Here is a 273,387-nt window from a genome sequence, read left to right as displayed (position 1 = left end):
GTTCAGGTAGAGGGGAGAACGGGACATTGTGCTCCACGCCAGGTTAGGTTGCGCCGTGTAGACTGACGCCCGACGACGCCGAACAGTGCTTCACAAGCCTAGAGGGCCTCCTGTGGCAGTGACGACGGCTCCTCTGCACTCTGGTTGGCCTTGTATTCGTTGTCTGCGTAAACCGGAGAACGCGATGCCTGCAGGGACGGCAGTCGTGGGCACCAGTGATGTCGAGCGCTGCGGTGATTGCCAGTGCACTCGGCTAGTCTCCTTGCTGCTTGCCTTTGAACGTTATGTGGGCAAGAAGCCGCTGTACGGGCCACAGACTGCCACGGAAAGTGACAGCACCCAACAGACGTATAACTGGCTCGCCGAGTTTGATGTGTTATCTCTTCTGATTGCAACGCAAAGACCTCCGGTGTCAGCTGTGTATCACAGGGAGGCGCAGTTGTATAAACACCTTCGTTGCTCAGAAGTGAGTGTCAACATCGCACCCGGCAGTGCTGATCTGAAAGTTGCAGGCCGTCTGGCCTCACTTAGAAAGCGAGGGAAATGATTGTTTTTGTCCGCGACAGCGGTTCGCGAGGTAGTCTCAGCATTTCCGTCAAGAAGCGGACGCACCGGTACCATGCACAGGTAGCTCACCGGCAAAGCCGTTGCGTTACGTCAGAGGGTAGGCGTCTCGCGGAGGACGGGCAAATGTGTTGGGCGGCCCGTTCCAGAGCGCATCGAGTAGAAGACCAACGCCACAGGGAGACGAGGTATCGGGCCTCATGATATTTCATCCATCATTGTACGCAGAACCTCATGCTGCACAAGGGGGAGACGTTGTCGAGCCACGCGGTATGAGTGTTCATTTGTTTTTTTGTGATCCGTCTACGGGGAAATCGAGCGAGTGAACCCATGTCGGTGACGCAAACGTGCATGTGGGTAGATACCATACCTCATCTACCGAGCGCCACGTACTGTCGTTCTTTCTATTTCACCATCCAGCTAGACACACCGCTCATCTCCCACAACAGTGTCCTATAAAATCTATGTGCGCGTCTTTTTGCGCCACATAAGAGCACAGTGATTAGCGCTACATGTGACGTCCAACCTTTCGTCTCCGCTTTCAGGCGAAGCGCGTATGAGAACATCGCGCCTTTCTGGGAGGGAAGGGGAAGGGGGGTGGGGATGAGATTGCGGAGCAGGTGAATTGCGGCGCTGGACTGCAGCATAGAGTGGAGGTTGATTCTTCAGCGGTCGACGTTGAGGATAACTGGCCTTGTGTCAAGCTTCACCTGTTTCAGGAGAGGTGGCGGAACAGTCGCTTGATAGAACTTGCATGTTCATCCAGAACGGGCTGTCGCGAATCTGTGAGCGCACATGCCCTGCCCGACGACGCACACAGGTAGAGGTCGTAAGCCGCAGCCATATAGCGATGACAGTGGATACCGCAGTAAGAGCAGCGAGACAACAACACCAAGCAGTCTTCGTTCTCCATGTTTCCTCGACACTCACGCATGCACGGCTGGCACGTGTTTGCTGCCGCGTAGTGAGTCTGCTGCTTCGCCGGCAGTCAATGCTTGTGCTGACAACCCAGTTTCTCGCCCATTTTCTCTGCTACCATGACTGCACACAGAAATTGTCTGTGGTAACTGATGTCGCGACTGAAGAATGGTGTGGGTCGCAGTGGGTGCAACTCTTCTTCATCTCCTGCTTCTCATGGTCGTGCTGCGGATTTATCTGAGCTGCCAAATTGCGCAGTGGTGTTCTTGTACGGCCTGGCCTTCCTCGGCTGGCGGCGCCTTTGCGGCTGGCTCGATGCTTTCAGGAGCTTCCGTTTCCGGCTAGTCGAGTGCAATGGGGGTATGAGGCTCATGTCTTTGGCCAGAGGCGGACGGAAGTGACGGCACTAACGGTGCGTAGTCGAGTCCAGACGGCTGCCCAGTGTCTGTGGGAGAGGACAAATGATGAACGTGATGCAGCGTACAGCGGTTACACAGTGCTGCAGATACGGCACATGCTTGTGAGTGAGAAATGAGTTTTGACTCGGCACAGCTCGTACGCGGCACGTGGAGGGCTAGTGCATTGGGTACCAGGATGCGGTGGCGAGACGGTCGACGGAAGACACGCCTGCATCGATGGTCGTGATGTCGTGGGGTGTGTCGGGATAAGGCGTGGGAGTTTGTAGCGTCCGCGCCCGTGGTGAGAGTTGGTGTGCACGTGTGTTCGTTCGTGGCGGAGCACGAAGCGACGAAGCTACAAGAGTCGGGCAGTAAGCGCCGACCGGGCCGCGCGGAATGCCGGTGAAACCCTCCCGGTTACAGGGATCGAGGCGGGTGTTAGTGAGTTCAGCTGTTGGTCCCTACCGCTGCCTCCAGGCGGCGCCGCCTTCCCACGGCAAGCGCGGGAATGCAGGCAACAGGGGCCTGTTGATGGAGGGACAGGAGAGGGGCTAATCCCGGAACTCGGCACGGCGTAGTCCAAGCTCAGGAGCATGTCTCTGTGTGCATGCGTGGGAACGTGGGTGGCGGACGAGGATTGGGACGAGCAGGCCCGGAAAAGGCCTTTCATGGCCTTGCTGGATTCCCACCGCTGGCAGGTGGCGGCGTGCCGTGTCCGATGCTTCCGTCTCGACCCTTTTCCGCACACCAGTGCAGAGTGGATGCAGCAGCGGGGCCAGCATGCAATATCTGAGATCCGTTAGTCCAACGCCGATGCGTGGTCTTTCTTTGACGCAAAATCTCAGAACAAGAAAGTAAGCAGATTCAGTCCCTGAGCTGTGGCGACATCGCGCAATGACTGCGGTGTGGGGCGACTACATCCCCAGGGCTCGTGTCTCCTTGCCATAGCTTGCGTTACTTGCTGTTGTTCCTTAGCACCACGCGCCCTGTGTGAGCATGGAAGAAACACACGATGCAAGTAGGCTATCGCCTGTCGCGATAGTCACGCGATGTGCCGTTCGTTCGACCCCGGTGCATCCCCCTGTGTCGAGTGCGTCCTGGTCCGCCCCTCTGGACCCCGTGCATGAACTCGGCGTGTGTCAGGACGTTCGACGTCGTGCGGTCGGAGGGGGAGCCCGGGAGGAGTCAGGCTCTACTCAATCTCAGGGTGACAGTGCCCGGCGTGAATACGCTCACTGTTTCTTTGCAGGGTCCTGGTGGTCGTCAAGTGCTCATGAAGTTGTACCCCCGCTTGTGCGCAGATGCTGGAAGTGCAACGTTGTTTTGTAGTGACGTGAGACGGTTTCGTGCAGGAGTCGCAGAGGCTGCGGTTGATTGCTGAGTGTAACAGTGCTTAGACAGGAGGCCGTTCCCCCACACTTGGGGTAGATTGGCTGGGACGTCTGTATCTGCGAAGGTATGGAGACACCCCGCCTGCTGTCGATGAGCGTCAGAACTATTTGGGCGTGCAGCGTAGACTACGTGTTGCTTTTTAGTACAAATGGCGCGACAGATGCTCCGCTACTGTTGGCAGCATGTACGTCATGCGTAGCGGATGCGGCAAACGCGATCTGGGGCGTCGCGGGTTGAGTGAACGAGGCACTCGTGGCAGTCAGATGCCGCAGCTGAGCGTGCCCGGAGAGAAAGGCGCGTGCTTCGCCTTCGGTCCCTCAGAGACTAGGGTTTGTGAGTGAGGTGCAGTGCACTTCGTGACATGTGGACAACAGTTGGCGCCGCGCGTTTCCGCTGAGCTGCTGGGCGAAAGCTTTGCCACGCTTTTCCGGACTGAGAGATGAAAAAAATAGGTGATTGTTCCAACGTGACTGCATTCGTAGCGCTGCGGTGTGTGGGTCGTGGTGTATGCCGTTGTTTTCTCTATTGGCGGCAGTCCACATATGAATTTCGAAATCTGTCCGCGCACATGCTCATCGCCAATCGGCCGCAAGAAATGGGTCACTGAGAAGCTAGTCGCCATTACCGCGTCAGGCATCTCTGGTATTGGCATCGTGTGGTGGTCATTTTGCGTGGCAGAAGAGGAGGGGCTGCGTCTGACGGTGCTTGAAGGCGAGGACTCTGTGGTTAGCGGTGCACGGTGCGAACCAGATCTTGAATTGGCGCACGGCAGTGCCAAACGTTGGCAGCGGGTCACGCTGTCTTGAGACGAGGAAAATCGGTTGTTATGGGTGTTGCTGTCAGAGAGAGGAAGTAAGGGGCGGGCGGTGCGTGAGAAGAGAACACGTGTCGTGAGATGCTTGACAGATGCCGGAGGCTGGTAGCAGATGCGCGCTCGTGGGCGAGGGGGTTGTAAACCCGAACACTAGCGCTGCAGCAGATGCAGCACAGGGATCCTTCGATGCATGATATATAAGACATTCCGGAGAGCGGGGGTGAGGGGGTGAGGGGGGAAGAGGGTATCAGAGCGGCGGGCAGTGCAGTCCAAGCAAACGTTGATCTGATGTATTTTGTTCGAAGCGCGCCGAGTCTAAAACCGACGGTCGATCACAGGAGGAGGATGTAAGATGCGTCCGCAGGGCGACAGAGTGTACAGTTTTCTGTCACGGCAGAAGACTTACTGTGGGGACGTGCGTCGAATACACCGTTTTGTAGTTGCGTTCCTCGAGAGCTGGAGAAGGCACACGCCTCGGTTGATGGCCAAAATCGGAGGCAGCGGGGGAAATGTTCCAGGACCGACGGCCATCTGTTTTTCTTCTGAATCGGCACCTCGTCACACGGCGGTGTTCTCAAACACTACGAGGCATAGTCTTTCGCCGCTCTACCGTGCACATCTGAGTCGCCGCCTGAAAGGTGCAGCTCGAGTGCGCGCGCTCGGTAGTCTGTCGGGACCTGCTTGACGTCTTTTTTCGCACTGCGCAGATCTGCCGCTGTGCCATCGCTGCCCGATGGTCCATCCATACCTTCGTCTGCCGTGCGAGTGGTGCCAAGCCAAACAAAGTGAGCTGTCGTCTCGTGGTCCAACGTTCTCGAATCGTGCCAGTGACTGCTCCGGAGACTGTACACAGGCACGCTTGTGGGATGTGGTGGAGTGGCCTGATCTATGGTTGTGGTGCGGCGTGAGCACTCCGTACCCGCCGTCTGCATCTGAGCTGGCCAGCGGAGTGCAGGAGCCAGGCATGAGCTGTACCGGTTCTCTAGCATGGGGGCCGATTTTTCTTGAGGTGTCTGGGGGAACTGTGTTCCATGGATAGCTGGAACGTTGTTTTTGTGCATGTGCCGACGTCACCGGTAATTTGCCCTGATGTGTGTGGAGACACGCGTTTCGCGAATAGCTGGTACGCTGGGGTTTGAGATGCATGCGCGCTGTGGGTGGTTGGCGTTGCGGATGTGGGTCGTGGGGGAAGCACCATCCGAGACTCCCCCGGACTTTCCGGTGCGGCGGTGCACAATGAATCGCGGCTGTCGTGGCTCGGGCATGCCTTGGAAATGGGCTTTGGTGCTGAAGACAAAACAGTGTTTCGTGATATGTCATGTAGACACGTTTGCGGTTGGTATGGATGTCGGTACGCTCACCAGGTGTATTGCCGTATGTGCGTGGTGAGAGGCTGTTCCTTCTTTTGTTGTGCACTGTTGCAGGAGACACTACGGACAGGGGATGAAATTCATTTTTCTCGATTCGCGTGGATCTCTCAGAGTGAAAGAGTACGAACCAAGAGGATGCGTCATGATGTTAAGCGCTTCCGCGTCGTGGTATCTGTGACAAGTGGCGGCAAGAAGGCTGTTAAGTATAGGGAGGTGCTGTGAAGGGTTGAGTGCAGCCCGGATACAGTTGCGGGTGCGACCACTCTGGCCCGAGTGTCGTGTGCGCTGGACAACTGGGCGATCGCGGGAGATTTCGGGAGTACAGCAGCACCATCTGCGATTTTATGTTATTTCAGCTTCACTGCACATACCGTATTTCTGCAGATTGAGAAAGTAGGCATCTGCTACGGTCCGACGATATGAATACATCATGATGACGGTGTGAGACTCACTGGTCGGTGTGATCCGCGGGTGGTGGCACACAGGAAAGGCGGGGAAGATCCTGACCAGGAGACCAGGTAGAAGACGTCCTCGCTTTCCACGAGAGGTTGACCATATGGCCCTGTGCCACCACCGCTGTCGTCGGGTGATGACGACATCCAGCGAACACTCTCAAAAAAAGCGATAACGAAATGTGGCGGGCAAAATGGCCGAGACTTGCTGAGGCGTTCGTCTTTGTTCACTCGTCACTCTGATGACACCTAAAGATGGAGTCCGTGAATTTCGGGCCGTATGCAGCTGCAGACATGTTGCTGAGTGTAACGGGTGCGAGCGCTGGATGCGACATCTGCTGAGAAAAGCGTCATTTGGCATGTGGCCAGTTGCGTCACCATGCGGCGTTTACGTAGCTGCTGATGTCTGAGGGTGCGTTTGGGGTGGACGGAGGAAGACATTCGAGAATTTGGTCATTCGTCACCTAGTCGCCATCGAGGCGCAATGGAGTGTCTCCGGTTGATGATGCTGTGCAGTCTGAGCACGATCGGCTAGGTTGTGTGACAGGCCTGAGCGTCCGCGCCGAAGGTGACAGCTGGTATCGTCATCCACCTTGCATCGTGCTTATGCTGCTTTGATTTATATGGTGGAATGGGTGTCAGCTCTTTGTGTGTGTTTTGAAGCTGTGACCAAAGTGTAGAAACGTGTTACCGTGGTTGTCGTGCTTGGTCCGGGTGGTTGCTGGCAGGAGGTGAGTAGTGTATGCGGACTGCAATATGCCGCAATATGGATAATTGTCGGTCGTGGAGAGCGGCATGGCTGCAGAGGATATGCTTCTTGACACGCTTCGTAGGCGGCGCAGCTGGCCCCCATGTGCTTATCGTGCGCCAGCTCCCATGGGGTAGTCTCAGTTTTACCCGACGCGGAGACCGGGGGCGCTCTGCAGGCTCCACCCGGCAGGAAAGAGTACACGTGCGACCACACAATAGTGTGCGCGGTCGTGCTGTCCACATCGTGTGTGGCACCTATGCGATAGTAGGTGCACGTGCTCGGACACAATTGTGGAAGCATGGAGAGAGGTCCGGATTCGAAAAGAGCACATCATGGAGATGCAGGTACTGAGAACTAACTTGCGAAACCATCGGTGCTGCATCTGGAGTGGACCTGCGCGTCACGCGTGATGAAGTGATGTGCATCATACACGGCGAGGTGATCGCTAACAGCTTGCAGACGACACCCAGAGACCAGGCCAAGTTGCTGGTCGCGTCCCGGGCAGCGGGAGGCGAGCATGGGATTCCGAGGGAGGAAGGCCGGAGGTAGCTGCAGGTTTAGGGGGTGGGGTCGTGGGGGTTTTCCATGAGCGTGAACATTGGATGTCACCATGGTTCTGTTCAGGTAGAGGGGAGAACGGGACATTGTGCTCCACGCCAGGTTAGGTTGCGCCGTGTAGACTGACGCCCGACGACGCCGAACAGTGCTTCACAAGCCTAGAGGGCCTCCTGTGGCAGTGACGACGGCTCCTCTGCACTCTGGTTGGCCTTGTATTCGTTGTCTGCGTAAACCGGAGAACGCGATGCCTGCAGGGACGGCAGTCGTGGGCACCAGTGATGTCGAGCGCTGCGGTGATTGCCAGTGCACTCGGCTAGTCTCCTTGCTGCTTGCCTTTGAGACGTTATGTGGGCAAGAAGCCGCTGTACGGGCCACAGACTGCCACGGAAAGTGACAGCACCCAACAGACGTATAACTGGCTCGCCGAGTTTGATGTGTTATCTCTTCTGATTGCAACGCAAGACCTCCGGTGTCAGCTGTGTATCACAGGGAGGCGCAGTTGTATAAACACCTTCGTTGCTCAGAAGTGAGTGTCAACATCGCACCCGGCAGTGCTGATCTGAAAGTTGCAGGCCGTCTGGCCTCACGTAGAAAGCGAGGGAATGATTGTTTTTGTCCGCGACAGCGGTTCGCGAGGTAGTCTCAGCATTTCCGTCAAGAAGCGGACGCACCGGTACCATGCACAGGTAGCTCACCGGCAAAGCCGTTGCGTTACGTCAGAGGGTAGGCGTCTCGCGGAGGACGGGCAAATGTGTTGGGCGGCCCCGTTCCAGAGCGCATCGAGTAGAAGACCAACGCCACAGGGAGACGAGGTATCGGGCCTCATGATATTTCATCCATCATTGTACGCAGAACCTCATGCTGCACAAGGGGGAGACGTTGTCGAGCCACGCGGTATGAGTGTTCATTTGTTTTTTTGTGATCCGTCTACGGGGAAATCGAGCGAGTGAACCCATGTCGGTGACGCAAACGTGCATGTGGGTAGATACCATACCTCATCTACCGAGCGCCACGTACTGTCGTTCTTTCTATTTCACCATCCAGCTAGACGCACCGCTCATCTCCCACAACAGTGTCCTATAAAATCTATGTGCGCGCCTTTTTGCGCCACATAAGAGCACAGTGATTAGCGCTACATGTGACGTCCAACCTTTCGTCTCCGCTTTCAGGCGAAGCGCGTATGAGAACATCGCGCCTTTCTGGGAGGGAAGGGGGAAGGGGGGTGGGGATGAGATTGCGGAGCAGGTGAATTGCGGCGCTGGACTGCAGCATAGAGTGGAGGTTGATTCTTCAGCGGTCGACGTTGAGGATAACTGGCCTTGTGTCAAGCTTCACCTGTTTCAGGAGAGGTGGCGGAACAGTCGCTTGATAGAACTTGCATGTTCATCCAGAACGGGCTGTCGCGAATCTGTGAGCGCACATGCCCTGCCCGACGACGCACACAGGTAGAGGTCGTAAGCCGCAGCCATATAGCGATGACAGTGGATACCGCAGTAAGAGCAGCGAGACAACAACACCAAGCAGTCTTCGTTCTCCATGTTGCCTCGACACTCACGCATGCACGGCTGGCACGTGTTTGCCTGCCGCGTAGTGAGTCTGCTGCTTCGCCGGCAGTCAATGCTTGTGCTGACAACCCAGTTTCTCGCCCATTTTCTCTGCTACCATGACTGCACACAGAAATTGTCTGTGGTAACTGATGTCGCGACTGAAGAATGGTGTGGGTCGCAGTGGGTGCAACTCTTCTTCATCTCCTGCTTCTCATGGTCGTGCTGCGGATTTATCTGAGCTGCCAAATTGCGCAGTGGTGTTCTTGTACGGCCTGGGCCTTCCTCGGCTGGCGGCGCCTTTGCGGCTGGCTCGATGCTTTCAGGAGCTTCCGTTTCCGGCTAGTCGAGTGCAATGGGGGTATGAGGCTCATGTCTTTGGCCAGAGGCGGACGGAAGTGACGGCACTAACGGTGCGTAGTCGAGTCCAGACGGCTGCCCCAGTGTCTGTGGGAGAGGACAAATGATGAACGTGATGCAGCGTACAGCGGTTACACAGTGCTGCAGATACGGCACATGCTTGTGAGTGAGAAATGAGTTTTGACTCGGCACAGCTCGTACGCGGCACGTGGAGGGCTAGTGCATTGGGTACCAGGATGCGGTGGCGAGACGGTCGACGGAAGACACGCCTGCATCGATGGTCGTGATGTCGTGGGGTGTGTCGGGATAAGGCGTGGGAGTTTGTAGCGTCCGCGCCCGTGGTGAGAGTTGGTGTGCACGTGTGTTCGTTCGTGGCGGAGCACGAAGCGACGAAGCTACAAGAGTCGGGCAGTAAGCGCCGACCGGGCCGCGCGGAATGCCGGTGAAACCCTCCCGGTTACAGGGATCGAGGCGGGTGTTAGTGAGTTCAGCTGTTGGTCCCTACCGCTGCCTCCAGGCGGCGCCGCCTTCCCACGGCAAGCGCGGGAATGCAGGCAACAGGGGCCTGTTGATGGAGGGACAGGAGAGGGGCTAATCCCGGAACTCGGCACGGCGTAGTCCAAGCTCAGGAGCATGTCTCTGTGTGCATGCGTGGGAACGTGGGTGGGCGGACGAGGATTGGGACGAGCAGGCCCGGAAAAGGCCTTTCATGGCCTTGCTGGATTCCCACCGCTGGCAGGTGGCGGCGTGCCGTGTCCGATGCTTCCGTCTCGACCCTTTTCCGCACACCAGTGCAGAGTGGATGCAGCAGCGGGGCCAGCATGCAATATCTGAGATCCGTTAGTCCAACGCCGATGCGTGGTCTTTCTTTGACGCAAAATCTCAGAACAAGAAAGTAAGCAGATTCAGTCCCTGAGCTGTGGCGACATCGCGCAATGACTGCGGTGTGGGGCGACTACATCCCCAGGGCTCGTGTCTCCTTGCCATAGCTTGCGTTACTTGCTGTTGTTCCTTAGCACCACGCGCCCTGTGTGAGCATGGAAGAAACACACGATGCAAGTAGGCTATCGCCTGTCGCGATAGTCACGCGATGTGCCGTTCGTTCGACCCCGGTGCATCCCCCTGTGTCGAGTGCGTCCTGGTCCGCCCCTCTGGACCCCGTGCATGAACTCGGCGTGTGTCAGGACGTTCGACGTCGTGCGGTCGGAGGGGGAGCCCGGGGAGGAGTCAGGCTCTACTCAATCTCAGGGTGACAGTGCCCGGCGTGAATACGCTCACTGTTTCTTTGCAGGGTCCTGGTGGTCGTCAAGTGCTCATGAAGTTGTACCCCCGCTTGTGCGCAGATGCTGGAAGTGCAACGTTGTTTTGTAGTGACGTGAGACGGTTTCGTGCAGGAGTCGCAGAGGCTGCGGTTGATTGCTGAGTGTAACAGTGCTTAGACAGGAGGCCGTTCCCCCACACTTGGGGTAGATTGGCTGGGACGTCTGTATCTGCGAAGGTATGGAGACACCCCGCCTGCTGTCGATGAGCGTCAGAACTATTTGGGCGTGCAGCGTAGACTACGTGTTGCTTTTTAGTACAAATGGCGCGACAGATGCTCCGCTACCGTTGGCAGCATGTACGTCATGCGTAGCGGATGCGGCAAACGCGATCTGGGGCGTCGCGGGTTGAGTGAACGAGGCACCCGTGGCAGTCAGATGCCGCAGCTGAGCGTGCCCGGAGAGAAAGGCGCGTGCTTCGCCTTCGGTCCCTCAGAGACTAGGGTTTGTGAGTGAGGTGCAGTGCACTTCGTGACATGTGGACAACAGTTGGCGCCGCGCGTTTCCGCTGAGCTGCTGGGCGAAAGCTTTGCCACGCTTTTCCGGACTGAGAGATGAAAAAAATAGGTGATTGTTCCAACGTGACTGCATTCGTAGCGCTGCGGTGTGTGGGTCGTGGTGTATGCCGTTGTTTTCTCTATTGGCGGCAGTCCACATATGAATTTCGAAATCTGTCCGCGCACATGCTCATCGCCAATCGGCCGCAAGAAATGGGTCACTGAGAAGCTAGTCGCCATTACCGCGTCAGGCATCTCTGGTATTGGCATCGTGTGGTGGTCATTTTGCGTGGCAGAAGAGGAGGGGCTGCGTCTGACGGTGCTTGAAGGCGAGGACTCTGTGGTTAGCGGTGCACGGTGCGAACCAGATCTTGAATTGGCGCACGGCAGTGCCAAACGTTGGCAGCGGGTCACGCTGTCTTGAGACGAGGAAAATCGGTTGTTATGGGTGTTGCTGTCAGAGAGAGGAAGTAAGGGGCGGGCGGTGCGTGAGAAGAGAACACGTGTCGTGAGATGCTTGACAGATGCCGGAGGCTGGTAGCAGATGCGCGCTCGTGGGCGAGGGGGTTGTAAACCCGAACACTAGCGCTGCAGCAGATGCAGCACAGGGATCCTTCGATGCATGATATATAAGACATTCCGGAGGGCGGGGGTGAGGGGGTGAGGGGGGGAAGAGGGTATCAGAGCGGCGGGCAGTGCAGTCCAAGCAAACGTTGATCTGATGTATTTTGTTCGAAGCGCGCCGAGTCTAAAACCGACGGTCGATCACAGGAGGAGGATGTAAGATGCGTCCGCAGGGCGACAGAGTGTACAGTTTTCTGTCACGGCAGAAGACTTACTGGGGGGACGTGCGTCGAATACACCGTTTCGTAGTTGCGTTCCTCGAGAGCTGGAGAAGGCACACGCCTCGGTTGATGGCCAAAATCGGAGGCAGCGGGGGAAATGTTCCAGGACCGACGGCCATCTGTTTTTCTTCTGAATCGGCACCTCGTCACACGGCGGTGTTCTCAAACACTACGAGGCGTAGTCTTTCGCCGCTCTACCGTGCACATCTGAGTCGCCGCCTGAAAGGTGCAGCTCGAGTGCGCGCGCTCGGTAGTCTGTCGGGACCTGCTTGATGTCTTTTTCCGCACTGCGCAGATCTGCCGCTGTGCCATCGCTGCCCGATGGTCCATCCATACCTTCGTCTGCCGTGCGAGCGGTGCCAAGCCAAACAAAGTGAGCTGTCGTCTCGTGGTCCAACGTTCTCGAATCGTGCCAGTGACTGCTCCGGAGACTGTACACAGGCACGCTTGTGGGATGTGGTGGAGTGGCCTGATCTATGGTTGTGGTGCGGCGTGAGCACTCCGTACCCGCCGTCTGCATCTGAGCTGGCCAGCGGAGTGCAGGAGCCAGGCATGAGCTGTACTGGTTCTTTAGCATGGGGGCCGACTTTTCTTGAGGTGTCTGGGGGAACTGTGTTCCATGGATAGCTGGAACGTTGTTTTTGTGCATGTGCCGACGTCACCGGTAATTTGCCCTGATGTGTGTGGAGACACGCGTTTCGCGAATAGCTGGTACGCTGGGGTTTGAGATGCATTTGCGCTGTGGGTGGTTGGCGTTGCGGATGTGGGTCGTGGGGGAAGCACCATCCGAGACTCCCCCGGACTTTCCGGTGCGGCAGTGCACAATGAATCGCGGCTGTCGTGGCTCGGGCATGCCTTGGAAATGGGCTTTGGTGCTGAAGACAAAACAATGTTTCGTGATATGTCATGTAGACACGTTTGCGGTTGGTATGGATGTCGGTACGCTCACCGGGTGTATTGCCGTATGTGCATGGTGAGAGGCTGTTCCTTCTTTTGTTGTGCACTGTTGCAGGAGACACTACGGACAGGGGATGAAATTCATTTTTTTCGATTCGCGTGGATCTCTCAGATGCTGGTTCCACAAACCGAGGGGATGCGTCATGATGTTAAGAGCTTCCGCGTCGTGGTATCTGTGACAAGTGGCGGCAAGAAGGCTGTTAAGTATAGGGAGGTGCTGTGAAGGGTTGAGTGCAGCCCGGATACAGTTGCGGGTGCGACCACTCTGGCCCGAGTGTCGTGTGCGCTGGACAACTGGGCGATCGCGGGAGATTTCTGGAGTAGAGCAGCACCATTTGCGAATTTTATGTTATTTCAGCTTCACTGCACCTACTGTATTTCTACAGCGTCACCAGGTAGGCATCTGCTACGGGCCGACGACGTGAATACATCATGATGACGGTGTGAGACTCACTGGTCGGTGTGATCCGCGGGTGGTGGCACACAGGAAAGGCGGGGAAGATCCTGACCAGGAGACCAGGTAGAAGACGTCCTCGCTTTCCACGAGAGGTTGACCATATGGCCCTGTGCCACCACCGCTGTCGTCGGGTGATGACGACATCCAGCGAACACTCTCAAAAAAAGCGATAACGAAATGTGGCGGGCAAAATGGCCGAGACTTGCTGAGGCGTTCGTCTTTGTTCGCTCGTCACTCTGTTGACACATATAGATGGAGTCCGTGAATTTCGGGCCGTATGCAGCTGCAGACATGTTGCTGAGTGTAACGGGTGCGAGCGCTGGATGCGACATCTGCTGAGAAAAGCGTCATTTGGCATGTGGCCAGTTGCGTCACCATGCGGCGTTTACGTAGCTGCTGATGTCTGAGGGTGCGTTTGGGGTGGACGGCGGAAGACATTCGAGAATTTGGTCATTCGTCACCTAGTCGCCATCGAGGCGCAATGGAGTGTCTCCGGTTGATGATGCTGTGCAGTCTGAGCACGATCGGCTAGGTTGTGTGACAGGCCTGAGCGTCCGCGCCGAAGGTGACAGCTGGTATCGTCATCCACCTTGCATCGTGCTTATGCTGCTTTGATTTTTATGGTGGAATGGGTGTCAGCTCTTTGTGTGTGTTTTGAAGCTGTGACCAAAGTGTAGAAACGTGTTACCGTGGTTGTCGTGCTTGGTCCGGGTGGTTGCTGGCAGGAGGTGAGTAGTGTATGCGGACTGCAATATGCCGCAATATGGATAATTGTCGGTCGTGGAGAGCGGCATGGCTGCAGAGGATATGCTTCTTGACACGCTTCGTAGGCGGCGCAGCTGGCCCCCATGTGCTTATCGTGCGCCAGCTCCCATGGGGTAGTCTCAGTTTTACCCGACGCGGAGACCGGGGGCGCTCTGCAGGCTCCACCTGGCAGGAAAGGGTACACGTGCGACCACACAATAGTGTGCGCGGTCGTGCTGTCCACATCGTGTGTGGCACCTATGCGATAGTAGGTGCACGTGCTCGGACACAATTGTGGAAGCATGGAGAGAGGTCCGGATTCGAAAAGAGCACATCATGGAGATGCAGGTACTGAGAACTAACTTGCGAAACCATCGGTGCTGCATCTGGAGTGGACCTGCGCGTCACGCGTGATGAAGTGATGTGCATCATACACGGCGAGGTGATCGCTGACAGCTTGCAGACGACACCCAGAGACCAGGCCAAGTTGCTGGTCGCGTCCCGGGCAGCGGGAGGCGAGCATGGGATTCCGAGGGAGGAAGGCCGGAGGTAGCTGCAGGTTTAGGGGGTGGGGTCGTGGGGGTTTTCCATGAGCGTGAACATTGGATGTCACCATGGTTCTGTTCAGGTAGAGGGGAGAACGGGACATTGTGCTCCACGCCAGGTTAGGTTGCGCCGTGTAGACTGACGCCCGACGACGCCGAACAGTGCTTCACAAGCTTAGAGGGCCTCCTGTGGCAGTGACGACGGCTCCTATGCACTCTGGTTGGCCTTGTATTCGTTGTCTGCGTAAACAGGAGAACGCGATGCCTGCAGGGACGGCAGTCGTGGGCACCAGTGATGTCGAGCGCTGCGGTGATTGCCAGTGCACTCGGCTAGTCTCCTTGCTGCTTGCCTTTGAGACGTTATGTGGGCAAGAAGCCGCTGTACGGGCCACAGACTGCCACGGAAAGTGACAGCACCCAACAGACGTATAACTGGCTCGCCGAGTTTGATGTGTTATCTCTTCTGATTGCAACGCAAGACCTCCGGTGTCAGCTGTGTATCACAGGGAGGCGCAGTTGTATAAACACCTTCGTTGCTCAGAAGTGAGTGTCAACATCGCACCCGGCAGTGCTGATCTGAAAGTTGCAGGTCGTCTGGCCTCACGTAGAAAGCGAGGGAATGATTGTTTTTGTCCGCGACAGCGGTTCGCGAGGTAGTCTCAGCATTTCCGTCAAGAAGCGGACGCACCGGTACCATGCACAGGTAGCTCACCGGCAAAGCCGTTGCGTTACGTCAGAGGGTAGGCGTCTCGCGGAGGACGGGCAAATGTGTTGGGCGGCCCCGTTCCAGAGCGCATCGAGTAGAAGACCAACGCCACAGGGAGACGAGGTATCGGGCCTCATGATATTTCATCCATCATTGTACGCAGAACCTCACGCTGCACAAGGGGGAGACGTTGTCGAGCCACGCGGCATGAGTGTTCATTTGTTTTTTTGTGATACGTCTGCGGGGAAGTCGAGCGAGTGAACCCATGTCGGTGACGCAAACGTGCATGTGGGTAGATACCATACCTCATCTACCGAGCGCCACGTACTGTTGTTCTTTCTATTTCACCATCCAGCTAGACACGCCGCTCATCTCCCACAACAGTGTCCTATGAAATCTATGTGCGCGCCTTTTTGCGCCACATAAGAGCACAGTGATTAGCGCTACATGTGACGTCCAACCTTTCGTCTCCGCTTTCAGGCGAAGCGCGTATGAGAACATCGCGCCTTTCTGGGAGGGAAGGGGGAAGGGGGGTGGGGATGAGATTGCGGAGCAGGTGAATTGCGGCGCTGGACTGCAGCATAGAGTGGAGGTTGATTCTTCAGCGGTCGACGTTGAGGATAACTGGCCTTGTGTCAAGCTTCACCTGTTTCAGGAGAGGTGGCGGAACAGTCGCTTGATAGAACTTGCATGTTCATCCAGAACGGGCTGTCGCGAATCTGTGAGCGCATATGCCCTGCCCGACGACGCACACAGGTAGAGGTCGTAAGCCGCAGCCATATAGCGATGACAGTGGATACCGCAGTAAGAGCAGCGAGACAACAACACCCAAGCTGTCTTCGTTCTCCATGTTGCCTCCACACTCACGCATGCGCGGCTGGCACGTGTTTGCCTGCCGCGTAGTGAGTCTGCTGCTCCGCCGGCAGTCAATGCTTGTGCTGACAACCCAGTTTCTCGCCCATTTTCTCTGCTACCATGACTGCACACAGAAATTGTCTGTGGTAACTGATGTCGCGACTGAAGAATGGTGTGGGTCGCAGTGGGTGCAACTCTTCTTCATCTCCTGCTTCTCACGGTCGTGCTGCGGATTTATCTGAGCTGCCAAATTGCGCAGTGGTGTTCTTGTACGGCCTGGGCCTTCCTCGGCTGGCGGCGCCTTTGCGGCTGGCTCGATGCTTTCAGGAGCTTCCGTTTCCGGCTAGTCGAGTGCAATGGGGGTAAGAGATTCACGTCTTTGGCCAGAGGCGGACGGAAGTGACGGCACTAACGGTGCGTAGTCGAGTCCAGAGTGGCTGCCCAGTTTCTGTGGGGGAGGACAATTCGGGAACGCCTTGCAGCGTGCAGCGGTTCAGCCAGTGCTGCAGGTATGGCACATGCCTGTGAGTGAGACATGACTTTTATCTCGGGATAGCTGGTACGTGGCACGTAGAGGGCTAGTGCACTGGGTGACCAGATGCGGAAGCGAGGCGGTTGACGGAAGACACGCCTGCTTCGTGGTTGTGTTGGCGCGGGCTGCGACAGGATAAGGCGTGGGAGAGTGCGGCATCCAACCTCGTGGTAAGAGGTGGTGTCTACATGTTTGCGTGCGTGGCGGAGCAGGAAGTGGCGAAACAGCACCGATGGAACAGCTGGCGGCGAGCGGCGCAGAAGGCGACCAAAAGTACCATGCGCCCTGCTCATGACGAGTACGTGGTTTCACATAGCGGGCTCACTGTTTTTGTAGCTGACGAAAGGTCGTCGTCGTGTTGATGAGTCATGCAACGTCGGTGGCAGACGAGTCACATTGTATGGAAGCACGGCCATGCTGCGCTGATCACTGACGGTTGATAATTCTCAGTTTGAGGCGGCGGTTCCACGAGGGGAGCACTCGTGAGGCGGGGTCCTGGTGCAGCGTCGTCGCCTCTCATCAGTCGCGCGTCGTTTGGCAAGCGAAGCGATACTAGCACTGGTTCCAGCCGGTGACGAAGAAGTCATCTCCCCGGAACGGCTGTGACTGGCTAGTCCCGGACACGAGGTGTGTGTTTGTGTGTGTCTGGGGGTCGATTGATTCACATAGAAAGTTGCACTGGAAACTGAGTGTGCGGCAGGTAATACTGCCGGGCGTTCCCCTAGTCTCTTTCGGCGCTCGCCGCTTGGCTCTGTCTGTTCGCACCGCTTGAGAGGCTGCAGCGCCTTGACCACGCAACGCGGGACCGGTGAGGCTTGTGTGGCTCCGTTTGCATTCCCACGTCACGGTGTGGTGGTGGACGCAATCCCTCAACGTGACAGAGTAAGAGGCGGGGCCACGTAGAACAGGGTGGGGGCGGGGGGGGGGGGGGGGAACGGGCGGCATCGGGGGGGGGGGTCCGGGGAAAGGTCGCTGGCGTGCACAGTTTACGGGTGGGGCCTGTAGGCAGGTGTTGCAGTTCCGCGTCCTCAGCCTCTGATGGCAGCTTCAGCCAGACGCGGTCCGCCTCCGCCTTTCCAGGGTCTGACTATGGATTTCATGCAGCCTCTGTGTGTTTCCAAAGAGTGTCGTCAGCATGGGGTGCCGCGGCAGACCAGTCGCCGTGCCACTCCGTATACCTGCAGGCGCCAGTGTGTTGCAATTTTGGTCATGCATAGTGCATTCGGGGTGCAGTGGTCGGGAAGTCTGCCTGCTTCGTGCACCCGGCGCAACAATGAGGCCAGGAGGCGGATTCTTCCCATGGGGAGTATAGGAGTGTCTTCGGTTGCCGTGCCGCTGATCCGCATCAGTTTTTTTGCGTTTGTCTGTGCCCAGTCTCGCTGAGCCCCGGGACCGCTCACGACGGTGTGCAATTGGAGACTACACGCAAATGATGGAGGCCTGACAGGTTTCGGTGGTGAGGCCGTAGCGTATGTGGCTACGGCTCACAGAAGGTGGCAGACGTTCTGTGCGTGCGAAAGAGTTCTAGGGAGGTCGACGGCGGTCGCTACACGGTGGACGTGGTGAAGCGGAAACCAAGTCCACGCGGAGTAGCTGCGTGACGTTTATGTGGCACAGCGGGAACCTGGCCATGGCTGGCAGCACGTAAGTCAGGTGTAGGAAGGGGCAGACAAGGAAAGAGGAAAGGTTTAGGGTGCCGGATGGGCAGGTGGTGGTCTGTTGAATGGCGCATCGGAGACCGTGGAGCTTCACGTGCGTGTGTGTGAGTTGTGTGTGCCAGACGGGGGCGCGGTGCAGCGTGGTCGCCGTTGGGTGACGGGTTGGCATTGCTTTGTTTTGAATGAACGGTGCCCCACGGCTCGCGAGGTCGGCAACAGCCGGCAGCCCGTTAGGGTCCGCCGTGCCACCTGATGAGGTAGTTGCGAGGATCATTTTGTCTATGTGGCAAGGGCAAATGTGTATGATGGGGAAGACTGTGGTGACTGTTGCACCCTGCCGACACTCCCAGCGGCACCACGCACAAATTTGGTAATATCTGTAGCTGCGCGTATGTGTGTCTGTCTTCTTGTGCTAGGGGGTGTTTGCTCCCGGCTCCACGTCCTGCTTCCTTCTGGTGAGACCGAGGCTAGCGGGATGTTCAACAGACGTGGCAGATATTGTCGCGCGTAAACAAGGTGTGCACCCGGTAAAGTCCGGCAGCTGGGAGTACCGTTGACGTGATTGTGTTTAGAATGGGTCTTTGAGATGGTGCCCTGAGCAGGAACGCTGTTCTGTGATGGAACGCACAAGGGTGTGGCGACGACAAGCAATGCATGCACGTCAGCACGCGGTGGCTTGTGTCGGTCATGCGGTGCACGGTCTGAGTTAGTGTGTTGTGGGGCAAACGGTGGCAGCCTTTGAGAATGAGGCGCCACAAGGAGATGTAATGTCGCTGTGGTGGGTCCGCAGGCGAGAGAGGTAATGAAGGCAGAAGTCACAGAATAAGACTGAGGGACGGGTGCTCGCTAGGGGCGTGGATCGGGCTGGAACTGGTGCCGAGGCATGATAGAACAGAAGCGACCCGGTTGCCAAGTGGCGCCCACCGAATGGGTGTGTCATGCTGCGGGCCGATTGGGTTTGCAGACGTATCGAGGCCTGGATTTCCAGCCACGCTTCATACGAGTGAGGATCTCTTCCGCAGCTTGCACATACCAGTGGGCCCTGTGCGGAGGCAGCAGGAAGGCATACTGGTGTGGAAATGGGCAGCGACAAGAGGTACGTCGACGCCACGGCATCAGCGCCACTCCGTGCTGACCCGGCGGCCCCCGGGAAGTGAACGTATTCCGGCAAAATGCTCGGGAAGATCCTGTGTGCGGCGTGCACGCTGCGGCTTGTGCTGTGCTATTTTCAGCTTCTTCTTTTGCGCGAGTGGAGAGGGTGAGAGAGCAAGCTTCTCGGCGTTTCCCGTCTCTGTAACCCTGTGCCAGTCACCAGAGGTGGTTGGAGCATACGTCTGCCGCATGAGGAAGGAGAGAGTGTCCGGGGACCGTAGCAGAATGCTGTGCCATGCCCAGCTGAACTGACGGACGGCGCAGAGTTGCCACACAGAATTCGTTCTAGGGTATCTGACAGAAGCACGCTACACACGTTCGCTGTTTGGCGGCAGGTCGTACGTCGGGTGTTCAGGTTCACTGGCATTGTCGCCGCTCACAGGTCCGGAATTTGTTGAGGGTGCAAGCTGTACAACGCTTGAGGTATCGTGCAGCGAGTGGGTAGCTGTGGAATAATGGTGGCGAGGTCAGCTAGATAGACGGAAGCACTGGTAATTATAGGGAATATGCGCCCGCATTTCAGAGCACAACATTGGATTCGTTTCTATGAGACTAGGAGTTTGACCACGTATGTATTTTCCAGTGGCAGCAACCACTGGGTGTAAAACCCGGAACTCGTGTATTCTGACGGGCAAACAGGTGGAGCAAGTACGACGAGGTGCCGAAAGCATGGATTAGTCAGAGTTTACAAAGCAGAGTCCGAATAGCGTGTCTCTTACTGAAGGCGACTACTCAGGATAAACCAGTCAGCGTGGTGACGTACCTCGCGTGCCCCCGCGTCTTGTGCATGTGCTTCCTCGCGAGCACAGTACGCAGTCGAGATCGAAGTCGACGTCACAGCAGCCGAGAGACCGTCGGGAGGTGACACCGCACGGCCGACTTTTTTCAGTTGAAGAAAGTACGGCTGCTCACTGCTTCGCCATTTGAGGATGCCCGAAGGATGGTTGGAGGTGCAGGACTCGCTCGGAGTCTCATTCACGCTAAGAGGCAGCCAGGCTGCCGGAGCTCATACCTGCGGGTCTACCAAGTGTTTATGCCATCGTGTCGGTACGAGGTCCGCTGAGGCCCGAGCCAGACCGACGTGGTCGCAAGGAGTTCCTGGACAGCGGCCATTCTACGCATAGGATAGCCGTGTGGGTCCTTAGCAGCCGTGTCGATGCATCGATGGAGTAACTTCAACCTCGTGCTGTGTTTGTCTCGCCGGCGGAGGTGGCGCGGTCTCTGACGAACAACAGCGATGGTAGCTACATGTGACCCCAGAAAAAAGGGTATAGTGCTGAAACCTAAGATGCAGTACCACTCACGTCGTTCGCCTCCATGTGGGCTTACTACACACACTTTGGAGCACCTGTATTACGGCTGTCCCGCAGGGGCTGGTTTCCGTATGGTGCATTACCCCCGGAGCTCAAACAATCTCTACGCTTTGGTTGATGTTTCGTTGTACACCTTCTCCCACTACCGAGAAGTGGTCCGTGGGGGTGGCTGTTTTGCGCAGTCATGCCGAAGGTGGCAGCTGGCTTCGACATCGGCGCCCCGTTGTCATTGGCGCGCTGTGATGTTTGGAATGGAAGCTGTCGCAGGCTTCTGTGCATTAGGTCATCACTGTCATTCACTTGAAGAGTAGGCAAACGTGGTACTTGGATGGATGCGACAGATGGTACGCGCGGCATCGTGGCTCCGAAAACTTCTGACCGGTCACACCGTCTGCATGAAACTGTGAATTTGGAGTAGGCATGTTTGGTGGTGAAGGCATGGCTACGGAACTCGCCGGTTGATTTGTTGGGGGCTGTGTTCGGATGACGACGCATCATTGGTGACCTATCTGCTTCGGAGGAAGAGTGTGTAGTGCAATTCATTTCATGTTGTGTAGATCGCCTTAGGTGGGAGCGGTCGAGAGTATACGTCTGCATACAGATGGGACTGTTTATTACTGACAGACGTGGCTTGCACTACAGTACCAGGCGCGAGGGGTGGGAAGTTTAGAGTGGGCGGGGGGAGGGAGGGAATCGGGTGGTCTGGCGGTGAGGATGGCATTCGGCATTAGGGTCCCGTGCTTGCATCGTGCTGGACGATGGTGCTTGGCTATATGGCTACCGGTGCGATATGCATGCAACAGTCTGGAGTATACCATGTACTACACGTGGGGAAAAAGTATGCGAGGAAAAGTGGGGTCGTAGAAAGCACTTCCGCTGCACTGTTGGTGGAGTCGAGTTCCACGTGTCTTGCATCGGTTGCGGGATCAGGGGGAGAGCGCAAGGATCCATCGGCAAACGGCTTCGTTACGTATGCGTCATCATACACGCACCTGTGGCTCGCAGGCAAGGTATGCTTGTTAGTGGGTGCAGTTGCTGTCTGGGCTATTTCACGGGTGGCAAGCCGATGCCTGTGTCGCCGTATGGCGGTGAGGACGAAAGCATTTCCAACTAGCCAGTCGAGCTGGACACTCAACGGCCATTGCAAAGCGTTGACAAACGAGCGGAGACCCCATCCCGCTGCATAATTCCTGCATTTGCTTTTGCGGCGTTTCTCAACAGGCATGTCAGAACATCGGACCCAGCACAAGCGTGATCCCTGAGACAAGTGGCGGGTGCTGAGGTCACAGCGCACGTTGACTTGTCTCTACAGCGTTAAAAGGAAGTGCGCTACGCATTATTGCATGGGTTATTCATGTCCAGTTCGAATACCAGAAGATTAGACATGTTTAAGCCGACATAGTGTGTTTGTTCTCCACAGGCGACGCGAACCTAATTTTCCAAGTGGCATGGTCGTGCATGCTAACGGTGCCCACCTTTAGGACAGTGTGTGGATCCGACGTGTGAGACTGGACATGGTACGCAGGCCCCATGTTTGGCACCTTTCCCGCCCTGCGTGGAACTGCCTTGATTAGTTGTTCCAAGGGAGGCTGAAGAACAAAAATAGCTGAAAAGCGCGGGGTCATCCACGGTCATTTTGTTATGTTTCGCATTACATGGACTGCCTATTCTACACGAGTTCTGGATGGGGCATCTCAAACGGCTATTACAGAAGCCCAAGTATCCGCAAGATATCCATAACATATCAAAAATCTTCCATTACCGTACGAACTTTCGCGGACATGCGGTGCCTCCGTGAGGAAGGGACGCGGTACATGTGTATGCCCGCAACAGCCACGCGAGCCGCGTGAAGCAGCGGGCATGTTACGTTCTCTATATGAGCACGATGCACTCGGCAAGCGACAAAGAGCAGTTCTCCAACTCGAGACTTGCTTCCGGGGCATTTTAATATCACAGTCGCTTCCAGTTTGGAATGCCATAAACCTGAGGCGGGCAGGACCTTTTGGAACAAGCATGGGGACCACGTCGCAACAAGGCGTGCGTAAATGCATCTTGACCATGTTGTTCCTGAGTGAGCCAACAGAGGCACCAAAATGAAGATAAGTGGTACTCTTCTTTACGTCTCTGGTATTCAAAGGATGCGTGATATCATGTTCGAAAGTATTTTTTGTCTCCACGAGAGTAGATGTACGATGTCCACCAGAGCAGATTTGCTTTATTTTTGCAGAAATTACGTGCAAATGGGTCATTAACTAATCGGAGACGTGGCCCTTGCGAATGAAGGCACCCTCCGGGGACGCCGGGCGAGGCGCGTTCCACACCAGAGGGAGTGTGGTGACAGTGACAGAGCGGAGTCTAAATGGAATCTATGATAACCCCAATATTTGTATGCACTCAGTGTCGTCTAGCTGTATTTCGTCTCATCCCGGTATCATCTGGTGGAACTCATGCGTTTCTCTCATGAAGGTGGAAGGTAGTGGCATGAGCTTTGTCAGTCTTTGATTGTCTCGTCGTGCTGCGACGCGTCTGTTGTGCAACGTGGAACCGCAGCACGGCGGAACAGCTTTGGCGTTGTGTGGTGGAGAGAAAGATGGCTGGCGCAGGTGACGCCAAAGAGGTGAAGGGTGGCCGAGTCGCCGTATAACATTGCCTTGGCAATCTGACGGAGCCAAATACTGACGTATTTGCTAGTTGTCGCTATGCGTACTCCTGTCAGGCGCAAGTAGGCATTTTTGCGTTGCCACTCAGTACCCTCCAAACGCCGGGAATGATTTGTCCGGTGGGTCAACGCACCCCTGCTGTGATACGAATTCAACACGAATTGGTCTCATGCTGTTGATTGCTTTTCGCCTTGGGGATGTCTTCAGCGCAAATGATTGAGGCGAGGCATACAAACGGATGAGTTCCTTTCATAGAGGCACCGAAGGCGAAGCCACGGGTTTGTAAGGTTCCCGGCGTACAGGCCCCGTATTCCATTCTTTTAGTGTGACACCCCGCGCGCCAAATGCACTCTGAGATGTTCTGTCGGCTTCAGTCGTTGGACTGAGTACCAGAGGCAGTTCTGCTTGCCTACACCTGTGCCCGCTTCAAAGGCTGGATGGATTCCAGTTCTTGTCCAGTGGATGTGTGTGCACTCCAGTGGCTGCTGCCCGAGTAACGCTCCGCGATGGAATGTCCTGTTGAGGACTTTCGGTCGACAACAACTGTTGGACCCCGCAGAGAAACTGTTGCCATCTGCAGTGGTCAGCTTTCTGAATCAAACGTATGAGCGAGGAATTTGTAGGTAGCATGTGCAAAACCGGACACTTCAGTCAAGCCCGCCCGCGGAGGAGTAACAGGCCCGAAATTGAGAGTGCGGGATAGTTGCCTCTTTGCTTTTCGCTGGTAGAGCAGATCTGCCATGCAGCCTTCTGAGTGTGTATAACGAGCTATGTAGCGGCACGAACTCATCTTCCGTGTTATGTATCCCTTAGGTCAATCGTGTATCCTTCGTGGCGGAACCACTCATGTGTCCACCGCTCCTGAGAGACAACTACACTGCTACCAGCATCACCCAGTGGTCTGTGCCGATGTACTTGTTGCCTGTGGAGTCAGCAGGTTTCAGGTACACACGATGAGGCGAAGCCCAGTGTAAGGAACCTCAGCGAGGGGTACGACGATTTAACGGAGGTCATTGACCATGGCACGAAAATGCAATAATCGTAGCGTAGAAACATCAAGGGCAGTTGCGAGGACCTCTGTGTCTCCAAACCTTACTGATGAGCATCGAGGGCTCCCTGTTGTGCAGCGGAGGGAAAAACCTGAATTCGTCAAAGTAAAATCCCCCAAACGTTTGAACAAAGCGTCAAGTGTGTTACTCTCGGTCGCTAGATTTCGACATAAAACAGCGCAGCGGCAGCCCTTCATCCACCGTGCTTTGAGCAGGCCATCACTTACTAGCAGTCCAGCTGGTGTAGTAACAGCCAGAAAAGCGGGAAACTTGAAATCAGCAATCGCAGTAGAAAACAGCAAAAGGGACGTACCAGAGGCCGCGTGTTGATGTTTCCGAAGCACATTGACATATCATGCGGCACCGTCGCACGGGATACAAGATGGCGAGATCCGGGAGAAAACCTCTCTCGCCAGACAGATTGTTCGACCTACACGTGGAGACAAACATTATTAGAGGTATTGTCAAGTAGCTCATTAGCAGTTCTCCATCTAGGAGGGCAGACGGTGGACCAAATGCCAGCTGATGACACAAAACGGGGACGGACGTTATGAAAAATTATGGACATAGAGTGGAACTACGCAGGCACCTCCAAGTCCCAGAGTTCGCAGTCTTATGTGAAGCGAGCTGATGTGTGACATAATTTTGCTGCCACATTTCCTACCCCTCCTGGCTTCATAAAATATCACGAGGTGGATGTCAGGTGGGACTCAGTGTGGGTTCTACGACGGCCTCCTGACAATGGCCACAGCAGCGGCCGTGGGTCAGTGGCGAAAAACATCCATGTAGCTCCGGAAGCAAACAATGTCGCTAGACGTTCAGTGATCTCTAATATCTTTTCGCCTCCGGAGAAGTTTTTGACAACCTGCGAGTCGGTCAGGCTACAGGGCAGCGATGGCGTTTTGTTGCTTCGCCCGAAAAGTCTCCGGCGTGCTGCTTAAGTGTCTTAGTAAACCTCCTATGTCGTTTTTTGCGGATCAGCCTGTATCTGAGGGTGTGTGTTATCCAGAACAAGCGTGAGCAAGTGTTGAGGAAAGAGAACAGTTGCTCACGCTTGTTCTAGCGTACCGTGTAAGCCCTCTTCAACAAAAGAGCGCGGGCCATGCGTGCGCAGATCATCGGTCTCATGGTGCCCCCGTGTTTCCGCTAGTATGGTGATAAGTAATGCTTCAGCACTATTGACGGGATATTGTGCAGCTCGTTCGGTCAGGTCATGACCACTGCTCAGTTGACAGCGCCAGGCCGTCCCCCGACCACGCCTTCGGGCTGTGCACAGACCCACTGCGTGTACCACACTTTGCATGCAACGACAGGGTGAAAGCAAAAGGATTATTGATATCAGAATATGAAGTGAACGGCACGGCAACGGAAAGAAGAGAGTAGGAGTGGGGGCTAGGGTGACAAGGGCGCGTGTAGAAGTAGGACTGAGCGCGAGCCATCTCGGACTCCCCAGTGACATGCGCGGCAGGGCGCAACATCGCCAACGGCAAAAAGAAAGAAGTCAAAGAAAATAGACCCTAGTGTGTAATGGAGAAAAACGAAGACGGGCTGAAACAGATGCAACCTCAGGCAGGAATGCGGGCGCACCCCAATGGCAACTATAATACGTACGAGGCGCATTAGTGTGCCGAGTATGTAAGGGGGGCTGGGCGGGGTTGAGGGTTGTTTCCCTCGTGGTCTCTCATTGTGCGGGGAGGCTAGAGAGAGGAGCCAAATGCGCTTTTTTAACCCCGGTGTACGCCATCGCCCCGTTTTCCTTAGCCACAGACCACCTGTGGACGCGGACATTCGGAGAGGAACTCTGGGTAACCAGAAGCAGCGACTGGCACGTTCAGCTCCAAGTGGAGACCGACTCCAATAAAAACACAAAGCTAGTCCTTGTCACGAGGCATGCCGTGAAAATTAGGAAGCCCAAGAACCCTAAAGACCTCATATTGAGAAGGGGGGGAACTCACGGTAGCCCAGTCCGCTTTGCGGGGGAGACCTGCATGGCCAGACGCGTGACGATTACGCTACGCACGCCAGGCGCATGTAGGGCAGATAAGAAGCCGCATGGTCTAGAAAATACGGGGGCCACTAAACGACCCTGCTTCGCTGCAGATGTACGAAACGCACAGCCATGCACTACATGTGGGAGGCTGCACGCGCTTCTTCCAGTTCTGCAACACCTTCTCTCACGTGATAGGACCTATAATGCAGGCTGGGATACGACCGAAACAAGATTATTTCGGGGCGGCGCCTGTCTTGCGTTCACGCACACTTCATGGAATGGGGTACTCTCCTCACTCATTAAAAATGCTTTATGGGTTGCACGGAAAAATGGAAACGTGATTGGTGTCACGGCGCGCTAGTCCGTGAATACTTACATGTGGCGTCCTCATAACCGCGCTCTCATTCTACAGCATCTGTCTCCACAATACACTCTACACAGCTGAAGAGTTGCCGTATTGCTGACCAGAGACAAGAAACGACGCGTCTGCTGCCAACAGTGATGCCACTAACGAGAGGTGAAGTTAGTGGCCCATCTCACGTCTTGCCACGCTGGCACCAGTGCTGCTAACTCTCAGTCGGCATCCAGCTGTGCTTATTCTGACCAAGAGAATTTGATCTGGTTAAGAGCAGATTCAGTATCCTCCTCACAGGTCTGGCAAGGCTTTCACGAGAGACAGCCACACAGTGCAAGAGAAATGGTGTGGTCAGCTGTTCTATTCCCCCTGTGGCATGTCTTCGGGCCAAACACTCATAATATCTTCCGCGTGCCGGATAATCCGATGCGGAGCTACAGCTGCCAATCAGAAAACAAGTATGCAAGAGGTCCGAAGTTGAGCGCGATGCGTGCACAGCGGGGTGGCGGCGGACGTCGTGCCGAGCAGTGCGAGTACGCACCGACTCTTTGCGCCAAAAGAGCCACAATTAGCGCAGAAACGCTGGGTTTCGAAAAACTTTCTACCACTCCCCATGAACTCCCGAGGGAAACGTCGGCACAAAGACATACACGACGTCTGTTGCACGACCGTCCCGCCCCCCGGCGCAGGGTGTTGAGCGAAGAAGATACGATAGTCTCTACGAAGAGGACGCAGATAAATATTGAAAATACTGTGTATGTATCAATGTCAGGGCTGGTGTAGGCCTTTTCCCATTGTAGTTTTCCAATTACTGGTACCGTGACAATCGTCTCAGCAGCCATTTCACAAAAGCCGTCGCCTGCGAATTGTCCCCAATTCGGACCTTACATGCCACCTTATGCTGCAGAAGAAGGTTCGTATACGTATTCTGTGATACACGCTTCCCTCTGATGGAGACCATGCGCCCGGTCGGCGGGGTTATTTTGCCGCTCCGTGGTGCTGCGAGTCGGATCAGGTGTTGTACGCCGGCACGAGAGGAACACTGTCGAAAACACCCGTGTGACAGTGAAACCATCCCGTTTTTATTTCTTCTGCGGTCCGGGATCGTCTACGGTGTTCGGGAGATGAAGGTGTTCCCGAGATTATTCGTAGCAGCACGTGAAATCTGGCCACCCATATGTGTGGGAGGGTCCTTCATCGAAGGAGGATGCCTCCATTGAGCACCTGAGAACTGTGTCGAGGGGCGAATGGGGCGTTTCTTCTTAAAACGTTTTTCGTTTCCGCGTCGGACACAGCGTTGCTGGCTTGGTTGTACGAAAGAGGAAGGCTCAGATCCTGTATGGAAGTGTTAAAACCCACAGTAATAGAATGAAACGTTGGGGTCCCATTTTGGCGTTTCATGGGGGTGTCGTCGGGGCCTAGGGCTGAGCTGTCTTCAGCGTAACACGTTGCTCCGCCGGAGTCGACCCGAGGAATCGCCTTTCGGTGGCCTCCGAATGACACAAACTCTCCTCAGACGCAGCTCATTCAACATGCCAGAGCGCTCCCCACTGATATCTCGTTGTGAGCGGAAGTCTTCGACGCATCCAGAGGAAGGTTAGCGCAGTTGATGTGTTATCGACGGTCGCCGATGGCGTTAATCCGTCATTAAAGGCTCTTTCTCGACTTGCCACACCTCTCTGTACGTATCATTTATTGGGGATCTGATGCCTCTCATCAGTGTTTTAGGCCTAGGGGAAACACGAGTCATTGTCTGCATTAAAGGCCAAGCTGTTTTCGTGTAGCCGCCTTGGTTGCCGTCCCACTTCTGTGCAGACGAAGAAGAGTGTGCTGCTCTTGATGTCTTTCCGGAAAAGAACGAGCTTACACACGTTCCCGCAGACACTTTTGTTGGCCATGCTCTCGAAGGCCAGGTCAGCCACGATACCATTCAGCTTCTGTAAGGCGACGGCGCTCATATGGAGGCTCTGTTCCAGGCAAGCACCGGCTGTGTCTGAATACGGTTGAAAGCGGGCCCGTAATTTCAGCATTTGCCACCCGACTGCGCGAATCATCTCAGGTATTAGCTGGCTGTCTTCAACTCGTGTCCGCTACCCACGCGGGGGGCTTTATCGAAACCTGGCAAGAAGTGCTTCCGCCAACCTCCATGCACACGACCAGCCGTCTGATGCACTTTGCCAGTTTGTTGCATGGAATCGGCCATCCATTCATGTGATGGACACCGTGTGGCTTCACGAAAATTTCTACCGGCCGTGGGTTTCTTAGTGTGTGCCCCAATAGTGGACCGTGTTTAAGTATCGCTCATCGAGCCGCTCCATGTGGAGCATGCAGGTATCCCGGGCTGGCCCGTTAACTTCACACCAAATGATGGTCACCTGTAGGCGGAGGTTTGAAGCACACCCCACTGTCGTCCATGCACCAGTCAAGGTTGTTTCGTGCATCGGTGTGCGGTTGATGACCGCAGTTTGCTGCGCTGTCGGGAGCAAAGGAGTGTGAGATCCGGCTCTCTTAGAAAAAGCCATTCAGCCCATCTCCAAAAGTGTGTAAGTGCTAGAAGGTGCCGCGCACAACAGGTGGTGACGAGGCGCTATTTCCGCCACCAGGAACCGGAAGTCTCGTGACGATTCCGCTTCTTCATCCCAGCTGCACGCGTACCCACGCGTCAGCGAGAGTTGGGGAAGCGGAAGCCAAGCCAGTAGTCCCACCAAGTCTATGTCCTCCAGAGACTGTTTTCGCCGTCGAGCGCCACCGAAATCGATTGACACGAGCTGGATCGCACAGTGCTCTTGTTCTCCGGGTAGCATCAACGTTTAGCATGGCATTCAGCGATGCGGAACGGTTCGAGAGATAGTTTGCGAAAGCATGGTGAACCCGCTTCATACAGCATAGCAGGCAGGGGAAGCCAACACCACAGAAAACACTATATAACTCTCCCGGGACCACAGGAAGGAATATCGTTTGTCTCTGCTTCTTCCCTCATCTTCTTTTCACCTGATGGACTAGGCTGCTCGCTGTAAGTTCTCTCGTGGGCGCATAATTGTGTACGTTGGGTGGCCTGTCGCAGAAGGACCGCCTGAGAGTTCGCGTATTCCTCCTCGTTACAGCAGCTAGAGGCTGTCCTTTGCTGAGCTGGTATCAGGTGCTTTCTGGCCATCGGATGGTGCGCAGAACCGCCCGCTAACTCGTGGCGCTCCTTTGCCACCGCATGCACTAGGCCGAAGGGTTCAGGAGTATGAGGTGAGCGATATCTTGGCAAACTTCATTCCCGCCTGCCGCCCCACTCCCTGCCTGATTCACTGTGTGAACCGGGATCTCTATGGTCCCGACGCCTGAGACGGCTTTCGAGTCCCCAAGCTGCGTCGTCTTCGGGAGTGCCAAGGACTTGAGCGGCTGTCGCGCTCTGAACTGCTCTGTGTTAGCTTGCTGGTGTTATTTTGAAGATCCAGTCGCTCCTTCTGTGACGCGCGACGTAGCTAGCTGTCACTGCAGGGTGATGTGGAGAAGGTGATGGGTATTTCGCGTCACAATTCCATTGAACGCCTCCACGTGGGCCTTGTGTCTCACGGGTGCGTGGGGTGTGTGTCATGTGTGATGTGCAGGTATGGAGTACTGCCTTTACGTTGAGGCGCGCAGTTTACGTGAGCCATTTCGTCGTAGACGTGAATGATTGATGCTGGACAGACAGTGTTAGAAGACAGACACATGGCAATATCTAGTTTTCTGTGAAAACCTTTGTCGAGGCCGAAGCATCTGGTGTCCCTCGCCTAGTTGATGTGCCGGTGTCAAGCTCGCATAGGAGTGAACTGGACCTGCGGCAGGGCGTTGGTCTCTGTAGAGAGGCCAACAGCTGTGTTGCTGATCTGATGCCCTGTTGTTGGCAGGCAGACCGCGGGGTGGGAGTGGTGTCATAGGTCCGTAAGCTGAGCTCAGCCATTTGCATAGCTGTGGGCGCGGTCGCAGTTGCCGAAGTGCATTCGAAGCTGTGCCCGCACCATGCCGCACAGCGTTGTGCTTGAACGAGACCGATCAGTTAGTGGGCGGCGTGTGGCAGGGTGTGGAGTGGGGGTGTGGACCAGCAGGGATTTTGAGGTCCGGGACAGAGGTGAAGGGCAGGATGCCGGGGGCAAGGAAGATGAGTGAGTATCACACATGTGTGGAGTCCGCGATGAGGTGCTGAGAATGCAGTGTTTTTGAAGAAGAGGGTAGCGAGGTCTAGTGCGTCGCCGGCACGCGCAGAGGAAACTGTTCGCGAGGGAGGGCATCGTCGCATCACGTTTCGGTAGAGAGGGATGGTATGGCCACGATATTGGTACACAGACTGGCAGAGGACTTGGATGGCCTCGACGACGGCAGTCTGCCGACGGACACCACGAGCCTGGCAGTTTTGCAGCGTGGGGGGTGGCATGGTGCGACTCTGGGATCGTCACACTCAGAGCACCGGGTATCGTTTGTACCGCGAGTCGAGACGCCGGCGGTTATGGGCGCATGGGGGATCAATGTTCACTCATCTGTTCTTTTACGACTGTAGAGTGGTGAAAGTGGCGGCTGTGGCGCGGAGCAGGTGTAGAGGGGAGGAGTCGCAGGTGGGCTGGGCTAGTTTCGAGCGAGAAGCCGGATAGGAGGCTTGCATGTTGGGCAGCAGTTGCTTGTCGTGAGGTGGTACTGCGGGGTGCTCAAATTGCATGGGAACACACACACTCACACCATCAGAAGCCATCCCCAGTTGCCTATGTATTTGTTGCTTTATGCTGCCTGAGCCATTGGTGGGGTGATAGTTCATTTGAATAAGGTAGGCTTCGATAGCGGGTTCTGCGAGCAGGAGGTGTCGGCCGGCCAGTTTCCGGAGTGCCGGGCGCCGGAGTGAACCGCTGCGTATGGATGCGAGGATGGCCAAGTGGCGCTGGCTTCAGGGGGAACCTCGTCGCGTGCACCAGCATGTCTAAGGCCACCGCGGCTGTCTTGTCGGTCGCTGCCTCCTTTGCACGGAAAGAGATGAGGAGCGTCCCAGGATTTGTGATGGCGGCCTTTGTGGGCTTGCTGGTGTTGCAGGGGTCTTGTTTGTGCTGCTTTGTCTTCTGGTTTTTCTTCGGCGACGTGCATTCTCGATTTCCGCGCGCCCGGGAGAAGACCTCGGTGTGGCTGGGAGCGGCTGTCCGCGGGACAGGCGAAGGTTGGAGGCGGGTAGGGTATGGCGTATCACGATTTGCCGGACAGCGCCCTCTGGATACCCGTTGGCTGACTGAAGTCTCTTGCCACAGCCACGACGGATATGCAGACTGCGTCTGCCTGAGGCTCTACCACCGGTTGCGGGGATGCATGGCACCGGGAGTGTCTGGTGCGGCGGCATTCCGGAGGCATGTCCTCTGAACAGTGTTGAAGCAGTGACGGGGCTGTCAAGCTCGAAGTTGTACTAGCTAGCATCCAGCGTGTGTGCGGGCTTGTTGGACAAAGTGGTAGTATCTAATCGGCCGCTAGGCGCCAGGTAAGGTCTCGTGATATGAGCGAAGACCCGGTAGAGGGAACGCTTGACCGCGGTTGCAGGATAAGACCCAAAATGTGGTTCCGGAGGGCTGGGAGATATTAATGTGTCGAGTGCCGGTGCGGCTGGCTGCGGCGCAGAGGGTGAAGGCCACCGGCTTTTCCCGCGGAGAGGAGCGGTCGGCGGCTAGTGATGGGTCGGCGTAGAGTTCTGCAAGTGGAAGGTCACCAGCCTCAAGTCAAGTTGAAGACGCTGCTCAGCCAGCATGAGCGAGGTGCCATCTATTTCTTTGGTCGTGTTGAAACTAAGACAATGAATCCTGGTGTACTTTGCTATTGTAGTTTTCCTCCAATCCAGCCGGGGCGCGCTGCGTCGAATCGGTGTCACGAGTTCTGAAGTTCGCCGGGAACCGCCATGATCATGTTTTATACTCCTGAGTCATTGCGCGTCGCCGCGTTCAGAAGACGTAGACGTTGCAAGCTCTTAGTCTGTTTCGGTAGAGTTTGGGATCTTCAGCGTCCTGGGTGAGAGTGTGCTCCCCGCCGGCCAATGCCGGGACACGACTCGTGCAGCTCGGTTACTATTCGGATGTCGGCCGGTGTATGGAACACTCGCTATCAAGATCCCGGAAAGCTATGCAAGCCACGACGCATCCGAACGCGCCCTGCGCAACCAATTGGTCACCGCACACCTTCGGAGGTGGTGGAAATGCGGCATATAGTTGCTTCCCACTGCGTGCGTCGGCCCCATGAATGACGAGAGCATCGGCGGCACATTTGGCTGTCCTGCCTACTGCGATGGCGGCTGAGAATCAGTTCCTTTTCATCTAAGATCAATACATATAAATGAAGGTGCAGGCTATCTCAACCGCGGAAGGCAGATCAAGCCTGCTGGAGCAGCTTCCAAAGCAGCCCCGCTACCTCTCTCCCCTGCAAGGGAATTTCTTCAGTTGTTCAATTGAGCATTTGCTGGCGGGCTATTTGCGTGCCTTCCTAAGACGACGCTGAGATTTGACACCACATGTGGAAAGGACAGTAGATTGAAGACCGGGGACTTGGTGATCCAGGCTGTGTGCATTTCTGCCTCGTATGTGACGAAACCTCTAGCCACATATTGATTCGCACAGCCGATGCGTGGATGGTTACATGTGGTTCCAGTCTCCTGCGTGGCAATGCTTTGCCAGGAAGTAAATTTTTCCACAGCTTGCGGATTTGATCTCATATCGTAATTTACTTGTATGTTCGTGAGCACGAGAAGACGCGGGTAGCACGTTTCTAAAGCAGCCGCCAAATAGGTACCTGCACACCCGCGTGCGTACACATCGTACGAGCATCTTCGTGTGTAGACTCGCCAGGGAAAAAACATACAGGAAGCTAGAGAGTTGATCGGGAACTACTGCGCAGTTTTCCATTACTCTACGATATGCAGCCATGGTATTCATGTCCGGCTCGCGTGAGACCGCAAAGGTTTCTTGAGACTGTTATTAACGAAGACGCAGACGAGGAGGCGGCATGATGTCGGTGGAGCGCCAGGACATCCGAGACGAATATCGTTACCATTACCAATATCAGGAAGCTGATGGTTCAATGACAGAGGACTGACAAACACTTTGTCTGTTCAAGAAGCATGTGTCGCAGTCTTTTAAGTTTGTGTTGTAAAATCAACCAGTTCGGACGATGTCTCTCTCTGTTACTGTGTCTTGCCTTGCGTTATCAGGCACATCGGCAGGACCACGTGTGTTGTCCCGAGACATCCTAGAGCCCTGAAGGAGAAAACGGCGGTCAGGGTGTTGGGCATCCTCGACAGTAACGCATGAGGAATTTTGCGAAGTCGGTGGTGGAAATCACTACCGTGACCGGGTGTGTAAACGCATGCGCATTGAGTGTGGGGCATTACGGCTCCTTACTGTCGCGGAGAGAAGTTGCTTAAGCCACTGTTTAAAGAACAGAATGCTTGCTCCATATCGTGGTACGGCCTCTCGCTCACGTTGGGGGGGGTGGAACTTCTCGTGCCAATGCTTTGGAGTCGCGTTTAGCCCCGTCTATTTAATTCACTCATGAATACCGCAGAAGTGTTTTTGGTTGGGGCGAGATGCCCTCCAGCAGGGCACGGTACTGCTGCTCGTAGCATGAGTGTAACTCCTGCGGCAGTATACCCTCATGCTAAAAGATTCAACGATGGCGTAGTACACAGGAGCTTTCCATGGCTTCTTAGGATGTCCATTAGAGTACATAATGGGATGCCGCGCAGAACTCAATGACATCCTCTCTTGATGGAGAGCGATAGGTGGGTTGTGCGGTCTGCGTCCAAGATGGTAGCGCAAAGAGTGTGAACACTAAAAGAGTATTGGCGGCCTGTGGATCCCAGGAGCGAGCGTTCGGTATTGTATCCGTTATACTTATTTCATAAACTAGGCAATGTAGGCTATGCGGAATTTCGCATGCAGGCAGCAACTAGACTTGTTGCGATTCGACCGACCAGAGGCGAGCAGGCAGTGAACACAGGTCTAGCTGAGTGCCTGGCGGCTCCGGACTGGCCTCAAACAAGGGTTTGTTTGTTCTGTCTTCGCAAGGCACTGGCGGACGGACACGGAAGCAAGACGGGCGAGACTTGATAGCTTTACAAATCGCCTTCTAATCTCGAAGTGGTAAATCGACCGGAGCACCTCTTGACCGCTGCAGAAGTCGCGTAGAAATAATTGGGCTCCAATGGAGTAACACTGGCTGACAGTTTGACAGCAACGCCGGCACCCCACTTACTCCACTTCCGCACAACACTTTCGAAGGCTCTGAGCGGAACCAATGTTTATAACGTCTACTTGTTGGACTGTATCTTGCATGATTCGCTCACCGGCTACTTGGGTGACCAAGTAATAAGTTTGAACCAAGTTTTTTAACTGGCAAAGATGAAACGCCTGCAGTGTGCGATGGTGTCTTGGAGGATAGAACTGAGCGTGTGCTGGAAACAACCAGATGAAAGCCGCGGCTTGCTGCGTTTAGCATCCCAACAAAAACGGTTCGAGAAAGAGTGTATGTGCTAAGCCTGAAGCCGGATTGGGCCTTGTAATTGCCAGTCTGCGGTAGGCTCTCCACATGAACCGGATCAGTGATGTTGCTCGATCGGTTCTCCTTCTCCGGACGCGCTGTCGCTAGCCATGCGCAGCATACGGCATACGGCACATATCTTCCATATGTGAATACACTATACAGTGAAACCTCTGCTAAGCGACAAGGCGATACAGTCATCGCGGCTCCATGAATACACGCCATCTCCAGGGCTTCCCAGGTCACTGGCCAGGGAGTGAACCACCAGTGTTAACTATTTTTACTCTCATTCAGCGTGTGCGCTCAGCGAATCTAGCGTCCACCACGTGGCAAGATATCGATATGTTTTGTGCCTGCCGCAGGCGTGTCACACGCACGCGGGTGCGTCTGTCGTACGTATGCCGTCAAGCGGCGCCGGGCGACGGGACCCACTGATTGTGGTTTCGCTGTATATATGACCTGTGTCATATATAGGCTGTCTTGGGAGAAATTATATCGTGTACGGACTGATAGCATGCAGGAGATACCTCTGTATCATGCGCCTCTGAGCTTTTGACGCAGCCCCCCTGGACTGCCAGCACCATCCATTCTTCGGTAGGGATTCACCCGCAAGCGATGAATTCGACAGCCATGAGGTTTGGCACGTTGGGCACACGCCTAAATCTTGATCCTCAAACTAATTGTCTCTCCACCGGTTTCCAAACTTCGAAGGCCCCCTATGGACACCTGCAGCCGTGCAGATGTCACCCAGTAACCAATTTGCATCGGATCTGTGACTCCCATGGAAGAAGGACGGATTGCAGACAACTGCTGCAATATCCATCACGTTCTAAAATGTGCTGAGGCGGGCTCAGCTGCTTGCTAAATGGAAGACCTTTGTGAAAATCGACGACCGAGTGCTGGAAAACACGTGCCAGTTTAGGGTTTAGGGTTAGAACAGGATATATGAGGCACATATTTTCATATTCGACCTGCACGCTGCCTGGGCAGCTTTCGCTTCCACACGACGTAGGTGAACCGTGAGAAACCATGCCAGTTGGGGCATATATTGGACACGGCATGGGGGCAGCTGGAGGTAGGGGCCGCTCTAGTGAAGGCTTGGCGCTACGCCTTGCAGGATGTAGTTCAGGCTGTGCATCCCAGATTACCGAAACTTCAACAGAAATCGCCATTTTCATTCAACACCTTGGTGCATCACAACATCAACCCCCTGGAGATGGGAGCGGCGAGTGTCATCAAACGTTTGTCTCCGCTTGAGTGCGATGTCCATCGAAGCGACGTGAACCATAGTAGGAAGCTGCGCACACACCTGAGAGCAAGAAGCATCGGAAGGTGTGATCCGTCTTGTGGAAAGTATTCAACCCCCCTCCTCTCGCTGCCAGTCACTCCGGCAGGAGCCGCCTGCGTCGAACACGGCTTCCAAATGGCGCCCTCTCATCTGCAGGAAGTCTAGTAGATTCCGTACTGGCCTGGAATTCGAACGCCTCAGCAGACAGCGAGGTTCGGTAGAAAGTAACAAGACTCGCAATTAAGACACGAGCGGCGAACTCTTTATGGGTGTCTACAGAGCTTCGAGGTGTGAGATCCAGATCTCGAGCAAGTCCAACGGACATAATTACCAATATCGAGAACTTACGACACATTTTACGGATTCACAAGTGGTGCAGCCCCCGCCGAAAACACGGCTTTGGCTCACGCTGCAACGTTAGAGCCGTTTTCGTTATAGGCATCAGACTCCCTGTAATTTGCAGTTGCTAAATGAAGCTCCTAGGTTTATATACACTACTCCTGTCTGGGGGATACTAGGCGTTGGACTAATGCTCTAGATTGTGAAGGTCTTTGTTTACCGGATTCACTGAAGAAGACCCAAACTGTTTCGCACCGCCATAAGGATGTGTTTTTCGCGGGACTTCCCGCGCCGGGCAGCTCGCCGCCGCGGAAATCGACCTCGATGCGCCTGCGCAAAAAAAAAATGTGAGTTTAGCTCGAGTCGCGCACTTGATGTTGGACTGAGCTTTCTCCACTGCGCCTAGCGTCTGAAAATGCCTCCTCTGGGACGGCGGTGTGTCTTCATATTTCTCTTAGACCTCGCCTGCTGGGGGGCACCTCGTCGCCGGGGTTCTTGGCGCGCGTGTCTCCAAAATTAGCGGGCGAGGCGTGGGTGCTGATTAGTATAAACGTTCCTGATACGAATCATGTATATTGTTTCAAGCGATTTAGCGCTGCATTCTGTACGCCTTCGTCAAGGAGACCAACTGCTTGCCGAAGTAGCTGCAGCCGCCGAGAACCTCGCTCAAACCTCCTCCCCCTCCCGCCCCCCTCGCGCGACTCTGCGGCCTGGGCGCCTTTCTCGCTGCGGCAGAGTGCCTCCACGCACTCTAGGGATGCAGACGCCGCAGCGCCCTGCGACGCTTCGAATTCGTGCATTAACTGGATAAGTCTCGTGGCGTGAGGCTTCTAGCGTGCCTTCAGGATTTCGCTGCCGCTGGCCTACAACCAGACCGTGTGGGACATCGACTTCGCCGCGCACACAGTCGCAATCAGCGCCCCTTTTAGTCTCCTGGACTGAACCGAGCCGCGCACCGACCTCGCTGCGGCCTCTCCCCCTCGCGCAACTCGACATGTGAGCACAGGTTCAAGAAGAAAATGAAGTCACACGCCCCGATATGCACACGCACCGAAGAGGAAGTCGCCCTGGGGACGTCCTTGCCAGCTATTGGATCAAAAGCTCTACGCAGACGCGCGCACACTCACGCGGGCGTCGGCGAGAGGAACCCGCACTCTATGCACTCCCCGTGCGTATACATATATATATATATATATATATATTTTGTGTATATGTAATTCTGCGTTTCGTGGGTAGCTGCGTGCGCGAATTCATTCGGGTCTGTCTGTCTTGATGCGTCTCTCTCAAGACGCTTGCGTCTGCAATTTGTCAAACGGACTTCGATAAAGAGTCACAGTTGAAGGCTTGGCTAAACTCATGCGACGTTTTCCATCTGTTTTTCTGCTTCCTTTTGATAAATTACCTACATTATCTCCAGCTTAACAGCCCTAATTAACTGCGAGGTCTGTAGAGTCTCTCGCAAGCGCAGCAGCGCGTGGCTCCTTGTGGACTGGGAACTCCGCGACTGTCGTCGCCACGCGCGCTCAGAGCAGAGGCCCGCTGCGCCCCTCTCCCCTGCGTCGACGTGCCTGTCGTTCTCTGCGGCGACCGCTCCGCGCGAAGCGAAAACGAAGGGTTTATGGTTCTCGCTCTGCCAGGCTGCCCTACTAGCGTGCGCCGAAACGAGCTCAGGCCGCATCGCATGCGCTCTAAACCCTAAAGCTTCAAAGTGGATCCGCGCGCGCGGGAAAACTCTTCTAAACCAGAAGAAAGCGTTCTAAAATTCTGCTCACGTGGGCGGCGGCGCTTCGCGACACACGAGAGAACCTCCCGTCCCCTTCCATTCCTCCGCCCCCATAGTAATTTGCGATTTCTCGCCGCGTCCGTCGCTCGACACACAAACTTCATAACTTGCCACCTTTCCCACTCTCTGCGCGGTCACAGCCGGGCTCAAGTTCCTCTCCAGTTCACGCGTTTTTGCCTCCACTCATTTTCTCAGGCTCACAAGCATGCAAGTGTAGACGTCACCGCAAGCGCAGATGCCTGCACGCGGAGACGCCTGGCGGAAGTCAGGGGCGAGGCCCCCCACGCACCAATGCAGAGCTCTCTACAGCTTATATACATATATATACGTATTTATTTATAAGCACATGTAAAGAGAAAGGGGGGACAGCAGACAGTTCAGAGCACGTCTTTATTTTTGGCGCGGCCAGACCGCCCCAGAGTCGGGGACGACAGAGAGCCGCCTTCTGTGCGCGTCTCCGCCGTCTGGCGAAACGCATCAAACAAATGAGGTTGTTGAGTTCAGATCTTCATCTGAGCCGCGAGCGAGTGACACATGCAGGCTCTGTAGCGTGTTCCACGCAGGCCGGCGGTGTGGAGGCGGACGCAGCCCAGGCGAGCTGTTGTCGCGCGCCATAAAAGGTCGCGATTCCATCGGAAGAGCTGAGTGAACTGGCGGTGGGGATCAGACTCGCGGCTCGCGTGGACGATCTGTTATCGTTACTCTAATAGTGAAATCCAACACTTTGTAATTGTATTAAGCAGTTAGTGTGGTGGCGGTGTGCTGCCATCAAAAAGAACTTGGCTGTCTGTATCTCGTAACCGGAGTTCTTCTACAGCGCGTTGATTTTACCAAAGGGAGGCTCCAGGGCGAGAAACTCCTTCCGGCGTTTCGTCGCGAAGGCCACAATCATCAGCGAGAGAACGACCTGGGCGCACACTAGCACACAAAAGGCCTCCATCCACGTCGCAAAAAGAGCAGCGAAATCAGAGAGTACAGGATTTACCAGTCGCTGCTTCACGGGTCCACACGCGTACAAGAGTGGAGAGTCTGTCCCTCTCTCGCGAAGCCCCATCTGCCGCTGCAAAGAAGAGCGAGAAAAGCGTCCGACGCTCCTAGACCCTAAGCGCCTGCGCGTACCTTGGAGACGAAGAGGCACACCCACCCAAAGAACGCGCACACCAGCGTCGACGTCGACGTCCACGACACCCTGTAGGAGAAGCACAAACACATGGCAGCAGAGACGGGCTGCGATCGCACGGAGAGAAAATGGACGCCCCCTTTCCTCATTCCGCAGCTCTGCAGCAGACGCGCGCCGACTCGCTCCACCCGACGCGGCCGCGCACAGTGGACGCACAAACAAGCGTGTCGTCTCTCATCCGGCAAGTTGCAACTCGAATTTTGGCTTCGAGAGCCGCGCGGCTGCCGCATCTTCTTCTCCCCAACTGTCGGGACTGGCGCATTTGCCTCACATGGCGGATGCTTTTCCTCTCCTGGTGCCAGCACCCCGTTCTGTCGCACCCTCCGCGAGTGCGGCGTTCCGCAGCCGCGGCGCGGAAGACCAGCGACCCTCCTCACTCCAGCCGCACATACACGTCTGAACCTCGCTTTTAAACGCATGCATAAATCCAGGTGCGTGCACAGAGCGGAGTCACGTAATGCACGCATGCACGCACGTGCTTCAGGAGTCTGTGTGTGTGTCTGGGCGCTGCTTGGAGCCGCCGCAGAGACTTACACTGGCAAGCAGGCAACGATGAGCGTGACGATGGGAAGCTCCATGAATCCGATGCGTCTGCAGCCGCGCACAGGGCACAGGCACATCCTCCAACCCTTTTCGCTGATGAAGCAGTCCAGTGAGGCGGCAGTGTAAAATCGGAACCAAGCTCACGGTCTCGACAAACCAGCGGAACGAAGGTTGGCACGCGCGGGGCTCTCGCGCGAGGCAGCTGGTGCCCCCGTGAGGACTTCAGGCGGACAGAAGACCTCCTCCTCCACTGAGCGGCCTGCGTCTCGACGCCGCATGCAGCTAATCTCTGCATGCGTTCCCTCCCTCCTGTTTTTCCACAGCGCCAAGATCAGCGAGACAGTCACGCAGGAGAGGGCCCAAACCCGGTGGCTGTCTCCTGTCTCCTCTCGAGAGTGTGACGCGCGTCTGTATGGAGGAGCTGAAGTGCCTGCTCCGCGTGGTTTTCTAGCGCGAACCCTTTCCCGGCTGAGTTCTCAACAGAGAAAGGGGCACGTGGAATCCGACTGTATACGGGGCGAATCGCGCCGACCGCGCGAGCGTCTCTTGCGTGAAATAAAATTTTCCTTCGAGGCATACCTGGTCGGGATGTGGGAGAAGGCGTACATGCGCCGACAAGGCACTTTGAAGCTCGTAGACGGCAGCAGGTGCGCCTGCGCTTGGGGCACGCGAGAGAGCAAAACGTCCGCCAACAGAACCTGTACGCGCGAGATGCGTAGAGAGAAGAAAAGTGCTTGGACTCTCAGTGACAGTCGAGAGACACTCGCGAAACGCCAAAAACTCCAGGCACAGGGGGGCGGGCGGGGGGGAGGAATTAGGGTTCAGAAGCGGCCGCAGGAGGGGAAGCAAAGAGAGCAGATGCACAGGGAACTGGGTAGGGGCCCGCGCGACACCGAGGCACATGTGAAGGCATCTACGAAACAACGCCGGAGCTCAGCGCGGGATTGAAGAGAGCGATGCCATCGAGACGCGATCGGCCAACCACGGCGTAGGCCACACACACCACAAAATCGAGAATCTTCTCTTCTCATCTCCCGCAAGTTCGGCTTTCTCTCGGCGAAGGCGCGACACTCGAAACTTGCGCGCTGCGTCGCTTACGCGCTGATACTGCTCGAAGGCCGTCGCGCGGATGTTGTTGAACTTGACTAGCGACAGGAACTTGACCCAGTCCACCGCGATCTCCAGCAGAAACACTCCGCACTGCGCCGACACACAGCCGCACGAAACACGAGTCATACAGCACAACCTTCGCATCGACTGCCTGTTCCGCTGTCTGCTTGAACACAGAAATACATATAAATGCCCTTATACACATATACATGAATGTATATATATATATATATATCTGTTTGTATACTGCTGAGAGACAACGCGGGGACGGTTCAGGTAACCCGCGACCACGCTTCCTCCGGCCCAACAGAAACAGCTCGAGTTTCCACACACACATGCATACACATATTCATATACATGCATATATAGATATATATACGTATGATTGGCTGTAAGTAAAAAATATAAACCTAGTATCTTCGAGATTCAGAGGATTCCAGGGTCAGACGTTGATTCCAGCATCCCTGTTCTCCCGTTCTATGCATACGCGCCACGCGAATTCGCAGAACAGAGAAAGATGATTAAGGATCGAGCAAAAAGCCTGGACATGTAACCGGAGACTTGCGAGCAGGCATCGCCCCGCACAAGAAGACGAGAGAAGCAGAGAGAAAGACAAAGGTTTACGGTTTACCTCAGACCCTAAACGAAGAGACGAAGCTGTAACGTGAACGCCCAATCCAGTTCGCATAAGGTGCGACTGGATGAAGCGTCTGAAAGCGCGCCTCACTCGAGAGAGAGCCAGAAGAGGCAACTCGAGAGCGGCGAGGAAAGACCTGCGGAGTGAGGATCTCACCAGCCAGGAGCAGACGGCTGCAAGCGATGTCGCGCGCGGAGACGCCGCGGTCGCCAATTTCAGCGAGACAATGAACGCATCGCAGCAGAGCTGGAAGCGCTCGACGACGTCCGCAGCGACGATCGAGTAGAGCGTCGTAGAGCAAAACTTCTTGAAGACAGTCGACTTGATCTCTCCGAAGTTGTTCGTCACCACAATTAAAAACATCGCCGACTGAGCGCATGCAGAGGGCGCACACGCAGGACACGCAAGAGTGCATTGCATACCTACGCCCAGGTATATACCTATAAATATGTAAATGTAGATATGTAGATATGTGTATAGGTATATGCAATTGCATCCATGTGTAGCCTGACGTGATCGCATGCGCCTTCATGATGCATTCGCATCTCTGTGTTCATCCACAGACAAAGGCATCTGCTCACTCCGCATCCGCAGAACGCGACCGCCGGTGCCGCTGCAGGCGGACGCTGGGCGCTGCGGTTTACTGCGTGATGCATGCAACGCCTACAAGACCCTTCTACTCGCGCTCATGCAACTGAATCTATATTCAACATGCATACACGTAAGTGTCGCAAAGGGCTGTATGTGAGTGTCGCCGCTCGCCGGCTCCGCGTTTGCGAGCCCGCCCCGAGAGAATAAACCCTCAACCCTGAAGGGCCTTGTGTAGGTCACGCAGCATCAGGGAAGGGTTATGGAGCCGCTCGCGAATGCAAAGGGACATCTGGACGCCTTCGCAGGCGGTGCGCGGCGACCGACAGGGGGAGCTCGCGGCTCTCCAGCCCACGCGTGGGCGAGCGGCCACGACCGCGGTCGCGGCGCCGCATGCCTCACTCCGTCGTTGAACCTACCTCTGAGGAGTTGATGGCGATGTTCAGGCTGAGGACGCGCACCAGATGCATGAAGGTGTGAACCAGGACGTAGCCGAGAACGAGGAAGTACTGGAAAACCCACAGCCGCCACTGGTAAGAGCGCCCCCACCACTCAGTCCACGCCGCCCACGACGCGGGCGACGCCGGCGGAGAGCTCCAGCCCCCTGAGGGTCTGCGAGACCCCGCTGCCGCGCATGCAGCGTCCCCCGCCTTTGAAAAAGACCGCGAAGCGGATTCCCGAGTCGCCGAGGACGCCTCAGATGACTTGCGCGACTGCGCCGCGCCTGCGCCCAGCCCGCGGCGCTGCTTTAAGAGGCCCTCGACTGCCGCGGCTCGCGCGGGGAAGAGCGTCGAGCGGGCGAGCGGCGACAGCGCGGCGAGGAGACGCGCGGGGTCGAGGAGGCGGCCCAGAACCAGACGCCACCCTTTTTCTCCGCCGGCCTTTCGCAGCCCCGCTGACGCCGGCGTCGCGCAGGGCGAGCGGGGGGGGGGCGACGCAGAGGCGGGCGACACCGTCTCCGCGGCAGCGAGAGCGCGTTCCGGGGGCGCCTGGCCGCGCATAAAGTCTGGCCACGACTCCAAATCTCCAGGGTGCGTCAACTCCGCAACAGTCAGTGGGCTGGCGCTGCCGCTCTCTGAGTTCTCCCCCGAGAGCAGGAGGCGCGGACCGGCGCCCCAGGCGCCGGTCCACGTGCGACTCCCCAGGCAGGTCGTGGGGTCCAACGCGGTCGGCTTGAAGGCTGCGGCGGCGGGCAGCGAGATCGGCGGGACAGAGGAGCGGACTCTGCGCGAGGCCGAGCCGCCTCTGTCGCCCGCCTTCCTGGCTAGTTTGCGCTTCAACGCCCGCTCGTCGGGGGAGACGGCGCCAAGCGGAAAGCCCCCTGGAGTGCAAAAGCACAAGCATCGTTCGCGCGGGGCACGCTCAGCCTTCTCGGGCGTGGCTCGCGCGTCTCTCTTCTCCGCTGAATCCGCCTCACTTTGCGCCGGCGCGACCGCACCGCGTGCAGGTCTCGGAGCCACAGTCGCACGCGCGGAGGGGCAGAGGAGCTGGACTGTTGTGCGCATGAGGGCATCGATGACGTCGCGCCCGAGCGAGCGCCACATCTTCTCAAAGAGCTCCAGCATGTTGAACACGACGTAGAGCTTCATGAAGGGCTGTGCGCGGATGTAGTGGTAGATCCGCGAAGTGTCGAGAAGCATAAACAGCGAGACGCTCGCGACGAGGAGAGAAAACCGCACCAGGGCGCAGACGTCCGCCGGCGCCAGCAGCGGCGGGAGGTCGCAGAACCCGAGCGGAAACGCAGACGCCAGCCACCGTCCGTATGCACACGCCGCAGGCGACGCAGACGGAGGAGAGAAAGCCGACGACCATGATGAGGATCGCGGAAACGCGGATACCGAACTCTTGCCGGTCAAAGAGGCCACCGCCGGGGAGGACTGCTGCTTACGCAGAGGCTGCTTCAAAACCTCTGCCAGGGGTATCTCCTCGCTGTCGACCCCGCGCGCGTGCGGAGAGCCAGGCGGCCGCTCCAGCGTCGCCTTGGGGCCCGCCGCGCCCGGCTTGCTGCCGTCGCCAGCCGCGCCCCTCGTCCAGCCATAAAACACACTGCTGGCTCGCTTCAGTCTCTGTCTCAATCCGACCTTCCCTTCTCCGACGCTGTCCAGCGGCGGCTCCGCTCTCCAGGCCGGGAGAGGAGATGTGGTGGCAGTCTCTTCAGGCCCCGCAGCGCGCCTAGGCTCGGCTGAGTGGCTTGCGTGTCGCTCCGAAGGTAGCAAGGCGTAATTGCCGGCCTTCCGCTGACTCCTCACCTCCTCTCCGCCTCGGGACTCTCTCATCCCTCCCGCCGCATCAGTCTGCAATCGCGCGTCTTTCTCAGTGATTCCCTCCGGCGGCCGCGCCTCCTCCCACTCTGGCTCGTGCCCGGCTGCCTCATCGACGCCAGCTCCGTCGACGCTAAGGCCCCGAGAGTCTGCCTTGCATGCCGACGGCGCGCGAAGACCTCTGTTCTTCGGCCTCGTGTCGTCCTGCAGCGCGCTTTGCAGACCGGAAGCCTCCTCTGTGTCCCCTTTAGACAGTCTGCTCGCGCTGCCGTTTAGCCGGCCCCGCTGGCGCCCTCGCTCCCCCCGGGTTCTTCTCCGGTCGCCGCTCTCGCCGCTCTTGACGCTCTCGCCGCTGTCGCCGGCGGCGCCCGCCGCGAGCGCGGTCCGCAGGCCAGGCAACGCCGCAGCGTTGCGGAGAACGCCTCCGACGTGCCGCACGAAGAAGCTCAGCCGCCGCAAAAGGGAAGGAGGCGCCGGCGCAGGTAAGCGGCCGAGTGACTTCGAGGAACCGCTGTCCGCGTGGCCTTTCTGCCGCTCGCTTTTCTTTGTCTCGCCTCGCCTTGCAGCGCGCCTGTAGAGTTGGCCGTGGGCGGCGCCGCTCTTCGCGTGACTCGTCTGGGCTCTGCTCCCGCCGCCGTGAAGGCCTCCATCTCCCTCCTGCGGCTTCCGAAGGCGCAGCGCGCCCTCGCGGTTGTCCGCCCTCCTGCGCCAGAAGACGCGCGCCGCGAAGCTCTTTCCCCACGCACCGACACAGTGCGCGAGTCGAGACAGCAGCGGCGACCAGGGGAGCCTGAAGAGCGTCTGCCGAAGGAGGCAGAGGAGAGCGAGAAAAAGCTGCCACAGCGCCAGCACAGGCTTCAGCGGGCCCCCAAGTCGCGACTTGCCGCCTCCAGCTAGTACTACACGGTCCTGCGCGTCGACGTCGTCGGGCTCGCTTCCCCGATCTGACGCACGGCCCGCCGTATCCGCGGCGGGCGTCAGGGACCCCCAGCGCAATCCGCTGCAGCGCCCCTCTCCACGCTCCTCCGTCTCTACCCTCGCCTCTCCCTGGCCTTCTTCTGCAGTCGCGCCCCGCCTCTGTGTCCACCGCACTCCAGCCAGATGCGCGTGAGAAGCCGTGAGAGACTCCCCAGCCTCTCGGTCGTGCCCGTTGCCTGGGGCCGACTTGTCGATCGCCTCGAGGGCTTTGCCCCGCCCCTTGGCGCCGCCCGCGCCGCCAAAGAGCGCGTGGGCGGCCAGCCGCACCACCAGCACGAGGGCCTGGATAGGCATGAAGGTGACTTCGTAGAGCACCGCGTCGAGGCAGAGAGCCGTGCCAAGGTACACGACGCGCTCCAGTCTGTAAGGCACCCGGGAGAGATTCCCCAAGGGCGTGTCTGGAATTGTGCAGCTGTTGTCGTCTTCCGCCTTCTCCTCCTCCCGACTCTTTTTCGGCGCCGCGTCACCCTTCACCCCGCCCGCTCTGCACGCTTCTCCCTTCTGGTCCCTGCTCGCCGCGACGCCGCCCGCGCGGCTCGCGCTCGCAGCCGGAGGCGGCTCCGCGCAGGCCGACGCTCGCCGACGCTGAGAGGCGGACGCACGCGGTCTCGCGTCTTCGGCGCCTACTGCGCCCGGCAGCCATAGACCAGCAGTCTCCAAGAAGCTCGCGCCGCACGACTGCGGCCGCATGTTGACATCCTCCGCCCTCCCACCTCGCGCCAGGGACACGCGACCCCTCGCCGCTACGCGTCGTGTCTCGCCGTCCTGGCTCCGTGAGGCCTGCGGCGTTTGGTCGCCTTCTGAGCTCCAGCGAGCCGTCGCCCCCGCCTGTCCTGCGCCGCTCTCCAGGAGGAACCTCCCAGGGCCGCTCGGCGCGCGGCTCTCCGCTGCGGCCACCAGCACTCGCGCGTCGCGCCCACCGCGTGTGGCGCCGTTCTCAGCGTGCGCCAGAAAGCTCAGCTCCGCGACCTCGCAGCTGCGCGGCGAGAACTCGTCCGAAGCTACGCGCCTCAGGGGCCCCGCAACCCCGCTGGAAGGGCCCAGCGCATGCAAAGCCGGGGAGGAAAAAGAAGGCGCGAGCGACAGGAACGAAGACCCCGTGGCCACTGGACGAAGCCCCGACAGCGGCGACAGTGACGCTGCACCCGGGCGCCCCTCCGCCGGCGAGCCATCCGCTGATGCCGACAGACGCATCCTCGTTCCGCGCTGAGGCGCGGATGCGGGCGCGAGACGATGCGTGCCTGGCTCTGTGGAGGCCGCTGACGCGACGCCAGGCGCCGCGGTCGCCGTTGAAGGCCGCTCTGAAGACGACGCGGGCTCACGCAGCCGATAGGAAAAGACCTCGTCTATGACAAACGCCGCGAGGAGACGCAGCCTCGCGCGCACCGTGCAGCCTTCTCCCCAAGTCTCCTCCTCCTCTTCTTCTCTGTCGCTTCTCTCAGCTGCTGCGCCGCCGTCAGCGCGAGGGCCTCGTTCCTCGCCGGCCTGAAAAAAACACGATTTCGAAATCCACAAACATGCACAACGAGAGACATCACCCCGGCGCGAGCCTCGACGGACACGCTGCTCTTCTCATGTCTGGGGAGTTTAGCACACATAGGAACGTCCGCCGCAGAAACGGACACAAACGAGCGCATCGGTGCCGCCATCTGTCTGCGGGCTTCCGCGCGAGGCATCAAAGATAACGCGGCAACGCATCCAAGAGGCCCAAAGGAGGTAACGGTTCGCGATCAGACAGTGAACACGGCCAAGGTTACAGGGCTGCGGCTACTGGAGGCGCGCGGGTCCGGTGACGCTCCGCGTGGCCGCCCACGCGCGAATGGACAGCGGATCCCGCCGTCGTCAGTGCTAGAGACAGATCCGCATTAAGAATCGATCGCAGTGCTCGCGCATCGGCGCTCTCGAGCTCCTGCCTTCTCTCCGTCGGCGTAGCGTGATGGACGCGCACTCGTGGAGCCCCGCTTACCTCCGCCTTTGTCGTCAGCGCCTTTCGCCTGTGTGCCAGAGACAAGCTCGGCTCCGCGGCCTCAGCTTCCAGACGAGGTGAGGCACGGGAGTCGGGCGCCCGCGCTGACGCAGCTTCTTGTCCCTTACGTCTACCTGCCAGTTCTCCCTCTCCCTGCAGCCCCGCAGGCGACGCCCTCGCGCGCGTTGCTGCGGCGTTTTTCTTGAGCGCCGCGGCGTCGTCGGTGTGTTTCCGTGTCGCACAAGAGGCGGCCGAGGTCGCATCTTGGTGCCTCGCAGCCACTGGCAGCGCGGGGGGCTGGAACGCAGGCACGAGGAACGGCGCTGGGGTACAAAATCCGGACGACAGAGGCGTTTGCAACTTCACTTCCTTTGCCTGCAATCCCGCGCCTGCTTCACGGGAGCGACTCTCCCGAACCCCGAAGCGGCCCTCCCCTGCGCGCTCGGCGCTGAGACCTCGGCCGGAGGCGAAGGGACCCTCCCGCGCGTCGCCGTCGACCGCCGTCCGCTGCAGAGGAAACGTAGGAAGCGGCAAAATCGGCGTCTTCGCTGACCCGCCCGACGGCCTTCCCCACCACGAGCTGACCACGCCGGCCCCCAGCAGCCGGTGGCGTGTCTCCTCCACCGGGCTCGAGAGGGGCGAGGTCGCGGGCGCGCACGCGCGGGGGTCGGAGACCTGTGGCTTTTTCTCCTTGCGGAGAGCCGCGAGCTCCTCCCGCAGCTCGTCGAGCTGCCGCTGCTGCTCCAGGTACAGTTGTACGATGACTTGCGTCGCGGAGGCGCTCTCGGGCAGTGCGACCACCGCATCGGGACTGGCAGGCGCCAGCCCGTCCGGCGGCGGGCGCTCGCGCGCGTGTATGGCCTGCGCAGGTCTCTCTGCCTCCGCGCTCGTTAGCATGGGGGACGCGGCCTCTCGTCCTGCGCCGCGCCGCAGGTCTCGCGCGCCCATTCGATACCCATACGCATACGTGAGGTCTTGTCGCCGCTCGTCCTCCAGAGGGACCCTGAGCGGCCGCATCGGCTCGTAGGAGCGCCGGGGCGAAGACGCAAACGAGAGGAAGGAGGTGGAGGACGACGAAGTCACCGACCGCGGCACGCCCTCGCCCTCCTCCGGAAACCCCGCGCCCAAATCACCCGCGCCGCCCCGAAAGACGACGAAGCCGGTCGCTCGCTTTCCGCGGCGCTCTCGCCCCGCAACGGAAGCCTGCGCGGCGACCTGGGCAGGCGTGAGCGGCGACGCGGGCACAGCGGGAGACGACGAGATCGAGGATCCCGGCGTCGACTGTGAGTCCTCTGCCGGGAACGCGACACACGGGAAACCGGCCTGGCGCCCCGCCACGAGGGCGCACGGCCCCGAGCTCTTGAGTGGCGCAGAGTGCGACAGCGGTGCCGTTCCTCCGGGTGCCAGACGCCAGTGCGAGGCGCGCGCGGCTCCGCGACCACCTGCCAGATCGAGGCAGACTTCGCGGCTGGAGCCGAACTCTGCGAGGAAGGGGAACGCGACACTGACGCTGTCTCCGCCGCTGAAGCGGCGGGGCGCTCGCGGGTCGTCGAAAGACGCGTGCGCAGGCAGGGCATCCCGCACGAGCGTCGTCGTGCCGCTGGGGTCGGAGGACTGCCGTAGAGCGCCGGGCTTGCCAGCCTCTGAGACAGCCGACCAGAGGCTCACAGCGGACGGCGAGCGTGCGCCGCCGCGACCCGGCGCCCCCCCTGCGACTGGAAAGAGGTGAACTGAGGGAAGCGAGGAAGACGAGGGGCTGCTGAGGAAGAGGAGCGACGCGGCGTCTGCACTGTCTCCGTCGCCGTCCCCGCCGCGCATCGTCTCCCCGCTCAAACGTCTCGCAAAAAGAGCGTCTTCCGAGTGGCCCAGGCCGCCAGAAAAAGGCTCTTCTTCCTCGCTTCGGGTTGCCGCCCGCTGCGCAGCGGGCGGGTGGCGCAGGCCGGTCTCCGCGGTGGCCTCAGGCGGAGTCAGCGCGCGCGTGAACGCGAGATGCTCGAGCCGACGCGCTCTCTCCGTCTCAGAGAGGGACCGGAAGTCGACAGGACTCGCACGACGCGCAGGCGAGCTCGCCGAGGTGCCCCGCTTGGGCAGCGCGTACAGCGGCGGCTGCGAGTGCCCCACTTGCTGCAGAGCTGCATACAGAGGGGGCCTCTGGAGGGCGGGCGACGCGAGCGCGGGAGACAGAAGAAAGGCCGAGCCGCGCTGCTGCCCTGGGACGAGAGCGTACGAGCAGGTCGACGGCGTTCGCGGCAGGCACGAGGAAGCGTTTCGCTTGTCTCGTGGCTCGCCCCGACTCCGGCACGGCGACTCCGGAGCCGAGCGGGCGTGCCGCACCGCCGCATCGGGGCGGCAACGGAACGGAGACCTGGCCTCCGCGAACTCGCCACCGAGCCCTGAAACGTCTTCCAGCTCCGGCGTGAGGGAGACGGCGCGCGGAGAAGAGAACGACGAGCTGTCTGAGAGGCTCGGCGTCTTCTCCACGCCGCCCGCCGCCAACGGCACAGACGACGCGAGGGGCGACGCCGTGGCGGAGACAAAGTGCGATGAGAGCGAAGAACGCTCCGACGCCGTTCGCTCACGTGCGCGCGACCCCACGCAGGCCTCGTTTGCCTCTTTGTATGTTCGCAGGCCCACCGCAACGCGCTCACCGGGAGGGCCTTGGGCCCCAGCCCCCAAAGCGCCGCCTGGGCGCAGCAAGGCCTTGTGCCCCGGGCGCCCTCCACCCTCCGCAGCCGAGCAGGCTGGAGGGCCTGCCTTCGCGCGTGGATGCTGCGCCAGCTCAGCGGCATCTGCATCGTCATCAACGGCGTCTGCGTCGTCCGCCAGGGCATCCAGAAATCTGAAGCTCTGCTCCCCTGCGCGGCACCACGGGCGACCCCTCGCGGGCTCTGTGAAGCACGTGAGTGACTGGCCTCTCGCCGCCAGAGACTGGGTCACGGGGGAACGCCCACGCGCAGGCGAGGCGAAAACCTCCGGCGTCTCCTCTGCAGCAAGCGACGCACCGGCGGGCTCCACGGGCGACGCGGCCCCGTTGTAGTGCAGGAAGCCAGTCGCGGTTGAGCGACCGTGTGGTGGCGCTGTCTCCGTAATCGCGGAAGGCATTCTCCGTGTCCCGTGAGAAGGGCCAAAAGCGAGTGCATCTTTCGCGTCAAAAGCGGACGCGCCTGACGTTGGATGCAGGGGAGATCCAGCCGCCGCAAAACTCCGGATGGCGAGAGGGACGCGGGCAGACAGCGGAGCGTCTCCCTGCAGTTCGTCGCAAGGCGCCTGGAGGAACTCAACTTGGCGTGACGCCGCTTCGCGCTCCGCGGTGGTCGAGACCCCGCCACTCCGGTGGTCGGACAGCAACCGCGAGAAACTGAGGGTCTTATGTCCCTCTGCAAACGACTCTGAACTCTCGCCTTCGTTGTTACCTTGCTGCGATAAAGAGTGGGGCGCCGTTTGGCACCGCCGCGGCCGTCGATCTTCGAGAGCCGAGAGACTCGAGACCCCGCGCGTCTCCTCGCCTAGAGGGCCGTCTTCCTTTTTCGTCTCCGCGCCTCCATCTTGTGGGCCTGCCCCTGGCTGCGCGTCCAGCTGCGGCTTCGAAAGCCCTTTCTCGGCGGGAGAGGCCGGCGGCGGACTGGCCACGACAACGGGCGAGGAGCGCATGCGAGAGGCCAGGGAGCGGCGCGATCGCCTCCCGGTGTAGTGAACGTACAAACTTGAGTGACTGCGAAAAGGATGAAAGACCGCGCTTGCCCCTGGCTGCGGCACGCAGGTACACCCCGCGAGTCGCGAAGCCTGGGGCGACAGCAGCGTCGTCGCCCGACGCAGCGGCGCTCTCTGCGCCCTCTCCAAAGAGTTCCAGCCGCGCGCCGCAGCATCCTGCAACTCTCCAACTCCCTCCACGGACGCTGCCGCCCGCAAAGGGGCCGTGCTCGCCGACGCGTCGCCGAACGCTACGGTGCCCGCGCGCGCCGGCGGAAGGCCGCAAGGCGACAGAGACCCCGTCGGGCGGAGAGAGGCCCGCATCGCAGGCAGCGCGGCAAAGACGGTCGCCAGGGCGCGTGGTGGCGAGGCAGGCAAAGCGACGGAATGGCCTGAGGACGAGGAAAGCCTAGCGAAGCTCTCAGGCAGCCCGCGTCTGTCTCCTGGTGCGCGCAGCGACCCGCTATGCGCCTCCTCCGCGCTCACATGCGCCACAGAGCCCGCTGCGCCTCGCGCGCGACCGAGCTGACAGCTGCCTCCAGGCGACGCCTCCGACGAGGTGGCGTCACTGTCGAGGTCGCGGGTGAGGCCGCGGCCGGGCGGCGGGCCCCTGAGCTGCGCGGACGTCCGGGGGGAGGAGGCCAGCGACGCAAGAGGAGAAGCCCCGTTGCGGCAGAGCGAAAGGGAGAGCGAGCGATGTCGCCAAAGAAAGCGCCTGTCAGCGAGCTTCTTCGAGCGAAACAGCCGGTGTCTATGCTCGGCATGCCAGAATCGACACCGTGAAGGCACGGCCGCGAGGCCCTGGGCCCCTGCACCTCTTCCCAGAGGCAGCAGCAGAGGACCGCACGCCGTCTCGCCGCGTGTCGACTCTTCGCCTTGTTCAGGCGATCCCTGCTCCGCCCCCTGTCGCAGTTCCACGGCCTCATACGGCACACCGGAGGCGAGACTGCCGCCGAGGCCCAGGCGGCCTCGCGCCCTCCTCCACGACAGAGGCCCTGGAGAGAGGGACGCCGATCCCCGCCTCGGTTCAGCTTCATCAGAGGACGTCAAAAACGGTGGCGACGTCGCGCGGTCTTCGCTTCCCCCCTCCGCTACCTCGCTATCGCCCGGTGTTGCGCCGTCGCGCTCCACAAGGCCCCCGTCTCCCCCCCGCGTCGTCGCTTGGCGGTTGCTGAGGCTGCATGCCTTCTCTGCCGGGGGCGACTCCTGGGGAGGAGCACTGCAGCCGGGGATCCCCTGAAGCGGCAGCACCAGACAGTCCGGATTCTGGCGCGAGCTCAGGTCGGCGCCGGAGATCTGATACGAGAAGGCGTAGCAACTCGCCGAGTGCCTGAAGGGATGGAAGCCCGCCCGCCTGCCGCGCATAGGCTTGGAGGGGCTCGGGGGACTCGCTTCGCGGTCTGGCGGCGTTGCGCCGCCCTCCGAAGGATCGGGGCTGCTCAGCCGCACCGCGCTGCTTTGCGCGAAGGACTGCGGACTCGAGAGCCAGTGCCGCGACTCGCTCCGCGGCACCGGTGAGTCTTCATCGGAGTTAAGAAAGTCGTCAAAGGACAGCAGCCGCCGAGAGGAAGAGAGGTCCGGGGCGGAGTAGTACGAGTAGACAGATTCCGCATCGTCGTCGCCGGGGCTGACGGACACGCCGTGGTGCAGAAGGAGTTCGTACGCAGGCCACTGGCGCACAACAGCGGACGATAGCGGCGCCGTCTCGCCTTCCCCGTGGACGATGCAAGGCTCGGGGCACCAGCAGCCTCTCCACGGAGACAATCCGCCCTCTGTGCCGTCTAGGGAAGTCGCTTCTTCGGGTCCTGGCGATCCTTTCCGCTGCGGTCCCCAGTCCGCAGGCCCCCGAGCGAGGGCTTTTTCATCGAAAACGGGGCTGAAGACCAGGGGCTGAGTTTGCTCCTGATGACCAAGCTCCCACGATCCCCCCTCTACCACCGCAGCGCTCTCTTCGCGGCATCTGCTCTCCGCGATATTCTCCGAACGAACCTCTCGTTCGCGTTCACGGACGCCCGGCTCGGGCTGCGGAGAATGTGTGGGGACCATTGGAGCAGCCCCGAGCGATCAGGCCAGTTTTTACATCGCTGGTATTGTGGGAAAGCCCGCGCAGGCGCCCTAAAGGGAAAGAACGATATGCGAGGGCCTGCCAATTGAAATTGCAGAGACGCACCCGAGGCGACCACCCAGCAAACGCTGCTGAGAACCCCGAAAGCTCACGTATTACATCTGACGGTGAACTAGCGTTCCTGACTGAATCGTGTTCAATAACAAGGGAAGTCAAGGTTCAGCCGGGAAGTTAGCGTCTAAAATATATAACAGATAATCTCAACTTAGATGCACGAGGGCTCATTCAGCGAGCCGCCTAGTAGCAAAAAGGCCGCACTCAAGCACAGGAACCCATCACACCACCTCCCTGCCGCTTGCCTGACTCCTCAGCATGAGGGGACCGCAGTGCGGCGCCAAAGAAATCGGTCCGCCTCGAAAAAGAGAATTTGACGGACCGCTTAGTGCAAGAATTCGGCGACACACCGTGAGGGATCGAGTAGCCCGTTGGGCAGTGGTTCAGGCGCGAGCCATACGGGGAACAAATGCAACCGTGGATTATTTGAAACGACGAATTTCGGAGGAGACGACTCCCCGGGAGGTCCACAGGCTGCCCTTCCGACCATATGTTGACAACAAAGTAGAGACGTCTTTGTGACCATCGACGTGACCTTGCTCACTCAATTCCCCGTCTTCCAAGTATACAAAAGTGACAAGAGAAACATTGTACTCAGAAGATAGCGGTGCGAGGCGAGAACTTCAGCATAACAATCTTTACACGGAGCTTATAGGGTCCGCGAATGCGCAGACTTTCACGGCCGAAGCGCAGGCTGAACCCTCCAGTCCTACCACGGAGAAAAAGACTTTATTCTTTTGCGTCGTTTGTACCGAGAAACTGTGGCGGCGGAGAAAAAGGCCGCTTTAAGAGTTCGAAATACGCGGAAGGCTCCCGGTCACGTGTCGCGGCTGGTCACCGTGTCCGCGTTCTGAATGTGTCGCGGCCGTCGGTGCATGCGCCCTGCGCACACTTCGATCTGATGCGGACGGGCTCTCTCGCCTCCCCCTTCGATGTTCTTAATGCCTGCTGTGTACGGAGGATATGGTAACTTGTTCGTACAAAAGTACATTGGTGGTTTCGAAACGTTTTCCCCAAGAACTGACGCGATCCCCCATTTTTCATCACCATTACTGGACTCCTTTGTTCTGATTCTAAGTACTCAGAGAGATAACTAGGTACCGGGGACTTGGCAAGCATACTTCTGCAAGCTGAAACTGGCAGCCCAAGACAACGCTAGTATCCTTCAGGGTGTTTCCCTGTGTGTGTCGCTTCCAAGTACGGCAACGAAACCGGCAAGTAGCAGTCCTGAAAATAGTTCCTTGGGTGCATGGAGTTACGAACCCCCATCCTTGAATGCCTGGACGACACCAACGGGGCTCACACACAAGTGTCTCGCAAGCGAGGAAGCAACGGCGCCGCCAGTTCGTAGTGGAGATTAGAAGAACTCGGTAGTATTCCATGGGACTCCCTAAAGCTGCAGGTGTTGATACTGGATGAGTGCGAGTCTATCAACAGAGCGCCGCAGGCACAGAATATTCGGTAGCAGCGCCTATTCCAAAACGGTATCGCATGATGAGGACGATGCTCATGATTATAATGAGGGTTGAGACACGAGCGATGAGCAGTCCACTTTGGCAGGTGAAATGGATTTTGAAGTTTCATGGAACTCTCAAAAATTCAAGGGAAATGCAAGTCATCATCGTTAGCAGAGCCTGAAATGTCTGGCAGGGCCACAGCGTCAGATGACGAAGCTCTCCACGACACTCCACATTTTCTCTCAGGGGTTGCCATACGGGATACATGCCGGTTATCTATATCACATGACCATATTCTCAAAAGTCTCGGTATGAACCAGGCAAAAAGCGGTAGACCTTCGCATAGAACACGACTTGCCCGTGGCGTGAGAGTTCTGCTTCTTCATTCGCCGGTGACTCGGGGCTCTGCAGCTGCCGCTATATGGCACTTCTCTAGCACTGCCCAAGATGGATTCAAGAATTCCAGATCATCTCGAATGGTGTGAATGCGAGCGATCCACAGCTCCGTAACATTGTACCTGTCACAGCCGTAGGCATCGACTGACAACACAAATACCGTTTCTAGATCGGTTACAGAAGCGTTGTGTAGTCGGAGCTCACGTCCACCTGCGTACTCAAATTCTTCTCAAGAGTCAGATCAGTCGAAGGAGGAGACACTGCTTTGCCTGTTCGCTTGTGTCATTTCGCGGAACTCGTCGAAGTATTATTTTCCGCAAGTTTACCCCTTCGCAGGTATCAGGGGCCAGGCAGGTTGGTTCACGGCCTCTTACCAGAGAGCGTAAATAAGGCTGTCACTTGGTGTCGCGCGAACAGGCCGTAAACTGTTTGCCATCTATTTCTCGCAAGCTGTTCTCTCAGGGGCCGTCAACGGAGCCACATAGCTAGGAAGCGTGCTGCAACCTTCCACAGGAGATAACAAACTAGTAAGCACGTGGGGAGAGCCCCCGTGTCACCTTCCTCGCCATACGACGGCATCCGCATTCCAGTTTGCCACGTCGTTTGTCGCTGCTAAGTTTCTCTGTGCTATCAAAGTATGCATCCTGAGCGTCTATTCGAAAGCGCTTGCTTCCCTGTGCCGCACAGAGAAAGCCCTGGAGTCACTTCCGGAACCCAAAACACTCAAAAAGTGCATATCGCGTGCAATTTCTTGGGGAGGTACAGGGCCGGAAAAAAAGTGGGCAACACACGTGGTACCAGTTGCGCTCACGTGGCATGCTGCCCACATCTCGGCATCACGAAACTTTCCCTTCCGTCCCTCGCTTCACCTGCTCTCCCAGGCAACGGCGTGTTGCAAACCCTAAGATAAGGCATGCCTTTATGGGTAGAAAAGCATTACCTGCCCCCAGAGCAGGACCATTGGTGAACATTTCTTTCTGAGCCTCTTGACAGTCACTGTCGCTCTCGAAGGTGAGTGCGGATAGGCTACGGAGTTGTAGACTGTTACAGGCACGAACCTCCTCGCTTGACTGAAATAGTCAGCATTTCAACAGTGGATGCCAGATTTGTTGAGGATGCCTGTCTTCTAAGTCGCTCTCAGCGTATGGCTCCGGGAACCGTAGGCAGCTCTGTGCCTACATTTTGAGCCTTCGTTTTTCTCCTTTTCTCGTAATTACTAGCGGGCAACCACGCGTAACAGAGCAGGTCACATCAGAGGAGTCACCCGTGACACCCAGCCACCGTTAGTTTGATCTTCTAGACTGTGCCGTATGAATCATTCATCGGCAGAGGTGATCTCTCAGATCTGGCGAACGGCCTTCGGAACACGCGACGGAACCGCACTTTCCGAGCGGGGGAATCTGCGCATCGATGAGCTGGCCTGGTGGCTGGGCGTGACTTCAAATCACGTGGCGCCTAGCGGCGCAGGGGTTCGATTCCTCCTTCGGTGCGGATCGAAAAGTCCTCGCCAATGGCTGAAACCGGCGGAAAAGTTCGCGACTGTCCGAAACAAGGCTATTCTTCCTGTTTGTACCTTGAAGGGTTGCTCTGATTGCTACGGTGGCGCCATACAAGGTCGCAGCAGGATGCGTAGTGTGGAGTCTCATTTCCATTCTTCCGTCGGCGCTGCGTCTCCATCAGCGCCCAACGCTCGTCGTCGCGTTGCGTGCGCTCTCCACGGCCCCGTCACGCCACGTATTCTCGAGTGTCGGCACCGCGAGTTGCCCTCCTGTGTCGACAAGCATGCATGGGAAAAACCGCGAAGAAGCGCGAGGTGACTTGAAATGCGTCAGCCACGCCTCCAAAGACAACTCCCTTTCTTACAACGTTTGCAGTTGTTTGCTTTACACAGAGCATGCTTATTGACACGTTTTGGGGCAACCGCCGGGCCCTTTGTTTCTGTCGCCATGTGCTGCAAGATCAGCTGCTGCGATGTTTCTCACTGTGTAACATGTCAGCGGTACATGTGGTCGCTGCCAGGCACAGACTCCGTCGTTCTTTATCACGGAAACGTCCACGGAGGAAAGCAGCGATCGTCTTAGGAAGCTGTCCGTCTTCGCGGCGTGACACAGAAGAAAGGTTCGAGTGCAGTGAAGTTGTGGCGGCTTGCCGGCCAGTATCGAAGCCCCTAAATCCTCCGGGGGGTGGACGATTGTTTTCGCCGCAAATCCAGTTGTGTTTTGCGTCCTGTATAAAGAGGCAACGGCGCGTTTCTCTGCCTCCGCCTTTTCGTTCCCTGGCAAGAGCCCTCTCCCAGCTGCCCCGGCTGTCCTCTGGATTGAATTTGCAACCCGATTATTGAGCGCTTTTGCCTTGTGGCGAGTTTGCACTAAAGCGTCGAGAATTTCTCCCTTTTACGTATAGAGAGGCCTCCCTCCTCAGGAAGGGCGCTGTGTCGGCAGCAAGCGGACTGCGGCGGTGGTAGCCTACCTGCAATCTCGGGGTTTCTTTAGAGGCTGTCGGGACACGAGAAACCTTCGATGCCCTCATCGCTGCGGTCCTGTATCCCGAAGTCCAACTGCCGTGCATCACCAACCGTGTTTCTGCGCTTCTCAGTCTGAAAAGCCGTGCAAGGACTCGTGTCGACCGCGTGGGCACGCGCAGAGGTCGAGACGCAGTTCGAGCAACGCAGCGTGGCTCGCCCAGGCAACGTACAAGGCACACATTAAATTTGGATGGTTCCAGGCCCGCTGGAGTTCTGCGTCGGGCTTCGGCCTGTCTCGTCTTCTGCGTGCGGCGTCCTCTTCGATCGCGCGGGGTTGCTGGCCTTCATGAGGGCCCGTTTGCCCCGGGGCTGTCCAGTAGGGGCAGGGATTTTCCCGGGGACGACCAGCCTTTCACATCGTTTCGCTGAGGGAGTCCAGGAGCTTCACCATGGATAAGGTTACGAGGAAGATTTTCGTGGGAAGTATCCCTCACACTGTGACGGAGGTGAGATCCTCTCGGGGCTTTGTCCGCGCTGGCAAACACACTTTCAACGCAACTTTCGCTCTTCACCGGCAGACTGATGAGGGAGCTTTTTGGCGTCCGTGGGCGGAGCTCCACTAAGCTGAGCGCACAGCGGAAACAAAAGGCCAGCGGCGGCATCCAAGAAGAGGGGACGGGGAAATTTTTGGAGCCGCGTTTGTCAGCCATTGCCAATAGTGATGGCGGTGCTGCGTTGCGTGAAGATCGTTCAAGGTCTTGAGCGACTTCTGTCTGCTGCGACGGGGTCTTCGAAGCCACAGACAGCGTGTAGCTGCCAACAGTGTGTAGCTGCCGCATTTGGATGGACAGGTTTGAGGTTCCCCTTTCGAGAGCGCATCGCGCCTTGGTCGCGGCGGTCAAGCATGCGAATCCAGCTACTCATCATGCTCGGTTTACTGGTGTCAATTCTACGTCGTGCTCTGCGTTCCACGCATTTTCTGTTACGCGTTGGCGTATGTATTCTTGTATGTATGTTCATATTTGATTGTATTCGCACATATCCGGAGGAGACATGGCGGGATGCATCCTAAGCTGACACGTCGGCGCTACACTTCTCGGGCTTTGCGTGAATGGGGTGGAGTCGCCTGCGGTTGGTGCATTGCACAGGCACACAGGTACATTCACGTTCCTCAGGTACACGTGGGACAGATCTGTCGCGGGGGACTCACATGGGCTGCAGCGACTTGGCTCTGCCTATGTAGACTCTTCGGACGTTTGACTGCACCACAGCACTCGCCACGCCTCGTGTCTTGCATGCTCTCTGCAGGAGGAGCTTCGCAAGAAAGTGGGTGAACATGGCGGGGTCACAGCTCTCTTCTACATGATGGATCAGACTGCGGGCGACCGCGGCTGGGCCTTTGTGACCTACGAGACCGTCATGGATGCGCAGGCTGCCATAGATGCCATGAACGACAAAAAAATCTTCGAGGTGCGCACAAGGCCTAGGGAGATTAGTCGACTCAAGTAGCGTATCTGCATGTGCATATGCATAAACATAAAAATCCGTGCACACATACATATTCATGAATCCGTTAGATATACTAGTTTCCTGTATATGTAGGATTGGCATACAGGCGGCACCGTGTGCAGGGCGTGGAGCAGGCGTTGTGTTGCACGTAGCAGAAGCAGCATGCGAAATCGGTAGCCCCGCCAGGCCCACGCCTAGACGCTGACAACAAGCCTCCAGATTTGCGTTGTGCGACTCCCGCCGTTGGACGTGGCGGGCCTACCGGCGTATTCTCTCCGTGAATCGGCAGTGGAGCGTAACGAACACTTGGGCATCATCATCATCATATAGAAGTACATGAAAATGTATGTGCATAGGTATGCATACATATATATATATATATATATTCATGTCGGTGAGACTGCTGTACCGTGTCCGTTTTCAGAGCTTGCGAGGCTGCACCAACGCTGTAGAGGCTTTTTTGCGATGGAGTCTGTTTTTCCTCTGCGTTTAAGTCCATCCTTGCGCGCTGTTACCGTATTTTCTCCTCCCGCATCGGGTTTTCTCTTCAGGGAAGCTCCACTCCGATCGAGGCGCGCTTCGCAAACCAGAAACCTACGCCGAAATCCGCCGTTTTCCAGGATAAACCTGCAAGCGCCACAGGGGCCGCTTCAGCGACAAGTGAGTCCTCTGCGCCAGCATGCACAGCCTTTCGTCGCCCTCCGTCTGGCGACGGCCTGCGAGCAAGGCGGTAGACTCCAAGATCTTCTGGGGGCTGGTTCCCGCTTTGGGCTCTTTCTCTTTCTCCAGAGCCGCGCACCCAGGGAAGACGTCTCGTTGTCTGTTCCACATGAACGCGCTTGGTCTTCTGTCCTCCTCTCTCGCTTTCACAGCCTCGTCGGTTTGGCAGCAGTTCTTCACTCCCGAGGGTCACGCCTATTACTACAACACGACCACGGGTAAGTGCAGATTTGCTTCGCGCTGCGGAGAGACTCGCTTTCTGTGCGCTCTCTTTTGCACCGCGTAGCAGACGCGTGCACCAGAGGTCGCGCACGCCAGCAGCGGCAGTTCAGGAAGACGGAGCGGTGCCGTCTCGCTGTGACTGGCAGCCGGTGGACCGCCGTCTGCCCTTTCTGTGATAGTACTCGGCCACTCGCTCTGGCGCTCCGCGAGGAACTGGGGCGTGCGGACGCCTTTTCAGATTCTCGTATCCCTCGGCGCGATGTGTGCAGGCGTGACGCAGTGGGAGAAGCCAGAGGACTTTGAGACGGCCTCTGCCCCCCCCCCGCCAGTCAGCGCTTCCCCTGTCGGGTTTGTTAACAACACAGTGACGCGGTTCGGGCCTCCCGGTACGCGGCTTCGAGACCGCAGCCTGCTGCGCGTACGGGCTGCCTCACGCGCGTGGACTCTCCCTGTTGACAGCAGAAACGCGTAGTCTGCGCGTCCGCCGCGAGTGTCGAACCACTAGCGGCGAGGGAGCGACAGGCGTGAGGGCACCGTGGGGCTGCGGGGCAGCTGCCACTGCCGCACGCGGGAGTTCTCGACCTCTCAGCGGGGGCCGCGGGCTCTAGCTGAATTCAGACCGGGCGAGCAGGGTGGCGAGCCTCCTAGGGCGCGATACTGTCTGAGGACTGTTGGCCTCCTCGTGTGTCGACCGTGCGCAGAGGCCGCTGTCAGTTCATTTCCCGTTGCACTTCTCTTTTGTTTTTTACAGGAAGCAATGTCTTCGTGGCCAGCATTCCAACTGACTGGAACGACATCGACTTGATTCAGCACTTTCAGCACTTTGGGAATATTCTCTCCGCGCGCATCCAGCGATGTTCACAGGGAAACAGCCGAGGCTTCGGCTTCGTGTCCTTCGACAATCCGCAGGCGGTAAATAGCCCAAAGAAAATGGCGTGGAAACTGCCCGGTAGACGCTAAACAGGCAGCGGAAAAAGTAAAAATTGAGCAAAGGAAGTGCCAGTGTGACTTCAGTCTCCGCACACACACACAGAACGTGGCGTGTCGGTTTGCACCGTGTGAAACGCGAAAAATCTTTCAGGCGCGCGTGTAAGTACACGTACAATATGCATACGGGGAACACCATATTGTCAGTGTGCAAGAAGATTGCTTCCTCAGGAGTGTCATTGTCTGGCTACTTTGCTGCCGCTTGGGGCCTCTTTCCGTCTTTAATGTTTCCGATTTCTTGCCTTTGGTGTGTATTTCTGGATTTTTCGCGTATGGCCATGAAAATGTGTGTGTAGATCTATTTGATGAACAAACTCTTTGCATGTGTGCGGCGTTTTTTCTTCCTGCGGATCTGCAGGCAGTGAACGCGATTCGAGGCATGAATGGCTTCAGCAGCGGCGGCAAGTTCCTGCGAGTCTGCCTCAAGAAGGGAGAGGAGCAATACCTCACTCCGGGTAGGTACAGCCACAACAGACGCTGACAACGCTGCATGCATTCTATGGTCTTATTCTCGCTGAGTGGAGCCATAGCAGCAGGATAATATCCTTCTCAAGCCTTTTCCCACACAGGGCTAGGTTGAGTTCTACGTCTGGATTCGCATGAGTCGCTTCCTCGCATGCAGCTTCTCGCAGTCAGGCAAGGCACAGCAGCAGAGTACCCACGAGGGTCTGCAGGTTGTATGATAGGTCAAAGCGTCCCATGAAGTCGCATGCGGCGTTTTGCTCTTTTTCATCTGCTTCACGCGTCCTAAACCCTAAACCTGTGCCGGTGTGTTTGCCACGCCAAGTTCTAGTTCTCTTGAGCATTTTTTGCTCTCTTTTTCTTTTTCGTTCGAGATACAGCAATGCAGGCACAAATTGCGGGCTTCGTGGACGAGCGGCGCCCGCGGCACACCATGCGGCCGTACTGAGGCGCGGGGAAGTGGACGCGAGAGCGCGCAGGATCTTCTCTTTGCTGGCGGTCTCGCCGGTGTCTCCGCACGCGCCTTCGGGCACTGTAGCGTCTCTTTGGCTCAGGAGTGCGGGGGTCCCTCCTGAGCCCCACGGTGACTTCGATCCCCGACGTTTCTGCGACTCTTTGTCGCAAGCGCGCTCGCCGGTAGGCGGCGGGCGGGAAGCGGCTGCGCCGCTCTCGATGCTGGCGAGCGATTTGTCCTCGCCCGAGCCCCGCTGCCCTCTTTGAGGCGACGGAGATGTTTTTTATCAGCCGCGCCGCCGAGCCTTCCGGCGGCAAAGGCCCTCAGGAGCATTTTCTCAGAGGGCAGCTCGTTTTTCAGGGTTCCGAAGTGCCCAAAGTCTCGGCAAGCGTCTCGACCGTCCTCGAGGCCTTGCTCCGCCTCGCGTTGGCTGCCGGTCGCGTCACCTCCCACACCTCCTCCCCCGCTGTCCGCAGGCGCTCACACTGATGATGTGTACATGTGTGCGCGTGTCATCGTAGCCACCTGGGGCAGTTGTGCGTGTTCGGAGAGAGAGGCATGTGCTCAAGTTGACGCGCCGTAGTGGATGTCGGGGGGTTGGCGTTTTGGACGCGCGGACCGTCCCAGTTTAGGTTTCGTGGGCGCATGCATGCGCGTGCGTGGTACTGTTTCGCAATTCCTGCTCCCTCGTCCGCTCTTGTCACGAATCCCCGTTTTGTCTTCGTCGTGTCGAGGCTAGTGTTCCCGGCCTGCTCGTCTGTTTCTGAATTTTGCCCTCTGCAAACCGCCAGTCTTCGTACTTCTGTCAATGGCTTTTTGTTAAAAAGAACGAAACGCACGCCTCGGATTCTAGCTACGGATGGCCTAGCCACACAGAGAGGCATGCGCAAGCTGCGACGCTGCGGGGCGTCCGTTTCTCCGTTTCCCCCCGCAGCCCCCGCGGCGGCTCCAAAGCATGAGAATCCCCCGTGCGGTGTAGGCCTTTCGTGGCCACGCTCGCGACTGCGGAGTGGCAGCGAGCAAAGCAGACGCTGAGGCATGCGGAAGACAGATCTGCGCTGCGGTTGCCGCCCCTCTGCAGCGAATGCAGAAAAACTTCTGCAAGGAGGATAGCATCCAGTCTGTGGTGCGCGTCAGGGCCATCACTCCTGCGACTGCGACACCCCCGCCTCTCAGAATTAAGTATACGCCCTCCCCCCCCTACCCCCACGTGTTTGTTGCATGGCTGTTTATATAGGTGTGTTCGTGCATAGAAAGAATGCCAAAGTTGTTCGCTGTTCGGCTTCTCGCCAGCGGTGCATGCGACGGAAACGGTCCGTCGCTTTTTTTCGCTCTCTGCCGTGCGCCAGCTACAGTGTTGTAGACAAAAAAGGTTCTTTTCAGTTCAGAGGCACCCCCACAGAGCGAAAAGAGCTTTTAGAGCAGGGAGGATTAGACGGCGTTAACAGTGACGAAAAGTGCAAGAAAGAGAGGCAGTTTACACTGAAGCGGATACGAAAGATGGATAAGCCGCGCTTTTATTTATAAAAAAAAGATGGACTTCAGGGCGACAAGGGAGGAGCGGCGAGACGGAGGAGAGCACGAATCGTTCTCTTTTTCAAGTCCGCGAACTCCTTAGACTCCTCGTGAGACGCGGGCACTGCAAGAGCGCGGCCGAAAAGGTTGCCAACGTTCTGAAGGCAATTGCCATCGCAGCAAGCGAACAGGAAAAGCAGTGTCTAGATGTACCACAAAGAGTCTCAACTCGGCTGCACACATGGGCATACTTAGTCCTTGCAGGGTAGCCGACTGCTAAACAGAACGCGTGGTAGTCGTCGGATTTGCATGCAAAAGTTGGATATTGGAAATTAGATTTTGAGCTGTCGAATGGGAAAAGGCGCGTACCCGCGTGTCTCCTCGCGCGCCCCCGCTTCGCACGAACCGGAGACATACGAGGCGAGGAAATGAGTGCCACGCACACGCAAGCAGGAATATATAAAAAATCCCGAGCTCGCAGAGCGGGGTCGCCAAGTCGCATTTCTGATGTGTCTTAGACATACTCGCGCAAAAAAGGACCCGCCTTGCCCGCCCAAGCACACAAAATGCATACAGCTCCACGTGCGGTGCTCCTTCGGCAGTGAACGTGCTTTTTTTCGCCGCAAACCACCTCACCTCTTCGCTGAGCAGCCGCAAAGCCTGGAGATAGAGCTCCGTTCTGCGCCTCCGCCCGCGCTCCCGCGCACCTGCGCGACCGCCCGCGACGCTGTCCTCTCGCGGTTTATGCGCATCAGACGTCTCGTCTTCGCTGACTCGGCGTTCGCCCCGGCCCCTCTCTCTGCCACTAATCCCTTCCTGAGAGGCGGTCAGGCCCGGCGGCGCGTCAGTCTGTCTTGCCGCGAGCTCGGCCGCGTCCACGAAGAGGTTCATCAGCTGCCTCAGGAGGCCCGCGGCTGACTCGTCTCCAGGATCAAAGGCGCCTCTCGCCTCGCCGGCGGAGCCCCGCCTCAGGGAGTTTTCTTCCGAAGGACGCGCGCGTCCAGCTCCGTGCCAGGGCGCGCGTCTGCGCCTGCCGCGCGTGCTTGCCAGCGAGCCTCCCTCTCCGCGCCCAGCGCTCGCGGGCGATCTCCAGGTCTCCGCGGAATGCCCTGCAGATGGGGGAGAGTCAGGCGCTCTCGCGTCCCCTTCACGCGGCAACGGGGCGTCGCTGCGAGGCTGAGCTGAGGAGCCGAGGAGAGAAGAAGCGGACGCGGTCGACGCGACGGCTTTGCGCAGGACTGCCGCGGCGGAGTGAGGAGGCCGGAAGGGGACAGCGGAGGAGGCCGCGGTAGCCGCGTATGAAATAGCAGATCGCGACGAAGAAGGAGACTCCGGCACGCAAAATGAAGATGACGCGGGACTACCGGAGCTCCGCAAAGCCTGGAGAGATGCGGACGACAAGGCAGAGCTCGGTTCCAGCCGACAACGAGCGAGATATCGAAGAAAGAGACAAAGGCCAGTGGCAGCCGCCTCCACATCGCCAGGCGGCACGAGGGCCGTCTCGAACTTCGCTTCTCCGCCCCCCGGGTGCAGTCTGTCATTCGTTCGGCTTGACAATCCGGTCGAGGGAGAGAAAACGAAAGCGAAAAAAGGAAGGAACGCAGGCGACGCGACGCTAAAGAGCAGTGCCTGGCCTGCAGACACACAGCGCGATGAAAAAGGGAATTCAGGTCCTCAGTGTCTCGCAATGACAGCTGCCGTCGGCGAGCACAATGGCTCGAAGTGCACGCAGCAAAAACAGAAGGAACACAATCTGTGGAGAGCAGGACGGCACGCCAAAGAACGCGCCTCGATATCGACACAGTATTGCGCAAACAGTTGCTGTGAGAGGCACATGTGTGCGTATTAGTCTCCGCATCTTTTACCTACGTGCGCAGTAGGGATTTGAGGGTTTGAATTGAAGCGCAGAAGAAGGTCGCGAGAGACAACAGTCGGCATCTAGATCTCACCTATTGCCTTCAGATGAGTTCCCTTGGCCAGCCGATGGTGTGCCCGGACTGCCGCCGCAGCTAGGAGAAGAAGCACCTCCTCGTAAGCTTCCTCGAGTGCCGTTAGCATATCCATTTCTTCCCCTCGAAGTGACAGCAGAGTGGAGCGCAGGCAGCCGTCCTCTGCTCGCCCACCATTCAACTCCGGCCCGAAATGCCATGGAGACGAGGCAGAAGACGGGAGAGCCGGCAGGAGGGCGCCGACGGGGCGCCCTCCTTCGCGGTCCCGAAGGCCCGACACCTCCCACCGCTTCGCCTGTAGAGACAGCTCTCGCAGGTGTCTGTACCCCTCGGCAAAGCACCGCGTCAGAGGCGCGAGCGCTGTCGCCGGAATCGCACAGGAGACTCCCAGCGGCGGCGCTAAGTCCTTGGAAGTCTTCCCCCCGGCAGTAGAAGGCGAAACCGCTGTCGGCCTGTCTGGCTGTCGTCCCTCTGCTCCTTCGCGCCTGCTTCGTCTCGCCAGGCTCTCTGCTTCCGTGCGCCCAGTCCCCGTAAGCCTTGCGTTTTCGGCTCGATCGCCACTTCTCAATTTGTCACGGGCGCGCCCTGGCGCGTCTCCTTCGCGCGAAGAAGCGTCTCCGGCATCTCCGCTTCCCGTCCCCGTTCGGCGGGCACTGGAGACAGCCGCGGAGTCCCCAGAGGCTCGCGGCTGCAGCAGCGAGGCCGCGGTCGCCGCGAGCGCGAGAAAGTGTCTCCGCAGTCTGGGAGAAGGCAGGAGAGTCCGGGGACAGCCCTGCGCCTGGCGCGGCGTGCCGAAGGCCCTCTCGTATGCCTCTGCGTCGCCCTGAGATGGACCGCGGTGCCCGCGAACGTCCCCTTCTCGCTTTCCTTCGGGAGCGTCTGCGGTGCCTGGCGTCTCCGGTCCGCCCAGCCCCTCTGCCGCCGAACTGGCGCGTGACTCCGTCCCCAGGCGTCGGCTTTTCTCTGTCTGCGGCGACCACGCCGTGTGTCCCTGGCCATCGGCGGAGGGAGGCATCGGGGCGCCAGGAGGCGCTGCGGCGAGAAAGAGACTGTTGCTGGCGACGGCGAGCCGAAGAAAGTGGAGCAGCGACAGTTTCTGCAGTCTCTCGCCGGTAAGGAGCATGCAGACCACGTCTTCGGCTGCCTTCCAAACCAGGCACTGCAGGGACACCGCGCCGCGACCCTGGTCGCTGCGGCGTGCAAAGGAGTCCGCGGGTGCCTCGCGCAGCTGCTGCTGAAGAATCGCCAGGGCGTTCAAAAGGCTCACCGCGAGAGCGGCGGACTGCGGCACGCTGTGGAAGACGCTCGGGACGGCGGGCGCAGCGACACACGACGGAGGCGAGGGTGCCAGAGGAAGCTCCGCATCCGCGGACAGCAGAGACAGAGCGCCAGGGAGGGCGGCGGACGGGGAGAGGGGTGAAACCGAGAAGACGCTCGCGCCTGTTGGCGGGGCTTCTGCGGCCGCAGGCGCAGGCGCGAGGGACGCAGCTGGCGAAGACGCAGAGGGGAAAAAGGGCTCCGGCGGACGAGGAGACTCCTCAGGGAGAGAGGCCCGCGACGCGGAGGAGGGCCTGGCTGGCAGGCGATAAAGCTGCAGCAGAAGGACGCGAAGAAGTGTGAGAAGAAACGCATCCAGTCGTCCCTCGGGCGATGCCGCAAAGGAGAGAAAGGAGACTGGGTCTGCTTGGCGTGTCGCCGAAGCCGCAGCGGGGAGAGAGCCAAGGGCGTCTCCCTCCCGACCCTCCACCGCCGCCGCTTCCGCCTGTGACGCCCCTGTGAGGGCGGCCTGCAGTCTTGGCACTCGCCTCACATTCCGATCCTGCAGGCAGGCGCCTGCGCGCTCTTCGCTCGCGTCCTGGCTTGCTTGGAGCTGTCGCCTCTCCTTGACTTCGCTGCCCGCCTCAGCCACCTCCTCCTCAGCCGCGTCACGGGCTGCGCCTCCTCGAGCGAACGGAGCAGACGCCGACAGCGCAGAGCGTCTCCGCCCAGTCCGCGCGGCTGGGCGCACGCCCGCGGGCAGGCCTTCGGCGTTCAGTCCCTTCAGGCTGCTTTCCGCTGCGCTCGCCTCCCCCGGCACAATCAGGACCTCTTCGTTTTGCTTGAGGAATGCCTGGATCGCGGCGTAGTGGTGCCCCGAGACCTTGAGGAGCTGCGCGAGCCGAATGAGCGAAAGCGACGCGAAATGCCGCTCCCAGCTCTCAGGCGGAAGCAACAGCAGCCTCTGCAGTTCCTTAATCACCCCCACAGAGCCCACATACGGAATATCGGCGTCACGTAGCCGGTGAAGAAGCGCCCTCGTCTCTCCCTCTCCGTCGACGTCGCGCCGTCCCATTCGGCCCGCCAGAGTCGCGTCGGCGCCTGCTTCGCCTCGATCTTGGGCGAGGCCTTGCCGTGAGTCTGCGCAGGCGGGGCGCGACCATTCTTCGCTTCTGGAGACGTCTGCGCCTACGGCGGCGCGGAGACAGTTTCCCCGACCCTGTCGTGCGCCCGCGAGTTTGCCGAGCTGCAGGTGAAAGAGTAGAGAGCAGGACGAGAGAAGCAGCGAGTCTTGGAGCGAGAGGGCAACTCGCCTTCCGCCTTGCTTCTGCCGCAGAAACGCCTCCATGCCGCGCTTCACCAGGTTAGGAGGGCTGCTAACTGTGATCAAGCTCGTGTCTCCCCGCAGTCGGCGCTCGCTTGTCTCCTTGCGTTCTTGCGTGAGAAGGAAAGTCACGAGTTCGCGAAAGAGTTCACGCTCCCGTCGCTTCGTCTCGAGCTTCTTCGTGAGTGTGCTGAAGCCCTCTAGCACGCGCAGCGCCTGCTGCAGCCGGCGCCGGTTCAGCCGCGGCTCGCCCAGGCGCACCGAGGCGCCGTAGACGCTGCGAGCTTGAGACGCCATCGAGGCAGGGAGGAGCGAGGCTGCAAAAGGCTGCAAGATGGAGAGGCGGTCGCCTGTGGAGGCCGCTGCTGGCGCGCCCGACTCGAGAACAGACGAAGGAACCGCGGACCCCGAGACGGCGGCATGCGAGAGAGGGACAGGAGGATAAGCAGACGAGGCCGAGGGCGACGCGGAAGTCCGTGTTTCCTTCTTTGTGAGTTCTTCGTGCCGCGCCTTCTCGTCTGCTTCGGCCTGCAGCTCAGGCGCCGTCGACGCCGGCGCAGGATTTTCTGCCTCTTTTCCACAGGGCTTGCTAGCCACGGGAGGCCCCCACCCCCCGTTCCCTGACTTTTCGCCGCGCCGCGCGCCGCCCTGCAGACCCCGGAGCGCCGCCTGCATCTCCTTCAGTCTGGCGTCTCGGTCTTCCCTCTCTAAGCGATCCCCGAGAGCTTGGACTTCCTCCGCCGCCTCTGTCGCCTCGCCCCTGCGCTCCCGAAGATGTGCGGTCTCCACGAGGCCAGCGCGTTCGTCCACGAAGCGGAGTGCGAGCGCGAGAAGAGGTGGAGACACGCCGGACGCCAGGTGCTTGTCTCTGCGAAGAATCTCAGCCAGAAGAGACTCCAGGAGGTCATCGAGTTCCTTCCAAACTCGCGCGTCGACTCGCGCATTCGCGCCCGATTCTCCGCGTTTCCTCTCCCCCTCCACGCCCTTCTGCTCAAGGTGCCCCCCCGTCTCCTGAGGCAACGCCGCGCCTTCGGCCGCGTCTGGACGGTGTGTCGCCTCCGCTGCGCGCACCTCGCCGCAGGTCGCGGAGGCACCGAAGGGCGCCAAAGACGTAAGCGACAATGTGCCTCCTCTTCCTTCGGCGACAGCCGCCACCACGGAAGACGAAAGAGCTGAAGGAGGTGCGCAACTCGAAATGGAGGAGTCTGAGAGCGGCGCGCAAAAAGAGGGTACCTTCGACGTAGACGAAGGGAAAGCTGCAGACGAGAGAGGCAATGAGGAATCGCCCATGAGAGACGACAGAGAAGATGTCGACTCGCCTTGGTTCAAACCCGAAGCGTACGTTGAGATGGAATCTGGCGCGGATGAAGCACCCGACGTCAAGACGGACTCTGAGAGGCGCCCCGCGGACGGGCTGGGGGCTGCTGGGTGCGGTCGCTGAAGCGCGCGAAGTGCCAGCAGAGTTTCCACGAGTCTCTGCAAATCTTTTTCCTTCATTTTTGCTTTCTGGTGCTCGAGCTGCTCGCGGAGTGCGCCACAGACCGACAGCGCTCGCTCCTCTGTCGTTGAGGCGCCTCGTCTGGCCGCTTCGCTCGTGGCTGTCGCTGCCAGGGAGAGTTGGAAGAACGGAGTCAAGAAAGCGAGAAGCAAGCGCGAGAGAGAAGACGGATGAAGCAGGAACGAAGTGTCCAGCGCCTGTGTGTTTGTTGACTTCGAAGATAAAAAGCACTGCCCTTGGGCGCTGTCGCGGAGGCCTGCCGTCGCTTGCAGTGAGTCCGGCTTCTGCTGTTCTTGAGTCACGCGGGTCCGTGTCTCTGTCGCGCGAGTTGTCTTCGCTTCCTCTCTTGCTGCTTCGCCTTTCGCGGCCTCACCAAGAGGCGCGTCGCACGGACGGTCGCGCAACGTGGGCGCGTCGGCGTCCTGCGACTCAGGGGGCTTCCGCATCTCGTGTTTACAGGCGTGTCGGTTCGCGTATGTACCGTCTTTTTGTCGGGGGTGTTGGTCTCCTCGCGCCTTCTCGCGCGGTTGTGCTGCTCCTTGCAGTGGCCTTCCCGGCTTCTCTGCGCCCGCTTCGTTCTTGGAGGAGCTCGCTGCACGCAGGGCCGAAGGAGGTGAGGGCGGGCGCGCAGGAGAGAGCGGAGAGCGCGTTTGAAGAAGCTGAAGAAGCGAATCGAGGAAGGCGCTGATCAAGGCTGGGCTGGCGAGAGACTTGCGCGGCGGCGGGACCGTCGCAGGGCGAGACTCCCCTTCCACAGGCGGAGACGCAGAGGACGCCGAGGGCCGCAAAGAAGCAGCGGAAGCCGTGTGAGGGGTGACGCCCGTGAAGGGGGGCAGATCAGCAGAGCAAGGAGGCGCGAGAGAGAGGAGAGAAGAAGGCGCCTGCGTCCCGCTGGAGGCTGCGATCGCCGCCACGCGGGCGTGGAGAGTCACAAACAGAAGCAGCAGGCGCTCAACAGTTTTTGCATCGCGCCGGTGGTCGTCTCGCCAGGCGGCTTCGAGTCGCGCTCTGTGTGAGGCGCCTAGCAGGGAAGGATACACGGGTGCTGCGGGCGAGGAGGAACCCGACAGAGACGTGGAGAGCCGTGGCCAGGCCGGCGGCTCGCCGCGGGCCTCTTGAGGGTCCCTGCGGCCCTCTTTCTCCACAGCCTGTGATGCCGCCGCCTTCTCTCGCCGGGGGGGGAACGGGCCTTCTCGGTCTTCGCCTGCGGCTGGGCGAGACTCCCCTTCAAACGAGAAAAGAGGGCGGAGCCGCCCGAGTTCCTCGCCGCACTTTCGCCGTTGGGTATGCAGCTGTTTCAGTCTGTGACCCGCGACGTCTGCCGCACGCGACAGGAGATGCGGCGACAGCAACGCGTCAAGCAGCCACGCCTTCTGACTCGGGGCCTTCCTCGCGCCCTCGTCGCAGACGTCAGGCTCCTCCGCAAGAGCGAAAGGAGACGGGAGAGAGCCCACCACGCAGGAAGGACGGCTTGAGCCGCTCGGGGGAAACGACGCCTCTAACCGAGAGGCAGAAACCCCGCCTCCCGCCCCGCCGCCGCCGAGGGTACGTACGGCTGAAGGAAACGGCAGGCGTGAGACGGCGAAGCTTGCTTGTGCCGACGCAAGAGATAAAAGAAGGTGGAGGTCAACGAGAGAAAACCTCTCCATATTCTCCACGAGTACGTCTTCTAGTTGTTTGGCGAAAATGGGGGGAACCATAAGAGTCTCCGCCTCGATCTGCAGTCCCCTTTCTTCGGCCGGCGCTCGTCGCTTGGGTGCCTCGCGCTGCGTCTGCATCTCACGCTGTAGAGACGCCAGCTCCTCCTCCAGTTTGAGCAGACGGCGCTGCCCCAGTCGCACGGCCCGCGGCGCGACCGCGGTTTCCTCTGGGTGCCTCTCTTGTCCTCGCCCCTCGCGCTGCTGGCGAGCGTACGCGAACTGCCGCTCCTGGGTCTGGTAGAGAAAGGCGAAGAGCAGCGGCCGCGTGGAACGCAGAAGGAGGGGCGTCTTCCCCTGCGCAGAAGGCTCCTCCGCCTGCGAGGCCGCGCCGCCGCCGGCGGGGGGAAGGGCAAGGAGCTGCTGAAGAAGGGACGACGAGGAGGCGAAGCCTGAAGCCGAGGGCGCAGCCGCATGCGCAGCGGTCGAGGGAGACGCACGGGTTTGAACAGGGGGCGCCAACAGCTGCTTTAGAGATCTTTTAAAGACACGCGCAACTTCCATAACCACGACTGCCTCCTCTGCTTCTTCCCCCGAGAGGCGACCCAACTCTGCGAGGTCCCAAGCCTCTTGAACTCTCCTTCGGCGGTCGGCTGGGCGGTCGGCTGTCGGAGCCTGCCCCCCCGCCAAGTCGCGCTCTCCCCCCCTTCGGGCCCTCCCCATGCGCTCTGCTTGCTCTCTCTCGGTTGCCCAACCTGCCCGCGTCCAGCTCACGCGATCTCTGTCCCTCGTCCGCGTCTCCGCGCAGACCGGCTCGCCTGGCGCCGCCTGCAAAGCCGCCTCCTGCGCCGGCTGCAAAGCCGCCACCTGCGCCGCTCCCTCGTCTTCCAGCTTCCGATCGCAGCTCGCGCCTTCAGCGTGCCGCGCGCCTCCACGCGTCTTGGGAAACTCCAGGTGCAAAACTCTTGTTTCTCGCGCCTCGTGGTCCCCGCCCAGGCGTCCACCGAGCTGCTCGGAGTTCAGACGAAGCTGCTCCTTTCCCGCACGCATCTCTGCGCCTTCTCGGCTACACGGCTGCGCCGTAGCGGCGACTTGGCTGCTTCGCGGGAGGGCGTTCGGATGCAGGGCTTCGAGTCCTGACGACGGGGCGAAAGGTCGGACTGCGTCTGGCGTGAGTGCGCAGGTCGCGCGGCGAAGGTCGGCGCCCGCTTCTTCAGCAGTTTTTCCCTCGTGCTTGCTTGCGTGTGCGTTTCCGAGGCGCGCTCTACCTGGCTTTCTGTCCCCGCCCAGTTCAGCCCAAGAACGTCCGCGGAGGCTCGCGTTGAAGGCCCGCGTGAAGTCTCTACCGCGTCGGCTCTCAAGGTCGACGCGCAGGAGGCGCCCTGGGGGCGCCTGCCCTGGAGGGTTTGTTATGCGTTCGCCGCGCCTGGACGAGGGCGCGAAGCGCGCCTCCCGCGCGGCGTCCTCGGCAGTTCCCGCGTGAGTCGCTCTGTCCGCAGCAAGCGGCGTTTCCACGCCCAAGTGCGCCCGCGTGGGCTCGCGGGGCTCCACGCCGCCTCCGCTTCGGCGTTCCTGAAGTCTCGCTCCTCCTTTTCTCTGCAGCGAGAGAACGCCCGAGGCGGAGGCAGCCTCGTCGCCTGACGGAGAGGGTTTGTGGGCGCCGCTTGAGTCGCGCAAAGAGCGCCCGGGGGGAGTAGGGTCCGTGAGCAGGCCGCGCACGCCGCCGAGCGGAAAGCCGCCCGGGCGACGGCAGGACGAGGGCCTCGAGTTACATTCTGTGGTGAGTTTCGAGAAAAGCAAGTCTGCCAGAGCGCCGCGGTTGCTGCCGGTCAACATCTGTAGCGTGCAGGGCGGAAGGGCCCGCGCGAAAAGCCCCGCGGAAGGCCGCTACGGCGGGGGACGAGGTGCGGAGGAAGCGACCCTCGCACGTTGCTCTCGGATCCTTCAGTCGTCTCACTGGCTACGAAACAACTGCCCTCTGCCTGGTAAGGAAATGCGATGACTCCACTGCAAGAAGAATTCCACGCAGACACCCTTTGGGCGGGATATATTGCACGTCGCCACCGGCAAGCGACGCGGACGCGCTTCAGTCGACTGAAAGAAAATTCTCGTTCACAGCGCCTTCTAGGTAGTGAGTTCGTGCCATGAAACTCGATGAGGCATAGCCAGGATCTTGCAGAAAACATGAAGGGCGCATGCGCGACGAGGCAATGCTCTCGTAGGTACAGCCCTGCCCATAAGACTCCAGGCCCTTGAGGTGTCCCCTCCGGGCCTGGTGCAGCAGAGGGTGGCGTGTGGAGGGTGGCGTGTGAAGGACGGCAGCGTAGAAAGGATTTCCCGGCAACACTCGACTCAATGAAACGTGGGAGACAACGGCAGCTTTCGTTTTTGTCAAGGGCAACTTTAGGAAGCACGAGCTGCACACCAGACGTAGCCTCAAGCTGCCCGTGGCTGTGGGCCTGCGAAGGCGGATGCGTTCAAATTGAGCGAGATAGATCAAACAGCAGCGCTCTCGCTGCCCGGATTGCAGCGCATGTGTTGAGCGGTGAGATGTAAAGGCCCAGGAGCGGCAAGAAAGGCGTCAGATGTGAAACGGCCAGAGGAGACCCCGATGTAGCGCGCATGCACGACGCTGCTTACAGGTAAGACAACGGCAATTTTGCAAACAACCCACGCAAAGCATTTCAATAGTCGTACACAAGCAGAAAAAAAATAAATGCCTTAATTTCGGCACTCTCTCTTCTTTGGTTTCTCCAATGCCGAAGACAAAAGTAGGGGCTGTGGAGGGTAAAGTCAGAGAAGTAGTACGGGCACCGAGGATCGAACTCGGGATCTTCTGCGTGTTAGGCAGACGTCATAGCCACTAGACCATGCCCGCTCGGAGATGAATTGTCGGCACCTTGGTCCAGCGAGCAAATCTCACAACAGTCTGTGTCATATACGTGAATGCGGCGTTGTCGTCTTCAAATCCCGCGGGAAAATGCTGATACGTGCTCCCAGCGAACGTTCCGGGGACCTCGCCCGCTGTAAATGGGTTGGTGAGAGCGATGTGGGAGGGGGATCGGTCACTCATGCAGATGGAGCAGCGGATGGTGAATTCTAACGAGACAGTTCGTCCGCGTGTAGGATGGCTCACAGAATTGGTCTGCTTCCTACTCATGTGTGGACTCTTGCTTGACGCCTGCGCCACGCAGCAGGCCGAAGGTTTGAGTCCGGAGTCCCTTTGAGGGTAGCAATACACCAGAAGAGCAGTCAGACATGCTTCATCAGCCTGCCGGGCATCCTCCCTGCACAGAAGGAGCCAGGCGCGCCTTCGTGGGAGAAGTTTCTCTATGCGTCCACGGATCGTACAGGCATGGAAACATTCGTCCACCAGAGAACTCATCGTTAGGCTGTGTCGCCGGGTGCGCCTCACGCGGAGGACCGCGCAGGCAGTTTCCATGTTGCTTGCTTTATTTACTCTGTCGCGACTGGCTGTGTAGGAGGGGAAGTAACACGAGCTCACTGTAGCTCGGGTTTGCTAAACCCCTTGTCGGAGGTCACACGTATTCAAATAGCGTCTCAGGAAGCGTGACCACTTCTCCTAGTCGCAACCGTATGCGCATGCCTTGCGAGCAGAATCTCGTTACCGTGAATCTGGTAATGCCTATCGCAGTACCGAAAAAAAGTGATTTGGGGTTATTTACAGGACACGGCCATATCACTGGGAGGCAGCGGGCGGTTGATGGCAACGGACTCGCATGCACATCGTCGTCAGTTACAGCCCGGATGCTTCAGCGGCGATCACACAAATGATATTGCTGGTAGCTCTGCCCGGCGGCATCAGAGCTGAAGAGAAGCTACTCCGGATACAGACAAAGCTGCAACGCATGCGTTTTGCTGTACAGCTAGTGTGCGTCACACCCGACGCAGCTGCAACTTCACTGCGACTTGTCACCGATTCAGCTACATTGAAAAGAGGAACTTGGCCTGAACATATACGAAGCGAAACAGAAGACACAGATGGTGCCGCCTGTGGTGTCACCACTTATCAGCCAGCTGGTGTCTGGGTGCATGTCGGGTGTAAAGGTGCATGGTAATGGCTACCGCTGCCTTCCATTCTTCTATGCTCAAGCGCCCCAGAGGGCAAGGAGCGCGTACGGCTTTGGAGGGGGCCACCGAATAGCCGGTCGCCGGGAAGTTGTCAACGTTCATTCCCGCGGGGAACCGGTTCGTCTTCACGTGCCACGGTCTTTCTTCAATCATCACCCTCCGGTGTGTTAGACCGCGCTCACTGTGGTCCTCTGGCACTTGCTGTTGAGCGCTGAGGAGACAGCGAACAAGGCCAAACTTCAAGCCTTCGTTAATGACTGCTGCAGTCTCATCCATGAAAGTGAGGTAGTGCACAGGGCATGATGCGGTCCCCGAGGCCGTCGGAGTGGCTGTATTCTGGCTGCGTGCTGCCCACTTTGTTTCTGCTCCAGAGGAACTGCGTGATGCATTTGCTTTTCTGTTCCGTCTGCCTCGAGGCTTCAGAAGGCCTGATCGTTTTTCCGTGGCTACAGGGAAGAACTCCACATCGGGTGTATGAGGCAGTTGTTTTTGTTTAGAGAACGCGACCTTGCCGCTGCTGGCCCAAGCGCCTGTGGGTCGACTCGACAGGAGAGAAGGCATGCGGCCGTCTGCATGACTGCGGTGTTGACCTGGTGGCGCTGCTGAGGAGGACTCGAGCTCATCCACGACTTTGCGGGAAGTCGAAACGTGTGCATAGCTTTTCTGTTTCATCTGAGCATCGGACATGGATGCAGGTTCCCGATACGTCGGGGACTGTGGTCTCTTAACGATGTCCGCGTAACTCACGACTGGAACATCAGCTGATTGAAAGCCAGACGCTTCATTCAACTCTGGAATGTGCTGACTCGTGACCGTGATGTGGCACAAACCTTTATGGGAAGCTGCCCACGCGTTAGGTGACTCATCGCTCATGCGTTCCGGACTCTCCGCACACCGAGCGACTTCCGCATAGCTCGGCCTAGGGGAAGTGTCTTCGCTTGCCTTGAGCGAACTGAACACGAGGGTGTTCCCACTTTGGTATTCGTTTCTCCTTGACATCCGAGCAGTCTCTAAGAGGGTGACTCCCCTGTTTGTCCTATTCAGTTTGGTGGACTTCACTTTCATTGGTGGAAACGCGGTAAAAGGGTTCGCCGGAGGCACGTACTAGATAAATCAGGACAAACGGTGAGCAATGACCACGGATGAAAGGAAAACTGGACATCTTCTTGCGATGAGCAAGACGATCTACGAGACGAACTGAAAAAAGTGAGGGGGGGTCAGCAGCGTGTGTCTCGATAGCTAGCCGAACCTGGCACCCGTAACGCCTTTTGCCGCCTGACTAACGACGAGCTCAGCTGGCAACGCAGAGCGCGTCGCAGCCCAAAGTATCTCTCAGATCCCCGATCATGAGTCGACCCCACAAGGCATCACCTAACAGGAACCTGCCGCACAAACGATTGTGGCAACAGCACAGTCAAACCCGGAAGAGAGTCATACGGCCTGAAACTCAAGGGATATGCTATGGTGACGCAACGACGGATAGCGAGCCTGAGAATGAGAGCCTCAGCCCGTGTAGTCAACTGATTTCCTTGCGGTTGACCGGGCTTTGCTTGGGAAATCAATGGCAGCCATTCACCCCTTCGAAGGGGACCAAAAAGCAGCTTACGTTTTTCCCGCGGAGGAACGCGCTGAGAGCCTCTCTACCACCCCTGAACAGCTGAGCTGCATGCCTAGCATCGCAGTCATTGCGCCTATTTCCTCCACACAGATTTATGTTTCACCCCGCCTCAGCTGCTGTGAAGCCCTGGCGGCGCTTCTTTCTCCGCACTGGAAGCGAAGCCAAGCGCAACGTCGTTGTGCGACTGCGGCCGCCGTAACGAACGAAATGAGCTACTCCGTCGGAAAACACGTCTTTGCCGCCCCCGAGGGGATATTTCCTGAGGAACACCTACGCACTCAGAAGGCTTCGCCTGAGCAGAACTGCTGGTATCGCCGCGCATGCGTGCACTGCAGCGCCCGACTTCGCAGCATTCTGCAACCGCAGTGCAGCATATTGCGCTCTATTTTTAGCTATCGAAGTGTCTACGACACGAGCTTCCTGTATGTGCATAGCTTTGTCGAAAAACGACCCGTCTTTTTTGGCACATCCATGCTGTGCTGTGGAGTGCAAATCCCGAGAGAGCCTAAAGGCGAATCACGCTAGCCCCTCAACCGAACTCACGAGTGACTACGATGCCGCAAGCGGGCAGAGCGCCGTGTGAGGCTATTCGTGGACTGCGAAGATGTCCGACGCGTCTGCGAACCCTGACTACGTGACCCAACGTCCACCTATCCTGAGTGTGGCTGAATGTGACACGGTCGGAGAGGCAGACTCATTGCGAGCTGCGGCTGTCGGAACGGGGGGGGGGTGGGGGGGGGGCAGTTGCAAGCCATGCGCGAGAGAGGGCGCACTCTGGGCCATCGTTGCATTGCCCGCTTCCCCTTATGCAGAGAGGGGAGCTCTCGGGAGAGCAGGCTCGTCAGAAACGCGTTTTAATTCAGTTGAGCGCACAGGGGGGTTGTTCGCCAGAGACCAGCGCAGCGCAGCACGCGACACGTAGGCGGGGTCACGAGGGCCCCTGGGTCATTGCGTCTATTGTTGTTCACTGTTTCTTCGCCTTCGCGCCCTTTCCTCTTCCGGCAGGTTTCTGCTGACTGGCGCTCTGTTCTTGCTGCTGCGTGTAGAGCGCCGCGAGCCGCACAGGATCGTGCGGCGTCCACTCGACGGGGTGTCTGTGGTACGCCGGCCAAGAGGGGATGCAGAGCACCGCAGCAAGCCCCATGCAGAGGAAAATCGCGTACGTCGTGATGCTGAAGTCTTCAAAGAGGGCACCCGCTGCGAAGCCGCCGAGACCGCCCAGCCACGCCAGGTACACCAGGACTGAATACACGCGCTCCTGGCCTTTGAAGTCCACAACGCCAGACGCGACAGCCGAAAAGGCTGAGCGGATGGACGCACAGCATCCACAAATGCCCATGGTTACACTGGAAGAAAAAACCTCGCAAAGACCGGCGGAAAAGCGTGTAAAAAACTTCGGCACTCAGGGCGTCCACAAGCGCAACACGCGAAGCGCCGCCGCTCACTCCGAGACAACACGGAAAGCGAGCTTCGAGTGAGACGACCAGCGACACCGCCGAACCTGAAGGGACTCGCAGGGTCCTCTCGGACACCGAAACTCAGAGAAGACCTGTAACGGAACGAACAGTCTGTCCGCGTCAGCGCCGCCAGGACGGGAGGGCGACACAGGCTCCAAGCTTGTGGAGCGCACGGCTAGAATCGAGGAATGGGGAGCAGTTGGAAACTCGTAAATGAAACTTCTCAGCTCTTTGAAAAGAGCTGACGTGGCTGCTTCGAAAGCCGAGAAGCACAGCAGACTCTCGAGACAGACAGCGGCCGCTCACGCGACAACGCGGAAACTGGCTAAACAAAACAAACCTCTCCGAAGCAACGAGACTCGACACCGCGAAACTCGTCAACATTCGAAAAAGCACACGTCCAACAAGACTTTGACGAGGAGAAGTAACGCCGGCGGTACTAGACGACACCCGTCCCAGCCAGGCTGTTCTTAGCCCAAAGACCGAAAAACACACTTTGTAGAACAGAGTATCGCTGCGCCTCGCGTGAAGACACCCGTAGCTTTCCGCGGCAATCCTCTGGCCCAAAGGTCGAGAAAAAAGACAAGGGACGATGCGGTTGGGAGACTGCGTGCTTGGGTAGTGCGTCTTAACAAACAGCGTGAAAGAAGCAGCGACTTCTCTTCGAGAAAAGAACGCCGATGTGCTGGGGCCGGGCGGGCGTTGCCCGGTGCAGCTTTTTGTAGGCTTGAGCCAAGTTCAAACTTTCCTAATGTTCCTCGTCAAGTATGGTCGTTTTCCGTCCAAGTTTATGCAAAGTTCTGTGTCGCGGACGCGTTTCTTTCTCGATCCACTCCCGCCCCGGCCCCACTGTAACAGCGTGCCTCAACGGTCACTGCAGAGAGAGAGACAGCGGTTTGGGAACCTTTCGCGCGAGCGAATTGCGTTTCGGCGACCGAGATGTCCCTGAAACTTTCTACATATTCGGCCGGAAACTTGCGTAGACCTTTCGTCTTTTCAAGCAGGCCACTGCGTTTTTGTGTTGCCAGGCGCCTCACGCGGTGTGAGCAGCGCGGCGCGGTCAGACGAAGACAGGTGGCTGTTCGCTGTCTGCGACTCTGTAGCAACAATTCCAAGGGTTTTTCGTTCAAAGCAGAGCCAATCACACATTGTAAACGTTTATTCGCGTCGAGTTCTTCTCGTGCTCCCTCGCTTGAGTGCGCTGGCGCAGTAGCCTCGACCCCCCGGAGAGAGCATGCGGCGGTAGCCCCTGTGTATGTCGACTGTGGCTGTGTCTGTGTCCTTCGCGTGTCGCACTTTTTCCACTCACCTAGGCTGCCCGCGAGCGGACACCTCACAGGGGCGCCGCCGGGGCTCTCCTTTTTTGGTTCCCTGGCGCGGTGCTTTGGGCTGTCTTTCAAAAAAGCCTCGTCGGCATGGACCTGTTCCGCCAGGTCGACGAGTTCCTGATGGAGGAGGACGAGGAAGGCGACCCGCCTCCTCTGTTTCCGCAGATGAAGGCGGCGCGCGCCTTCCCGCCTGGCGCCTCTTCGCCTTCATCGCCTTCGCTCTCGTTGCCTCGTGAGGACGCGCGGCCGCCCTCAGGCGCACAAAACCCACGAGGAGGCGCCTCGCCGGCGTCACGGTCCTTCGACGCGGCGCACCCAGAGGCCTCTTCGCCTTCTTCGGCCTCTGACTCTCAGCAGAGCTTCGGACTCGGCGCGCTGGCAGCGCGGGCGACCGGCAGCTGGATGGCGAGCCAGGGGCCTTCAGCGCGCGGAGACGCGAGCGCGGACGAGGCTGCGCCGGAGGAGACGCCGAAGAAGGTTTCCTGGGTGAACTTCACCTCCAGCGTCACAGCTGCGGTCGCGGAGCGTCTCCAGCAATGCGGAAAAGAAGACGCGGAGGACGCCGACTCGGCTGAAAACACGCCAAAAAACTCGTGGATGAACCTTACCGGCGTCACCGCGGCTGTCGCAGAGCGCGTCGCCGCCGCCGCGAGCCGTGCGGCTCCTGCGGCCGCTGCCGCGGCTCCGGTCGCCTCAGAAGGTGAGCGCGGGAGAGGCGAAGCACGCCAAGCGCGCCGTTGAACAAGCGTTTGTGAAATGTCGAAGTGAAACGGAGAGGGGAAGGGGGGAGAGGAAACGGAGGAGAGGGCTCACCGAAACAGGCAGGACTGGAGAGGGGACGAGATGCGCATTAGACACAGAGGCAGGTTGACTGCGTTGCAGCCACGTGGCAGGTGAAAAAGCGACCGGCTACGCTGCGTGGAAGGCGTGAGGAACGCGCAGCTAGAATGCAGCCGAAGAAGGGAGAGCCAGTTTGGAAGCGGGGTCTTTCAAAGATGAGCATTGCCTCGTTTCTGGGCAACTCCTTCACGAGCTGCCTTGAGTCGAGCGGGAAGTTTGAACGCCTTTGAATGCATCCGTCAGCTGTCTTTCCCCTGCAAGCCTCGAGGTCTCACCAGTGAAATGTGCTGTCTTTTCTGTCTTTCAGGCGTGAAGTGGGGCATGGGAGTTCTGAAGGACACCTTCTCGTCTCTGCAAAAGGAGCTCCTCTCCGTGGAAGATCCCGAGGAGGAGGCGGGCGCGCCGCGGCTTTCGCTGTCGCCTCAGGACCCCGCCCCCAGTGAGCGCGGCGAGCGAGGAGGGGCTTTCGCTGGAAAAGAAGACGAAGAAGGCGTGGCGGCGTCCGCGAGTCCGATGTGTGACAACGACGCGCTGGACTTCACCGATGAACAGGATGACCGCTACAGCCTGCTGGACGCCGAAGTTGAGCGAGTGGCTCCAAGGCTGCAGGACGCGCGCGCGTGCATGCGCACCCCCACGGTTGAGAGAGACTTCCTTGCGAGTCTGCAGGCCCGGGGGGAAGAGTTCGAACAGGCCCGCGGGCGAGGGGGAGGCCCTGCGGCGCCGCTGCCGGCGGTTCAGGCTGCGAAGGGACACGCGCAGGTTTACTCGCCTGCAAGCAGATCCCCACAATCCGCCGTGGAGGCTGCGGCGGCTGCAGCAGCTCGAGCGGCCGCGGCCCTTTCTGCGCACTTCGGGCGGTTTTCGGAGCTAGAAGAAGAGATCGAGAGGGACGAGCGAGAAGGGCCATTTCCGCGGCTGCACGGAGAGGCAGACAGAGGAGAGGAGGTGTTGCAGAGGGGGCCAGTCGAGCAGCTGCGCCGCGGTTCAGACAGCGCGCGCGAGGAAGACCATGGCGGTGCCCACGCCGCAGACGACGAGCCTGCCACGGCGTGGGATGTTCACTTCTCGTTCGCGGGCGAGGAAGCGCGGAGGGGCGCCTTTGAGGAGGGGAACGGCGACTGGCGTCTCGGAGCGAAGAGAGAAGAAGCGCCGGAAGGGAAGACGCTCGCGCGGCCCCAGGCGGAGGACGAGAAACACGTGGCGCGGCAAGGAGAGTTCTGCGGCGGCGCGCCGAGCGACCGCGCGCACGACGAGGCCGAGATCCCGGCTGCGCCGCGACTCGCAGAAGCGGAATGTAGTCCCTCCGTCGCCGCCGCGCCTCTCTCTCTCCCTCTCGCTTCTGCTCTTCCTCGCGCCGACGAAGTGGATCTTGCCGCGCCGGTATCGCGCTCGCTTTCGCCTGGGCTGCCGCCTGCCTCCGGGTCTCCGCCCTCACTCAGCCTGACACCTTCGTCTCGCGGGCCGCGGGAGCTCGCGGAGGCGCCGCGTCCAGCGTCGCCCGCCGCCGAGTCTGCGTCAGGGGAGGCGCCTGAAAGCGCGGCGCGTGGAGACGAGCGCGTGGGAGAGGAGGAGAGAGAGAGAGACGTCGAGGGGGGAGACTGTTCGGTGCGGAGCTGGGAGACGCTCGACTCTGTCGTGCTGTCCCCCTTGAACAGCGCGTACACCGGTCAGACTCACAGCAGCAACGCGCAGAGCGCCCACAGTCTCCTCTCCTCGTCCTCGCCCACGGCGGAGGACGGGCAGGCCGCCCCTCCTCCGCGCGAGGGAGAAGAAGCGGGGCTGCGCGCCAGCGCGGACGCGGGGTCTCCTCGCGTGGAGGGAGCCGCGAGTCCGCAGGGCGCCCAGAGCTTTTCTTCTTCCGCGGCCTCCTCGTCGCCCTTTGCGACCTACTCGGCTTGCTACCCTTCGCCGGCCTCGGCGCACACCGACGCGCGATCGCTGCGAGGCGCCGAGCGACTCTCGCTGCCAGCCGCGGCCTCGCTCTGTTCGAGCTCCTCCTCGGGGTCTTCTTCGCTCTTGCCGTTATCCTCGATATCGCCGTCTTCTGCGCTGTCCGCTGGGGCGGGCGCGATCGGGGCGTCGCTCTCTCTGCAGCCGCGCGCCTTCGCGCCCTCGCCGTCCATCGAGGGGCCTGCGAGCCCGCCAGACGCGACGGAGCGACCGACCCGGTCGGAGCCGCCTGTCTTCTCCTCCGCGGAAGTTCCTGGTGCATGTGCAGCTGAACTTGGCACGGCGGCAGCCCGCCCAGCGGATGCCGCGCCGGCGGATCCCGCAGGAGACTCAGGGGGGGCGGAGTGCATGCAGTTCTCCGAGGTCTCGCGGGGTGACGACCGCGCCTGCCGCGAGGAAGGCGAGCGCGAGGGCGCCGAGTCCGCAGAGGGCCTCACGGCGGCGCTGAGCGCCGACGCTGGCGTGATGCCGGCGCACGGAGCGAGCCTGGAGGCCGCGGCGCTGCCGGAAGGCAGCACGAGCGGGGGAGGAGGCAACGCGTGGGAAGAAGACCAGGACTTCGAGGAGGAGGATGCCAGCAGAGACAGCGGAGAGGCGAACAGAAGCGAAGCGAGCGGCAACGCAGAAGAGCCGCGCGACGCCCCGTCCAAGAGCCTAGAAGGCCCCGCTCTGAAGCCGTATCAGGCCGACCCTGTCGCGGCTTGTTGCTCTCCTCCCCCCTCGCGGTCGTCTCAGTCCAGGCTCGACCTCGTCATCGATCAAGACGCACTGCTACGCGCCGCGGCCGCAGCTGTCGTCTCCGCGGGGACTGAGGAAAGCGAACTCGCAAGCCGAGACGGCAGCGGCCACAGCACGAGGCGCGGTGTACGTACAGTGCCTGGGAGCCAGGGGCTGAAGCGCCGCGAGGACGCCGCGCGGAGACAACAGACGCGCGCCTCCTGGATAGAGAACCGGGTCGCAGGGCTGTCGCAGGGAGATTCCCAAGGCCCACTCAAATTCGGTGAGCAGGCGCATTTAGGACAAAGACTCATGTCGACCGCTTCTGTGATCTTTTTTTTAGAGAGACGGCGCAGTCTCGCGTCGTTCGGGGTGGGCGTCTTCTCGTGCGCATGTCCTACGAATCCGTGTGTACATCTCACTCCTATATATATCTATCTGTATATAGGTATATATATGTTCTTAAATATCTATATATATGTATGCTCCGTGTAGAGGTCTTCTGTCCCTTCATCTGCTTAGGCGACTACGCAGGAAAGTGGCGGGTGTGGACCGAATGGCCGCTTTGATTTCTCGCGCACTCGTCGTGTATCTCTCGGTCTCTTTGCTATCCTCAGAGACAGATAGCGGCGCGGGGAGCGGACCCGGCAGCGGTCAGCCGACGCCGTCGATGTATGCGCGGCTGCAGAAGCAGATTCGCCAGAAGGAGACCTACGCGGCGGAGCTCCTCGCGTCTCTCGAAGCTGAGCGGCGAGAGAGCGGCGAGCTGCGCGAGGCCCTCGGCCGCGAGCGCGACGCGCAGGCCGCGCAGGCCGCGCAGTGGAAGGACGTGGCGAGGAAGCGCGAGGAAGACCTAGAGGAACTCCTGAGGAGCCACGCGACGCAGCTGGCGGCCGCGGCTGCGCATGCAGAGGCGCGGGAGCAGGCGCTTCGCAAGCAAGTTGAGCGGCTAAGCGCCGAAGAGAAGAGGCGCCGGGAGGCCGCGGAGGAGGAGGACGACGAGGACTTCAGCCGACGGCTGCATGAGCTGCTTGAAGAGGAACGGCGGAATTTGAAGGCACAGCTCGAAGTCGAGACGCAGCTCCATGACCGCAAGCGCCACGAATACGAAAAGAGCCTCGCGCGCCGCGCGAGTGAGGCGGAGGAGCTGCGCGCGCGCCTCAGCGAGAAGGAGGCGGAGGCGACACATGCGACTCGCAAAGCGCAGGAGCTACACGCGCAGCTGAGCGATTTCCGCGAACAGCTCGAGAGAACGGCGAAGGAGCTCGAGGCGACCGATGGCCTGCGACGCGCCTGCGAGGCGCAACTCGACAGCAGCAAGCAAGAGGCCGCCACGCTCCGCGACAGGCTCGCCGAATGCAAAGACGAGCTCGAGGAGATTAAGAGAGAAAGCGAAACGCGGCTCGGCGGCCGCGCAGAGTACGAAGAAGAACTCGCGAAAAACAAGGCGGAGCTCGCAGCGGCGCAGGCGCAGCTTGCGGCCCTCGCCGGCTCCGCGGAGAAAGAGAGAGACGAACTCTTGACGCAGTTAATTCAGGAGAGAGAAAACAGAGAAGAAGAAGCGGAGGTGCTGAGGCAGACGCGGACGAAACTTACCGAGATGCAAACGACGCTCGACACGCAAGCACAGGCGCTCCAGGTAGGCCCGCGCGGGGGGATACCGGCTTCTCGGCCTCTGTGCATTCTCTCGTTGGCTTGCTCTCGTTGCATGGTTCTCTCTTTCGATGTCTCAACCTCGTGGTTTTCGTGTCTTCATTCTCCTGTCTTTTGTGTGTGGTTCTTTGCGGCCTCTCGTGTCTGTTTCTAGAGTGCGCTGTGAGTCCTGCGAGTTCTCTCCCTCTCTGCTTGGCTTTTCTGTATTGCGCGTCTCACACCCAGTCGCCACGAGGAGAGCGAAGTCTCAACCTTTTATGCGACTTCCTCTTTTTTGCAGGCAGAAGCTGACCACCGCGGAGACCTGGAGCGTGCGTTGCAAGCGAGGGAGAAGGAGGCAGAAGAAGCCAGGTGCGTGGTTTCTGTCTTTCCGCTGCTCGCACGTCGGTTTGTTCGTTTACTGTGTTTGTCGCATCGATGCTGCTGTTGTTGTCTTCTGCGGGTTGCTCTCCATGCGCTGTACACCTGCCCTCACCTTGTCTCTGTCCGGGTTTTTTTTGCATTTTTTTTCGTATTTTTTGTGATTTTTTCTTTTGTTCCAGTTTGGCTCTCCACGAGGCGACAGAGCGAATCGCCGAGTTGTCGACGCAAGCTCACGACGAGCGCGAGGCGCAGCGCGGCGAGCACGCTGAGCTGCAGGCCCGGGTTCGCTTTCTTGAGGTAACTTTTTTCGAAAAAGTTTGAAAAACGAACTGCGAACGTGCAAAGGGCGGGAGCACGTGTTTCAACAGGCGGGCGGGACAGTCCAAGCGGATAGGCTTCTCGAGTATGTAGAATGTGTCGCAGTCGGTTTCGAGTCCGTTCTTGTTTTTGTCCTCGGGGGTTCGAGCGAGTTCAGAAACGCAGGAGTTCAAAAAACGCCCGCAAACTCGCAAACCCAAGTTCGAGTTTGGCGTGATGTGCGCGGGGGGAAAAAGGACACTTCTTCGCGATCGCGAAGCAGCGACAGACTGCGTCTGGTGTGCGGGGAGTAGTCTTTAAGTGAAGGCAGGGCTGGTCTTGAGCGGCCTTCTTTTTCTCTTTGTTTTTTCTCGAAAAACGTGTGCAGGGACGCGAGGCCGAGCTGCAGGCGGAGCTCGAGGCGGTTGGAAGCCAACGAAGCCGCGAGCTGGAAGAGCAGACGCTGCAGCAGGAGGTGAGGAGACGACTTTGTCGATTTCTTATTCTGTGATGCTGTGAAGCGTCTTGCTCGAAATACGTCGAAATACATCGCATCCGCTGGATCTCGCGTTTGGGATGACGAGGGAGACTTGGGTTTCCCCTTTTTCGGAGAAAGGGCACACGGATCCTAGCAAGACCGTGAGCAGAGCGGTGTACATACACTCTGTGCAAGACAGGGGTACACATTCGAGCTCTCTTGCTCAATGATTTCTCTATGGGACGGGTCTGACCACTCGCGTTTTCCGCTGTTTTCCTGTGGAAATCGGCGCTGTATACCGCACACGTGAACAGACGAATATATATATATATATATATATATATATATATATATATATATATATATACCTATATAGATATGAACCTGTGTCTGTTCTTGTCCAGTGTGTCGGCCTGAGTCTGTGTGACGCGTTCACCTCGATGCATATGCATATATGCGCAAGAAGAACCAATAATGGCTGTGAGCGATGCGCTTGTTCGGCGTTTTGGATGATGAGGGAGGTTTGGGTTTCCCTTTTTCGGAGAAAGGGCACACAGGTCCTAGCAAGACCGTGAGCACAGCGGTATACATACACTCTTTGCAAGACATGGTTACAGGTTCGAGCTCTCTTGCTCAATGATTTTCCTATGGGACGGGTCTGACCACACCCACACAATGCGCGTTCCGCCCCTATGTTTTGTTTTCGTCGGCGTTGCCTCAACATTTCAGTTCATGCATGCAGCTGCGCTTGCAGATGCGAGCTTTGTCGCGTGCGTCAAGATGTCACGATGGCCATATTTGTGTGTGTATTCATTTTTAGCGTCTGTCTGTGGGCGCCCGCTTCTCGGCGTCGCGGTCGCGTGGTCCTTCCGTTGTGCTTTTTGGGGTAGCCGCCTGTGTGTGCATGCGTTTCGGCATCGTTCACGTGTGGTGTGAGTATCGTTTGGCGTTTCTGTGTCCGTGCGTCTGCGAGGCATTTGTGACGTTGGACTTTCACGCATTTCTGTCGCGCGCAGCTTCCGAATGCCTTCAGAGATTATATCCACAGGTGTCGTCAAGAGTGCGGAGACTTGTCAGGTGCGGCTTTCTGCTGTCGGATTTTTTGCAGACTCTTCAGACTCGGCTCCAGGAGGCGCAGCGCCAAGCGGAGGAGCTTCGCGCGTCTCTGGCGGCCGAGGAAGAAAGGCACACTGCCGAAATCGCAGATCTGCAGCGACGCCACGCACTGGTGAGCCAGCCAACACTCGCTGTTTGCAGCGGGATATGTGCCTTTTTCAACGAGTTGTGATGGAAAAAGCGTTGGCGCGCGTCCCTCTCCACGCTGAGTACAAGATACACGTGTAGAGCGTGAACAGTGGATGCCGCCACAATTATACTTCCGGTACATGTAGGGAAGATATAGTTACTGCGACATCTTTGTAGATCAGCTCGCGTTCATCTTCTTGTTTGGGCAGTGTCTGGTGCTGAATGCGCTTGCCGCCTCCCCATATATATATATATATATATATATATATATATATATATATATATATATATATATGTAACATATTCATATATATATATACGTATACACAAATATACATATATGTATCAATGCATACATCTGAGTGAGTTCCTGTGCATGCGCACCTGTGAGTGACTGTAGAGGCGGCTCTTGTTCGCCAGTTTCAATTTTGCGTCGTTTGCGTTGCGGGCTGTGTTAAGGAATGTGAGCGTCTGTCGTCAGAACTCCTCACGGCCTCCGCGGCGACAAGCAGCTGGCAGGAGGCGCAGGCGAAGCGCGAAGCCGAGAAGCGGGAAGCTGAGCGCGAGCGCGAGGCCTCCCTCGCGGCGCACGAAGCGACCAAAGAGGAACTTCACCAACTCTCGCAGCAGTACGCGGCGGTAAGACTCGCGGTTCGCCTCAAGCGTCGCTTCGAGTGTAGCGTTAAAGAGCTCTTTTCGCATGTGTCACAATCCGTAGACACACGCACATAGTTGATCATGTGGATGTGCACAGAAGCAGGCACGTCGCCTTCATGCTTTGCGCATTGGAGCTTGATTCGTTTTCTTCTTTTCAGCTCGCTACAGAGCTCTTCCGGAAGCAGCAGGAGCTCGACGAGCTGAAAAGCGCTGCGCCGCGCGCGGGTCCGCCAGCGTCGTTGGGAGCCTCACGCGACTCGGCGGCTGACCGCGGCTTGGAGAGCCACGGAGGAAGCGTCTTCCGCGCAGAAACGGCGCGAGCGAGCAGGGAGGAGGATGAAGAGCGCCGGCAGTGCCTCGCCGAGCTGCTGGCGGCGCAGGCGGAGAATAGTCGCCTCGACAAGGCGCTGAAGTGAGCAGACGCGAAAAAACAGAGAGAAGAAAGGCAGCGGGGAAGCGACGCCAGCATGACTTGAACGCGCGGGCGTCTTTGGTGCGTCAAGGCTCTCCGCCGAAAGAAGGCGGCGAGGAAATGAAAACGCAAAAGAGACCGCACACGCTGAGGGGAAGCAGAGGGGCACAAAACGCGAACGCTTAGAAAAAAAAGAAGGGAGGTGTGCCAAGAAGTGAAGTATTCCGGGGTTTTTGTTCTCAGGAATTTCCAAGCGCACTTAGAAGAGGCGAGCGAGGCGCGCCTCAGGCTGCAGGCGACCGTCGAGGAGCTCGAGGCGAACAAGCAGCTCGCAGACGCGACGAATGCGCGACTCCAAGTGCGTCTTTGCTGATTTTAATTCAATCCATTTCGCATCTCCTGCTTGTCGCAGCCTGTTCACAGCCGCTTTCCGCGCTTCTGCTCCGCCCTTCCCGGGCTCCTCTCGATTCTTCAAATCCAAGTCGTGTCTCTCTGTTTCGCGGCTGCATGCGTTGTTTTTGTCTCTTCAACGCCCTGTGCGCCGAGGTATGCGTCTCTCTCTCTCAGGCGGAGTTGGAAGCGGCGCTGCGGGCCTCCTTAGAGGCTGCCGCCGCGGAGTCCGGCGGGGCGGCTGCGGGCGCGGCTGGGCGTGAGGAACTTCGCGCGCTGCAGAGTGCGTTGGCGGCGCGCGAGCAGCAAGTGGCGCTGTTGACTTCGGAGCGAAACGCGCTGAGCAAGCGGCTGCAGATGAAGACGTTGGGACTGGCGGAGCCATGCTCGCCGAAGAAGCGGGAGAAGGCCCGCGAGGTTGAGATCCAGGACTTGGAGGCGGGCGCCGCGGAGTCGGGGCGCGAGGAGCCCGACGAGGCGGCGAGCGACGCCCGCGGGGGGCGTCGGGGCGGAGCCGGTGCGCCGCGGAACGAAGGTGGGGAGACGCTTCTCCTCGCGGCTGCGCGGTGTGCAGGGCGCGCGACGCGCAAAGTGAAGCTCTACGCGAGGGCGCTGTGGAGCGACTTGCACACGGGCGGCGCCGCGGGTCAGGGGAAGCCGTGGCAGAGCCTTGACCGACCCTTCAGGTACGCGCGCGGCGCTGGCGCCCGTTTTGATTGCCTTGAACGGGGCACATAAAATCCCACTATTTATCATCTTACTAAAAATCACGACGTCTGGGGCCTGAACAGGCAAAGGGGGAAAACGCAGTGCCCTTTGCCGCTGCATCCATATATATATATATATACCTCCATTTCCATTGGGGAGATCCATTTGTAGTGTAGAGATCGTCCTAACGGTCACGGCGGCGTGCGGGCGCGTCCGTGGAGCGCGAAGGGCTCCTGCGACTCCGAGCCAAGCCTTCTCGCGCGCATGCGCATTCGTATATCTATATATATCTACCAGTCTATTGCTATCTCTCTGTCTATATCTATCTGTACGTATGTATATATATATATATATATATATCTCCCTGTATGTAGCTGTCGATCTCTATCAGTCTCTAGTCATCTATATGCCTATATCTATTCATATCTCTATAAATATATCTACCCAAATGTATCTATCTCTATATATCTGTATGTATCCGCGCATGTATATCTATCTACACCTGTCGCCCTCCTGCCATCTATCTTCTGTGTATCTGTATACATATATATACATACGCAACTTTGTATTTTTCAGTTTGTATCGGGGGCTGAGCAGGCGTATGCGTGTGCGGCCTGCGCTTGCGGAGCTCGCAATGCTGAATGGAAGCCTTGAACATCTTTTTTTTCCGTTTTTGCTTTCAGGGACTTCAGCCGCGTGTTGGTGGACAGCGGAGCTCACCGCTTTGGGTTTTTCGTGTACTTTATGCTGATTCACATATTGTTTTTATTCCGTATTTTCTTTCCCCCCGTCTCCGCGGGGCCGTGCGCGCCGGCGGAGACGCCGAGTGCGCCGTCTCCTCTGTGAGACCCAAAGCGCGGAGAAATATTCATCCCGAATTCACGCGAGGCGAAAGTCTCGATTTCCCGGTTGGAGCGGGGAAGAGAAGAGAAAGGGAGGGAGGGGGGGCTGCCGCTGGGTAGCGCGAGCGCACGTGCAGACGAAGCAAGGAGAAGCAGCACTCAGTTTTTCCGTGGTCTTTTATTGTTAAGGGCGAGGCGGCGGATGCCAGCTCGAGGGGGAGGTGACGTAGTTGGGTGCTGCGTGGCGGGAGCGATGCGTTTTCGCGCGTTTCACGACGACGTTCAAGCGAATGAGTTTGTCGCCGGCGCACCGCGAAAGCACGAGACACGCGCGGTGCGCTGTCCGCGCAGGTCGCAGTGTAAAAACTCGCTCCCTGAGTGACGTTTTTTCTCTCTACGCGAGTGTGTATCTGAGATCACAGCGGGTGTTGCCTCTCCACTGCGGCACAAAAAGGCGATGTGAAGGCTGCGGCGGAGCGGAGTGCTGCCCCGACGTGCCTGTGCATCTGCCTATGCATATCTGCACTATGCAGGTCTATACATATACATATGTGTATATGTATATATGTATATATATACACATGTTCGTATATGTAAATCTGTGTGTATGCGATTACCCGTTGCCCCCGGTCCCTCGTCTTCTGGCTGCGCGCGAGTGTCCCCAGCACGTCAGTGTCCGATTTGAAGGCGTGTTTGTTGCTGGTGCTGAGGCAGTTTTGTGGGACAGTCAGAGCAGTGGCGAATTCATCGCTGTGCGTTTTCCGTAAGGGGATCTTTTCAACGCGACAGCGACCCCTGGAGGGTGGACTGAGGAAATGAAGAGTTTTTTCCGCGTGTAAAGACTAGCGCGTCGTCCACGCGAAAGGAAACACTCGTGCGCTGCATGCGTTTCCAGAGGGGGCGTGTGCAACCGGGAGACTCCTTCTCTCTCTCAGCAAAGACGAAAATCCCGAGAAGGTAATTGCTATAGGGCCTATGAACTCCACAGTATTAAGAAAAACAGAGAGTTTAACTTTTGTGGGTATCTGATAAAACGGCGTAGACCGCTGGAGAGCAGCCGCAGTTTTCGGCGGTTCGTCTTTCAAATATACGCTGGACATCACGGAGCCACAAACAGTCGCTAGGGCTGCGCCAAGAGACAGTACGAAACAATAAATGGATTACACCATAGTAGGCATCGTGTAGGGCAATATCCGCCACAAGAGAACTTGGACTCGGTAAATCAAGACCTTCAAAGTCTGAACCTGCAGTCGGTGTCCACGCAGTCCACTCTCGTCGAGATCTCTCTCATTCGTGCAGGCAATTAATTTTCTTGTGAAGTCGAGCTGCCTTTAGTTCCGGCGGCGCTGAATCGATATCCTAGCCGCGTCCTAGTAGACGGCAAAAGCCCCTGAGGCCCACACGATCTCTCTCTGGAGAGGCGAGCGTGCGTCGCAATGACGCCCGTCAGCTGGGCACTCTGTATGCGCGCCTGCTTTTGAAAAACGAGTGCTTGCACTTCCTCTCCGCTCGAACTGGTCACCGACGGAGTCTGTGTACATCACTGAAACATATACGGACTCCGCTCCCACCCTGCAGCATATATATATATATATACAAATATGTATGTATGTATAAATATGGGTACTGTGAAGATGGAGAGACCTGGCTAGCTGTTTGTATGCCTCGGGGTATGAAAGCTGGCAAAAAAACTCCGTCAGTTTCGATCGCAGGGTGAGGACTGCCAAAACGTTCGGTGCGATGAGCCCAGCGGCTTGAGGCGCAGAGCGGCGCGTGACAGTCTGCAGGCCGGTCCGCCGATTCGACTCTCCATACTGCAAACGTGGATTATCTGCTCTCTGACTAGAAGTACTGGCTCTCTTTCCGCGAAATAGTGCCTTCCGCGATGAGCAAACGCCGATGCGGCAAATGCGCAGACAGCGCCGAACTTGTCTTCACGAAAAAGGCAGCTGCCAGTGTGACTGCTTCTTGGACCTGTCTGCTGCTCTGGCAGACGAACAAGAGATTTATCTCAAAAGGAGCAACTGCGAACGCCTTCCAGTCCCCGCGAAAGCACCGGGGGGCGTCCGCAAAGATCTCATGCACTAGCCTTGACAAGAGAAGTCTGGGGGGACCGGGGTCGGACGGCGACGCCGTCAGGTGTGAAAAAAACTCCGGGGCAATCTATCGAAATCCAATTAAAGCCGTCGAGCGGACCGCTTTTTTCGGTGCCTGCAGCCAGTCCTCACGAGACCCGCACGCGCCTGCATGCCCTTTTTTGTTAATCGTCGCCGAGCGTCCCGCGGGCAAAACTGCGGAATGCCGCTCCTCCGCACAGTCCCTAACATCTCGTAAGGGCTCCGAAAGCTCTGCAGAAGCCTTCCGGCGCGTGTACACTTCGCGCCAACCCAAAAAAATACAGAGAGCTCAGCCACCCTCGCCACCCCGGGGATCCAGCAATTCGTGGAATTCCCGGCAGGGTGCTCCCCATGAAGGAAAAAGACGAAACATGGAACTACGGAGCGGATGGCAGCATGCATCGGCGAAGATATCACTGACAAAGACGGAGACGTCCGCTCACCAAAAACAGACAAGGAGTGGAGCCAGTAGGCGGGTGCGTGAAGAAAGAGACAGATCGGAATACAGACAAAGCGTGAGGGTAGAAAGGATGCATCTGTGCGCAGTAAAGGGTTCAAGCGAGGCGACGAAGCGAGCGACCCTCGCGGTTGGTGACGAATGCAGTTGCCTTCCTGTCTCACGGCTCCCTATTTTGCAGTCAATGCGGCGCTTCGTGTTGCTTATGCTGCAACGCGTGGCTGCCGTCGAAAGAAGGAGCACCCCGTCGTAAAACAATGCAGAGATCCTGGTGCTTCGATACACGAAAGTCAGCGGGTTTCTCGCGTCTTGGAAAAACGCGTAAGTGCCTGATTCTCCAGCGCAGCGAGCGATAGGACCTCTCAGTCTGAAGAGCTGCCGCTGTCGTCGCCGGAGCTGCTTCCGGAGTCGTCGCTCGACGAAGACCCGTTCTTCTTTTTCTTGTTTATGTGCAGAGACTGCTGTAGGATGGCTACGGCGGTTTTCGAGGCTTTCTTCTTCAGCTGGGCCTTGATGTCCTCGATGCGTCCCTCGATGGCGGCCAGACGCTCTTCGAAGACAGGGAGGATGCTCACGCTGCGCTCCAGTTCGTCTGTGCGCGTCAGCAAGTCGTCCTGCGCGGCTTTGATGGGGTCGCCAACTTCGACAGCCGATTTTTTGTGGACTTCCAAGCGCTCAGCCGTTGTCTTTACGTGCTTGACCAGCGTGTCAACTTGCTCCTGAACGCGGAGCATGACTGTGTTAGCTCGGGAGAGCGTCTCGCTGGCTTGTTCGTTGGAAGTCAACACGTCTCGCAGTACCGAGTGGATGCTGCGGCTGTGGTTCGTCACTTGAGTAAGCGAGGCGTACGTGCACAGCGGAGTCGCCCGCCACACCCTGGACTGCGACGTGCCGTGTGGCTCAATGCTCTTCCCGAAAATCAGCACCGAGCGGGTCGACGGCGAAATGGCGATTGGACCAAACACGACGGAGAGGAGCTCGTCGCGCGGCTTCGCGAGCGCGACGTCGCAGAGGAACCAGTAGTTGAGCACGAGGTCGTACCCGTAGAGATCCTTGAATCGCGTCGTGCCCAGCCAGTCGCGCGACTCGCCGCCGCAAATCCACATGCGGTTGTGCGCAACGGACGCCGAGTGCCTCATGCGCGCCCGCGGGGGCGTCCCGCTCGCGTCAGTCACCTTTGCCCACTTTTTCTGAGTGGAGCGGTAGATCCACAGCTCGTTAGTCGCCGACCCGCTCCCCGTCAAGTCGCCTCCAAAGACCAAAAGCGATTCCTTCTGCGAGTGCGGCGGACTCCCCGCAACCATGGTGTGGTGACAGCGCGCGGGCAGCGTCGCCGGGCCCTCGGTCGGCAGCGAATCCCACACGTCCTCTTCGTTGAGAACGCACACGTCTGCCTTGACAACGCCCTGCGTGTCTACCCCGCCAGAAACGTACATCTTCGTGAGGTCTTCACTCGCGCATGCCGCGTGGCCTGAGCGCGCAGTCGGGCTGGCGCCGCCTGTCGCGACTTCGCTCCAGGACCGGTCAGTCGGATCGAAATTCCACACGCGATCTGTCTTCCCCGACGTGGGGTTGTCGCCTCCAAAGAGGGTCACGACGCCCAACGCAGAGTCTGTGACGCCTTTCTTCGGCAGGCGCCGAACAAAGGTCGCGCCTTCGCGCCCGTTGGGGCGGCTCTTCTTGTCGCCGAAAGCGTCAGACTCGGAGAGCTTGAAAATGTTTTCCTGGTAGTCGTAAATCATCACTGCCTCCTTCTTGCTAGAGTCCTCGCTTTTCTCGCCGTAGCAGTACACCTGGCCGCAGACAAACGCGACTGCGTAGCAGTCAAACGCCTTGAACGCCGCGTCATGTTGAACGACCTCCGTGACGCAGAAGCTCGGCGGCGACAACACCCCAATGTCCTTCTTGGTGTAGCTGCTATTTTCTGACGACGCCATCGAAGTTACCTCTTCTCTGAGACAAGCTTGAGAAAAACGGTCGTTCTCCGACCGCGAGAGCCGAGGAACTACCCTCCCCAGCGTCTTGCAACGGTACGGGATGATTTGCGCAAGTTAGCGCTCGCGCAGGCGGCGGCGGATGAAAATGCGGGTCGCGTCTAATGGAGGGCACTTCAACACGCGTCGGTTACACAAATAAGAAGAAACGAACGGCGAATTCACCACAAGCTCACACACTCCTCAGCTGGCGCCACGACCAGCCAACGGGTTCTCCCTCGCTAGCGCCTCGCAGGCAGGCAGGCAGACCAAGCTGCGTGAATTCGCAGCGTCTACCCCTGACTGACTCTCAGAGGTGCTCAAGGTAACGTTGCGTTGTGTTAAATCCAGATTTTCTCGAAAGGGCCATGATTCCAGAAGCGAGGGAGAGAAGCGTGGCGAGCAGCAACTGAATCGCGCATGCACTTCGAAACTGTCGCTCTCGCCAGCCAGCTTTTCCGCGCTAAGCGCAGTGTGAATAACTCCGGTCAACATGACGTACTGGGTGAAAGCAAAGTGTGCGAACCACACCCGCCTTGGCGAACCACTCGCCCTGTCTCAGGATTAGACAACAACAGTTTTCTTGAGGTAGATTCATCTCTGCGCTGTTTTTAGGGTCTGCTGCGTTCGTAGCCAGGGCCCGCGCAGAGATCCCCCGTACCGCCGCTGGTGAGCCGCCACGCCAGTCACCACAAGTTGATTCCCGCGTTTCGGAACAAAGCCTCTGCGTGGCAGGCAGAGGTAAAACCATAGTTCGCATGCCCCGTTCCAGAGTTTTCTGGGGAAAATCGAAGCGGCGCGTCCCTGCTTCCCAGCGTGCCTTCGTTATAGGGTACTCACGTTCCATTACCTAGTACGGGCGGATGCGCACTGCTACCAAGAAACACCATGCAAGAGCCAGCCTAGGCGAGACTTCGACTCCGCCCCATGTCACTATCCATTTTCTGTTCGCAGGTCGCGTCCTTCCAGCCTAGTTCCTCTCAGTCTGCGACTGTAGTCGTTGAGATCGCACGCCAGGGAAGCGTCACTGAACTCGATGGTGTAGCGGACATCCGTGTAGCGGTATCAGGCATGTTAGGATGCGAGACAACATGATGCAGTTTTGCCTCGATGCGGGCTCAACGTTGAGCCACCATGGGGTCTGTTCTGTGTAGACTGCCACTCCCCTGCGAAGACGAGGCACTCCTTTGCGCAGCATGCTTGTCTCGCCCGCAAAAAACACTGTCGGCTTCCATACGCTGTATGCACCTCCTTTTCGTAGAACATATCGAGGCGTTAGCTCCCGAGATTCTCTGAACCTGGGTCGCGCGTGAGCGGCTGCAGCGTCGTGTGGGCGGCTGCAGCGTCGCGACAGCAGCTCGTACCGTGCCACAGAACAGCTCCCTACAATGCGTGTAACAATATATACGGCTCTCCTACGATGCGGGCGAGAAAGCGGCTGGCAAATGCCCCCAGGAGGAATGGCTCCACACCAGCCGTCGCGCGTTCGACAACGCTGAACGAACCAACGCGGCCACGTGGCGCCGCCGCGCCGCTTCTCCATGTGACCTCGAACCGATTCCTGGCTGCGTGTGAGCGTGGGTCCCGCGCGGTGCGGGGCTGAGTCTATCGTCTGCGTGTGCGCTGGCATCGTTTCTAGGCGAGTGAATCACGGGTCGACGACGCCACTGGCGTCAATTTTGAAGAAGATGTCGTGTCCGTTGTCAACACCGGAGGCGAAGACGACGCGCAGACACCTGAGCGCGCCACCCGAGAGCGAAGACGCCGCTGAGTCCTCCCCCTCCCCGCTACCGCTAACGTCGTCGAGAGACGGGATATAGCGTGAGTTCATTTTATGAATCATCAAGCGGCCGTCCACGCAGTTGCTCCACGTGTGCCCCAGCGCCGGGCGGACGCCTGGATCTTCCCCGCCAAAGAGAATCGGGCCGGGAGTCACCTGGCGGGCGGACCAGACAAGTTGGCCGTCGATCCCTTCAGACAGAGGGCGCCACGCGCCGAGCGGCTCCGCGCCGGCGGTCTCCGTCTGGCTGATCTCATCTGCGGCGGGCCCGGGACCTGCCTCTGCCTGCGCGGCGGCTGGAGCGCCGCAGCCGCTGGAGCCGCCGCAGGTCGCTTTGCAGAGTTCGTCGTCCTCGGACGTGGCGTCGCTGACCTGGTTGAGAACGAGGCAGCAACAGCGGTGCATCCCAGCGAATCTCCTCAGGACGGCTCCAACGCGCATGAGCTTGGTGGCGCGATCCACCAGCCCGACGTGTTTTTTGGCCGCCGAGGCCTCGGGGCCTGAGTGCGGCTCCGCGGTCGAAGCCGGCAGGCGGAAAACGGCTGCGATGGAGTCAATCACGATGAGCGCCACGCGGTAGGACAGAAACAGCCTCGGCAGCCGATGAGTCAACGTGATCCAGAGCTCCTCTTCAGTCGCAACTTCTTCCATAAAAACCTGCTGCATGAGTGACTTGGTGTACGGCATTGCTACTTGGCGGCCAGGATCCCTGTTGCCCCTTTTCGAAGAGGCCTCCGTGCCGGGAGCATGGCCTTGTGCGAGTCTGTCGCGCCGGGTCTTCATGATCTCGTACAGACGTCTGACTGGGAAGCCGCCTTCTGTGTGGATGTAAAACACGGCAGTGGGCCTCGCCGCCTCCGCAGAAAGCTCTGCAGGGGCAGGAAATCGACCTGCGTGAGGAGGGGGGGCTCGCAGGCTGGCGCTGAGCGCACCTGAGTGATCTTCTGGTCCAGGCTCACTATTAGCCGAAGCTGGACGATCCTGTCGCCCTCCGTCCAGGTGGCAGCGAAGCACAGTCTCTGCGACAAGCGACAGCGCGAACTGCGTTTTTCCGCTCCCTGCCTTGCCTGAAACTTCGACCACCATGCCTGCCGGTAAGCCTCCATTCAGCCGCGCGTCAACGGGCTGACAGCCAATCGGGAGTCGGGGGCAGGGCAAGCTCGCGTACGCATACGCAGAAGCAAGAATCTGCGCCGCCGACCTGGCGGGAGTCACATACGTAGGAGGAGGCCATGGCAAGGCCTCATCCGCGGGCGCAGCCGCCCCTGTGGCAGCGAGTCTGATTAGCGACTGAGCAGCCTCGAAAAAGGCGACGGCGTTCTCCGGAGCCGCGCGCTCATCGAGGTCGACCCCTGCGTCCTGTTCGGGGCGTGGAGTTCGAACCTCGCACGAACCAAGGGCTGAGGCCCTCGGTGACGAGCCGTCCATCGCGCGAGAAGCCTCCAGCGAAACCTCAGCTCATCCGCTGCGCAGGTAGATGACGAGCTCGACGCGTGGGTTAGAACAAATCAGAGACGAAGAGGAAACCCAGATCCCGGGAGTACACACGAGGGAACAGCGAACACAGAAAGCTTCCAGGGCACACAAATGACGAAGAGATGCCCGATTCACCAGCACGCGAAACTGTGTGCAGCCACTGTCGGCAACTCTCGTCAACATGGAGCGAGATGTCCTCTTGCGATCTTTAAAAAATGCACAAAAGTCGCCGGCAGTCGCAGAACGCCGCCTGCTGTGCCCGGCTCCGCACGCATGCGCGCGTGCATGCGTCGAGTCCGGCGCGGTCGTCGCAATGTGCAGCGCCGAATTTGCATTAATAAACTCGAAGAGAAGCAAATGATGGCAAAATGTTCATGTCTCCTCGCTGCCGAAGACAGTATCAGCTAGTGCCTCACTGAGAGCAATCGTTTGGTCCGGCAGGTGGGCTACAAGGCAGCGAGCGGCTTACATGAAGTGCATGCCGCAGATAGGTCTACAACGGTGACACAGAGTCTCGTGTTCCTTCGCGATCTGCGTCGGTAGCGCTAAAATTCCGGTGTATTGAAGTCGTTTCACGTGCTTTTGTCTCATGCGTCAGTTCCCTGCTGGCGTGCACGGGTCGCCGAGAACTTTATTGGGCTGACTCTGGAAGGGCTGACCTTGTGCTCTCGTGAAGGGTGGAGGGTGCGGCCGGACGACGACGCAGGGGGCGCGTGCAAGGCAAGGTGAAAAGCCACTTCCGCGGTAAATGGCATCATAAAATAGGCCAGGTGGGAGATGTGCGATATTACTAAATGATGAAAGAATCATGACGGAGAGCTCCAGGTCTCAGCTGGACGGCACGCGGGTATGCTTCACTCTAGCCATGCCGCTGATGGATTCAGAATGTGCGGCGGGCGGGGGGAAGGGGGGGGAGGCGGGGACGCAGAGGCCGCAGGCAATGTTTTGTTAGGTTCCCGCAAGACAACTGTAGTAAGGTCACAGCTGCTACTGGTGCGCTCACGGCGCTGTGTGCATGTGTGTCGCGGGTGCTGAGCATAGTGTTACCCTCTGACGGGATTGAGTGCCCGGCATAAATCGCTTCAGTCGTATCTTGTACAGGTGAGAATGTTCCGCGTAGGATCGTGTAATAGCGTACTACGCTTGAAAAGAAGAAATTAAGCTTCACGCGTAGAGAAACCTTCCACCACGTTGAGTTAGCGCAGCAGGTGTGGCCTGCCGGAAGATTGCCGCTGGCGCTACGTTCGCACAAAAGCGGATGAAACACTGATTTCGTCACAAACGGAAAAACCATTCACCGCGTAGCAGATGGCTCCCACCGCCATGAAAGGGGAAGAGGAGTGCAGGAAATGTCATCAGTCGGCCGCGTTATCGCTATAGAAACGCAGGTAGGATGCTACCACCCACTCAGACACCAACGCAGCCACTGTAGACGCTATACGCTCTTTTTCTTTTCGAAAAAGAGTGGTCATGTAGAGTCGCATTCCCCTTCCGAGTGCTGGAGGGGCGGAACCTGCAGCAGGACTGAGATCTGGAATATTGCGACTCATCAGCTGCAGCAAGGCGAACCTACACAGCCTTTTGATGCGGCAGGCCGCGTTCAAAATTCTTGACAGAACGGTATACTGAAGGACTCCACTGACTGACTGGTAGAGGATGAAGTTTAACGCATAGAGGAACCTTCGTACCATCAATATTTGAAGTGGGGATTCTTCAAAATGACTGAGAATTCTGGTGGCCAGTCCATCTGTGGTTCTTCTCTGAATAGAGCGGGAACACTCACGGATAACATCGTCGCTGTCAGCCGCGGCATATATGTCCTTTAGCAAAACTCGTACGTATGCATCTGCTGTCACGTTCAAGCGACAATCCCGTGTAAAATACCTTTCCAGTAAGGCGGCTAGGCGCAGATGAGGCGCAACCACTGTAGCGATGCAGGGTTTGAAAGTGTCTGCGCCAGAGTGGAGCAAAAAACTGATGCTCTGCAGTTTCATTCCGCCAAAGTCGCCTCTCGACAAAACGGTTTGGAGTAGCTTTCCACACTCCTCGTAGTTTTCCATTGCTGCACAGATGGCGTGCGGGTTGAGTCTCCCATTGCCTGCCAAATCGCGTAGACAGCCAACGAGTGGAGCGGAGCTTTCGAGGACGGGCATGTCTGCCTCTGCTTGCCTCTCTGCTTCTCGCTGCCTTTCTCTAGCCGCTTGCTGCTCTTCTCGCAGTCTCCGACGCTGCCGCAACTCCTCTGCTCTCGCACGCCAAGCCCGCATCCTCTCTTCGTGATTATTCGAGTTCTCTCCAGCAGCACCGAGGAAAGAATGTGCCGCAATTGATCCTGCCTGAAGCGCGGGAACCAGGCTACGGGTGTCCGGAGACTTGGGTTGGTTGTCATGTACTGACACAGCAACGCCATGGGACGGTGACGGGAAGAAAGCAGAAATAAAGCACGCCGTTAGGCCGGCAGCCCGAAGAGCTGGAAAGAGCAACATTGTGGTCCTCCGGTGAATAATAGCGGGAAACAGAGCGCTTGGCAGCAACGTACGGAGTGGAATCGCCTATCACGCAAGAACGAAGGTACTCCAGATGACCCTGTTTCTATCCGTCATCAGTCTGGACGCCACAACCAGGTGGCAGCCAAAGCAAGGCGCGCGCTGACTATGGAATAACTCAGGTCGCCAATTGGGGAACGATGCCAGCAGGCTCGCCGCTGGCCGTCTACTCAACGTTTGTGTGACCAGAAACAACCAAGAAGGGCGTCGCCGCTGGGTGTGCCGGCGTTCCCATCTCAGGCAAAGCCGTTTTACGGTGCCCCAGGTCACAGCCCCTGTCGCTCGGCAGCAGCGCATGTCCCCGTCAACCGGCGGAAGACAACCTATTAATTGACTCCTCGACACAGAAAAACATCTACCGGTCTGCAACGGGAGACGAGCAGTAAAGGATAGGGCACCAATTGACGTATTTGGAGCGCACTGGCTCCGGGTTTTCTATCAGCTGGCTGCCGGTAGATTCGGCACGTCAACCGGCTTAGCGACGCCGCTCGTAGACCGGCCGTTGTCTTGCGAGGTGACGGCGAGCTGTGTCTGGTGGGTCCCCGCCGGACCAAGGAGCATCAACCGAGGCCGCGGGTTGGCATCCAGGCGGCGGCGGCTAACGCTCCAAGAACCTTTAGATAGTGAGGCGAAGCATCCAATAGGGAGGACATCACGGAGGCGTAACGGAATCTTTGTGATACACCCGCTTGCGTGTGGCTGGACACTAGCTTCCTGAGCTGTATTCAGGGATGCTCTCCACTTTTTTTTCTTCTGACAACCGACTTCAATTCAGCGTGGTCAAGGCGTCTGCTATTCCGGAGCTCCCTCCGTTGGTTTGGAGCCAGGCGCAAGGAAAGGTGCAGGATATTCTTTGCCAAGATTCTCCGTCTCTCCATTTCCTGCCCCACCTTCGCACCTGAACTGCGCTAGATTGTCTCAGGCGTCCGTGAGCAGCTGGCCTTTTCCTTCAGGTTGAAAGCGGAGACAGGAGGCTTACAATCGAGGTGCCTACACTGGCGTCCTTTGTGGGAGGGTGAGGGAGTGCTCGCGATCTCCATTGTCTTTGAGAGCTCACAAAAAGAGGCAAGCAGCACTCGTGCGTCCTGCAGGACGTGTAAGAAGTAGAGTCACACCGGAGAGGAGGAAATAGGACAAAGAAACCGCGCACTTTAGAACTCAGGAGATAAGGACGGAAAGGGGTGGCGGCGTGTTGTATGGTCACGCTAAAGAAGGATACTGCCAGGCCTCTGGAGTCGTGCAGCACCTGCGACGATTGTCCAGGGAACAGCGTCTGACGCAAAGGGGAAGACAGGGAACAAAACAGAAACATGCGATGCGTTCCCTACAGATCAAAGGTGTTCTCTGATTTGCCTTCTTGGCACTATGTAATAACACGGACGTTGGTTGCCACATGCGTAAGACCCGCCTACGAGCAACGAGTGTAAACACCAACGCAGCAGACGCAGGCAGCGCGTTCTGTCTCTTTTGTTCTTCTATTGCTGGCTCTTCACTTTTCGCAGCATCGGGGAGCTCTGCAGTGTTTCGTGTGACCCGCTCCTTAGATGTTTGTCCTTTCTGTCTTCCTTCTGTCCGACGCGTTAATCGCTTTCGGTTGCACCCCCCCCCCCCCCCCCCCTCGCCAAGTTCATTATGTAACATTCCCTATCGATTTTTTGTCACGAAGCAGCGCTCATCCAACTGTGTCACAAAGAGGCACTGCCAGAGCCCAGCGGGCGCAACTCCAGGTAGAGCCGTTCGAATGCTGCCTCTTCAGGAGTTCGCGGAGAAAACTGCGTGAGAAGGTACGACGGGTTCGAAAAGGAGCTGCAATTTCAGAGCGCTGTGTGCGTAGGACGTCCCATTCGCTCGCCTCAACAGAGAGAGCAACTGAAACGATGTGGCCTGCCGCGCAGAGTCACGGCGACGCCCCGTAGAGTCTGGGTAGGCGAAGGCGGCACAGCTGAATCAGCTTTCTTACGCAGCCGCCCTCCGGCTCAAACGGCAGCAACGCTGCACGAAGGCGGCGGCGTGAGGGCCCGCTCGCTGTCTCGAGGAATTACAGACGCACGCCGATCTAAGGCGGCGAGGGGGGGTGGCAGGCGGTGTGTGCGTGAGAATCAAGGGTGTCGCCAGTGCGTTGAAAGCGAATGGATAGAAAAAGTTTTCCCTTGTTGAGAAACAAGATGAATTGTCTTTCGTGTGGCCCGGAATGGAGCGCTCCGGATGCCTCCACGACTGCGCAACATGTTGAAAAAATCTCGAGACGCTCTCCAGTTGACTGACGGCAAAAAACTTCCTAGGCCGCTGCCCAGGCTGCACTGCGCATGCGCTTGGCCCGTCCACTGGACGGCCGCTCCACGCCGGCTGAAGCCCCTCCGGGGCCGAGGAACGCCGCTCCCGGCGGAGCCGACGTCTCCCCCGCCGCTGCAGGACAGTCTCCGCCGCCGACCGCACTCGGAGGAGGCGACGCGCCTGCGGCTCCACCGCCCAGAGACGGAGACATGCTCGCGCCTGAGGCCGCCGAGGCCGCGGCACTTGCAGCCACCGAAGCGACCGAGGGTCGGGTGTCGGGCAGGTCCAAACGGCGGCGACCTCGCGTAAAACGCTCTCCCTGCAGAAGGAAAGAAGCCCAAAAACCACTCTGCCTCTCACGCAAGGCTGTCTTCGCGCCGAGCCGGCGTACGCCCCACGACGCCAACCGAGGTGCGTCAGCATCCCAGTTGTGTCTCACAAATCCCACGCGCGTCGCTCGTCGAGAAGGCACCGCGCATACAGCCCCCGCCTGACCCCCCCCCCCCCCCCCCCCCCCGCCTCTCGGAGACGCTGAAATCTTACCTCCTCTTTCTTCAGAAGCCTAACGAGCGCCTCTGCACGCTTGCCGAGGTCGCTGGCCGTCCTCGACCGCAGAAACCAGTCGAACCGCCACTGCGGCTCGCGCAGTGAAAGATCGCGCATCTTGTCCCAGTTGCCGTATCCTGAAGACAGACAGACGCGGAAAAAGTGGCAACCTCGACTGCGCGCAAACAGAAGCGAACGCGCGCCTCTCTCGACAGTTCGCCGAGTCGGCGTCAACGAAGATCGCCTCTCGAAGACTCCTCCTCGTTCACTTCTGCACCGCCGCGCATCCGCTTGAAACACAGAGCATCCACCTCTTTTTGATTTATTTAGTGTAAAAGATACTTCGTTAAAAAGCATCCGCTTGAAACTCGACGACGCCCACCATCCCAAACATACGACGCACGCGCCGCCGGCTGCAGGCAGCCTCCTGCACAACTTGCTTGCGTTTTTTTGTACCGCCACCTGAACGGGGCTTTTCACCGTAGACTGTGGGTTTTCAAGAAATCTCGCCAAGAAGGCGGTGCGTTGGTATTTACGTCATACGCACGTCCATAAAACACACACTCGATCAACGAACAGACACACACACCGAGACAGAGATGCTCACGTTCTACCGCGCACGACTCTTTCAGTCGCACTGTCCCCCTAGCCTTCCATTCTGCAGCAGCTGTGCTGCTTTTCCGCAGTTTCAGACATTTTCCTCTGTCCCTAGGATTGGTTCGGGGCAGACGCGAGCGGCACTCCGCGGCATATCTGTCTCGCCTCCGGGTCTCTTTTTTTGAATTCTTCTTCTCGTCTGCCTCACCTAGCAGCGTCGTCATGTTGAGAATCCACCGGTCCTCCTGCTCAGTAAAGATGCTGCGGCTCTTCGCCGCGCCTCCGTAGGGGATCTGAAGTCGGCGCCAAGGCACTTCGCACTGCTGCTGCCGGCGCACGATGACCTGCAGAAGAAAAAAGACGCACAACGGAGGACTTCACTCCTGAGCGTGTGGGGTGAGGCATGCCGCGGGTCGCACGCACCGCCATGCATATTCCCTTTGAGACGCTTCAATCTCTTCTAGCAGGCGACTCCGCCGCGCGTCAGCGCGCGCGCCCTCGCTCCGCCTGTGGATCCGGTCGCCTTACTTGCTCGAGTTCTCTGCGCTTGTTGATCACCGCCTCGCCCTCTTCAATGCGCCGAATCCACTTCTCCCACCCAGCGATTTCTTGATATCGATTCCAAAAGACTCGCGAGTACGCCGCGACTTCCTCGAACGTTTTGCCGTCGACTTCCGTCGCAATGCGCGCCAAGTCCTGCCGGCCGTACATCTCGTTGCCCCTGAGGAAAAACCAGACTCGCGCGGCACCGAGGAGTTCTTCACACGTGCACCGAGAGGATGCCCCTCCGCGGCGCACGCCCGCCGGCGAAACGCCCGCTTCAGAACGTAAGAAAAAACCCAAAAAATCAAAGAAAAATCTAAACAAACAGCTAAAAAGTACCATTCAGGTACGATATGAAGCGGAGTTAAAACCGGTTCACTGGTATGGAGTTATCTGGGTGCGATAATTCAATCAAACCAAAAGCCGTTTGCAAGAAAATTAAACCAACTAGATAAACCGACCGCGTGGCTGCGTGCCTAGCCTCGCCGTGCAGAGCCAAAGAGGAGAGGCGCCAGACACTGCACCGGCCGCAAATGTGCAGACGAAAACGACGGCGCTACCGTTGAAAAAAGTTAGGAATTTAGCTGTATTCTCGTGGTTTCTGGGCGAATCCCCCAAAGCGACGCCCTTGCTTTTCGCTTACTTGACAAACTGTATGAAGTCGCGCTTGCCCCAAGTTCCGAATCCTTCGCGAAGCAGCCTTTGCTTTTCTTCTCGCTCTTCGTCTGTCGGAGCCCGCGTGTTGCCTTGGTTGCGGTAATACATCAACTCAGCTGCATGCAACGCCTCGATGCGCCGACGGTCGTAGAACTGCCACTCCTGGAAATGGATGCGAAAAAAAAAACAGCGCGTAAGGCAAGCAAGAAGTCTGCTCAGAAACGGACTACCCGTGAAGCTACACTTCACATACACAAATACATATACCTATATATATTATATATATAGATATAGATCTAGCGACATAGATGTAAGTAGATAGATATATAGATAAATTAGATATAGGTACATCTACATGTAGATAGATATACATACATATGGAGAAGTCACATGTGTTGCATTGCCGTCTCTCTCGACTTCGGCTTTTATTTCCGGCATCGCCCTGTGTCTCGCAGCCACTCGGCGATGCAGTCCTCGCGACTCACTTGCATGGCGGGGAGGCGCACAGCCCTGGGCACGTGTTTGACTTTGCGTTGCTCTGTGTTTTGCTGCATCTGCAGCTCCTGTTCCTTCTGCAGGCGCATGCGCCGGCGACTCTCGCGCTCGTTCTGCGCCTCGAGAGTCTGCACGGCGAGCGCCGCCCAGGCCTCGCGATCCGCTCTGCGCTGCTGGTCTGTGTAGTCGATGCCGTCATACTCGTACAAATTCGACGACGGCGTGGAGTTGATCGTGAAGTCCAGCAGGCTCTTCTTCACATGTGCCTGCAGCTTCTCGTTCATCGCGTCCGTGCGCTCCTGGCCGCTGCAAAGAAAAATATCGAGGCTCGCAATGGACAGCTCTCGCGGCTCTCCTCACCCGCACACACGAAGGCCAGGAAAAAGCATTCCTCGATGCGCCTAAATGCAAAAAGTCGCCGCGGGAACGCGAACGCGAACGCGATCGTCCTCTCGGGTCAGCAAAGAGGCTTGACACAAAACATGCACACAAATACATACACGTATATACACGTGTACATACATATACATATATATGCAGAGAGTTGCGCACGACCATACTGATAACTGCTAGTGTCTCATCAATGCCCTCCGTGCAGCGCGGCCGTGATCTACCGGCGCGGCCCGCGAATACAGAAATAAACATGAACATATAAGACTTTCTAGAAGTACAAATTTGAGTTTAAGTATATGTGTATATACACTGTGCTGCTGGAGGCGTACCGAGCGAGGATGGCCTCGAGTTCTTCCTCGGTGACATCTTCGCCGCCGCCAGACTTGAAAATGTGATCTGCGCCGAACTGAACCATGGTCATGAGCTCGTTTTTCGACAGTTGTTTCTGCTGATTTTGTTGGTCGCTCAAGCGGCCCTGCTGGATGATCGCTGTGTCAAGCTGCAGCTTCAGCATCGCGCGCTCGATGATCTTCTGCTCAATCGTGTGCTCATGTACCAGCCGGTACACGTTCACCGCGCTCTTCTGGCCTGGAGAGGAAACACGAGAGAAAAAAATCCACTTCAAGAGACACATGCAAACACACAAGCGTCCACCTGCTTCGACAAACAGACATATTTGGTTTGATATATTTTAATAAGTTTTTGTAATTTTTGAACATGTTTGATTTTGAACACACGTGTGGATTGGCGTGTAGAGCGAGACAAATAGTGAGCTGGGTCAACAGAGGCACGGAGGCCACTTTTCTCACCAATTCGGTGGACTCGGTCCATTGCCTGGAGGTCGACCTGAGGGTTCCAGTCTGAGTCGTAGAGAATGACTGTGTCGGCGGTCGCCAGGTTGATGCCGAGGCCGCCCGCGCGCGTGGAGAGGAGGAAGATCGGGATGTCGCTTCCGGGTGCGTTGAAGGCCTCGATTTGTCTGTCGCGCTCGTCGCCCGAGGTGTTGCCGTCGATGCGGCAATACTTGAAGGCGCGAATGCGACAGTAATCCTCGAGAATGTCAATCATCTTTGTCATCTGCGTGAAGATCAGACAGCGCCGATTCTCTTGAATCAAGCGCCGCAGCAGTCGGTCGCAGAAGCGCAGCTTCCCCGCATTCTCAATCACGTGCTCGCCGAACGGGTCCGCGTTCTCCGACTCATAGCCTGCCGAGCGACGATAAAAACGCCATAAAAGAAGAAAACACAAAAAAAGAGTGTTAAAACGTGAAACAAACCCGATGAAACGCTAACCCTCCATAGAGATGGGGACGTGCGTGGTCGCTACGCGCGGAAACAGGAGCCTCAGAAATTCAAAGAGGAACGGAGAAAGAAGGCCGTCGGCGGCACCGCTAGGAGCCGATGAAGCACTCCCCGCGTACGCCTCCGGCGCGGCTCGCGGGGCGGGTGAGGAGAACTCTTGAGAGTTCCCATACAGAAAAAAAGCTTCTCTCAACGCGAGGTTGCAACGCGCCGAGTTAAAGCCTAAACCCTGAGAAACGCGTTAGCTCGGCAGTGTAACTCGAAGGGCGCCGCGAAACGCAGGGCCTACCTTCGAAGAGGTAGGGGTGATTGCAGGCCTTTCGCAGCTGCATGGCGAGATTGAGCAGCTGCGTACGGCCGGCGCCCTCCGCGCCTTGCAAGGCCGCGACGTTCTTCGTCAGGAGATCTTTGTAGAGCTGTTTCTGCATCGCTGAAACACCACAAAGCACAAGCGCGGGTCTACACGTCTTCTCCGCGGCTCTTCGCCCGATGCAGCTTCGCCACGTCGCTTTTCTTTCTCGCGCGTGGTTTCCGTTCGTTTTTGCGCTCACCTGAGAGAGGCACGACGAGAAGCAGCTCTTTTTTTGGAGGCATTTCCTTCAGCACTTCTTTCTTGACGCGCCGCAGCATGAAGGGCCGCAGAATGCGGTGCAGTCGCGTGACGATCTTCATGTTGCGCTCTTCGCGCTCCTCCGCCGTCAGCTCCGCCCCCCCCTCGCCGCCGCTGCCCGCGGTGCCCGTTAAGTCGAAGAGGTGTTCGAACTCGGCCGAAGACGAGAAAAGCGACGGAAACAGGAAGTTCAGCAGCGCCCACAGCTCGCGCAGATTATTCTGAGAGCGACAAAACGCGCACGCAGGGACAGGAGGAAAAAATGCTCCTGCGTGACGTGCGCTGTGAAAATGCGCGACGCGTTCCTCGGCGGATACGAAGCAGCTCGCGCCAGACAAGAGGGGAGCGCCGCCTGGCGCACGGGGGCGGCGCGGAAAACCAAGCGCGCAAAGAGGCATCTCCACGCCTTGGAGGCAGAGAGACTGAGGCGCTTGGCTGGCGAGTTGCTTCGCCCTCTCACCTGGAGGGGCGTGCCTGTGAGGAGGAGGCGGTGCTTCGTGTTGAAGAGGCGCGCGGTTTGTGCGAGTTTGGAGCTCTCGTTTTTGATTCGGTGCGCCTCGTCGATGATGATGTACTCCCAGTTGACTTTGAGGAACTGCGCGCGCTCGAGGATGCACATTTCGAAGGAGGTCACCACCACGTCGACGCGGTCCGGAAGCACTTCCTCCTCTTCTTTCTCGCGCTTCGTGTCCTCCTCGCGACCCTCCTCGTCGTCTTCGTCCTCCTCTTCCCCGTCGCTCTGCGTGGGCGATCGCGCCCGCGTCGGGGGTGCCTTCGCCCCGTCGCGCGGCGCGAGTCCCGACGCGGCCTGCGTGCGCGAGACGATGTGCGCGAGGGTCGCGCGCCGCGTCTCCTTGTCGCCGAGGACCTTCACGGCGTTGATGCAAGGGCAGAACTTGCGCAACTCAATCATCCAGTTGCCTGAGGAGAAACATCGAGCCGAAAAACGCAAATCGCATGTGCACCTGGACGCGTCCCCGACGCAACTCTAGGCGACCTCTCGGCGCCTCCGCGGCTTCGAGGCACGCGCGAGAAGCGAGTGCTCATCTCCACGTCACGCGCGTTTCCCTCTCTCTCTGTCGCGTGCGCGTCCGGCTGCCTTTCCGGTTCCCACGCGCCACGCATGCATGGAGCTTACTCGCAAACGAGTTCACATTTGAACCAGCCGGACAGATATGTGGGTTGCCTCAGCGAAAGCGGCAGAAAAGCCCAGAGACAGATCCGCGTCCGCGCCGACGCGGCAGACCGTTGCGTAAGAACGAAGCCAGGAGCGAAAAGAGGTCAGCGAGGGGATTCGAGGTGCCTCGTCTGCTCGCCCGTCGCTTGTGCAGGACTCACCGATTGTGCTCTTGGGGGCGAGGACGAGGTGAGGTCCGTCGATGCCTTTGCCCTCCTTGAGGAAGGCGAGCAGGGAAATCGTCTGGTAAGTTTTTCCGAGACCCATTTCGTCCGCCAGAATGCCGTTCATGCCCCGCTCGTGGAGCTGCACGAGCCAGTTAAGGCCCTCGAGCTGGTAAGGCTTCGGCGGGCACTTCAGGATCGACGGATGCGTCGTCAGCCGCGTGACCGTCGCGGGCGCCGGCAAGTCGTCCTCCTCGTCCGGCAAAGGCGAGTCCGCGGCGTCGCGCGCCCGCTTCCTCTCGCGCCGCGCAGTCGACCGCGCGTCCTCGGACTCCTCGTCTGAAGAGAGAATCCGCCGCGACCGCCGCGACGCCCCGCCTCCGCCCCCCCCGCCCGCCTTGGCCGCCCGGCGCCTCGCCTCGTCGCCGGCGGCCCCTGCCTCCTGTCTCCGGTTGCTGCAGAGCGACAACAAGTAGCTCTCGCCATACTCCAGGAGCATCTGCAGCTTCCCCATGGAGCCCTCTGCTCCGGGCGGCGCCGCGCCCCGCGCCCCGTCCTCCGCGGCGTCATTCGCCGCGCCGTGACCATTCGACAGGGCGCGCTGCGGCGACCGCGCAGACACCGCAGCCGACGAGAAGGCCTCAGCCTCCTTCGGTGAGGAGGCGAGACACGTGCGGCCGTTCCAGAGCGGCGAGGCTTCAGCCTTGGGCGGCGAGGGAGGTGAGCACGCGCCGTGCGAAGCGGACGCGCGGCGCGGGCTGCCTGAGGCCTCGCGCGGCCTCGCCTCGCTCGCGAGCCCCTCCATCATCGCGCGTGCTCAGCGAGAAAAAAAATCTGAGCAAAAGAAGAGAAACACCAAACACGCGAGGACCCAGCGGACGCGAGAACGAGCAACTTGAGAGAGAGAAAGCGAATACGCGCGCCCTCAGGAAGGCGAGGAGACTTCGCTGCGGAGTAAGATTCTAGAAAAGGCAAAGCAGAAAGACTTGGGCGAAGACAAGAGAAAGAAAGAGAACCAGAGAGAGAGAAAGAGAGAGAAAGAGAGAGAGCGCCGCCGGATCACCTCCCTGCTGTGGCCCCGCTCTCGGCCAACACGTTTTCTTTTCTATTCGTACACAAGGGAGACAAATTTTCAGACGCGCAGACGACACCCTCCGAACTCGACACGCAGCGTGAGCGCGTGGCGGCGCAGTTTTTGGAGTCTCAAGAGCGGCAGGAACTCGGAGTCCATATCGCACAGCGCGGGCTGCAGCAGGCGACTGGAGACGAGAGGGCGCTGTTGTGGCGCGGAAGGGGGACTCGGCTGCTCTTCCTGGGCACTGTGGCGGGCCTGAAGCAGCGGAATCTGGCGAGAACTTTCAGATTAAAGTTCCGTTTTTCTCGCGCGCCTGCCACGCGGCGGCACGAGGACCCTGCCGAGGCGAAGACCCGCGAAAGAGGAGCGGCGCCAGATGCAGGCGGAGGCGCGCACCGGGCAGCGAATTCTGCCGACGGCCGCGTTCGCGAGCTCCTCAAATGTGTGCATTCACGAAAACTAGAGCGCCAGAAAAAACGCACACCGTCGCGAGTTCGGCGGAAACTCAGCTGGGGGAGGGAGAGCAGGCGCCGAGCAAACTAGTGCGGGCTCAGTAGCTGCCTGTGAAACACCGCCGCTGTGCGTTTCGTCCGCGAAGTGCAAGTCAAAGAGGACAAGCGTCTGCATATCAGAAAATTCCGCACGTGTCGACGGAAAATGTGCCTGGGCAAGACGACGGAAGCAGGGAGTCGAGTCGGGCGTAAATTCGCCTGAGATGGCCAGGCCGGCGGGTGTTTGGAGGAACAAAAGGTTGCGGAAGCTCGGTTCAGCGGGAAAAAAGGTCGAGTCGCACACGAGACGTGTTACCCGCCTCCGCACGCTCAGAATTGGCGAGGCCGGACGACGATCAATCTCGCAGAGAGCAGCAAGAAGGCCTACGGGATGGACAGGCCGCGGAAGAAAGGCGGGGAAAACTCATGATGAGAGATGCCACAGGAGACACATCAAACGACACGAGCTCTCGCCCGCTCGATCGACAAGACGAACAGCACAGCAGCGTAGCTCAAAGAATAATGCGTCATTCAGCTTTGGAGAGGTCGCTGAGGACAGGAAAAGGGAAATCTCGCCGCGCAAAACCGGCTCCGCAAACCTGCGACGGCGGACTGAAAGAAGTCGCGTACAGAGAAGTTAGGACGACGACGTGCGGACGTCGCGCTGTTGGCGTTGCAGCAGCGCGAAGCTGCCACAACAACTGCCCAGCTCCCGCGCCTCCTCTCTGCGAACCTCTCTCTCCGTGGAAAATCTCCTCTTCACGCCTAGAGTCGCAGCGGAGCGTGATGCGCGCGCCTCGTCGCTGCCGGTCGCACGCGCATGTCCTCCCAACTGCCTCCTCGCATACACCCCCTAACCCCCGCGGCTCTTTCACCGAATCGGATGCAATTTTACTCTGCAAACACGGCTGACATCATCCTCCTGAAAAAGTGAACACCTCGCGCACCGAGTTCGCGCAGCGTTTTTCCCCGTACACCAAATTTGCGCGTTCCTCGGCGCCGCAGCACCGGCCCCCTTTTCGCTGTCTACGCGGTGTCTACAGCGGCGACAACTCTTCTGGAGTCGATTTTTCCTCCGCGGCTCCGCCACGGCAAGATCCTGGCTGCTCTTTGCTAAACTGTGGGGGGACCTAACTCTCCGAACGATAGTTCCGCGGAGGCGGTGCCGAAGTCGCGGCGTCTTTCGTGCTTTTTGCCTAGCATGCCCGCTCAGACCCCGGGGAACGGCAGTGCCGACCCGTCCCCTGTCGTGGTGCGGACGGCGGCGGAGGCAACCGGATTAAGCGCTTCAGCGGTGGCGAATTCGGAAATGACGGGTTCACGCGTGCCAATAGAAACGTCACTGGCGCGCTGTCCGCAGCGGCCGCCGCTTTACCGTGTCTCGCGCGCTCCGATAGCGCCGAGTCGCCGCAGCGCAGTTCGTCGCTTTGATGCCGGTTCGGGCACCAGTCATCTGTGTAGAGTTTTCACTGAGGCACTGACGTTTCAAGTAGGTTTAGCACGCTCAGTCCAGTCCCTCAGGGCAGCCTCACGTAGTGGGAGCTCTTTTGTGCCCGTAGCGGACTGTGAAATGCTACGCAGCCGCCTCGGAGTTCAGTTGCCACGTCGGCGGGGCGCGTTCCGGTGGGTAGGTGCTGTCTATGGACACGCTTCTGTGGTAAATAATCACAAAGGGTAGCAGGATCGCTTCTTTCAAGAGCATCGCCGGTGCAGAAAGGTTTCCTTAATGGCTCCGTGTGCGCCGTTCTAGTGCGAACTATGCTCCATGTAGAGCCCGGGAGGTGGGTGGGTCGTAAGTCAGGTTTCTTGTGGTAGTGAGCTTGCCTTAGCTGAGTCTCGCTCTATAGTTGCCTGTTTGGGTGAACGGAAGAGCGCATCACGCTGGAGGCTACAGCAGTTTCGTCCTTCGGAAGCACTCGTCCCTAGGGTTGCAGCCCTTCACACCCGCTGACGCGCTCACGAGCGAGAAAACCTGAACTTCGCGTGCCTGATCGACATTTAGCCGCCACTAGACAAGCATCCAGGGGTGGAGAGGCTGGTCGCTGAAACCTCGAAGGCCAAACAGGCAGTCCTTGCGCCAGATCTGCCGAATTGTTGCACGAAGTCCCGGTGTCAGTAGGCTCGACGGACCGTCGTGGAACCCCAAGGGCAGTCAGCTCCTATATCTCGAGCGAGTGTATCGGAATCGACCCACGTTCACTGCCGCATGCTGTTCCAGTTTCCCCACCAGACGAGCGCTTAGATGCGAGAATGAAGCTGTCGAGTCGCGGCTCTCTTTTCGAAGTGTCTCCTCTCCTGAGCGCGCAGGATCCGCGCTGCCAGCATCGTTGGCAGTTCACCTCTCCAGCAGCCTCTGCAGCGGTCGACACTGGCATAGAAGCCGCCACTTCGGCTTCACACGCAGGACAGCGACGCCTGATACTTAGAGGGTTTCCTACTCCAGAAAGAAAACGGTGGAATGTGTCGTCAGCGGAGTTTAGGGCCCTTTTGCGGCCAGATCTCGCACGGCAGCAGGGGGGACGCGACGACGAGCCCTGACGACTCACGCGTGTGTGGCATAGTCAATTTAACGGTCATGAAAAGTGACGTTTTGCTACACGACACCACAGAACGGGTGCCCGTCCGCGTGCATGCGCACAACTCGTCTCTCTACAAGGTAGCAAAGATTTACCCAACCGCAGGCGCCGCGGAAAGACTCTACCTCGCGGCTTCTGTCCTGCTCAACCAAGGGGTCGGATCCCACATCTGTCAGACTGTGTGCAACAGAAACTGCTCCTTTCCTTGCCGATGCACATGCAGTGAGCTCTGCGAAGTCTTGAACAACACGGTCGCCCCTCCAGAAAGGAGCCGCACGAGGCCCCCGCCTGCCAGCGCGGAGGCGTCTGCCTCTCAGTCTGCCTCGAGAAGCGCGGGGGAGGCGCTGATTCCTAGCGGGACCCACATTCCCTTATGCTGCTGTTGCAGAGAGCCCTTTCGACGAAGTCGCGGCCGATGTGCGCAGGGAGCAGACACAGCCCGCCACTGACGATTCGTCGCACCCGAAAAGGCGCGAACGACATTTCCTCGCCTGGCGAACGACCAGTTTTGGCCGCGGCAAGCCCTCCTCTGGCGTCGCGAAAAACGCGGAAGACAAACTCTCCCTCTCTCCAGTCTCTGTGCCGCTCTCCCAACACGTCCTCAACTCCACTCGGCTGTCTTCTTCCCCCTCAAGATGTAGCCCGCCGCCTGAGCATCTTCCAGCGCCCTACTTCAGCAGCAGAATCTCGCGCGGCTCCGCGACCCCTCCTCTTTCCTCTCTCATTGCTGAAAACGCAATCGCCGCGCAGAAACGAGTCGCTCTTCCTCGCTCTCTCTGTGCTTCGTTCCCCTAAAACTCAAAAAGAGGCTGGTACTGTCTGCAGAACGCGGCGAAAGAGGCTCGCAGCGCATCAAAAGAGCGCTTCTCGCCTCTCAGTGAATCCCTCACTGCGCCTCCTCGGCCGCAGACTGCTGTCCCTGCGGCACAGCAGACTCAGCGGGGAGCTCCGCAGCAGACTCAGCGGGGAGCTCCGCAGCAGACTCAGCGGGGAGCTCCGCAGCAGACTCAGCGGGGAGCTCCGCAGCAGACTCAGCGGGGAGCTCCGCAGCAGACTCAGCGGGGAGCTCCGCAGCAGACTCAGCGGGGAGCTCCGCAGCAGCGGCATCTAAATGCGATTCTGCCGCACCAAGCGAGGCCTCTTCTCCCTCAGCCTCCGCGTCCATTCCCTCCACGCCTGCGGCGGTCTCGTCGCGCGTCCCGGCCTGCCCCGTGAGCCCCTCGGCTGTCCAGCCAAAAGCCGTCGCAGCCTCGCTCTCGGCTCCCGGGTGGACCTCCTCCCTCGCCACCTCTCGGATACCCTCCTGGTCAACTTGCGCGTCTGGACCTGATGTTTCACCGCCCGCGCGCGCTTCTTCTTTCTGCGCAGCCGCCTCAGGCAGGGCCTCAGGCGAGAGACAGGCCGGCAGCGGGCCCACTTCTGCGCCGCCCGCAACGAGAAGCGAGGCCTCGCTTGCCAAAACGCGTCCTCCTGCCTCGCCCCCCAGAGCTAGCTGCGTTTTGAGGTGACCGATTTCGTGACCGCTCGCCCGTGCTGCAGCCGCCGCCGCGCTGGACGGTGCTTCTGCTGTCTCTCCCAGCTCGACTCCGCCGGCGCCCGAGGAGGCCGGGGATGATGCCGCGCGGAAGAGCACCGCCGCACGCGCCGCCGCCTCCGGAAGGCCCTGGAGGACGCCGCCGAGAGGAGACAGCACCGGCTGCTCAGCCGAGACGCCAGAGACGCCCCCATCCCCTCCCTCGAGCGACGCGCCGCTCGCTAGCGCGACAGGCGCAGACGGTGCGAGCCCTGCTGGACGATGCTTGAAGCCGCGCTCGAGTCGGCTTTCCGCCTGTGGGCCGTTTTCCGCTCTCTCCCGTGGAGGCCCCTCTGCACACGCGACCGGCTCCTCCGCCCCCAAAGGAGAGACTCTCTCCTCGGGCTCGCCGGCGAGGTCTCCGGCAGCTCGTTGTGCGCCTCCATCTGGCGCAGCCAGCGAGTCCGCGGGAAAAGAGGCCTCCGCGGAAAGTGCAGGCAGAAGAGACGCGGAAGCGGCGGCAAGGCTCGAGGCGTCCGCGGGCGATGCGGAGGTGCTCACGACAGCAGAAGGCTTGGCGTCGACGCCCTCTGCGGCGGCATGCGCGGAAATTCGAACCTGAGAAAGCGGCAAGAAAGACGCGTCGGGCTCGGCTCCTCCTGGCTGCTCTGCAGCCTCGACGCGGGGATCTCGCGTGTCTGGGCCGCGGCTTTCGTTCGCAGGCAGGACTCCTTCCTCCGCGCGGCCTCGCCCCTCTTCTGCTCGCCCTCCGCAGGCGAGCGAAAGTGAATCCTGCGCAGGAAGGCCTTCGCAAGAGCCCTGCGTCGCCTTCTGAGGCCCGAGGGCGACAGACGCCGCGAGTGGAGGCGAGAAGAACGCGAGTCCGCTCGCTTCCACGCCGCCACCCGCCCCGCAGGGCTCAGGCTTCTGCGAGAAGTCACCCGTCTCTCCCGTTGCTTGCACCGCTGAGACATTCGTCTCCACGGCCGCGAGGCCAATGGGGGTGACAGGTGTGGCCTGATCTGTGGAGCGCTGGATGACGACGGCGGGCACATCGCCGCTCGCAGTCGCGCGCGCGTCGCCTGCTGTGTCGTTGAGGACGCCGACGCTGCTGTCGGGCGCTGACTCCGTCTTTTTCGCAGGCCTGCTCAAGCTCTCGGCAGGACTGGCGACAGGCCCCGCGGGCTGCAGCGAAGAAGAGAGTGCCAGAGGCGCAGGCACGGCGACCCTGCCCGCCGCGCCCGTCGAGACGACCGGCGAGGACGCGCCGCCCTCGGCGCCAGAGGGCGCGGCTGCGGGGCTTGAAGTCCCCTGAAGAAGCGGCAGAGCAGGCAGCGAAGCACCTGCCCTGCCCGGAGCTTGCGAGGCGGAGAGCGCCGGCGAGAGCTTCCCCGCGGCCGCGGCTGCGCACGCGGCTAGCAGCACCTGCGGTCTGACAGTCGGTGCCGCAGGAGGCGGCGAGGGCGCGGGCCCCACGCGGGACGAAAGCGATGCGGAGGCCACGGGAAGGGACAGCGGCGACACGCCCCCCAGCGCCGCCGGAGACGCGGGCGCGACCGCGACGGTCGCCGGCGAGGGCGGCGGAGCCGAAGGCGCCGAGGCCGAGGGCCAAGTCTGCTGCGCACCAGCGAGCCCGCCGGGCGCCGCCGGGGTCGCGGGCAGGCGCGAGGTCGCCGCGGAGGCGGCGGAGGCCGACATGCCGAGCAAGCAGGCGGGGGCGAGCAGATGCTCGAGGGAGCGCGGCGGCAGCGCGGCCTTCAGGGCAGGGGACAGCAGCGGCGAAGACGACGTCGAGGACGCGGGTTCCGCCTTGTCCTCCGCAGTCTTCGGGGCGGGCTCGGACTCCTTCGGCGCCTCGCCCCGCCGCAGGCCGCCGAGCGAGAAGACGCCTGGAAGGGGCGCGAGGACTGGCGAGGAGCTCGCGCGCAGCGACACCGCTCCGCCCCCCGGCGCGCGGGCCTGCTGCTGCACGAGGCTGGAGCCCGCGGCGGGGCCGAGGGCGGACGGCGGCGAGGTGAAGGCCGGCAGTCCGCGGTCGCTCGCAGAGGCAGCCAGCGGCCGCGCTGCAGGCAGCAGCGCAGGCGACTGCGGCACGGAGGAGGCCCCGGTGGGCACCTGCTGCATGGGCAGCGGCCCGCGCTTCGGCGCCGCGCCTTGCTGCGTCTGAACCGCCGCCTTCGCCGCCGCCGCCGCAGCTTGCACCAGGAGTCCCAGTGCCGACGACGGGAAGGCGCCGGGGGCAGGGAAGGCCGGAGACGGCGAGGCTCCCCGCGTCTGCGCAGCTGCGCCTGTGGCAGCGGAGCTCTCGATGGCGGGGCTCGCAGCCGCTGCGGCGCCATTCGTCGCGCCGCCGGCAGGTCGCGTGGAGGGCGGAGACGCTTTGGTGGCGCTAACTGGAGAGCTGGCGAGGCTCGCGTGCGTGCCCAGAGCAGAAGTCACTCGGGGGGCACTCGCGTCTTCTTCGCGCGCCTTCTCGCTCGCCTGCAGCGCAGCGAGGCGCGCGAGCGCCAAGTCTATCGGCGCGCGGTTTTCGCGCGAGAGGCCCGCAGACGCCGCCAGCGCCGCCAGGCTACGCAGCACGTCCGCCTGCGAGCCGATGCCCAGCGGCAGCTTCTTCGCCGGGGCAGTCCCTGCCGCTGCCGGCGCGTGCGGAGATGCGGCGGTGTTCGCACCCGCGGAGGCGGGCGACGGCGACGCGAGCGAGGAAGCAGCCAGCGATGCCGACGACGCTGAAGACGCAGAGGACGAGATGAACGGCGAAGAAGGACGCGGCGAATCTTCCTTAGGAGACGCTCCACTGGGGATAGATGGCGAGGCTGAGGGCGACGGCGAAGCGGAGGGCGGGAGCAGTTTGCTGAGGAAAGACAGCGACGCAGGCACGGAGGACGCCGCAGCGACCGCGGGCGAGGGGCGCGAAGACGCCGCAGAGGCCCTCTGCGAGGCCGCTCCTTCGGCCTCTGCCGAAGGAGCGGAGAGGAGAGACACGCGCGCAGGGAAGAGAGGTGACGAGGCGGCCGGCGAAGACGCCAGCGACGCGAGGAGGGAGAGTGAGGGACTGGACCCCGCCGCAGAACCCAGGGGAGGAAGCAGCGACGCAGACGCCGACGACGACGACGAGGCGGCGGCGGTCGCGACCCCCGCAGTGGAGGACGAAGTGGAGGCGGGGAGCGAAGACGACGATACAGGTGAGAGGTTGGCGTTCGCCGCTTTCGAAAGTGAGGCCGCGAGCGCCTCCAAGAGACTCGGCGAGCCCAAGCCAGCCTTCGGGTTCGCCCTCTGAGAAGCCCCTACCCCGTTCTGCGACTCGCTCGCCACTGCCACACCCGACGACGCCGCGAGCGAGAAAAAGGGAGGCAGCCCCGAGGAGGCGAGGAGAGAAGAGAGGAACTGCGGCGACGCGGCCGCGGAGGCCAGCGAGAGCGCCGCAGAAGATGGCAGCAGCGGAGACGACGTGCGAGACGCGTCGCCGCCGCCCGCCAGCCGGGGAAGCAGGGGAGAGGTCGCGGGCGTCGCGCTCCCCCCGGCGGAGACAGTCCCCGCGGACGCCAGCCGGGGGTCGAGCAGAGACAGAAGTGCCTCCTTCTGCTTCGCCGTCAGCTGCAGCGGCAGAAGAGGAGACGGGCTCCCTGGCGCCGGCGAGGCCGCCACCAGCTGCGGCGAGGCCCGCGCGTCTTTCTTCTCCTCTTTCTGCGCGAGGGCACCCGCCGCCTCCTTTCGGCCTTCACCGTCCTCCACCGCCCCGCTCGCGTGCTGCACGCGCGCTGACAGCGCGAGGCGGCCGTCGCCCTCGCTGTCGCCCACGCCACGAACCGGCGCGGTGGAGAGACTAGGCGACTGGGCCGCCGCCGCTCGCGCCCGGGCGCCGGGGTTGGGCGGCGCTGCGCCACCCTCCAGGGCCCTTCTGCCTCCCTCCTCGCCGGCCTCGCTGCCCTCGCGGCTCAGTGCGCTGCTCTCCTCGGTCTTGGGCCGCTTCAGGCCTCCGCGCTCGAGCGGGTCGCACAGGTCTTCGCCGCAGGGTCGCTTCTCTCCAGTGAGCGGCGGCGGCGCCCCGCCACTGCCTTCGTGCGTCGCGCCTGCCGCCTGCGGCAGGCCCTGACTCCGCGCGGCTTCTGCGCTCTTCACTTCGCCGGCAGCCCCGTCGCCGCTCTGGCTGCTGCCGCCCTCGACCGCGAGCTCCGGCGGCGTCGGCAGGTCGGCTTTTTCTGGGCCGCCGCCGCGCGCCTTGCGAGCTGCGCCGCGGTCGCCTGCCCCGGTGCCCAGCGCCGCCGCGCTCTTGGCCGCTGCGGCCGCCGCGCCGGCAAACTGTCTGCGGCGCTGCAGACTCCAAAGGCCCGTTTGCTTGCCGCGGAGGACCCCCCGCAGCCGCAAGAGCAGCGCGTCGAGGGCGCGGGCGCGGGGGCTCTGACAGCCGCCGGCCCGGTCTCCGGCGCCGGCGCCTTGGCCCGCGGCCGCGGCGCCCCCGCCGGCGGCGAGCGGCCCGTTTGCGGCGGAGGAGGCCGCAGGTTTCCCGCCGCCCGCCCCCGCGCCGCCCGGCTTCGCCGCGGCGTTGTTCCGCCCCGAGCGCGACCGAGTCATGTACGAAGGCCCATCTTCGTCCCCGCCGCGACTCCGCTGTCCTGCGGCCTGCAAACACGTGAGCAGCGTGTTTAGCTGGCGATACGAGAAGGCCAGCGAGGGCGCGAGCGCGCCCGCGGCGCGCGACGAGCCCGCCACCGCCCTGTCTCCACCGGTCGCGGGGCTCGTGGGTTTTCTGGGGCGTTCGATGAAGAAGCATCCGGGAACCGCGGCGAGGGGAACGGCCTGCCCTGGGTTGGGCAAGGCGCCGACCGCGCGCGCGGACCGGGGCGGGAAGCCCGTGGTGCCTTTGACCCGCGGCGGGGTGGGAGGCGAGGGGGCGGCGGCGAACCACGCGGGGACGTTGGCGACGCGGCCGGGGGGCACGAATCCCGCATACGTGGAGGGGAAGAAGTACCCCTCGCGGAGGTTTTCGAGGAGCAGTTCTTGGGCAGGGCGGCCGTCGCAGTCGACTTCGAGGTCGGAGTCGAACGTCTCGTCGGCGGGCCGCGTGCCGATGGGGTCTTTGAGGACGTTCCAGACTGAGCGCTGATGGAGCAGATGGCCGCTGAAGACGTCAAAGGGCAGGAAGTTCTGCCGGTTGAAGCGGCGCATGGGCGGAGTGCAGCACTCGGCCTCGAGGTGCGTCATGGCCTCGGCGACGAGTTCTTCTCGACGGAGCTGCTTGGAGCCGAGGAGCTTGTTTTTCTTCTTGCTTCGCGCGTTGTCTTCGAGTTCTTGGAGGCGGCGCTTGAGGCCGAACTGATACTTGAAGCGGTAGTAAAAGTCCACGCAGTCTTTGGTACTCTTCCCGTCGAGGTACGACGCGATCTTCTCAAAGTTCTTGGGGTACATGAGGAACTTCTCGACGAACGTCCGCGCCTCCGCCTCAGCCCACACCGTGGAGGTCTTCTTCTCGAACTCCACGCGCGCGACGTCGTCAAGCAGCGTGCAGCGATCATGGAACGACACTGCGCGCTCAGCGTCAAAAATCGCCCGGTCGAGATCCCGCTCCAGCAAGTCCAGCGGCCAGATGCCCACGCCGCCTTGCTGCTCCGCGCGACGCTCCAGGCGCTGCCGCAGGCCCTGTCCCAGCGAGAAGAGGCACGAGTCCCGCCAAAACACCCCCGGACCCGTCAGATTCGCGTAGTTCGCCTGCATCCACTCGCGCTTCGACTCGCGGTTCGCCGCCTCCTCCTTCGCCCGCTGCCGATCCGTCCCACCGCTGCTCCCCCCCCCCCCCGCGGACGACGCCGAGACCGCGGGCGCCGACGCCGCGTCCTGCTGCGCGCCCGCGCCGCTGCGCGCGCCGCGCCGCCCCCCGCCGCCCGCGCCCGAACAGGCGCCCGCGCCTGCGCCTGCGCCCGCGCCTGCGCCCGCCGCGCCCTCGCCCCTCCCGCCCTTGAGGCCGCCGTCCTCGGCGTCGCCAAGCGCGCCGGCGCCATCCGCCTGCTGGCAGCCGCGCTGGTAAGGCGCGTTGCGGTTGCCTGTGCGGAAGCCCGCGGGGAGCGACACGAGTTGGTCTGGATGGTGTAGCGCGCGCACGGGAAGAATGCCCCAGCTGAAGATGTCTCCGCCGCGGATGACTGCGCGCTCTGCCGCCAGTCGCTTCTTCCGCCAGAGCCTGTGCAGTGAGCTGCACAGCCGCCGCTGCTGCCGCAGCATCCCGTGCAGCTGCGCCTTCCGCGTCGCGACCGCCCGCCACACGCGCCGCACGCTCGCCGGCTCCGCGGGTCTCCGCCCGCTGAGACTCGGCCCCAGCGGCCGCTGCGGCGACGCGTCTGCGTCTGCCGCCGCACTCGATTCCCCCCCCGCCTTCTGCCCCCTATCCTCCTCGTCCTCCTCCGCCCCTCGATCCACGCAGGGAAGAAGAAGGGCGCCGCGGTCAGCGGTCGCGGGCCTTACGGCCCTCTCTTCTTCTTTGTCGTCTTCGCGCTCGTCCTCCTCGCGTTCCTTCCGCTTGCCAGTCAGGCGGCCGCCGCGCCCTCGCCCGCCGCGCCCGCTGCGACCGGCGCGGGCAGCGACCGGAGTCTCAGGCTTCGGCTGCGCGCCCTTCTCTTCGTCCTTTTTCTTCTCATTCTCCGCGGCGCGTTTCGCAGCCGACGGCGTGAGGCAGCTCTCGTTCCCCACCGCGAGAGCGGAGGCGGGCGCCTCTGCAGGGGTTTCGCCGTCCGTCTCGTCTGGGTCGCTCGCGCCGAAGGCCGCGAGGTCTGTGCCGGCGAGCTCGAATGCAGTCTGCCAGGGCTCCACAGTGCTGGGTTTGTGCGGCAGGAAGAAGGCGATCTCCACGAATTCTTCTTTGCTTCGGTCGCGAACGAGACTGTCGACTGACAGGAACAGCCGACGCCGCGGGACTCTCTCCCAGCGCTGCTCGCGCTCTGCGGCGGTGACCGCGTGAACCACGTCCGCCACGGAGAGCCCAAGCGCCCCGAGCGAGGCAAGCCACTGCCGAAAGGAAGCCGCGAACGAGGCCCTGCGGGGCGAGAGGTGGGCGTCCGGGCCCGGGGGGCTGGAGCCCCTCTCGGCGTCGGTCTCGCGTGCCGCAGCGGTTTCGAGAAAGAGCTGCCGCGGCGACACGTCGCCTTCGGCGAGGCACCTCTCATACAGCTCAGCGGCTTGTTTCTGGAACCGCAGCAGAGCGTCTTGTTGGTCTTTTCGAGTCGTTTTGAGCAGATCGAGTGCATCCTCCATGAGGAAAACGGCCTCTGCGTCCGTGCCGCCCTTCCGCCGGCGTTTCTGCTCCTCGCCGGCGCCCCTCGCCGCCCCCTGCGCTCGCCCGCTCGCGTCACTCGCCTCCACCCCGCCGTCGCAGAGAGATGGCGGAGACGCGCCGCAACACGAGCATCGCGGGATGTCGCACTGCGGCTGGATCGCAGACGCGACAGGCGCGGCGGTCGCGTCGAGAGGGCGCAAAAACGGCGCCTTGCAGCGCGCGAGGTAGGCAGATGTGAGGAAGTGCTTCCGAGGCGCCTGACCCGCCAGAGAAGGCGCGCCCGGGGCCCCCGCCGCCGAGAGGCCCTCCTGCCCGCGCGGCTCGTCCTCCGCCGAGGCGGGGGACTCCGCCGCGTGCGCAGCGAGCAGAGGAGGCGAAGAGGCAGTCGCTGTCTCTTCAGATTTGCCTCTAACTGGCGCGCTGTCCATCTCGGTCTTTCTCTCTGCGTCCTCGCTCGCGGCGTCGCCCAGCTCCGCTCCGCGAACCTCCGACGCGGCGCAGCGGCGCAGGGCCATTTCGCCCTCTTCGTCGTCCTCGTCTGGGTCGCTGTCTTCGACGTCGAGTTTGAGTCTGCACTCAAACGGCATCTCTCGGAGCCACTCGTTCGGCACGCAGTCCCGCCTCACACAGAGCACGACGCGCTCCGCACTGCCTCCGCCGAAGCCCGGCAGCGAAGCCCAGCGTCGCTCCTCCTCTGAGCGCCCGCCTTCCTCCTCGTCGGAGCCCAGCAGCACCGCCCCTGCGGCCCGGGCCCCCGACCCGGTGAACTTGGCGACGCCCGCGCCAGCACCGGCTGCAGAGTCCCGGTCGAGCGCCGCCGCCCAGGCGCACGCGCCCGCGGACGAGTTGGAGCCCAACCAGCCCGCCGACGCCCCGCTCGCCGCCTCGCCCCCCGAGACGGTCGCGGGGACCGGCGGGTCGAACCAGATCGCGGGGCTCTGCGGGAGCGCCCCGAAGGGCGAGAAGGAGGCTGACGCGCAAGGCGCCGCCGGAAAAAGAGAGTTGAAAATGTCTTTCTCGCCGCCCGCGACAGCGCAGGCGCCGGGGGCGAGCAGTGAGCCGGCCCGCAGGCTTCTCGAAGCGGCGCAAGCCCCGTCCGTGACGTGCGCCGCATGCGACCGGAAGTGCCTCTCTTCGTCCGCCGCCACGCTCTCGGTTTTGTCGTCCTCTTCACCGCCAGCTTCGCCCCCCGACGCCCCCAGCCCGGCGTCTTCCTCGCCCGCGAAAGAGACCGCGCCCTTCTTGCCGCCGTCGCCCCGCGGCGACGAGGCTGTCCCCACACTCGCCGCGACCGCGGTCGCGGCGGCGACCGCGGAGGCGAGGGCGTTGGGCACGTCGGCCGCGCGGCCAATGGGCTCGCGGACCTGGACGACGGCGACTTGCGCGATTTCCTGAAGGAAATGCAGCAGCGACGTCACCGCGCGGCGGCGATTCGTCGCGCGGATCGCGGCCGAGACATCCTCGTCGTGCGACAGCCAGGGGCCTCGGCGGAGCCCGTCGGGACCGACCGCCGGCTGGAGTTGCCGGGAGGCGAGAAACAGGGCCGGGAGGGGCGGCAGCGAGGCGGGCGAGGAGACAGGCGAGACGAGAAGCGCCGCGTCTCGTGGCTGCGCGAGACACTGCTGGCGACCCTCCTCGAGATCCTGCGTCGCATCTCGACGACCTCCCGACTCGCACTCCTCCAGCCTGCGTTTCTTCTCCCAGAAGGACGAAGCCGCGCGGAGACACGCGTCTTCGTGGGCGTGCTTCGTGGCGAGCCAAAAGAGCTCGAGGGGCAGCCGCTGCTGCTTAGCCGCCCTCTCCGCCTCGGTGCACTCGGCCCCGCCGCCCTTCGCGGTCGCGGCGCGGCCGCCGCGCTTCTTCCCGCCGCCGGTCGTCCGCGCACCCGCCCCACCAGGCAAGCCCTTGGCCTTACTCAGGGCGCCGTAGCGCCCCGAGCTGCATGCGCTCGCCAGAAAGACGTCCCCGTCCTTCTCGCCCTTGCCTGCCCTCTCGCTCGCCCCCCCCAGCCCCGGCCCTGCGACCACCAGGTCGTCCAAAGATTCGCCAGGCAGGCTGCCCCCCCGCGACAAAAAGTCGAAAGTCCCGCTGGACAACGAACCGAACGAAGCCGCCAACGCGGAGACGCCCGCGCCTGCGGCCCCGGCCCCCGGCCGACTCGCGCGGCAGCTCGCCGGCGGCGGCGCGTCCTCAGACCGACTCGCCACGCTCGGCGACCGGAGGAGCGCGGCTGCGCCGTGCCCGTCTTCACTGGAGAGTCCACCGCAGGCGGCCGATGCGTCTGTCGCTGCAGGCAGCAGTCCTGCAAGCGCCTCCTCGCCCCCCTCGGGCTCCCCGGGGGCGAGCGAGGGCGACGAGTCCGCGGCTCCCGCTGCGGACTCGTCGAGCGAGGCGGCGCGCCGCTCGCGCCCTGCGCGCTCCTTCGCCGACGGCGACAGCGGGAGGAGGTCCAGACCGAACGAAGAAAACGAGGAGGAAGGCAGCGAGAAGGCAACCGAGTCTTCGCGACCGAGGCTGGCGCTGCTCCGCTCGCCGTCGCCCTCGGGGTCTCGGTCGTCGTTCCCCGTCTCCGTGCCCTCCTCGCCACCTCGCCGCCCCTCCCCCTTCCCCCCCCCTGGCGGGGAGCGACCCGTCCCCCGCTCCCGGTGCTCTCTCTGCAGGCAACTCTCTGAGTTCGCGGGGTCGTCATCTGGAGCAGGCGCGGCGCCACCGCCTGCGCCCGCGCCCGCGCCCGCGGCGACCGGCGACGAGGGCAGAGACGAGACGACGCTTTCAGAGACTCCCGAGACGAGGCGGGCGCTGCCGAGGAGCGAAGCGGCCGCGGCCGGCGGCGGCAGCCACGCGTGCTCGCCGGGTGGGAGCGGGAAGACGCCCCGCGGGTCTGCAGACCCGAGGAGCGCAGAGGAGAGGAGGAAGTCGTCTTTCGCCGAGGGCGGCGACGCGGCCTCCGGCGGCAGCGAGAGCGAGTGCATCCCTCCCGTGGGAAACGAAAGCCACGGCAGGAGCGCAGGAGAAGAAGAAATGTCACTCTCTGCAACATTCTGGAACTCCTTCTCGAGTAAACCAATGTCTTCCTCCGTCGCCCCGACAGCTGCCCGCAGCGTCTCGCGAATCGCGCGGATCTTCTCTTCGAGCCGCCGCCTCCGCGTGAGAGAAGGCGACGACGCGACGGTGCGCGAGGCGTCCCCCCTGCTCTTCTGTTTGCCGCGGCGAAGCGCACGAAGGGGGAGGAAGGGCGCGCGGCGCATCCCGCAGACGTACGCAGTCTCCTCCTTCGGCGCCTGGCGGGGGGCGAAGCAAGCAAGAGAAGAAGAGCCCTTGCCCTTCTCTTTCTTCTCCCGTATCACCGCTTCGCTCTCATCTTCTGTCTCCTTCTCAGAGTGTTTCTCGAGCACCCATTTCTCCTCGCCGCTCCACGCGCCCTCCTCCACTGCATTCCCGCCTGCTGCGGCGCCGAGTCGCCCCCCTCTGCGGGGCGACGCGGGCGGGGAGACAGTCGCTTGAGCCTGGAAGTCCAACTCTCGAAGCAGCGCCGCGGAGACTTCGGCGAAGTCGCGCGCCTCCGTCCGCAGCTCCTCCTCGACCCGCGCACCCGTCTCGTCGAGCGCCCGCAGCAGCTGGTAAATCTGCGGATCAGAGACGAATAAAACGTCGCTGAAGCCCGCCGCTGGCTCGCTTTTCGCCGGCGGAGACGCGCCTGGGGAGAAGGGCGACTGTGGCGCGGGCGCACGCGGAGACGCGGGCGACGCAGGCAGCTGGCGCTCGCTTTCTTGCGCGCTCTGCGGGTGCCCTGGCGCAGAGTCGTTAGGAGACACAACGGAAGCAGAGTTGGGCGACGCAGGCGAGGTCGCGGGCTCGGCGCCCTCGTCGCTGACAGCTTCCGCTTCGCCTGAGATCAACGCCTCCGCCGCTGCAGTCGAGGCATCTCCGCTTTCGGTCTCCTTGGCTTCCTCAGGGACGAGACCGGGAACGGCGCCCGGCGCGGGCGCGTTTCGGTCTTGAGAGGCCGCCTCTCCGTTCGCGTCCCCACGCGCTTGCGCACTGTCTTCCCCTGGGGGTTTCCCTTCGGCTCTCTCCTCTTGGGAGACAGGCTCACCTTGAGAGGCTGTCTGGTAGTCTCCCCTCCCAGACGCCTTCTCCGCCTTCTTCTCCTCGCCCGAGGCCTCTCCGCCGTCGTCGCTGGACACGTCCGTGCCCAAGAAGCGCACCGAGCCGAGCTTGTAGAGTTCCTCCTCTTCACGCGTCAGCGACGCACCCGCGCTTGCACCGCCTTCCTCGCGGGCCTTCGCCGCAGCTTCTTTGGCCTTCTTCGCCAGCGCCTTGTGCAAGGCCGCGAGGCCCATGCCCACGATGTTTTCTGGGCGCTCGGCTTCTTTCTGCGGCGCAGACGCCGGCGCCGCAGTCGCAAAGTCGACGCGGCCGAGAACAAGCGCCGCAGCTCCTCCGCCTCCCGCACGCGCACTCGCTGCGGACGGATCTGCCGGCGGCGGCGCCCCGAGAAGACGCGAGGCGACCGGCGGAAACCCGCCGGAGAGAGGCGCACGGACACTGGGGGACGCGGTCACGCGGCGCTGCGCGGCCTCGCGGGGCTTCGCGGCGTCCTCCGCTCTGTATGGAACGAGGAGCTTTCCAGAGTCTAGGGGAGACTCGCGCAGAGACTCGCGCGGTGGAGCGGAAGAAGTAAGCGATGGGGAGGCCGCGGCTGCGAGGGCGTCCGCAGAAGAGCGGCCGCAGGCGGCGGACAGAGGTCCCGGGGCAGGAGACAGCGCCCCTGAAGCGGGAGATGGAGGCGCACGGGGATCCGCCGAAAACGGAGGAGAGGCAGGAGAGAGAAGGGAAGAGGAGACGCCGACAGGGCCTGCTGCTTCGGGGAGAAGTCCCACAGAGGAAGAGGCGCCCGCGACCCCTGCGGCCGCGGGGTTCGCAGCGGCCGAGGCGGAGTCTTCATCGTCAGCGAGGAGTGCAGAGTGCATTTTACGCAGAAGGTCGTCGTCTTCCTCTTCGACGGCGAACGACGCATCAAGCAAATCGGAGGATGCGGAGAGAGAGCGATTCAGAAAGAGGGTGGAGAGGCTAGATCCCACGGACGACTCTGACAACGAAGTCGGTGGCGGCGCGGCGCCAGCGGCCCCCGAGGAAACTCCATTTTGCGACAGTCCTCCGCCGTACGCCACCGCCGACCTGGCGTCAGACAAAAGAGAATTAGCAGGCACGCGCGACGCGAGGCCATCGCGCTGGCCTGGAGTCAGACGAAGTTCAGAGACAGGGGCAGTAAAACCTTGAGACACAGAGGCAGGAGGAACGGCGTCACTCGAAGTCGGCGCCATGCTGAACGCGCCTGAGCAGAGAAAAGACGCGCTCACGGGGAGAAGAGATATCGACGTTCCCAGAGAACTCTCATGGATGGAAGCAAGTTCCAAGCAAGCGGAAAAGCATGGGTTAGTGAAGAAGAGTCCCGAGGGAAAACCAAAAGAAACAACTACGAAACCTCTCTTCTAGCCTAGTCGCGTTTCATTGCGTTTCCCTCGCTTTCAGCGGGAAGTTGACCTGGATCCAAGCGGTAAACGTATGGAAATCGAGAATCGCGACCCACTCTCAAGTCGTAACTGCATGCGAGTCGCCCCTGCGAAAAACAGCTCGTGCCCGGGGTAACACGCCATGGCGCACGAAGGCGAAACTCCGCAGACCGCCTCCCGTCTGCGCGTCCGAGTCGCGCCTCTTCTATGTTTGCGAAGGCGAGTTTTCCTCGAGTCCCCCTCTTTCCAGTGTTCGAACCTTCGAAAAGAGCGTGGGGAAGACCGATACCGAAAAGAAACGGGGTCAACCCGTGTGGGAGATTCGGCGCTGTCTGAGACAGCCGAGGAAGGGAGCGGGCGGCGGCTCCCGGCACCTGGAAAAACAACGCTTTTTTCCCCCGTTTCATCTGGCGGAATGCACTCAGACCGAACAGCGAGTCCATCTAAAAGATACGGATGGAGTGCAAAAGTCGGGAAGCGCGAGAGAACGGAAGAAAAATGCCGCATGTGGTTCACACCCGAGGGCGGGCGACGCGTCGCGTGCTGGCGGACGATAGATACGGAAAGGTCCGCCGACGGAAGGGAACTTGCGCGAGCACGAAACTCTTACATCGCTGCCGCTTACATGCATCCTACCCTGTGAATAGATAAGAAGTCCGTTGGAAAAAGAGCGTTTTCTGTCGAAGCGTCTGCGGCGACTGTACCTGTTTGTGACCACACGTCAGAGCCAAAGAATTGCTAGGCGCCGCCCCGGCGACCACGTCTAGAGAGGCTCGCTTCACGACACAACATTTCCGAGTGGCTCAGGTAGAAAGAAGACGCCCCCTGCCGGCTTCGTACTGACAAACGCTCTATCCGCTCTCCATGAGACCAGGCAGCCAAGGTAGCGCAGCCACACTAGACAAGGAGGCGCGAAAGAGGAGGAGATCTCTTCTCAGTGTGTCTTTCCAAAACTTGCGCAACGCGGTGCTACAGCCGCTTGTATGAGCGTGTCAACTCGTGAAGCGGCGACTGGCTGAGTTCGGTCCGGGATCGCGCGCTTCGACTCACGGCGAGTGGGCACGCTCGCTCGAGACTGCCTGATTGTATGTGCGGGAGTCGCGCATTGCAAAGCCCTACCTGCGAAGAACCTCCTCTGCAAAAGTGGGTGCTGAGTGGCTCGCGTGAGACTCCAGTGACTGTGTTTGGCGGACTCTGAGCGCATCATCGTGTGCAGGCGTTCGAAGACGGCAAAGCGCGCCTTTCACGGGTGTATCGGGAATGAATCGTTTTCGTAGACTGCCTTGAAACGCTGGAATCCAGTTGCGCAGTGCCTCTGCTAGGTGCAGTCCAGTCAGCTGGGTGGCCGGCTGCCTTCTCGAAACCAGAGAGGGCGCGACAACCCGACTTATGTGCAGCGGGGGGAAGCTGGGGAACGTGCGAGTGCGAGCGTCACGGCTTCCAGTGTGGAAGAACGATTACGGATCGCATCTCAGCGCATTGTTCTGCAAAGGCGACGAAGAGACGTCCCCGTGGCCACAATGCGTCGACACTACGCTTCGCATGCTTTTCTACACGAGTTGTAGCAGCCGGCCTCCTCTCGGCAACGGCACCTGTCGCTAGAGGCTCGCTCGCGCGTGTTTCGTTTCAAATGCAAGCGCCTGCCGGTTGTGGATGCACTTCGCATCCAGGACCCACGCCCCCAACACGAGGGAACAAAGGAGCACCTGCGGGGGCCTAGGTCCACGTGGTTACACGCGAAAAACCCTCTGTTTCTGGAGTTCTCAGCTCGGGCCAAATCATGTTGGGCTGCTGCTGGCCGGCCGCCTGAGCCGCGATCCTCGAAAGAACCCGAAAGCTCCCAGGTCCGTACCAAAAACACTTCCGCTCGGCAGACCTGTACCCGTGCCCCCCCGGAGTGGAACGTCTACATTTTTTTTAAATGTGACTCAAAACCTGCGGCCCAGAGGGTCCGACGCAGAGGTCACGCAGGCTGTCGCAAGGCTGCTCCCGCCTGGCGCCGCCAGAGAGCCCGATCCCAACAGCCTCACAGTGTTGCGTCAATCGCCACCGGCTTTCCTCTTTACCGTCAGTGAGAGCGTTGCCAAAGATGGAGAGCTTGATCATATTTGAAAACAGAGAATGGTGACTGCTGTCCACGATCCACCAAGAAAGTGCGCGTTCCTGGCCGCCTGCCCCTCAGAGGAATATATATAAGCCAGGGGGAACAGGATGCTGTCGTGTTGAGTTATCTTGGTCATGCTTAAGCATGCATGACTCGCTCACCTTGTTTCTTCGGGAACTCTGGTGATGGATGCGTCACCGTCCATCCCTTCAATGTGGTGCGACGGCGTACACGGCGCAGTCAGGCCTTTTTATTTGCGCGCATGTCTATGCTGCTTCAGGCAGCCCAGCCACTCTGTAGACGCACACACATATGTGCAGCATCTCGAACTTCCTACAAGGGACTTGTGAAGAGGGTTGTGTACCTTCCTCCCCTGTCGTAGAGCGTGCACGCCGAGCGCGACAGCGTTTCTTCTTTGAACCCGGAGACCGAAACAGGCCGCGCCCCTCCTCTTTTGCGCACTGAACACATACCTCCGAGCGGTCGACCCTGAATTTACAACTGAACTGCGTATGTGAGTAAGCATATATGTATATATATGCATTACAGCGTGCGCGCTTCATTTCCCAGGGAATGATGTGACCGTCGTGTGTCTCGCTTTCAGGAGAGTTTTTTCGTGCAGATATGGATCGCCACGTTCTCCGAAATCTTAGGGGGTGTGAAGAAGCGGACTCCCGTAAAAAACAAGACGGAGCGCAATTTAAATCTTCGTGGGGCCTCCTCGAGGAAAATTGGGGAATTCTTCCATCAATCAAATAAAAACGGAGAAATCAATAGTCCGTGACCGACTTTGACGAATCGATGACTCGACTGTGAGAATCGTTCGGACGTGTCCTCCCTCTTGAAAAAAACTACAAGTACTGTAGTAGATCCAATGCATGCTACGCGCGGCGCATATATCCATGTTTCGAAAAAAATGTGCATTCTGAGGAAATCATGGCGACCGCTGCAGATGGTATTCGCCGCCTGACTGTACAGCCAACTTGACAAGACACTTCGCATCCGGATTGCAAAGAATCACCGACCCTTTATAAAACGTTACTCGACGGCGCAATTTCTTATCGAATGACTCGCTGTACAAAGAAACTGCCATCGTGCGTCAGATGTAAACTCCCATCAAAAACTAAAAACTCTGCCAAGCCATTCCTCTGCAAACTTCAGAAGGGATATACTGGCATGTCATCTCTTCTTGAGAACCTGCATGAGACTGTGTGCGAAAACAAAACTGCAACACTGACCCACGTAAAAACATTGTTTCCGTAATACGCGCATGTCTTCCGATTTCGTTTGACAAGTCACGCTTTCCTGCAAGTACCTAAATACGCGTGTAGGATCGAGGAAAGACACGCCCACGCGTCGGCTCAGGTTGGGTATAAATGAATATACATTACGCCATGCCTAAAACGCCGATAGACTACTCGCTCGTTGCACGCTGCAGATTCTATCATACAGGCAAGTGAGATTTCGCGTGCAAATCTGAGGCAGCTTGCACCTTCGCTGCCAAGCGATGATGCTGTGTCTCACGGTAGAAATGATCGACAGAGCGCAGCACTACGGACAGACATGCTACATATATGAAGCAGCAGGCTTCGTTGCACAAGTCGTGAAGCAAGCGACATGTCCTCCCAACGCAACTCGCTTCTCTGTGCTCTAAACCTCCACTGCAAAAATCGCGACTCGCTCGTGACAGCATCTCACGCCACTACGCTCAAGTGTACGTACAACGGACGCGCGTGCACTGTCGGACACCACCACCGCTGTACGCACCGAATGTACCGAGAGTGCGGCCCCACACGCGAGGGAGAGAGGCCAGAGAGGCGACTACTGAACAGGCATATCAGCCGCGAAACGCGCCACAAGACGGCCCTGACGCGCAAGCTGCTCTTGCTACTCTACGGGGATCTCTCCACTGAAACGGAACTGACTCCTCCGCACTGTGACACGCCACTACGCGCGCGTATGTACTGTTCACCACCGATAATATCGCCCTGTGCGAGTGACAACAGATGGCAACCAGCACTCTACCAACTAGCAGAACTAAGGTATATATATATATATATACAGGTATATGTATATATATGTATGACGGCGTATGAAGGCGAGAAGACCCGCGTCACCGACTGTCGTCCTCACGAGCGCACACTCGTATATACATACGGAATGTATATACATGGGTGAATTCAGACGTTACGTCCAATTTGACCAAGCCATGTGAGAGGCGAGAAAGACTGTTTTTGTGTAACGGAAGCAAAGCAGATAACTTATTCGGGGCGTCGCCCGCAATAAGACGTGGTGGTGACAGTGACAAGACGCTCACGGTACCTTTTGCTGTGCCCAGCGAAACACTGTATATTTTCCACACGAAGCCCCACCACTACAGGTTTCGCCACACACTCTTTCGGCGAACACACAAGTCGCCGTAGTCGAAGATCCTCTCCCAACCGCGCGCGCACATGCTTCGCGCAGTATAAATCGCTACGGTACACCAGACGGAAAGCCCGCCTGCGACCCGCATCGCTGCGGGAAGTCGAGGAAACACCGTGAAGGGAGCCATGCTGCCTACTGATGCGTCGTCACAGATCGAAGCACGTGCCGCCACGGGAGAAAAAAAGACATCTACACAAGAGAGAGGCCCACAGGTCCCTCGCTTCTCTGCAACACTCCACACAGTGTACATACGCCCACCGTCTCTGCCGAGCGGGGGAAGGTGGGCAGGAAAGAGGGGGGAGAGGGAGAGAGGGAGAAGGAGGGATTGTGTGTGCAGGCGCCTGAGCCCCTCTCACCACCCTCCCTCTGGAACGGCGTGGGCATTTGCCGCCGCGAGTCTTCTCTTCTTGCGTCGCATCCGCCCTCACATCCTACAAAGAGAAACGAAGCGGAGTAACGTCTTGCGCTTCCGACGACAGGGAGAGAGAGAGGAGGACGAGAGGAGGAGAGAGAAGAGAGAGAGAGGACACGCCAGCGACCGCCAGACACACGAGGCGCGCTGCGTCAACGAGCAACTTGATCGCCCAAAATCTATCGGTCAGAAGACACGCGCGTCGTCTGCGTTCTCTCTCTTTGCTTTCAAAACTTGAGTCAGCACCCTACGCACACGGCTCCCCCTGCCTTCTCGCCGCGCTCTCTCACTTCCCTCCTCCCCCCATCTGCGAGCATCATCTTGACTCTCCGCGGAATTGGAAAAACCACAAAATCTGGACTTTGTCACCCGCGGTCGCCCCCACACTCGCGTCTCCTCCTCGCCAACGCTGGCCCCACCGACACATTTCCGTTTCGAGAGACTCCGCACAGCCTCTGCTTCTCTCGCTTCGCATCTATGAAGCGTCCTCTTGGTCGGCGGGCGTGCGGCCAGCGCAGCAAGCGAGACAATGCGACTATACACGCTTCCCTAGCTAGAACTGGCGACGGAGTCTCTCTTCTCGGCCGCCGCCGCCGCAGTCTGCGGCTCCGCCCCTGCGTGTCGTCCGCGCCGCACCGCTCCCTCGCGTCTCCTGTCTCTCCTATCCCTCTCTCTCATCCCTCCGCCGCCGCGTCACACGTTGAATCGTCGTGGCTTCGGTGCCGACCTCTGCGTGGCTTCCTCGCGGCCGTCTTCCTCTCCTCTCTCCCCGCGCGCACTCTGTGGACTTCTAGTACGGAGTGAAGCGCTGCTGTCCGCCGCTCGCGCCTCCGTACACGCCGCCCTGGCCGTAGCTGCCTCCGCCACTGCCCCACTGCTGCTGCATGCCGGCGCCACCTGCGCCTCCGCGCGGGCCCTGCGGGTTGTTTTGCGGCTGCAGCAGGTGCTGGACGTACTGCTCCTCGCCCTTTTTCACAGATACCTTGAGGCGCTTGCCGCCAGCCATGAAGCCGTTCATGTTGTTCACCGCAGTCGCGGCGGACTCGACGTTGTCGTAGGAGACGAAGGCGAAGCCGCGGTTGCGGCCGGTGGTGCGGTCGGTCGCGACGCGCGCCGAGACGACGTTTCCGAACCCGCCAAAGTTCTGCATCAAATCGTAGTATGTCCACTCGTTGGGGACGTGGAAGACAAAGATGTTGGCGCCCGGGGGGCCCTCGGCGTTGCCGCCGTTCGCGCCGCCGGCGTTCATGCCCGCCGCACCCGCGCCACCGGCGCCGCCCATGTGGGGCGGAGCCGGGGGGAGTTGATAGAACTCCTGGGGGCGATCCCACGTCGTCACGTTCGTATACTCGTTATGGTAATACGGGCGACCGTCCTGCGTGAAGTACTCTTTCCACTGACCCGCCGCGCGTGGATTGCTGTTATTGTTCACCGCACCGCTCATCTGGTTCATCCCCATCGCCGGCGCCATGTTCATGTTCCCACCGCCCATGTTCATCCGACCGCCGCCAGGGCCGCGCATGCCAGGCCCGCCGCCCATGCCTGCAAACGACACAACGCAGCCGCCGGACAGAGCCACCCGTCCACTCAAGATCACCACATCGCCGTATCACCATCACACACTCGATCGACTCTGCGGACGCGCAAAGCACGCGGCCTTCTGCGGCGCCGAGCAACAGCCCTCCTGCCCCCCTCGTCCGCACAGCAACCCTGAATGAGGAAAGACAGCCGAGGGCAGAAGGCGCGGTTTCTTCTTCCGCGATTCAGCGACGCGAATCGCCCGAATCGTGGCGCGGCTCACCTTGCTGGTGCATGAGCTGCTGCTGGCGCGCAGCCTTGGATTCTGCAAAGCGGACTTCGACGGGGCGCGAGCAGCCATCGAAGGTGTGCTTGCCGCTGAGAGTGCGGACGGCGTGGAGCGCCTCCTCCTTGAAGGCAAACTTCACGAAGCAGCACCCCTTCCCGGTGTTTTGCACGTTGTCCTTCATCACGAAGACCTCCTCGACGGTGCCGTACGTCGAGAAGAACTGGCGCACTTCGTCCTCAGTCATCGTGCGCGGGATGGAGCCGATGAACAGCTTGGCTTGATCCTGCCCGGGCTCGCACGACGACGTCGCGAAGCCGAGCTTCTCTGCCTCGCCGGTCGCATACTTTACCGTGATCGGACCCATGCTCTGCTCCAGGATGCGCGTGCTGTTCAACCCGCGAATCGCCGCGTCCGCAGCAGCAATCGAACCTGGAACACACACACACACACAAACCCGCAAAAACGCGCTCATCGACACAACACACACACCAAGCGCGAAGACATCCGCCCCTTCACCCCCCTTCTTCCGCAAGTCCACACGCGCGAGGCTCTTGGAGCCTTGAGACGAGAGATGCGTTGAGCTTACCCATTTTCACGAATGCGCTGTTCTTGTGCTTGCCGGTCGCCTTGTCTCGGATGATCACGGCCTCCTTGACTTCGCCGAACTCCTCGAAGATCGGGCGCAGCGCGGCGTCTTCCATGGACTGCGGCACGCGCCCGACGAACAACTTGATCTCAACCTGCGGCGCCATGTGACCCACGGGGCGCTGCCCCCCTGGGGCCTGCGCGACCGCCGCCGCGCCGTTCTCCATCTCTCCCGTCTGAGGAGGGACTGGGCCGTCCATTTTCGAGACGCGAGAAAACAGTTTGCAAGCGATGAGCCTGAGCGACACACACACACAACAGGAGCGAAAAAGTCAAACATAGGCGACCCTGCAGCAGAAGGCCTCGGCGCGCGCCGGGCGCACAGCCAGCCGGCAAGCAGCAGCATGCGCAAGACGCCGGCGTCGCACGAGGTGCGCCACTCAACACGAGCCGCCACCGAGAAACTCGCTAGGTTTACAAGAAACCGAGGGAGAAGCGCGAATCCTGCTGCTGCGGCACGCACATGTCCGGACAGCGCAGCGGCGCAGGCTCTGCTAAGAGAACACTGCGCAGTCGTAGGCGTGCGGAATTGATGTGCACTGCTCAGGCATGTGAGCGCTCAGGAGCGCCAGAGGCGGAGGAAATAGGCCGGCGGGGGACCGGGGCGGACAAACCCCGCAGTTAACGGTGAGGAGGCCCGGAGAGGAGGCGCTCTAGGCGCTTGCCAAACGCCGAGAGACGACACACAGATGCGAACTTTCCTGCTGGCTAAAACCGCCTTCCCAAGACACGCGTCTGCGTTTGTTTCACGCGTACGCAAGCCGTGGGTGGAAAGAGAAAGAAGACGTTGGGCGTCGCCGTAAACCCGCTGCTGCCGCACATTGCGTTCACCGACATCGCCGAAGCTGTTAACCGGCCCGAAAAAAGACACGAGGCCCCCAAGCACCCCTGGAAGAGTTGCCAGCTGCACTCAACCCAAATCACCTCGACGCACGCTTTTTCCACGCAGAAAAGGTGAAAAACTGGACGAGTTCCGCAGTCTCCCGGCGCACAGGAAACGCGGTGTCGTCGTAGATCGGCGCAGTGTAGGTACTGTGCGCACCCATTACTCTGAGCCGGGGAGAAGAGCGCGCTTTAGTTCAACAAAGGCGCGGCGGGCAGCCGTGCTTGCGGCAGATATTGCACCGGAGGGAAACAGAGGTGCCTCTGAGCCAAGACGTACCTTTTTTGTCGAAAAGCAGGGGGAAAAGACCGCCAAAGCGAGAGCTCTTTTCCGTCGACACCGAAAGGGGAGGAGGGAGCGACAGTTCCGCGGACTCTCGTGCAGACCGGTTTGCACAACGCCGAACAAAGAGAGACGCCAGCAGAAACGAGACGGAGAAGAAGAGGAAAAAAAAGATACAGGAACAGCGAACAGGGTCCCAAGAACACCCACTAAACTCGCCGGCAGAAACCGCCAAAAACAGACCAATCCTGTCGCGCTCTAAGCCGCTCTCGGCCCTCCTTTCCAACCTGTGAGGCATCCCCACGCCCCTTCTCTGTTCAACGTGCGCGGCCTCCAGTAGCGCTGGGCGCTTGGGCATGTGGGAATGCTTCGTCTATAAGACACATCTGCCTCTGAAAAATAATCTGCGCCTGAAAAGACACACTGCTCGTAGAGGACGCATGCACACGCCACTTTCGGCCGCCAGGTGGTCACGCCTTCCACTTGAGAAAGAGCCTGTAATCATGAAATATAGGTATTCGAAGCAACAGGCAACACAACATCATATGCCGGGGGAATTTATGGGCTTCGGCGCTGAACGGCAGAGGATTTTCAGGTTGGATGAAGTTAAAGACAACACTGGAGAGGATATACACGGCGACTGCGGCAGCCTTTTGGTAGTGGGCAGCCCAAACCCGCCGGGCGGAGAGCGGAACCGCTCTCACTGGCCTTCGGCCGCTTCACATACAAGCATGACACAGACAAACAAAACGTGGGATGCGTGCTGGTAGCCGTGTTGGGCGCATAAAGCACGTGCTTCCCTCTGCTTGGGGACACCGTTGAACGCCTCGCACACGTAAGGAACGCGCTGCACGCGCCACATAACGTACTACTTGTAGAGGAAAGGCGACTGCCGCCACACAGCACGACGCAGATGAGGGGGTGTCTGGGCGAGCTGCCAGAAGCGTCGCGGAGAAGGAAAGGGAGGAGGGCCTGAACGCGCATCCGCGTGGCGAGCCTTGTGCCGGGAGACAAATGTGACTATCTCGCTGAGCTTCTAGGGTAGGCGCTTGACCCTCTCTCGATGCACACGCACACAGGGGTACAGGCGCTGCGTACCCTGGATGCCTGCACGTACCACGCCTCCTCTGAAAGATCTGAAGCTCTCGCCGCACCGCAGCACATGCGTCTGTCCACGCGCCCCCAGAAGATCGCTCGTCCCACACGCTGCATCAGGACTGAAGTCAGCGCAATCAATAACGAAGCTTGTTCAACCACTGGCTCACCCTCCACCACCCTGTTTGACTTCGTGCAGACTGTGTACTTGTAGCCCCACTGCACTATATTTGGACCGTAACTAAAACACCCAGCAGATGCAGAAAAGACATCAGGCGATGTGAAAGTCCATGCAGGCATCTCCGCCGCTTGCTCTCTGCGATTCACTTTCGCGGGATGCTTTCAGCCCAGCTAGGCGCGGAACGGAAGCACAGCTGTCGGCAAGTCGACTTCCACTGCAGCATCGGCGTCGCACCCACCAGAATATCCAACAACGACTTCGTTGACAAATCCACACAGCCACACACGGGAAACACTCTGCTGGACGCGCCTGCCAGCGTGAGTCGAAGCCGTTGGAGGCGACGAGTCTCGCGGGAAGAGGAAGGCCTACAGACAGAGTCCTGGAAGTCGAAGCTCAGCGGGAGAAGCGACCGCGGGCCCTCTACAGGGGAACGGGCCCCTTGCCTTGTTTGCCAGTGCTTCTCTTTTCATTCGTTCGAGCTCCTCAGCGAACCTGCTATGCAGTGAAGCGCCACACAGACGCCTCCTCAGGGTCGTGCTGCAGACTCTGCGGAACGCGCGGCGGAGCGGAGGGCGTCACGACCACGCGGGCTGCCCGCCCCTGCTTCGTACCGTCCACAGGCGGATTTCCAACAAAAACCACACGCACTAGAGGCCTTCAGCTCCTCATCACAGGTCACAGCCTCCCACTAGAGTGCAGCGCTGGGTGTCTCGCGAGCCGGCACTCAACGCTGCAGACGCTTGACGCGCTCGCGGCCTCTGGAGAGCCGGCTGCGCCGGTCTGCGGGGCGTCACGCTTCGCGTGACTTGTTCGCCGCAGACAGCCGCAGCGGATTCCCCCGTCCGCTAGTGTCTGCGGCGCCGGCGAAAAACGCAGATCGGCAGCCTGCTGAGCTGACACTATCGATTCTACCTGGTTTTAGACGCGAACTTCCCCGCTGAACTTGACTTGCGTGACCCGATGAACTAAGACCTTCGCGATCTAAACCAGTAGTTCAACTAGGGGACTACACGACCCAAACGAAGTTGATGAACAGTCCGTCGCATAAAGCTGCGTGAGGCACATTCGGGCTGCGCACACGGCTTCAGGTGCTGAGCGTCTGCTTTTCCTCGAGGTCAGTGTGAGCCCAGCGTGCCGAGAAAGATTCTCTGTGTGCGGTGCGGCGGCCGCGTTTCTTTCGCCCGCGTGAGGCCTCTTTTTGGCGTTTTCGGCGCCGGTGACGTTGAGGTGGCTTCGAGAGAAGCGCCCGTCCACGGGGCGCGACGCGTATCGCGGAACAGCGAAAAGAAGGCGTAAGTTACAAGCAGACAGGAGTCGATATATATATCTAGAGGCAGACGCACATATTATGATCGCACACGCTCATCCACGCATATACGCACACGTATCTGCATCTTCGCGTCTCTGTGCTCCACGCGCGGAACCTCAATGTGGATGCCGGCAGGACCCACACGCCCACACTCCTCGACCTTGGAAGAGATCAGCCGGCTCTCTCGCTGGAGGTACGCCCGACGTAGATGCGGGATGCATGCCTGCACGAAGCAGACGACAGACCTTCTCTTCGGCCTTCGCCAAAGCCGCGTTTACAGTCTCAAGAGCTTCACCCCCCCCCCCCCTCTTGATCTTTGTCCCTACTAGATGCTCCGAGGCTCTAACTCCCACCCGTCCGTCCCTGCCCGCGGAGAAGGGTAGGGGGAGGGAGAGGGGTATGGGGGGGGTTAAGGGGGGGGGGGTGCCTCCCCCCATCTCACTCCTCTCCCTCTCTCCTTCCTCCTCTTTCGGTGTGCGGGCTCCACGTCTCCGCGCAGCGCCCACATCGTATTGCCACGCAGAGCGGCGGCGTGTGACGCGGAGGAGGCGCAAGAGCCTCGCTCGAGTCTCTCGCTCTCAACGGTCACCTAGGCCTGCGCCGCAGTCTCGGCGACGCCGTTTTCCTTCGCGTCCTCAGCGGCTGGCTTCGGCACCGCCTCCTCTTCGCCCTCCGCGCCGTCGTCGTGAGCCTCCATCGGCTCGTCGAGGTCGGGCAAGTCGTCCTCGTCGTCGGAGTCCATGCCGTCCATCGCGCCAAAGTCCATCCCGCCCATGCCCCCGAGGCCGCCCATGCCTCCGAGGCCCCCGAGACCGCCCATGCCTCCCATGCCGCCCATTCCCCCCATGCCGCCGAAGTCCATCGAGTTCATGTCGAAGTCGCCCATATCCATGCCCTTTGCGTCCTCGTCGTCGGAGTCGACCCACTTGTCCCAGTCGCACTTGAGCCAGTGCAGCTTCTTGCCCGGCGTCAGCGTCCTCCAGCGCTCTTTCTCCTTCTTCACCAGCTTGAACTGAACATTACGCTGCACGCTGTACTTCGAGTCCTGCAGTATTTCACGCACCCACACCGAGACAGAAGCGACCCGCACATGCAGCGCTGAAAAAAGCGACAGGCGACCCTACCCCGCGTCACCTGCGGGGGAAAAGAAATGCCTTCAAACCCAAGCAATCAACACGCCGACACACAGAGGGCACGCCTGCAATTTCCTGCATGCGCGAACGTCTCTGAGGGAGGGGTGCCGGAGAATCCACGCACAGCTACGGCGGCGCTCTGCGAAGGCAGCCCCCGCCACAGGGCTCGATTCCCCACACGAAGCTCCACAAAACACCGCTACACAGCGTAGAAAGGGAGAGAAAACTGCCGACTGCACGATTCGGTCCGCCTCCCCCCTCCCCCCCCCTCCCCGTCAGAAGGCCACTTCTGTTTTTTGCGGCGGGCGCACCTCGACGACGATGGGGTGAGGGAAGTCGAGGTGGAAAGCGAAAGCCTTCTTATCAGAGACGCATTTGAAATCGAGAGAAGACTCCTGGAGGTCGACCTTCAGATCCTCTGCGGACTGAACTTGAACAGTCAGAAACAAAAACTCCTTCGTCTCCGCCCAGGTGCACTGGGGGGCGATTGCCTGCGCGTCCCTGAAAAAAAAAGCCAACGCAGAGAAACAGACAGGAATGCATGAAGAGTCAGAGTCAAGTCCACTCGCGCAGGCCTCCAGGGCCCAGGCGAGACCCTCACGCGGCGGGCTTGGGGTACACCTGCAAGGCGGACGGCCCGTGTATCGTTGTTGCCACATTACAAGTCGCTAGCGTGTCTGCACACATGATCCGCAATACAGAGTTCATCAGACAAGCGGCGGCGACTATGCAAACATACGCCGACGCCCGCGCCTTCACCGCAAAGGAACGCAGTCACAGATGTCTGCGGAAGTTTCAGTCCACGCGTCTTATGAGAAGGGACCTCTCCCCGAGATGGATGCGCATATAAGCGAATATATACAGATGTACTCCTGCAGACAGAGGTAAGTGGATAGACATATAGATATAGATACATAGATCTACGCGCGAGTCTGAGGCGTTCTCCAGGGCCTGGAGGAGGCTTGTGTCCACGGGAAATGCACTCGGTTCCGCTTGAACAGCCCGTTTCCACCCTGCGCGAGAGCCGCGCGACGGATTTTCACAGAAAGGTGAGACGCCGCCCCTCCGTCCCGAAGAGCGCAGAAGACGCAGTTGTGCAAGGCGACTTTGAGCGGCAGGACACGACACAACTGATGAAAGAAGCACGACCCGCGGTGACCGCGATTTCGCAGCTTTCTTCCGGCGGTTTCAGCACAGAGGCTCTTCTCAGACCAGGCGGGCGGCGCTGTGGAGCACCAAGCGGGCCGTGCACTCTCCCAACGAACGGAACGCGTCACATTTCTTCGGCGGAATTGCACGCGCGTTTTTTTTCCTGTCCTGACCCACCACGGGAAGTCCACCAGGCCAAAAGCGAGGGAAAAATGCGCGGCGGAAAGAGCAGTTACGTTGGCGAAAGGTGCGCGCACACGTTTGCGCAGAGAGTGGACTTACGTCATGCTTGTAGGGAAGGTCAGGGAGTTTGGAATTCGAAAAAGCGATTGGCCGTTGAAAAGAAGGAAACTCTGCCGTCTTTCGCCGGGAAAAAACGTGAGCGCCGCGAAGCTCTGCTCTCCACCCCACTCCACTTTTCGTGGTGCGTGCGAGTGCGATCCGCGCAACACGCGGACTCAGGAGAAGGCGCGGCAGACGCTAGACAGCCTCTCGATCCCACTTTTCCCCGTTTCGGACTCGAAGCCTCGATTGCGCGCCGGGTGTCGCTGGCTGGAGCTCACGAGAAAAAACTCGATTAAAACGAAACGACATCGGCAGCGGTGCCAAACACACGGGACAGCAGCTCCTCGAGGCGAAACAGCACTTATTTGATGCGCCTGACACACTCGCCACAGAGGGGGATTGTGCCCCGCGCGTCGCCACTGCGCAGTTGACAGCAGCCCACGCGCGATTTCTTCCGCGGCAAACAGCACACGCGAGCGATTTAGCGCGTTGGTGTCTCTTTCAGCCGGTGCCTGACACGACGCCAGCGGCGAGCGCCGCTCGGCTCTATCGTCCTTTCTGACCCGTATTCGACTTTCGCGCCTCGTCTCTCTGTCTCGCGCTCTCTCAGTCTCTCTCTGTGTTCCTCCGTCAACGCCGCCCGTCGACCGGGCTCAGAAGTACCGCCGAGGAAGGCGGTTCATGGCCTCAAGTCGAGTTGCGTGAACTTGCCACTGCTTCCCCCTGTGTCTCTCCGGTGTACAGACACCGAGACTAGCCGTCAGGTGCACTTTGCGAAACGAGCAGTTTCCCCTTCGCCTTTCTGCTGGGTTTTCCCACTGGCATGCAGCATGTGCGCCTTGGAAATCCCCGTAGTCTAACTCCCCTCTGCAAGGCGGGCGCGCGCCGCGGGAGCTTCACGGTTCCTTCGTCCTCGAGAGACGCCGCCTCTGACAAGGCGCCGCGATGATGCGCCGGGGAGAGAGGCGTTCCTCTAGCGCCAGCAGGCTTGTGTTGTAGTATGACTGGATTCTGACAGAGCTGTCTTTTTTGGCTGTTTCCGCTCGAAGTTTATCGGAACCCGGCAGTTGTGCCGGTGGCGATTTTTCGCGCTTGTTTGTCGGTCCAACTTGCCGCGAAGTCCTACACTTTCCGCGGAATCTACGGAGCTGGCGCTGCGGCGGCGGGTGCCTTGGTCGGTGGTGATGCGTCTCCCTTTTTTTGGCTCCCTTTCTTCTGGCCAGGAACCCCGGACAGTGACGGAGGAGGAGGACCGTCAGACGATCCCCCCTTTCCGTCTTTGTTCTGGTTTTTGTCTCTAAACCAAGGACTGCCTAACCGTTGTCAATTTTTTCCCTGTCTCCCTCAGCCGCGTTTCCCCGTTCCGGCTACCTCCGCCGCGTGCCTCTTCGCGCGTCGATCCCTCGTTTGTTTTCTTCGCCTGTGGCCAGTCTCCCATCGTCTCTCTGGCGTTTCTGGCGTGTTTCGCGCGTTTGGCTTGCCGGCGCCACAGGGCAGCTGCTGTCGATCGCTCGGTTTGTTCGGGTTCGCTCTTTTTCTTCGCGGGCGGCGTCTCCCCGCTGCGTCTGCCCGGTCCCGCCTTTTTGAGTCAACGAGATGGAGCACGCCAGCGAAACGCACTACGTGTCGTTCCTGGGCGGCGAGGAGAGCCTGGAGGGGGGGTCCGGCACGCTGCATCAGCGGCGGCAGTTTGCGTCGGGCTTCGCCGCGGACGCGGTTCGACCCTACGCCGTGACCGCGCGGACGTACTTTTGGAAGAAGCTTTTGCGCCGCAGGGACTTGAAAACGCGCGCACTTCTCGCGCTGGTCGCCTTCGCCGTCGCCTTCCTCGTCCTCGCCGCCCTCCTGCTGCAGTGGCGAACTGACGACGTCGCGCCGCCCGTCGCGCCGATGGACGCCTCCGTCGAGCGCGAGGCGAACCCTGCGCAGATCTGGGATTGGCAGGAGACCCACTTTCAGGACGCCTTCCGCAGCTTCCAGTCCGCCTACGGAAAGGTGTACGCGTCCCCGGAGGAAGTGGAAAAACGATACGCCATCTTCAAAAGCAACCTCGTCTACATCCACACACACAACCAACAAGGTCAGCGCACGCAGAGGCGAAGAACCTCGCGCACGCCAGTCGCGCAGTCCAGCAGCGATCGTCTTCATCGCCCTGCCTGCCGCGACACCTTTCCGCGCGCGATCTCGCTTTCTGCTCCACGGCGCTTGCAGAGTCTCGCTCTGCAGCCACTTACGTGGCGCGGTTCATCGAATGCGGCTGTCGCGTGCCGGTGTGCCTGGGTCGACTCGCTCAGTTTTTTTCTCTGTTGATTCTTATCGACGCCGTCTACATACACACACATATGCGTATACATATGTATACACATACATATACATACACATACATATACACATGTATATACACGTATATACATACATATATATACATGCACATATACACACATATATATATGTATATATACATATATATATATATATTTAGCTCAATGTGTTGCGCTGCGCGGTGCAGACATTTGTCTGTCCGCTGCGATCGTCATTTTTTTTTCTCTACGAGCTTCCGTGTGGCGATCTGTAAGAGTGAAGGCACCCGTTCCCGATTTTCCTGCTAGGGACCACTGTTTCCAGTGCAGGCTATTCTGGGTGTGCGCCCTGGAGCGAATACGTCGCGAATGCTAGTCTAATCAGTAGCATCGTACTTGGAGTTATAATTTCTGAGACAGGACTATTTATTAGCTTTTTCTGGGGAGTAAATACTACGAGCTGGACTACTGGTCTGGATTCCTCAGGCTGGCCGCGAGACTAAGGTCGATGGCGCTTGCTCGGCGTGCACCACTGATGTGTCTGTGCATTATTTTGTTTCGTGTACCTGGGTAAACCACTGCATTTTCCTTTTTCTTTGTCTCCGCGTCTCGGCATCTTTGTCTCCTTTTTTCGTGTGGTGGTCCCAGGTTTTTCCTACACTCTGAAGATGAATCAGTTCGGTGATCTCTCCCGCGAGGAATTCCGGCAGAAGTATCTCGGCTTCAAGAAGGCGAGGAATCTCAAGTCGCACCACCTCGGCGTACGTTTCTAGGAAATTAAAAAAACTCAGCGGCCAGACGATTTGTCTGTTGCAGACTGGACTCCGAGCAGAAGCAGAACAGCTGTGCATGTCACCGCATGACGTGTTTCCTTGCTCCCGTTTTTTTTTCTGTAGATGATGCGTGTTGCTCGTCGTTCTCTGGACGTCGCTGTTGGAGTTCGTGGCTGCCGAGCACCTTTTTGATTAGTGTCCATTCTCTGCGTGCGTGCGCGTCGTGTTTCCCTCCTTTCGCATCTCCTCGTCTTTTTCTTCTTTTCTCTCGTCCGCCGAGACCGCGGAAGCTTTCTCTGCTTTCTTCTCGTGTTTCCGCTTATTCAGTCTTGCTTGCCACCTTCTGCTGCCGTCCCCTCCGGTCCACTTTCTCCCCCTTTTTCTTTTCTTTCGCTTTCTCTCTCCCTTTCTCCCTCTCTCTCTCCTCTGTCCGTCTCGTTCGTTCTTTCCCTGCCTCTCTGTTCCAATCTCTCTCTCCTCGCCCTTTCTCTTTTTTTGTCGTCGAGCGTCGTTGCTCCGTCATTCTGTGTTCGTTTTTCAGGTTGCAGAGGACCTGGCGGGCGTGCGGAGCGACGAGCTGCCGCAGGCAGTTGACTGGCGGACGCGGGGGTGCGTGACGCCGGTCAAAGATCAGCGCGACTGCGGGTCCTGCTGGGCGTTTTCGACGACTGGCGCGCTGGAGGGGACGCAGTGTGCGCGGAGCGGCAAGTTGATCAGTTTGAGTGAGCAGGAGTTGATGGACTGCTCGCGGCCGCAGGGCAACGAGAGCTGCAACGGCGGGGAGATGGCTGACGCTTTCCAGTACGTGATCGACAACGACGGCATCTGCTCGGAGGAGGCGTATCCGTACCTCGCGCGCGACGCCGAGTGCCGAGCGCAGAGCTGCAAGAAGGTGTTCAAGATCTCGGGCTTCAAGCAAGTTCCGCAGAAAAGCGAGACAGCCATGAAGGCGGCGCTCGCGCGCCACGGGCCTGTGAGCGTCGCGATCGAGGCTGACCAGATGCCCTTCCAGTTTTACCACGACGGCGTCTTCGACGCGTCCTGCGGAACCGACCTCGACCACGGCGTCCTCCTCGTTGGCTACGGAACCGACCCGAAAACCAACAAAGACTTCTGGATCATGAAGAACTCTTGGGGTAGCTCCTGGGGATCTCTCGGCTACATGCTGATGGCCATGCACCGCGGGGAAGAGGTGAGGCCCTCCCGCAGCCTCCTCCGCCTCCCTCGGGGGCTGCACTGAAAAAAAGCTTCCGCGGGAAGAACACCCCAGCCGCGAGAAGGAAGCCGCAGATGCCGACGGTTGCGCGTGTGTGCGTGTCTGTTTTTCTCAGGGGCAGTGCGGCCTTCTTCTCGATGCGACGTTCCCAGTCGTGTAGTGGCCGAGGTCCCTGCCTGCGACCAGAACGCGAGGCTGGCGGCGTCGGCGAGATGGGCGCCGTGCAGCAAAGTGAATCGGGCTTCTTCGTTCAAATCGATTTCATCGGGAACCCCACACTTCGCATGTTGAATGACGTGTAGCCGCGAATATCTGTAAGGGAGGGACTCGCAGGGCGGAGAGAGAGGCGTGACGACGAGCGCGAAGTAGCAAAGCGCGAAAAACGGACGACAGAACGCGGAGGTTTGAGGACGCCCGCGCGCAGAAGGAAGCCGAAGACGCGTTGACGCAGAGCGCGGAGAGAGAGGAGAGGGGGCGTCGGAACTATAGGACGAGCCACAAAAAACTTTTTGCTGGGTCGCGTCAGAGACGCTCCTGCGACGGCACATGCACCTCAGGCGGCTGCCTCCACACCTCTCTCCGCGCGACGGAGAACTGTGAGGCCTTCGAGGGAGTGGCGAAGAGAGAGGAAGGAGAGGCAACTGGGTGGGAAGGAGAGGCAACTGGGTGGGGAGGAGAGGCACCTGGAGGAGAATGGGGTGAGAAACAAATGAAGCAACGCCAGGTTTTTCAGGTCTGAAATTCGTCTGCTTGCGCTCCAGGGAGGCGTCGCGAGGCTCGGCGGTGCAAGATGACGCGTCTCACATGCGTATATGTGCGTATGCTCATTCTGTGAGTCTGACTTCCGTGGCGACCTGTGCATATTCATCATCATGTATCATGACTTGTAAAGGCTTTCACATGTTAGGCACTACCGTGAATGCGACGAACTACGGGATAATGCTTCTTGCTCCACGCGCGCACCAGGCAGCGACGCCAGACAAACACCTACGAATATACATATTTACGAGTACTATATTATATACATACATATTGATTACATTGGACAAGTGCATATGTATACATGTGTTACACTACATATATATATCTATGCGCGTATGAGCCGACGTATATGAAGTATCGGTACGCTCTGCAAGCACGCCGATTGGCAGACGCATTCGAGTCTGTTGACGCAGGCAGGGCCAGAAGAGGTCTCCGCGGGCGCGCGCTCTGAGTACGAATGCGTACAGACTCCAGGAGATCGCGAAGAAATTCATAAGAAACCTTATTTACAGGTTAACATTTGCGTTCTAAGCTCCTGCGCATCGTACGCACCACCGAAAGAATCCACACTCCGCTTGCGGACGCGCCCACGCGGAAGGGTCACGTATGCCAGATGCAGGCACATGTCACACCCATGTGCAAATATATATAGATATATATATATATATGCATAGATGTATGTATATATTTTAGGAGCGCGCAGCGATACACGAGTCTTAACACGCAGTTTATGCACGCGCTGGCAGCAGGTCGGCGCAGCGATGCCGCGTCGAGCTTCGCGTTCGCTTTCTGCCAGTGAACCCGCGCCTCCCTCTACCGGCGCACACCTTCGTCCAGTGCATGCATAAAGGGAGGCATCATAAAGAACATACGTATATGGAAGCGATTCTGGCAATGTGGGGGAAACCTCTGTGCGTTCCATAGCAATACGTACATCCATATAAACGTCTACCTGTATATATGTCTATATGGAAGCGATTTCTGGCAGTACGGGGTTACTTGTGTGTTTTTATAGCAATACATGCATGTATATATTTATATATACATTTATATTTGTATGGAAGCGATTCATGGCAATTCTCCGCGACTGAAAGCCACGCTGTGGGCGACAGCAAATCGCCAATTTCTATTCATTTTTTCTCCTCAGCGCCTCCCCAGTCTTTTTTCGAAACTTTTCAGTCTTGTGCGGCCGTGTCCACGCGAACGCGCCGACGCCACACTCGCCAAAGATCTGCGTTGAGCGCGGCGTATCCTCATTTTCGAGTGAAAATTCGGAGACACGGTGCGTTCGCACGACGGCGACAAGCAGAGAACACGTGAGTATCCACGCAGGCGGCGCGCCGTCGAACAAATGGAGCTGACAAGCATCCGCCGCGGCGCCTTTCCTGAAGATGTAGCTCACGTTCTCGCTAGCGTGTGGTCTCACTGGCAATCGGCAGCCATTTAAAACAGTTATGCGAGACGCGCCCGGAACTGAGGAAGCTGAGGCCGGCGGAGAAGCCTGAACGTCGCTCTTCGCGTTGTGCGGCGCGAGACTCTCAGCCTGAAAAGCCGCTTGCGTCTTTTATTGTCATTCTTCTAAGAGCGCAAAAAGCCTTGAAGCACGCCCTTCGCCTCCCTCTGGAGAGTTTAAAGAGGTGAGTACGCCGCCGTGAGGGCAGCGCTCGGCAAACCTGACACTACAGTTGCTCAAAAAATGATTTCGTTTAGGTGCGCGTGAGGGTGGACGGAGAGTGCGCCGCGGCGACTCGAATCCTTCCTCAGCCTCTCTGGAAAAAAAGTCTGAGAAAGTTTTTTTTTTTCGCGCGCCGTTCTTAGTTTGAGTCGCGCGCCGCGCGCTGGACAAGTCTCGCCGTTCACAACAGCGAAGGAAGGCAATACCCACACTCACTCAGCCACGAAGACATCGAAAGAAAGATGCGCTCTGCATCACAGTTCGGCGTGTTGCCGATTCTTCTCGACTATCGCACGCCAGTCTTCCTTCACTTCGATCAAATTCGCGTTTCGAGACGCTTCGCCGCTGCACATCACATCGCAAAAAAAAACAGTGCGGCTGCATAAAACGCAGGTAAATAGGCCCTCGCGCAGAGGGAGCTCCACGCACAAACTGCTTTTACCTGAAAAACAAATAGAAAAATGCACGCACAAACTGCTTCACGGAAGGGCCGGCCGCTGCTTTCGGCGATGCGAGAGGCCTCTGCTCCCCCGCGCGTCCGCTCTGAGGACGGGTTTATCCTCGTCCGCAGCGAGGAGTAGCAGACATGGCAGCCTTGAGCTTTTTGAAATCTCAACGATTTCAACAATACCCTGGCACGCGCCCGCCGCCAGGGGCCGTCCCCCCCCGCGACGGAAGCGCGGAAAGTCGCACACCTGGCGATCTGTCGCTCCTTCCACTCCTCGAGCTTTTGGCGTTCGCGTTGCTCTCTCTCGAGCTCGCGCTGCACACGTTCCTAAAGAAAAAAAGGAAAAACCTCCAGTCGCCGATGCCGGGGAGTCCCTGCTCACAGCGGCAAATGCTTCCGCCTTGTCCTCCCCCCCCCCTCCCCCTCGCCTTCTTGACGCTGCGCTATAAAAAAATCACTTTCTTCCTCTCTGCTGGCCTGGGCCTGCGCTCTCAGGAGCCTGGCGCTGGAAGCGTGGGAAGGCCTCGTCTTATTTCTCCGCGCCTGCGTCTTGTGCGTCTCTCATCCCACGGTGCGCGATCGCCAGGCTACTTCTCACACAGCGCCGCCCCACCTCCCCCAGCGGCTTTCTTTGCTGCCTAGCGCCGAAGCGCTTCCCCTTCTTTCTTCTCTCTTCCTTCTTTGTTCACAGGCGCTGCGCGACTTGCTTTGCGCGTACCTGCTCCAGTCGCTTTTCTTCTTCGTCTTCGAGCTCGCGCGTGCGTCGCCACCTCTCTACGAGTCGCATTTTCTTCCTCAGGAGCGGATTCGCGACTCCAGCCGTCGTCTTCCGCCGCGGAGACTCGCTCGCCGCCGCGGAGTCTGCAGGCCTCCGCGGCGGGCGCGCACTCGCGGCCTTCTCTTCGCGCGTCGGCGCCTCGGCGTCCCCGGCCTCCACACCGCTCGCTGCATCTGCACCACCACAGCGCAGATAGACGCCAGCGCCCGCGACAGCCGCGACATGAAGACGAAGCGCCGCCGCTGGGATCCGACCGACACGCAGGCAGCCGCGCGAGACACGCAGACAGCCGCGCGAGACAGCACACACGGACACACAGACATACACACACACACACACGCGTCGAAGAGGAGAGGCAGGCCGCAGCGCGGACAGACCGCAAAGCCGACACCCTGGCGCCTCTTCGTCGTACCGTGCGGCGCGTGCAAACTCGCAGCGCGAAAAGTCGCGGGCGGGTGCGACCATCGCATCACGGAAGACGCGAGCCTGCTGCTCTCGCCCTCGTCATGCAGGGATCAAGGCAGCGCGCGGGATCCAGAAGGAGAGACGCCGCGCGCGCAAGAGGCGCGGACAGCACGCTGTGCAGCGCCCAGATGCGCGGAGACGCGGCGCAGAGGCGAGGAGACGCGCACGCACGAGTCACGCGCCGCAACTTCTCGGGCGGCGGCGAGTCGCCCTCGAATCTCCGCCGACCTCCCCCGCGAAGAGAAGAGGCAGAACACACACGAATGGACTTCTGCGCGAATCCAGAGAGACGGCCGCCAGAAGCTCGTGGCGCCGCAGCCGCAGAGACTCCGAGCAGGCGCTCGTGAGGCATAGGGATCAGGGGATTAGGGGGGCAGGGAGGAGAGAGGAGGAAAGGCCTCAACGGCTGTCACGCCGCCTCAGAAAGAGTTCAGAGGCGCGGCGGGCGTCTGGCGCCGCCTCGCAGCGCACACGAACTCGAAAAATCGCCGACGCCCCGCGCGAGACTTGAGCGGCTTCCGGACGAGGCGGCGCAGGCAAGGCCTCGAGAGAGACTCCGCCGCGGCGCGTGGGAGAAGAGAAAGTCTTCGCAACCTGCACATGTGAAGACGAAGGCGTGCACGCTACGTCTTCAGAAAAGAGGATCAGATGATTTTTCCGCGCCGCACCGGGCTCGAGGGCGGCACCTCTGCGCTGGACGCCACGGCGCCCTCGACTCGGCGCGCCCGGTGAAAGCGCGGGCAACAACGATACGCGCGGGAACTTCAGAGAAGGAACGCGCTCTCGCGCGCAGTCTTCTTCACCAGAAAGACGTGCGGGAGTCAAGAATACAGACTCACAGCACGGCGCCGAAGACACGCACAGAATCCGACCCTCATCCAGCTTTGCCTTTTACGCTGCTAAGCTAACCGAATAAGCTAACCGAATAGGTTTCTTTCCATCGTCGCTGATGTTTCGTTCACATGCTGATGACAGAGATACCAGCAATCCGCCGGTGTAAAGGCCTAGACACGCGAAGCAAGCGCCAGACAGAGACTGCAGCATCCCGCTAACTGGTACCTGTGCATTTCTTTCGCGTGCTCCTCACCTTTCTCGAGGCCTTCGCATTCCTTGCGCGCGCCGCAGACCAGAGGCACCACCCTCCACGCGAAACGTCCGCTAAGATCGGCGCAACTCGCCCGACTGTCTCCACGCAGCCTCAGCGCCATCCGAAGCGCGTGCGCGGACAAGTCGACTGCAAGGACCTCAGCCGCGGACGCAGGAGACTCCGCCCGCTCTCTATTTTGCAGCAGAGACGTCTTCCGCGGGGGATGGACTCCCCCTCGCGGCGGCGCGTCTCTCGCGCTCTCCTTTACTCTCGGTTTGTCTCTCACACACGCACGGAGAGGAGAGTTTAGTCCGCCGCGTCACACGCACTGGAGGACTCCCTCTGCTTTTTTTTTCCGCCTTTCCTTCCCCCAGCCGTGCAGCTGCCGCGATCCGCCGCAGCAAGCGCGCCAGACTTTGCCTCGCAGACGCGCGCGCATGCAAGCGGGGACGCGAATCTGGCGATGCGAGTCAGGCAACGCCACTCTCGAGGCGAGGGCAGGTCTCTTGTGGACTCTCCCGCGCTTTCCACCCAGCAGAGGCGATGCCCGCGGCCCCCGGGAACGCGTTTTGCAGGTGCACACTCGCCGGGCTTCTTCTCCGAGGGCCTCAAACAAAAACGCCGTCGCCGGATGCGCGCAGACCGCAGCTCAAGGCGACAAACAGATATCCATATGCACGCACACAAGCATAAGTATGCAGATGAGTTCGCACGTAAGTGCGTTTGCGTGTATGCGCCGGTTTCCGCGCTTGCAGGTCCGCAGCGCCTCCGCTTTTCCCCGCAAGGCCCGTCGCGTGTCTCCTACCTGAGCTTCTCGCATCGGACTCGCGCAGGCGTTCACCACGAAGCAGCTTGTCGTCGCCCGCAGCCTCGGGCGTCTCTGCAGCGTCTTCCTCGACCTCGCAGACGGGGAGAGGTGGCGGCGGATCAGCGGGCGGCGGCGCGCGCGCGGCCTCCGCCGAAAAGGGCCTGGCGCCCGAGCCCAACGCGCCCGCGGCGCCCGACGCGCGAGCCGCCGGAACTGGGGCGCGAGACAACGTCGACGCGCGAGCTCCAGAAGAAGAGAGAGACGACGAGGAAAAAGAGGGAGAAGACAAAGAGGAGGAAGAAGAGGAAGAGGAAGAAATGTGGGACGTTGGGGCGGCGGAGGGCCGCGCAGGAGAGAATCCGAGGCGCCTCGGGTCGTAGATACTCGCCCGCACACACGAGAAAGCGGAGACAGGGCCCGCGGAAGCAACACTCGAAGACGAAGACGAGGAGGAAGATGAAGCAGAGGAAGCCGACGCAGAAGAAGATGAAGCGGAAGAAGAGGACGGAGGGGGCGCGCTGGCCTCTTGTTGACGCTTCAGGTTCGCCGCACTCGAGTACGGAAACGCAGACGCGAGGGCCGACCTGTTGGACTGGAGTTTTGCGCGCCGCTCTTCTTCTTGCAGTTTGGCCTGAAGAGCCGCATCGCCACTCGACACTCCGCGCGAGAGAAGTTGGCAGACGCTCAAACACTAAATAACTCCACAAGCCCTCGCGAACTGCAGCTCCGGCAAGAAAGACTCGCTTTTTCTGGGGCAGAGGGGTGCGCGCCAGCCAGCGCGCGCAACAGGAAACCAAACTACTCACGGGGAGACAGAACTGCACGACGAGACGGCGCTAGATCGACGCGTGTCTTCGACGTCTAGGGCCTCGGTACACATTCTTATGAATATGAATATATATACAATATGCATTCGTGTATATAATCATGTATACTTGTATACGTACAAATATAAATGTATACAAACATATATAAAAACATATGTTTATATATACATTCGAGAGACTTTTCTATTCGCGAATGGAACCCGGGGAGCGAGACACGCTGCCTGCGCCGTTCAGCAACCTTCGCGGCAGCCTGAGGACGCTCAGACGCATGCAGAGGACTTCCTAGGTTTTCAAAGAAGCTTTCAACTTCCAAAGGTTGGACTGAGAAGAAACAGCCGGCGGGCGAGGCCGCGCAGGGTCGCACCTTGATTTCTTCGCGCAGATCGTGGAGCTTCGCGAGGAAGAACGCGCCATCCAAGCCTCCTGCCTGCCAGTCAAACTGCGAAAAAAAATCGCAGAAAAGCCAGCAAAATTCGCAGAGTAAGCTTGTGAACACAACCGGGATATCACATATCTTCAGCGTGAATGCGGCCAAATAAAATCCGGTGTCGCCTCTGAAGCACGAAAACGACATAGCTCCTCGCAGCGAGGAGGGCCTTCTCTCGTCGAAAACAGCCGTTAGTCTGGATTTTTCCTCCATTTGTGTAGAAACTTTATTCCATACATGCGGATATATGCACTCTGTGACTTCAGTTTTTTCATTTTTTGCATCTGCCATCTCCGCGTCCGCTTTCGCCTCCCCTCCTTCCCCCTCATTCTCGTTTTCTTTTCCTCTTTGTATTTCTTTTTTCTCCGCCTCAGGTGCTGCTTGCCACGGATCTGCTGCGCAGGCGTTTTTGCTCAGTTTGTCTCTCACGCGGCTCGCCCGTTGCGTCGCCTCTCCCTTGACACTTTCGCGCCTCTTGTTTCCAAATGTTCACTTAAAAAAAAGTTTGCGATTCCGGGCGTTTCGCTTACACGTCGAACTTCGAGTGCGGCCTCGCTGCGCCTCCGCCAAGCCTCCGCGGACGCCCCGAGCTTGCTGAGCTCCGTGGCGACCGCCCACAGCAGCGCCTCGACCTGAAAGAAAAATCAAAAAATCCAAAAGACACGCGTGTGGACGGAAACAGGAAGGCCCCTTCGCGTGCGCCGAGCGAGGACTCCCCAGGCAGGCCATTCATTCTTCCTCCCCCAGAGCGCAGAGTGCAGAATCACTTTCGAAAAAGCGACATCAAACAGGCACGTCGCTGGAAGTGCCTGTCGTCCGCAGCAACGATGAAAAAGTTCGGCGTGCCAGATCGACGCAATGCAGAGTCATTCGACGCACGCGCGCGCCTCACGGGTGGCGTGAGGAGTCTCTGCTCACTTGTTTCGCGAGGGCCTTGCCGCCGTTTTTTCTCTCTCGGGCGCTGCGGTCTTTGTCTTCGCAGAACTTGCACATCGCGCAGCTGCAGCTGCAGACGCATGCGCCAGCTGCCTCCCCGCCGGCGCGGGCTGCGATTTTCTCCTCGCGCTGTGCACGTCTCCGCTGCGAGGCTTGCGCCTCGAGCTCCGCCGCGACGATGTCCTCGAGGAGTTCGTCGTCGTAGCGCGCCCGCTTGCGCGTCTCTCCCTTCTCATCTTCGCTGTCTGCGGGCGAGGTCTCTCCGGCGCTGGACGCTTCGCTGTCGAGCGACGCCGCGAGCGCCTCATCTGAGTCAGAAAAGAACTCTTCTTCACTCCCAGCAGCGGCCGCTTTGCCTCCCCTCGCGCCCGCGCGGCGGCGCTTCACGCGCTGGCGCTCCTCGTGCTCATCCGTCGCCATCTCGATGAAGTGCAGCTGCCTGAAGAACTCCGCCAGCTTTTCCTCCGCGCCCGCCAACTTGCCAGTAGGCGTAGGTACGTAGCTCCCCTCGGGCGGCTGCGCAGCCGCATCCGCCTCGCCTGCCCCTGCGCGCTCTTGCGCCTCAGGCTTTGTCTTCTTCATCGAAATGATGCGCAGCGCAGAGGCCGCACCCGCGGGGAGAGAAGAAACGGCGGGTGCGTCGTCTCTCTCGTCTGCAGGCGCCGGCTCGGGCTCCGCGTCGTCTTCGTATGCGCCGAAGAGAAGATTCCTCTCGCCTGCCACCTCCCCCCCCCGGCGTCAACAGCGCCACTCGCAGACGAGGGAGAAGCAGACGAGGGAGAAGCAGACGAGGGAGAAGAAGAGAACGAAGAAGACGAAGACGAAGCGACAGAAGGAGAAGAAGAGAGAAATGGAGAAAAAGAAGAGACAGAAGACGAAAGAGAGACAGAAGAGGAGGACGAAGACAAGAGAGGACACGGTGCAGCTGATACAGACACCGGCGGTCTCGCGGGCTCGGGTTTTGCACCGGGATGCACCTCGCCTTGTTCCTGATGCTTGTTTTGCTGCTCGAGTTCCTCGATTTCGGACAAGAAGGAAGAAAACAAATCCTCCACGCAGGCGCTGCCCTCTCGCCTCTCCTCTCCTGGCGCTGCCTCACGCGCCTCACTGGTGGGCTCCGCGGGCCGCGAGGACGAAGACGGAGAAGAAGAGAGAGGCGCGCCAGGTGTAGCCTCAGGGTACGGTTTCGCCTCCTTTCCACTCGCATTTGAATAAATTGAATTACTCTCAACTGAAGGCGACGCCTGAGCCGCTCCTGTCGGCGCTCCGCTGCCGGCCTTCGCTCCCAGCTGCTTCCCTGAGGTCGCACAGACACACTCGCGCCGACTTCAAAGATGAAAAAGACCCCGAGGAACCGGAAGGAAGCCACCCTTTCTCTTCAAAAAAAACACAGAGAGGTACCAAACCGTTCTTTAAAAAAAATACACGCGAATACTGGTTCCGACATGAACGTCTTACCCACGCCTTGCATCTGTCTAAGCGCTGATACGCGCTTCCCTACGGAGACAGACATACTCGTGCACACGCAGCCGATAAGACAGGCAGAAGTAAAGAACCTCTATGCACAAATATATAAACAAATATAGTTAGAGAGATATAAATATATAGATAGAAAGATACAGATATATAGATAGATACATATCGATAGGTACAGATAGATGGATAGAGATAGATAGGTACAGATAGATGGATAGAGATAGATAGGTACAGACAGATAGCTACACATAGATAGATAAATACAAATAGGTCAATAGATACAGATAGATAGATGAGTGCAGATAGGTAGATAGATACAGACAGACAGATATATAGATGTATGGGTCTATTTGGGCGTGCACCCACGCGTCTTGCACACGTGTCCCTTTTTCAAAAAATTGATTTGTTGGCACATCTCCGTGTCACTCGCCTGCATGCATCACCAGCGCGCACGAAGTTTCCGCGGAAGGCAAACGTGTGGAGAAGCACTCACGTTTTCTCAACAGAGGCGTGGGAAGACGAGGCGGCGGAGGCATCAACAGGTGGTCGCCGAGCCCTGCCCTCTGCGGAAGGCCCCCTGCCGCGGACTGGCATCCCTGAGGACCCGACGAGAGAGGAGAGGAGAAAGGAGGCGAGACAGGAGACGAGAGAGAAGGAGAGCGAGATGTTGGAAGGCTGTCTCCAGTTGCTGCTGCAGGTTCACTCGCTGGTGGCGGACTGTCGTCGCAGGTCGGGTTGCCGTCCTGCGGCGGAGCGAGACTCCGCTCTCGCTTCTGCGAGCGCGGATCCGCGCGGGGTTTGCCTGTCATGCTGTCGTTCGAGCGTTTACATGCATTTCTCCGCCTCAGGCGCGCGCAGACTCAGCGACGCACGCAGCGAGGAAGGAGGGATGCGCTGGCGGCTCCTCCGCGCGCGCTTTCCCCCTAGCAGATGCTGGAGGCCACCGCCTTCGCATCCACGCAGGCACACGCCGCGTGACGGGCAAGGCAAAGCCGACTCTCCCTCGCTGCGCAGGGCGGGAGCGCTGCAGAGCGACGACACAAAGGAAAACTTTTTTCGCTGGCGAGGAGCGCAGGCGCGCGACGCGACGGGAGACTGCGTTAGCCGTTTAAACAACCCGCTGCGCCTGCGGAGACCGCGACAGGATGCGAAGTGTCCAACGACACGCACAAAGACGAGAAAGCAGGCGAGCGAGGAGGGCGGAAGAGAGACTCCGCGCGAGGCACGGAAGACTTCCGCGGAAGACAGCATCGGGCGAGCGCGCGAGAGACGAGCCGCGACCGTCCACCGGCCCCCGGGCGACGCGGCGACGGAGAAGAGCCCAGGAAGAAGGAACAAGGGGAAAAAAGGGGAGACACTAGGACGAGAAAGAAACGCACGGAACTCCGCCTGAACTCTGGCAGCTAGTCTTCTAAAGACGTGCGGATTTCCATCGTGAGGGCCTATTGATCGGCGTGGTAGCGCACATCCCCTCGCTCTTTCCCTCTCGTGACAAGTGTATGTACAGCGGCCGCGCGAGTTGAGTTCGTGGCCTGTGCGTTTTGTTTTCTCGAGTTTTCGGCTTGCTTCGCGAACGCGACAAACACAACGAGAAAAGACGGCGCACGCGCGAACGCGGCGTCGGCGCATGCAGGTTTCGGGGGGATGTGCAGAGGGGTGAGACGCGAAAAGCTGGCGATTCAGGCGAGTCGTGAGGAGCTGGAGGGTGCGACAAGACAGCACACAAGTCGTTTTTCTTTCCCTCTCTCGCTATCTTCTCGCGCAACTCTCAGAGGCCTTGCGTCTTCGCCAACCAGTTAGGCAGAAACGCGCTCCGAAAAGCGCCGCCGCCTTGCGCACACGCGTGTCTCATCTGAGCGCCGCGTCCTGCGTGGAAACCCCACAAGAATTGTTTTCCTCTGCCCGTTGTGCTCCTCTCGCGCGCGTGAACTTTGTGAAAAGCCTTCGCACGCGACTCCAGGCGCTGCCTTTCGAAGAGCGGCTTTCTCGCCTCCGCCCCGGGCCGCCACGAGACCGTGGAAGTGGTGATCCGGCGTCCCTGGCGGGCCGTGTGCCATCGGCGAGCGCGGTATCTCCAGAAGTCTGCAAAAGTAGAAAAAATTTGCTCGTGTTGTCTGTGTAGACCGTGTAGATGCTTTTGCAACGCATGGCCTGCGTGTGTGCGCTCTCCGTTCGCTAAAAAAGTCTTCGCATCGTTCAGGGGCGAGAGCGCAGAGAGACGCGTAGGCGTGTCCCCTCTCTCGCCTTGCCTTCTCGCCTTGCCTTCTCGCCTTGTCTTCTCGCCTCCCCCTGTCTCCCTTCTCTCTCCTTTCCGCTGTGCAGCTTCGCTGCACGCACGGGGCCTGCTGAGCGAGAACTCGCTCCTTGAGCGCAGCAGAAAGAGACGCGAAACGGAGACGAGCTATCGCGCACCTCGACCCCCGCCTTCCCCGCGAAGTCCCCACACGTTCTTCTCTGCGTGTCGGCCTCTTTTCTTCTCGACTTGCGAGCTGCCTTTTTTTCTCCCTGTTGTCCTGAGACCGCCACTCTCTCCCTCTTGACTGCGCCTCCTCAGCCTCTCCCCGCCAGCGCACCGCCGCCGCGGAGAGTAAAGCCTGGTCGCCGCGCCGCCGTCGGGCTTTCTTCGCAGCTCTCCTCGCGCTTCTTCGTTTCGCTTCCTTTCCTCTCCCATTTCGTCTCCCCCCTGTCCATTCATGATGCCGCAGCGCCCCTCTTCGCCGCACCAGCTCGTGGCGCCGTCTGTCCAGGACTGGAGCGCCGACCGCGGCTGTTCACCCTCGTCGCGTCGCGGCAGCGACCCCGAAGAGACTCCCGCAAGTCTGTCAGACGCGTGCGACAAGCCGCTGCCCTCGCCCAGCCCCCTCGCCGCCGAGCGCGCTGAGGACTCTCCGGGCGAAGGCGACGCAGGGGACAACGACGACGAGGCGCCGGAACAAGACGGCGCGACTGCGCAGGGCGGACAGACTGCGCAGCAGCGAGAGGGCGAGAGGGCGGCGGAGGGCTACGCGAGGGGAGTTGCGAGCTTGTCGGAGTCGTCTGCGGCGCAGTGCGCGAAGCGGAGGCGCGAGGGTTCCCCGGCATTGCGGCCGCGGCGCCGGGGGGCCTCTGTAGTCTCCTTTCGGGCTCCGCGTGCGCGCGCCGAGTTCGAGGAGACGACACCGCACCGCCGCCGAGGGGCGGACTGCGCGCGCCGAAGCAGCTTTGCGGACGCCGCCAGTCCCGTTCCCGCGGCCTCGCCGACCAGCACGCCGCGCCTTGAGAAGCAGCGCAGGCGCCGGAGCGAAGAGGCCGAACGCACACCCGCGGAACACGAACCCGGGGCGCCGTCCAACGCACACGCAGACAAGGAATGGGAAGCGAAGGAAGGAGAGAGGGAAGACGCGAAGGAAGAAGACGCCCTCGCGAACTCTGACGAAGAAGACGCGCCCCCCCTCAGCGGCTTCTCGCGGCCGCCCGCTCAAATGCGCAGTGCAGTCGAGGGAGCTTGAGGAGCGGACTTCTGTGCAGCGCAGGCGTGGAGGTGATTGACGCACACGCTGCCGCGGACGCTGGCCTCAGTAGCCTCACTCCTTTACTCGATTCAAACATTTTCTGTGCGCTAGGCGTCATCCGGCGTTTGCAGGTTCTCCAGAGATCCCCCCCCCCCCACCTGCGTCGGCAGATACGCGCTTGCTCAGCTACGTGCTTATATCTCCGTTACGTGGTTACGTACAAATACGTGCACACTTATACATATCTATATATATACAAAGAAATAGATATGTATACATATATATACATTTATATACATATGTACATCTAGGCACCTATAGGTGCGTGTATGTTGGCGTGTATCTATCCAGCGCGTGAGCCTTTTCAGAGGCGTCTCCCCCAGGGCGAGCTGCGGCGCTGTGGAGCGTCTTGGGGGAAGAGCGTTTCTGCGTGGATCTCAGTGAGCTTTTTGGAGGCGCAGTCTCGCATAGATCTGTAGCTAGTGAGGGAGATGGGCATCCATATATTTTTGTTTCAGCCATTCTTCCCGCCCACGTCGAACGCCGTTTCGCGGGGACAGTGCCTGCAGAATCCGCGACTTCCCTGTTTCTTTTCCCAAAGCCCAAACGACGAGCCATTTTTTGCCAGTGTTCTGATCTGGAGACCTGTGGGACAGTTTTGCTCTTTTTGAGTTCTGCGGCGGCAGCTGCATGCGGAGATTAACCCCCCGCCCCTTCGGACTGCTCCGCGGCGCGTGCGGTTGAGGAGAGAGTGTAGGATTTAGCGTCGGGGCCAGATGGCGGCGATGTGCGCCTCCCCTCGAGTTGAGGACTTTCAGACTCCCAGACACACACAGCGGGGCCTCCACACAGGCCCGCCAGCTGTTCTGCGCATGTAATAATTATAAAAATATATATATGTCTCGACGTATGCGACTCCATATATATATATATATATATATATATATATATATATATATATATATATACGTCCGAGATCTGTGGGCGCGTGTGGGCTGATGCACATTGGCGGAGAGGGGCCGATGGCGGTGCTGCTTTGCCGATTCGTCTTTCACAGACCAGTGGTTTCCGCTGTGTGTATTTGCATGCACATCTCCTAAAAATAAAAACGTATGCATGTGTGTGTATGAATGTAATGTGTGTGTTTGGTCACTGCGGGAGGTGCGTCGCGGGAAGTTGGCTCGGTTTTTTTGTCTTTGCGGGAGTGTTTCCTTGCTTCTGTCTTCTTTTTTCTTCGTGAACCGATCGGGGCGGCAAGGGCGGCTGCCTCAAAGAGGCTGCAGTGTCGGCTTCATCGGGAGATTCGTTTGTGAAGCGTCGGCGGGCGGAGCCGAGCAGCAAAGCCTCTCGCTTTGTCGATAGGCGGGAAATGAAGTAGAGTCGCGCGCGGTATCACATGAACTTCTAGGCAAATCTCTGTTTTCCGCGGTAAAGGGACGCCGTACACACCGATCCTGCCCCACTTGGGTACACCCCTAAGCTATCTCGAAGGCCCAAACATTCTCATCGGGGCGCCGGGAAGGGGAGGGGAGGGGGGGGAACAAGGAACCGAAGAATCGAAAGGCATGCGCAAGCTTCGACAGCGCGACGCCTTGTGAAACAGACAGAACAGAGTTGCTGCGTCAGAGTCCTCCAGCGAGACGCGCAGAGACTTCAGCGAGATCGACAGACGCCGATAGAGGCTCAGAGAAAAAACTTCGAAAGGCAGGTTGCTGGCTTCTGGGCAAGCGAGAAAAAAAGCTGGAGGCTTTCTACACATGGAGACGCAGGGACGCGCGATGGAGGCGTTGTCTTCTCTGGCACTGAAGCGGTCAACGGCGGTAGATACAATGCGACGGCGGTCTCCTGTTTTTAAAGCATTTTTTATTTTTATTGCCTCGCCCCTCCGTAAAACGGCTCCAAGGATTGCAAGTTACGTCGTGTGCTGCGCACATCCTCAGGCGCATATGTGCGCACACACGCGCGCGAGGTCTGTGCATATGTCTCTAAGCACACATCCGTGCACTCTGTGCAATGCATATATATACATATATTTATTTCCATACATATATACTTTTTTTTCCAAGTTCCTTGCACAATGTCCACATGCATGCATATATGTATGTGTAGGTACATAGAGGTAAACACTTTTTTCTTCTAGTTCCTTGTATCCAGTTAGCTTCTTCAAAAAAGCCTGGCGAAAATCGTCCACGCAGGGTACGCACACCACGGACTACTGCGCAAGCAGTCGTGCACGTGAAACGTAGGTATTACTTTACGTATCCCCACTGAATAAGAAGGTTTTATCTTTACCTATTCTTACAATTAAGTTAAAAATAGGCAGAAGACGAATGGTTTTTGAAAACTCCGCCGTATCTCATGGTGGTGGAGGGGCACGATAGCTCGGCATTCAGTGCGGCGAGCGCGCACCATGCGAGTCGAAGAAATGCAGTGTTTGGAAACTCCTCTGAGAGTCTGCCTCAGGCTCTCCTTTTTTCACAGCGTTTGTCTCCAGAAGGGTGCAAGCTCTCTTCGGCTTCGTGTCCGCCGGTGGGGGGGTCTAGGGTGGGGGGGACGCGTAGAGTACGACTCGCACTCGACGCGTCCGCAGACGAGGGCCTTCTGCGTCTGCTCTCCAGGCGATTGCTGCGAGTGATACTTCTGTTTGCGATGAAAGACATCTGCACACTCTACGCATGTGTCGGACTCGCATACGCGCGCAGCGCAGCTGGCGAAATGCGGGGCAAAGGGCAGCGTTGGCCTGCTGCCGCGCCACTTACCCAGTCCTAATCGATCCTCCCTGCGCCGCCGCCCAAGTCTCTGGCACCACGCAGAGTTCTGAATGTTTCGAGTATCCAGCAATGTCTACATTTTGCGAGGGGGAGGAGACACTGTGCGCTGTGTCAAAGTGAACCGAAGAGCGATTCGCTGCGAATCCCTGCGCATGCGAGCGAGCCCGGCATCCCAGAGCTCCGCGCCGACTCCGACGTCCGCGCACCCGCCTGCGTGAAACCTCCACAGGCAGAGACGCGAGTTCGCAGGTGCATTCAGACGTCAAGTTTTGCAGCGAAAGCCAGTTTAGACGCGAGCGGAGGAAGCGGAAACGCACTCAGAAACAACGCAAGCGCGCCAATTGGTTGATGGATACAAGGAGAGGAGGAAGAGATGCAGCGAGCCGCGAGGAAGCAGGCGGCCTCACGCGCACAGGAAAAACACAGAAAAACGCGAAAATGGACCGCCACAGCCGCTGTCGCGCAAGGCGCCAGCTGAGAAGCAAGTCAAAGAGGAAAAACAAGGCGGTCGCGGCGCGAGCCTGCCGGCTAAAGACGCATCTACACAGAAACAAAAGAGATTCTCAGTCAACGCTCCCTGTGACGCAAGTCGTCGTGAAGAGGAAGCACAGACACGCGCTTCCAAGCCTCGGCGACGCGCTCGCGTCCCCGACCGCAGGAAGGTCGCTTCTTTCCTCGGCGCCAGGCGACTACCTTCACGCAATCCATAGAAAGACGTCGCTGTGCGGGAGTGCGTCGCGTCTCAGCCGAGCCGAAACACGACAGACAGCTTCCTTCTCAGCTCTCCCCGCAGGCGCTATCCTTGACGCGCGCGAAAGCCGCCACAGAAGAAGAGAAAAACGGAAACGAAAAGAAAACGAAACGAAAAGAAAGAGAAACGAAAAGAAACAGAAAGCGGAGAGCCGCCGCCTTCACCGAGAGGTCTTTGTGGGGCAGTCGCGCGCAATGTGACCGACCTGGAAAGAGAGGACAAGGGGCATGCCACAAAAAGTGGAAAAAAAAAAGGAAACTCTCATCTCGCCAAGCCGGAGAAAAAACACAGCCTGGGAGTCGCGGTCCGCTGCGCACACAGCGGAGGCAGAGAAGGTAGACAAAATCAAAACCTCGCCTTTTTCTTTCCCCTGCCGCCAGCACTGAACTTTCGCGTGCTGGATCCTGTCGTGGAAACAGATTTTTTCGGCTCCGCTTCTCTCCCGGCACACAGGTGATATCGCACCAGAGGAAAGCATGTATTCCCAGTCTACGGCTGCAAGAAAGGAGAGAAGTGGTCTTCTGGCAAGCGTGCAGGGTGAGGCAACGCGCTGCATCCGCGAAAAAACCCGCAAATTCGCTCTTTGGAGAACAACGCAACAGGCTTCCAGAGCGAGCGTCGTAAACTAAACCTGTCGGGCTTGCGGATTCTATCGCTGCAGACCTGCCTCTCCTCTGTGGTCCGCAAGACTCTATCGGCACGACATAACAAACTTCCCCCCGTTCCCCCCCCCAAAAAAACCCATTCCTCGCCTGCTGGCGAAGTCGCTCACAAAAATACGCACGCTCCACGCACCACCCTTCGATCTTCTTTTCTACAGATGCGCGGCGGCTGCTTCCTCAAGCTCCGCGTCAGGAGCGAAGTTCCCGACGACTCACCTTGCCGCAGAGGTAGCAGTTTTTGTCGGCGAAGCGCTGCGCCTGCTGCTCCAGCCGAGCCGCTGCTTTGCTGCGGTCAAGGCACAAGGAAGACCACAGTGAGACAGCCAGTTTGCATGCCCTAAAAGGCCTACACCTCGGATGCAACCTACGCAATGTCTGCTTGAAGCGCTGGTCATGATCACTGCGGATTTAGTAGAAGCAAAGAACCCATCCGGGAGCGCGGTATGTGCGAAAGCAGCTAACCCGCCATGTAAGACGCAAGTCGCCTGCGGTATCGCACTACCAGCAAGAATCAAGAAGTTCGCACACTATACGTGAACAGTGACACACCCACTGACTTCATTTCGAGTACGATACAAACAAGAGTCCACGAAAACAAGAGAGGAGACAAATACTAACAAACCGCCTGTTTTGAATGGGATTACTCTTAACACACGCGCACGCCTCTCCCCGCACCCCTCCAGGGGGACTCTAGTTAAATAACTATAGCTGGAGTTACACGTACCTCGAGACATGTGAACTCAGATACACTAGGTGAAAGACGCAGTTGTTGCATGCAATGTCCTGCGTTCCCATCCCGCTGTTGCCTCTCAACTATATGCTGACAGATATCTCTCTCCTCTCGAGCCTTTCACGTCCTAAGGCCTGTGCGACGGCCCTCCCGCGCCCGCGAATATAAGCCGAAGACCTTACTTGCTCGCAATGATGTCGTGGTACTTTCCAGCTCTCTGGCGCCTGAACATTTCGAAGGGATCGTCGGTCGCGGGCGGCTGCTGTTTCTGCTCCTTCCTCTCCTCGACTTCTGCCGCAGCGCCCAGCCCCAGACGCGCGCCGCGGAGCCCTGAAACCGCGAAAAAAACAAAGAGCGAAAATGACTTGGAAGCAGCAACATGCTCACACGGTCGGCAAATTATCTTCACAGGCACAAAAAAACTACTTGAACTTTCCAAGAAAAATCGAAAAAAACGTGCATATGCAGCGATGTCTCATGTCCCCTGCACATCAGTCTCCGCTTTAACGGAGGCACGAAGTGAACAGGGACTTCGGTTTCACTGCCAACATTTACCTGGATGCCCTGAGAAAGAGCCGTCGTCGCCGACACCCATCTCCGCGTTGACCCACGAAGACGTTTTCTCAAAGGTCGCGCCGCGCTTATCGACTTCGCGCATGCGCCGCTCGCGGTCACTGAAGATAAAAAAATAAAAGTATAGGATGTCTCCACATTTCCCTGCCTAGTCACTAGCCGCGCCTCCGTCTCTTAGCCACGCGACGACCCCCCGGTCGAAAACAGATCCGTGAATTCACATGCGCATACAATACGTATAAAGTGTAAATATGCATATGCGTGCACATATATATATATATATATATATATATAAATACGTCGATCTCTTCGCGGCTGGGAGATATAAAGAGGTGAGCGCCTCACGACGACAGCCTCATTGAGCCGTTCTCTTTTTCTCCGCGCAGCACATGCAATTCTTGTTCTCGCGTCGCCGGCGAGAGCGTCTCTTTTGCTCTCTGCTGGAGCATTCCGCCGCGTTTCCCTTCGCGAGCTTACCGCTCTCGCAAGCGGTTGTCGAGGCACGCAGAGGGCGACGGACTGCGCGAGCCGCTGCGCCTGGAGCTGCGAGAGCGGCTTCCTGAACGCGATTTTTTCCCGTCTTCTCGAGATCCGCGAGAGTTTGAGCGCGACCGTCCTCGCTCGCTGAGAAAGGCGCCACCACACGCGGACGCCTTAAATGCAGTGCTCCAGTCGATGCACACATATATTACTTCGCAGGCATGCACGCACATGGATGCATCACAGCCCTACACGCGCATTGCGCCCACGCAACGAAACCAACAAATCGATACATAATCATATTTTCTAATTTATGTTTTTGTATATATCCACGGCCCGCAGCTCCTCGATTTCTGAGTGCCCACAGCTACGCACTCGCACGCATGTATTTGTGAGAAATCGGAGTTCCCTTCGAAAGCCCGCAACCTACCGCCGCCGAAGTTTTTCCTCGACTTCTTCCAAGTCCTCATAAAAATCGCGAATCCGATCCAAGAGGTAATCCGAAGGAGGCTCCGGCGCTGCGCGAGGAGAGGAGAGAGAGAAAGCGACAAAAAACTGACTCTGATTCACAAGGCACGATAGATCAACCAGTTTATTTACGAGACTATATATATATATATTCATTTCCCTATCCATATATGTCTACCTACATATATCTATCTCTTTATATATTTATATATATGCCGTCATTTACGTCGCCATCTATCGGCGAATACGTCAGAAAAAATTCATATACGTTGAGAGGTATGCATGTGCATACCCGTTTCTCCGTACATGTAAGCGAACAGAAATGTATACATATATTTATTCATGCATATGAGCATCTACCATGTATCAACCAGAGACACGGCCATAACGGAGTGTGTATTAGACTCAACTCCACACACATACGTGAAAAAAAACACAAACACACACATATATGAACATAGCTATACAAAAATACCATGGACACATACACAAATATATGAGTGAAAATTTGAATGCGGGTGCGTGCGGAGGAGCGTACGCGGAAGCTGCTGAGGCGTCGTTAAGGGGTCTAGAGCGCGATAAGGGACGAACGCCGTCTGCATGTTCTTCGCCTGAAAAAATTCAGCCGCGTGTCAAACATGCAAAATACATTTTCTCGCATGCATATATATATGGGAGAAAATGTGGAGAATCTATACACTCTACAGACATCTACGAGACGAGATGCCTCGCCACGTATATACACAGAGCGGCCCCCGCGCTCCCATATTCCACTCGAAAATGCGAAAAAAAAACTCTCCACACCGAGCCTCGCGACTGCCTCGCGTCCGCGCCTCTAGGTCGGCCAGCCACCTCCATATGCCTTCGCGGGCACCTATCCGTGTGCACATGCACACACATACCTACATGCATAGATATGTCTACACATATCTAAACGTATCTACATATATGTATAGATATCTGCATATATATATATATATGTAAGTATATAGAAATATATGGATGTGTGTCTGGCCTACTCGCTTGCTCATGCTGCGCAGCATGGTAGCCATCATGCCAACAGGAATGCTTTCTGGCGTGCTGCCGAGGTCATCTGGGCGGCAATCGAACCCTCCGCCGGGCGACCCGCGCGCCGGACCCGACCGCGGCGGCGGCGGCGGCGGCGTGGGGCTGCCCTCGCTCATGCCGCCTGCGAGAAGAGACACACCCGCCAAAGAACCCCCTCTCGCGTCAAAACGAAACAGCAACGCAGAAGGATGCAGCCCGCGAGCGACTCTCTGAAGAAGTTTGAGAAAGACAGACACGCGACGCCTGGATTTCGCTCTTCTGCCTCGACGCAGGCAAGCGGGAAAACAATCCCCCCTCCCCTTCCCCCCGCGAGTCCGGCGCTGTGCGTCCCCCGATGCAAGCGATCGCGCTGCGTTGAGCCTGCAGTGCATGCTTGCTTCGTTCAACCCTAGACCCTAGGCGCCGTACCAAATCTAGAGGTATGTTAGCACGATAGTTACAGAGCGTTCACCAGCTTATATCTGCACTTAGGCGAAACCATGACAGCGACACGAATCCACGCTGCGCACGAAGTTAAGGAGACATCCACTGGTGTCGCGCGAACTCACCGTGGTAGCCGACAGGCGAGACGCCTGGCTGCATGTACGTGTGTCGCGCGTGATGCCCCTACGCAGAAAAAGCATGAACGACGCCACGCCTTCCTCTGCAAAACAGCTTGCAGCGGCCAGGACGTGAACATGCCGACAGCCTTGCTCCCTTCGAAAGGCTGCCGCCAGCGACGCCAGCGAGCACACACAAAGCAAACATCCAGAGGTGCGCACCTGTCACCCACGTACCTGCACCGGGTCATCCGGCGGAGGCGGCGGCGGCGGCGTTGCGAAGGAACCTCTGAAGTACAAAACAGCAAAACCGCACACCCACGAAGCTCAGCGTGCGAACCTAGAAAGAGAAAGGCATACGGGCTCAGGCGCCCGAGAAGATGTGGCAGATGTGTGGCTACACACATCTCGCGGTGCTTGCTCCCGCCTACATAACAATACGTATACATAAGTATACCTGGATACATATAAATAATGGATATATATAACATATATAAACAGATGTATGCAGCGCGTGACGACAGGACGAGTTGGAAGTTGAGCAAAGCGTTTGAAACCTGCGAGGCATTGCGAGAGGCGCGCAGCTTCCTGAACCTCTTGCGGCGCGTGGAGAGCAGAAAGCGACGCGGAGCGAACCTTGGTCGCCGTTGCGTTTCTCAGAAGCCCGGCAAGCCCACGGAGACTCTCGACGTCTCTGCCTCTGATTCAGAAATCAGCAGGTTTAAACCGAGTTTCCAGTCCCCACCAAGTATTTGTACACCGCGCACCTGTCGACGATGTCGCTCGACGTGCCGCCCAAATACCTCCCCAGATCCGGGGAAGTCATCAAAAAACTCATTTCCTCCTGCTCGTCCTCGTCGATGATGCCGCGCTTGACCCAGAGAGTCAAAATCTTCTCCACCTGCAAAAACGTTGAGTGCACACGCAAAAGCTTCCAAGCGAACGGAGCGAAAAATCGACACAACGGACCTCGCCTCAAGGCGCGCAGTCACTCCGGAAAACGCGCGATGCAGTCTCGCGCGCGTAAGTCAAATCACGCTCAAAATACCGTCCAAGCCCCCGTCACGCACCCACACGGATGGACGCAGCTGCGCACAAGTTAATTACGCAAATGAATACATTGACACCAGACCACAGAGAAGATACATACAGATACATGTAGGCATATAGACAGACATATAGATGGATTGATAGATAATGTATGCATACACTTAGCGAGAGAGAGGGAGAAAAGACTGAGAGCTGATGCAGGGGCGCAGAGAAGCTCGCAGGCCACGAGAGCGCCCGAAGCTGAGGTCGCGGGGACGCTGTGGAACGCGCAAAAATCGCGCAGGCGGATCGCCGCAATACAGTTCGCGGATATCAAGTCACTTTGAGAACTTGCCTTGTCCGTGGGGCCCTGGTCTCGCGCGGCGGCTTGGTAGGCGTCGCGGAGCATCCAGACGAGGTATGGCTTAAAGGCACTTAGCAGCGCGCTGGACTTCTTGTGAACGAACTCGTTCTGGGAAGAGGACAGTGGACAGAAAGATGGAAAAGCCTTGCGCAGATTCGCCAGAAACAGGCGCCGCCACGCGAAGAAGTAAGAAACTGGCGAAATCGCGACAGAGCAGACCTCCAGAGCGCCGACATTCAGACAAGGAACCGCGTCACCCTTTTTCCAGAAAAAAGCACACCCCACACAGATACGTGAGCCGCCGTGTCCGCTGTGTGACCCTTGCTCAAGTCTTGACGCCTGCGTCCCGCCAAACGCAAAAAAAAACAGGCATCTACCTGAAGCCCTCTTTCTGCTGCGATGCACAGAGTACCCAGATCTGCCGCGCCACAAACGAACGCGAATTTACTAAGCCAGGCGCTGTTCATCCCGACAGTCATGCCTCTCAGCCGCGTCGGTGCTGGATGCTTGCATACACGCACAATCCTTCTAGCGTATTCACGCAGAAAGATATGCATATAATCATCAAACGATTCGTTTATATATATATATTTGAATACGTATAGGTGATGTGTGATGAGTTCGGGAGCTTCAACGCGGGTCAGAAGGAGCGCAGAGGCGCAGTCTGTCGCTGCATGCGGCCTCCGCCCACCTGAGCCACGTCGTGAACGAGGTAGAGGACGTTCAGCTTGTGCGCGAAGACGCCGAGGGCCGCTTGTCTCTTGCGAATGGCTGCTGCGAGGCTGCTCGCCGCCTCGTCGCTTCCGCCGCCGTTCACTTCGATCCAGTGGCGCCCGTTGCGAATCGCCGTCGATGTCGCCTGCTTCTCCATCGATAACACGACGTCTGCAAAAAAAAGCAGCACAACGCACAGGTAATACACAGGTCAGCCCCTTCGCAGCCCTCAAACACAAACACGCATATCCATGTATATACAGATATGTATATATGTATTCATACTTGTAAATATGCGTATGTATATATATGCAAAAATACGTATATATATGAATAGATGTATATATTTGTATATACACGAAGATTCGTATATATATAAATATATGCATATATATGTAAATATTATATGCGAATTGGGGGAAAGGGATACAGAATAGTGAGCCCCGGAGTGTGTGTGCATCGATGGAGAGAGAGCGCAATGCGTGCTCGTCCGGCGGAAACTATCAGGACCGAAGGACGATGCAGGCGCCGAAGTGTGCCCGCCGATGAGGGCAACTCTGTTGTCCCACTAGCAGAGAAACGCGCGCAGCGAGCCGTCTTCTCGCCTGCGGCCGCTTTCTCTTCTTCTCACGCACCATCTAGCTCCTTCGCGAGGGCCTCCGACAGCGGCGCGGGCTCCGGGGGCTCTACAGAGAAGCAAACAGTGTGGAGGAAGAGAAGAAGGCACATGGATCGGCCGAGAGAAGCGCCAAAAGTCAAAACGGGGAAACTATGTGATGGTGACATGCAGATGAGACTGAAAGCCCACACCCAGAAGGACGAACACACGACTCCCTGCTGTTCGACGCGAGGGCTCAACGCGGAGCTCGAAGAGGCACGCTGGAGGCCGCGCAGGCCTCGAGCCACGAAAGACAGGAAAGCCTCGCCAGACTCCACTTTTCAAATGACAACGCACCAATATGTACATATATACAGATATATATATGTATACATTTATGCATGCGCAGAGGCTGCATGTTACGGCGCTGTAGAGGATGAGTCGGCTGCGGCAGCCACGCAGGCGCGGCGCGGCGGCAACCGCAGGAAGACGCCGCATCACTGTGAGAGAAGCAATTTTGGGTTTTCCGTGGAATCTACTTGGAAGAAGAGGCTTGATAGTGCTGCCGTGAATACATGATAGACAGCCCCGACAGCAGTGGTTAAAGTATACGCTGTCACGCGCTCTACAGTGCCCCAAGTTGCTCAGGAAGATTAAATCCTATTCAGGCTCTGAGAGAAGCCCCGCCGGAAACGCGTAACGAAGTTCGAGGCGCAGTCCGCCGCAGCGCGCCACACCCTGGCCGTTGGCGGAGCTCGCCACAGCGAAGCCGCGAGACGAAGAGACGCCGCCTCAGACCGAGGCAAGACGGGTGAATAAAAGAGGAGGAAAACGTAGGATTGACATGGTGCAAGAGACAAGAGAGATAATAGAATAGGAGAGGAGAGACAGGAGAGATCTGCGCGCAGAGGCAGACGCGAAGCTGTTACCTTGGTACTGCATGATGAGGGAATCGATGTCAAACTCTCGCGCCATGTGCCCGTTGTCCTGCGCTTGTCCGCCACCCTGCGCGGACACAGACAAGAGAAAACACGGCAGAAAATGCCGACTGAGGCCAGAGAGAGCTGCAAATGCGCGAAGTCAGGGGATACAGACAGCCGCGTTCTTGACGATTGCAGACCGCCGCCGCCCCACTGGACTGCTTAAAAGAGCTAGAAGCGTTAGATTTCAATATCCCGCTGCACTAAGGTTTCTTGCCCCTTTCGCGGCCTCATCCGCCTCACCAGGCCTGGCATGCCCGCCATCCCGAGGCTCGGATCGGCAGCCTGTCTTGCCTGCTCAGCGGGATCCAGGCCCTGCTGCAGGCAAGCGACCGCGAAACGAAAGTAGTCGTAGCCCTCGCCGCCGTTGATGAACGCGAAACGCGGATCTGCGCCGTCGCGCTGGCGCACAAGCGCCTCCATCTCGGGATTTCTGCAGCAGTACTCTGCGCAGACACACCACAGGTCGCAGCCGCGCGGAATGAAGCGAGCCCTGCAAACAGAAGGCGACGCCCGACGCCGTGGCTCCACAGCGCGGGGGTCTAGCCTTTGATCCGCCGCTCTCCGCGGCGCTCTCGAGCGCCAGGACGCCCCTGCGGCGGCTGAGGCAGCTGAGGCGCGTGAGGCACCTACCGGCGATTGTGTGGATGCGTTTCACGAGTTCAGGATCTGCGGGCGGTCGCACGGGCGGCGGCAAGCCGTATGCAGCTTGCTCTGCGGAGTATCCGCAGGCGCGCTGGGCGTAGGCGCCCCCCCCCGTCTGCTGTGCGTAGTAGCCCGTCACGCCGTCCCCGTAGGCCGCGGAGGCGGGCGAGCCGTATACCATCTGCGCGCCCTGCGCGGCCGCGTGGTACTGCTGCTGCGCGTAGTCGACGGCAGTCGGCTGAGCCGCGTAGAGCGCGCCTCCGGCCTGCTGCTGGCCGTACGCCAGGACCTGCTGCTGCGCAAAGCCGCCGGCTTGCCCCTGCTGCGCGTAGGGACTCGCGGCCGCGTGGCTGTAGGCGGCTTGCGCCGAGGGCGTCTGCAGGTACTCGGCGGGGGCGCCCTGCGAGGCCTGGGACGCGTGGGAGTACATCGCGTGCTGGCTGTAGCTCGCCTGGCCCTGCGCGTCGTACGCGCCCTGCGCCTGCATGTACGGACTTGAGTCGGCCGCCGCACCCCCCATGTAGGCCTGCGGCGTGACCTGCGCAGCCTGCTGCTGCATTGCGCCCGCGTACGGAGACGGGACCGCCGGAGACCACATGGCGGCAGCGAGGGGCGAGCGAGGAGGCAAAGGAGAAAAGTGAGCAGGTCCAGGCGGAGGACGAGCCCGGCGGAGGACGAGCCCGGCGGAGGACGAGCCCAGCGGAGGACGAGCCCGGCGGGGGGGGCGCGGGGCGAGGAGCCGGATCCCTGCGCAAGAAGGGCCAGAGAGAACTCGAGACGCCAAAGCCCTACGCGTTTCCGCCTCCTCCTACGCTGAACAGACAACTGCCAGGCCCCTGGATCTCCCTCAAGAGTCTTATCTACGGGCGCGCATGGAGCCGCCGCGAGGCCGCCGCGCCGGAGCTGGGAAGGAAAGACGTGGTATGCGAAGGCAATCCGGCGGATCCGGGGAAGAACATGAGGCTCCTAGAGAAGGGATTTGCGGAGAGTGGCGCCAAACTGTCTCAAAGGTCGCACGGACAAGCCTGCGAAGGCGCGAAACATCTGGCGGGCCGACAGCTGTTCCACGAAGGCAAAGGCAGGTGGAAGAACTGCATGCGCCACACCGGTGAAGGCATACCGAGATGGAGAAATATAAAAAGCGGGAGTCAGCGGGGAGTTTCGAGTCAAAGGGTCACGCAGCGCAGGTGTTCCATGCGCATCGATTTGCGAGGAAGGCACATGCCGCTCCCCGCTCTTTTCGCGCCAAGGTCGCCGGCCGAACAGCTTTTCCCGGGCACGCACCACCGCTGGCATTCAGGCCAGCTAGAGTCTCCCAGACCAGTTTGCCCGCACCGGCAAAGGGCCCGCCGCGGGAAGGCGGGCCCTTGGCTTAGAGAAGTTTCTCAGCCTCCGGAAAGTGCCGCGACCTACATCAGAATTTTTCGTTATAAGCTGCTTGCAGCTCTCTGTTTGCTGGTGTCGCGCGCGCTGCAGACACGTGCGCCGAGTTCAGTTTCTTGTGCTTCCCCGTTGTCTTTGCAGACGGAGACACAACCCTCGTGAACGCACACGTTCGTACACCGCCGCGGACCCAACGATGGCGGGCCGTAGTGTCTATTTGTGGATTTGCACCCTCGTTGTTGGCCGCCTCGCCGACGCCTTCACTGTTGGCCCGGGTTCAAGATTCTGTGTTCGGCCCGCCGGAGGGAGCCTGGATGTCTCCCACGAATGCACAGGGCACGCTAGACGGGGAATGAATGTTTCACCACTCGGCGCCAAGTCGGCCACCTCTCTCTCTTCAACCTGGCGTGGAGCGAAGGAAATATCAGGGCTTACGGAGAGTTCTGCCGTTCCCGTGTTCGATGTAGAGAAAATCCGCCAGATTCTTCCTCACAGGTTCCCGTTTTTGCTCGTCGACAAAGTCCTCGAGTTCGAGCCAGGGAAGAGAGCCGTGGGTGTCAAGCAGGTAACAGCAAACGAAGATCAGTTCAACGGACACTTCCCAGGTCGAGCAATAATGCCAGGAGTCCTTCAGGTAGAGGCCCTCGCACAGCTGGCTGGCATCGTCGCTCTGCAGCCTCCAATCAGCGACGGCCAAGGAAACTTCTTCTTCGCCGGCGTAGACGGCGTTAAATGGAAGAAGCCTGTCGTCCCCGGTGAGTCATCGCTCTTGCATTCGTCACGGCTACACAAGCGACTATACTATGGTATATTCACATTCGCAATCGTGTTGGCGTGTGTGTCAGGTGACACGCTGGTCATGGAGGTGGAGCTGACTGCCTGGAAGGAGAAGTTCGGTATTGCTAAAGCCACTGGAAAGGCATTCGTGGACGGCAAGCCTGCTATCGAAGTAGGCGAGATGACTTTTGCGCTTGTACGGTGAATCTGCACCGATACGCTGGCAGTCATGTTCGTACACGATGGCGCGACGTCAGTACTGGTGGAGTGACACCACGTTAGACACCGATGGCTGTGCCATTCCTCGACACAGTTGACGTTCTCGACGCACCACTGAGCCCCAGAAGACGTTGTTGTCGGTATAGCCACACCTCAAACCGAAAGTGATCGTCCATGATACGCACGGGAAGATATGCAGTGAAGCTAGGACATGACACTGCTGAAGCCGGGGTCTCCGTACACCCTGTGACCATGTTTGGTATGGCGACAAGGGAGTGTGTCTAGACGATCCTTCCCACTTACCGACAGATTGATGTAGTCGCCTTTACCGCTTCCCATACTAAAACCAGAACCATTTCGCATCGAAATGGCGTTTGTTCAATGTGTCTGGTCTACCTTGAGACGTTGCCATGAAGAGAGAAGAGTATACCGGATATGGCAGTTTGCACGTGTACTGTGAATCCATAGCACCAGAGAATTCGGCAAGTCTACATATACACAGTAGGCTTACCGGAAAGTTTTTGAGCACGCATAAGTGAACCGGCCCCACAAAGAGACAGCCGCATAGGACAGACATGACGCTGTTCAGAACGTGCGTGATAACGTTGAACATGCCGCTGGCTGTCATCGCCCCCTTTCTGCCAGCAAGGTGCCACGGCATGCAGCACTGACTATCGCGTGGGTGAACACCAGGTTCGTACCTTGCGTAGTTACACGTGTTGACGAGATGCTGTGGACGGGATTTCCGTGCTGTAGAATCCAGCTTCTAGAAACGATGTGTGTCAACGTACCTCCAGTTTTTTGCATGAAGCATCGTCTCTACACGGGACGTCTATAGTGCGGCTCCGTAAGACCTACAGAACTCAGGGGAGCAAAACACACCATGCACCCTACCTCCTGTCTGAATCTGTGGAAAACCGTGCTCAAACTTGCTGACTCACGCGTGTAGCTCGGACCTACTGGCATGGCTTTTGATACTGCAGATATTTCTTGAAAGTGGCTCCAGTTAGGCCTAATGTAGACGTCTTCCAGTTTGCGAAGCTAGAAAAAAGGTTTAGGCTGACAGCGGCGCCCAGCAAGAAGAGTTCATCCTACCTTGTGAAACTGTTGTTTCAGCATCAGGATAAAATTCTTGACTTTCGCGGTTTCCTCGTCCTGAGGGACCTGTACTACCGTATCGTCGACGCCCAATATTGGTGGAGTCTCAACGCAATCACCGCAGTCTGTACAACCCTGTACTGGTCGTAAAAGTCGGAGCCGAGATGCTCCGTCAACGTGGTCTGCGGAAACACTATATATACGGGTGGTATGCAGCGGACAGCGGATGCCGCAGCGTACTTCGATGGCCTTTTCATCCTGCAAAGCTAAGTTTGAAGGCCTTCAGCAAATGAAGTGGCTCCACAATTGGTTGCAATACGAACTAACAAGCTTACAACTCATGGAAATTCTTTAGCATTCCTCTGAAATTCGGTTATAGGAGGAAATCCGCATTGACGAATTAAAAGCAAACCTGAAGTATGAGAGTTCGGCCGCTGTTGATACATTAGCCATATCCAGATAGGCGGTCTAATGTAAGGCTTGCTCACGGACCTCCATATTGTTCTTTTAGCCGCCGCTCAACCTCATTAATGACTATAGGCCAGAGCGCTTGAGTCGTCATCGACCAAGCAATGTTGTAAAACCCTTACAGCTAGGCGGAAAGGGGCTGGATAAGTGACCTGTTACCACTGGCACCGAAACTAGAGCCAGAAATTCAAGAGGGAATATCGGTAACAGAGTCCTCATCGTGCCGACGTCTTCGTATTATCTCGCCCCGGCAGGAGTAAATCACAAGCAATGCGCAGCTGGGGGTACCGTGTCAGGGCCCTGACATGCTAGATGTCCATACACCCTATAGAAACCGCAGTCGCTCAGCCCTCTGTAAGGAATCTACTGTTTTCAAAAGTTGCTAGCTCCTAGCGTTTCACGCACCAGCAGTCCAAAATGTCAATTTACGGAGACCGCCGCGCACTGCAACGTCGGTTACCACCACAGAAGAACCAACCCCCGAGGCGTGATTGCCTGTGGCAGCATATACTCAACGGAACAGGACTGCCGCCACTGGTGTGTGTGGGTATAAGAACTGCATACTATGCGACAACCTTCACAGGGCAAACACCTCCCTGCGCGGGGGCCAGACGCCGTAGTCCTTAGTTATGGGGAACAGTCATCTCTCTGGAACACGTCGTTCCATGTAAACAGGAATCCTGCTTTTTCCTGGGCAGACGAGGTCGGAAGCGAGTGGGGCGGCAGCATTCTCGCTACTTTCAGATAAAGAAACCTGATGGTCAACATTTGCACCGGACAGACGATTTACACCAGCGTTCGGCTCGCAAATAAACGTCACCCCACGACGACTGCAGCACTGTACCTCGGACTGCTTACCTCGAAAGAGTAAATGCAGCGCTAATGCCCATCGCCATGACGATGCAGACAATGAACTGCAGGAGAGCAGTGAACGCTCCCAGCCGTGAAAGCTCCTGGGTACTTAGGCTGGCTGGGTCGGCGCCATGGAGGACGCGAAATGCCTCGTTGTGAGAAATATCTGGGCAGGGAAAACAGAAGCGTGATATATACGCCACAGGCACGCGTTCAGAAGCACAGGTCAAGCAACAGACAGCTTGACTGGAGCTATGGATTAAGACATGCTTACGTCTGAGAATCTGACTCGCGAAGATTGGGGTTCCGTGTAGCAGGATTGGCCAGCTGATGACCTGAAGTAGCAGAGGCACACAGTCGATGCGAGGTTACATGAAGTGCTCTGGTCGGCGTCGACAGAAAACAAGCAGCCCGAAAACGTATCGTGCTCACCTTAATGAATGAAAGCTTTTGATGAAGAAGTTCTCTGCACGCCATCATGGATGCAAGAATAATACCGGTGGCCATCTGCATAGGAATTATGAATCCGGCGTAATACAGCGTAAAGGACCACAACACGCCAGCCTGGTGATCCGGCAGCCCATGTGGAGCCTGCCCGCTCCCAGCGTTCCCCGACACCATGACAAATTTCGGCATGCTCCTCAAAGAGCTAGCAACCTTGAGAGCTTGCATTCCGACGTCGACCTACAAACAGCAGCATATTTAGAATCGACTGCAGGTAGAGGATTTGGCGTAGGGGGTATGCTCCCTGAAAAATCCTGCTGGCATACCGCGGGCGCTCCCAGCTTGCTTGGTTTACCGTACCACTGCAACCACGCTTGACGCGACGACGCTATACGCGACAAAATCTCCGGGCCGCTGCACCAATTTTCTTGTGAACACCTTATAGATCACTGCGGCCTTGACCAACTCTTGTAACATCGCCTCCAGGACGAAGGTGTCGACGAAACTCCATAGCGGGTATCCCGGCCTGACGAACCAGGGTTTATTTGGGCGAAATGAAGCGAAATCAAGCAACCGTATTGCCATCGTCCATGCTGATCTCACCACCGGCAGAGCCATAGATAGTGGAAGTGCAAGCGCGAGCGTCGACAGTGCCACATAAGCCAGCTGCAGGAAGCATAGAACATATGGTAACCCAATTGGTAATCTCTCCCATGAGGATCTGATTAAAACACGAGGCCTGTCCAGACTCCTCACCTGCTGCGGAGATACTTTCCGTCCGAAGATCTGACAACACAGACACACAGGGGAAAAGTGGTATGCTTGCAGTGACTGCATTCGCGCAGGCCGAGCAGCGAACCGGGTTTTTCGTCTTAAGTACTTGGCTTACGTAGAGGAAAAATGAAAAGAGTACGCCCGCCGGCACCGTAGCTGTAACAGTCATGCTCCACATTCCAAATGTGGTTAAAAGTGTGCAGCCGAAAACGACTAAGGCGTATACAAAGAAAACAATCAAGCACTCGGCTGTGCATTGTCCTGTACAGAACGGCTCCGGCTCGTCGTCGTCCTCTTTGGCTTTCGCAGCCGGACCACGTATTTCCTGCTTCGTCATGATGAATCACTTGCAAAGGCAACTGGTAGGAAAGAAATTCGCTCAGCTTCAGCAGCACTGAAACCAGTCCACAGCAGGCTTGAAGAGTGTATGCCTCGGATGAGGAGACACTGGTGAATCGAACCGGCTCGGACGGGTGTATTTTAAATCAGGGTATGCGGACGGCCGCTCAGCACTTTACAGTACGTATGAGAGCCCTCCTCGATGAAAGACGGCTGTTCAATGCTCTTTAGTGACCCTTTTTCACTTTTTCGTGGGTGTGTCTGTTTTCTGATCTACGCGCAAGACATGCACAACTGCCACCGCGTAGTGCTCGAGTCCCGACACCCGCGGGATTGAATTGCTGTCTGTAGCGCATGCCACACTGATGGTCGCATTCTCAAGCGGAAGAGACGCCCGCCAAAGGTGTCGTAGTCCAAGCCAACAAACTGTTGAGTCCTCTAAGATGACTTCCAGATGTGTCTCTTCATATCTCTGAAACTACACTGGGACCACAGCAGTTGCCAACGTTACCCGTAGGAGACATGCACACCACGAAAGCACGCATCCAATAGCCCGGGGGCGCTGCGACTTTTTCCGTGACGCTAGGGCTCGCGATTGCTTGCGCGACCGGGCCCTTACACTCTGTCTAGATTCGGAGTAGCACAGAAAAGGTGAGGATAGTACGTGCCACGGATGAAGAGGATGATTGGGGACGGATGTCGCGACTGTGATGCCGTTCTTCAATGTGGAGAGGCTGCAGCTGCACGCTTGGGCCGTCTCCCCATCGTCGGCTGGCGAATGACATATCGTCGTACTCGATGCTTTCGCACTTGTTGACGGTGAAACTTGTTCTGGTCTCTTCGTCCACGACAGGGCGAAAGACCGTTCTTTGCTCTCCGGTCAACTGCGTCCCGTGCAATGCGTTGGGCGTTGTCTCGACTGAAATAGTACCGTATAGGAACTTGAGCGACGGGAGGGCATTGGAGGGCTCTCGCCTCATGAACTCTTCACCGCGTAAATGCGTGGAGAACCGACGCTTTTTTTATGAGTAAAAACCGCGATGATGGCCGCGTGTGCCCATCCTCAGGGCTCAGCGACCGGACATCGCAACAGCGTATGCGCCTTTTTTTACCTCTGACTCTCCTCGGGAACTGTGTGCACGTTTAGCCGGTCAGATACGCTTCTAGATTCGACAAGTTTCCGCGGAACCTTACCGGACAGAGTTCTCCTCGGTACCGAATTGTCTCTCCCCTTTTGAACTAGACCTCTTGACGTGGTAAAGAGCTGACAGCATTCATCACGCCCTAACCGCACCGACTCCTTTTTGGTCTCCAGTGTAGTGTGAGGCTGGCATATTTCTCGAAAACAGGTGGCTGCTTGCTGAACGCGTTAGCCGGCAGCACTGAGCACGGTAGGACGGTTTCACCTGCATCTGCATTAGGTCTATGAAGTAGCGTCCTCGGTCCTGCGCGGGTACTTCGTTGATTTACTAACCGTGCCCTACGGAACAACCGCAGCTCGTCGCCGCACCGGCAGAGGACTGCGGAGACTTTGATTATCTGTTGGGACGTGCGGGCTTGGATGATGCATTGCCGTTACTTCACCTCTTAACAGGCCTCAACTACCGATGAGATGTCAGCACATGAAGTTCCACCGCAGGGGGGAAGGCAGGGGATGGAGGATGCTTCAATCGCTTATCGACAGGAAGCCATACGGAACCATGTGCTCTTGGGTTGACATGCAAAATGAATTTGGAACTGCGGGTCACACCATCCACGGTGGCTTTTTCGGTGCAGTCAGCAACTGCCATGTGGAGGACGTGTTGCGTGCAACTGAAAAAGTCATGCAGTTCACCCCTCTAGCCACGATCCTACGCCGTAGTCCGTGCGAGCAGACACCCTATCCAGCCTAGGCTTCTGTGCGATCATTTTTGTTAATCCCAGCAGTCCGCCGCTCTGCACGGCCTCGTGCCTTCAGATGGAAAGACGCAGGACTCACTGCTCCCTGTCATGTAGCTCGAGAGACATCAAACGCACAGAACTGTCGTTCCCCTTCAGAAATCTACGTTTCCAGTTCCTCCACCTTGGTTGCCTAGTACATTCACTCCTGGAGACGGCGCCACCAGCGCCACGCAACACAAGCTGGTACTCCCTACTTTCTGCAAGTCCCTTTCCTTGAGGTGAGCCACGCAGGATCTGCCTGTGTGTAGCTCTTTGTCTCGCCCGGCAGTTCCTTTTTCTCTGGTGTGGCTACAGCGCATTCACACGGCGCTGTGGCAGACACACGACACTTCGCTTGCACGACTACGGAGAAAAACCTTCTGCGTGGCTGAGCGCGCCTTCGTGTGTCTCCCATCGACCACGCCAAGACGTCACATGCGTGGGAGAAGCGCCAACCCGGTCGGCGGCGATGTATGTTTTACGTTCCTTATTGCGGCGAAAGCGAGGAGGAAGACATAGTCGCGCTTACGGGGATAGGCCACAGCCCCCGTTGCATCAATCTGACAGTCTGCTGCGTGGGATCGTGCCCGACGTGCGTGTGTGAGGGCGCATCTACCGAGTCCTGGAAAGCTCTAGCGGCGAGATGCGGCGAACACCTCGAGACAACCAGCGAGCCCAGTTTGCTGCTTTTCTCCGCATGTGCGAGCTTCTCGCGAACTGGGGACGACGGCGGGAACTTCGAGTACGCGGCCCTCGTCACGGACGCCGCTGGAATCGTCGGCGATGCAGGCAGTCCCACAACGGGCACGCCCCCACGGGACAGCGAGGAGGAGCGTCGGACAGCAGCCGCGTCCGAATGGCTAGCAGGGGAGGCATACAACAGAGACGTCTGAGGGCACACAGCGTCCTCCTGCCACGAAGCGCTGCTCACCGCGCTCTTCACGTTCAGTTGGGAGGAGTCGGCAGGTAGCGAGGATGAGGGGCTTGCGAGCTCGCTGTCAGGCTGCGAACTCACCAGGCTTCTAGACGGCGTCGGCGGAATAGGTGATCTCTGCATCGACGGCCCGGTGGCAAGTGTGGCCTGGACAGCGCAGCTCTTCACACTCGCTCCTACAGGGCTCCCAGCAACTCTACAACCCTGTGGAGACGGCACAAAGGTCTTCAACTGCGTAGTAGCCGTTTTCCGCGCAGCGTTGACCCCCGCTTTCGTCGCGGACGGAGCCTTACGGGAGTTACTCTTAGCACACCGCGCGAGCTCGCCTGGCATCCGCTGGTGGCCGCCTCCAGGGCCCGTCCTCGTGACAGCTGAACCTAGTAAAGCGCGCTCCTGGTCTGCACTGGCGCCTTTCAGGCTCGAAGTGGCAGTCAGTTTGGCTCCACCTGCCAGCCGTCGTGACTTGGACTTGCCCCGAGTCTCCGTGGCTTCCGCACCTCGGTCCCCGTGCACCGCGCTCATCGACGCTTGGCTCGCCCCGCCCTTCTTCGCCGCTGCACCGGCAGTCAGGGTCTTTTTGCCTTGGTGACCGGTTCCTTCCAAGACAGAAAGCGAACTGCGCTTCAGCCCTGCGTCGGCCTCTCGCATTGCTCGCCCTCCGTGCTGCCCGACTGAGGTCGATGCACTCTTTAGCCGCCGAGATGCGCCTCGGCCCTCGCCCGGCGGGCAGCCGCCCCCTCCCGCCGCGTCCTCGCTGAGGCTCGCCGCTGCCCGCGGTTTCCGAGAAGCGATTCGCCGTGGCGCCGGAACTGCGGTCTCTTCACCGCAGCCCACTTGGGCGTTCACACTGAGTCTCCTGCGCGACGACCCTGAACCGTCTCGCATGGGCGACAGGGGATACCGCGACACCTGCCGCTGGAGGCCTTTCGCGTCTAGGCCAAAGGCCCCTCCAGAGGCGCGCCCTACCTCCCCCGCAGTCATGGCGACAGCCTGGAGGCGCAGCCGCGGAACCGCCACGCCGGGGCGCGACCGACTCAAGGGCCGCTGGGGCCCGGGCAGCGGCTCGTGCGCCTCTTCCGGGCGAGGCCCTGGGGACTGCCGGCTTAGGGCACGGTAGCTGGTATCTCCCGACACGTCGGAAGTAGCTCCAAGCCAGCGACGCCCCTGCTGCTCGGTGTGTGAAGACGCTGCGAGCGGCAGACTCGACCCGAAACGCGCCGTGGCGGAGCCGCCGGGGCCTGCTGAAGTGTAGGCGCGCGGTTGGGACTCCAGCGACCCGGGCAAACTGGACAGCTCCAGCGGCAGCAAGCCTCCAGCTTTCTTATGCGCCAGATCCAGAATCGCGAACTCTGCGTCCTGCGAGACACCCAGTTTGGACACCAAACCCTAGAAGAAAAAGCCTCGCGCGGCGCTGCGCTTCTAAACAGCTGCGCGAGATGGCGGAAAGCACTACGAGGGAAAGCACACCTGCGCAGATCCAGCGGCTCAGGTGAGACACCTAGAAGGCACGGCGCGTGGGAGTGAAACGAAGACGAACTGTGACTCCAGGTAGACTTGCGCGCTCTAGAGGTGTTTATGCCAGGTGGTGGCGGAGGACAGCGGCGACAGAAACACTACTCTGTCTCAATGTGGGTTCGACATTTGCCAGGCGTAGTTTGAAATGCATGCAAATTTGGCGGAAACAGTAGACGCGTTAGACTTAGGCGCTTTCAGAAAAGTCAACGGAGCTCTACCATGACTCTTGGTAAGGAGAAAGGAGAGTATGTTACGAGCTGGCGACTCCCGCCACTCTGCGCGACTTGCCTCGAACATGTTGATAAAGTTTGAAATGCTGTATCGTCGGCCGCGAGCCACGATCTCCAGGCGCTTCGTATGCGTATCAGGATCGGTGCCGAGCTGAACGCGCACTGGCATGCGCCCGTAGAGGTAGAGGCCAGGCCTGACACGGGTGAAGAGAATCTTGTTGATCCTGAGTCAACACGCCACATATACAGCCACGATTCTCTGTCTCGTGACGTCTCATCTCCTAAGGTTCGTCATTCCGCTCCCCTGATGGTCAGCCGACGGAGGACGGCGAGCGCGACGCCTGCCTGAGGCGGCCATCTCTACTCTACGCGCACAGCGCCGCATGCCTGGGCCTTCCCGACGCGGCTTTCGTTCATGCATCCCCTCCCGCCCCTCTACGCGGCTCTGCCCTTCTATAAGGCGACCGGCCCAGAAGCCGCGGCGGCGTGTGCCCCAGGGCGCCCCGGCTCACGCGGTGCTGGTTGTGCTCTGCGCATTCAGCTCCCAAACCTCGTCCGCTCACCTTTGGTTCACGAACGCAGCCAGCGCGACGTCCACGGGGCACGTTCGCACGGGGACGTAGTGAACCGCGCCGAGAACCGGGCAGACGTCGAACTGAACTTTTCTGTCAGGCGCCGACGCGCCTGCAGAGCTACCCCAACTCTGCCTGCGGAGCGGCAGGGCACAGAGACTGTCATCCTCTGGCAGCCGGGAGAGCCGCGTGGTGGCAAGGCTCGAGCGTCGCGACCGGGCCTCGTCCTGTGGAGCGCGCTGCTTGTCTTTGGTCAGCGAGGCCTGCATCCGTGTCAGCGCGCATGCCTGGAGCAGACGGCGCGCGCCACACAGCCAACAGTGGACTCGCACCACGAGGAGACACAGAGACTGGCTGGCGACATACGGAGCCGCCCAGGGGTGGGCTAGGGAAACGACGCATTGCGCGTGCGAGAAAGGGTCCGCAGGCGAGACAGGCAACGAACAGAGCCTGGGGCGGCGCGAACTGTGGGCCTGCTCCAGCCTAAAGAAGAGGGGCTAGAGAAGACGCGGCTCACCTGCTGCTGCATATCTTTGTTCACTGCCGTCAGAGCAGCAATATGATTCTTCAGCTCCATCTCGCGGTTGCTGCGGTCCCGTAGAGCCTTCTGAAGATACTAGAAATCCCCGACCCCACAGGAAAGCCTCGATAGGCGATATGGAAAAGCCGATCTCGCACGGACCTTCGCAAAGAGTTACAGCAGCCACCCTCACCGCATACTCCAGAGTTCCTCCCTGCGTTTGCTTGCTTCAAGCACATCAGCGCCTTACCTGCTCGCCGGACGATGTCAGTCACGCGACAGCCACGCGATGTCCGTTGAGGCAAGCGCTGCCTAGCCGGCCTCCATCCCCGCAGCGCAGTCGACGCACAGCGACTTAGCCTGATTCACGCATGACCTTCCCCCCCACCCGCCCAGATAAAAACAGACTTCTTTTCTATAGTCTGGGCTCGTGTGCAACGAATGAGAGAGCGATTCCCCTGGTTTGGCCTTACATCAGCGGTGCTGTTGGCAATGCGTAGCTGGGCCTTCAGCTGATCGACCTCCTCCTGCATCGCCGCCAATTCGTCTTCCTCTGTGGCAGCGTCGGCCGCCTTCGCTGGAGACGCGTCAGTTTCCTCTGGATGGAGCTTCTTTTGAACGCGCTGCTCGAGCTCCTTCACATTCAGCTCGGACTTCACGAGCTTCACATTCGCCTCAACAAGCTGCGCACACACAGCAGGCACTTCGCTGCTTTTTCAGCTGTTTTTTCAGTCAAGACAAAGTTGCAGACATACTCGAGCTACCAGACTCACAGTTCCCCGTCGACCGCAGAGAGAGGGGTGAGTTATAACAGAGAGTTGGCGCAGGGTGACAGGGCCACAGCCGCAGATGCAGTTCAGCGAACGCTCAGGAGACGGGAGTGAAAATTCGGGTCCCCAAGGTAAGCGCTCTGGCTCCGATACGAAGCAGCAAGCCCTCTCACAGAGCGGCTACCCCCTGCGAAGGAGAGGGCGTGTGTGCGGCTGCGTGCGTATGGAGCCTACTTGCTTCTGGCAGTCTGTTAGATGCGCGCGGAGGGATAGGATGTGCTTTGCGAGGACCTCAGGCGATAGAGCGAGGAGTTCACCCTCCTGGAATTCGTGAGAACTGTGAATCTCGCCGTCGGGGACCTCGCGGGTCGCACATGCATGGCCGTTCCAGGCCTCTCCCGAGGCTCGTGGTGACGGTTTGGCCTCGACGCTCGGAGTCGGTGAGGAGGCGCCTGTGGCGGGCATGTAGAGGCCGAGAGTTTCCCCTTTTAGCCAGTTGTCTCGCGGTCTGTGGAGCGTCTTGCGAAGGGCGATCGGCTCTCCACTGAGCGTATAGTCAGGCATGTGCGGCTCTTCCGCACCCGAGACCGACGTACCACATTCTTTGGCTCTAGCGGGCTCGGCGGAACCCTCCACGGAGACTGCAGGATCGCTGTCTCTGCGTGCCCGCCCTTGAGTCGCGGTTGACGATGAACTGGAGCCGGCCGCAGGCCCCCGGGGAGCTGGTTCACAAGGCGCGGAGGATCCACACTCGGGGGCGACAAATGTCTGGTTTGAGCTATTTTCTCGGAAATCGCAGACGGAAGATGAGAGCGCCACAAGACGATCCAGAGGTAGGCCGCCCTGAAGTTGGGATTCGCCAGACGCGGCTCTGCCGCTGCGGCTGTCGAGCTGCTCCTCGTGAGAAAATGCCGATATCCGCGCGGCCTCCATCGGGCAGGTAGCGTCGTGGACGCTAAGGAGCTCTTCATGGTTACTTGTTTCTACGCTGCTCGCCTCTGTGGTTTGTGAAGAGCCCCTCTCGGAGCACGCGCCTTCCGACTGAGCGGCGAGGAGGTTTTTGCGTCCGCTGAGGAGGAGTTCCGCAGTTGAAGACTCTAGAGTCTCGGCAGCTGATTCCGCCATTTTCTCGCCAAAAAGCGCTTCTACGTTCGTGAAAGACAGACACAGGACGAGAGAAAATGGCGCTTGCGAACCTAATTCGTTCCTTCTCTCCACCAGAAAAACGTTGACAGAAGGGTCCTGCTGGCGCGGCTACAGTTACAAGACACGCCGCAGCAAACTCGCATATGCGAGTGGAACCTAGGGGGTCTGCGAATTCAGATGCACCTGAGTCCACCAAGCTGCATCGCTGCAAAATGAAAGGTGTTTCACGCTAGGAAAAAAAACTTCCGGGCCTGGAGAGCGGGAAGTTCGGTTCGTTTTCAAAGCCCTTTGTCAGCTGCTGTCGGAAACCGCCGGCAAGCAGCTTTTCAGGCGAAGGACGTGAGCAAACGGACTGCGACAGGACAAGCGCGCGAGAGCTAGTGAGCGTGCGCGCTCCCTTCAGCCTTGACGCCGCGTGTTGCTGTACTTGTTTGAAAACCAGCAGGAAACGCAGAGAAGCGACGCCGCCGGCGGAATCCAGCGCTTGTGGACAGGCACCGCGGCCCGCCTTTGATTTTGAGCCGAAACGATTTGCAAACGTGTTTAACGTCAACCAGCGCCTGACGACTCGCCGCCGCGCAGCGGAGAGACTAGACAAAACTTCGAAAGCCTGAGAAGCGCCACAAACGTCGAAGGCCTGTTTGAGGGCCTCCCACGCACCGCGGCCCCCCTCAAGGCGGGGGCAGATAACAGACACAAAAACCGAAAAGGGGTGATGCCCTCTGATTTCTCGCCCTCGCGTCGCGCCCGTGAGGATCACCCCCTGCTGGAGAGGAAGTTCATTTTTCTGTACTAGGGGAGGTATTCGACACCCGAGCCTGAAGCGTCAGAAGGCACGAAAATGCAGCGATCTGGGGACAACGGCTCTCCAAAAAACCTGCGAGTCCGCCGATCGCCTCCTGGCGAAGCGGCCGCGGGCCTTTCACTTCAAGCTGCAAGAAGACGAAGCGTGTGCAGTTCAGCCTAATCTGAGCGCCTATTCCCCCCCCCCCCCCAGTTTGCAGGGCGTACGAAGGAAAGAAGAAGCATCTTTCTGTCGTGAGCGACCAGTGAGCCAAGAGAGTGACCTGGCAGGGGCCTCAGACACGCAGGGGGAGAGAGTTGGTGGCTACATATGAGCTGCGTTGGTTCCTTGTCATGGAATGAGAGTGCGGCAGTTCGCAGAGTGGACTCGGTAGCTACATCCTACACGTCGGAGGCACTTCCTCATAAGCTCGCTTCACGGTCTGCCAGCAAATAGCGGCGGAGCGACCGCCAATTTGCCCTTTTGCTTCAGAGTGCAGGGGACAGGAAGCTGCTCTCCCTTTCTTCCGGAAAACAACTCTCGCAACCGGGCACCGCTCAAACCAGATAGCCCATTCCACTTCAAACACGGCAGTGGACGCAGAGCTGCGGCACCTGGCCTACTAGCTCCAGAAGATAGACTCCGCTGCGCTGAGATTTACGGCGAAGGCCTGTCGGGCGCAGTTCTGCGACCTGTGCGCACAGTTCCACACTTCACTCAACGTAGGATTCCGCAGAATACACGGGCTGGAGGTGCTGAAGACAACGGCAACCCCGTTTCTGTGACAGGCTCCACGCGCGGACCGCGCCGCAGAAGTAGGCGAGTGCGCGGCTACTCTGGAGCCGCGTAACGAGCGAGGAAACTCTTCACGCGACAGCCCGCCTCCTCCTCCTCCTCTGCTGGCGATAGAGGGAAGAATCGGGTTCTTATCGAGCCGTTGACTCTCGATTTCTCTTCTGGGTAAGTTTTACAAAAGAGTGCACTCTTAAAGGAACGTAGTTCGGCGAGTAGTTTCATACACGCCACAGCAAATGATTGGCAAGAGTTTTTCGTCACTGTCAGGGCGCGGTTCGTCCCCTGCGTTCACATGTGCCCGCCAGCTCCATTCCCTCATGGAGACAGGTCCTTTTTACAGCGACCCTGTCTCGGGATCGTCCAGAAGAATATCCAGCAACTCGACGAGAGGGTCATTTGCGGCGGCCTCGATAGCGGCACCACTTTCGCTGCAACTCGCCGCTTGCCCCCTCCCTGCAGCTACCGCGCCAGCCGCGTGCGTCTCCTGGCTTCCTAGAAAGCCAGGAGACGCCTCAACAGCACCCAGCTGACGGCGTGCTGCTTCACACTCGCCGTTGCGCCGGCGCGTAGGCGACTGCATCGCCGCTTGTTGAAGCGCTGCCTCAAGTTCGTTGCCATCGGTACGCATGCCCACGCTAGAGACGGGCAAGCCGCCGTCCCCCGCGGCTCTCTCTACGCGGGGAGCTGACCCCTCTCTAAAAACGATCGACCGCCCGTTCATGTCTGCGGACTCTGAACAGCCTCCTCCTCCGTTGCTCGGACTGAGCGCGAATGTCGGGAGCCCCGAAGCCCCGGACTGCGCATGCGAAGTGTTTGCGCTTTCTGCGCACGGTGAGCCTTGCGAAGCATGGACGCTGGGCGCCGCCGCAGCGTCGGGGTCCTCCAGCGTTTCCAAGTCGTCAATCAGCGACGACACGTCGTCAACTTCCACTGGACTCATGTGGACGTGCTGCGTAGCTGCCTCGCGTGATGTCGCCCCGTGTGCTGGCTTGGAGCAAGCGTGGAGCTCCGCTTCATGTTTCACATCGCAGCGAGAGGCGCTGCTGGGCACTGACCCCTGACTTGTCTTCTGCGCGTCCGCAAAACTGTCGCTCTGCGGTCGCTCTCGAGATCCTCCACGCGCTCGCCCCTGAGTTTGTGCGCCAACAGAGGGCGCCCCCCCCCCCATCGAAACGCTGAAAACGAACCGAGAGAACAACACACGCCGCGGCATATGCCGACTCCAGAAAGCGGAAGAACTATATGGGCACTTCGCCCTCCCTCCCTCACCCTCCTCCTCCTTCGCGGACACCCGCGACGTGGCGACCGAGCCCCATAGAGACTCTCTCCGCTACAGTTGGGCGCTGGCGACCGACTGTGGCATCGATTCTCTGTTTTTTTCCCTCGCCTTTTTGTCCAAAACTGCAGATGCGCAGACAGTGGACGTGCGCAGGAGGGCCCCCGCAAGCCTCTCGCGTCTCAGCCGCGGAGCTCGCCGGGGCTCGGCATCCAGAGATCTGGAACGAGGTCTGCCTGAGCTGCCATTGACTCGCAGACCCCCTGCGTCTCCTCCCTGCTCGCTCGAATCTCTAAACTGCCCTGGCATACGCAGCCCGCCAGACTCACCTGAGCGACCCCTCCGATGTCGATGACTCGCTCTGCGCAACGACACACACCACAGGGCGCACAGAGACGCACGGGGCCAGCAGTTTTTTCTCGCTGTTAAGATGAGTGAAAACAGGAATCCATATCCTACACCTAGATCATAACTGGTGTGAAATAATCTTATTGTAGTAGGAGACTGAAATCCAACACTTTTAGCTGTCTCAAGCGAGGGAGAAGCGCCGGGGTTCGTCGATGAGCTGAGCTCTGGAGGTCTCTCGTGCCTGTCTCAAGTTCGCCTCACCAGCTCTTTGTCTCGCTCGGTGACGAAGGCCGCCTGCAGCGCAGGAGTCCAGTCTTCCGGCGGGAAGATCTGCCGCACGCGCACACACATGGAACCGCAAGCGATGGCGGTGACGCGCACTCCCGAAACCTACGGCACACAAGCCCCCTCTCTATGCGGGCCTTCGCTCGCCAGAGAAGAAAGGCATCTGCGCGCTGTCTCTCTCTCTCTCTCTTCGGGCTCCGCAGCCCCTGAACCCCTGCAGCCTGCGCAGTCTGTATCTCCCAAGCGGAGTCATCTTCAGTAGAGCAGGGATTATACTGCCTCGTTTTTTTCGATTTGAGCTGACGCGCACGACGAAACGTCCTCGTGCACACGCCTGGGGGCGGTGAGGCGAACTGCCCTCCATCAGATTTCTCGCTCTGCGCCCTCACTTTCCTTTTGACGTCAAGCCGTCAGGCGCGACCTTCTTGGCTCCGCTTTGCATCTCACTTACGCGCACGATGCTCGCCTGCGTGATCGCGAGGCAAGGCAAACGGCAGTCCGAAAGAAAGACCGTGACCTGCAGCAGAGAGACGCACACGCACGGAAAAACAGACTCGAAATCCAAGTCACGTCGTGCGGTCCCCTTCCATAGGTACCTGAAGCAATGTAAAGGAAAAAGAAAGCCGGGGCCCGTTTCGTGCGCCGCGCCCGCCGGCGGCCGCGAGCCTCCTTATATTTGCACCGCCCCCCAGGCGCCGCCGTAGGCTTGGCGAGACACCTCTGCCTGATTAACGCCATTTGTCAACAACCGCCAAAACACCCGCAAACACACTTTCGAGCTTGTCGAGAAGCAGGAAGCTTGGGTGCGGCTTCCTCCCAGCTCGCGACCGCCCTCCCTTGAGAGCAAACCTTAGACATAATCGGCGTCTCTCTCTCTCCCGCGACCATCGCCTTCTCCGGTGCCGCCATGTGTCCGCCCCCTGCCCCCACCACAGAAGGCACGGAGTTTTTTTTGATGTCTCACGTCGCGCAGAAGCATTGCGGAGCCTGCGGCAAGGTTCGGCTGGGAGGCCATCGCCCGACTGTGGACGACGGCGGGCATCACGCCGGTGGGGTCCTGAGGAGAATCACGGAAATCCACAACGCACACCAGTCTCGCGCCGACAAGCAACCTAAACATATGCGTGAATCCCAGAATACTGCACGTGGGTCGGCGCCTGTGCAGCACCCTGGAAGGCCTTCTCGCCGGCAGCTTTCGCAGACAGCAGCGAGTCCAGTGGCTGCGGACCCTGCAGATCGCGTCCCTCGACCCTCTCGCAGGCCGAGGGGGGCTGTCTGAATGCACTCAATCGGCTGGTCAACGCCGAACGCACCACCCACCAAGAGATGCAGCAGCGCTTCCTCAGCCTCCTCATTCTTGGTGCCGTCGCCGCTTCGCGGACGGGCGAACGAGACCTTGACGGCCGCGAGAAGCTGCGCGACCTGCAGAGAAGGAGACCCGCGTCACGCCAATTGTGCAGGGAGAGACATTCCAGAGACTCTCGCAGAAAGCGCCTGAGCCTGTCGCTCCGCCACCGCACAGCTGTGCCTGCACGCGCCTGCGAGTGAGTCTCACAGGGCCCCTCCTCTGCGCGCACTACACGATAAGCGAGGGGTTCTCTTAGCCAAACAAACGCGTCTGCGCCCTCTGGTGCGCGGCAGTCCCCTCTGGAGCGCGCCGTTGAACGCCTCGCGTGAAACCCCACACACAGCGAGCCGCCCGCCCCGCGCGACTCAGCGCTTCTGATGCGCCTCCAAACACCAAAAAGGCCGCAGACTTCTACGCGCCCTCATGCGCCAGTCACCGCGCGTCCTCAGCTCCCGGTCTAGGAGTAAGACCGCAAGTTTGTAACTTCAACATCGCACTCTTTTACGCCGCGCACACTGCCAATCCCTTCTGCCAGCACACGCGGCTTTGCGCGCGCGGCGGGTGCATGAAAGTCCTCAGCGCGCCCACATGAGGATGCGAAACGGCATCTGCGGCGTTTCGGGGTAGCGCCAGACGCACAGAACCTTGCCCGCCTAAATTCCCCTTCACCCGTACCTTGTAGGCTGCCGGCGCGACGCGGCTGAGGATGGAGGCGATGTTGTCTCGATACAGAAAAGATCGGCTGAGAAGAATCCGTAGGGCGCAAGGAAACGTAGAGGGTCAAGAGGCACTCGATGCACGCCTCAGGCCCAGCCGACTCACCGACGACTCGCAGACACAGAGATGCCGGCAACAACCCCAGAACGCCGTAAAGAAGACATCGCAAACTGGAGTCCAGCAAGGGAAATGGACTCGCATGCTCCCCATGCATCGCGGCGTGACTCCGAGTCTTCCAGATTTTTTTTTCATGAAACAAACGCAGAAGTCTGAAGCCTCACGATAAGCGAACGCACGCGACGGCGCGCAAGGAAGTGAGACCACGACGCAGACTGACAGGAGGGGAGAGGAGAAGAAAAAACAGAGCCTTCCTGCAAGGAAGTTTCTGTTTGCCCTCTCTTCTCAAAGAAGTGAGGCCGCGTGCGCCACGATCCCGCAGTCAGGCGTGAAGAGAGCGAGACCGGCGCGCTCAGAGACAGAGGAAGACCGGCGGCGGACGGAGAAGGGAAACCTGGACGTGGAGGGCCTTTCCTGCGCAAGATTTGATCTTTGAAGCTCAATGCAAATACCGGATTCCACGTGTACAGACGCGCGCAGCGATTCCACAAGCGACTTATATCTTATATGGTAGATTAGCTACTATCGTATATCTTACTACCGGATTGGTTCTATGCTTATACTAAATCAATAGTTATAATGACTACAGCTTCCAAGCAAACATGATTACCGTGATATTGAAATTCAACACTTTTAGCTGTCTTAAGCAGTCCAGTGGGGTTTCATACCTGACCGCAGCGGAGTCCGGGGCGGTTGCGATTATACCCAGATGAAAATCTGACAACGTGGAAAGCGAAAAACAACGCACAGCGCACACCCGGGGCGAAGCAATGAAAAACAAACGAAACCTCCAGGGCCTCAGCTGCCTAATCTAACGACCGGTCTAGCTACCCAGCGGCTTCTCCCGCGCGCGTACTCAAAGTCGTCTGTACCCCCCAGAGCTTCTCGTGGCCTCCGTCCTCGCCACCCTCCCTGCGCCAGGCGCCTATAACCCTCCAAATGTATAAAATATATATACGTATGTATACATATATATATGTGCAAATATATCGGCACAGGGGAGGAAGGATTCCGGTGGTGAATGCATATGTGTGGAAGCTGCCTGCGGCGGCCGTCTCTCTCCTTCGCCTGTCTCTGCTTCGGCCCTCCGCAGCGTCAGCAAGAGAAAACTCTCGTTCAGTCACTTTACTGTGCTACCGTCTCTCCGTCTGCACGCTTCTAGCTCCGAGCTGCATCGCGACTAGACGGAGAGGGATTAGGGGTTACGGCGCAGTGCGCGTGCTCCCCGCCTCCATCCCGCCCTTTGCGTCCCCTCCTTCCGCAAATCCCTGCTCGCCGAAAGGAAGCGCAGCGTCGCTGCTATGCGGCGCAGCGCGCAATCCGCACGTCGGGCTGCCTTTCATAAGACACTGACGGCGACTGTGTAAGTTCCTTCAGGAGACTTTTGAAGAGCATTGACACGTTCGCTCTCTTTACCGTCGAGCGGCAGCGCCGCGAAGAATAGGGCCTTTATCCACGCGACGCTCCGGCTCAGGTCTGGCGCCCTCTCGAGCTCTGCGTCCTCCTCGTCGCTGTCGAGGCACTCGATCTCTTCTGAAGTGGGAGTGAAAAGCGCTCTTCTGGCGAGAGACGCAGCCCCGTTGGGCCCGGTGAGACTCCCGAAGTTTACGCCTCCGTTCGGCGAAGCCGCGCCCTCTCTGCAGACACGAAGCGGCGAACACCGCGTGCGGAGACAGGCCACGATGAAGAAAGGACAAAAATTAGGAAAAAAGGTGACGACAGTGGAGACGGCTTCTCGGAGCACTCATCGACCCCCGCGGCGGCGGAAGCGCACCAGAGAGCTCTGCGCACAGGCAAGCATGCAAAAAACAGAATCTGGAAAGGCCAACTTCGCCCGGTATACACGCCGAAAGGGGCGAATCACGTGGCGCAGAAACGGAGACAAGCGAATACACAGAGGGGCACCGGCGTATACTAGCACGTGGGTCTATGGTTCGGATGCAGATACAATTGAGCTGCACCAGCCGCACAAATCTGCGCATTTGCTAAGAATGCTCAGCCTGTCCTCTGATAATCTCGACGCCTAACTAGCAGCATTGCTCGGAGTTTTTGTCGGGGTCGCTTAAACACGCAGAGACGACGCGCGTACGTCTTCAAACGCTTCGCAGTCTCGGCCTGCTGCATGCGGCTGAGCAGAAGGCCCGCAGGGCCCGCGAGTCTGGGTGAAGGTTTCGGTTTGCTTTCGAGGACTTCATCGTCTGCGCGGTCCCACTGCAAGTCGTCTGCGTCCGCGTCGTTGGCCTCGGTTCGCCCTTCGCCCACGAATCGCACTCCTCGTTCCGCCGCCTGACTTCGATCGAAGCGCGCCGTCTGGGCCCCGTGCTGCGGCGTACATACACCTCGCCGCTCCGGCTTGACCTGCAGGCCGCAGCCGCGGATTCGCGAGCGGGAAGCTGAAACTGCGCCAAACACCGGCTGGCTCGCAGCCGCGTCACGCTGCGGAGTGGAGGAACCTGCGAAGAGTCTGGGGACTGGAGAGCGACCAAACGCCTGCGCATCCTGAAGCAGAGGCTCGCGGCCGCGCCGGTCGCTCAACCCAGACGGACCCCAGGGAGCGGGTCGCGAGTCACGCGCTGCAAGACCCAAAAAATTCTCCTCTCCGGATATCTTCCTACCAACTGAAAAACGCGCAGTATCTGGGTGCGAAGAAAAGCTCAGCTGGGCCTTCGTTTCACTCCGCAACACGGCGCTGAAAGGACTTCCCCAGGATCGCGCGGACGCCTCGGGGGAGATGTCTAGACACCCCAAGTCGTCACCGTCCTTGCAGATCGCGCCCACGGCAGGGACGCGTCCAGGGCCACTTTCTGTATTTGTCTGCGCACTCACAAAACTTGCATGCTGCTGAGCTTGACTCGAATGCTGACTTTGTCTGTTGCGCCCAGCCGCGCGCGTGTCGGCCGAAAACATCGACGTTGAGCCCCTTCCTAGGCTGCACCAAGAGCGAACCCGAGAAGATGATGGCGCCTCGGCAGCAGAGACATGCGGACCGAGACGCCGAGCGACTCCGCCGCTCTCTTCTACTTTTGTGGCTAGGCTCGCCGCGAAGCTAGCCGACGCATCCCGCGCGTGGACTCCCTGACTCGAATGACACTGCGCCGGCGAACTGCCCAGCCGGCTCTGTGGAGCCGGTGGAGCCACGCCCGCGCGCCCGTCTGCCCACTGCCTCCCCGCAGGGGGGGGGGCACTGCCGAGTGCACGTACACCTCGAGCGCCGTCCCTGGCGCCTGCACTTTCGCTGTCCTTCCTCGCTGCGGGCGCGTGGCTCGCGGCGCGCGTGAACGCGGACCACTGCCGCCGCGGCTTCCCCCCTGCGGCGCTGGCGGCGTGCGCGGAGTGAGCGTCAGCAAGCGCGGCCGCTGCGTTGGCGCCGTCCTGAGACACGGAGAGAGCTGCGTGCGTCTGCCGCTCGGTCTGCAGAGAGGACGACGCAGCGCCGTCAAAGACACGCCTTTGGCAAGAGGCGAGCGGGCATGAGTTCGCCGCTGGCGCGCGAGACTCGAACGCCGTCTCGTTGCCAGGCAGGGCTGCCGGGCTACGCACCGTGAGCGTCGCCGGGGAAAAGATGGACTCAGCCAATGAGGCCGCGTCGGGGCTCGTCCCGCTCCTCGCTGAACTCCACGCGGCTCGCTCTGGAGCGCTTGCAGGAGCAGCTGCCTGGCCTGCGCCATCCAGAGCCTCGAAATCTAGCCCCTCAAGATTGAACCCTTCCATCGCGAACGACCGAAGAGACACTCGGGAAGCGCCGCTGCATCGTCGCGCGAAGAAAACGCTTGGTTGCGACGGCTAAGGGAAAGAAGAGGCGCGCGTGAGCAGCAGACACAGACACAAGCGAAGCGCGAGACACGCCGGACATCTACGAAAAGGCGCAGGCACTGGATCGCAGCGACGCATGAATCAGGAAGAAGGGACAAAAACCTCGAGAACAAAGCGACACCGTGACGTCTGCAGCAGCTCGCACGTTGAGAGGCCGCCAGCGAGGGGGCATTTCGGTCTTCCGGGGGGTGCTTTCCTCCGAGAAACAGCGAAACGGACAGCTTCAGGCATGCACACGCAGCTCTTGCCGCGAGCCCGAGCGCGAGGTCTCGAACTGGAGGCCTTCTGGCGGGGAGTAAGGTGAAGCAGACAGAAAAACACCAACAGAAGAAGCAGAGAAAGGTGACTCTATGCTGGCTGAAATGCCTTTTTCCTTGGATTGTTAAGGCGCTTTTCGAGCGAGCTGCTCAAAAAGCGCCTGTGCATGCATGCAATTTGACGTCTGTCAAAGACACCCGCACGGAACATGCAAAACGCCGACATTTTTTCCAGGCGGAAAACCGGTCAAAGACCTTCATTTTCTTAAGAAGACAGAAGAGAACGAAGTCCCGACCTGCGTCTGCCGCTCGCTCTTTGCGCATCCCCAAACACCTCGTGAGCAAATGAACCTGACGCGCAATCGTCGCCAAGTTGCTCACGCACGGTTCGGCTTCAGTACTGCCCAGCTTTTAAAAGGCGTGGAGAGAATAGGTCTGCAGTACTATTTAAATTTATTGTGTATTCGGAGAAAAGATATAGTTATCTAATCACTCGCGCGTTTTTAGCTATACAGGGTTAGTCAACAGAACGTTTAGTACCATATATTCAAGGATCAACAATAAACGTTATGTAGTTGTATCGAACTCTTTCAGTAATCTCTAGAACTGGCTATCCGTCCGCTGTTCAACACCTGAATTGCTAGAATAATAGGAGCTGCGGTCGTTGTCTTCTGGGATTCGTTTCCAATCTCCCTCTTCTTGGAGCCCCTTTTCCAGACACAGATCTAAGTGGACTCTGCGTCGCCCGCGAATCAAGGCTCTAGGCTTCCGGCTCCCCAGCTTCGCGCGCCTCCCCAATCGGTGCGGAAGGAATCGCAACGGATTCAACTAAGAATCCTGAGATGCATTTTTACCTGGCAGACGCTCTAACGCATCTGCAGACACGCAAGCCTCCAGCAGGGAATTGAAGATGACTCCGGCCGGTTTCGAGATACATTCATCCAAGTTCTTCAATATTGCACTACACCGCCACACCATTGGACTGCTCCAGAAACCTGGAATTAATAACGCATTTTCCATGTTTGCTTGGCGCGCTCGGCTCTACGACTTTTCGTATGCCATATCCCCGGTTTGTGTGTGTTTTGGCCTCGCGACATGCTCCTTCCACCTGAAGTGAGACTTGTCTTCCTTGTTCATCTGCGCTGAGGAATGCCTTGGGGGCGTGGAACTCGGCGGCAAGAGACGCAGATGCATTCGGCTACGCAAAGTCGCGAGTGCAAAATGTGCAGCGGACGCGTATCCACTTCGTGTTTTTTAGAAAGCAACGGGGCTGTCTGCGCGTGGCTGCCGCACTGCCGGCGTTGCCTGCCTAGAACGGGCCGCGCGGAATCTCGCAAGAAAGTGGAAAATACAATAACGAAACAAGAAAGAATTGGGGAAAGAAGCGCGCCCATTCGCCCAGCCCGCTCTCGTTCCACTGCGGCACCTCTGCAACACACGGAACGAACGCGTTCTGCTTCGCGACGAGCGCGTGTCAAAATAGCAAGGCCAACGAGACAACGGAGACGCGTCCGAGGAGCTGAGTCCGCATCCGGTTTCGCTACGCATATGCTTTTGCGCATCGCAGTCTGGGCAGGAAAACTAAAAACTGTCACGTGAGTCGAGAGTGAACATGTATAAGTATACGAGTACGTATGCAAAAAGTGGAAGCACAGAAACGTTTTTACTGTTGACAAAACTAAAGTTGAAAAAAGAGAGCCTGAGAGAATTGTTCCTCGTGTGCGTACCCAGCAACGCAAACCTCGCAACTCAACCCCGTAAACGAGAGAAAACATGATTCGCCTGCCAAACGTCCGCCGACAGGCCGCCCCGTGCTTACTCGAAAGCACTCAGAACAGCTAACGCACGAAGAAGAGACCTGCTGGGTGCATTGCTTACACTACACGCGAGACGCACTGACGTGTATGTAACCTGGAGACCGCGTGCGTGCGTTTCACTGCTTGAGACTCTCTGTCGAACCAAACGAAAATAAAAAAATCGCGAGTTCCCGAGGCTCCCAACTTCCCCCACCTCTTGCGCCCAACAGAACGCGGATCCAAAAGAAACGCCAGTTCAACTTGTTTCCTGCACGCGGATCAGCCGTCGGGAGCTGTCTGTTCACTCGAACACTGCGACCAGACTTCCTGCGCGAAGGCCCCGTCTCTCCAGAAAAAACTCCGCACTTAGTCGCTGAACAGCGGGTTGTTCGCCGCCTGCAAGAGCCAAGGAGCAAATCAAACAACTTGAGCGTTGCCCCCCCGAAAACAACACTCTTCTGCGCGACAACACCTCGACGTCGCCGCGCATGCAGATTCACTCGCCCACGCAGTTCTCCACGAGCGGAAACTCTCAAGACTGTATCTGTACGACAGCTGCAGTCGTAGGCACGCCTATCCAGTAGGAGGACGCTGAACCCACTGGACTGTCACCCATCGCCAGCGACGGCGAAAGCTCGGCGCACGCATGCGCGTCCACGCCGCAGTCTGCAAGGAAGAGCGATACACGCGTTCATACATCCACGCAGAAGAACGCAGGTCTGCCTGAGCCGAGCGCGTGTCTGAGGAACTTGGCAATTCGCAGATGGAAGACGCATCCCGACGCGCCTGCACCTACCTGGAATTTAACCTTCTCGAAGACGTGCTTCGCCGCAGACGCCGCGCCGGCCTTTTGCTCTGAAGCAAACCGACGCGCATGCCGCACACGCCGAGAGACACGTGGATCGACTACGCAACACGAGGCGTGTGACAGCAGCCGCGCGAGCGTCCAGTCGGTTCGCAGCTTCGTCTCTAGGCAGACTTCTTACCTCCAAACACGGCGGAGGCCGCGAGGCTTCGGGCCTTGTCAGGCAGCGAGCCGGCGGCGACCAGGGCTGCAGAGCCCGACGAGAAGCCGCCGCCCGCGTCGTGTCCATGGGCCCCGGAACCAGGAGGCGAGCCTGAACCAGAAAAAATCCAAACTCTCGCCACTGGCGCGCCTAGCTCCTGCAGCCTGCCTCCGCAGCGGAAGCCGACTCCCTCTAGAAGGGCCCCGAAGTTGCAACGGAGGGCGGCAGCGGGCTCTCGAGGGCGCGCCGGCGCTGCCTGTCGAAGCTCTTTTGCCCCCGTGCGCAGTGAATTAACGCCACCTATCATGCGCGGCGCACAGCGCAGCTCCACCGCAGCAAGGAAGTCCACAAAAAGGCTCAAGCACCCCCCCGACACGCTAGTCGGCAGACCGCAGCCTCCCCCAGGCCCCCCCCTCCCTTGGCGCGATTCCCCTCTCTTTCTTTCTCACTCTTCCTCCGTATCTTCTCCGCTTTGTCTCTCTGGCGATCTCCCTTTGCTCACCGCTGCTTGCGTTTGGCCTCTGCACGCTGGGGCCCTGCGTGAAGCCGTTCACAGCCTCGCGATGCGGCGCGGCGGGCGTTCCGTGTTGCGGAGTGAACGCCTGTAGGTTAGGCAACGCGCGGGAGCTTGCGTCGCGCTGCAGGTCGCGCAAATCGCGATCAAACGTCTCGTCGACGTTGTCAAGATTCAGAGCTGCAATAGTCGGGTCCCTCTGCAGCACCGCAGACGCCCGCTTCAGCGTCTGCAGCTGCGACATCAAGGCGCGACGCTCCTCCATGATGTGCGGCGGCTGAAAACACACCGCCAGACGAGACACGCAAGAAACGCCGCTCCACGAATTGTTTGTTGGTACATCCACGCAGCCACTTAATAACCTGTGAATGCCCGTCACAGGCAGGCGGCGTGTGCGTTCGGCGTCGAATAAGGCAACACAGAAGCATGCATGCGTTGTCTGCCTTTGCAAATGCGCAAGCGGATAAAATATATAACTAGACTGCATGCCAGCTGGGCAGCCTCGCGCACACCGGCTCCCGCGCGCTCGACCTCCACAGGCGCAGATGCGCCGATACTTAAAGTCCTCTGCGTAGTAGCGTGTATACCAATGTATGCATATGTATCTACATACATACGTGTATACACGCATATATGTGTAGATGTATGTATAAATATAAGTAGATACATGCACGAATACGCCTCGTGGGCGCGTGCCCGTACCTCGCCCAGGAGCTCGTTGAACTGCTTCTCGTCGTTGAGTTGGTTGTAGATTTCGAATTGCAGTTTCTCTTGCAGCTGGCGGACCAAGAAAAAGCCGATCGTCTTAGGGACCTGCAGACGCCAGTTACAAGCGCTCACTCTCGTTTACAAACCCCCGGGGCTTGTGTGGAGGCCGCAAACGGCTGGCGCGACTCCGAGGAGACAACCTACTCTCCAGCCTCACACACACGCATCCTGATCGCGAAGTCCATGCGTGCGCGCGCAAAGATGAAGGAACAGACGTGAATCTGTCAACCTCACAGATGGCCTCTTGCGCTCCGAAGGGCAAGCCCCAAAGTCTCTGTTTCGATTCCACCGCCGACAAACAGTTCCTCAACCGAAAGAAAACCGAATCGCACCGCGAACTCTCCGCGCAGGCGCATGCTTGCGAGGGCGGCCCTGCGGAGAAGTCGCTGCCAGACGCGCTGACAGAAAGCATCTCTTCGCACCGGAACTGAGCAAACGAAAATGGACAGCTGGGCTACCCGAATCTCTCGTAAATTATACTATTTATTCAACATATGATAAAGAGACAACATCCGGCGGGGCTCGCGAGAACGTACTGCGTCGCGGACGTTGCGCAGGACGAGCGCGAAGTAAGAGTCCAGCCGCCGGCGGATCTCGCGAATGAATTGCTCTGCGAAAAGAAGAAAGAAGATTCGCCGCGCTCTCACGTTTTCGCTCCCCACACCCCGCACTTGCCCTCTCGCCGGAAAAACACGTTTCCTCCGTCCCTGCCGCCCGCTCTCAGCGCCGCACCCGAGGCGCATGAAAAAGTATAAACACAGTTGTACATGCTTGCAACTCGTACATATACATATATACAAGTATATGTATGTGTGCTATGAACATGTGTATGCATACGTGTATACTCCATATACATACATAGATATATATACAGATAGACGTATCCTAGACATATATATTTATATATAGACAGAGAGATCAGCGCGTAGGCGTGGATGCGGGTGCTGTACAGGCTGTTTGGGTTCGTACCGCTGTAGACCGTTTTGCGTTTGTCCCTCGAGCTCTGAGACCACATAGTCGAGACGCTTTGCTGCATGCTGGACAGCATCTGCTGAGCGCGCTCTGCATGCGTGGGGGGCGGAATCGGTTTGCCGTCAGGTCCCAGCTGGACGGGGCGACCGTCGGCGCCGTAGAGCTGGACGGGGCCCTGGGCGGCGCTCTGGGCGCCGAACGCGCCCGCACCGGTCTCCTGCGCCTCCTGACTGATCATGCTGCCGTGCTCCGCGAGGTATTTTGCGTCGTTGGTGAACAGATAGCCCGTCTCGGCGTCGACGATCTGCTGCAGAATCACTTTTGTGTGCTCCCGTTCCCGGATCAAGATCTCCTGCGAAAGCTCCAGGACCTTCTCCGCCAACGCCGGAAAACGACCAAATACCCGATTCGCGATCTTCTGACTCAGCAACTCCAGCGTCTGCGACACGCGATCTGAACACCCACACACCGCGCACCAGGACTCACAACGCATGCATGCACTGTGCACGCAAATGAGACACGTATTTTGCGGCCGGGACATACACGCGGGCAGCGGCTCTCCAGACGCGCGCCCCTCGAAAAACTCGCACTCTCTTCGTTCTGCATCGAAAGATTTCTGCAAGCCTCCTCTCGCCTGCATCTCCCCCGAATCGCTGACTTGCTTCCCCACAAGCACACACATATACATATATGGACGCATATATATATATATATATATATGCGTATATATATGCGTATGTAGCTCGCGGCTTCATTTGGTTCGCTTCACAGATTGCCTTGTCCAGCCACGCACCGAGGCACTCCATGACGGGGGCCTGAATGCGCTTGAGGTAGGGGAGAATGAGATACTCGAACGTGTCGGGCGAGGGAAAGCCCGGGAGCGAGTCGCCTTCATGGAGACGAATCGCGACGTCGATCTCGTAGTCGCTGATGTCCTCCGTCACCTTCCGGTCGTTGAACTCCTCGAGCAACTCGTTGAAAATCGTTCGAATCTGACTGCCTCCAGTGATGTCCTTTTGCTGAACGCAGAGGAGAATGAACACACGTGTGTGCATGCATGTTCCGTAAAAGGCGCGGCCATCGGCGGCGCTTTCTGCCGCGCTGCCAAGAGAGCCTACAAAGTCCAAAATTGTCTAACTAAACTCGAACAGACAAGAAAGTTATATGTGTATGTATTTGTCATCGAATGCAGAAGCACATAACCACACATATAGATGTGCATATGTATATATACATGCATACATATATGTATGTATTCGCAGCGCAGAGACGCAGGACTTGTTTCAAAAGGCCCGCTGAATCCACTCTGTCTGCGCGAAGCGCCGCAGCTTACGTGATCGAAGTACATCTGGAGGCGCTTGTCGTATTTGCCGCGAATCGTGTTTTTGAAGATTTCCACGTAGTCGGTGATGGCCGTCCACAGGAGCTGCGCGCGCTCCGAGGCCTCCATGGGCACGCCCTGCACGCAGAAAGGGTCGCCCTCCACAAGTGAAAAAAACTCAGCGTTGCTCGCTCGCTCGCGTCGTCCAGCGACACCCGAAGCGAAGAAAGAATCCTGCGAGTGAGTGTGTACGCGCATGCGCGCCGCTGCGGCATCTCTACCGCAACGCTCCCCCCCCCCCCCCCCCCCCCCGAGAGACGCAGCGTCGCTTACGAAACAAAAAGCACGAAAAAAAAGGGAAAAAAGGCACTAAAACAGGCAAGCAGAGAGACGATGCAGAGAGAAAAAAGATGCGGAAAGAGGACGGAAAGCGAACGGGGCCCGAATCGAATGCGTACGTCTCCGAGCTCCTGAAGACGGTCGAGGACGACGCGCGTTTTGCCGGCGATCTCCTTTTTGATTTCTGGCAGAAAGTTCTTGATGTGCCGGAAGAGGACTTTGGTAAGTTTGTCAACGAGCGAGTGAACGCCGAGCAGATGCGGAGGGAGCAGGCGGTACGTAGGATGCGTCGCAAAGTAAGTCTTCTCTTCCTCGAGGCACTCGCGCACCGATTTGCCTTCGCGAATATCCGCCTGAGATCGGTTGCGGACACCTGCGAGGGTAAAACAGCATCGCCCAACTCCCATCGCCAGCTCGAAGCGCGCGAAAAAGAAGACAAGGCGCTTCCGCACACAGAAAAGACATGTACGAAGGAACATGCACGACAAGTCGCACACACACATCTATCCATCTCCGTCTACACACACATATACACATATATATGTAGTTGGAGAAGCAGTCTAGGTTGAGCGTGGATGAAACAACCTCGACGCGGAAAACGAGTAACACACACGAGCGGACTCGGCGCGGGTTTCAACTGCGGCAACTCGAACTCGCGGGGAGGTAGGCGCAGCTGGACGAGACTGCTGGCCGCTGCCTCTCGCCGTGAGGCGGGCGGCGACCGCGAAAAGCCTACCGGTGTAGCCGAGTCGGAGTGGAATTTCTTCCCCCGTGAGCATCTTGGCAGCGTCGGTTCCTCGGTCCATGAGATCGATTTTTGTGATCACGCCAATCGTGCGGACGCCGCGCGGATCGACGCGGCGCGCCATCTGCAGCGCGTCAGACGTTGACATATCTGAAAGCAAGACAGCACAGCACGAAACATCATCCCCGCTCTTCAGTCCCCAACAGACTCATGCGTCTCTGGCGCCCGCCAGAGGAATCAGATCGGCGCGGCACAGTCTGCTGAAGCGGCCTGCGAGTCGCCCTCCGGCGTCTGAAAAAGGGCATCAGGCCGCTCGGCCTTCACTCGACGCTGCACCCTCGGCATCGCGGGCACACACAGACGCAGCAGCGGAAATCTTACACGTTTCGAAACTTACCCACGTTCGCAGGAATCACCGCGAGAATAATCGTGCGCGGATCCGCCGCGTAGCTGCAGACACACAAGCAGACGCCGCGCAGCAACGCCCGTTACGCCCTTTCCGCCGGAAGCCCACGCGACCTCAGGGTACAGCTAGAAACAAGCAGAGATGCAGGCCTTCCGCTGCGCAGACCGACACGCAACAAAAGAGACTCCGAACGGCGTCTACGCGCACATGGGCTGAGGCATCGAGCGCGCGTAGAGCTCGCCGCCCTGCAGTCTGCACGCGCCTCTGTGCGCACGCGTCTGCCTAAGTGTCTCGCGCAGCTTCTCCGCGGGGGGGTATACGGGGGAGATTGTCTGTCGCTTTTTTCACCGCTTTGTTCAAGGTCCGTCTTCTCACCGCAGCGCCATCTGGCGAGTCAGCATCTCGATGTCCTCTGATTGGTCGGACCCTTTCAGCGGCACGCGCGTGATGCCTGGTAAGTCGATGAGCGAGAGATCTGGGCACTGCGTCGCGTAGATGGTCAGGACAATTGGGCTGTCGATAATACCCTTATTTTTCCCTGTTCACGGAAAGACAAAGCGTCCAGGCGCAACCAAGATCTTCAGGAATACAGGACACCTCCCCTCCTCCCCGCCATTCGTTGACTGCGTTTACGACGAGGAGTCGTGCCAGAATACCTTTGTATGGAGCGCTGCAAGAGCACCTTCAGTGAAAAAACGAATACGCAACTCATTCGCATAAAGACGCGCCTACGCGCCCGCACCGAGACGCAGGCCTCATGTACATACAAATATACACACGCGCACATATGCAAAGAGGTGAATAGACGTTCGGGGGGCTCGTGATTCAGGCTCTCGCAGCTAAGGCGTTTTTCTTTGTGTGCTCACCGGCGACCTGGTCAGTCAGGCGATCGATTTCCTGTCGGACCTTCTGGAAGTCTCGGATTTTCGTTTCCTTGTCGTTCTCGAAAACCGCGTACGCCTCGTTCAGGTCGTGTTCAGCTGAGAAAAAAGGGAGGGAGAGAGGGTCGATGTGAGCGCAAAACGAATTTCGAGAGAGTGCGCGCAGAGCGCGGGAGCGCATTCGACTGGAGCGAATTTGGGCGGCGCCCTCGCGAGTCCGCCCCAGACGTCTGCGCAGAGGGAAGTCTCACCTTCGGAAAGATGAACAAGACGCAGCTCCAGCGGCCGGCGCGTGACGACTCCATCGCCTCGCGGCAAGAAGTCGAGACCGACGATCGCCTCCAGGACCGAGCTCTTGCCTGTGGAGAGGGCAATCTCGAAAGAAGCAGCAAACGAACGAAACTCGAGCTAGAAGGATTTCGCAGACACGCACGCGGGCGCAGCACTGGGGGAGAGACAGCTGCAGGCCACGAAAGACTACAAAAGAAAGGCGGAACCAGACGCAAGCGAGCAGCCCCGGGAGTCGGCGAAGTCCCGCGCCTCACGGCATCCACTCTAGCACGCAAGAATCCTGTCGGCGGGGCCTATGTGCAGATTTGAAGCCGCTCAAACCGACTTCATTCACCTTCAGTCGGTGCCGCGCCACGCTTGCCTGCCTGCTACGAGGTCCACAGAGACACAGAGAGAGATAAAGACAGAAACGCAGCTGCAGAGGCATGCGTGGAGAGAGAGCGCTACCTGCTGACTGCGTCCCAACGACGCAAATCCGTGGAAGCTGGATGAATTGCTGAAGGCCGACATCCCTCAACTCGTCCTGAAGGCGCACCAAACAGAAAACAGAGCAACGCGCTTTGAACGACCGCGCAAAGACAGCAGCCACGCACGACGGGGTTCCCTCCTCGACGGAAGCCGGGGGGCATGAAGCCGACCTCGGGAGGTCCCCCCCCCCCCCCCCCCCCCCCCGCGCGCGCGCGACTTGTAACGAACCACAGCACGTATTCATGAAGAGACATCTGAAGAGAGGTGACGACGCAGAGAAGAAGACACAGACGAGTTTTTTTCCGTCCCTGAAGACGCGGGGCGACCCGGCGTCGCTCGTGGACCGCGGACCCCTATGGAACCTCCCAGGAAGCAAAAATAAAGCAAAACAAACGCGGTTTTCAACGAGTTGGAAAACACACGAAGGGAAGGATAGACACAGAACGAGAAGACAGTCACTAGAGCAAAGTGCAAAAACATTCCATCTCTGAATCCAAGCCTAAGCAAGAGTCGGGGGTCGCTTCAGCACTGAGATGCACGCTGCCGGAGAAGGACGGACGCCGTAGACCAGCAGCGCTGCCCCCAACAAAGGATACCGGCGACTACACTGCTGTAAACTCAACAGAGATTTAAAAACGCTTCCTGGTTTCTGAAGGCGGGTAGATACGACTACGATTGTCGAGGGTCTGTGCGCGGGGAGCGGGGCCCAGAGCGGGTGGCGCAGAGAGGCCGCCGCGGGAGTGAGACGGCCGGTTTCCCGCGAGCAAACGGCCTACCACAACGTTGATGAGCTTTCGCAGTTGCTGATACATCTGCGACTCGACTTTGACGCCGTTTGCCGCCCCTTTTCCTCCCTCAGCCACCAGGGCGGCGCCAGCGCCCGGCGCCATCCGCGCCAGGACATCTTCGCGTTTCCCATCCATTGACGCCAATTCGGCAGTTCGCTGTCCCCCGCCGAGAGGTTTATAGAGGCCGAATCGAGCGACTCAGAAGGCAGGGCGCAGGCGAAGGCACAGAAAAAGCCAAAAACCGCCGGAGACAGGAGAGACGAGGACAAACAGGAGCGGTAAAGCAGCGGCTGCGGCGGCTGCAGTGTCATGCGTCCGCAGCGACCTCTCCCTTCTGCAGGCGCAGAGGAGAATCTTTCGCGAGAAAACGTGCCCCGTGGCTTGAAGTTTTTCTGTGGTGTCCGCGACAGCAAAACCCTTGAAAGAAAAAACGCGGAAACAACACTGACAAAGTCGCGTGGAGGCTCTGGGCGGCGCAGGATCGGGGAAGACACGCTGCGCTGCGCCCTGCCTTCGCTGCAGACGATCAAGATCGCGCTGCCCTCTCCAGGCGCGAAAAGGTTACCTCGCGGACACGCGATTCACCGCGCGCGAGGAAGTCCTGCAGACTCACGGCGCCTCGGTGGAGAGACATAGAGCCCGAAACTAGATGCATTTGTGTGCTTCAGAAGAGCGAGGGCCTGCGGTGAACGCCATGAAGTCCCTCTTCTCCGGTGCGACGACAGCTCTGCCGACCGATTTCCTGTTCCACACCGCGACGCTTCCGTAGCTAGCACGTGGCTGGGGCTCGCGTCACACACGTTCTCTCGTTTTCGGGGTCGGTGAGATGGAATCGTCGCCGAAGCTCAGACTGCCTTTGGTGCCGTGTTTTCGAAGAAGACACGCACATTCACGGGAGAGTCACCGACGGGATTCGCTGGACGCAATGCGACGGCCTTTCGCTGCCTTTACTGCTCCACGAAACCTGCTTGCGGATTCGGGGGGCAGGTTCACTGGTCCTCCGCAGAATGGCCCTATACAAACTCCAGCTCTGGCGTTTGCTCTGCAGCTACAGTCTCCAGTGTTTGCCAGATATACGGTTGGGGGTTAGACGGACGAATGAGTCTCACCGAGGTGGAGGGTAGGCCGCAGGAAACTTCGAATAGTCTTCCCCCTCCTCGGCACTGGTCTCGCAAAGGGAGAGGAAGGCTTTTCAGCGCCTCCTCTACAGCCTAAATCACACAGAATCCCGCGAACGGTTAGATTTGGCACCATGCGAAGGCGCAAGCAATGCGGGCGGCGAATCCAGGAATTATCCTGAGTAGGATCCAGGGGTAGCTGCGTCTCTGTGGCGCCTGCTTCTTCGTGAATATGAATCTGGCTATGATACAGGGCACCCGACTTACCTGGGTTGCTCTACATCCCGACGCACTGGACTGCTTGAAACGGCTGCAAAAGCAAGGGCGCAGTATCATGGAAGTGTGTCAGCTTGCTATATGGCGTCAGCATAAAGAGTGTCGTTGCATATAGATAACGTCTTTTGCTCCTTTGTTCCAGGTGGATCTGCTGCATTTGACATAGGGTCGACCCCGTTCTCTGCATTGCACGCGACCGTTTGTTGTCTACGTGGAGCCCGAGTGTGGGGCTCTTCACTGACTGCACACAGGCTCATAAATTGTTGAGGCTAGATGGTTCACGTTTTTTGAGTTCCCGTTCTTCCTCGGAGCTAGCGCAGTAACGTAAGCGTACCCATATATCTGCACATGTAGATGTATTGCGGCGGCTTTTTACGTCGGCAGTCGTAGGCTCCGCAGCCAATATGTGCTCGGTACCGTAAGAAGAAATGAGAAGTCGCTGCTCTCAAATCAGGCGAGGATGGAGGAGCAGTACGTAACAATTCGAGGACCCTTTTCCCAGAAACTCCCTTGTCGGCAGGAGCCCTGTTACGGCTCAGCTGAGAGAGGACTGATGCAGCCTGTTTTGCAATGCAGCAGAAGGACATGTGAACGCAGCTGTGCAAACAGGACCCAGCACGCCGAATCAGAAAAACGAAAGTTCGCCCAGCTGCAGTGAGAGCCAGCAAACCTCGTCATGCACGTTCACTTCTACACGCCGTCGCCGCAGGCCGGAAAATACTTGAATACAAGATTCCCTGTGCTTGCTAGAAGGCAATTTCGCAACATTTTTGCGCATAATGCTGCTGGTACTATCCTGGAGGGCTAGACTGAGTATCTGCTTGAGTTTTGATCATCTTCCTGAAGTGGGTAATGCTGTGCCTGCCATCTTCTGCATTGTTGTAGCGAAGTCCTGGCTTGGGAAAAGTATCTCTTCACGAAAATTTACTTTCCTTGAGGCGCCCACCGCCTGATGTTACCTTTCAATACTACAACAGCTGGCAGGATATGAGTTCGTCGCTTCACTGCTAACAGCATGTTGTAGATGGTACGTACGAATAGGGGTCCTTTTCGTGTTTTCATTGACTGAGTTTTTCCCTGAAGGCTTCGCAGTCCTTTGCAGGTCGCTTTGGTAGCGAGAACCTCCATATCATTCGTCACGCGACCCCACGCTGGCCTTTAAGGAGACCGTGACATGCTCCCGAGTACAACATGAACCATGTAGAGGCTGCATGGGCTAGCCTGAACGGGAGATAGCTTCAGTACCCCAGTCGATGGAGAGGGCGTCTGAGCTGAGGGTCACACCGTGGTTGGTTTCGCGTATTTTTCAGGTCGGCAAATACGCATCTTAGAAGTAGGGGCGGAACATCTTCGACCGTGCCGGCGGCCACACTGCTATCACACATCCATGATACCCTATGGATAACTTGGAAGCTAACGGACTGACCATGGGCACAGTACATTGGGAAAAAACTGCTGGATGCCTGACTAAGGGGAGCCAGGCATGCTACTCCACAAAGAATCGTGATGAGCTAAGCCTCTGGCTGACCGGTTTGCCAGCAGCGTGTTCCTTTCCACACCTCTGTTCAGGCTGCGAGGGTTGGGAAATCCACGGGAACTGGGCGGCGCCTTTTCATGGAAAGAATGAGCTGCAAACTGTTTGAAGTTCGACCTCCGTACCAAACTGACCCGGTGCAACATACTTTAGTGCATTACATACAAGTAGTAAGAAGCGTTCATCCGGTACCAAACAGATGGCAGGCCGACCAGAACTCAATCCGTGTATTCCGTACAGACTAACATCACAGGGGCGACAACCAAACTGAATGTCATGAAATTCGTACAGCGTACCGCGGATCATCTGAACGATGGCTGCTCCTAATGGGGTAATAACGATACATGGCTTTCGGTTACACAGCCGACTCCGCCAAAGGGCTTGCCCTGTCGTATCGAATCGTGTGCTGCGTGCCCCAGGAGCGTGAGACGATTGCCTGTTGTGAGACTCAGTAGGTGGAAAGTAGATATCCGCCGCAGATTTGTCGAGACAGACGAGCCCCATGATGGGCGACCACGCGGGGGGTGTGCAACTCTGGCACTGTTTTTTCGCTTGCGGAAGGAAATTGAGGACGCTTTTATACACTGTGGACTCGTTGGCCGGGTGTCTGACGCGACGAGACAAGCAACTGCCCAGCCCTAGATCTTGAGAAAAGTCGCGACGAACAGCCAGAAACAAGCGAACCACACGCGCGGAATAGGGGCCTTCTCTGCCATACGGGTGCTGAACCGACGATACGACGCCTTCGAGAGTTTCTGGAATCCGTACCCACTTTGGAACCCAGTTTCTCTGCGACATTCAAAGGTAGACAACTGATTTTCGTACGGACTCCGAGGCCTTTGTGAAGTTGTTCAACAGCTGCGACCTCCCGTCGGGCTGTATGCGCAGCTGCTGCGATTGCGTGCGTCGCAGCCGTCTCCAATTTTTAATGGGACGCAAGCGTCTTCGCCTGTACCGAGCTTATTAACACTTTGAGACCCCTCGTTTAGAGGTGTCTGCCCTTTGTTCAGCGGTCACTCGCAAACGAGACACCGGCCTTCTGTTTCTTGCAACTCCGCCATCCCACGCTCGGGCGAGGGTGTCGTTGAGATCAGCCACTTTCCGCGTTTGTTTCCCTGCACCCCGTACGTATTGACCTTTGCGGGCGAGAGTGTCGTTTCAGCGACCGGGGAACGTGCTCAGAGGCCTTCGTCCCCACTCTTCACCGGTTTCGACGTAGCCGCTGCACCGACACAGCTTGCGGCAGCAGACGGGGCTTCTCCTCAGCCAAGATGACACGCGCGCGCCGGCGGCGGTACGGGTCTGAGAGGTATGCTCCAAAGGGTGTTTTGTTTGGCGGCAGAGACACAGAAAATGGGACTCAAAGCAGCTCCGTAGAGGCTGCCAGCGCACGCGGCGAGCGAAGCGCTCTGGGGCACGCAGGGCAACTCACGGTCACGCGCAGACCTACTGCCCAGGCTGTCCCGCACTACTCCCGCAGAAATTTAGGGATTCGCTTTTGCAGGTTCACAACGTGCGCGCGCAACACATGTCCGTGCGTCGGCAATTCTAGCGATGGCAGCCTGCCTGTGCGACTGGACGGCGACTCCGGTCTCCGCACACTTTGAGCTCTTATATGGACGTCGTCTCTCGGAGAAAGATGAGCTGCTTGCACTCAGCGAGGAGTGGTAGCTTCATCCAGGAGTCATACTTCAATTCTGTTCACTCCCCCTTCCCCCCGTCTGTTCATGTTTCTTTTCCATCAGCCCCGAGCGTGAGTCCCCCGATCACCGCGGCGCTTGTCGATCGCCCAGCCCCGAGGTGAGTATTCGGTTTTCACCGCCTCTGCGCGTCATTCGCCGGAGCTTCGACGCCCGTTTGGCGAGCGGGCGATTCGACATGCCATTCGCAGGCGCCGAGTTCTCTTCGCTGTCAGGGAGAGAGACGCCCTCTGCAGCTGCCCGCGCCGCAGGTTTCCACGCCTTCTCCCTCGGACCTGCAGCCACTGCATGCGCGTGGGAGACGTCGGGTAGTCAGCGAGACAGAATTCAAGCCGAGAGACCTGCTTTCTTTCGTCAAGGCTCTCGGCTGCGACTCCGGACCTTGGTGCCGGAGCGAGGCGGCGTCTGTTAGCCTTTTTTTCCAATCTGTGTTGCCTGCACCAGACGATTCGTTCTTTTGAGGCCGAGAAGCGCGTGCCCCGTGGAACGCAAGCGAATTCAGCGTCACAGAGCGGCGCGTTCTTTGCAGGAGACAGAGGCTGTAGCGATTCTTGTGTTCATGAGGGGCTGTGAACTGAGGCGCACTTGTGTGGCAGCCACCCGTAGAGAGCGCGAAGCAGTAAAGTGTCTGCCACAAACAGACGCGAGGACGTAGGTCTGCGGAAAGTACAACGGGCGGCAGCTGGTGCGCTGCGAGTTAGGAATAATAGCCATTTTACGGCGGGCGTGCAAAAAAATAAATGAGAGCGAGAGCCGCGGGCGGAAGGAGATGGGTGTGGAGGTTCCCGTTCGCTCTGTGTGAGGCTATTCTGTTCTCGAGGCACCCTTTGCAACGCGCGTGGCCTCCCCTTTCCCCCTTCGACGGAGCCTGGCGCGTTGTCTCTCTCTCTTTTTCAGGGGCATCGAGACAAGCGAGGCAGGCGAGACGATGAAAGTCGAGATCGGGAGTATCACACGTTATTCACGCCGGCGCCCCGCCCAGAGGACCGCTACGCCTCCTCGATTGCGAAGGATGCGAACGAGAAGTGGCAAGACAAAATCGACAGCGTCATCCGCCAGTCTCGAGTAAGAAGGCGCGCAAAGGGGGGAGGACACAAACCGATTAGACGCTGCTCGCGCATCCGCAGAGACGCAGAAGAAAAGGCACATTCACCAATCAAATGGTGAAGCCTTGTGAGGCCGAGGGGGTCAAGGGCCGGGTCTGCGTCCCCCGAGGAATCGCAGCGTCGGCTTCCTGAGAGGAGAAAATCACCGCGAGATGCCACACAAGGTTACACACTTTGCGGAATCGCCGGGTCTTCGATCTCCTCCAGGGTAAACGATGAGTTGGCTTCTCGATTGCTTTGTGATCCAGCCCGGCAGAATTCCACGCCCCTGAAACGCACCCACATCCAAGCATGCAGATATCTTTTTTACCTACATCTGTCAATCTATATCTGTCTGTATCCAGTTATCTCTCTGCATATATATATGTATTTCTCTGAACCGCATCCCACGCATAGGAGCCGGGCACCTGTGCAGAGGGGGGATGTATGTGTAGTAGAGGCCGAGGCAGGCACGGTGAGCAGGGAGCTACTGCGTTGCCGGTCAGGAGTAGATGCATGCAGCGGAGAGCCATTTGTGTCTCCAGGCTGCTTGATGCGTGTGTTTTGCGGCTCTTCAGGACAAGCATCTGTCGGCAGAGGCGCGGGCGAAGCTGGAGAAGCTGCGAGAGAAACGCGTCTTCGTGGGTTCGGTTCCGCCAAACGTGACGGAGGCGGAGCTCGCGGCAGTCTTCAAGTCCTTCGGCACGATCAAGCGCGTGACGATTCCTGCCACTGAAGATGGGGCCCGCAAGAATCACGCCTTCATCGACTTCGAGACGACAGAGTCTGCGGTAGGCATACGCAGAGCTGAAAACGCTTCTCAGACGCGCCTCCCTTAGTAGGGCGTTCAAGCTCTCCCTTTAGAGGCAGCAGCCTCGGCGCTGGCGCAGCGATCCTCTTTCCACGCGAGGAAGGCGGGGCGCTGCAGGTGAAAGCCTTTGATCTGCATGAACGGGATACTTATCAGACTTTATTTTCGTTCCCATGGCGCTTAGTGAGTCAACGTTGAAACGCATCCAGTGTGACGTGTCGCGTGAAAACGCGCAGAGCGCAGGGTGGAAATATCTGCGCGGCTCCTGCGGCCGCGACAGCTGTCGAGGCGATGCACTCGCGGGCTGTGCGCACAAAGCTGGAGTTTGTGCGCAGCCACTCCCCGTTTCCTCTCGTTTCCCAGCAAACGGCTATTCAAGCCATGGAGGGCTTTCAGCTCTGCGGACGGCGGATTCACGTGGCGCCAGCAGGGCCGACCGCACCCCGGCGGGAGCCGCCAAAGGACGAAGACGTCAAACGCGTCTCGCTGTCGAAGCGACCTACGGTAAGCAGTCGTGAAAGACGTGTGGTTCCCGTCGAGTCGCTTTCTCTCCGTGCGCCTGCAGGCGTTGTCTGATCTCGCTCCGCGTGTCTCCGCCAGCCGGTGTGAATTTCGGGTGCATGGTTAAGATCGGTGGACGCGGCGACTCCGTCTGCTGGCGCGAGAAGGGAGAGGCCGCCGCAGAAGATACGCTTTCCTTCAGAGTTGGCTGTTTTTGTGTCTCTGGCGCGTTTCTGTGTCGATGCCAATCTTCTTTTCTCCTCCACCTTTCGCGTCGACTTCTCGGCGATAACCAGGGTTTTTGGTGTCCGTTTTGGCATAACGTCGAAGCCTAGGATAGGGGCGCAGCCCACTTCGTTTTCTCTTCTTTTCCTCTGTGGCGCTGTCTCCCGCGTTGCAGACGGCCGCCACCGGCCTTTTCGGCGTGGCGACGTATCAGCAGTTCGCCAGCCAGGCAGAGTCAGGTGCGAAGGCGGAACACAGAGGAAAAAACACGCACCCCTTTGGCGACCAGGTTTCGTAGAGAGGGACAACACATAGAGACAGAAGATGTAGACGCGAAAGTGGCTAGGGAAATGGAGGAAGTTGACCGACGGAGCGGGCTCCGTGCTGCGGTGTAGCAGCCCTACTAAAACATGCCCGTGTGTCTACAAGTACCCCGGTACGCAGATATATATAGATATATTCATATATATACTTTTGGCTGTATTTGTTTGTGGATGCAGAGCTACCCCGTATACATATATGTGTGCTTGTGGACATCCACATCGGCTTCTGTCTGCGCTGTGTGATGCACACGCACTCATTCCATTCGTTTGCATTTCTGTCGTTCAGAGGACCTCGCGAACCCTGTGAAAGGATCCCGCGTGGTGAAGGTCTGCAACTTGCCCCAGGGCTTCTCTGAGGCAGAAATTAAGGTAAACTGTGTAGAGGGAGGCGTGAAACCCAGACACGCTTTCCTCCGTCTGAGACGGAGGGATTCTCTGGATGCACGCGCGCAGGTCTAGAGCTCCTCATACGTTTCCCTGGATGCCTGCGGTGACCTCTAATTCGCATCTGTGCTTCGCCTTGTGACATTTTTGTGGCCGTTTGTCCGTGTCAACGACCGTCTCGCCTGGCCCTCGGAGCCCGCACCGATAATTTTCTCAGAAACATGTATACGCGTTTGTGTTCACATGCGCGTTGTTTTGGATGGGATTACTTTTAACACCGCATAATATGCTAAAAAGTACCACTCAGCTACGATATGAAGCGGAGTACCTAGTCCCTGCACTTGCGTAGCTCTGACCTGATGTCTGCGTCCGCGAGAGAGCTTATTTCTCCTGTTTCTGTGCGAAAGTTGACGGGGTGGTGTACCTCCGGTGCTTTCTTGCACCGTCCTGCACTTCCGCTAATATGCACTCTGTGGTTTCCGCTCTGCTACTCAGCAAGTCTTCGATGTTTTCGGCCCTGTGATGAATCTCGATCACTACCCACATCGACGAGAAGCCTTTGTTCACTTCTTCGAGAAAAGCGACGCAAACACTGCGGTGGCGACTATGCACGGCTTCAGCATTGGAGGTAATCCCACCTCTAAAATATGTCTTCTACCTCACGTCAACTCCCTCGAGATTGTCTTATTGGTCCCGCCGTCCGCCCATGCCGCATGATCCTCTCGTTCTGTCTGCATTAGCCTCAAAACAAGCGACCATTCTTTTGAAGAATCTCGAGGCAGTGTTGCCAGTCTATCTCCATGAGTTAGAGGTGTGGGTGTGTGCTTCGCGATCCGCGTGTCGTAGGCGTCCGCCGCAAGGCTCACCGCCCTCACAGAGTGCAATTTTTTTTTTTGGCAAGGCTAGCTCGTGTGTTGGTTGTGCTTATCCCTGCCTGGGTGCTGACGTATTTTCCCCGGCTTCTCTGACTAAAAGCAGGTGGAAGTAGAGCGTATGCCTTCTTTCCTTTGCTTCTATCGTTCTTCTGGTACAGCGCACGTCGGTCCGGTGGCCTGCTAGTCCCTGTCTCCCTCGCCGTTGTGGAAGTGTCTCCGGTCTCTAACAACCGCATTTGCCTCACTTTTCTGCGGCGAAGCATCGGCATCCACGAATATTCGCCGCGCCGCAGCTGCGGCAGCGGGGCTGTGCACTGGTGTCGCGTCTTTGTTCGGGGGGAATGGCGCTTTTTCTTTCTGTCCCTGGGCAGGGGGCTGTGTGTGTCTGTCTCCCCTGGTGAGCCGCTGGCCTCAACGCGTGGGAAGGTTTTACAGCTTCAGCTAATCCTTCTCGCCCTCCTGGCGGGGTCTTTCAATCGCTCGATCGCCGTGCTGGCGGCGCCTGTCGCCCTCAAAAAAAAGCTAACGGGCACTGGAAATTGTGCAGGCGTTCGCGTTCACCTGGCTTTCTGCAGGTAACACGCTGCATGTGACGCTGGACGCGCGGAACGGTGTGGCACCCTCGACGCTTATCGTCCTCAAGAACTTGATGGACTTCGACGACCTTGACGACGACGTCAAAGACGAGGTATCAGATGCACGTCTGAAAGAACCCCGCACACAGCGTAACGCACTTCCCTGAATCCAAAAGACGACCCAAAGTCTACATTATAATTGCATAATACACCTATATTCATATTGTCAGTCTGCATCGGGACACGACAGCGCCGCATCTCGCATTTTGCCGGCGGAAGTTCTGCTGCGACAATGGGAACTGATGGCGTTGTGCCCGTCTCGCTTTCTGGCTGTGAATCCCCGGGCATGGCCTCAAGAGAGGGTGCTTGCACTGATACTGAATCAAATGAATACCTATGCATACTCGTCTCGCGTATCTTTGTGACGCCTTGTCAAAACGTATTTACGAATCAGCAGTGCACATATTTACCCCTTCGCGTTTAGAGCAGTCCTTAGTGCGAATATATATATATTTATGCACTTGGTGCATACAACAGCAGATGTGAGGGCTGGTAGGCTTTCCAGTGCGTCCGCCTGCCGGATACTCAGTGACGGACCGGAGCCTCGTTGTCGCATTCCAGCAGAGAGTGAATACACACGCGCCCCGCTCTTCTGCATGCCCCGCTGCTGTTTTCAGATCTACCAGGAATGCAAAAAGCATGGAAAGGTCGTCGAAGTCCGCGTGCATGTCGTTCCTGACACAAAAGAAGTCCGCGCATTCGCTCTCTATCAGCTCCCCGAGCGTACGTACACCACGCACTGCAGCGTGCCCTCAGTCCCTGGGAATGAAATCACAAAGGTGGATAATGTGCCCTTTAGAAAATGCTGCGTTCGAGAAAGTGCCTTTCAGTAGAGGCAGAACGCCGCAAGCTCGTTGCTGCGTGTGCGTGCGTGCAGTAAGGCAGACATGTGGGTTTCACGGACAGACAGTTTAGTTTTTAATCCTACCCTGACGTGCATATGTATATATATATATATATATATATATATATATATATTTGGTTGTTTGGTTTGTGAAATGTGTGCATCTGTATGTACGTGTGTGTTTGCCTTAGTTTGCCATAGTAGAGGTAATTGTCACGCCGCTGGTGGCATTCGTGTCTTGTCTCTTTCTTTGGATGACATTTTTGTTCTTGCGCCGTTCTATATGGAGTTTTCTTTTCGTAGCTGGCATGCGTCTGGGTGCGTGTTGATGCCGTGGTGCAGAGGCGAACAGGGCGGTGCGGGTCTTGAACAACCGGAGCTTCGCGAAGCGGAAGGTGAAGTGCGACTTGTATGACATGAGTGCGTACTCCAAGCACAAATATGACCTCTAGCTAGAATCGCTCGCCAAAAGAGATGAACCTGCACCGCACACCTGCACACCAGCACCACGTTTTCTTTTCATTTGCGCCGCTGGCAAGTTTGCGACAGTCGTAACGTGTCATAGCGATCGAGCCGCGGTGAAGTCCCATGTGGCAGAAGGTTCCTTTTTGACGGCGAGCGCCGTTTCCACTGCCACCTCGCCCGCGAGCTGTTCGCTCTCCACCGCGTGGAACGGGGATGCGCATTTCCTGCGCGGGGGACGCTGAGCGGAGCGCGGCCGAGGGCGAGACAGACAAACGAACTTTTTTTCGACCCCAGCGACTTCGGTGTGTCGCTGTGTCTTTCCTGCGCGTGGGCGGGCGGTCGTTGCCCCCAAAACGCGCGCTCGAGGGGCTGTGAAGCTCTGCAATGGAGGGGAGGATTTCCTCTGCCCTGAGCTCGTTCAGCTGTACTGGGGAGGCTGCGTGTCGTTCGTTGTCTCTGCTGGGGCGACTGCGGGCGTCACAGCCCAACGGATAGGCGCAAGCGAAGCACGCATTCGTACGCGGAAACTGGGTATTTTTGTGTATATACGTCTGCGTGCGGGGGGTGGGGACATCTGTATACGTATCGGCCCTCTGCTGATTCTGCGTACCGCAGGGAGTATTCGATGCTGTAGTCACTGTATGTGTAGCTGACGGGCGGCAGAGGGAGTCCCTTGACAGTTTGATGCAGAACTTTTTCGTGTGGTTCCTTGGGAACGCCAGATTTGTCCCTCTAAAAACCTGTGTTCACTGTCAGGCGAGCGTAGCGCCGCATGGTTTCGTCCCTTCTGTGCAGCACATGTGGAAGGCGGGTTCGCGCTTTTTTACCCGTTCCACGGCTCTCATTTTCTTTGTCTTGCCTGCCTGCCCGCCTCTGGATGCTGATTGCTTCGTTGCCGATGGACTTCGCGAGAAGCTCACCTTAAAGGCTGCTTTACGACGCGAGCCATATGTGAATCTGTTTCGTCAAACAGGTACCAGTCTACGGCTCAGTGGTAGAGTGAGGCGGCTCAACATTTTTACTCAGGTGGCGACTTCGTTGTTGTCTGGGGAAGGGGGATCATCTGTCGTCGTGTGTCTGGGCCGATGCGCGTTCTCTCCGGCTCTTGGGCGGACTTGCGCAGTGCGTCAGGAAGATCGTACTCTGTCCCCAAATAGTGACTCGTCCACAGACTACATTTCGAGTCTTTTTCTGTCTTTTCCTCATTGAGAAACAGCGCCACTCGCGTTTTTAGCTTGAGGATTACCGTTTGTTTTACCAGTCTGCACCAGACGACTGCTCACCGGCGTTGGGCCGTCGATCTGGCACACTGAGTCCATGTTCTCGGCAACAGAATATGGCTACGATGGGATTTGTTTGATCACCCGCTTTTTAGCAAAGCGTATGCAGGTAGAAGCTCTCTGCTGCCGAGTCCGTATGGCGAAGGCGAGAGCGGAAGCAGCCGCGAAAAAGTGAGAGACGTGGTGTGGGCGCGAAAAGAATTTGCAGGAAGGAAGCGTTCAGAAGGGGATGGAAGAAGGCAGGAAAAGAGTGACAGAACTCTGGACAGGAGCAGTGTTCGCGAAAAGCCCAGCTGAGGCAGAGGGAGGGCGAACAATGCGAGAGGCCGAGACAGGCACGAAAAAGCGAGACGCATACAGCAGGGGCGAAAGGAGAAAACAAGGAAAGAGGGGGTTGTTTGCGAGGATCGTAGCGCCGGTCAGCTCGTAGAGAGTACTGCTCACTGTTCGCCCTGCACAGGCGGATGATTTCCAACGAGCTTCCAGTCCGGCGACACGCTGGGGGAGGCGGGGCCTTTTCTGACGGGTCAGCCGTGGAATTCGAACCGAAGTTCTCGAAGTAAAAATCGTTTTCTCCGCGTGTGCCTCCGCCAAGCACTCTAGCCCGCCAAGGTGCCGTCGTCAAGAACGCCGACAACTGGTTCCCCCCTAGCTAGCCCTTCCCCGGGAGCATATATACATACACCTCTCCTACGGATAAATATTTATATATGTACATCTAACCGAAAACATTCATATCTTTACATGATTGGCAAGTGGCTAATGAGCGCGGGTGTCAGTAGAGGTGACCACCGCCTTTCGAGAGGCCGAGGAGCTTGCGCTCAGGATATTCTCCGCTCCATGGCGCACGCGCTGTCTTTTCTGCCTCACGGCTGTCTACTGTTTCATGTGGCAGACAACCCCAAAACGCACGAAGCGCCCTCAGTGTACGCTGAAGAAAAGTGAGGCATTTGCCGATCTGGGTAGCAGGCAGACCCAAGGTCTCCACGACCCCCCGAGAAACCACGATTTCGACCGGCACAGGAGAAAACAGCTTGCAGTCTGGCGTATCCTCTGCGTTACGCTGGGGCCGCAGCCCTGCCACGTTCGACTGTACCGCAGCAAGCAGGAATATGCGTTAGAGTAGAGTATGCAGGGCTGATTGCTCTCGAGGGAAAAGAGTCTCTGGGTCTGGGCTCAGTCCTGCCCTGCAGTCGCCGTCTCGGACGCTGCGCGTCGTGAAGTGCGTGAGCCGGAGCCGGGCAAGGACAGCGCCAAACAGACACAGACAGATATGGCGAAAGATGTGCAGCGAGTAAGACCCTTTTTCGCTGCGAAGTCTAGGTGGTGAGATCAGCAGAAAGTTCCGCTGCATGTAACGCGTTCAGTGTGCAGCGAAACCGGTAGATCGCAGACGCCCAGCGAGCGCGCCGGCGCATGCGCGTCTTCACTTCTGGCGTGATTGCAAACGGCGCGCGAGAGACAGGACATGTCGTGTCTCTCTGTCTTCGTCGCAGCGGCTGCGTTCGCACGCCAGCATCGACGGCCGAGTGCGTTGTTCTCCCATTCCTCTCTCAGGTTGGTAATGTTGCCTCTGCACTTTCGTGGGCGATCTTCATTCTTTGCTTCTTTCGTTGGCGTGTCAACTCCTCCCCAGCGCCCGCTGGGGCGTAGAGACAAAGACAGAGACAGTCCCCTCAGCCCCGATACCGCGGACTAAGGAAAGGGGAAAAGGAGGCGGGCAGCGGAAGGGAAAATGCTGAGATAAATGAGCGTCTTCAACTTGTCAAGGCCTGGAGGTCTTCTGTTCTGTAACGGAGGGACCCCACGAGGCTACAGCACACGTTTCCCCGGGCTGCCGATCTATACCGCCCGACTCTTCTCGCTTTTTTTCAGTTGTCTCTGAACTAAGAAAGAGTCTTTTGGCGTACCTCTGGTGGCTGACCATCCCCTTCCCCAGTTTTCCTGCTTCTGTCGCCCTTTGCTTTCACCCTTTCGCTTCCCTGCCTTTTGAAGGACTGAAGCATCCGTTCTCCGCTGCATCTCGTAGTCGCTCTTTCAGTTTCCTGTTGAGCCTTGTTTTCCTTTGCTTCGCCCCCTGCCTTGGCTTCCCCCCCTCTGTCTTTCTCTCTCGAAAAACTGCCCAGAAAACCTCGTCGAAAACACTCGTGTGTAATTTCCTTCCCGCTCTACGCGATCGTCTCGTCGCCCTCCGCGTATCTGCCCTTTCCCCTAGTCGGTCTGCCCAGATTTTCTGAAGTGTCTCGGTCTTCGCGCGTTGCCTTCACTGGCAGCTAAAGCGCAGTCACAGCGTGTCTTCATCGACGCAGGCGGCCTTCCGCGCGAGGCGAGCTCTCACCCGGGAAACGAGTGCCCTTGCAAGGCGTGTTTCCTGCGGGTTTCTCGTTGTGTGTCGCCTCTCGTCTGCCTCGCCTGCCTGGCGCGGTTGAAAGATGAAGGGGCGTTCGTTCGGAGCGCGGAGGGCTCTTCTTCCCTTGCTCGCGCTCTGCGGCGTCTGTTGGCAGTTCTTGTGTCTCTTCTGCGGGCTGGGCACCCGCGGGCTCGTGCTGCCGTCTGCGTCGTCCGGCCTCTTGTCTCCTTCCTTCGCGCCGCCTGCGGGGCTGCCAGCGTCTGCATTTGACAGCTCCTCCGCTCCTGGGCGCGCCTTCCCCCCCCTTCGCGACGCGGCCTCCTCAGGCTCGTGCGCAGCGACGCTACGGTCAGTCCGACAGCGGCGCGCGCTCGCCCTGCCTGCGGCCGTTCTGCCGACCTCCGGCGACGACGCGAACCGACAGGCAGGATGGCGACGCTCCACGACCCCCGCCGCCTCAACTCAGTCTAGCCCGCCAGCTCCTACGGAGCCTGCCTCGTCGCGCCTGGCGCCCGCGGCGTCGCCGGAGAGCTCTGCGGCGGCCTCGGTGCTGACGCGTCTGCGCGGTGGGCGCTCCTTCTTCTCGCCCGCGCCGTCCGGGCCCCCGCCGCCGGCGCTGCCGCCATCTCCAAATCTTTTCGTGGTGAAGGCGACGCATGTGCGTGATCCGTCTGTCGTGTTTCTCGCGCCGCAGGACATGGCGAGCCTCCAACTGCAGCGCGGAGACGTGGTGCTGCTCGCCGGGCGGCGGAAGCGGGAGACACTGGGCGTCGTGCTACCTGACAAGACGCTGGAGAGCAAACAGCTGCTGCTCCACGCTCAGGCCGCGAAGAACCTGAAACTGCATCCGCAGGACGTCGTCAAGGTCACTCCCAGGCGCATGCTACCCCATGCGCGGCGCGTGTACGTCTTGCCCTTCGCGGACTCGCTGCAGGGCCTCGGCGACCGCGACGCGGCGCCCGGCGGCGACGAGGGGAACGCGGACGCCGCTGGTGAGCGCCGCCGCCGCACGCCGCGCGAGAAGGCGGAGCGCGAAGCCGACGCTGGCGACCTGCCTTCAGTCGAGAGCGTCGTGGGAAACTTCTTCCGCCACACGGCGAGGCCCGCGAAGGTCGGCGACCAATTCCTTCTCGAGTTCCGCAAAGGGGACGCACCGCGAGCTGCCGCGGAGTCGGGAAACACCCCAGCGGGCAAGCTTGAAGTGAAAGTCATGCAGATTGACACCGACGGGAAAGAAGACCAAGAGATGGGCATCATCGACGACAACACGGAAATCATATGCGAGGGCGAACCTCTTGATCGAGGTATACGCACCCGAACCCTCCCGCGGCGTGCAGCGGCGCGCCTGTGTCGCACACAGACGTCTCGGCGCAGACGCGCGCCTCTCCACGAGGCATGCATTTCTCCATGCACTAGCGTCTGCAGCGGCGCTCACGCCGGGAAACTGTCTTTCCCGTAGCGTTGCAGATTCCGGTCACGTCGTGTCTAAAGAGCTCAAGTCCTGAGCAGTCTTGGAGGGCGTTGAAGCGTCACACACTCGTCATCGATGCCTGCGTTTGAACGTGTCGGGCTCACCCTTCTTCTCTGTTGCGGTGAACTCGGCGTGCGTAAAACTTTGGTGAATGTCAGAAGCGACTGAGTGCTTCCTCGGCAGCGCCTTGGCCGCTCTGTGCACGGCCGTCGGAGTGTCCTCTATATTTTTTGTTTCAGTTTTTTCGTGGACAGTCGATTTTCCTCTGTGTCGCGTTTTCTCCTTCTAGGGCAGTTCGACTCGTCCTCGATGATCACCTACGACGACGTGGGCGGCCTCAAGAAGGAGCTGACTCTCATTCGCGAACTTGTCGAGCTGCCTCTGCGCTTTCCAGAGATTTTCAAGCAGGTGGGGGTCGGCGAAGCGGTGCGAGACGGTTCACGAGTCTGCGTCGAAGGGGAGACAAGCTGGGGTCTTTACTCTCGTGGTTCTGGTCTCCAGGGCTGACGTCTGATTCGGACTCTCGCCGGGATCGCGTCTCGCGTCTATCGCCGCTGTGCCCGCTTTCTCTTGACAGGCCGGCTCTCTCGCCGGACAACTGTACGGAACGTAACAAACCTCCAGGCAAAGAACTTGGTATTCTGTTCTAACATAATATACAGTCCCAGCAGTAGCGGTTAAACTATAGAAGAGTCGAGTATTATCCATTTTGTGCCGCCCTTTTGCTCGAATTTCAGTATCGGATGCAGCGTCTGCAGCGCCCTCGACCCAACTCTTCCTTCGCCTTCCGCCCTCGTGGCTCCGCTTTTTTCAGGTGGGCGTGCAGACTCCGCGGGGCGTCCTCCTGCACGGCTCGAGTGGCTGCGGGAAGACACTGCTGGCGAAGGCAATCGCCAACGAGTGCGGCGCGAACTTCCTCACGGTCAACGGCCCAGAAATCATGGTAAGGCGAACGCCGCGCTCGACGCCGCGGGCAGACAGGACAGACTCACCCGCGAGACCCTCGACAGCAGCGGAGGCGTCGCGGCTCTCAGCAGTCGCGTGAAGCCTCGCGCCTGCCACGCGAGACGGCCAACGCATAATAGCGAAGCCGTGTGGCAGGCGGGTCGTGCCCCGTCACTTGTATGGCGAGCCCAACGATCGCATGCGAGCCTTGACCTTTTTTCGCGCCGCTCAGTGAAGAAAGGCGTCGCACGCGAGGCACGGATTCTTTGCTGTAAAAATCTTCAGGGAGAATGCGAGTGAATGAGAACACGCGGACTGTACACCGATGCGTTCGAGCTTGCCGCCGTCTTGTCTACGGAACGGTGAAGCGAGCGCTGGAGTCTTTCAGTTGTGGTGCTCCCTATGTGCTGCCAAGCTTTTGTGGGCGCCGCGGGGAGCGGGGAGGGGGGGGGAGGGGGGGGCTTTCGAACACGCTTGCGCGAATTCGGGGTTTCCACGACACGAGGTCTTCAATCTGCTCGTCTCTTGCTCCAGTGTGCATGTCGCTCGCCGCCTCCGCCGCGCGTGTTTCGCCTCCGCCGCGCGTGTTTCGCCTCCGCCCCGCGTGTTTCGCCTCCGCCCCGCGTGTTTCGCCTCCGCCCCGCGTGTTTCGCCTCCGCCCCGCGTGTTTCGCCTCCGCCCCACGTGTTTCGCCTTTGCCCCGCGATTCTGTATTGCCTGTGAAGCGTTCTCCAGGTGCGAGCCTTCTGGCAAGGCGCTGGTGCTGGGGTGACGCGACTCGTTCAAGAGATAGGGCGCCGCGATCCGCTCGGCGATTTTTCATGTCTGCATTCGCTGGGACTGCTTCTGCAGCCACGACCGCTGGGGTGGTTTCAGTGTCGAAACGCTGGACAATGCTCCATGGTCTTTGTTTATTCGATTTGAGCCCATGCGAAACGTGTGTTCCGCTAGTATCTATAGTAGGTGTGGCGCGTTCCTCCTCCTGCGTCGCACACCATCCCTTTGCGCTGTCTTTGTCGCCTGTGCGGTCTGCGCAGTCGAAGCTCGCGGGCGAGAGCGAGGCGAATCTCCGGCGGATCTTCGAGGAAGCCGCCGCGCTGTCCCCGTGTCTCCTCTTCATCGACGAGATCGACTCGATCGCCAGCAACAGAGAGAAAACGCAGGGCGAAGTGGAGAAGCGCATTGTGGCGCAGGTGAGAAGAGACGAACGGCGACGCAGGCGGGAAACTCACTCCCAGAAGAGGGAGACAGTTTTCCGGCGACCGTCTCCGCTTAGGAGTTCTGTTTCAACTGGTGTGCGCTTCTTTTTCGACGGGCCTGGCCGGTTGCTACACACACCAATATATATATATATATATATATATATATATATATATATATATATATATATATAAATGAATTCGTATACACATGTACATATTTACATGCGCGTATACATTGTGCTGTAGAGCGGCGCTTCAGCGGACGACGTGGGTCGCGATCCTGTCACCGCGGCGTCCACTAGGCTTCACCTCGGGTGCGATTTGCCGTCTCACGGAGCCCTCTTGTGTTTCTCTCCCTCGAGACGGAGTGCTGCCTCCCGCCTCCGTGTGCGTGGGTGCTCTTTCGAGAGGAGAGAGGGGTCAGGGGATGCTCTCCCGCCCTCTTGCTCTGGGTCGCGCGAATCGAAGCGTGTCTGGGTCCGTCTGGAGTGTTGGGCACTGCCTGAGTGCAGCGGGGTGGCGGTCTCGTGCCCCAAAAAGAACTGGGTCGTCTGCATCGGATAACCCGAGTCACCTTCGTATTCTGCGAACTAGGGTATCTTCCGTTTATTCGAGAGAGCGCCCCTCCGCGGGGTTCGCGATCTATCCCACATTGACCGAACGCGGGCTTGCTGCCTCTGTTTTCAGCTCCTGACTTTGATGGACGGCGTGAGCAGCGACAAAAACATTGTCGTGCTCGCAGCAACGAACCGGCCCAACCAGCTCGACCCCGCTCTTCGACGGTAAGGCAGCTCCTTTGCCTCGTGCGGCCGTCTGTGGAGCCTGCTGCGTGCTTTGGCTGAGAGCGCTTCGTTGCCTTCCCTGCACCGCCTTCGCCTCAGTCGAGGGCTCACAGTTCTGCCCACTTTGCATATGACTGAGCGTGTCGACACGTATGGAGATTTTGTCTACTTGTGTGTATTCGTGTATGTGTTTGTCCAAATGTCGATGCGGTCAAACGAGTAGGGAGCAGCATCTACCTGTGTGCAGTGCTCGACGGCGTCCTGCATGGGTCCGCTGTGACCTTCGTAGTTCTTGTCTCGTGGCACCGAGCACGCCTCGCTGTCTTCCTGGCGTCGTCGCTGCACTTCCTTGCTCGTGCTGCGCGGCGTCCGTCCGACTGAATCGAAGCCGTTGCACCGCGAGTCGGCTGCAGGCGTGGCGACTACGAGGGGGGCGTGCTGTGTGTGTATAGCTGGCTGCATTGTCCGCAACTCGTAGCAGGCTGCAGACTGCCTTTTGATCGCAGAGACGCAGCAGCTGTGCTGACCAGCCGGCTGGGGTCTAGCTGGAGGCGCAAATGGAACGGGCTGCACCGCTGGGGTTGACTCCGCGTGTTCTCAGTTTCGGCCGCTTTGACCGCGAGATCGAAATCCCGATTCCCGACGAGCAGGGCCGGAAGGAGATCCTGCAGAAGGCGGCCGCCAACATGAACCTGAACGAAGACGTGGACCTCGAGAAGATCGCCAAAGACGCGCACGGCTTTGTCGGCGCAGACCTTGCGCAGCTGTGCCTGGAGGCTGCCATGCAGTGCGTGCGCGAAAACTGCCAATTCGTCGACTTCGACAAAGATGAGATCGATCCAGAGGTAGGCGCATGGCGCGACAGGGTGCGAAACAGGCTCGACGAACGCTGATGATGAGAGGAGAGGGGATGCGAGGGCTTGCTTGGAAACCAGTCGAAGAGGCGGAGAGACGGGGAGCGCGCACCGCCGCGGATCGCACGCGTACGAGGCCGTTTCAGAGGTCGGGAGAGATGCAGAATAAACACGCAAGAGAGCGAAAAGGAGAATTCCGAGAGCAGATAGAGAACGCGTGCATGCACAGGGGACAGGAGAGAGCGGGGCGACTGGGACGCAGGGAGTGATGTGGAGCACGCGCCGAGACGCCACGTCAGGGAGGTCAGGGGCGGTGGGCGTCTGCTCTCCTCGACCTCATCGCTCTCTTTGTGAGGAGGCTCGCTTCTCCTTTGCAGACACTCGCGCGGTTTCAAGTCCGGATGCCTCACTTTGTGCACGCGTTGTCGGTGGTCAACCCGAGTGCGCTCCGCGAGAGACACGTCGAGGTCCCCGACGTGCGCTGGGAGGACATCGGCGGGCTGGAGGAAGTCAAGCAGGAACTCGTCGAAACAGGTAGGTCAGGCGGAAAAAAACCAGGTCGCTGGGCAGCAGGCGCACCGCCGGTCAGAAGGGAACAAGCGGCCGGGTACCGGTAGTAGGATACTTAACCAGTTGAAAACTTTATTGCCAGGAGGAATTGCTAATATAATAATCGCAGCAGAGAAATGAGCTCGGATATTTACCATCTAGACCGACACATTCTGCAGAAAAGCGCACACATCGTGCATGTTTCCGTGAAAAGGAGTTGCCAAAATTGGAGGACTGTTGCCTTCCGTACCCTTCTTGCGTGAATATGAAGAGCACTGCATATGTCTGCCTGTCCGTACCGCTAAGGCTTGCGGAGACTAGCTGTGGTCGGTAACTGGGCCTGCGTGTCAGTCTTCATGGGATTAATTCGCCGCCGGGTGTGTGTATCTACGATATACTCCCCTTATTGTCTTCCGGTCTGTGTACCTCCGCCTCATAGGCGATCCAGTACGGCTCCCGAGCCTCATGTGTGCTTGCGCCGCGCTACTCCTACACGTGCATTTCTAAGTCCTCTGTGCGTGTTGACTCGACGGCGCGTTTGATTTCCGCAGTACAATATCCCGTTGAACATGGTGAAAAGTTTCACAAGTTCGGTTTAGCCCCTAGCAAAGGCGTCCTCTTCTATGGACCGCCCGGCTGCGGCAAGACGCTGCTGGCGAAGGCCGTCGCGAACGAGTGCAAGGCGAACTTCATCAGCGTCAAGGGCCCCGAGCTGCTTACAATGTGGTTCGGAGAGTCAGAGGCCAACGTTCGAGACCTCTTCGACAAAGCACGGTGGGTCGGGCAGGTCGCATGGAGGGACGAGCAAACACAGACGCATGCCGCGGGCCGCGAGACTGTGTCTGCATGCAGACACCCAATTACGCGCGTGCGGTGCGCCGCCGTGCTGGCCACCTGGTCAGAGCACTCGCAGCTGGAGCGCCCCCCGCCCGCATAGCTACCGAGCTGCGCATGCACCGTCTGGCAGAAAACGACGAGAGGACTCAGGTGGCAGGCATGCTTATGTGCACCAGGGTCTCACTCAAGCATCCGTGCGTGCGGCCGAGCGCTGAAGGTTGTCCAACCAGCCGAAACGCCTTTTTTGGATCGGCGTCGCTATCGGTCGCCCGTGCTGAGTGTCACCGCCGTTCCGGGACAGTTGCTCTCTTTTTCTGCCACGGCTGAGCCGCCTGGAGGGAGGGGCGGAGCCGCACGACAGTGCATCCTGCATGTCTGAGGTGCTCGAGGGCTCGCGGGAGCTGAGCCTGGCCATTCTGCTCAGACGCATTGGATGGAACTCCCATAGGAAGTGCGTGACGCCAACTGTCTGTCGTCACTTTTTTCTGTACTCCCTTCGTAGTGCGGCGGCGCCATGCGTGATTTTTTTCGACGAAATGGACTCCGTCGCGAAGGCGCGAGGCTCCGGCACAGGAGGCGGAGGCGAAGCTGCAGACCGCGTGATCAACCAAATTTTGACCGAGATCGACGGCATTGGCAAGAGAAAACCCATTTTCGTGATTGGCGCCACAAACAGGTACGCGACGGCGCGACATATAGATGTATTTACGCGCTATAGCGTATGCTCCGTGTGCATTCTTTTTGCGTTTGGGAAAAATACCATGGCTTTCGCCACGCGCATGATGTATGAAGTAAAGCCACGCTCGTTGTTTTACACTAGGCGCATCTTCGCTGTGCAGCTCCCTCGCACAGTGTCTCTAAGCGCGTGCACGCCCTTGGCTCGTCGACTGCCTTGCTGTGATTTGCGGCCTTCAGGCCGGATATCCTCGACCCCGCCGTCACCCGCCCTGGGCGCTTGGATCAGCTGCTCTACATTCCGCTTCCTGATTTCCCGAGCCGTGTCAACATTTTCAAGGCAGCGCTGCGCAAATCGCCTTTGGCCCCCGACGTTGACATCGAGGGCATGGCGAAGCGTCTCGAAGGCTTTTCAGGTGGGCGCCAGAGCGGCGGCTGAAAGACGGCGAGCGTCTGAGCGTACTCTTGGCAGCCGGAGGTTGGAAGGGTGGAAGGCATGGCAAAATGAGCACCTTTTAAGAGGACGCGTTCTTGGGTTTACGAGTGGACGAAACGATCGCACATCCGCTGGATACCTTGCAAGACAGCGGACGCAACAGGAGGGAAGCGCAGCTAAGCTGGTGGATACAGCGGCACGCAGAGGACGTGCAAATCCATATGCAGGAAAAACTTACGTGGTTCAATCTCCGATGTAAGCATGAGCATATATGTACATATATAAATACACGATCTTAGGAATGCGCATTGCTCCAATATGTTTTAGGTGCTCACTGTCACGCACGTTGCGGACCCGCGACTCACGAAGCTCTCCATTTTGAGCCGTTCACCGCCTTTTATGATGCATCTCTTTGCTCGGTTTAGATTCATTAGCTTACGCGCACCAGATGTCTGTTAGTGGTAGGTCGCACTTTACCGACTGCCCGCACCTGGCGGCCGCTCTCCTTAGGTCTGCAAGCGCGCCGAGTTCTGTGTCCGGGCGCTGTTCAGGTGCCGATATTACGGAGATCTGTCAGCGCGCAGCGAAGAACGCCGTGAGAGAAGCGATCCAGGCTGAGCTCGCTCGTGGTCGCCCGCTGGAGAAGGGGGAAAAGGACCCCGTCCCGTTCATTGCGAAAAAGCATTTCGACGAAGCCTTCAAATATGCCAGGTATAGTGAAGGCTAGGTTGCTACTCTCTGTAGCAATGATTCGCGGCGAGTGGGTTAGCCTCCTCGGGGACAAGGCAGAAGTATTCGAAGGCTCACTGAGGAGCTGTGTTCATGAAGGATTTCACCGTAAACCCTGCTTCAACAGGCAGATGCATGTGAAGAGGACGCCAGGAGCACGACGAACAGTCATTGTCACGGCGATATGTATTCGTGTAAATGTGTCGTGAATGGCCTCTGCGCACATCTCTAGTACGACCATATTCAAGGGTAGCTTTTCACACGTGCGTTCATGGATTTACGTATTTTTGAGAGCTCTTGGGGTTTGCTGGTCATGGTATTTCGTTGGTGGCGGCGCGTCCTGCAGGCGCTCCGTGCCGGAAGACACGGTCAAGGTCTATGCGCAGTTCAACAACATGATGAAGAAAAGGCGTGCGCCAAACGAGAAAGACAAAGAAGGAGACACCTCGAGCTGAGTCTCCTGGTAAATCGCATCGCAAGCTAATTTTCAGCGAGTCCATTTTCGTAGCCTAAATCGCGGCGAGAAGACGTTTGTACAACAGCCGTGTAAGCTAAGATGGCTCCGTGCACGACAGGCATTCTCTTCTCGTCTATCGCGTCTGTGCAGCGTTCCTTTTCACCACGGTGAAAGTGCGCAAGCGTGCGTTTGAGTCCAGGGCATTCCTGTCAGGGCCTTGGGTTGCCATCTTCGACTGTCTGCAGTTTTTTCGCTGCACACAGATGAGGCAGGTGCGAAGCAGACAGATCGGCCCCAGTTTCACGCGGCATGACTAAAGGTGTGGCCGCCAGTTTGCGTCATACAGTTTCGGTTTGTATGTCGTCCCATTCTTAGGCAGGACGTGTCTTGATGGGGAGTGCACGCACAGAAGAAACGGTTTCCCTTTCGTCTTCGTACATCGATTGCCACCGGTGGGGATGGGCTCTGTATTTCGGTTTTCTTGTCAAGGACGAAAGGCAGCGTGTACCGATTTCTTCCTCATGTGGTTCGATGCTCGAACTTGTTTGCGCGCCAGCAGTGGTCTGTGTGCGATCCTTTGCTTGTTCTTTAACGCGGCTATGGGCTTTCTCTCAGCTCGTCTTTGCTGTAGTCATAGTTGACTCAACTCTTGGCAACGCCTCATATGAATGCAATTTATTTTCCCTTCGTTTTTCACTATCTGTCGTCAAGCAGACACCGGTTCTACGTATGCAGTCCAACGATACTCCTGTGTGTTACCTCCCATGGAGAGATATACCTCAGGAGGGAAGGAGACGAACGGCAACTGGTTCACACAGAATGCAAGAGAGCACAGAAACGCAATCGAGCAGGAGCGGCGTACACCGGGGATCGGCGACAGCAGACAGCTGGAGGGGAAAACGCAGCGAGGCAGATATTGCCGAGTGGCTGGTGGTGGCTCTCTGCGGCACCAGAAACAGAAAGACAGATAACCGGCAAAGAACGGCCGGCAGCGTGTCATTCGCAATTGCGCAAGCTGAATCCACGTATTGCGAACTACAGAGGACCGCGCAATGGTGTCAGCTGTCGGTGGGCAACTCTCACCGTTGGAGAGAGCGGGACACGTACCGCACGAGGCGAAGGAGGGAAAAGAGAGATAGCAGCAGGGGAAACCAGTGCATGGCATCCATATCGCGTTGGCATGTGCAGTCAGTGCCCGTGAATGCTTCGGGGCATCATGCCCCGTGACAGCACGTTCGAAGGTTGTGATGTGGCAAGCGTCAAGTCTCGAAAGGTAGCACAGGCCAACACGTAGAACAACCACAACGCGGCGTATCACATGCAACGGCCGACGCCTGAGCTCGAGCATACGGATACTGACCAGGTTGCCTGAGGGCAGACATGGAAAGGGAGACGTAGTTAGATGCGCTGAAGTGGATGCCCCTGGGCACCCTTTCGAGCCATGCGGAAAAATTGTGTCGCCTATAGTGAAACTGCGCGTCGGATCTGACGCAGTGAAACGTTTCGTAGAAGTCGTCGGAGTGTTTGCGTGCGTGCCACGACACCAAACAGGAAAAAAGCTCCCGTCAGAGGCAGCTACCGCCAAACAAAACGGCTTTTGTGGAGTAGATAATCGATGCCACCACATTCAGCTAAACTGTGAACGGCGGTTTCGTTGGCAGGTCAAGCAACTAGCGCGACGCGGTACCCAGACACGGCAAAGACATACACAAAGCCGATTCCCTACCTCCTGAAAGAGGTTTTCGTCGCCGGCAGACGAGAGAGAAAGCCGGAAGCAAAGCAGCCGTTTTACCAGATGGTGTGCACATGGACAAGCACGGGCCACGAAACGGAGAAGAACTGCCGCATCTGGAAATAGGCTCTTTCTGTGAACGCGCTTTCAATCGGCAAGGGCTCGTGATCCGCCAGCAAACCACTGGTGATGGAAACTATAAAACAAGAGAAGTGCCATCACCATCCTGCGAAAGTGTGGGGTAGAGCCGGGCGGTGATACTGCATCACCGTGGGCACGCGTGTGCTCTCCAAGACGTGCAGAACGGCCATACGGGAACGCATGCCTCGTTGGCTCCTGACCGGGGATCCGCCACAAAAAGCATGATCCTCTAATGACATCAAGCAACGCCATGAACAGCCAGAGAGTCACTATGCTGGCTCGCACGGTTTCAGTGAAGCCATGCTTCCCTACACCATCGATGCGTCAGCATTCCTTGCGCGGTCATATTCTCGTTGACACCACCCTGCGTGTTGGCCCTGGTGCACAGGTCCGAAAGTATGAGCACCTGACGCGGCAGGCGGGGCAGTTTTCTAAAATTACTCGAAAATCGCCCTGTGATTCACCAGAGTACTTGCTGGACGCATTTAGCGCCACCGCAAAGCCACAATCGGTAAGCAGAAGCTGTGCGAGTTCTTGATGAGCTTTTGCTGCATCTGAAGTAGACCCTCCGGAGTGACCCTCGTCGGTGGATATGTTTCTCGACAGAGCCTCTCTGATCTTCGGAGGACGCCGGGGGAAAGAGGCTTCCTTCCGATGACGTCTACAGATACGAGGGGTCTTGTTCTCGTAGGGGCTGCCATTAACTTTCCGAAACAACCGACATTAGTAAGCGGAATCCAAGGGAATGCCTATTTCGCCTCTGTCGGAAAGCATCAACTGGCGGCTCGTATCCTTCGCGTGCTCATTCGCACAGTATGCGCGCAAGCGGCTCATCGCCTGAGTGTATCAGATTTACGTCACTCGCCCAAACAGAGCCGCGAAAGGGCGTTGCTGAGGACGCTACGTCACCAGGTCCAGCTGCACGGGGACACCGCGCCCCGAGGATGAAGCGTGATGTATTTCCTTTTTAAAGTCAATAAAGTTTAAGTGTAACTTGGAGAAAACAACAGGCGCCGTCGCACCCATCGGCGGTGATCACTAACGGAAATAATCAACATACGCTCGACACTGTGGCTGCAAACCCACGTCAGTCCATACTCGACTCTGGAGACATGTGGTCAATGACACTTGTCTTCTTGCTTTCCCACCAAGGCACGTGCGACTGAACGAGCGGGTTGTGCCCTGCATAGAAAAACTAGCAGCGCCGCCAGATGACTACGCCACACAATGCCGACGTAAGCAGAAAGCCAGCAGTAAGAAGACATAGCAACATAGGGATGCCGATCAGAACTGGTTTTAAAACGAGTCTGTATCGTTCTCTCGGTAGAGACATGGCAATAATCAATCCCTGTCTCTAAAAACCGATGGGGTACCTTAGCAGGCAAGACAAAAAGTGTGCTGAGAGGTCGGATTACACAATGTCAAGTACACCAAGAACGACACAAAAATAAATCCGCTTAATTCGGAACGACCGCCTTCTTCTGGCATCAGTGCGTCTCCTCGTCCGCGTAGCTTATGACAGTCGGCTTATAAGCCAGAAAGGGATCGGTCCAGAAGAAGCAATTATTCTGGCAAAGTTACACATATTGGCACACACACATACACGAAAGAGCCATTGCGAAATCACGATACATACTTGAGATAAAAGGTACGGTGGCATGCATCTGATGTGTGACGAGGCAGATGCTGTAGAACGTCGAGGAAGAGGAGGAAGTAGAACAAACTGCTGTCGCAAGCCTTAGTTCCAACATTTCGCCGGCCTCAGAGCGTGAATTGATTTCTGTGGACGCATCTGCATCCTGCGACAGCGGAAGACGCGCCTTTCGCCTGGTGGCACGCGTCAGAAGGACTTACAGACACTAGCTCGAAGCCCGTCAGATTTCGTTTTAAAGCGACCAGCCAGACTTTGTCTTCACCGAATGAGTCAAGCGCTGACGCGACCCGCTCGCGAGGTGATACTGGCCTGTACGATCCAGTCGAGTCGTCTCGCGTCATCAGCTCAGCCGAAAGCATTCGGCAGCTAACCTTTAGGCTGCAACGCAGAAAGGAGGAGCGGAAACCGTCTGGGCCAGGGGAAGACAACACGTGCAGGGACGTGACGCCGCCACCTGCCACGCGCCTTGACTCATGTTGAAAACGCTGTCGGGGCGTGGGCGGCCCCCAGTCACCTCTGGCGACTCTCATTCTCTCTTTCTTGAAGGAACAACTGACCGTCAGCATCTACTCCACTGGCACCTCGGTTTTAGTAGTGTATCGCACCACAGCAATTCCAGGCGGTGTTCTGCAAGAGATGCAGAGACACTCTGTACTGCGACAGATAATTTGCGAATAGCTCTCAGCGCTCTGGTAGGAACTAACTACCCGTGACTCCACTTCGTCGCCAGAGGAACTTGAACTGTTGCATGGGTATATGCCACTCCGCTAGTCAGCGTTGGATATCCTTACCTGTCACGCAGGATACGCGTGAAAAATCTGTTGACTACATGAACTGTAGCGTCCGGCTCTACATGAACAGGTTTCGTTAACGAATAATAGCCACCGGTACCTGACGTTCCATGTAGGATAGCGCTCCCGTTCACTCGAAGTTTAGCTTGTATCATACTGGGCGCTGCACAGAGAAATAACCTCACAACCCAACGGCCTAGATCAACACGCGCACGCTGCGAAGAAGCAAGGTGTCTATCCAACACCCTGCAGTACCTGTTTTCCGCTGTCACCACAGCCCTGCTTCGTGCCTGTTCAGACCTCGTCAACATTCTTGATCGGGAAACGTCTACCGCCTTTGTTCCCATGCTGACATGCTATTTGCCTTCAAGTGTCAATGGTACGATGCCCCCCTACCGAGTTCCGTGGTCCTGCTTGACCGCTTGGCTTACTTATATTTCCCTTTTCTTGCCGAATCTCCTCGACGAATTGAACGATGTATGATAGGGTAGATCCACTCTCATCGCCAAAGCGTCGACGCTGCGCGGCCACGAGTCTAGGAGGAAGCATGTTCGCCTGCACCTTCTCCGCAAGAGCTTTGCTGGCTACTTCCTCTGCAAACCATTCGATACAAAGCAACTAGCACATAAATCCTCGTTTTTCCTGCCCCCCGATCCACCAGGCGCTGGCAAGTGCGAGCCTCGCTTGTCTGAAGCTTCATCCGAAAACACAATTGTGAACAGAGATTATCGCTTTGGCAACTTCACCGGGATTACAAAGATGCTGCAAATTGCATGATACGAAAGGATACGGGCAGTGACACAGGGATCGGGAAGGGACGACGAAACCCAGCAACACACGCCAGTACTCGTGCGCATCTAGAAACGCTGTGCACGGCTGTTTAACAACAGAACCCCAACACCACACCACATCCGTCATAACCATGCTATAATATGTACAAGCTTGTTTGTGCCCGAAGACAAGCCTTCATATGTGCGTGACTGCGGTGTGAACTGCCGGCTGCATATGGGGTGCAGCGGCATGCGCAGGAACCAAAACGCTGACCTGTAGAAAACGTCTCTAACAGCTGCACACAGGTGCCCGATGCAGGGGAAGAGTCACATGTGAAAGGCTTGACGAAGGTTAAGGGGGAAGATTAAGGCACTTCGCGCCAGCATGCTACTCTTTCATCATTTTCACTGTAGTTGTACGAGTACCAGCAGTGAACGGTATCTCTATGAACAGCCTCTGAGCGTCGCCATATTCAGCGCCCCCGCACATTCCTACCAGCTTCATCGCCGAGTTTCATCATGGCTTTCTCGACGGCGAGTTTGAGTTTTTGGCGGGCTGCCGCTCGAGCCACATTGAGCTTAAATGTCATGACATCGACGTTGTACAGAAGCGTAGTATACTCTTCTTTCTCCAGCCCATGATGGAATTGGGCGGTAACATGCGTGCTGAGTTTCGGCATGTGGGCAAACACCTCATAATATGCCTAGGGCATGGATGACGGAAGATCAGAGTTCATCTGCAGCACCGCATTCTGAATGAGATGATCGAGGAGTCGCTGCTGCTTGTGATGCGGCGCTGCAGGTAGTCACATCAAAAGACATGTCAGAGCGGAGGATGGTATGGTACAGAGAACACACCACGCGACAGAACTTGAAGCCTGCACACAAAGACAGATACCTTACAAGGGAAGAAGCGCGAAGCCCAGAGACTGAGAACGAAAAATAAGGCCGCAGGAGAGAAGCGACTCGAAGTAGAAACGGGAATGCAGGGTGATGTGCGGGACTGAGGGAGGGAGGGCGTAACGCGGGAAGCCAGAACGCGAAATGCTCATGCCTGTCTCAGACAATGCAGTATCACACCCTGCGAGAGAGGAGGAGGTTACGAACGAGAACGCGGAGGAACGGCAACACGGCGCACGACTGAGAGAGCAGACCGGCGCTGTCGTAGGCGCCACCCAGAAAACCAGCCACGCAGCACCGAAAACATATAGCACGCTGTCAGCGCTCAGGGTCCTCACTCCAGATAGTCTCGCACGGTACGAACTACACCCTAGACGACCGCGCCAGTTTGCTTGAGTTTTTCTCACCTCCGGGTAAGAGCTCGACATGACGTGGGCTATGCAACACCCCGATGGTCACGGCCATCACATGCACACACAACACTCAACACATTTCAGGCGCCGCATTCACTTATTCTGTGATTATAGAGGCAAACAAAGACATAGCATAAGCGCTAGAGCCTCGACAATCGCAAGAGAAGCATATACGGCTAGACAACACGTGCGTCTCTAGTTCAGACATGCACCCCACAACTGCAGCGTGTGCTGCAGTTCCGGATCTTGCATCTCGTTGTCCTGTGCCTTCACTTCAGTTTGTGCCTACCGCATTAAGGATACAGCCTCTCTCACATAGTCCCCTTACCCCGGCTGACGGGCGACGAGCATATTGGCTGGCTTGCTATCGAAATGTCCAAGATAATAGATGTGCTGCATCGACACAAACGGCCGCACTAGTTTCGACGTCCGAGTTACAAGTCCATTGCGAGAGGTGACGATCTCGCGCAGCGCCGTGTTGGCGTGGACCTTGGGTGTCCAGCCCTGCAGTTCATAGCACGACTTCTCTGGATCCGGCTGCAGACAACAGAAGAGACAGAAGTGCTACAAAGACTTGATATCCTTTGCCCAAACAGCACGCGAATGCTCTTCCTGACGGTTCGTAGTCGCGGCGCGAATCAGGCCGTGGAGGGAACACTCGCGCAGTGGAGCCTGGCTCTCCTCTCTGGCAGCCTCGCTGCGCAAACAAGCCGAAGCACCGCTTAGCACGGCAGCGAACTCTTCCAAAAAGAGGAAGGATACTTACGGTAAGAGCGCCGTTGAACGGCTCTGTGATTATGCCCTGGTGCTTCCATCCCTTTTTATCCGGGAGAATCACGCGAGCCAATGGCATATTCCACTGGTGTGCGTTTAAAGCGATCTCGGTAAGCTTCAGAACTCTCCTCTCGCGAGTCATCCCTGGACAACCAGTCAGCAACAAGACACTCAATACATGCACCCTACACTGTGGAACTGATCCCTTGACAGCGAAGGAACAATCCAGTCGCACAATGAAGCCAAGACGAGCAACGAGCAAACTCTTTGCTCATCTCGGTGTGCATTCGTATATACTTGGGGTTATTTGTTTGAAACACTGCAAACATCTTGCGTGAAGTTAAAGATTTATGCCCTGAGACTCCAAAAATTGGGGAAGGGGAGATTGTGAAGCAGCCGCTCCTCAGCACTTGAACTCCACAGCTATTCATTCCCAACAAGGGTTTCTTGGCGCGCTTTACCTCGAAGACGATTCCACATCCCAGGGCGGAGCCACTTAACGGCAGCTGCGATCCGTATGAGGATCATGCCGATAGTAGAAAGCTCCTCGAAAAGTGGGCGAGTGTTTATTCATGCCCGTTTATCCATGCCCGCAGGGCGGTCGATTTCATCTCAGTGGCTCTACCTGCCATTGGGCCAGGGAAGACTTGAAGAGCACGAAAGTTTTCGTTTGTGGGAACCGCCCGAACCAAGGCCCGGAAGACCTGATGCTCGGTAGGTAGCAGTCTCACAGATACCGACAAGGACTGCAAATCAGTGATGAAACGGATATTCCACGATCACAGAGAGCCATTTTGCCATCAAATGCGTCTTGGCGTGCTTCGTATTTCTGGAGTGTATCGCACGGTTAAGAGCGGAGTGATAGAGCAGTTGGCAGACGGTGCTGGCGTTTTATAAAAAGTATTCACCTTACATTATGCATAAACCGCGCACATACAAACTGCACGTCGGTTTGCAGACATACGCGACGGGAAGACATGCATGCGTATCCCTGAACACTGCAGCGGAAACGTGGACTACAAACGTTGCTGGAAAACAGGTACGCTAACGCAGCCAAGACAACCACGTATACTAAAACATACGAGTAGCGTATCTGACTTTCTCGTTATTGACGTTACCCATATGTGGACGTCTGGTCGCACCTTGCGTTGATCAATGCCGTCTAGGAAATCCATCAAGCCACCATATTGCCGTAAAAGTTTAACCGCCGCCTCCCAACCACTAAAGAGTAGCCTGTGTCCACAGCGTTGCGGCAGAGGCGGCAAAAGAACCGCAGCGCGGACAAGGAAAAAAGGCACCGCGTCCGTGCCTTGCCTCGAAGCCCTCATATGATCAGGTTTTATGAGGATCAGCATCCATCAACGGAAAGACTTGCGAACCTCGTCCCCCCGACCAACAGGACGTACACCGCGGGTTTAAAACAGAGATGGGAGCAGATAAGTCCTGTGGCTCTCCCATATCTCACAGGCTCATGCAGGACAAGATATCCCGATGGTTCCGACCACTGCACGGCTGTAAGCTGCAGGTACGTGGCGCAGACCACGTCGACGTCCTACCCGTACAGCTATCCTACGACACCTTGTAGCTCCTCGCTCTAGCGTCAGTGCTTTCCGATGTATGCGCACTTTGATGGGCGATAATCAAGGCATCATACGCATTCAATGGCGAGGTCAGGAAGCCACATTAGAAAATCGTTCCTTCGATTCCACGTCTAACAGAGAGACTCTCGCAACCGATCCAACTCATGCAGCCGGTCGTGGTCCATGATCTAGCGCGGACATGCACGCGTATGGGCTCTGCTGCTCACTCGAGAGAGGCTCGAGTGAGCAGCAGAGCGGTTCCCCCTCATTCCGGGCGGGACACGTGATAGAGTAGAGCATGGCCCGTTGCGATGGATGTGGCATCGCTCAGAGTCTGCCTCATGCTGTACTAGTGAAGGCCGTGCACATTCGCTTGCAGGATTTTGAAGGCCGCGGGGAGGCTGCTGCCGCTTGTGTGGCACGGACGAGTTCAAAAACGCGCCGCCAGATGGAACACTGTGGGATGCGTTCCTCATTCTCTTGCATTTATTACGTGATAGTTATATATATAGCTATATACAATATATATATTTTGTGTTCGGCAGTCGGTTCTGAGCGAGCCAGAGAACAAACGGATGTGGCGCGCCTTGAGGTTCGGCCAGCACGGAGGCCCACTCCCTACAGGTGAGAGGACTGTCACATGTCGGGGCACTTTCAGACCTAACAGCCAGGGTACAATATTAAGCAGTAAGCGAGAGAAGAGGGAAGAAGCGGACAAGAAAGCGAGAGAGCACGCACCGCCCTGCAGATCCACCTGGAAAGCACGAAAAGCCAGAAACAATGTCGGAGCTCATACGCTTGACGACCGGCGTGAGGGGAAGGTGGAGACGGAAACGGAAATACAGATGGGGCATGTGGCGATGGCGATGATGTTCAAATGATGAGGCCGCCTGTAGTATCATCCACCATATCGGTTCCCTGGTTGGCTCCGAGGAGTGTTGCGTTTTTCATAACCCGTGAATGGGAGTACGTTGAGGCCATTCTAACGGCGGACCGGCCTGATGGGCGATAAAAGGAAAAAAACCGTACTTTCGCGACGCCGACGCCAACAGCGGATAGCGGGGTGCCCCAATTCTAGACCACAGTCAAAAGGTTGTCACAGCACGTTGTATTCCCCCAGTACTGTATTTTGTCCGTGACCGGACCTACTCTCCTTCTCATGCAGCGCTTGCACATTTCCTTTTCCTAGCGCACTGTTGATCAATCCGCATACCTGATGTGTCCGTTCCACTGAAATAAACACAGACGTCCAAGTGTCGGGAACACTGCACATGAAACCAAATCGGATATATTTACAACAGACGCCACTCTCCGTTACATGGCACCACCGCACATAAGACTGTTTGAGACAGCTCAAACGACAGGGAACAGGACCAGGAAATCCGCTCGCTTTGTAGTTGCACCCATTACAGTTCATTGTAATATAGTTTTTTCCGTAATCACTTGGGAAAATCCTTCAACTGATATCGCATCGAAAGAGTTCTTGTGTTGCGCTTGATAGCAATCTCCCGGAGGCGTGACTCTTGAACTGCCTGCAAACGCCCGGTAGGCCCGCAGGTGACGACTCCGCGCCTAGAGTGACCCTCGATGCACGCACGTCACTACCAGTTGACATATGGCTATTCCGGGGAATCGCTCCGTCATTGTGACAAACCGCTTTTGCAGCGCTGAGCTGTCGTACACAAGCAATCCCTACTTGCGGGCCGACCTGTAACTCGGATACGCTCCCACCTAATTCGAACTCACTGGAATGCTGTTGTACGTGAACGATAGTGCCATCCTACTAATCGGGCAGCTCGTTGTCCGGTTCTCTGAACAAGGGTGGTACGTATGCATACCTAAATGCCACTGTCACCACTAGCTGATCAACCTCTGAACAAGAATGGTACGTATGCATACCTGAATGCCATTGCTCAACAGCTTCTGAGTTGGCCAGGATTTTCTGTAGCGTGCTCTTGATTCTTATATAACGATGGGTACACACGTAGTCGCCCAGTCAACCTCACTTCATGATAGGAAGTAACTACTTTCCGGAAAATCGATAGCGAAATCTGTCAGGGATCGACACGACCCATGGCGCGCTTCCAGGGAATGCTAACTCGCATAGCCCAATGCAAAATCGGTAATGACCGACGGCTAGAGCCGCCATAACAGACAACACGTCAGACGCCTAGGTCTCTCTAAAATGGCTCCAGACTATCAAAAGCCTGACCCAAGGATGACGAAACGGGGAAGGATCTCCGCCAACTGTTCCGAAACGCTGACGCTTCCACATCATCTTTCAATTTACTCAATGCCTATGTCAGCCATCAGCGGTCTCTATGTCCATCTCAGGTGTTTACCAAGCAGGAACTCACCACCCATCACCTCGATCGTTCCAGTCTACTAGTATTTCGTTGCTGCAGTGTGCGATATGACGTCCTATGGACTCCTTGCCCTTTTTGAAACGGATGTTTGAAGCGAGCGTGAGTGGTTTTGGAAGCTGTTGCTGTTGCATAGAAACTATAAGCTGCTCGTCGTCGTACTCCCGTGAAAATAACAATGATTCCCCCCGCATAGCCAAGCGGTCTGTAGTTCCGCAGGAAAGCCACGGGCGTGCACGCGCCCACACAGCTGTAGAGGACTTTCTACGTTCCACTACTCGGTATGAGAATAGCTTTGACCTTGTCCCTCTGCCTCCTGAAGTAACGGGAAAAGCAATATATATATATATATATATATGCAGACTCTCCGTTGAAACTTCTGGATGAGCCGGGTCTGAACGCGAACGGATATTGCACGAATGGTTGCTTATCAACCGAGTCACCGAGCAACTCCAGAGCATCTTCCACTGCCAACTTGAGGCCCGCATGAGCTGCAACCAGAGCGACATTCTCTTTTTATTTCGCCAAACGGGAACTGTAGAGAGTGGTCGTATTTTCTGCTCTTTCGAGGGGAGCAAGGAAAGGAGGATACACCAGTACGTGCTTTGACCTAGCACCCTTTACCGCTTCGTAGAGAGCCGGCAGCGCAGTAGGAAGAGAGTATCGCAGTGTTCGCAGTCCGTGCTGGACAGAGAGCTGTAGGAGACGCCACTATGTGTCGTGGAGCACTGCAAAAGGTTATTCGAGCTGATGCGTTGCAGGAGAGACATTAGGGAAAGGCAGGGCGTGTCGCGGATGGCAAGCGGCGTAGAAACGAAGCATACGGGGAGAAACATAGTGATCACCATCTTGATCGGCCATCGATCATTCTCTATAGTGTTCCTTTCGGCATAACACAGAGAGCACAAGGAAAGCCCCAAGGTGTACTTGAAAGAGAATGAAGCACATGCGTAAACACTGCGAACGACGGCAACGCTGCCTACGTGATCGCTAATGTCTGATCGAGGAGAAAACACGTGGCCGAACGAAATGGCCGCAACTGAGAGAGCAAGAGACAGATGAAATGCATGAGCAGAAAAACGGATGAAGTGCGACGGCAACAACGCAGAAAATACCAGGTACGGGACTGAGAGCAAAACATTAGGCAGAAAAGCCAAAACGTAGTTCGACTGGGGACGGGGTCAACGCAGGGATGCCTGGCTACACTGCACACGCTGAAAAATAAGCGGGGCAGTTTGATGCTCATAAAGGGCAGCGCGTAGCGCAGTGTACACACGGTCTGATGCCCTTTTTCACTAGTAACGTGGAATATTGCGTAGACTGCCCTTTCGAAGGGGTGCGTGCTCCGCCGAGAGCGCTTCAACGATCACTGCATGTGTTGCCTCCTCGCTTTGTGCTTCCTTCGAGTTCAGTGTATGGACTGCCGCTTGTTCGTCGAAATTCTTACACATTCCTGCGACTTGGAGTTAAGGGTCTCCCCCACGTAAAGGTTCATTCCCGCTGCCCGGCGGCCAAACTCCAAAAGCGAATCGTATCCTCATGGTAACCCGGAATACAGTGTAGCGCAAATTGCCTCGAAACGTGTGAAAAATTACTGTAGAGCACATTCGTTTATTCTATGCTTCTGATACTGAAGCAGTTACCACTCCAAGTGGACGTGGCGGAAAGAGTGAGATGCCATTCATTCGTAGCGTCCGATGCCCTGAAAACTGGACGCCGTCAGTCTCTCAGACTCTGTGGCAACATGTGCAGGCTGCCAGGGAGTGCTAGTGACGCATCCGGCGCGACCACTAGAAATGCCGAACACAATATAACACCACTAAAATTCCTCCTCTGAAGCTCAGTGCCGCCAGCTGGAGTCGCATGACACACAGTCTTTTCTCACTTGGCCACTGAACCATTCGCTGCCAACACCTCGGGAATGGGCTGAAGGCGGCCCCTCGATCACAGCAGAAACACGACACCGTGGTTTGGATGCGGCGGCCAGATTTTGTCGAAGACTATTCATGCCACCATTCATTACGACGAGCGCAGTGTGCTGACGTTATGCTCCTAATGCACCTACCATCAGCAACCCGTTTCACATCCTAGCAAAACTTCCGGTGCAGATGGATCGACCAGCTACACATGACGCTTTAAAGCTCTGGTATCGCCATTGCACGTGCATGGACCTTGTTGTTTTCCGCCATGGTTCCAGCGGGTACTATTGAGTCAACAACACAGAACCTAATGGTACTAGAAAATAGTAGATCGCGTTAGTTCTTGGGAAAACGACTTCCGAACCACCAATATATATTGGTACAAAAAAGTTACCATATCCTCCGTACAAAGCAGGCATTAAGAACATAAAGATCCCCTTTCACATGTCACTGCTCCTTCCCATTGACCTCCCCGGTCACCAGCCAGGGCGCTCATGTCTCCCCCATCAAGACCAGCACTTCGCGTCCCTATCTACCTCCTACGCATCCGACAACATTCCTGTGGTTTCCTTTCCTTTCTGCTTTGTGCCTGCCGCGCGTCAATTTCATTTTCCACAGTGATGCGTCATACAGAGTGACGACAGCGTGCCTGTCCGTCTGGAAATTTGACCGCTCAATAAAGCCACCCTTTCCTTACAGATCTCGAAGCTGTGTGACACGAGAGAAACAGCTGTAGGCGAAGATTCTACCCGCGCTAACCGAAACGCCACGAGGAAGACTGTGACGAATAGTGCACAAAATCTGGCTAGCGTAGGATAACAAGGCAGCATGAGCACACCTGGTAAAGTGGGAATCGGCGAAAAGGCCATGACGGACGAGGACACACAGACAAAAGGAAAAGCAGCAGGAAAGCAAAGAGCGAAGAGACCTCGTACCGACACCTTAAGGACGGGTAAAGAGAGTGATGCGGTAGCGGATACAGGAACGGAGATACGAAGGAGGAGTTCCTCCGTCGGGGAGAAAACGCAGTTCGAAATGCTGTGCTTGTATAGGAGAAGTGGCAGCATTGACGAGCACAAGCGAGATAGAGCAGATATGGAAGGTGTGATCACACGAGTAGCGAAACAGAGAATAACCATGTAGAGGCGATCTTTGATGGTAAATCGGTACCGTAACAGAGCAGCTTAAATACGTATGATACGTCGGTGTGGTTTGGTTCCAGTTTTATGAATACGTGCTCTTCCATGGCCACAGCTTTCCCACTTGAACACGGTGCCTGCAACACAATCCGGCTGAGGTGGAGTGGGACGACAAGTGAAAACTACGTGACCTGCAGAAAATGTGAACATGACGCAGAATAGTCCTTCAGTGTACAAAACGCAAGCGGGGCCTACGTCAAGAACACTAATGTAGGAAGCCACTGAAAACCGATGAGGCTATCCAGCACCGGGGGCCCAGGCACAACAACCGGATAGTACCGGAAAGAGTTACAGACATTGACAACGACCAACCCCGCTCAGCGAGAAACACAGACGAAAGCGACGAGACAATCAACCGTTACACCCAGCGCAAAGCAAGGAAGCGAGCAAGAGGAAGCAACAGCATGGCTATCAGTAACAGACAGAGTGAAGACGATTCAACGGCACGTGACAGACAGAAGGCGGAGAGAACGGTGACGAAGGCAAACAGGAGCCATCTTAGAGCGCATGAATATTCGTTCTTCGAAGCGAGCACGGGGCCGCAAGTCCTCCCTGTCAATGCGGGCTAGGGCACCCGAATTTTCTTATCATTCAGGAACGCTGATGTCCAGAGAAAGCAATTATTCTGACAAGCAGCGCAACAGATAAAGAACATGTCAAGCGCTTAAGCGAAGGCAGGTCAAAGAAGAAATGGTAGAGCGACAGAACCAGAGAAGATATCACTGAGCCAGCGACCTTGGAGACGACTGTGTACCGATTTCATAGCATGGTGACCGCAGGGGTTGTACACATTCCATCCCGCGCAAGTAGTGGGGTATGTGTTTGTGTCTTGAGAAAACTCTCTTTAGTTCTTACCGACGCTTGAACGCCAACCGGGGGATCGGGGTCAACTGCGACGAGCTTGAGAGGCCCGCGATCGCGAGCAAAGAGCGAGGCAAGTTTCGCTTCCGCCGGGACCGCTCGGAATTCCATAGGGCTGCTGCTCGTCTGTATCCTCAACTCCGCCACGTACTTGCGGCAACGGGGGTCAAAACTGGGACAATACACCACTCAACGATTGCCAGCCGAAAATTAAAAGAGTGAACCAGAGTTGCACCACAAAATTTACACCGATTCCTTCCGTCACACTACTCGGTGATTTGTCTACCTCGAGAGTTTTCAATGAAAACGTCAGCCTTGATTTCTAATATCCCTACCGGTACATACTAACATGAGACAGCCACTGACCACATCAACACATGCGCCGCCTTCCATGGCCAGGCGAGACTGGGATCAACAGTTCGGCGTGAGTCACTGTTCGTATATCCATCCCTCATGCAAACGCATGAATAACAATGTCTACAGACAGAGGCGCCACTCAAGTGCTTATATACCTGCAGCCGTACAGTTATCGAAGCAATATATGCATATACCCCCATATGCATGCGTGCATGCACGTGCCACCATTAAAGCTGTGTACCTTTTCTTGAGGATGTGTGTGAAGTATTGGCTGAATTCCAGAACAGAGAGGGTCGGACGGAAAAGCATCGGCTTTTCTAGGATGGCGTGGAAAAGGGAACTCGCGTCTTGAGGAGGAAGGGCCTTCCCATTTACTTGAATCCGGTGTTCAACAAAGCCTCGCCCTGAAGAACAACAAACCCGAGCCATCACAATTTGCCAACAACTACAGCGAAATGTGCGCAGGTTCCTGCGAATAATCCAGGTGCCTGTTCTCCAGCTGCTTTGTTTCACTGTGAAATCCTAAGAGTGCTCATGACAAGGCTTCCGCTTACCTAACCGCCTGAGTTCGTCCCTCCGCTGCTTGATAGATGAAAGTATGTTTTCATGAGTCATGCCTTCTTGCCAGCCGAAACGCTGCGGAGGCGCCGTCCGAATATGCTCCGGAAGGATATATTTCTCCATTCTTTCCGCCATCTCTTCGTTTGTCAGATTGTCTGACAGCGTGACATTCATAGGGCTCATTAACACATGAATATATCTTTTCTACCAAACCGCGACCACGTGGGAATAATTAAGCGAGAAAAAAATGAGACGCATGCGGCGCTGGCTGCTGTGTCGTGCTATCATCTCTGTCACGGCATTCGCATCCGACGCATCACAAGTTTAATAGCGTATACTGTATGTCGACAGGCTGTCGCAGCCGATGCAGGTTAGAATAGTTTCATTCACGCGTGCATGCAACAGGGGCAGAAAGCGCCAGGAAACTAGGTGAAAGGCTATGCCATCAAGTTTGGCAATCCTACACGCTGAAAGAAAATCACAGAAAGCAACCTTGTGCACGGAATCACGCAAGCATTGCGCACAGTTGGCATGGTTGGCGGCGCGGCCATATTAGATATGACCAAGATAAAATCAGCAAAGCTGAGCGAATGCATTCGTTGGGCAGCAAGTGAAAAACAAAACCATATGCGTATAGCTAAGGGGCATACAGCTAAAACCTCTCCAGAGAAGCAGTTCGAAGATGTGCTTGATCAGCCGTGAACACGGGGACCTGACGGAACTCCCGCTGCCCTCTGTGGAGACCAATGTGGAAGCCGCCTGACGTGTGCATCAGATGAAACCGGTCCAGATTATGACTAGTTCACGACGAACGCCGGAATCCACAAGAGCTATTTGCGTTCTTACTGGCTTCGCCGCCGAGCTGATCCAGTGCCCTTTCCACGGCAACCCTTAGCTCCTGTCGTGTTGCCCAGTAAGCGACCATTTCCTTGAAGCTCGCAAGACTACTCTGGTAAAGAATCTCGGCATACTCGCCTCTCTCCTGTCCAACCAGAAAGGGTGGAGGAATGTGAGCGTGTGTCGGCAAAGCGCCAAACACTGTCTCATACACAGCTTGCAGCGAAACAGGAAGCGGCGTCTCCAGGGCTCGCACCGCCGTCTTCACAGAATAGTACAAAATCCGGCGCTGCGTCGCAGACGGCCCTGCAGAGAACCCATAAGTGACAGCAGGCGACAGCATTGGCAACCGGGGAGAGCTATTTACATTGGAACGAGCGCACGAGAGGAAAGAGGCGACGGTGGATGCTGCAGCCAGAGGGCGGCGGCGTTGAGAACATATCAACAGAAAACGTGACAAGTTCACTCAAGCCACAAACTCAGAGCTAGAAGCAAACCTGAACTGAATGTAAAAGGTGTTGAGACGGGGAAGAACGACACACAATAGCTTCGGAAGCAGCGACACGTCCTGGAGAAGGCTTTGCAGACACGCCGGCCGCCGATGGACGCAGTGTTAGTACTTGCATATGTCGGCGACGCGTGTTTTGCCTGTACCATCGAGATAGATAATTGTGTTCTATTTGAATACGCAGTACTCGAAACACCAAAAAACACTAGCTTGCATGCTCTCTTCTCTCTGGCGGCACATCCGAGCGTTGTTTATCTGGTGAGCATCCGAAGTAGCGTGCTTCGCCGATTATTTGCATGTTGTTCTCCACTTTGAGGCTTACACATGTTGGCGATTTGAGGGATTAATACACTCCGCAAGTGTTCGCGCATTTCTGACGCTGTCTTGCCAAACGACGAGAGGGAACTTGAAGTCCAGGGAAGCCCATAGTGTGATCGCTCTGTAACGACTTGAAGAGATGCAGCAACCTCGTCATAGAACGCGTCTCCGTGCTCGGGCGCACTATCACTGCCCGTTTCGTGCGCCAGAGCCGCAGGGCCGACTGCTTGGCTCGACCCATGTAAAGAAGTGTATCGAAGAGCTTTACGCAACAGACGATCAATGGTTGCCCACCCGATATAGCTCTTCGCCACGCTGCAGATTCGCAATGCAGAACAAGCCTGACCTCATACATTCACCGAAGACAAGAAGCCGTCAAGTGAGTAGTATACGACTGTGAGTCTGCGCGCAGGAAGACTACAGGCCGGACGGTGCGACAACCGACACGGGGAAAACAGTGACATGATTAGTGCCATAAGCAAAAAAGCTGCGAGCACACATGGAAACCAGGATAGAGCCCTGAAGCTATTCGAAAGACCAACCATCGGACCGCAGCTGTGCGGTAAACAGAAGGCGATCGCCCTGCGTAGCACAAACAATCCACACTGTAATCTGCCACGACACGCAAAAATCAAATAAGTGCCGTCGGAGTTGAGCAGTCACACTGGGGACACCCTCAGGCGCTGACGCGTGACTGCACAATACATTTTGTCTTCCAGGACACGATCCCTACGAAAGAGTCGCGCAGGGCTTCCGATATACCGGCATGAGCACCAGTGGATATAACTGTACGCCTACACTGGAAGGTGGCAAGTGACGCACTGGAGGGCACGCTTGGCTACAACAGGACGGCGGATGGGCACGTGATATCTCCGCCTACTTGTGGGTGGAAACACAGCAAGTCGGGCAGAATACCGGAGAGAACACAGAAGATGGAGATATGTAAAGAGGATTCTTCGAAATTACCAGCGGTCGACAAACTTGCCCAGTTGGCTGGCCTCAGGCAGACGCATTCCAAGCTCCGCACGGACGAGCTTGAACAGAGGAGGAGGGGGATCTTCTGCGACCAACTGGACGTTTGGATTGGCGGTATATATCGAACGCACGAAGCGTCCAACTGTCGCGCCAACAGTCTGTTCTAGCAAACGAGCTGTAGCGCATCAGAAGCAAAACACGACAGTTTCAAGGTGAAACTATTTCGGGTGTGCTGGAACCTACTGGTGCGCTGTCATCACCAGTGTACAGTACAGCGTAGAGGGTCTCCCCTCGCTCTCCAGGCCCCGCGACTGTTGGCATGCTCACTGACCCTGTCTTGTGAGGATCGCGGCGAGGCTTGCCGGGTTATGGTTGCTTACTTTTTGTCGTATACACCGCTCGCCTGGCGAGCTTGTGCATGCCGTTCCGGGTGACGCCAAATGCAAGGTCGATCAGGTTCATCCACGCAGCCTCAGACACGGGGATTCCTTTGGTGAGCTTTGCTCGCGTCCTCGCAAGGACAGCTTCGGCTTCCCTGTCGGAGATGGCGCTGACTATCCGCACCCAGTCTTGTTCATGGCGGAAGGAATCGAGGCCCAGCGGCTGAACAACTTCTAAGGCAGCCTCCTGAAGTGGCTGTAGCTCGCCTACGGGGATTTGAAAGTCCAAGAAAATCCAGAGGTCTGCTGTGGCTCGAGAAAAAAATAGCATCGTACACTACGGCGATGGAACTCCCGTCGCTACTACCACGGCACAAGGATTCCACTCTACAGAATGACGTCCACGCGCTGAGGAAGGAAATAGACGAAATCCGAGGCTTCGCGAGGGCACGTTTCGGCCAAAGAAACAGGGGTGGACTTTGAGGTCCGGACGCTGAATCATGCATCTTTACAGTCGCTCTGACATCAGAACCGTTGCTCTCTATCAGGCAGCACTAGATTGTCATTTGTCTGCCCTTCGGCTTGTCTGTCGTGCTTTCTTTGCAGCAATGCTTTCACATCTCTTCACTCTGCCCTGTTCGCTCACCAAACTCCAACATGGCGCGACTGAGACGGAGATAGGCTTTCCTGTTGTCGCGCCCAGGTGACAAGGGCTCGAGGTCAAGGTAATAGAGGAGAAACTGCACGAGCGGGATCTGCTGAAATTTCGCAAGCTTTGCTTCATCTGCCAATCGCGAGCCGGCTTCCGTCGTCTCGCTCGAAAGCTGCTCAGCCATCCAAAGAGCTGCGGAGGCGACAGACAAGTTGGCGGGAAGAGTACGATGGACGGCAAGGGCAGAGACGGACGATCAACGATGCCCCCCAGAAGTTGCTTGCTGTTTCTCCTCTGTTGCAACGCATTAGCTCTTCTCTAAACCAGGAAAATGGCATGCAGACACTGGCACACGCACGCAAGAAATCCGCTGCAGATCTGTGCACATCCGTGGAGACCAAGCGAGCATACGCGTCAGACTGCAGCAGGTAATGGAGGCCAGACACGCCACTCCCGTAGCCTGGAAAGTCTGAGGCACTTGTTGATTCCCTGAGTCCCACATGTTGGGTATGTCGTACGAGCTACAGCCTCACCAGGCCTTCATATAAGCCGAACAGCCAGTGTACTTGCCCGTGTGCAGGAGCACCAGAGTCGACAGCGGAGCCTCTGACTGAGATCGAGCTCGCAGCCATCAGCCGTCTAGAAAATTTTACTCACCTTTGAAAAGAAAGTGAGCGTGGCGCATGCTGACTCTAACTAGAGGGTCCGGCTCAATCATCTGCGAAATTTTGAGCCGAACCAAATAAGGCATTTCCGTATGATACAGTTTGTCGACCAGCCCTCCGGGAGCGAAGCAACTGATGAGAGCGGTGAGCGTGCGAGGGCTAAATATTCTCGGACCCGCGCGGCTTTTGAACCGCTGCATGGTGAAGTCTTTGGAGCCCCCGTGCTCGGCAGCGCCCTGCAGCAGCGCCGGCTTGATGCAGAACTCCACCCAAGGCGGCGTGGTCACCAGGTTCGTTCCCACCGTCCAGAACGACGCGAGGGTCAACCCAAGGGCGTAGACGTCGAACTCTGGGCGCGCCTTCAAGCCGCCAGGGACGCGTTCCATGTCCGGGGCCATATAGTTCAAAGTTCCCTGAATCGGCATGGGGCTCCGCAGCGGAGTCGCCATCCCAAAGTCAGCTGCGGCGACCGAAAGCCGAGGCGGGCGGCCATTGTCCCTGGTGGCAAGCAGCAAACACACGGAAATAAAAATGCACACGCCCTGCGGGAGTTTTCCGAAGACCGCAGATAGGCCCTAGGTTCTTCGTGTGCATTGGCGCTGCCGGCTCCGCGTTCCGCCGAAAAGCCTCCTATGCCTGATCCATGGAAGCAGAGCATTCTAAAAGGCATCAACGCACCTCCTGTCTCTTTACCACCTTGGCCATCCCTCGCATTTCGCTTCGACGCTCTTGTAACCGTACCCTGGAGACACTTTGTAGAGAAGGTTAGACGGCTTGATGTCGAAGTGTCCAACTCCGTAACGATTGTGCATCGCCAAGAACGGTTTGACCACTTTTGACGTGAGCGAGAGCAGCGAGTCTCTGTGCTGCAGAATCTGCTTCAGTTTAGCATTACGGTGGGAAGCCGGGTTCCAGCCGTCCAGCGTAAAGTCAGTGTTGCCGGGTACGGGCTGCAGAGAGGTAAACAGACCGCACCACTCCAGCAAGTGGTCTATTGGAGTGCCGACACAAACGGAATATGAGAAGCAGAAACCGGATAGTGAAAACGCGACTTTAGGCATCCACGCAGCGCGGAGCATATTGTCCGGGTGGTGACTTATTGATGCAAAGCCCTGCCGCTATCAGTGCGCTTGTAGAACAGAGGATCGTGTGCAGTGTTTTTGGGTCATTCGAGCATAGCCGCGCTGCATGGTATATACGTACACCCTACTGGGCAGGCGCTTTGCGGGTGACAATCTCGCCAGCAAGTCTGAGAGGCCGACTGGACTGACACCAGCATACACCCACCTCCAGGTCGCCTTGATACAAGTCAAAGATGAGACCCCAGTGCCGGAAGCCTGTGCGGTCTGTGACAATCACCCTCCCTAGGGGGAGGTTCCAATGGTTCTCTCGAAAGCCAATTTCAGCATACTTCAACGCTCTGGCCCTCTCGCTCGCTTCTGAAGAAACGCCCGGCAAGTGATGCAAATGGAAACACATGGAGGCCTACCATGGCACCAAGCAGCCGGCACCAGGCCCAGTGATATGTCATGCACCCGTTCGCCAGAGATATGTGTTTCTGCGAGTCAGTCCATCTGCATGACAAGAGCTCATACTTCCGTCACAACGCGTACGAGTAGATCAAAGCAGTCGCTCTTCCAGACTACCTGAAGAGGGGACCATGCATACAAGAGCACGGCAGTGCAGGGTTGCACGATTCAGATGTCACCTGTGTCACTTACCCTGTACGCTCGCCCATGCATCAGGTCTAATTCGCTGGATAAACGCCTCGATCCGTTGAAAAAGCATGTTGGTTTGACGCATTTCGAGGTAATAATATTTCGTGTTAATCAAGGCCCTTAACGTCTTGGATTCCATGGCAACCAAGTCTGGCGTCAAGTGTTCCCCAAGGACCTGCCATTTAGGCAGATCGATCTTCGGGTTAAGCAATCGAACCATCTCCTGGAACGCGCGGTCTGCAGGAATATTTCTGGATTTAAGGCACACAACGGACAGAGCAATTCGCATTCCATGGATGCGGGGCGTAGGGGAGGTATTCACCACATGCTGCTTTGCCTTCAACAGTAAGACGACGCTGACGCATTCGGCGTCCTGCTCCAGCGTGCGGCGTCCTTTTCCGCGGGGGGCGACAGGCCTCGTGAGCAAATAACACTGCATGCAGCGAGGGTGGCGTGCGGCCGCCGTGGCTCCCGACAGATATATCTGCCAGTGGGGAACGCCTTCCGCGGGGAGCGAAAACAGGCACCAACAAACCACACACACACACTGCAGGCGCCTCGCACGTGCGCGCTGGACACCCGTCGGCTGGATGTGTTTGCTGTGCAGTTGACTTCAACGTCGTGCACGACGACACAGATCGGGTCCGATTGGTCACGCACCTCGTCTCACGCTGTATGGCCTTGAGGATATCTGGGCTAGCCGGTGCGGAGTTGCCGTCAACCTCTTCTAGAAACTGTATGGCGCCGCCACGTTGACACCGGAAGAGTTTGACACCAAAGGTTCGGTCAGAGAATTCCTTCGCGGCATCACAGTCGCCGAGGTAGCGAAGTGCATAAACACGGCCATACGAGCCTGCGCCAAGCAGGGGCCCAAGAGCATCCCACTCGAGTTCGCAGAAAGGCAGACTGCTAGCTATCGTTATTTCTTGGGACCGCGCCGCAGCTACGAGAGGGGAACCGTCTTCACTCAGCGGCGGCGGATTGCTCAGCGAGGCCTCGGTGGCAGCATCTGAGAACGAGCGAAAGAAAGAGAAGGGAGAGCTGGATTACGCGCCAGCTCGTGCAATGACATGAACCCAAAGGGGGAAGTGAAGGAGAAGCATGACAGAGAACAAAGCTAAACGCGGCTCCCTTAATCAAGCACTGCGGCAGTGCCGTGGAGAGTCTGCTGAATTCGCTGAATCAAGGCATCTGAATCAGGTATGCGCCACCCAAGTGAGAACGAGGGAATGGAGAAGTCAAAGCGGAACACCAGGGGAGGGAGGGGGGAGGGGGGGGGGCGGGCAGATAGCGGAGCAGCCAACGTACACGGATACCCCCCCTCGGTGCGCTTCCCCGTTGTGCGGTGTTTCCAAGGCTTGGGGCTCCCTCTGCCTTGTTGGGTCTAGCAGAAATGTCTGGTCTCTCTTTGACCGATGTATCTGTGCTTTCTCCCTATAGTTCCGCCACGCTTGCTTATACCCTTCTCCTCTTTGTGCACACGCCCCATATGCGGAGCAAGTAGAAACCGTTTTTCAAACAGATCCCGTTGTGCGTACGGCCGGCCCTGGCGCGTCTCTTTGCACCAGCACATGTGCAAGCCTCTGACACTGTCCTCACCTAGAAAGTCGAGTGGGGACCCGGTCCCGCCCGCTCCTCCGTTAGGCTCTTCACTTGTCTCTCCCGCTCCTGAGACGCCCTCCTGGGCAAACACAACTGGAGACGCACTGGGTAGCCCGCCGTGCGAAGGCCAAAAAACGGTTGATGAGGGAAGGAGACGGCGAGAGGAACGAGGCACGGCCTCGTACGTGCCCTTTCTGCGTGGCTGCTCTTCATCCTTCGATTCTCGAGCGGTCGCCTTCTTTTTAACCAGGCTTGATGACAAGACGGATTCCTTGTTGGCAAAAGCCGCGGGCGCAGACCAGGGAGCTTGCTGTGGAGTCACCCAGGCGTCTGGTGAAAGCGTGAGCCCGGTGTGCTGTTCAGGCGGACTCCAGGGGTCGAGAAGGACGGGAAAACCGCTGAAGGAACGCACGGAAGCTTCCCGTATTGGCTTGCCTGCCGGTAGCCCACTCATGCCGTGCCTGTCGTTCAGGGAGTTGCGATTTACTGTCGATGTGATTGTATAGCTTTCTGTCGACTTAGAATACAGTATCAACATCAGATAGAACAGAAACAGAAGTGGGTTTTTTCGAAAATCGCATACAGAGGAGATGCGCTGCGGCGGCACTAGTCGCCACCTTGCAGGCCTCCACACGCTTGCAACCGGTGCTGCGCGATATGCAAACGCTGCGGAAGCGGAAAGCTCGCAAGGCGACACGAACACATAGTATGCTCGAAGGGAGGAGAACCGAGTCGGCAACCACTGCGCAGGGCCGCCCCGCGCCGAACTTGCTGTCAGCGCCCTCATGACCGCAGGGGTATGCTGTGCGTGTTTCCGGATCTTCACTCTCAGAACGCTGTGCAGCTGTTGAGGCGGCTAATCAGCAGTGAAAAGCAGGATTCCTTCAAAGACGTGAGCAGAATCCCAGAGTATCAAAGACTGCCTGTCGAAGTGCCAATTCAGAGGAGACCGGGACCGGAATTTGAACCGTCAGGCGTCGAGGACAGGATGCCTCTCTAGGAATCCGAAGCCACAGGGCGAAGCAAGACGTGCAAGGAGGTTAGGGAACCAGGGAGCAGCTCGTCAGAACAGGTCTGAGGGAAACGAAGGTGGGGTTCAGTTTGGGTGTGTCCCCGGACGAAAATTCATCGGCAGAGGACACGCACGCGTCAAGCTGGAAGCCCTCGTAAGCCAGCGGGAGCGCGGGAGGGCCTCAAGCCTCTGCCGAGCAATAAACAGGCGTCGTGTAACCAGCACGAGAGAACGAATAGGCGACGGTCAACGTCACAAGGCTTCTTCTCAATGGACAAGGCAGAGAAGATCTCCCGCAGGACGAAGCGGGCAAACAATTGCAGAGGCCTTTCTCTCGGACGACTGCGAGCGGCCCCAGGCCCTGAGCCGCAACAGCGACATAGCCCTGGAGGTCGGGCGTGGGAGACAAAAGCTCAATTGATCTCCGGAAAAAAGCAAAGAGAACTCGGAATCGGCAAAGATACGCGGTATGTTATTTTTGGAGTCAATTTATAAATAATTACTAGAACTAGTCACGTTTCATAAATACAATCAGTGATCAATTACCCCTCTATTGTTTTTAGGATTAAAATTTCAGTCACGAGCTAGCTCCAAATTCGAAGAGCATTCCACAACTCACGGGGAATTGGAGCAGAATACCAAGTTCTTGCCTGGGGGACTTGTTGTAATTTTTGTGGAGTAGAAATAAATACAATCAAAGTGAAGTTTAACAATGTTGCGCAAATGACCAGAAAGACGGACACAAGGTAGCCCGCAATTGTCGCCGCAGAAGACAAGCGAGACACTCGCGTCGACGTCGGGGGCTTCGGCACCGTAATCAGTCGTGAACCACCAAGCAATTCACGCGAGGAGAAAGCCGCCTTTCTGCAAAGACAAGCTCGCCTGCGTAAGAGAAGACCGCACAAGACAGCAAACCACTCTTCGTGCTCCTGCATTTGGACCAGCCCGTTCGTCACCGAGAGGCATCCAACTATTTCGCGCAGTTCGTTGTGCAGCGCGTGGTCGCAGGACACAGGTGGGGCTACTCTAGGTGGCACACGGGCATCGAGAAAAGAGGGGATTTTTCCGCAGAGTATTTTTACTCTTGCGGAAGGAATGCCCGAGTCCCAAAAGCAACTGAAAAGCAGACTGGTCGACCGAATGTGCGCATGCTATCGATGAGCAACTCACACGCCGATCACAATTGAGCCACCACGCTTATTCCTAGAATGCGACACCCTCCACGCTAGGCTATTCTCTGAGTTTCGATGTCTCACATACGAACGTCGATGGGGTCAATGGTTTTGTGGGTTCAAACATCTAGAGCAAGAGGTACAGGGGGGGGGCAACAATTCGCACAAGCACCATTCTGTGTCGTACACCGACCCTCGCTTCGTCGCGTTCAACGGGCTAAAAGGCCTCCGAGGTACGGCACCTACAGACACAGCAGGCTGTCGGAGAGTTGATATAGACTTCGCATATCTTGAGACACAGTCAAGGTTTGTGCCTCTAAGAGGAGCAAACACTGTGTGAGTGCACCTGAAACCTGCGTGCGAGTATTCGGCAGCCGACTGGCACCGCTAGCGTGGCGCGAAGAGTCCTGTTTAGTCGTTTTCGACCATGATACATCTGTCAGAAACACTCTCATTCTGAAGTAACCTGGATCAGGGACAAAGTGGAGACAGTGGCGGAAGGCACAAGTCGTCTTGTCGCGTTTACGGCAGTGCATTCTTTGGTAAGAGAATAATCTAAATGGCCTACTCGTCTTTCGCCGCCGCCGCACCAAATTCACTGATGTCTGTGTATTTCCGCCAGAAGAAAGTCATATCCCTCTTGGCCCGCCTTATTTTTATGGCTTCATCTCTCTGTTCGTAACCCGATGCCGGTGCCCGCACATGAACCTTCACGCTGCAGCCAACGCGTAAGCTTTGCATGAGAATGACGACGAAACGAACATATCCCTCTTGATACAGTTTCTGCAGCCTGTTTCTCTCTGCGTTTGCGGAAGTTGCCATTCCCCTTGTAGGCGTAATACCAAATTCTGTATCGGTTTTTGTTTCTTTGCCTATGAGAGCCAGAACTGCCAACCAGCAATAGCCGGCGACAATACGGAGAAAGACTTCTAAGCAGTTGTCTCCTCCTTCCCCCTTTTGGTTCTGCATGGTGCCTCATGGAAATATAGCAAATCACAGCTATTTGCGGCACTAGAGACACTAGAACAATTGACACGATCGTAGCCCGTCTGTTAGCACAAGGTCGCGAGGAGGCTTAGCTCTCGCGATTCGAAAGCCAAGGTGGCGGATGCTAGTTCAAGTGTGCCACAGGAATCAAGATATTGATGCTCAAAACTTATTCGCCAAGAGCCGGTTGCCACCAGAGACTCTCCAGTTCCGTTGTTCCGTGCCCTTAACCTATACAGACGAATGATCTCTCAACACGGTGACAAATCGACAGCCTTGCGTTTCTCGAGATCAATTCCAAGAGGGCATCCCAACCCGGTTTGGGAAGTGACGAGGCGTTCCGGCACATTGCTGTCTCTGATGACGAATTATGCCTTGCAGGAGCGTTACATGGCGTCAATGATGCAACCACAGTAGATTCCCCTGGCTTATTCTCTGTATCTGCTACGGGAACTCAGCTGACCCGACGCCACTGGTGCGCGCCACACGGTATATCTCAAGCAAAGGGCGCAGAGGATCTCTCCCCCAAGGGTCGTGGCGTTACGCATGGAGGACCTGCTGTGTACAGCTCCGCAGGGAAGAGTCGGCCGCTTAGCAGGTCTACAGACTACTCATGGGCCAGAGAATGAAAATCAGGGGATTCTTGACGAATGGCTTAGCTACCAAAGATATCTCGTTTCTCGTTCATGGGCGAGTTTCACTCTAACTACGCTCGTCTGTCACAGGCAGGGAAGCAAATGACATATCAAGAATGAAACCAGATGAGAGTTTGGTGTACGCAGGGAAGCACTCAGGAACTAAAAGCGAGGAGACTGGGCAGGATTGAATGGCAGAGCGAAAGACTCCGACGACTAAAATTGTGGTACCGAGACTGCTACCCCATTCTGAGGATACAAACGCACTGAAAGCTGTTGGCTGTAGCAAGAGCAGCACTGAAGAACGCTTTACCCCAGAATTTGGACCGATCTTCGCAGACTACGCACATTCGATAGTATCGTCGTTTTATGAATGATGTGGCTGATGCGAAACCAAGGGACGTTCTGGCGCAGACGAAGATTAAGTATCCACAATTACACTGGTTGCGTTCCGACGCTTACGCAGCCGAGAGTGAGACGTGTCGACTTAGCTTGTCGCCTGAAGTGGCGTAATTGGCAATTCCGAGTCGTAACAGCCGGAAGGGCGCATTCACCTGCGACGTGCTCCCTTAAAGGGAACCATTGTATTCATGCCGCCTGTGGAAATCCAGGTTGCCACTAATTTCTGCATGTTCGCGACGGCATTGCAAGAAAGCAGAATGTATTCCAATATGTAACACACTCATTATACAGAACCATCTGTCTACCATCCTCCACTCGCGTCTGAAGGTGCTTTGGCCCGGAATGTGCGATGGTATACGTATACAGGGAATATATGCGATAAACCAAGTTACGTCTGCCACGAGCCGTGTCCACAGTCATCGGATGTGTGAACACCTGCCTTTTTAAATGGCTTACCATTGAGTCCCCCGGGATGTGCAGGGAGTGTGTTAGAAGAGTGCTGTATAGAAGAGAGAGGTGGCGACGAGGAGCAACACTTACAACGCCTGCGCAGAAGTGATAGAGAAAGACGCCCAGGCCCGCTGTGGCGGGACGGTGCAGCGAGGAACACCGGAACGTTCTAGCATCGTGGCATGGGATGGTGTCATTGAGGATATGAAGAAATAATGCGTTTCCTCCGTACGATTTTCCCGTATAGCGGCAAGCTTTGAAGATTTGCCAGTTGCGGGGGTGCCTACGAATGGGATGTCTGGAAATACGCGTATAGTGCGTGGGGGACGGAAGACAATACCAGACGTCAAAATGCTGCAGCCAGGTAGAAACAGATGTCAGGAAATAGGCACAGTTCTCAGACGATAGGCTGCGTCTGGGGTTCGACGAACGCGTGGAGACACCTGTCACCCACGGAAAGTCAACTGCGGAGCCAACAAGGTACGGAAATGCAACTAGATAGGTGTTTCGCGACAAGTGGAGGGGCAGAAGAAAGCATATTTCAGCATCGCAAAATCTCGTGGCGTCGAGCCCGCTGCTCCATTGAAAGGCATAAGAGCGTGGCAACGACTTCCTGAGAGCCATGGCGACTGACGTTAAGCGCAGAGGCACAGCTGTCGTGAACTGCCCACGCCGGAGCTCGCACGCGTGAGCATGATCCGCAGAGCAGCAGTCCACAGACAGAAGCGATTAGGGTTGCATGTACATGCCGTGGGAGCTCTCTTGAATTCGTGCATCATAAATGTGTACAACCTGAGCAACAACATTTGCATGCCAGATCCATGCTCAAGTGAAGCCGACGACGCAGATTTCGACATCTGTGTGTTCCGCAAATGGTTCCTCATAGACTGGCATGTAGTCACGCCAGTGAATATACACACATGCCTTGATTGCTGCGTTGTATTGCCATGAATTCAAAGTCGGGAACACATATGATGCCTGCTGTATGATCCCGCACTCTCCACCCTCCCGGTACCACGAAGTTTCAGGTATCCTAGAGAGTAACTGCGTTCGAGAATGTGATGACCACCCTGTGCCTGTGTGTCTTCGCCTCTACGTACAGAGGGTCCCAATATTAACTTTTGTCCAAGCTGGGCATTCTTCAACCAAGCCGAGGCAAGGGGAAGAGCAAGCATCGCCACGCGCGCTCTGCATACCAAAGGGACCTGCGAACAGGTCCAGTTTCACCCCCCCCGGGCCGCCATTATGATATAGTTAGGGACGTAAGTCTCAACCGCGAGAGTCCATGTCCTCACAGAGACATATATAACCTCAGAAAGAACATCGTGACCTCCCGCAATGGTGGAGAGCGTGTAACTCTCGGAGCACGAGAATCGTAAGACACAGCGGCTCACGGTCGACGCCTTTCTTTATGTCGGCATGAGCCCTATGAACTAGGGAAGCAGAGACGAGACCCCGCTTCAGCCGTAGACGTACGTACAACACCGTTCTACGATTTTGGTGCCCGACAACGCAGACGGACTTGGCGAGCAAGACCTGGACCGGACGCAATGCGGAGGCAACGCAAAAGGGCGGATATGCGCGAGGAAGAGAAACTAAACACACGACCTCCCGACAAGAAAATTCTCAACGTTGCACACCACTCCAGAGCCCGAGTGCGCTTCCTGCCGTCTCCCGGATCACCGGTCGTCAGGATAAGCCTGACATCCAGTCATCTTCCCCTTTGCTTCTGCTATATAGCTTGAAAACGAGAAGCGCTCCGTGTCAACCTTGTGCACCGTAACCGACACATCTCCCCGCTCCCTCGACTGCATCCTTCCTCGCTCTGCGTAGCAAACTGTGAAGCTACTCAGATTCCCTGGGTCATGCAACGCACGCGTGCCTTGTCATGTTTCTTCTCACGAGAAAGCACTACCGCTGTTAAGACCATGAATCAATTTGATGCAGACCTTCCACCACCTGCATCAGCAGCACGCGATTAAACCACTGCCTCGCCAAACACACCGGGGACAGCATGCAGCAATGGCGGCAGCAGACGGCTATCAGCAATGCAAGGCATTCGGTCCTGATGCGTATGGGCGCGGCAATTCCACGCTGCCTCTATTGCCTGCATCCGCTCCAGCGAGTAGAGTATGACATACTGCTAGATTGCTCGCTATACTCAGGGAGCCTGGAAAGCAATTTCTAGAACAAATCGGGCCCGAATTCCATATTGAGAATCACAATTCAGCCCGAACAAAAAACATATTGTAGGAGCCAGGATGGCCATACAGCGCTCATCTGAAAGCAGCACGAGATAGCCCATTCCCCCGGGATGAAGCACAGCCCGAAACACAAACGAACTCGCGCGGAACGAAGGTGAAGCCGGTCGAGTAAACTCTGAGGATCGGTGCAGCCAAAAAGTCTTAATTAATGTCTCACGCTTCTCCAAACAGAAACATGTTCGCATCTGGCGCAGCAGCATGTTGTTGCCATTGCTCGATCTCCTTCGTCTAGATCACAAAGAGCTTCCTATCCTGGAGCACTCCTGATGTCCATAGAAAACAATTGTTCTGGTAAAGAGCGCACATACACACGAATGTGCCAAATGACCATGAAGTGCAGGTACTGGGGGGCACTACGTTTGGGAAGAAAAGCCGAGCAGGAGTCCGTGAATGATCTGTTCGACTTAGAATTGCTTCTCAGCAGGGACCACAAGATGACACGAACTCACTCAGGGGACAAATAACGAATGAACGCCTAACGCCTATGTGTGCAAAAATCATAGCAAACTGCATTTTGCTTCGTGCTCAAGCAACACAGTCCGACCGAGGATGTTATGAGGAGCTCGAAGACACTTCTTGACTCCGCAACCTGACAGAAAACGCCGGCAGCCTCCACCATTATCAACCCATCTTACAGTCTCTGCGACAGCCAAGTCTGTGCTCGGATGTGTGGCAACGACCTTGAAAACCTTTTCGCGTTCAGGCGCTGCGAAAATCTGTGATACCAATTCGTTCTCCGGGACGGTTTGAAACTCCGCGGAGTCGCCGCTAACCCAAACTTTCAATTCAGCGACATATTCGCGACAGGACGTATCAAAACTGAGCGATAGATATGACAAATCCTCACGCACCATTATCACGGAAGGGAAAAGGCAGTATGATTAGGGGGACTTGCCGTTTTCGAGGGTGGCGCCGTAGTGAGGATTCCATAAACAGGATGGCACGTACGAAGACCGGCATGCAATTTGCCGTGCTCAGCACAACGATGGCAAGTGTGCATGACAGCGTTCCAGGTTCTATTGGACCGCACCAAAACGCCGTACACCTATACTCGGATGAACCGTCAGACGGGGGTCTCCACTTGGAGGTCCAGCTGCGGAGAACCTTGCGACCGGGGCAGCAGTCGCCAACGCAAGTAACGCCGACAGGTCCTTCAGAAGGAATACCCGACGGACAGAGCGGAACAACGGCGACAGAGGGTCAAGAGCTGCATCGATGCCTCAAACGTTTGCATGGTTCTGATTTGACATCGTTTCCACCGCCACCGATTCGCGCGTACCTGTCAGCAAGAAGTTTTGTGAAAAATGTGTTGACTTGACCAACAGTAAGAGTCGAATCGACAAACACCGTCTTTTTGATTATCTTGTGACGGGCAGCCTCCGAGCCCTTTGGCGGCATCCGTTTCCCATTGAACCGCAGCATGACTTCAATGAAGCCTTTCCCTAGCAACAAATCCACAAGTGCCGATCAGGGACACACACAAACAAGCGCGCACACACGAGGGTGAGAGACTGCAAGAGTGGCTCCTTTCTGTGCTGCGCAATTCTTGTGACTCCCTGCTTTCAGCTGCAGCCTGTCTATCCTACGTTCTGTTTTTTTCCTAGTGGGCGTCCGCATGTTCGATTCATTTCATATTTCCCATATGACTGGCGGCCTGACAATAGCTGCCGGCAAGATTTGTTGCGCCCAGGGGTACCAGTGCATCCCCCTAATTCTCTACTTCCTCGACAACGCGGAACTCTGACTCCTTCCAGGCGATCATACCTGCGCGCGTCTGCTCGTCCCTGGCGTCCCTGACAAAGCGTGCAATGTGCATGAGGACATCCTGTTCGTGCCAGCCAAACCGCCGAGGATGCGCGACTCTGATGTGCTCCGGGAGTGTCATCTCGCGCAGCTGACGAGCTAGTTGCGCGTCAGATAGTTTCGCTGAGCGCAAAGATGAAGTTGGATCCTCCTGACGTTGCATCTGCAGCATGTATCCTTCAGACGCCACAGATGAAACATATACTCGAACAGGAAGGCATAAATATGTCTCCATACGACTTGTAAGACTGAACAGCTACTATACGAACAAATTCGCGAATACACTGCACCGCAAAGTGTCGACTCTTGGTCCCGGAGCGCGAACGACGTCGCCGCTGGGGGGTCGTTCCAAAAATGTTCAACATCAGCTACACCAGCCAACAGGGAAAGCAGACGACAAGACACGTAAGACGAATGCGTCCCACTGTACACGGTACTCGCATGCAAAGCAAATACATGCATATACGCGTGATAACCAGACGGCGGCAACGTCAACAGGAAGCACCTCTACATCCTAATCCCGCTGGGACGTGCGCAGGCAGCTTCGTAGAACGTGAAGATGCCCACGCCACTAGTACATCCGGTGCACCGGTGGCGGGCGCCCTGTGGGAACAAACAACGGTCGCTGTTGCTACTGAGCATATGCCTCCGCGTTCTAAAAACGTCACTCTGCCTAGTGCATTAACTACGACAGACAGATTACACGACAGCCTTAGCGATGTAGTCAGCACCTGCCACACCGATACAGCTACGACCTGACTTGTCAGGCGCACCATTCTCACGCTGTCCTCCCGAGATGGACACTTGAAAAGGTGCTGTCACTGGAACTCACAAATGGGCCAAGGTTGTTCCCTTTACTTCGGCGACCAAATGCGTAGCATTCTCACCTACCGTCCTCAGGGCTAAGGGCAGCCACCGCCCTTTCAACGGCGAGCCTGAGCTCTTGTTGCGCTGCAAAGTGTACTACTATCTTCTTGAAGTCTTTGAGGCTTTTGCCGTAGAGAAGCTGCGTATATTCTTCCCTTTCGAGGCCGACGTGGAAAAGTGTTGGAATCAGTCCGTGTTTTGGTAGCGCACCAAAAACCGTTTTGTAAATCTCTCCCGGGCTCGCAGGCAGAGCCGAGTTCAGCTTTCGAACTGTTCTGTCTATGGTGAGGCGTAAGATAGCCCTATGCGTGCCTTGTGGCCCTGTCAAGCATAGCAATGACACCACACGGCCACCACGGCAGGAAAAGAAGATCAAGGTCACCGAAAACAAGTCGGCACCGTAGAGGTGTGGACAATGAACACGTCAAATAGACTCACGAATAACGAGAGAGCTAGGATTGTGAAAAGTGCTAGAGGAACCGACTCGCGATCCGGTATCCCCTCTTGAAGTTGTTCCTAGGCCGCGCGTGCTTACACATTCTAGAAACGTGAGGAATATACGTTTCTTGCACGAAGCTGGTCATCTCCTCCGCTGTTCGACCGTAAGTAGAAGCGGCATCAAATCCCCACGGGAGACCAAAATAGAGAGGCGCCGTGATAGCTTGGAGCGAAGAAAAGACTGCGTCCTGCAATGCTCCCTCATCCTTAGGCAGCCGGGCCTCTGCCGAGGGGCCCTCTACAGCGGCAGCACCGGCTTCCTCAGTTGCTCTGTGTGATCGAGCCTGTTGAACCGCTTTTCGTAGGAGCCGATCCAGAGTTGTCCAAGCTGTATAGGTTGCCGCTACCCTATGAAGGCATACGGAAAAACTGCATACCCTTAGATCGCTGTGGAGCCCGCGATATCGGTTCCGACACGAAACACAACAACGTGAGCTGGAACGAGGTGCGATGCGAGCTCTACCACGTAAACTCTTTCGACGCCGTTGAGAATCGAGGAGACGAAATACATAATCGAGAATTACGGAGATGCCGGAGGGCTACCAACAGTCGCCGAGCAAATCGGAGCCGACTGGCCTAAAGGGTGGCACGTAAGCGCTACTTCAAACGCACATGAGACGGCCAGCAAATGAGGGGACTCCCTCAAGACGTCGGTTCTCGGGCAAGGCAACAGCGGTGACAGTGCGTCGGAATACAGGCCAGAGAGGGACCGCTCAAGAAACCGAGACATCGGAATGCTAAAAGCTGTTACGGAGGTGCACGGGCGCTCCAGATTACCGGTGAGTCAGATACAGGCCGATTTCGGTGTCTTTTGGCACAAAGACTCTAAGACCATCAAGGATCGTTTCGGAGAGGTCTGTATACGGGTCTTCCGCAATCAGTTGAAGACTGCCATCAGCCTGGTACAGCGACATGATGAACTCGCCGACGGCATTTCCAACAGCCTGCTGAAGTGCGTGAGCTAGACATCCAGAACACAGACGCACAAAAAAAGCTTGATATATGGCGAACTTCTTACAAGACATGAGCAGTTTGCAAAGCGACGAAGCTTCTGTCCGATTCTTGTCTCTCTGGCGAATGTCCAATATGACGCAAGAACATTTTCTTCGCTCTTACTTTTTCTCACATAAATAGCGCGCTGGGCAAGCACCCGTAGACCTTCACGCGTTACTCCGAAGAGAATGTCGACCAGGTCTGCCCACGCTTCATCAGTTATCACCAAGCTCTTGGTGAGACGCTCACGCGTTCTCGAAATAACGGCCTCCACTTCGCTCTCGGAGATGTCAATCGTCGTGTTTATCCAATCTATGTCTTGGCGAAAATAGTCTAGATCAAGAGGCTGCACTAATTCAGTTGCTGCAGCATGCAAGGGCTCGTGTTTCACTGAGTGCAAATGAGAGCATGAGGTTGGAACAAAAGAGGGCTGCGTCGCCGGACGGCTGAGGGCTCATAAAACCATGTAGGACAGAAAGAGTCTGACTCTCTCACAGCCGTGATGCGACGAAGGCTGGCACTCAGATGCGCCAGATAAAAGCTTAGTGAGGACCAGACGGAGCTCAACTGACCGTACAGAACAGCACCAAGTGCTACAGTCCTGCCGTGCCTCCCGCATGTTTACTCAGAACAGTTCGCTGACACGTGCAGACAGATAGAAAGGCATACAGCAAAGATGTAGCGCGGCGTTCGAATGAAAAAGACAGAACGCTTAAGCGACAACGATTCGAGAGCGCAGATCCACAAAGCACTGCACTACAGAATACCCGCCGACGCTCATGCCTCGGTGAGCGTGACGCTTATCCCGAGTGAAAAACAGGCAATCGACGCGCCTGGCTACCTGCAGACGCCACCGTACTTTGCGTCCTGCTTATCATACTGCGCGTGCATTTGTCTCTGAGTCGTCCTGTTTCCGCTCGCCATGCTCTGTCCATTCCGCTTCTCACACTTTAGCTGCCGCTCCTCGTTTCAGCCTGACTCTCTCTTACCAAGATCCAACAGGTACCGACCGAGGCGACCGTAGGCATCCATATTATCAGTCGTGACCGAGAGGCGCGGGATACCAAGATAAAAGAGAAGGAATTTTATCAGAGGACTGTCCTGAAACTTCTGGAGATTGTCGTCATTCGATTCCGCGCCTGAGCGACTTGGGAACAACCCACTCAGCTGCTCGATCTCCCTCATACCTGAGCGCCGTAGGGTAGGAATCGTCTGTCTTGCAATCAGAGCATATTGCCGAGGGGAACGCCGCTTCAAACACAGTTCCGCTTCAATGGCGGAGCGATAAATGGAAGATGCAGCGCGAGCCGACTCACGCAAATAGCGGTAGTTGAACAGACAGCATGCAGCACCGGCGGCGCATGCCAGCTGCAAGACTATACTGTATCCAGACGCCTCTCAATCCACACAGCATCGTAAGTACCTACATATATGGGTACGTATATATGTCTAGGCAAACGCCCCCCCACGCATACACGGTATGGCCGTGAACAGAGAGCCAGAGACTACGAGTCATTCATTCCGAATAACACTCGCTCAAAACACACGTTCAGGCACGCACGGTCTATCCAGAGTGCACTGAGGACAGAGCCGACGCACATCCATGCAGCCGTCCAAGGCAAGCCTGCACCTGGTACAAATATGCAACTCTGTGCATATACACGTTTACGCGGATTTGTTCCTCGAATGCGTGCTCAAAGCTCCTACACCGTTGGACACTTTGAATCTGGGGCACATACGTCGCAGCCCTCATCCCTGCTCACCTACGACCGTGAGAGCGGCGTGGCGCATGCTGACTCTGACTCGCGCGTCTGCTTCTACCATTTGAGAGATCAGGAGCCGCAGGATATGAGGCATTTGAGTGTGATACGTTTTCTCAACCTTTCCTGCCGGTGCAAAGCAGGCGGCGAGAGAAGCGATTGTCGCCGCCGTGTATATTCTCGGCCCTGAGCGCGTGGTGAATCGGCGAAACGTGAATTCCACTGGGATTTCAGAGCGTGAGAGGGCTGGAACAATGCAATTCGAGACCCAAGGCTCGGCGACGCCGAGAGCCATTGCGGAGGACCAGAACCGAGATATCGTCAAGCCAGCGGCGTACACATCGAATGCGGGACGAGCTCTCACAGGAGAACGAACACCTTTCATTTCGGGGGGCATGTACTCAATCGTCCCTTGCACAGGCATCCAGTCGTAGAACTCAGACGCCATGCCAAAATCCGCCAAGGCGACCTCGACACCGGTGGGACGACCCTCCCCCCTGACAGCATACAAGGGTACATGCACCACAAGGTTCACCGGAATTGAGTAAACAAAATCGAAACCAGAATGTGATCCGACACGGCGCTACATCGTGAGGTGGCTGGGCGAGTGGAAGAACTGACTCCAGCGCAACGCACTGGAGGTCGTGGCATGCTTATGCTCCTACGTTTCTCGTTTTAGATCGTCCGCCGTGCATCAACCCAGTCTGTTCTCCCGGTTCGCGAGGCGCATTCTGCTGCGTACGTTGGGAGCGTTCTATAGAGGAGGTTGTTGGGTTTGATGTCGAAGTGCCCGAAACCAAACAGAGTGTGCATCGAGGCAAGAGACTTCAAGGTCTTTGACGTCAGGTCCATCAGACTCTCCCGAGAACTGAATAGTTGGTGTAGCGCGTCATTGCCGGGGGTCGCTCGGAGCCATCCGTCGAGAGTTGATCCGGTTCTGTCCGCTTCAGGCTGAATGAAGATGCAGCAGCAAGGCAGCGACGCAGCAGCCATGGCGCGGGCTCCACGGCTTCCCGGAAGCGGACGCAAAGTGCACTAGGAGGCGGCATGCATGCATGGCAAGACAAGCAGATGCAAGGCCAACGCGCGGCTGCCTGGGTGGTACTGTCTCCGACTACCTTCGGGGAGGGCCGCGAACAAATGGCAAAACAACGAGCGGGCAAAAGAAACAACGCCCCAGCACCACCGAGAAAAGAGGTGCGCGTGCGTCTAGCTACTAACTGAAGCCAAAGCTAAGCTCCGGAAATAGGGACCGAGGCTGTCTCATTTTCGAGCCGAGTGTACCTTCAAGTCGCCTTCAAAGAGCTCTGTAAGAAGGCCCCACGCCGGAATCCCTTGGTGGTCGCTGACGATCACACGCGCTACTGGAAGAGCCCAGCCTTGCTCCTTCAGGCCGATCTCGGCGTACGCGAGTGCTTGCGTTTCTGTGTCGGCTTCTAGGCAACAGCACCCTCCACAAGACGTGTGCATAGGTGAGTGCTTGGACGCAAGACTGAGACAAGCCAAAAGTGATGCAGATATGCAGCAGTACCATGACGTCAATATGACGATGGATAGCTATCCATGTGTAGATCGCCTCGCACGTGCAGTGAAACAATCCGCGCCTGACGGAGTGAGGGCCCTGCGTGAGTGGCCTGTTGACAAATTCGAGGGAATCGAGGCGCAGTTTTATGTAGTCGAGCGCTATCCTGGGCGACGTCAAGTGACCTAGCATGTTGCCACGGCGCCTTTACCTTGAAGCGTTGCCCATGCATTGGGTCGGTGCTTCCTTAAGTATTCCTTGATCCGCCGGAAAATCATCCCCAGTTGAATCATTTCCTTGTAGAAGCAATTTGTGTTTATGACTTCGCGCAACGCCTTGGCATCCGTTAAAACAAGCTGCGGAGTTAAATGATGCGCATATGTCATTACCCGCTGGACCGTTAAGCCCTCGTCAAGCATCCGAATCATGCTGTGGAAATCTCGACTCATGAAAGGCAGTCTCCTGAGAGCACAACCAGCGCGACACGGAAAATGTGAGACACAGCCACAGCTTGGGGCAGTCTTCGAATACCCGCGGGGGCGGGACACAGAATGCGCTCTTCATAATGTGCGACCGTTGGCTACTGCATGCCTCTTGGCCTGGAATTGCAACGGGAAGTGCAAGCAACTGCCATCAGCACTGCTGCTGTATACATTGCTATCGTCTTCATATGAGATATGAAAACGTGTATACAGTTGCTAATGATCATGCAGATATCGGGCCTAGTCGCAGACATGAATATGTAAGAAAGGAGATACACGTAATGAAAGTCGCAGATGGACGCAGCAAAGTAGTAAGGGCTTGAGCAACACTTCGGGAGGCCTGCACACCGCTCTACTTCTTTCTGTACCTGAAATACGAATGAAAAGCATCAAAGGCATCCGAGTCAATCTGATTCCGCCGGCGCTCACAGACGCTGTTGAGCAGCGTCGAAACACCGGTGAGCCTCAGTCTGAAAATTTTGACTCCGAGTTTGCGGCCTGGTAGCAGTTTTGCGGCAGCAGGGCAATCATGCTGAAGAACTGGGTATACCATAGAGAAGGACCCGGCGCCAACCATCGGGCCGAGAGCATAGGGGGGAATTCTACACAGGGGAAGAGCACTGACGATCCTCAGGTCCCCATGGGGTGAAGCCGATGTTGACGCCGAAGCCTCGGGAAGGCGAAACGGATCGTGCACAGGCGAATAAGCAGGTGGACCTGGGAAGGGGCGCAGCATAGAACACACAAAAAACTAGACGATGCATACCTCAGGAAATCAACAGGCTCAGTTCACAGACGAAGATACTGAACCCTGATTGACTGTGCACCCGTCGTCTTGCCTCGTTGCCGCTCATCCTACGAATCATTCCATCCGCCTCATATTTATTCCGAGAGGCATTTGCCCACCAAATCACCCGCCCTTGCACGACGGCGCTGCACCCGACAGGCCGTAACTTGCTGCTCACCCAGGAAGGCAAGAGGATTTCCGCTCTCGCCTGGCTCCTCTTTCTCGGTAGCTGCCCAAGCGCTCCCGTATTCTGCGAAGGCAGCCGACCACGGAGAAAGACGCTCGGCGAAAGAAGAGGAGGCAGCCGACGGCAAGACAGGGTGAGACCGCGTCCTTGTCAGTCTTGTATCTCTGCGAGACTCTTTACCCCTGTTACTGTTCCCGTGCTCGTCGCCAGCTGCATCCAACTTCTTTGCAAGATGATTTCCCGGCGCCTGAAAGGGCAACCGACTTGCTGGCGTCAATTCACTCGAGCCCAGTTCTGTCGTCGAAGATGGAGTTGCACTGAACCCACTGCAGGGCCAAATGTCCGTTGACAAAGGAACCGCGGCTTGTCTGTCACCCTGATGTCTATGATTCTCTACGAAAAAGGAGTCGAGGGAAGCTGTAGCATGCAACGCCCTTGTTCCCTCAGGTTTGAGTAATTCAATACCGTTTCCTTCATGTGAGTGCCAGGAGCGATAACGCGGGTTCCAGAGTCCGAGGCATTCGGTCGGCGCAGGAGCAGCCACCAGCAGGGAAAGAATGGAAAGACACACCATCGCCTGCCAAGGACAGAAAAAGAAGCGAAACCGAACAAACACACCCCCTGCAGGTGGTGCCATCGAGAAGGCAAACGAAAACGGAGAAGAGCCCTGTATACAAGAGAGAGAGAGAGATGGCGACGAGGAGCAACTGTACAACGCCGGCGCAGAAGTGGTAGAGAAAGACGCGCAGGTCCGCCGTGGCAGGACGGTGCAGTGAGGAATACCGGAACGCCCTGGCATCGTGGCATGGGATGGTGTCATTGAGAATATGAAGAAATAATGCGTTTCCTCCGTTCGTGGTTCCGGCAAAACTTCATGATTTGCCCATTGCTGGGGTCTCTGCGAACGCGGTGTACCGAAGCACGCCTAGGAGGACGCAGCCGCTGAAAAACAATACCACGCGGCCAAATGATGCAGCCAGGTCGAAGAAGATGTCAGGCAATAGGCACACTCCTCAGACGATCGGCTGCGTATGGCATTCGACGAAGGCGTGGAGCCTCGTGTCGTCCACGGAAAACCGACAGCGGAGGGAACAAGGTATGAAAAATGCTAACCAAAAAGGTGTTTCGCGACAAGCGATGTGGCAGATTCCAGCATATTTTAGCACCACACATGGCATCGCGTGCCGCCAACTGCGTTGGCATATGGGAACGTGTCAACCATAACAGGAGAAGCCGTTCGAGTGGCGTCTTTGTCGAGAAACAGCCGTCACGAACCTGCAATCCCGGTGGTCAGCGCGGACAACTGAGTCAGGGTCTCGCGAGCATGAAGTTGCGAGCAGCATTCAACGATACAATGGTGGAACGACGCAGAAGACACTGAATACACGTAAAGACACTCCAGCGTAGAGAGGGTGAAGCATCGTCCAGCCATCGAACCCCAGAACCGGGGTCACAACGCCGTTGCAAGGTAGAAGACCACGCGAGCAGGCAGACTCGATTGATATCTATCAGTGAAGATTTATGCTTTTGCAAAGCTCGACTTCGTTTTCCACCGTTCTCACTGCATGAGTTGCTCAACACGTTAGTGCAGCTTCCCTTGTGCAACGCCAAGCGTCGCACAGGCTTGTGGCTGTACTAGACCCCGCAAGAAGGGACTAGTGAGTCGGCGACCCCCCTGCCCCCGAACGCGGGGACCGAAAACAGTAGGGGCGAGCCTGGAACTCTCGGCACGGCCGGAGACCTTCGCCCAACTCCGATGATGGCAATGGTGCAGAATTAAAATGTGGCACCTGTGTAGGGTCACTGATTTGCATGTTTGTGTTTGTGAGTGGGCACATTGTTGGCAGGTAGTGTTTTATGTGGGCGCTCAACCACACGCATGGAGATAATGGACGTCACGAAGTGGGACTGTCTTGTACGGACGACAACCGAAAAAGACTGATACATTGATGCAGCCGAGTCGTTGGGAGCTCCAAAAAAGACTGATATATTGATACAGCCGAGTCGTTGAGAGCTCCAAAAAAGACTGATATATTGAAACAGCCGAGTCGTTGGGAGCTCTAAATAGGCGGTACACAGCGGAGGATCTTCACTTCATTGCGGAGGCAGCTGAACGAGATCTTTCTCCTGCTCTCTTCAGGAAACACCAGATGCTGACATACCCCTCGTTTTGTGGGCATGCTTCGACTCGCATGAACTACACGAGGGCATGGCTTTACGCCGTGATGATTAGTCCTCCAGCTATGCCGGGAGTGAGTCCTTGGGTTGGGGACTTCAGTCCTGACGGGGTCCACTCACTTTGGTTGGCGGTATCTTTCTACTAGTACGTGAAACGTGAAGCAGGAAGCGTGAGTCAAGTGGCAACCCGGCAAGCGAACACCTTTGAGTGAGCCTTCCCCCCCGTCCTCATGCACTGTGTGTGATGCGATGACGGGCTCAACGGAAAACAAGAGGTGCAGCAACGAGGAAGGAAGGAGGGAAGTCTGTCGTGTGCATCATTGTACCTTGTTGACTAGCACTGCCTCTTTTCCCGCACTCTCGCACATTCGTCACCGGTTAGAATGTCATAGCGCCGGTGGCAGAGCTCAGGCTTTCGGAGGTACAAGGCTATGGCCAAACTGTTGATACACTTCTTCGTGCAGAGTGAAGCTCAGGCAGGATAAAAACGCATCAAGTTTGTTCATGGATGGAACATGAATCCACACAAAACACCAGTTGGTACAACAGATGGCCTGAATCAGCCATACTTCGGAGGCATCAGAGAGCACCGTAAGTGAGAAAACATGGGGGGGGGGGACAGGGGCTCGCTGTGACCGCAACACTCTAACAGCGAAACGTCGCAAGACCGGGCGGCAGCATTTACGACGGGACAGCCATGCAGTTGCCGATATGGGAGAAAAAAAACTAAAGCGAAAAAGGAGAATGAAGAGAGTCCCAATTAAGGCAGGTCCGCGTTCACAACAGAGGAACAAATTTTCACTACACAACGGACAAAGCTGAATATTCGGCCAGGCTCCTTCCACCAGCGCTCGCGGCCACGCGGCGAACATGGGGAACTATGCTGACTCGGCGTTTCTCCCTTTATCCACTTTCGTTGGCAGGGACAACTCGGCTTGTCCTCCAGGAACTGCGGCGTCCAAAAAAAGCAACTGTTCTGCTTCCGAACACAGACATATGTCACACCGGCTTTGGATGACGCACGGCAGGTAAGACGCAGGGCTGCCCACAGTTGAAGCACTGGACGGGTCAGCGACCTATCCATAAGGAAGAGATGAATCGCCTAGCGCAGGCGCAAGCGGGAGTGTTCCATTCGGAGAGAATATCAAGGGGCACATTGCGGCAGCTGCCTATCTGTGTCATATACAGGCGCCCCGCTGAGACCTTGTAGACTGAGGGGACGAACCCCGGCGCCACTCAACACAACGGTGACACTGTGGCATTACGAGTGGGGAGAGAGTGATGGACCATGGATCTACACAATGCAGAATAAACGAGCGATGCTATCAAATCAGTTAGCATATCGCTTCTCCCTTCTACACCCCTCAACCGTCAGCCAAATAAAACTAGTCCTCTACTTTGTGCAGACAGATGCTCGAATCGACAGATAGAAATGGGAATCGGCGTTAAGGTTGGATCGGCCGAGCCACTTACATTCGAAGACGCAAGCGGCGCATCCGGTCGCGTGTCCACGGCGAGGAGTTTTAGCACAGGCTCGTCGCTTCGTTGGACATGATCCGCAAGCTTTGCACTCAGCGGGACGACCTCGTACTCGGGAGGCGACGCCGTCACTAATTTTTGGAGTTGAACCACTAACTGCCAACATCGAGTTTCGAAACTCAAGGAGCCACCCACGCACATCTGGGCCGTGCTATGCATTCACCGGGGCTTGTTCAACCGTGCTCTCTTTTCCGACCCGCACTGCTTAACATGCGATCCGCTCTGTGCTGCGGTACTTCCTGCTAGACAGCTCCCCCCGCCTGGCCATTTCGGCGTTGTCAGGTATCAGCTCTGCAAGCAGGCGGTTACTTTTTTTTGTGCGGTCGAACTACACGGACACGGACCGTGTACATACAACTATTTTACTTCGTGCATGTCACGTCTTCGGAAGACGCGGGTACGAGCAAACCGCAAAGAAAAAGATTCGCTCGTTGTCTGAGGCTTGGACGCGTACACGGTTTTCTTATTGAGGGAGTGAGCATGGAAAGAGAGCTACGCTAGATTGAGCACACAAGAAGCTTTGGCGGACGTAAGCATTGGCCGCCTGAGCATGCAGAACCCGACGCCTGCCGCAGGAGGAAAAACACACGCTGATGGTGGTCCACGGACTAGCTCTTCTTCATCTGGAGGGATGTGTCAGCTCGACGCCGCATGCACCGGCACAGCGCCTGAGATGCAGAATGAGACTGGAAACAGGCACGCGCCCAGTCGGGTATGTAATCTCGATTGCACATGCGCTCATCACCGATGTGCATCCGCCCCTCTTCGTGGGATTTTTTTGCAGAGGCATACCTTGTCTTCAGGGTTTCCGTAAATGCCACAGTGAGCTGACCGGCTGTGATATGCCGATCAAAGAGGAAGGTCTTTTTCGTGTGATGGAGATGAACGCTGCTCCCGTCTGGAGACAGTTCCCTTTTTCCATTGATCGTAACTGACATCTCTACAGCGTTTGGCCCTAAGGAAAGTCGACAGGCTGCCAACAGCGCGAATCGAAGAAGCAGTCTTTCACCCTTGTATGCAA

The 273,387-nt window shown here is 57.9% G+C and overlaps 30 protein-coding genes and 2 non-coding genes across 32 annotated transcripts; 9 read left to right on the top strand and 23 right to left on the bottom strand.

Moving 5' to 3' along the window:
- Positions 1–11,951: 11,951 nt before the first annotated feature.
- BESB_024480 (uncharacterized protein) lies at positions 11,952–12,302 on the bottom strand (the record flags this gene model as incomplete). The annotated part of the gene is made up of 1 exon (XM_029361150.1): positions 11,952–12,302. One exon carries the CDS (start codon positions 12,300–12,302, stop codon positions 11,952–11,954), a length of 351 nt encoding a protein of 116 aa, XP_029215965.1.
- A 27,197-nt stretch (positions 12,303–39,499) lies between these two features.
- Positions 39,500–53,687, bottom strand: BESB_024470 (uncharacterized protein; the record flags this gene model as incomplete). The annotated part of the gene is made up of 10 exons (XM_029361149.1): positions 39,500–39,595; positions 39,808–39,877; positions 40,403–40,459; positions 40,991–41,109; positions 41,510–41,611; positions 42,315–42,527; positions 43,166–43,297; positions 44,240–47,470; positions 47,952–53,543; positions 53,631–53,687. 10 exons carry the CDS (start codon positions 53,685–53,687, stop codon positions 39,500–39,502), a joined length of 9,669 nt encoding a protein of 3,222 aa, XP_029215964.1.
- A 3,390-nt stretch (positions 53,688–57,077) lies between these two features.
- On the top strand, positions 57,078–57,164 carry BESB_024570. The gene has a single exon. It is a non-coding gene; the product is annotated as a tRNA-Sec (tRNA).
- Positions 57,165–58,586: 1,422 nt separating this feature from the next.
- On the top strand, positions 58,587–62,485 carry BESB_024460 (clustered-asparagine-rich protein; the record flags this gene model as incomplete). The annotated part of the gene is made up of 8 exons (XM_029361148.1): positions 58,587–58,643; positions 59,446–59,607; positions 60,198–60,306; positions 60,519–60,584; positions 60,858–60,974; positions 61,340–61,500; positions 61,934–62,030; positions 62,418–62,485. The coding sequence occupies 8 exons, from the start codon at positions 58,587–58,589 to the stop codon at positions 62,483–62,485; spliced, it is 837 nt and encodes a 278-aa protein (XP_029215963.1).
- A 282-nt stretch (positions 62,486–62,767) lies between these two features.
- BESB_024450 (uncharacterized protein) lies at positions 62,768–62,980 on the top strand (the record flags this gene model as incomplete). The annotated part of the gene is made up of 1 exon (XM_029361147.1): positions 62,768–62,980. The coding sequence occupies one exon, from the start codon at positions 62,768–62,770 to the stop codon at positions 62,978–62,980; it is 213 nt and encodes a 70-aa protein (XP_029215962.1).
- A 1,052-nt stretch (positions 62,981–64,032) lies between these two features.
- Positions 64,033–73,507, bottom strand: BESB_024440 (uncharacterized protein; the record flags this gene model as incomplete). Its single annotated transcript, XM_029361146.1, has 3 exons — positions 64,033–64,164; positions 64,643–65,640; positions 65,956–73,507. 3 exons carry the CDS (start codon positions 73,505–73,507, stop codon positions 64,033–64,035), a joined length of 8,682 nt encoding a protein of 2,893 aa, XP_029215961.1.
- Positions 73,508–74,476: 969 nt separating this feature from the next.
- BESB_024620 lies at positions 74,477–74,549 on the bottom strand. Its single transcript has one exon. It is a non-coding gene; the product is annotated as a tRNA-Val (tRNA).
- Positions 74,550–75,691: 1,142 nt separating this feature from the next.
- BESB_024430 (uncharacterized protein) lies at positions 75,692–76,828 on the bottom strand (the record flags this gene model as incomplete). Its single annotated transcript, XM_029361145.1, has 1 exon — positions 75,692–76,828. The coding sequence occupies one exon, from the start codon at positions 76,826–76,828 to the stop codon at positions 75,692–75,694; it is 1,137 nt and encodes a 378-aa protein (XP_029215960.1).
- Positions 76,829–78,345: 1,517 nt separating this feature from the next.
- BESB_024420 (microsomal signal peptidase (spc12) domain-containing protein) lies at positions 78,346–78,720 on the bottom strand (the record flags this gene model as incomplete). The annotated part of the gene is made up of 1 exon (XM_029361144.1): positions 78,346–78,720. The coding sequence occupies one exon, from the start codon at positions 78,718–78,720 to the stop codon at positions 78,346–78,348; it is 375 nt and encodes a 124-aa protein (XP_029215959.1).
- A 1,533-nt stretch (positions 78,721–80,253) lies between these two features.
- BESB_024410 (uncharacterized protein) lies at positions 80,254–90,725 on the top strand (the record flags this gene model as incomplete). The annotated part of the gene is made up of 12 exons (XM_029361143.1): positions 80,254–80,866; positions 81,314–83,959; positions 84,294–85,315; positions 85,610–85,680; positions 85,872–85,989; positions 86,378–86,464; positions 87,576–87,695; positions 88,172–88,351; positions 88,528–88,781; positions 89,025–89,139; positions 89,349–89,857; positions 90,563–90,725. 12 exons carry the CDS (start codon positions 80,254–80,256, stop codon positions 90,723–90,725), a joined length of 5,898 nt encoding a protein of 1,965 aa, XP_029215958.1.
- Positions 90,726–93,657: 2,932 nt separating this feature from the next.
- On the bottom strand, positions 93,658–95,232 carry BESB_024400 (kelch repeat-containing protein; the record flags this gene model as incomplete). The annotated part of the gene is made up of 1 exon (XM_029361142.1): positions 93,658–95,232. The coding sequence occupies one exon, from the start codon at positions 95,230–95,232 to the stop codon at positions 93,658–93,660; it is 1,575 nt and encodes a 524-aa protein (XP_029215957.1).
- Positions 95,233–96,916: 1,684 nt separating this feature from the next.
- BESB_024390 (uncharacterized protein) lies at positions 96,917–98,476 on the bottom strand (the record flags this gene model as incomplete). The annotated part of the gene is made up of 1 exon (XM_029361141.1): positions 96,917–98,476. The coding sequence occupies one exon, from the start codon at positions 98,474–98,476 to the stop codon at positions 96,917–96,919; it is 1,560 nt and encodes a 519-aa protein (XP_029215956.1).
- A 4,872-nt stretch (positions 98,477–103,348) lies between these two features.
- Positions 103,349–110,632, bottom strand: BESB_024380 (SWI2/SNF2 ISWI-like SANT; the record flags this gene model as incomplete). Its single annotated transcript, XM_029361140.1, has 12 exons — positions 103,349–103,663; positions 103,888–104,027; positions 104,696–104,831; positions 105,016–105,208; positions 105,674–105,849; positions 106,173–106,488; positions 106,905–107,163; positions 107,385–107,780; positions 108,166–108,306; positions 108,428–108,707; positions 108,947–109,407; positions 109,825–110,632. The coding sequence occupies 12 exons, from the start codon at positions 110,630–110,632 to the stop codon at positions 103,349–103,351; spliced, it is 3,621 nt and encodes a 1,206-aa protein (XP_029215955.1).
- Positions 110,633–114,855: 4,223 nt separating this feature from the next.
- BESB_024370 (Myb family DNA-binding domain-containing protein) lies at positions 114,856–128,672 on the bottom strand (the record flags this gene model as incomplete). The annotated part of the gene is made up of 2 exons (XM_029361139.1): positions 114,856–128,087; positions 128,525–128,672. The coding sequence occupies 2 exons, from the start codon at positions 128,670–128,672 to the stop codon at positions 114,856–114,858; spliced, it is 13,380 nt and encodes a 4,459-aa protein (XP_029215954.1).
- A 5,326-nt stretch (positions 128,673–133,998) lies between these two features.
- Positions 133,999–135,860, bottom strand: BESB_024360 (RNA recognition motif-containing protein; the record flags this gene model as incomplete). Its single annotated transcript, XM_029361138.1, has 3 exons — positions 133,999–134,750; positions 135,010–135,444; positions 135,602–135,860. The coding sequence occupies 3 exons, from the start codon at positions 135,858–135,860 to the stop codon at positions 133,999–134,001; spliced, it is 1,446 nt and encodes a 481-aa protein (XP_029215953.1).
- A 4,139-nt stretch (positions 135,861–139,999) lies between these two features.
- Positions 140,000–141,230, bottom strand: BESB_024350 (uncharacterized protein; the record flags this gene model as incomplete). The annotated part of the gene is made up of 3 exons (XM_029361137.1): positions 140,000–140,455; positions 140,855–141,044; positions 141,145–141,230. The coding sequence occupies 3 exons, from the start codon at positions 141,228–141,230 to the stop codon at positions 140,000–140,002; spliced, it is 732 nt and encodes a 243-aa protein (XP_029215952.1).
- A 2,343-nt stretch (positions 141,231–143,573) lies between these two features.
- BESB_024340 (cathepsin CPL) lies at positions 143,574–146,426 on the top strand (the record flags this gene model as incomplete). Its single annotated transcript, XM_029361136.1, has 4 exons — positions 143,574–144,057; positions 144,926–145,038; positions 145,592–146,242; positions 146,382–146,426. The coding sequence occupies 4 exons, from the start codon at positions 143,574–143,576 to the stop codon at positions 146,424–146,426; spliced, it is 1,293 nt and encodes a 430-aa protein (XP_029215951.1).
- Positions 146,427–148,957: 2,531 nt separating this feature from the next.
- Positions 148,958–156,764, bottom strand: BESB_024330 (uncharacterized protein; the record flags this gene model as incomplete). Its single annotated transcript, XM_029361135.1, has 10 exons — positions 148,958–149,048; positions 149,399–149,478; positions 149,870–150,102; positions 151,482–151,628; positions 152,287–152,920; positions 153,481–153,555; positions 154,074–154,175; positions 154,462–155,195; positions 155,588–155,776; positions 156,449–156,764. 10 exons carry the CDS (start codon positions 156,762–156,764, stop codon positions 148,958–148,960), a joined length of 2,601 nt encoding a protein of 866 aa, XP_029215950.1.
- A 1,884-nt stretch (positions 156,765–158,648) lies between these two features.
- BESB_024320 (uncharacterized protein) lies at positions 158,649–159,443 on the top strand (the record flags this gene model as incomplete). The annotated part of the gene is made up of 1 exon (XM_029361134.1): positions 158,649–159,443. One exon carries the CDS (start codon positions 158,649–158,651, stop codon positions 159,441–159,443), a length of 795 nt encoding a protein of 264 aa, XP_029215949.1.
- A 3,685-nt stretch (positions 159,444–163,128) lies between these two features.
- Positions 163,129–172,416, bottom strand: BESB_024310 (zinc knuckle domain-containing protein; the record flags this gene model as incomplete). Its single annotated transcript, XM_029361133.1, has 17 exons — positions 163,129–163,173; positions 163,847–163,916; positions 164,543–164,690; positions 164,916–165,034; positions 165,411–165,557; positions 165,844–165,931; positions 166,420–166,492; positions 166,901–167,060; positions 167,479–167,555; positions 167,726–167,777; positions 168,256–168,389; positions 168,873–168,989; positions 169,573–169,766; positions 170,231–170,281; positions 171,123–171,198; positions 171,417–171,619; positions 171,807–172,416. The coding sequence occupies 17 exons, from the start codon at positions 172,414–172,416 to the stop codon at positions 163,129–163,131; spliced, it is 2,364 nt and encodes a 787-aa protein (XP_029215948.1).
- Positions 172,417–173,397: 981 nt separating this feature from the next.
- On the top strand, positions 173,398–174,183 carry BESB_024300 (beta-hydroxyacyl-acyl carrier protein dehydratase (FABZ); the record flags this gene model as incomplete). Its single annotated transcript, XM_029361132.1, has 2 exons — positions 173,398–173,956; positions 174,047–174,183. 2 exons carry the CDS (start codon positions 173,398–173,400, stop codon positions 174,181–174,183), a joined length of 696 nt encoding a protein of 231 aa, XP_029215947.1.
- A 218-nt stretch (positions 174,184–174,401) lies between these two features.
- BESB_024290 (putative membrane protein) lies at positions 174,402–175,857 on the bottom strand (the record flags this gene model as incomplete). The annotated part of the gene is made up of 11 exons (XM_029361131.1): positions 174,402–174,441; positions 174,501–174,537; positions 174,594–174,651; positions 174,709–174,835; positions 174,899–174,927; positions 174,989–175,029; positions 175,139–175,238; positions 175,293–175,361; positions 175,415–175,477; positions 175,536–175,575; positions 175,784–175,857. 11 exons carry the CDS (start codon positions 175,855–175,857, stop codon positions 174,402–174,404), a joined length of 678 nt encoding a protein of 225 aa, XP_029215946.1.
- A 533-nt stretch (positions 175,858–176,390) lies between these two features.
- BESB_024280 (uncharacterized protein) lies at positions 176,391–178,170 on the bottom strand (the record flags this gene model as incomplete). Its single annotated transcript, XM_029361130.1, has 7 exons — positions 176,391–176,517; positions 176,622–176,781; positions 176,890–176,950; positions 177,048–177,299; positions 177,420–177,725; positions 177,816–177,845; positions 177,949–178,170. The coding sequence occupies 7 exons, from the start codon at positions 178,168–178,170 to the stop codon at positions 176,391–176,393; spliced, it is 1,158 nt and encodes a 385-aa protein (XP_029215945.1).
- Positions 178,171–178,798: 628 nt separating this feature from the next.
- BESB_024270 (uncharacterized protein) lies at positions 178,799–179,152 on the bottom strand (the record flags this gene model as incomplete). Its single annotated transcript, XM_029361129.1, has 1 exon — positions 178,799–179,152. One exon carries the CDS (start codon positions 179,150–179,152, stop codon positions 178,799–178,801), a length of 354 nt encoding a protein of 117 aa, XP_029215944.1.
- Positions 179,153–180,579: 1,427 nt separating this feature from the next.
- BESB_024260 (uncharacterized protein) lies at positions 180,580–185,758 on the bottom strand (the record flags this gene model as incomplete). The annotated part of the gene is made up of 6 exons (XM_029361128.1): positions 180,580–182,382; positions 182,830–182,995; positions 183,335–183,630; positions 183,861–183,959; positions 184,337–184,546; positions 184,868–185,758. 6 exons carry the CDS (start codon positions 185,756–185,758, stop codon positions 180,580–180,582), a joined length of 3,465 nt encoding a protein of 1,154 aa, XP_029215943.1.
- Positions 185,759–187,692: 1,934 nt separating this feature from the next.
- Positions 187,693–195,160, bottom strand: BESB_024250 (uncharacterized protein; the record flags this gene model as incomplete). Its single annotated transcript, XM_029361127.1, has 10 exons — positions 187,693–188,533; positions 188,964–188,995; positions 189,244–189,312; positions 189,719–189,784; positions 190,232–190,324; positions 190,588–190,689; positions 191,291–191,357; positions 192,118–192,166; positions 192,866–193,086; positions 193,539–195,160. The coding sequence occupies 10 exons, from the start codon at positions 195,158–195,160 to the stop codon at positions 187,693–187,695; spliced, it is 3,162 nt and encodes a 1,053-aa protein (XP_029215942.1).
- Positions 195,161–197,681: 2,521 nt separating this feature from the next.
- On the bottom strand, positions 197,682–205,950 carry BESB_024240 (dynamin-related protein DRPB; the record flags this gene model as incomplete). The annotated part of the gene is made up of 17 exons (XM_029361126.1): positions 197,682–197,711; positions 198,112–198,170; positions 198,302–198,433; positions 198,825–199,113; positions 199,539–199,649; positions 200,141–200,214; positions 200,574–201,029; positions 201,370–201,595; positions 201,910–202,035; positions 202,356–202,609; positions 202,973–203,131; positions 203,379–203,431; positions 203,763–203,925; positions 204,254–204,367; positions 204,520–204,627; positions 205,007–205,082; positions 205,804–205,950. 17 exons carry the CDS (start codon positions 205,948–205,950, stop codon positions 197,682–197,684), a joined length of 2,577 nt encoding a protein of 858 aa, XP_029215941.1.
- Positions 205,951–210,014: 4,064 nt separating this feature from the next.
- BESB_024230 (RNA recognition motif-containing protein) lies at positions 210,015–216,578 on the top strand (the record flags this gene model as incomplete). Its single annotated transcript, XM_029361125.1, has 11 exons — positions 210,015–210,052; positions 210,489–210,751; positions 211,264–211,508; positions 212,113–212,319; positions 212,703–212,843; positions 213,241–213,304; positions 213,675–213,757; positions 214,268–214,400; positions 215,223–215,335; positions 215,900–216,005; positions 216,469–216,578. 11 exons carry the CDS (start codon positions 210,015–210,017, stop codon positions 216,576–216,578), a joined length of 1,503 nt encoding a protein of 500 aa, XP_029215940.1.
- Positions 216,579–220,303: 3,725 nt separating this feature from the next.
- Positions 220,304–229,156, top strand: BESB_024220 (cell division protein CDC48AP; the record flags this gene model as incomplete). Its single annotated transcript, XM_029361124.1, has 12 exons — positions 220,304–221,525; positions 221,982–222,100; positions 222,507–222,635; positions 223,675–223,830; positions 224,527–224,621; positions 225,223–225,466; positions 225,853–226,009; positions 226,576–226,798; positions 227,364–227,537; positions 227,777–227,952; positions 228,524–228,683; positions 229,048–229,156. The coding sequence occupies 12 exons, from the start codon at positions 220,304–220,306 to the stop codon at positions 229,154–229,156; spliced, it is 2,964 nt and encodes a 987-aa protein (XP_029215939.1).
- A 4,300-nt stretch (positions 229,157–233,456) lies between these two features.
- BESB_024210 (uncharacterized protein) lies at positions 233,457–236,965 on the bottom strand (the record flags this gene model as incomplete). The annotated part of the gene is made up of 8 exons (XM_029361123.1): positions 233,457–233,476; positions 233,908–234,069; positions 234,743–234,950; positions 235,150–235,175; positions 235,554–235,582; positions 235,888–236,096; positions 236,326–236,477; positions 236,959–236,965. 8 exons carry the CDS (start codon positions 236,963–236,965, stop codon positions 233,457–233,459), a joined length of 813 nt encoding a protein of 270 aa, XP_029215938.1.
- A 6,551-nt stretch (positions 236,966–243,516) lies between these two features.
- On the bottom strand, positions 243,517–253,282 carry BESB_024200 (uncharacterized protein; the record flags this gene model as incomplete). Its single annotated transcript, XM_029361122.1, has 15 exons — positions 243,517–243,525; positions 244,250–244,427; positions 244,854–245,016; positions 245,167–245,328; positions 246,020–246,316; positions 246,841–247,151; positions 247,803–247,986; positions 248,192–248,458; positions 248,838–249,035; positions 249,501–250,006; positions 250,250–250,458; positions 250,796–250,947; positions 251,230–251,477; positions 251,887–252,235; positions 252,826–253,282. The coding sequence occupies 15 exons, from the start codon at positions 253,280–253,282 to the stop codon at positions 243,517–243,519; spliced, it is 3,690 nt and encodes a 1,229-aa protein (XP_029215937.1).
- Positions 253,283–259,903: 6,621 nt separating this feature from the next.
- BESB_024190 (uncharacterized protein) lies at positions 259,904–269,223 on the bottom strand (the record flags this gene model as incomplete). Its single annotated transcript, XM_029361121.1, has 15 exons — positions 259,904–259,978; positions 260,386–260,569; positions 261,030–261,192; positions 261,515–261,543; positions 262,441–262,741; positions 262,956–263,266; positions 263,696–263,879; positions 264,035–264,301; positions 264,901–265,098; positions 265,675–266,168; positions 266,414–266,622; positions 266,956–267,107; positions 267,405–267,655; positions 268,044–268,392; positions 268,641–269,223. 15 exons carry the CDS (start codon positions 269,221–269,223, stop codon positions 259,904–259,906), a joined length of 3,750 nt encoding a protein of 1,249 aa, XP_029215936.1.
- Positions 269,224–273,387: the final 4,164 nt, after the last annotated feature.

Source organism: Besnoitia besnoiti, chromosome XII (assembly GCF_002563875.1).
Source record: "Besnoitia besnoiti strain Bb-Ger1 chromosome XII, whole genome shotgun sequence".
In the NCBI taxonomy this organism is placed as follows: domain Eukaryota; phylum Apicomplexa; class Conoidasida; order Eucoccidiorida; family Sarcocystidae; genus Besnoitia; species Besnoitia besnoiti.
This window is presented reverse-complemented; position numbering and strand designations above follow the sequence as displayed.